The 208,730-nt window shown below is 41.8% G+C and overlaps 13 protein-coding genes across 20 annotated transcripts in view; 8 read left to right on the top strand and 5 right to left on the bottom strand.

Annotated features, from left to right (window-relative positions):
• The first annotated feature begins 13,564 nt into the window (after window positions 1-13,564).
• Window positions 13,565-46,788, top strand: cdk6 (cyclin dependent kinase 6). 2 transcript variants are annotated; one of them, XM_072370137.1, is made up of 8 exons: window positions 13,565-14,081; window positions 14,891-15,258; window positions 19,064-19,199; window positions 24,865-25,032; window positions 38,503-38,612; window positions 43,928-43,978; window positions 44,306-44,441; window positions 44,558-46,788. In XM_072370137.1, exons 2-8 carry the CDS (start codon window positions 15,035-15,037, stop codon window positions 44,708-44,710), a joined length of 978 nt encoding a protein of 325 aa, XP_072226238.1. In that variant the 5' UTR covers window positions 13,565-14,081; window positions 14,891-15,034; the 3' UTR covers window positions 44,711-46,788. The 2 variants fall into 2 exon arrangements, with proteins under 2 accessions (XP_072226238.1, XP_072226239.1); XM_072370138.1 differs by having other exon boundaries at window positions 14,713-15,258.
• Window positions 46,789-48,019: 1,231 nt separating this feature from the next.
• fam133b (family with sequence similarity 133 member B) lies at window positions 48,020-52,932 on the top strand. The gene is made up of 11 exons (XM_072370478.1): window positions 48,020-48,171; window positions 48,942-49,039; window positions 49,636-49,714; window positions 49,904-50,011; window positions 50,107-50,139; window positions 50,351-50,428; window positions 50,809-50,907; window positions 51,012-51,050; window positions 51,142-51,231; window positions 51,990-52,040; window positions 52,222-52,932. The coding sequence occupies exons 1-11, from the start codon at window positions 48,148-48,150 to the stop codon at window positions 52,315-52,317; spliced, it is 795 nt and encodes a 264-aa protein (XP_072226579.1). The 5' UTR covers window positions 48,020-48,147; the 3' UTR covers window positions 52,318-52,932.
• Window positions 52,933-55,311: 2,379 nt separating this feature from the next.
• LOC140274908 (progranulin-like) lies at window positions 55,312-59,021 on the top strand. The gene is made up of 6 exons (XM_072370294.1): window positions 55,312-55,397; window positions 55,693-55,839; window positions 55,917-56,216; window positions 56,320-56,493; window positions 58,187-58,330; window positions 58,561-59,021. Exons 2-6 carry the CDS (start codon window positions 55,693-55,695, stop codon window positions 58,639-58,641), a joined length of 846 nt encoding a protein of 281 aa, XP_072226395.1. The 5' UTR covers window positions 55,312-55,397; the 3' UTR covers window positions 58,642-59,021.
• A 190-nt stretch (window positions 59,022-59,211) lies between these two features.
• On the top strand, window positions 59,212-63,986 carry LOC140274907 (uncharacterized). Its single transcript, XM_072370293.1, has 7 exons — window positions 59,212-59,491; window positions 60,752-60,865; window positions 61,139-61,291; window positions 61,671-61,796; window positions 62,208-62,240; window positions 62,721-62,864; window positions 62,945-63,986. Exons 1-7 carry the CDS (start codon window positions 59,302-59,304, stop codon window positions 63,637-63,639), a joined length of 1,455 nt encoding a protein of 484 aa, XP_072226394.1. The 5' UTR covers window positions 59,212-59,301; the 3' UTR covers window positions 63,640-63,986.
• Window positions 63,987-64,495: 509 nt separating this feature from the next.
• ankrd28a (ankyrin repeat domain 28a) lies at window positions 64,496-88,082 on the top strand. 2 transcript variants are annotated; one of them, XM_072370174.1, is made up of 29 exons: window positions 64,496-64,674; window positions 72,503-72,586; window positions 73,396-73,474; window positions 74,385-74,455; window positions 74,988-75,188; window positions 75,264-75,351; window positions 75,696-75,838; window positions 76,068-76,175; window positions 76,264-76,368; window positions 76,871-76,949; window positions 77,137-77,251; window positions 77,359-77,441; window positions 77,523-77,586; window positions 77,738-77,806; window positions 77,948-78,088; window positions 78,195-78,306; window positions 78,410-78,436; window positions 82,218-82,292; window positions 82,444-82,645; window positions 82,776-82,863; window positions 83,035-83,152; window positions 84,482-84,701; window positions 84,781-84,868; window positions 84,961-85,044; window positions 85,132-85,280; window positions 85,361-85,443; window positions 85,844-85,926; window positions 86,009-86,100; window positions 86,206-88,082. In XM_072370174.1, exons 1-29 carry the CDS (start codon window positions 64,648-64,650, stop codon window positions 86,502-86,504), a joined length of 3,177 nt encoding a protein of 1,058 aa, XP_072226275.1. In that variant the 5' UTR covers window positions 64,496-64,647; the 3' UTR covers window positions 86,505-88,082. The 2 variants fall into 2 exon arrangements, with proteins under 2 accessions (XP_072226275.1, XP_072226274.1); XM_072370173.1 differs by lacking the exon at window positions 64,496-64,674 and adding an exon at window positions 69,572-70,608.
• LOC140274811 (uncharacterized) lies at window positions 78,444-81,292 on the top strand. The gene has a single exon (XM_072370175.1). It carries the CDS (start codon window positions 79,499-79,501, stop codon window positions 80,597-80,599), a length of 1,101 nt encoding a protein of 366 aa, XP_072226276.1. The 5' UTR covers window positions 78,444-79,498; the 3' UTR covers window positions 80,600-81,292.
• Window positions 88,083-88,641: 559 nt separating the features above from the next.
• On the bottom strand, window positions 88,642-93,033 carry btd (biotinidase). Its single transcript, XM_072370987.1, has 6 exons — window positions 92,595-93,033; window positions 91,297-91,446; window positions 91,007-91,158; window positions 90,751-90,928; window positions 90,070-90,663; window positions 88,642-89,984 (listed from the first exon to the last, which is right to left on the bottom strand). The coding sequence occupies exons 1-6, from the start codon at window positions 92,799-92,801 to the stop codon at window positions 89,712-89,714; spliced, it is 1,554 nt and encodes a 517-aa protein (XP_072227088.1). The 5' UTR covers window positions 92,802-93,033; the 3' UTR covers window positions 88,642-89,711.
• An 86-nt stretch (window positions 93,034-93,119) lies between these two features.
• On the top strand, window positions 93,120-95,354 carry LOC140275508 (distal membrane-arm assembly complex protein 1-like). Its single transcript, XM_072370988.1, has 2 exons — window positions 93,120-93,543; window positions 93,638-95,354. The coding sequence occupies exons 1-2, from the start codon at window positions 93,354-93,356 to the stop codon at window positions 93,700-93,702; spliced, it is 255 nt and encodes an 84-aa protein (XP_072227089.1). The 5' UTR covers window positions 93,120-93,353; the 3' UTR covers window positions 93,703-95,354.
• A 1,295-nt stretch (window positions 95,355-96,649) lies between these two features.
• snx13 (sorting nexin 13) lies at window positions 96,650-115,397 on the bottom strand. 6 transcript variants are annotated; one of them, XM_072370985.1, is made up of 26 exons: window positions 115,035-115,123; window positions 110,321-110,400; window positions 105,074-105,186; window positions 104,850-104,952; window positions 104,597-104,686; window positions 102,910-103,031; window positions 102,701-102,819; window positions 102,387-102,491; window positions 102,178-102,266; window positions 101,959-102,042; window positions 101,724-101,862; window positions 101,517-101,605; window positions 101,283-101,382; window positions 100,531-100,724; window positions 100,314-100,421; window positions 100,061-100,231; window positions 99,868-99,937; window positions 99,073-99,215; window positions 98,878-98,985; window positions 98,681-98,791; window positions 98,391-98,552; window positions 98,207-98,278; window positions 97,976-98,121; window positions 97,801-97,869; window positions 97,599-97,711; window positions 96,650-97,161 (listed from the first exon to the last, which is right to left on the bottom strand). In XM_072370985.1, exons 2-26 carry the CDS (start codon window positions 110,321-110,323, stop codon window positions 96,926-96,928), a joined length of 2,859 nt encoding a protein of 952 aa, XP_072227086.1. In that variant the 5' UTR covers window positions 110,324-110,400; window positions 115,035-115,123; the 3' UTR covers window positions 96,650-96,925. The 6 variants fall into 6 exon arrangements, with proteins under 6 accessions (XP_072227086.1, XP_072227085.1, XP_072227082.1 ...); XM_072370984.1 differs by lacking the exon at window positions 115,035-115,123 and adding an exon at window positions 114,251-114,393; XM_072370981.1 differs by lacking the exon at window positions 110,321-110,400 and having other exon boundaries at window positions 115,035-115,397.
• Window positions 115,398-130,606: 15,209 nt separating this feature from the next.
• twist1a (twist family bHLH transcription factor 1a) lies at window positions 130,607-132,071 on the bottom strand. The gene is made up of 2 exons (XM_072370277.1): window positions 131,490-132,071; window positions 130,607-131,058 (listed from the first exon to the last, which is right to left on the bottom strand). The coding sequence occupies exon 1, from the start codon at window positions 132,069-132,071 to the stop codon at window positions 131,523-131,525; it is 549 nt and encodes a 182-aa protein (XP_072226378.1). The 3' UTR covers window positions 130,607-131,058; window positions 131,490-131,522.
• Window positions 132,072-149,036: 16,965 nt separating this feature from the next.
• Window positions 149,037-153,048, bottom strand: polr1f (RNA polymerase I subunit F). Its single transcript, XM_072370748.1, has 4 exons — window positions 152,735-153,048; window positions 152,116-152,257; window positions 151,761-151,969; window positions 149,037-149,541 (listed from the first exon to the last, which is right to left on the bottom strand). The coding sequence occupies exons 1-4, from the start codon at window positions 153,022-153,024 to the stop codon at window positions 149,052-149,054; spliced, it is 1,131 nt and encodes a 376-aa protein (XP_072226849.1). The 5' UTR covers window positions 153,025-153,048; the 3' UTR covers window positions 149,037-149,051.
• Window positions 153,049-154,786: 1,738 nt separating this feature from the next.
• Window positions 154,787-162,624, bottom strand: LOC140274970 (transmembrane protein 196). The gene is made up of 5 exons (XM_072370350.1): window positions 162,195-162,624; window positions 159,940-159,996; window positions 157,342-157,477; window positions 156,024-156,142; window positions 154,787-155,934 (listed from the first exon to the last, which is right to left on the bottom strand). The coding sequence occupies exons 1-5, from the start codon at window positions 162,357-162,359 to the stop codon at window positions 155,863-155,865; spliced, it is 549 nt and encodes a 182-aa protein (XP_072226451.1). The 5' UTR covers window positions 162,360-162,624; the 3' UTR covers window positions 154,787-155,862.
• Window positions 162,625-192,004: 29,380 nt separating this feature from the next.
• itgb8 (integrin, beta 8) overlaps window positions 192,005-208,730 on the top strand; it is an 18,306-nt gene continuing 1,580 nt past the window's right edge. Inside the window, exons 1-15 of the mRNA XM_072370865.1 lie at window positions 192,005-192,578; window positions 193,847-193,932; window positions 195,621-195,792; window positions 195,944-196,050; window positions 196,401-196,540; window positions 196,894-197,059; window positions 198,753-198,911; window positions 199,024-199,119; window positions 199,237-199,329; window positions 200,274-200,414; window positions 201,743-202,157; window positions 202,287-202,509; window positions 202,641-202,744; window positions 207,022-207,185; window positions 208,602-208,730. The exon at window positions 208,602-208,730 is cut by the window's right edge and continues 1,580 nt beyond it. Coding sequence (XP_072226966.1) covers window positions 192,482-192,578; window positions 193,847-193,932; window positions 195,621-195,792; window positions 195,944-196,050; window positions 196,401-196,540; window positions 196,894-197,059; window positions 198,753-198,911; window positions 199,024-199,119; window positions 199,237-199,329; window positions 200,274-200,414; window positions 201,743-202,157; window positions 202,287-202,509; window positions 202,641-202,744; window positions 207,022-207,185; window positions 208,602-208,730 — 2,292 coding nt within the window. The 5' untranslated portion in view covers window positions 192,005-192,481. The remainder of the gene's footprint in view (window positions 192,579-193,846; window positions 193,933-195,620; window positions 195,793-195,943; window positions 196,051-196,400; window positions 196,541-196,893; window positions 197,060-198,752; window positions 198,912-199,023; window positions 199,120-199,236; window positions 199,330-200,273; window positions 200,415-201,742; window positions 202,158-202,286; window positions 202,510-202,640; window positions 202,745-207,021; window positions 207,186-208,601) is intronic.

Here is a 208,730-nt window from a genome sequence, read left to right as displayed (position 1 = left end):
TAAAAACAATGAAAAGCTTCTCGTTTCGATAAAAGAAATGAGAATTTCTGCATTCTTTATACCCTACCCACCCCAGGTTTTTCTTTCTAAGCAACCTGCAAGCTTCCTTTTCGCCTCTAGGGGGGCTCAGTGCATAAGCAGTGGGACAAAGCGTGTCAGAGGCAACCAAAATGAACTGTACATGACTTCGAAAAGAGCCTCAGATTGAGTTCGACTTTTTTATGATTGCTTCACCCAACAGTTTTTATTGGCTCTCTTTGGACCGTCACCTTTCAAACCTTTTACTGGCTTGTCCCTCAAAAAGAATTCTGGTGCCCCAGAGAACCACTGACTATTTAAACAGAAATTTCAGCTTGCAAGCATTTCAAACAAAGTTACACCTGATTTTTCAAGAAAAGTAAATTTCCTCTTTTGTTTGCTTTAAATTAAGAGGTGCTCCAATTCATTTATTTTTTTACAATAAGAAAAAGAGGCTAAACATAAAAAAGTAATATCTTCTCAATTATTTGAGTAGCTATCTGACACTTTTTTCTATTTCTGTTCCCTAATATTGAAATACCTTGTTTATTGTCTAAATTTCTTTTCTACTTTGGAGTTCTTCTGAACATAATAGCCCTCTTTTAACCTGCTGAATTGTATGAACAATGCACTGCTATAAAGTTGAGCATTGTTGCTCAGTTTTCTGCAGGACAGCAAAGAAAAGAATAAATCAAAGACTAGATCAATTAATTCATTAATTAAGGATAATAATTATGATAATAACATTTATATGAATGCCCACACTGTTGATTGTTTGTATCATTGGTATATTGGTATTGGTAAGTATTTAGGATTATTCCTGCAAGGTAAGTCGGTCTCATTAAGAGCAGTCGCGAAATAAAAAAGAAGCATTACACGAGAGCTGTTGTGTGTTTTCATTCAACACGGAACAACAAAAGACAAGGGGATATTGAGAAATCAACAGAGCTTGCCAAACAGCTGGGTTAGGATATTTTAGCTTATACTCTGATGTTTTGATGGGACTCCTGCCTAGTGACTAATGAATTAGAAAAGTACATCCACACCCTGACCAAAGGGCTACATGATAAAAATGGAGAAGACAATAAGAAACAAGGCTAAATATACTACAGAAATGCAGGGAATGTAGCACAGCTGCAGTGTGGATTTGTATGTATGGGGGAATAAGTCAATATCTGCTGTGGGTAAATCCCTGGCCATGCTTCCTGTCTGAAACGTGTGTTTTAGGTAGATTATAAGGATCCAGTCTGGTCTAATGAGGCTGTATGAAGAGTATCCACAAAACTTGGTTGCAGCATGATGTTGCCACCTGCCCAGAACCAAGACACACCAGATCCACATCATTTCTAATTGGGGGGCTCTTACTGTGCTACATTGCCTCATGTTTTCCATTTTCAACCTCCCAGACCATCTCTGCAACATTTCACCACAACTCCACCGCTCTGGGCTGCTTACCTCCTGCAGCCTCCAGCTGTTCCTCCACCCTCTCCTCGTATCATTTTGTTCTCTGAGCTTCCCAATCATTATCTTACTACACCTCACCCTCATTTATCATGCATTCTCTCTATTTTTTTCTCTCCCTCGAAATCTTTTCTTGGCGTCTATATCTATTTCTTACTTTCTGTTTCATCCTTCTTCCCCTCTTCTCTTTTTGCAGCCTTGGCCTCCAGCTGCAGACGCTCAGTGCAGACACAGCACACCAGCCCACATCAAGGCCACACTATTGGCATATGAGCATGCTTGACTGTGTGTGTGGGTGTGTGTGTGTGTCTGGAGCAGTCGTTACAGTGGGGCCACATAGGGTGTCACTAGACTGTGTGATAACAGGGCCCCATACATATTATTTTCCCTTTTCACCCTGGCAAAAAGGTAGATATAGCTGTGTTGTAATGCTAAAGGGGCCCCTCAGTTTCATCAGAGAGGATGTTGAAGTGCAGGATGAGCACACAACAGTGCCGCTAGTGCTTCATATATGCATATAAATGTATATGTTTATAAAGAGAAGTGTGGGTGTAAAGTTTGCGGTTGATGATAGGAGAATGTCGGTAGCCTAACAAAAAAAGAAAGTGGGATTAAGTGGAGCACTGAGGGAGTAAAGAGAAGGGGTGTGGATGCCTGCAAAGCCTAACAGTGATATGATTGGATGACATATTCTCATTCACTCAGATTTATATGAGTGGGGAACATCTTGAACATGCCAGACAGTGTGTGGGTGGGTGTGCGCAGGCGCATGTTTTCCTGTATGTTCTCATGTGAATGACAGTTTTTTTTTTTTTTACAGCTGCACTGTTGAACCCTTTCATCACACTGGATCTGACTTGTTGTTGCCTATGCTGCGTATCTGTGTGTGTGTGTGTGTGTGTCTTCGTGAACTGACTGTTTGTCCCAGAGTGCATAGACTGAGTCAGTGTGAATCTTGAAGAATGCCTCAGCACTCTTTCAGTCTGCAGTCAGACAAAACAGTGTGAAAACGTCCTCTTCTACACCAGCATTTCTGCAGTTGCAAGTAGTCCTGTGTTTGCATTTGTGTGTGCCTGTCATTGTGTGTGTGTCTGGTGGCAAGAGCCTCACCCCTTTAACGCATTCCACTATCTTGCGCCCACGCACTTACCATGTGACCCGCAGTCATTGACAGGAAGTAAGCCGATGTCAAATCCTGCTGCCCAGATCCTCTTCTACATCCAGTCAAAGACCCAGCTTTGTGTGTTCACAACACACCCACGCAACACAGAGCTCAATGTAAATCTTTACGAACAGAGTAGTGTTTTTATCCAGTATGTGTGCACTATTCTTGCCAACTGACATCACTTGAGTAGTCGCTTGCTTGATTCAGGATGAATATAATCGAGAACATGCTTTATTTTAATGTCCCACTTGCTTAAATCCTCTTTCACTGTCATGCATGTGGCAGTTTCTGTCAATGGCAGGTGGAGCCCCCACGAAACCTTTCCTCAACAGCCATGTTTGCATATAGTTTAAACCCAAACATACACAGATGTATTATCTTTTTTCCTGCTCCTCAGTCTAGAGCTCCTTAAGGAGACTGAAATTCAAATATTCTTACTCAGAACAGGCATGCTGGGAGGCAAAAAGAAAAAGTGTTCACTCCAGACATGACTAAGAAATACGTCTGAGCAGTGCAAAGTGTGTATTTACTAAACCAGTGAAACGAAAGTGCACAGTTATTCCACTGCTGTGAAAACTCTTTTGATTGATACTCCAGCAGCATTTGGTTCAACACACACACACATGCGCAACTATAAAAAAGAAAAAAAAGAAAAAAGGTGTTTGTGTCGCACATGCCACAAACTGAACTGGTGCGTGAGTGTGCACGTGTGTGTGCGTGTGTGTGTGCTTTCTCTGCGCGTGGGTGGGTGCACGTGCATGCATACAGAGTTGAATGGACACAGCAACCTCTATGTTCTCTCCAGCAGTAAACCCTTGGCTGTGAAGGCAGACCATGATCCCAGACTGAAAGTCGGTACTCCCTTTGCTCAGGTCTGTGCATGTCCTCCTCGCTTCTCATGGTGGTAAACGGACCAATCCTTAATAAAAGTTTACTTCACTTGCATAGTAGCAACTTCGAATAACCTGAGAGGAGATGGTGATATACTTTGACACTAACTACCACCTCAACACACCCCTTTGCAAAATGCCTATTATCGCCACACATAAAGTGGCTGGTTTAGCAATGCCCACTATGCAGTTTTCTTTCCCTTGACATATCAAGTTCGTTGTCGTTTTTTTCTACCAAAAGACGGTAGATTTATGAGATTACAGACTTCCTGTGAAAAAGAGAGATGTTGTGATAACAGTGGATAAACAACTGGATGGGAATTATCACACCCTAAGTATCTTTAATAAGGCGGTCCTTTATTTTGAAGGTATTTAGATGTGATTCCCATGACTAAACAATATGTGGAAGTGTGTGAAGAAAAACTAAATGTAGTGACCTGTGTGTGAGAGCAAGTGACTGTTGTTGGTGTTCTTGGGGAAAGATGATGGGGGGGGGGGGGGGGGGGGGGGGGCTGCTCCTCACTACTCTACCATTGAGCACCCCTGACAACCACTCACACTGCCAACATATTTAAAGACCCAATTATAAGAAATCAGATTTAATTGCATGAACTACAAACTAAAAATGTGACCCATTAATGACAAAAAAAAAGAGTTTTTTAGTTTTCATCATAACTTCATAATGTATCCCATATTTGTTAGACTTGGATGTGATGTGCTGTTGAAAGCTTTACTTGCTTCTTTAACCTACAAATTGTCAATCCATCATCTTTGCCGTGACTTTAATACTTTTTGAGTTGGGAAATAATTGCTCTTTCCATGTGTCATCTAGGTTGGTGGACTTAGTAACAATCATCTCTTTGGTCAGCTGCCCTTGTACACCTGGTGGATTTCTGATCACATAACCTGCAATATTTTAGCTTGTGGAGGACAAAGGTCTGTCACTAGTATTATAACTAGCTCCAGCCACTTTAGTAGGTTTTCTGACATGATTTTTAGAGCTCTACTATCATCCATAGGCCAACCCCTGACTCAAGTTGTTCCATTTTCTTTCCCTCCCTCAACCAGCGGTGGCTCTGTGGTATTGATGTGAAGTGCAGTTCTGGATGTCAGGGGTCAGCCTTGGTAGCCCCTGGCTGGATGAGCTTCAGGTCTATTTTCAGTGTTGGTGTATTCAGGAGCTTTTGAAAAATGATCCTTATAATCGGTTCCTGACTGGGTAGTCTCATGCAGCCAGACTTCTCTCCACAGGACTGTGTCAGCTCTGGAGAATAGTCTGGCTGCAACATCTTAACATTTTTGAACGGAAGATGAAGTGTGTTGCTTTGTTTGTGGTCACAATTAACTGGTCTTGAATAGTGCCCCGAAAAAAATGATGTCAGTGAGAGTTTGTTGGCGGGCAAACGTGCAAGATCATCCCCACAAATGTTTTCATTTTTCCTTCGTAGTAACTCAGAACTTGTCACTTACAGCAGGCAGGTTGCTGTTTCTCGTAGCAAAGATGCTTTTAAAAACAACATGATTGGACAGTGAGCAGGCTCGTCCCAGTTCTGGACGCCTGCTGAGCAGAACTATGGAGAGACGTGTTGCAAGCACTTGTAGGTCCAATGATCTTTGTGACTTAAACATTGTGATCAGAGAGAATGTGTGAGGCTCTCATGTCTGGCGATTTGTTGCTAGTTTGCAGATTTGTCTGCTGATTGATTGAATGAATTGGCTGAATTTAATTGAATTAAATTCCACTTAATGTGTGTAGATACCTCATATGCTGCTGGGTGTCGGAGTGCTGGAATGTGGACACAACAAAAAGACACCAAACGTAGAAGCTTGTTGAATCAGATCTCAGTGTTCGTCTCAAAACTTCACCCACCCCTGAACTGATTCTTATTGCATTATTAGCGGAAAAAAAAAAATCAGACGTGGACGTCATCCAAACCTTGAATTATTGCTCCCAAAGACATCTTGGAGCTCTGAGAAAAAGAGCAAATGTTTTCAAATCCCTCTCCTTGTACATCTGCAATTTTTTGCCATCTGAAGCCACAAAGATTCCCAAATCATGCTCTGACTGCGGGTTAGTCATGGGCAGGACACACATTATACTGCTGTATCTCGTGTAACAGCACTTAAGAATATAATATCCTTTTGATAGTTTAGATTAGCACCAATATGTTTGTGAATGCTGATTATCAGAATGGGGGAATTGGGTGCTTTTGAATGGGATCGACTGGGATCCCATGACAGATTCATTTACATAGATTTACATTCAAATCTCTTGGTTTAATTCTTTGTTGAAACTGCAGAAATAAAAAATAGAAACTTGTGGTTGTGCTGAACATTACATACTGCAGCTATTTCTGTCCTGGGTGAAGTGATTTCCTGTAGTCTTGATGTTGGCTAACTCTAGCATCATACTGTACAACCAGCAATTCTCTAAGGAAGACTAGAAATAGTGTTTTCCAAAACTACTTGTTTCGTCTTAACTGTAGGGACTTCATTAACTTTTTGGGCGAATAACACTGCACACGATACGGTCTGACAGACAAAAAGTTGATTCAACGTAATGATAATAGAGCAGGCTGATGTCACTCTGTTGTCATTTTTCTAAGGTCGGACTGGTAAAACTCCCTCAAAAGGACAACAGTTTAAAGCTCCAGCAGACCTGTTAAAGGCCCGCATCAACAAGTGTCAGCTTGGGGTTCGGCAGAAAGCCGAGGCTTCCTGCATCTGCCTGTTGCAGGCGGAATATTCTGGAGAGACTGGTAAGTGAACCTCTGGTGCCTGGCTGCTGTTCATTAAGAGTATTAATGATTAACTGAGAGTGCTATTGTCCCCTGGAGCCCAGCTGTCCCTTCTCTGCCGTTGATCCAGTCCGATGCCTCTGGGCCACTAAACTGGCTCCATTCATGTGCTAAAGTGACAGCTGCTCCTCACATTCCACACAAAATTAACTGCAGGCACCGGAAAACAAGCTGGGAGAAAATAAATAACATTTGACAGATTTGCTTTGTCTTTTTCTTGGAGCATGGATCGGGGATGAAAGGGTGGATCGGAAGGATTATTCTAAGCCTGGGTGCTAATAGTTAAGGAGACAGACAGGGGAACAGATAGCATTTGCTGTGTTGGCACTTAGTCATTCGGGGGATAAGAAACAAATAAATGCAACTTTACTGGTGAGGTAAAAGCTATCAAGCAACATGTCAATGTTAATATACAGTGTATGGCCAGTTGCAAGGGAATCCATTAAACCATTTCAACACCTTATTTTATTGTATCTGACTGTAATCTGGATATGGAGGCCGGTGTATTTACTAGGAAGCAACTTTGAGTGGCCGCTGTAGTGGAATTTGTCTTTAACAGTTACTGTACAGGGCATAACAAGAGTAAGGGTTTTAGTGCTATAGACCTAACGTGACCCATGCAAACATGATGCAGTGCATGCACGTAGTCCATGTGATCTGTTGCATGGCAACCTGGTATTTTGATGGCAATATCCGCAAAAGTTAGTGTACAATGAACAATATCAGTAATGCAAACTTGCATCATGCTGGATTGTTTTACAACAGCTATCGTAAAAAAATATCTGAAGTTGTTTTTATCTCACCGCAAAGAGGCCCTTAATTGGCCCTTGAAAGCGCCGCTGCTGTTTCACTGGAGTCTGCAGCTCTTACATTGTGTTGAGGTGTTATTCCTTCACCTGGGAACAATTATCTCGTCTGTCTTGTCTATAATCAGTTGAGTGGTCACAGATACTGTGTGTTCCTGCTGTGGGAGTGCAGGTCTATGTTACTGCCTTTGGTCTTACTGTCCTGTTTTCTTGTTTGCACCGACACTCCTTGGACACAGGTGGGATGTAATTACTGGAAACATGATGGTTGCTTTTCGGATCACTTTCAATTAGAGGGTCTCGCAGATCTCTTTCTTTCATTGTTTATGGTTTTGCACAAGTAAACACATACTTTAAATTCCAGCCTGTGTTTCCTTGCATTTACAAGAGGATGGACAAGGCAGGAGAGCCACCTTACAAAGCGAAATAATAGCCTTGAAGTTGCTACCAATGGGGTAATCCTTTTTAATAGACAGTTTGGGTTAAAACAGGCGGAGGTGTGGATACAATTCAGTGGTTACTTTTCAGGCTGTATTTAACAGGGAAGCAATGATATTCTCCTCATACATGAGTACTCGGTGTGGGTGAGGGTATATATGGCAGAGATCTGCTCCTTGTTGCTGAATTAGTAGTGTGTAACCATACATTTTTAGACTTCTCCTCTTTCAAAATTACATTTTTCTAGCTGACAAAAACAATTCACGTCATAACTTGTATCAAGATAGAGCATTCACAACTTTTTATAGCTCCCCAGGTGTGAAGCCCAATTCCATCTGCTTAATACAAAAATATTTAGCAGGCATTTAGGAATCCTCCATTTGTAATATATTACTGCCAAAGGTCCTGCTTCACGTCCAGAAAGACATGCACAAGTTGTATTAAAACAATTTTCATTTTGTGCCTGTTTAATGTCTTCAACAGCCTGGGAGAAGGCATTGTTGAAGTTTAATAGCAGTTATGTACAATGAGTAGAAAGGTGAAGCACAAAGATAAATGGTGGTCAGAGGAGCAGGTGCTTGGAATAGAGGTTAGTACGTATTCATCAAAGAACCATAGGTGGAAAAGACATGTGAAATAAGTGGAATTTAGGGTGAAAACACAGGCCTTATTAACAGTGCGCTTGTTATTATTATGATTATTATTTCTTCTTTTTTCATCAGAACGAGGTAAGAAAGCTACAAAACAACTTGAGATGTTCAGATTTTATGGAAAGATAAATTAGCTTTTGAAGGGGAGCAGATGTTAGCTAAAAGTCTCATTTGAATGTCACACCAACCCTCTGTTTATGTGTGTGTGTGTGTGTCTGTGCACTTGTGACCGCATGAATTTGTATGTGACTGTGTCTGCACGTGGCTGAGCGTCCAGCCAGGCCCTCCCCGTTGGCCGAGGTGGCAGGTGTTCCTGTGTCCCCTAAAAGAGCAGGTTTTTATGTCGCCTCCTCAAGTTAGTGGCTTGGTTGCCATGGGGATGCCCCAACAGAAAGAGGCTTGTGTCTGGGGGCCAGTGCCGGGGAGAAGATGAGGACAGGGGAGGAAAATGAGCTTTACTTGCACCACACACTCACTTCACCCTGAAGAAAATAGGGGATCAATTCAGACATAAAACAGGGAGAGATTGTCTACTGGCAGCATGTCGACCACTTTTTGTACACTTAAAATGTCACTAAAATATTAATGCTGCTGATGTGTGATCCAGCTCACATGAAACACAGCATACTAAGTGATGCTTGTAAATCCTAACAATGGGATTGGGAACTTAAAAAGGCATCCAATATCACACATCCTATCAGTTTTCTCCGCAGGTGTGACAGCTGTTTGCCTAAAGACATCTGCTTATTATCACTGTGTCCCATGCCTTGTGGCATGGACATCCCCCTCTCTGTAGGTGGGACACTGTAGACGGGCCCACAATCAATCTCTCCCACTCTCTCTGTAGAAGCTGTACAACATGGGGGCGGTGGGTGTAAGTAGATCTGGGACAGACTGCGAGTCACCTGTCCCTTGTTGGCCTCTCTCATCCCCCGCGGGACGGCCATAATTCTCTCTTGGCTAGGCTGATCAGCAGCTGCCATGTGCACGCACTGAGACACACACCTCCAGACATACACAGAGGCATAGTGGCAAACACATTCAGACTCACTCACAAACATAATGCATTCCCTTTCACATCTCAGAGTCAGAATGAAAGATTAAAACTGCTTTTTTGAGGCGCTCAAAGGACATTTTGACTAAGCGACAAAGCCATGGTACATGTAAGACGCCATATCATCGCTATCATGGTGTCATCGCATGTAACTGGTTTCGATTTTGATCATGTTCTGGGGTCTTAAGTGTCTGTTTCTTCAATCCCAAATTAACAACTGAACAACAGCAAAAAAACAACTTTTTTTTTCTTTTGCAGGCAATAGCCCAACATATTTCTTTTTTTTTTCTCGTCAAACTTAATTTTAGTTTGTAAATATACATCCACTTTAGCATTTCAAGCCTGCAACACAGAGTGTAAAGAGGCAAGGATGCAAGTTCATGTGATCTATGCTACCTCAGACGGCACTGCTGTTAAGCTATTATCAATAGCTGATATAACCGCATGAGCAAGGGATAACTGTGGGAAACCTTTACAAAGTACTACAATACAGAGTTACATTAAAAAAAAACCACCTCAAACTTTACTGTGCAAAAAGGACGCTTTATGTTAACCTTGTCCAAATGTGGCGTCCACTTGTGTGGGCTCGGAGGCATCTGGGATGAACCTTCACACAACGGATACACGCAAGACAAATGTGGTGAGACAAATCAGTATTCCAGAACTTTTTTGGGAAAAAAATCAATCAATCAATCAAAAAGGATCATCTAGACTATAATCAGCAAGAAAAGCCAGACTCACTTGGGTTCTACTGATTACTCCACATTTTTTAGTCATCTGCGATGATGACCCAGTACCGTTGCACACCTAAAGATGTGCTTCAAGAGAGGAAAAAAAAACAACTGAAACGCGTCTTCACTTAGTAACCTCAAGGCTAGAATGCCTTTTAATTCTTTTGAGAAGGAATGGCAGCATTACAAATCTTTACTGTCTCGCCCAAATGTGTTGCAGGCCTGAAATGACACATTGGATGTAAATCAACAAATTCTCTTTTTTGATTTTTTAATTTGGGGTTGTAGTTATCTGTGAATAAAACCAACCTGTGAATCAATCATTTATTTCTCATAATATGTCCTCATTTAGTTTATAGACTGTAAAGAGGATAATGGAACATGTAATAGTTGAAGTCAATATTCTTCTTATTTTTCAGCCATGTTTTGATCACCAACACTTGATGTCAAAGCACCCTTACCAACCCACCCTAAACCCAATTGGTAAGAGAAAGATGTTGGCATATAACTTTATTTTCCTGTATTGCATGTTAATTGTAAATCAAATTATATATTTATCTCTTGCATGTAAATGTGCTTATCAGCATAAATCAATATTTTCTGTAAAGCATCTAAAAGGTGGGCTGCTAAACCAGATGAGCAGATTCAGGGAGGCTTACCTTCTACATCGTTAGCTTTACACGATGCAGAGAGTGCTGATAATGTTTTGGGAGAGTTTTCACTGATTTGCCTACTGAATACAAAAGTGTAGTCGGTCGGATTAAAAAGATTAAAAAGCCAAAAAAACGTTTTTTCATTTGAAATATGTTGCTAAAAAACGCATTTGTTATTTCATGGCATTTTAATGAAATTCTTTACAGTTCTCAAGTTTTTACATTGTTTTTCAGCTACTTGTGTCAAATGTATGTCTGTTATTGCTTATTCCTGGGCTTTCTTGTTATTTGAATCATTATCTGGTTGCACCAAATCCTGAATGAGCAGTTAAGCCCTGAGCATCTCTGCTGTTCAAACACTCAACAGTGAAGCACACAGGCTAAGTCTGTGAAAAAACAAACTTCTGATTGTCTGATTATTATGTCGCCGACCTGTTGATTAATTAATCTGACTTTCAAATGAAGTAGAGGTCAGAAGGCCTTGTTTTATTTTAGGGTTATACTGAATTTCAAACTAATCTCTATTAACCGCCATTCCACCCACGCTTTGGATAACAGTGAGAAATTCTCAGGAAAGCTCACCTGAAACACCAGTTGGGCTGTTCAAGCGAAGAGCTCCCAACCCTCCTTTGCTTGTGATGTGAGACTAAAGAGCCGTTTCTGGTCTTGTCATACTTCACTGTATTCTTAATTTGACCACATTTCTAATTCCAGGATTCTCTCTTTAAACTCTCAGTAGTTCCAGCATTGGGAATAAATCTCCCCTTTAACTTTGCTCATTTCAAGTCTGAAACTGACCAAAAATGTCAAAAGTTTACAGAAAAGTAAAAAAAAAAAACATGTGCCGGAAACTAGTTGATCATGCAAAAAAATCTCAAAATTAAAACAAGAATCACAGAAGAATAATACCGTCTGTTGCATGTATTTGATGATGCTGTAATGATGACACTGGTGTACATATAACAACTTTGAATGCAGAGAACGTACTTGCCCCAGAGAATGTTAACTTTCCTTAACAAATTTCCCTCAGGTAAACACGAGTACTTCCGTTAGCAGAGCATGCGTGTTTCTATCAAAAATAAACATTTAAAAGCAGGTGACAGCCGAATGGCAACATTAGAAATGCCTTTACATAATTCAATCCCTTAAAGCAACCGTGTGCGATGACTTGAGTCTGAAAAACAACATGAACTGGTTTCTGTTCTCTTTGTAAAGTAACAAAGTAAGCTCATGGAATAACACAAACAAGAAGATTATATTTCCATCATCTTCAAAAGGTTTTGAATTATTTTCCACTTGAATGAGGTGGGGTTTAAAGTTCACTATAGCAAAAGTCAATTAGTGTATCCGAAATGTTCCATCTTTTGGATCTTCTGCATATTTTACCCTATAAATTGCAAGTTGACGGTACTACCGCGCATACTGCAGCTTTAAGAAAATAACAAGATTCAAAAGCAAGTTAAAACAATGCTATTCACAGGGCAGGATGTTCTTAATAGGACCCCCTGTTCCTGGATATTCTCTGGAGTGATTCTCCCTGTGTGAGTCCCATCAAGGTAAGCATGAGACAAATTAGTTGCTGAATAATCAATGACTGTCGGTGGAGATTATATAAAACAGTCACACTCTCACTTTCATTATGTGTGTGTGCCTGAATGTTTGAGCTAAGTGTCGCTCGTCTCTAGTCTAATTGGTTTGTCCTCTTGCTACATCAGAGGCATGTTTGCTAATGTATTCAGTCTGAGTGATGGCTATCAGAGCTGATTTCACATGAACAAAGATGACGAAAAAATGTAAATGCCCCCGTTTACAGTAATTGGTCTGGGAGCCATTGTCTGCATTGCTGCTTTTGTGATGTAAATGGTTTAAGTTTGGGGTTGCCCACAAAGTTGGGCTGGGGAGGTCGCCATACTATCATGTCATGATCTCCAATGGTTTTACCTTTGCAATGGAAATAAGTGGATTCTGCAAGCAGCATGGAAGACAAGTTTGCATGGAAATCTTATGACCTTCTTCTGATCTTCTGTGCATCTCCTGCCCTCCCTCCAATAAAGCTTCAATAAAGGGGCCTGGTTACACGCCTGTAATTGGCTATTCACGGGCATAATCTGACATCAGCTCTTGTCATATCTAAACCGTGTCCAGCAAGAGAAAAAGGAAAAGCTTTCAGAGAGGTTTGAAATATGAATAAATAGGTTTAAAATGTGCACCTTAAATAAATTCCTACAAAGATGTGTGAAGTAATAAATACAATAATAATACAATAATAAATAATTTTTTTTTTAGCTTTTAGAAATCATTGAAATGTTTTAATTAAAGACAAAAAAACTTAAATTTAGCAGATGTTAGGTTTGATGTTATGGAATTAGAAAAAAAAATTTAGATCTGTGACACATTTAGCTTATTCTTTCATTTAATTTGGACTTTTCTTTTAGCAACATATTTTGATATCAATACGTTTGCCAGTTGAGGCTGTGGCAGGGCATGGAGCTAAACCCTCCGACCACCCGAGCAGAGGGGTCCCCCTGCCACAGATCAAGCCACCGGGCCTTGAACCTGACCCCAGGACCATCTCGGGCGAGATTGTCACATTGCATTCCCGCTGGCATATTCTTGCTTCAGGAGTTCCTCGACGCTTTAAGGGGGGTGGGTGATGAGGGGGGGGGTATAGATAGTGTGGCCGGTCCATCCAATGAAACCTCCTCTCTCCCCTCCCCGTTCCCTGCCGTGTACCCGGTTTTGACACGGCAGACAAAACCCGCGGAGGGCACTATGAATGGCAAAGCACCGAGGAGGCCGAGGGAGAGCAAAAAGGAGGCGGCGTGTCTTTGTAGTCGGGGAGGAATGCGGAAATGTCCCCGCTCCGTGTCAAACCTCTCTGAAGGGGGTCAGGGCACATTCAGCCGGCGTGGGAAAGCCAGGCGGAGACAGAGCTCACACGGCCGAGCGCGGCTGCAGTTGCATGGGCCTATCCGCGGATACATGCGAGGAAAAAAAAAAGAAGAAAGAAAGGAGAAAATCCAAAGAGGAGCGTGGTTTTGGAGGGCTATATCACGCGTTTGCCTTTGTCCTATGACCCCCCCCCCCCCCCCCCCCCCCAACCCACTAAGCAATCCTACACACCCCTTTCCCTCCACACACCTCCCCTCCCTTCCACACAAGTTGCAATGAAAGTGTGTGCGCAAGTTGTCGTACAGCCCTCCGCCCCCCCTCGCTTGAGAGTCTCTGCCTGGGCTGGTGCAGTTTGAGGGATGGGGGGTTAGAGTCTGCACCGTCAACTACCTGTGTGGCCCCCGCATGGAGGACAGTGGACAGGGATGCGTTTGATGGAGGAGTTTTATCCGAGACTCGAATGCCTCCTCAGCATTTTATCTGGCATGCCGACGTTACGACATTTCACAGGCAACACAGAACAAGGTAAAAGTGGGGCTATTTGTGCAGAATTTGACACCCGAAAATGTCTGTTTGAGGCTAGAAAATGTCGCTTTACGAGCCAATAACATTTCAAACAGTGGCACGGACAGCTCTCAGATTTGCTAGAATTTAGGCCATTTTAATGAGTGCACGCACAAATAAATTGGAAAAAATTCAGAGGCGCCCTCCGAGCTAATGAAAACACCTTTAAAACTCAACTTGCACACTGTTTTACACATTTAGAGCGATTTCGGGTTCGGGGGGCGAGTTTTAACGTGTTTTAAATGGTCTGTTGCTGTAGGAAGTTCAGACAATGCAGCACGTGCTCACAGTTTGGGTCTCCTCAAAGAGAAACTCCTCCACGCAAGAAAAGTTCACCTCGTTACTTCGTTAACACAAAAAACAACCCCGTGTGTGAAGTCCGTGCTGCTTTTTGCGTGTTTTTCCAACTGATTTTAATTTCCTTTACGACAGCAGGAAAGCTCACGTGAACATTACTTCAGCGGCACTTAGCGAGGGGGTTAATTCCTCAGTCCGCGAGACAGTTAACTTAATGCAAAGCTGGCTTAAAGTGGGCTAAATGTGGCTAATTTGAACATGTATATATATTTTTTTATTTTTGCTTTGGTGGTAGGAGGACATGGGTTGTAATGCGTAATAGGAGGAGGAGTGGAAGCTGGGACGCAGCGGTCCTCTTTCTGATAGTCGGAATAAAACATGATGACAGTCCTGTTAATGCCTACCTGGAGCACTCTTTGACCAAATGTGACAAAGATGGTCTCTTCCTCCATCTGTGTCTCCCTGTCATCTAGGCATCGCATGTGCCCACTTTTTTCTGTGAATATGTCTTTGTGAGAAACTCTGGCTCGTCACCCTCTCCGGGATTCCCCGCAATATTTTCAACAAGAGACGAGGAGAGAGAGAGAGAGGAAAAAAAAACAAAAAATTCTGCAAAAATGGACAAAGAAAGTATTGGTACCCAATATGAGCCTGTGGCCGAGATTGGAGAAGGAGCCTACGGGAAAGTGTACAAGGCCAGGGACTTGAAGAACGGGGGACGCTTTGTAGCCCTAAAAAGAGTTCGTGTCCAGACGGAGGAAGAGGGAATGCCTCTCTCTACCATCCGGGAGGTGGCGGTACTGAGGCAGCTTGAGGCCTTTGAGCACCCCAATGTTGTCAGGTGAGTGAAGGGGCAGAGGTGGGTAGCCAGCCTGTTGTGTGTTTGTGCTTGAGAGGCGGCGGAGTGTGTGTGCGTGTGTGTGTGTGTGCGCGCATGTGAGAGAAACTTCACATGTGACACCAAACATTACTTCCTTTTTGATGGCCTCACTTGCAGCTCATATGACCTTTTGTGACAGGGCTGCAGTCAAACTCGTCTGTCCTGCTCTGTAATGGTTCTCTGCTTAAAAAGAAAGAAAAAAGTGGAGTTGTGGGTTGCACAGAGGCACCTCGTGCACGAGAGTGGGCCCACACCTGTCAGAGCATGTCCGACTCTGATTGAATTGTCTACACCGTGGGCTTCATTTGGTTTGAAACCCTACCTCTGCTCGTCATTATTGGTCGGTTCCAAGCTTGTGAATCGGCTCGTGTATATCTCTCACATGGGCTTTGCTGGTGGATGAGGCAGGATGTAGGCTGCAGCACTCCTAGACCACTGCCTCGATGAGTCGAGCCGCGTTTATGTGACCAATTTCCAAGATTTTTGTCAAGAGCACTTTGACACACGCAGACACGTTCAACTCAGACCTGTGATGTTACAAAGTTTGGGCGTGATCTTTTCTGCAAGGTCCCTCTTGGCGCACAGTAGTTTGAATTAGGTCACTATTGGCTCTTGTAATCTGTGCCTGTGTTTAAACTATCCTTCAGGTTTGTTTGAAGGTGTTATTTTCTTGGTAAAAATGTTGAATTACTTACAAGTCCTGTAAACGGTGTAAAAGTCTAGAATCTTAAGAAAATGCAAATGTTTTAGGATTTCAAAACCACTGGATACAAGATGCCACCAGCTTCAGAAACGTATCTGTTCTCAGTCTGCCGTGCGGGTTTCAGCTACCCATGTGACACCTGTGTAAGGTTGCAGTTGGACCTGGATTGGCCTCTAAATTTGTGTTGAATCCTGCCAGCTGGCAAACGCCTCGAAGACCGACTACTTTCAAGCGCATGTAATTGACAATTTCCTTCAGGTGTGACCCTCTGCACGTGAAGCCTTCTGCACAGGTTTTATCCAACTGTTGCGCTGACCGGGACTCCTTAGGTTAAGAGATGCAACAAACTCTTGAGTTCTGTCTTTAGATATTGGAAGTGAAACTTGCTCAGTGTCATCATGTGTCCTTAAACAAAAAAAAAAAAGGCGAGTAAATGAAGGATGATCATTTCCTTTTCTTTTTAAGTCAATGGCGAGCATTAAAACAGAATATTGACCTGAAACTGCAAATATTACCATTAAAAAATCTGCAGCAACTGAGTATTTGCTCTTGACAAAATGTCTAATTTAATGTATTCATCCCAGAATACAATTTTCTAAATCATCTGACTCTATATGCTCAAATATTCAGAGCAGCAATGATTGTTTAAAGTCATTTGAGCTTCACACTGTGCAGTTTACTTTGTCAATGCCTTCGTCTATTTCAGAATCACGCCACTGTTTTGATACACTAGATGTACAGTCACTCTATTCTTAGGCTATAAGTACTTCAGTCTTTTTAGGGTGAAAACGCAAAGCAATGTCTTGTCAAAGTGCTTTGAATAAGCTATGCAAACTCTTCCCACTCTATCCCTTTAAGTTTGATTGGATATGACGTAAATAAAAAAGAAGAAAAACGAGCTACATATAGTCAGTTTATGTCTAAGCTCTTCTCCAGCCTGCTCTGCACACGGATGCTGTTTTCTTTTACTTTTGTAGTGGATTGTTCATTCTCAGGGCAGCAGTCGGATACTGCGTCATAGGGTTGGCACAGGCCAAGGCCTGACCTTGTGCGTGTTTTATTATGGATTATTGAGTGCTTTGGGACCAAAGGGGAAGTTCTGAATGGATATTTCAGAGGCATGGCTGGTGCCCTTGTGCCTCTAACAATAAATCTCTGATGTATTGGCGAATAATGAACAATAATTTTGGTCTTCTCTTAATGGGACAACAGTTGGGTTTTATCCCGACTGGAAGATGAGACGTCGGCAAGCATTTACATTGTCTTAGGTCAGCTGCATTTAGTTATTTATTTATTTATTGATAAAAGCATTATTGTAATTGCTACTGCCGATCTAATGTAGCCTTTAATCTGGTGGATCATTTCAAGAGAGGAAACCATTAGAGAGGCTCTTCTGTTCTTGCCAGCGAGCATAACCAAGCAGCTCAGGCCAGGAAAGGGTATTGTGGGCCTTCTGTGCAACTCCAGTCAACCCCTGGATGTTTGTAATGAGGTCCATTATTCATTCCATATGTTCAGTGTCTGCTGAGAGCCCCCATTGTAGTCCAACAATCAAGCTGTGAGGGGCGTTTAACCTCAGCGCTTCAGGAAGAGGACGCTTTCTATTCAGTGACATCATGCCCGGCACCGAGACCTCGAACGAATCACATCTCGCTTCTGGCCTCGGCATATCCCAAGTCCAGATTTTGTCATTTCATTCCATGCTTTGATTTTAAAACGGTTCGAGTGGATTTGCTTGCCTGTTGGGATTTGTTTCATGTATAGTTGGTGAAATTTGGCAAGCAAAGTCAAAAAGAGGCTCATGGACGTTCTCATTAATGCAAACATTTCAAGTGTCCCCTCTGAGGTGTCTTCTGTCTTCTTACTTCCTCAGTTTAAGTCTTGAAATCCTTTTGCTCGGTTTCTTCCATAATTAATTTGTCCACTCATTACATTGCTTTGCGTTTACACCTTAAAAAAAAAACTAACTGCATTTAAACTTTGTGTTTAGGACAATACTATTGACTCAGGGAGGCCAAATTATTCACATTTATTGGTTAATTTCCGTGCACTTATTAGAAAACATTGGAAAATAATGCTGTGCTTAGTCCTGTTCAACCCTCGTAAACCCAAACCCAACGTGTGCCAGATGACAATCCATCATTGGGCTTTTCCTGCGTTGTCTTGACGAAAGACGCTTCCTCTGCAGCTGCGACAAGAAGGCCGCACTCGACTTTCTTTAAGAGTATCAGGAGTTGTCATAGTGCAGGGTGAGGAATGCTGCTTATAGTGCCCTGTTCTTTGAGGAGGACGTACTGGATAGCATTTATTTATTTTTTTTTTATTTTTTCCAGCTTGCCTTGGCAGGTCTGCCGACATAATCTGGATTCTTGGCTATAGTTGGTTGCCTGGTTAAACACGACCTCTCACTCTGGTGTTCAAAGCTCGATTGGTCTTAAATTTTCAAAAGCTTTGCACCGATGTACATTCATGTATTTCTTTCTTCTTTCTTTCTTTTTTTTTTTAGTGTTATCAAGCTTCAAGATGAGAAGCAGAAGGCCCAGGTTCAGATTGTTTGACCTTTTGATTGTTTTAATGCTGAATAAAGATTTATGAGTCGACGTCCTACAAGCGACGAGGCTTTTCTTGATATATCTCCGAGAAACCACATTAAACCCTCTGCTGTTGAGGTTTTATTGGCTTGTTTTTGTTTTGTTTTTTATTTTTTTAACTTTCTCCTTTATTTTATCTTTCCCTAATTAAATTCGAACCCTCTCAAACAGAAATTCAAAAGGAAGCTCGCCTCTTTCCTTTAATTCCGTGGTCATGCAGTCGTGTTGACGTGTTGCAACGGGAGACGAGTACATTGCCTGTGCCTGTTGTGATGAATATTTACCTGTGATACCAGTGTTTATGTACAGGGTGAACAATTGAATGTATATGATAAAGCACTGAACTGATCTGAGTTACAGTGAAACTATAGTATAGTATTGGAAAATGCCTCATCTGCCAGCAGTGTGCTGGACGTGGTGGAGCCCCTCAAATAAATCCTATTGACCTTCTTCACTTGTTCCCTTGTTGTAGGTTGTTTGATGTGTGTACGGTCCCTCGGACAGACCGAGAAACCAAGCTCACTCTGGTCTTTGAGCATGTGGATCAGGACCTGACCACCTACCTTGAGAAGGCTCCCGACCCCGGAGTACCACCTGAAACCATCAAGGTAAACACTGCTGTTATCTAAAAGCCAGTAACAAATACGTAAACGGTATTCCGAGACACATTTTAACAACTCGAAGGAACTTGATTTGAAGTGCTACTCTCAGTTTCTATTTGAAGTATAAAGGAAGCTGTTGGCCAATCCCGTGTGGCTTCAGCTTCGATTGAATGCAGTAATGTCTCCATGGTTCCGAGTGAGTTTCCTTGGCCAGAAACGCAGGAAACATGGAGCAGTCCCTCCGACATCAGAGGTAACAGTGTATTTGGAAGGGCGGCACTTGTGGCAGATGGCTCCAAATTAGAGGCTCCCTGCCTTCTCTATTTTCACTCTGCCCTCCAACTTAACAGTGTTACAGATGAGGGCTGAGAGCCAGTTTAAAAAAAGAAAAGTCTTCCCTTTGTGTTGGAAAAACCAAACCTGCTCAGTGTTTAAGGTTTTTACTATTGACAGTTCTAACTCACCACCATCATCAGTCTCTCTTTAAATAAATCCACTAAGTGTCCATTTACACATTGCCCAAAGGTCGGAAGTGGATGTGTCGCCAGCTCCTTTTCTCTGTAACCATCTCCTTATACCTTAACCTTTCCCAGAAAAATCCTTTTTTTAAAAAACATTTCTTTATTGAGTTTCACCCTGAGGTCTGTAGATGTGCCTTGAACAATACTGGAAAGGAGTGCATCTATGTTTGAATAGAGAAGTCTCAGAGTCTGAAGTGTCAAATTTAAAATGGAGAAGTTTCAAACGGGTAATTTTCCCCTTGGGGCCGGGTTCATGTGTAACAGTTTTGTGTCAAGCTGCAGTGGTGGTGGGATGCTACATAGGCAGAGTGGATTCAGGTAGATCACACCTGAGGCTCTCTCAGGTGATGACGCCTGTGTGTTGTACTGTAGATTCTGTGGACGTGTCAGTGTGGCGATGACTGCCGATCATATTGGGTTTAAAATGATTTATGCTCAAACACACACACAGACGGAGTCTTCCGTCCGTCCTCTGCGTTAATTTCATGTATTTTGGTACACTTTCGGAGACCTTGTGGATACGTACCCAGATAACTATGTCCATTTTAAAAAAAAGAATCACAGTGGCAGAATCACTGCTTCCAACTCTCAATTAAGGTTTAAATTACTCCAGTTATTTTGCAAGCCAAAGGGTTGAAGTTAATTGATGAATTAATCAAAGATAGTGCTCTTTAGATGCAACCCCGGCTGATGGCGTAAAGACTTGGATGTGATCTAAGGTCTGCTCCAGGAACAGGTTTGACCAACTCTGACTAAAAGCTCAAATCCTGAGTTGATTTACTTTAAAGGGGAACTCCAGTATTTTTAAACCTAGACCTTATTTCTGGCATGAAATACGTTTATCTGCTCACCGAGAACAGTTCGACGAAAGTCAGCGTCCTTCGGAAGCTATTTAGTAAACTCGCGATCAGCGTATATCCATGTAATGGAGTGAACAGGGCAGGGACGATGCGGCCTCTAAATATGGCCTTATCTGTCTTTATTTCACCAATATTTTAAGAAGAATGAATGAACAAACGTGTACTATAGCTCTGTTAGCTCATAGGTGCTGTTATGTGGCTACTTGCGGCTATAGGAGAGCTAACGGAGGGATTTCTACACAGGCACTTTACTGGGACCACTTCATCAAATACGAGTTCAAGCGAGTTCATGGCAAAAGTGACTGAGTAAAATGTCCGTGTTGTCGATCAGACTATCAGAAAATGTTAAGCTTAGCCTCCACCATCAAAGTTCCTCCCTGATTATCCAAACTGAGAGCACTCGGCTGACTACTACAGGTAAGATGCTGACTACTCATAAGTACCTCACGCAAAGCCATATAGAAACAAAACTAAGCAAAACAAAAAAAAAAAGCACAAAAGCATACCCCACTTAATCATTCTCGTCCATATTTTATATTTTTTTGTCTTCTCTGGCTTTTCATTGTGGTTGGAGGAGATGGCTAGCAAAGCCCCTACCACTGTGAAGAAGAGGGTTGGTCACAAAGAGCTTGAACTTGTTAAAAGCTTTTTAGAAGCCTCATGGACTCCACAAATACAGCGAATGATAATGGCAAAAATAATAAGACCGTATGAAAGCTTAAATGTGTTTTCATAATTAATTAATGGTTCTTATTTATAAAAATGTTTAAAAAAAAAAGAATCATCTGGTTGAGGTGAAGTAACAGGAATATAAGTAGCAGCAGCTGCTAAGCGGATTATTCACATTTGAGGACAAGGTTGAAGATTTTTCAGGCGAAAGTGGACGATATGACATGGACTTTTCCCACAGTTGCTGTTCACACTTCTTTCACACGAGGGTGAGCGGGCTAACATCGGTCTGCAGCGACCAGGAGACAGGGCGTGATGTAGAAATTGCCAATTTCTTTACAGCACACTGAAAATGAAGTGCGAGTAGGTATCCAGACTTACTTTTTAAAGAAAAAAAAAAGTGTTTTGCCATATTGGCACGATAGAGACAATAAACCGCCGTTGTTAATCTTTGGTAATTCACACAGACCAAATAGGCTGCTCAGCCCCCTACAAGTGTCAAGTCAGCAGAATCATCTGAATGATGACAGCATCATTAGTTTGACCAACAAGCTCCCTCATAGTCTGTTTTATCTCTATTGTTGGCTTAGAGGTGCATCGGCAGTAAATCGACTTGAACCCACCATTTCACTTTTGTACTTTCACACATGATACTGATACACAGCAAAGTTGCATCAGTCCTGATCAAATTCACGAATGGGGTCTGATTTTTTTTTTTTTTTCACAACACAATCGTCACAAAAGGAGAAGTAAGTAGATGTTAAACCTAACCCCAACAATTCCAACTTGGGAGGAGTTTTCTTTTTTTGACGTTTTTTCAGATGGTCTTCAACAGTCGGAGTGTTGGTTCTTTATTTGAAGCATGCTCACCCATTAAGGCATCCCTCCTCCCTATGCTTTCTCCTGACATCTGTACAGCTAAAGCCTTGAGGGGACAAAAGCATTATAAGCATCCCCTGTTATTTCTAGGACAGTGGACTCTGCACGATGCCCTGAAAATGACCTCACTGCCCCCCCTCAGGTTTACCATATGACACCAGATTGTAGATCCCAGTTGCACCAGTGCCCATCTGATTAATTCTTATCTGAGAGTCTGCCTTGAATGTGTGAACATGCTCCCCTTCAACCCAGAATAAACATTTACTTTTCAGCCAAAGGCCCTAAGCTAAAAGAACAGCCATACTTTTCTTCAAAACCATCCATCCCCAGCACCAGACACCCCACCATGGCCCAGTCTGTCCACTTCAGCTCCCCACCCTCCACCACCCACTCAGACTCGAGACCCACCACATGGTCATTGATGAAAGAGGCCCTCCTTCAGAAATCAAATGAGCTGGAAGGACATCAAGGAGCTGGATTGCCCCAGCCTCGGAGCTCCTCAGCCGGTACAGCGCTTGGGTCTCACCCACCCTCCTCCGCCACCATCATCCAAGCTTCCACAACTCTGTTCTCTGGGCCCGAGAAGGGGGAGGTTAATGAAGCATGGGGAGGGAATTACACTAACGTTAACCGGCAGATGTCCTATATTGTGCCTAGTTACAATAAACAATATGGCTGCCTCTGGTACATTTGCATCAGAAAAGGAGGTGAACTCAGAAAGCCATGTTTTGACTGCTTCTTGCAGTGGGCTGACTACTTTTTTTCCCCCTGGTCCTCTGTTTTTTTCAGGGTCAGATCTGTTGCCTTTTTTTGTCTGATTTCTTTTGTTTCCTTCTGGCCAAGTTGTTAGTGGGAGTTTTTGTTGAAGTCTCTCCAACTGAAGAAAGGTGTGTGTTGTTCTTTGCCACTAAAATGAACTTAGTTCAGTGTGAGTATGGTAAATCTCTTCAGCGGACGTTTTCTTTATAACTGAGCCAGTATTAATCTTGCTACTCTGATGTATGATCTTGATGTTTCTGTAAACGCCACACTTTGCTGTTTTATAGAACAGAACTGTAATGTTATTCATGACTCCGTTCTCCATGTAACTGATGCTCGAGAGAAGGCCAAGGAGGCTAAGATTGTCAGTGTCTATAAGTCACACTTGTGAGATAATTAGTGTTTACTAGGAAATGCTGGTGAAAGGAAGCATGGTGAAATGACTATTTAAAGCAGAGAGGAACTGATGGGTGGGGGCATGCCATTGTGTCAGCCCCCCATGACACACACAAACACCCATACACACAAAATGACCAACTGCTTGCCTCCATCCTATAGCCCTGTCTGCCTGCTGCCCTCCTCTGTAGGTCATGGCTGGATGGAGATGTAGAAAGGAAGGTCTGTTTATGCATCCTGTCCTTGGTCAGGGGGCACCCACACACATGCGCATGCTTGCACACATGCTGATGCACCCTTACACTCGCTGAGGTGCGCACACACAGATGGATACACACGTTTTCGCCAATCCAAGGGGACATTCAGTTAGTGTGTCGACGCACACACACACAAACCACTCCTCATCTCCCCAGTATTGTGTGGCTTGGCCTGTCTCCTCTTCAGTGGCCGCAGCCAGCCCCGCGCCGTTTGCTAATGTTTTCTGCTTGAGTGCGCAGACCCCTTTGACTCACACACCAGCTGGTCGGCCACTGAATAGAGCTGTGGGCTCAGGTCCATGTCACTTGTGGGGTCTTGGTGGAGGGTTTTGGGGTGGTTTTAAGGGGTATGTTGAAGGGGAGAGATGTGTCTTGTGAAAGACCAGGATGCAACGCACCCAAAATCACGGCATTTGATTTTGCAAGTGCTTCTCCCTCACCTTCCTCTCTCCACTTTGTCGATGACACAGCGGCTCGAGAAACACAAAAGATAAATGCATAAACGGTGCTATGCAGAATTTATCAGATCAACCTGAGTCACAGCTGTGGCAAAAGCTGCTTGGATACGGTTACATGCAATCGCTTGTTTGTTTACAGGTGTGGGACCTGTTTGGGAGTATTTCAGTTTGAAAAGGACAAGTCGAAGCTGGTTTTGGCATGGTTCAGTCCTGCCCACGACAGTTTACTTTTGGTAGTGTCTCATGGATGCAGGGCCTGCTCTGTAACCATTCCTGAGGTCAGCTTTTGAGCTTAAAAAGAAAGCAAGCGCCAATTAACTAAAGCAGGACAGCTGCTGAGTAACAGGGATCTGTGCTTGTACAAAGCAGGGGCCTCTTTCAGCCTCTATCATTTGTGTGTGTGTGTGTGTGTGTGTGTGTGTGTGTGTGTGTGTGTCGGTTATCAAACATCTGCCACAGTCAACAAGAAAAGACACAGGCCTTCTCTTGTTAACTCCCTCCGTACCGCAGCGTCTCAGCTTTTATACTGAACTTTTCCCTGCGGGGTCTTGTCACTCAGGCCTTTTGTTTCCTGGTTTGACTGAGAGGGGGGGTGGAAGGCGGTGAAAGGTTTTGATATGTCTTGGATGATCAAATTGAATGAGTCAGAGCTGTAAATTAGAAGTGTAATCAAACCACAAACATCTGGTCAATGCTGTCTGCTCTGGTTTACATTCACCAGTGTCATGTTATAAATAGACACGAAACATAGACCGTGTTCTAAAAATCAGGTTTACGGTTTTCACTTTGCGCTTGTGAAGTTCATAAAAATCTGTCTCTGAAGCCGTCTCTTTGCTCCTTCAGTTTTTGGTTTTTTTTTTGTCGTCTCACAGGATATGATGTATCAGCTGCTCCAGGGGCTGGACTTCCTGCACTCGCACCGCGTGATTCACCGTGACCTGAAGCCCCAAAACATCCTGGTCACCAGCGGAGGACAGATCAAGTTGGCCGACTTTGGTCTCGCCCGCATCTACAGCTTCCAGATGGCGCTCACGTCTGTGGTGAGTTACGTTTTTCATACATCGGAACACAGCTGGACTCAAAACAAATACTCCCCAACTCTGTGCTCACAACTGTGTGCCTTAAAGGGTTGAGGCTTTGATAGGGGACTATGACGTTATGGGAAGTTCGGGCCCTGCTGCCAGCCAAGCCCCACTGCACCTGTCTACTTAACCTCTTCTGCGTCCTTAAATCTCTCTGATTCAAACACATTTTATTGACTTCTGCAGTAGGGCAATAGCGACTTACTGATTTTACACAGTAAAACAGTCCAGCTGGTCAAGATGGCATACTGAAGAGTAGGGTCTTTGTGAAATCTGTGTGGATAACTCACTCACGTGGACATTGTCGACCCTTTTTTGATAGTCGCACGCACACACTGCCTTGAGCTTCCCTCCCATCTCTGGAGACTCGGATGAAAAGCGTCTAATGTGCTGTAGCGGGCACTTACAGGGCATCAGCGGGTAGCTTTGGAGAAGTGCGCCAAATGATAGGATTTCTCTGTGTAAAGTGAGAGCCAAGTCCCCCCCCACCCTACCCCTCTGTGGCCTGTCTCAGGAATCCCTCAGTGGCTGTCACAGAGAGGGATGGAACAGACAAGGAGAGACGGACACCCCTCCCTTGCCCGCTGTCGGGACTTTGATGTGCAACTGTTGAGCTCTGGGCTCTGATGACCAGATAATATAGACAGGGAGACTGAAAGGAATCTTCAGAAGAGTTTGAAATAAGGAGAGATGAGACTTTTAAGGTCATTGTAGGCAGCAGGAGTCGCCTTTTTTAAAAAATTATTATTATTGTGAAGGCTTCCTTGTTATTGAAGTTAATCTTGTCATAGCAGTACATAGAAATACTAAAAGTTATACTTTTTTTTTCATTAAATACTGGGTAGTAATATACATTGTGAGTGTATATATATGTATATTTGTATAATGCAAAAGTTTATAAATTGTTTGCTTTGAAAGTGAACTGATATTGGTGAGAGAAATGTTTGCTAAGATTAATTTCTACGTAGTATTAGACCTACCATCCATTTAGCAGCTCAGTTTTTTGTTTTTTTTTAATCACAAATGCAGTATACGTCATAGATTAAGTAATATGTTCAATGGTTAGCAGCTGTCAAAGTCAGCTGGTTTGGCACCACAATGACCACAGGAGATATGGGGTTATGGGACCAGAAGCTCATTTCATATCAAGTTAGCAAAACTCATGGGAACTTAAGTCAGGTTCTCACCCACTTGTACAGCATCTGTCCATCTAAAGGAAATATAAGCATGCAAAAAAATTCTAATCAGAATAGTCGGATGTCCGTCGTTGTCAGTGTGCTGCAAGACATGAGTAGCTTCTCTTTTGGACAGAGGCACGAGCGCCGCACACGTCAACTGCAGCTGACGAGCACAAAACCCTCTTTCTGAAACAGCCAAATACAACAACAAAGGAGGTACATGAATTGTTGAACCGCTGAAATCGTTTATCAAGCAAGGATGGGACAAAAAAAAAAAAGTTGCTTTCGTTATTACATCAACTGGGGCCATTATTGCAAAGCAGGTCCAACATATCGAGGGTGTTCTCTGGTTATCTGGCTCAACTTACCCTAACAAATAAGATCCTGGCAATCAGCTGATTTCTGACTTTGGAGGCGTGCATGTTCATGCAAAAAAGAGCATTTTAGAGATCAGATGACTTGTCGTGGATTTGAAGCTACATAATTACAATAAAGAACGGCAAACTCTATTTCTCTATTGTGGCAATTAAATTTTTATAGTAGATCATCCTTATCGGACGAGGGGATCTGACGATTTACCGCCACAGTTGTCTTCAAGAGGCACGTAAGACGGTTTCAGTATGACTGTGTCAAATGCTGCAGTTTTGAATGACTCACTGCACTTTGTGGATAGAAATATAGACGTATGATTTGGATATTCCATGAGTATGATGCACTGTGCGTTCACAAGATGTATTAGAAAATGGCAGGAAAATGTTAATATTTCATTGACTTGAATGAAAAAATAACTAAAGTAGATTTTTGTATGACGTTCCGGCGGACGCTGCATATTGCACAACAAAACTCAGCCCCCCTTTCTCAGTACCATCATGTTATACACCGTTGGAAAGATTAAGTTCTTGAGATTCGAATGATGTACGCCATTTTAGGATACAATCCCAACTGTAGATACAGTAAACGCTTAGGTCCAATCAGTCGCAGATACAAAAGAAAAAGGTGCAACTCACCTATGAAGCCTCAACAGATGCAAAAATGGTCCTGTTACCTTTTCAAGGGTGCAGTTAATGTACTCCAGTAAAATAGTTAAGCCCTCAACAAATCTGAAGACGCATAGTCCATTGCTGCAAACTTTAAAAATTTCCTTCAGACCATGCCTCTACTCCGAATGGTTCAAAGCTTTGAATTTACTTTGGAAGTGCCCTTTTTTTTTTTGGCGAAAATTGCAGGTGTTTTAATGGGTTAAAAAAAAGGTAATCATTGTGTTTTGGACTACTGTAAGAATAACTTTTTGCTGAGATATCTCTAATGAAGATGCCTCCCAGTGAAACCGAACAGTGGTTCAAAGCTTTGAACATAATTATGCCCCCCCCCCCCCCCCCCCCCCACACACACACACACACACACACACACACACACAGCCACATTGTGTGTGTCTAAGTGTTTAGCTCAACAGGTTTAGCAGGCGTCCCATATACAGAAGCTGAAGCTCTTCAATGCAATCATTCCCAGTTCTGAGTCCTTGCTCAGGGCGCTTTGCTGCATGTCCTCATATCTCGTATCTTTCATATCCTTTTGGATATGAAAGATACTCAAAATCCTTCACTAAGAGCGACAAACACAAATTCGGGTATCGCTGATCAAATGTTTCATCTAAAGCAGGAGGCATGCTGCAGTCCTGGAAGAGAGATGTCAGTCTTTTTAAGAGAGAAGTCTTTTTATGGTTGACAAAAGTGGTTCAAAACTACCTGTAAGGATTTCTCTTTTAAGGGGTTAGTCAATTTTTACATTTAGTGGGACTTTAATCACTAAAAAAAACTGTTCTTAGAAGTATGTAAATGTAAATGTTTAAAATACCAGGACAGAGTCGAACTGTTCGAGTTTCAAAAGAGTCTCCCTTTTTATGACTGACATTTGCAGTCTTATTATCGAGGGTAATTTTTGTGATTAAGATAAGAGTTTCCTTGGTTAATGTGTAAGATTTCTTATCCTGATTAATGATAATTCACAGCTAAGTTGCAGAGAAAACGCATATAATTAACATGATGTTATGCAACAGTCAGTGTGTGCGCGGTTTCACTGCAGGGTTTATCCTCTTTTGCTTCTTTTATGACTAGATGGGGACACTTTTTGTTGAGGGTTAAACGAGGGGAATTCACCTTTATTTCAAAGTGACACATATCAAGTCTCTGAAACTACTCGTGCACACAACATATCACTTTGAATGTGTTTGCACACACATTCACACACTCATTTCCTTCCTCGGTTATACAGATTGGGCCACAAAAATGCGATGGACGGTTGTGTGTGTGTGTGTGGGGGGGGGGGGGGTTAGTTCACGCGCTGCACTGAACCTCGGCAACGTGAGCATGGGATCTTCAATTCCTGATGAATGTTCCTGTGTTTGGAATCCCCCCTATCAGCCCAACAGACACAATCTCCATTCACCCATTCATTGTTTCCTCTTGCTAATAAAAGCACATAATCTCCACTGTGCAGTGTACATATACACACATACACACACTGTTCAAGAGGATCTTCCCCTTTGCCCAACAGACAAGCAGTTACTTATTTAGTCACCTAGAGCCACCGTTACTGGCAGACAAAAGGGCTTTGGAGAACTGCTGTTGCTTAAGCGAACAGGGCGATTTTCTCACTTTCAAAGTGATTCATTTAGTACTTGTAAAATGACACGATGGCTGAAGAAAATTTGCATGAAGCTGCTAAGAGTCCCTAACTCGCTCTGAAAATGGCACTCTTGTGTTTTCTGCTGATGATCTACCAACATTGAATGAACTTCTCTTTTCGTGATGAATTTGCTTTCTCGCCTAGCAACACGCAGCGTTGTTTTTGTCATTGACAAAGTGTGTGGTCAGTGTGTGTGTGTGTGTGTGTTCAAAATGTGTGGTGGAGTCTGGGTGCATGCATGGCTGCGTTTCACTGATAGCTTTGTCAGCGTCACTCCACAATCTAGTAGCGCACTTTTCACCGTCTTCGAGCGAGGGAGAGGAAAAATGAGGAAGAGGGAGGGAGACCACCCATCGGGCTTGGTATGGGGGTCCAGATCAGGCTGCCCCCGGCAATCCCCGAGGGACCGTTGCTTTGTTGCTGCTTTTTATTGACCTCAGTCTGGCTACAGGCTCATTGTACTACCTTGAGTGACAGGCAGATGGGAAAAGCCGATGGTTTAATCTGACATACCAGAAAAGAGTGCTGAGGGAACTTTTTATCTGTCCATACCACCGAGATCCCATTTCTCAAAAAGCACTTCAAGGAAAACTCTTTCTTTTGATCTCGTTCGAATTTGGAATAAATTCATCCCAAGTATGCTGTGTGGCAGCGTTTTCTTACTGCTGTGTTTGAGGTATATTTCTTTTTTTTTAAAGCAGGCCGTGGTTGTATGAAATGGTTGAGTACTCCGTGTCTTACTTGCAGCCCGTCAGAGCGCCCGTCGCTTGGAGAATTTTCCATCACCTTTAACGACTCCAACTTTGAAAAGAAATCTTAATAGCGGTTGTCAGTGAGAGCTATTTTGTGGATAACTATACCAACATGTTTCTGCAGGGACAAAAAAAATCGAATATCTCTTTACAATATCTGTTCAACATCCAAACACGGGTTTAGATTAGGGTCCAAGAGTCTAACCGGGAGCCTTAGTATGGTTAAGAAAAACAGTTATCATTGTTTTTCTTAACCATACTAAGGCTCCCGGTTAGCTGAACTGAATGGTTTAATGGTCTCCGTCAGACTCGTGCACGCACACTTCCAACAAACAATTAGATGACATCTGTTGTAATGCAATTTATATCGCTGGTAAAGATCAGACACTGTATAAGCCATTCCCCAGTCTCAAATGTAATATTTTTGATGTTTATTTTCCTTAGCAACCATCGAGGGACTTCCCCAGAAAGGATCTTGTGTAATCTTCTGAACATCAGGTTGAGGAGGTGCACAGATAGGTAGTCGCTTGTGTTATACTGTCTGCAAGCCTGCTTGGGAAAGCGCCATACATGTGCTGCAGATCTACATCGATTATGGTTTGTCTATTTAGGGGCCACTTTGGTTTTCTAACCCTGGTGCCCTTGTTGTGTAGAATCACAAATTAGAGTGCAGCATGAATAACTGCTGATGGTATATACCCCCCAATGATGATGATTCTATGATTTGAATAGCTTAGAGCCTCGTGGAGAAGGAGCCAATTTCCGTTTAGGGCGGCTTAAGATGAGATAATTTTGGAAAACGGTGTCAGATCTGAAGGTGACAGGGAATTAAAGGTCAGGTAAGATGTTGTTTTCCAAAGATGGGGGGTCCAAAGACCGTGGGGGGTCTTTCCACACATTGGCAACTATTGTAATACAAGGCTGACTGCATGGTCCCATGAAACTCATTAGTTTACACTCCCATGCATGTCATGCGCATGCTGTTGCCTGTCAAATTGGATTTGGAAAACTCTGGGGGAATGCCACCAGACTTTTATGGTAGCAGTTGATGCTAGACCCTTGTATTTTTCAAGGTGAAAAGAAACTGAGGTGTCATCATGGTTTACAGGAGATGCGATAAGCTCTTTAGTATAGAAAATGTTTGCTCTTTCTCGCCTCTTAGCTTAAGTCTGTTATGGAGTGACTGGTAAGCCAAAGGGAATTTTCTGACACTTTAAGCCAAATCCTTTTGAGTCTTTGCTAAGAGGAGGCTTACTTTGATATGATCAAATGAACCATTTGTTATTACTGTTATTGTAAACATCATTTAAAGTTTCTTCTAGACAATCTCGGCGGTCGCCGTCATGGCTTCCTGTAAACTTCAGTGTTGGTGACTATGCAGAAGAAGGGAAATGTTACCTGATCAAAGGTATTTTCCCAAAGCTTCCCCCAGTTCCTTCTGCTCGCAGCCTCCCACTGCTCTTACCAGAATAAGACACCCATATCTCACACGACATTAAACAAATTGAAACCAGATTTCCTGCCTGCGCTCAAACAGCAGACAGGCTTTTTACAACACAAGAAAAGAAGTCCCACTCTTTTCAGTGAGGACTGGTATTTTTTTTATTTGCCTTTTAAATTATGTCCTTTTGGTCCGATTTGCGCAGGTTTCAGTCTGTGGGGGTGCGCGACACACATGTAGGTTGACCTGTTCTCACCTATGACAAGATATAACTGTTATTATACAAATATGGTATCATGGATTCCTTTGTCATTATTTTTTTCCATTTACCTCTCCGCCATTGGCCCTTCTCAAGAGGAACGCAACAATCGGAAACAAACTGATTCAACGGGAAATCGCTCAACGATCATGACCAGGATTAAGTTGGACAGTCGTGTCTGTGAATTTGTTGCAGACAGTTTTTTTTTTTTTTGTTGTTTTTTTTTCACTGCTCTGGACGGACAGAAAGATAGGCAAGCAGGGAGAGGGAGGGGGGGAAAACCCTCATACTGCACGAAGGAGAGCACGTGCAGCGCACTCTGGGAATGTTTAGATATCTCCTCAAAAGGCTCCACATGGGAAAAAAAAGGAAAAGTCATCCTCGATGCTTGACTGCAGTCGGCTGGAGCAGAGGGGCTGGCCCCAGCTTGACTTAAGCAAACATGCTCACAGTTCAAACACATATGCATGATCACGGAAGATGCATACATACACACAGGAAATGCATGTATTTTTATGACAGTTTGCACACACACATGCATGCCCTCACGCACAGCGCAGGTTTTTTTTTTCCTCCCCTGTGTTGACCCCTATTAATGTGTCTAACAGACGCTCACACACTTCTACAATTCCCTCCACTGTATTAATTCTCGGCCGTGTCTTGGCACTGCTCCAGGTGGGGAAAAGGGGGCACTGATTGGTATGTGTGCATTGCATGTGTACACACGGTCACCTGGATATTAAGGCCTGGTCTGTACCAGCAGCAGAAAAAGAAATGGGGAAAGGGGGAGAAAAAAAAAAAAAAGAGAAAAAATTACGGCATATATCAGGAATTTTCCAGCTAATGATGTGCGGATGTGGTAGCACTGGAGAGAGAGAGCCACTGACTGTGCTGTCTTTGTTTCATTCGCTGAGGGCCCCGTGCTGCATTCCTGTATGCTGTGCATACTTTGGCAACAGTTGCAGTGCCCCTTTTTTCTGTTTTACTGTATACAGTCTGTGTGCTGCTCTTGCACTTTTCTTCATATCCCTGTCTTTCTGTTGCCGCACGCACACACACACACACACACACACACACACACACACACACACACACTGCCCCTTGTAACAATCTACCGCCCCCCCCTCCCCCTGACATGTCCCTCCTAAATCTTCTGTCCTTTCTTGGCCCAGAGAGGGGACATTGTCGGAGCTGTAAATTGTCCTTTTTGCAAAACAAGTGGAAAAAAGAGGGAAAGTGAGGGAGGACTGAAATAATGGTGTTTACAACATGGCTGACTGCTGCAGCTTCGAATGGGGCCTCTCTGGAGGCACAACATCACAGTCTCTACTGTACTGTAGTCTGAGTGCTTTATGCTTATTATTAGGACATCCGTTCTGCCTCACCCATATGTGGCCAGCCTATACTCTGTATCCCTCTGAGATCTCCAGAGGAAGACTTTCATTTATGATGGATTGCTTTCAGGAATGTAATCAAACTCCAGCTTAAGACTCAAAGCATCAAACAGCTGATCCAGTGCAGAGAATGAACCGCGCTGTACTTTACTCTACTTATTGCTGATAGTTAAATCTGCCCATTGTGCTCTTTTCAGTAACAGCAGTCATTTTTACCTTGAGTGCATGTGAAGCACTTGTCTGCGAGTGTGCATGTGTGTGTAGAGGGTAAACGTCTGTGTGCAGTGGTGCTCTTTCATCCTTGGCTTCCTCAGTGAGAGGGAATGTAAACATAGGCCCTCAGCCAAACTCCAGCAGTCGTCCACCATGGCCTCCAGTGCTAATGCCCTAATCCTCAGGTCACCCTTTAGGTACTCCTTGGTAGATCTCACAGATCGATGGGAAAATGTCATGTTGTATTGGATGACAAAAAGGATGATTCCCAAAAGCCCTTCATATAGGTTTAATCAATGTTTACTATAGTTGAGGACCAGCACAGTATTTCTACGGTGCTTTGGATCATTCGTTCTATATTTTTAAAGAGCTGCCTCAGCCCAACCGTGTTCAGGATGTCTGGTGTAATCGGCCCTCTTGGGGTTACTCCACATGGAATTTTTTATTATTTTTTTTTTTTGGCGTTGAGACCTGAACTCTACGTTAGTTTCTTTTATTTTCTTTACCAAAAAATAATAGCGAAACAATCTGGGGGGAAAAAAGAACCAATTCGTCATTAAACATCAAACACGAGCTGCAAATAACTTGCATGCATTTGCAGATACCACATACAAAAGCTCTTGGCAGACTGAAGCACATTCATGTAGGCCAAAGCAGGTGCTCTCCAAGTCACGTGCAAGTACTTGCACATGACACATGCCAAACGCCCCCTCACTCACATGCACCCTATTGTCTCACTAGTCCATTGTACATGCACTGGTAGCACAGGTCCGGATGTTGCAAAGCGGACGAGCTTGGAGGTCTGGCCTAGGAGGTCTTGAGGTCCTCTGGGGCAGGAGAAGCCATTTCCTTCTTCATGGGGAGCAGGGAAGAAAGTGCAGCAGTGAGAACTGTGGAGGATGGTGCTGGTGGTGAGGGGGAGGATGCTCTCAGCAGAAAGGAATTCCCAGAATGTTGTCCTTTAATCTGGAGTCAGCCTCACACACTCACTGTCTCTCAGCCTCACTCCTTCACTCTTTTCTCCTTTGGCCCTTCGGCTTTATCTGACCTCTTCTGGGTTTTCTGTTACCGCGCCGACGGGAAGTAGGGTGTCGGAGAGGCACAGAGACCGATTGAAAATGCAAAGCAGCTGTCTTAAAAGAAAAACAACGTAGCGCACACATTGTTAGGCTGACTCACTTTCTCTATCTGTGACTCATCCAGTGTACTGTACGGTGGAATCTGTATCCGTTTTCATGCAGCCTACCCCTACAGAAGAGAGAGAACCGGGGTGGGTAATGAAGGGATATGTGAATCAGAACGGAGAATGACAAGGGTGAGAAAAGGAGACTAAGGAAGAAGGAATGCAATCGTGGTTGGAAGAAGAGGAGGGGAAAGGACACAAAAAAGGAACATTACAATTGGAGAATGTCCTTTTCACTTAACAACAGACATGTAGTCATAATCACCCCTGTGAAAACGGTTGTTAAGTTTTTTTTGTTTAGGCTGCGACTCGGAACACGTACCTTCTGTAAGAATAATAGTTTTGAGATGTTTAGTCCAGCAGACTTGAAACTTAAGCATTAAATGGAGAGTGCGAAACTGTGTGTGTGGTTAAAATCCATTCATGGATGTTATAGGCTCTCCAGCTGTTAAGTGTCGGCTCTGCTGCATTTGGGGCATACGTGTTTTACAGATATTAGGGGAGCTTACAGAAACAGTTGGGGAAATGGATATTTTACGGAGAACAGACAAGGGGCTGCAGGAGAGAGGAGGTATGCAGGGTTAAAAGGAGAGCTAAGTGGAAAGGAGAGGTGTCGGTTGAAGGGATATGAACATGGGAGCCCTTATACTGCGAATCTGATGTTTGAGCTGAGTTTGTTTGTTGGGACACTTAATGAAATCCGTTTTATTCCATTTTGTTGCAGAGGTGAATGAGTTGTTTCAATGCAATGAGCTGTTTATCTTTACAGTGCTGCATACACATGCTTTGAATACTAAGTATGCAGGGAATGTGTATCATGACCCTTCTACTCGTCCAGAAAAAAAGTCCATGAACAACATGTAATAGAGCACTCTGTTGATCACCTGGTTTACGTGTAAAACGTGGAAGAAATTTGATCATCTTAACATTTATTTGATGGCAGTAGCTTTTTTTTTTTTTTTTTTTCCAAAAAGAAAAATGCTGGAAACTTGGTGTAACACCTTGTGGAACATCTCACCACTAATGAGGTTAACTCAGTTCATTTTGTTTATATGGCAACCATTTCCAACAAAAGTCATCTCAGGGCACTTTACAAAGACATTAAACTAAATTCAATGCAAGTGCAATTAAATACAATCCAGTTGATTGTAATCCGGTTCTGTCTAATTCATCATAGTTCTATTCGTGTAATAGTTACACACCCTTTTTATAAGTAAGAGAGCTCCGACAGGATCAGACTCAGGGAATCATCTGCCTTGACTTTCTGGGGGAGGAAAGGACAGAGATGAAAACAAAGTGGAAAAAGTCAGGCCAGTTTATAGGTATGAAAAAGGAGAACACGCAGACAACAAGTCAGTCACATGATTGGAAGAACTTCCCAGTGAGTCTTTCGGAAATAGAGATGAAGAGGTACAACGATATCTCCAAGTCTGTGTGGGCAAATCGTTCAACAATTAAAGAAACAATTAAAGTATTGCATCATCTGTGGTTGTAGTGCTACACTGGCTCATCTGCTGTATAGACAAATGACCAGCTGAAAGTGTTCTGAAACTGTATGAAATTACATATGCAACACTGTAGTTGAAGCATGAATGGAAGGGGGGGGGTGATTTCAAAACAGATGATCGTCTTTGTTCCCTTTCTTTATTTAGCTTTAATGTCTGTTGCTGTAATAAAACATTTCTCAGTTTGACCATTTTTCAGAGGATTTGATTGGTTTGAAAACCATCGCATGCGAGCCTCGTCTTGGAAAGAGGCTGAAGACCGCAGCTGAAAATGGTAATTATCTTTGTTCGCAAACTTTAAAAACAAAGAGAACCTTTGCATAAAATTGCCTCCAGCAGAAACAAACTTTTCATCCCAAACAAGACTTTTGGCTGAGTGTTGTTGACAGAGCAGTGAAGCAGGGAGGTAGCTTTGGATGCCATGAAAGAATGGATGCAAATGAAAAAGCGGGAGGAAAAAAATGTGAATTCGAAGTGAATTAAAGCTTTGTGCATCTATTTTCCGTGGTGTGCATGTTTTAAATGCGTTAATCTGCAGCTGTGGCCGGGTTTTCGAATAACTGTTAGGCGGATATACTCAGAGCTCTAGGTCTGTGGTTCTTCCTAGAAGGCTTTGTGTGAGTTCATATGAACTCTGACTTTTGTCTTTGCAGGGTGTCAAATCCATGCAGTTGTCTGAAGTCTTGTGCATTTGAGTCTGCTGCTGCAAGATTTTTAAGAACCTACCGATGACCGTAAAATAACCATCTGTAGTAGAGGATTTGATGGCCTCGGCAGTGCTATGTCTTTGCAGGGGCCGTATGCATTATGATGTACACTAACTGATAACTGCAGCTAACTGACTGACTTACTAAAAAAAAAATCAAGCTGTGCAAGCAAAGGTTTGTGCAAAGAAATATAAATGGCAGCGTGTAGCTGTGCGACTTCCATTCATGCTTTTCTTTGAGGTTTCACTGTTGTAAAATTCTTCAATGACCCCAACAAGTCAGTATGTTCATTCTTAGCCTGCGTCTCATTTCTGATCACATGGCTCACCCGTTGCACCTCAGCCAGCTAGCCTCACCTTCCGCCCTGTTTCCACTGAAGCAGGAAGCAGAGATTAAAGTGTCACACATCTGCAAAATGCAGCCCCCAGCTCTATTAATAGAGTCATTCAGTTTAGAAGCAAAATGTGACCTGGCTTTTTATTGTTTTTAGGGGTCTCTATTGACTGGCTAATTCCTGAACTTGAGATAACGTTGGTTAGTTTACCTTTGACATCCAAAACTCCCTCTTGCTAAAAGTCAGTTTTGAATGAAGTCCTTATTTCAGGGGGAAGTGGATTGTGAAATAGTGCCCTGCAACTTAGTAACTGTCACCATAAATGATGTATTTGTTTTGCATTTAGGTTATCAATGTGAGTAGTTGCGAACCACTTCAAGGTTTTAACCCTTGAAATTGCAGCACAGCAGTCCTTTGAGCCAGTGAGCATTCATAGTAACAATGCTAAAATGTTCATTTTAACACATTATGTGCACATTGGCATTCTGATATCCCTTCAATGCCATCCAGGATAGAGAAAGTTGTCGGTGTTGCCATAATGTTTCTGTACAACCACCCATTGAAATAGGATGAGCCATCGCATCTAACCAGCTATAGATGAGTAGTGCCAGTAAAGCTAAGCTAAAGCGCTTCGATCACATTGTCATGACCACACAAAGTCTGAAGATGCGACAGTTGCTGAGAGGTGATCTAGACTAGATCTACACGCCTTAACTTGCCGAGATACCTGTTTTAGTGCTGTGTTCATGGGGTGTGATGACACCAATGTACACGGGCTGCTCTTTTTGTTATTGTACCTTGTTTGATCTATAAGGGGCTAATTGAACTGAAACAGCTTGCTTTAATGTCGCAATAGCTGTATTTAGTAAAGACAACATGGTTATTGTTTTTCAATGTCAGCCACATACATGGAGATGTGTGTGTGTGTGTGTGTATATATTATTTGTTAATGGTTTGTGCAATTCCTATTTGTATTCAATTTATGTCGGTAACTTCAAAGCAGTCCGAGTAATTGGTGACTACTCTTGTTGATGTGTGTCTCAGCTTAATGTGAGGCATGTCTCAGACTCCCGATAAGCACTCTGCAGCGCCTGAAGGGGGAACTGCAGCCAAAAGCTGTTGGAAAAAGCTCGAGTTTAGGAAAGCACCTGGAACCAGTCCACTCTCTTAGTAGGGGTCACTGAGTTTTGTCTGGAGGCTTTCCCTACTGTAGCTGCTAACAATGCTGCTTTCCTGCAGGCTGCGCACACTTTTACTCAGAAGTCCCAATAGAGTTACAGGGACAAATTTGGAAACCACGCTTTAGTGGCACAAAATGGCTGCCGTTGTACCTCAGGTGGGTGCCGGGTTGTGTGATGAAAGAGAGGAAGTTCTTTTTTTGGCATGAAGAAGTGATCGAGTGGTTTGGGTGATGCAATGCTGCTGTCGTTTCACGTTTCACCCAGCAGGTTTAATCAATCAAAGCCCCTCTACACAAACACACTTGCTCTTAAAGGATATGCCTGAATTGTTTGTACCTGGTATATTGCTGTGGAAAGACTGTGATGTCGGTACGCCCAAATGTGAGCAAAGACACGTCCTGCCAGATATGATTTCATGTGTTACGTAAGGCCAAGATGGCAGCAGAGAAGCATTTAACCTTCTTTGTGAGTGTGCATGTGTGTATGAGCCCTGCCAGATAGTGACATTTGCCTAATGCTGCTGTCAAGTGAACCGTTTTGGGTCTTTTTACCTTTACAGGAAAGTCTTAATGGGTTTTCTGCTCTGTGTCGTATAGGTGGTGACGCTGTGGTACAGAGCCCCAGAAGTGCTGCTGCAGTCCAGTTACGCCACACCAGTGGACCTGTGGAGCGTTGGCTGCATCTTTGCAGAAATGTTCAGGAGAAGGTGAGGAAGACTGACATTATGTCTCAAAAGCAAAACTCAAAATTCTGCTGGCAAACCATGTCATACGTGTATATAATCTTATAATACTTAGCGGGAACGTGTCATTATTTTAGAAAGGGATAGTCACTGAACCTGGCTGTAACATGTTACTTATTACCATCACAATGTGACTGCAGTGTACTGCAGCCTGAAGAACTACAGCTTGAAGAATAATGCAGTGCTAAAATCTTTATGAAGCTTGAAAGTGCAGGGGGGGGTCAGAAATTTTAGTTTTTTTTTCAAAATCTGATGTTTGGAAATAGCTACCGCCAAGTCATCAACATTTACTTTTAGAACAACACATTATGAGTAAACCTACGTCATTGGCGGTGAGTTTCACTGAAGAAATCTGCATCTTCTTTCTGTGTTAATGTCCACATCGTCAGACTCAGTATTTTACCTGATGGGGTTACGACAAAAAAGAAAAAATCCCTCAAATGACTAATGATCTTAACCTCTGATTGATTTCTACACTCGAGATGCTTTTTTTTTTTTAGTCATGTTACAAAAAAACGCCGTCATTTGGGAGTTTCTCAAACTAGTCATCTTCTCCTTAAATGACACCTGTCAGATGTGTTGTGAGCAGTAAGTAATCACATTTCAGTTAGCTTATCGTACCATTACAGTAACACAGGCTGTCTGTTGTGGTTATGGTATGCAAGTCAAGATTCTGCTTCTTGGCGTAGGTATTTGTCAGTTTGTGGTCTAACGAACTTCACACACTGGAGAGCCACGCTAATAACGGACAAACCTTGTAAAAAACAGGCAAAAAAACCCAAAATTTGCCCATTTGTTGAAGAAAAGACATGGACGCCTTGGCATATTTGATCATCACAGCACGGAGATTAATCTGTTCTGTGCCATCATTTTTGTATGGAATTGTTTCAAGACAAAAGAAAAACAGTGTTTGAGTCTGTAATCGTACATGTGTGCCATAGCAGATAAGAACCGTCTTTTTGAGGTAGGGCTTAGTGCCAGGAGGAGCAGCCCTGCTTCCTTCCCCAACCGTCCTCAGACCCCATCATGCACAGACTCCCCAACCACCCGTGTTCTACAGTTTTGTCTCAGTGGGAGTGCGTAGGTTCAAAGGGTCACACGGGGCTAAGATGTGATATGTAGCCGCATGGAGGGGCTTGATGGCAGAGAAAAACGAAATGTTTATCACCTATGAGTGAATATTTTAGTTTTTTTTTTTTTTCAGCAAAATGTCACAAGGCATTTAAGCTGTTGTGACAATTAACTGAGATGATTGAAGTTGTTGAACATCTGGACTGTAAACTGAGGTTAACTGCAGAGAAGAAAAGAAAAAATCACATTTTAAGAAGTTGTTCAACTTTTTTTTTTCCATTTCCCTTAAAAATGTTTGAAATAACTTTCCATTTGTTTTGCCTTCCTTCTGTAACGGGATTGTGATATTCGCTCTTTTTTATTTGCTCTAAAAATATTGACGTGGGGAAAGCTTTTTTTTTTTTTTTTTTTCCTTACTGCCACATTCATGAATCTTGGCTGACAGGATCCACTCGGATACCCGTAAGGCCCTTCAACACTAACCTGCCGATTGGCCGTCTGGATTGTTGGTGAACATCGATCTCTGTGTTCTCTCCAGTTATATCCCTTAATTAATCGAAAATACTAGTCCTACAGTAACTAAAGATTTGGGTTCACTGTCCTTCAACTCTCTGGTAAAAGGTGCAGAGGAATGAAGACAAACTGTTTATTTCTCTTCCCGTTTTTTTTTCTCTGAGGCGAGGTGTCCCTCACCTTGGGGAACGTGGGTGCAACACCACCTTGCTCATCAGTTCCGCTCTTCTGTTCCCTCTGAAACTAAGGCTGCTTTGGTTTTCAGTACCATGTCTAAAAGGTTTTCTATTTGTGAGTTTAGGGATTCTCTCCTGTTAGCATTTCTCTCCTGTTTTGAGTTTGACTTTCTTACAGCATGTTTAGATTGGATTAGCTATCTTAACAATGACATTTGTATAAAAATCCTGTAGTTGCCACTAATCACAAAGGTTTTTGACTCCCATTCCTCTATTTTCTTTTAGTCTCGTGTCCCATAAACCTTTCTCATGTTCAAGTAGTTTCCAGACTGGCATGAAGTCAGAATGGAAAAAAAAAAAAGATCTAATCAATCTCATTTTGATTCAGCCTTGTGTACATGTATTATGTATGCTCCCATATGGGTGAAACTTCAAGATTATAGGCAAAACTGTATGGGGGTTTGGCTGCTAGTTTTTGAGTTAAAGTAATCTGTCGTACTTCCAGCTGCCTCTGATCTTTGGGTCATTGGTACCATTGATGTATGGTTCTTTCTGCCATACTTCTGGAAAGGTGAAGTTGGCCATGTTTAATGCTCTCCAGACCTCGAACAATACGAGTGAACATCAGAAACACGGTCGTTTAAAACAAAGCATCCACAAACACATTTTTGCCAAATAATCAGGAACCAAAAAATGCAGAGAGTTTTGTAATTGTTTCATACAAAACTCCTTTAAGAGTCTGAATCGCGGTATCATCCTGATAGCAGAGCGAGGCGTGTGTGTGTGTGTGTGTGTGTCATCTTGGACAGGACGCTTCTTTCATCCCCCTTACACAATAAGCTGTTAAAAGCTTTGCTGAGTGTGTACATGTGTGCGACTCCACAATCTGGCACCTGACCAACATTTCCTTAAGGTGGAAGGCGAGGCAGAGGCCTTTGATGGCCACGAACAGAACATACACACACTCTCTGTGTCTCTGCGGGTGATTAAGATGGCTTTTTAAAAGGACACCTGTCGGAGATTAAAGGGCACCTGGGAGAAGCAGTGATGGAAAGAAAAAGAGGGATTGAGAGGAAAGCGCAGAACAAGGGAAGATGAGCAAACCTTGTTGACAAGTTTACGGTTAGGTTGAGGGTTGAGATTGTGTTCGTTTACAGCTCAGGAACTACGCAGCCACGTTTATGGCTTAACATCTTTGCAGTTAGCTGACACCTCGTTTGACGTTGATAACGTCTTGTTCCAGTTGTTTATCTCGCTAAATGTTCCGTGTAATAAGTACAAATGAAGACTCTTTCACTTTTGAAATGCAGGCCAAACGGAGTCCGACGTTACAGGACTTTAAATGCAACGTTAGACACTGCATGTCATTTGGAAATCTTGCACGAGTTTCAGTCTCATGTCAGAGCCCCACTGAGCACTGACACCCTCCCAACTGCTCCGTCACCTCATGCTGAAAGTCAGAAAAATGCAAATCCAACCATAGAACACTTTCTTCATGACTCAAGAAAACTCAAAGATTTCCCCCAGAGTGATGGTCGTCTCGACTTCCATCATCAATCATGCCTTTTGTAAAAACTTTAATGACTATGCGCTGCAATGAGAATACAGTTAGCAGGAATTTGAGCAAACATTATGCAAGTCTGCAGCTGCATGGCTGGGATGGTGTCTGTGTGAGTCATGGTTAAAGTGAATAGGGGAGACGGCGTCTGCTTGTTGACATTCCTCCAATCGAAAAGGCTAAACGTGTTGTGTTAATGGTCTGGGAGAGGCCCTACATCCGTGTTGACTTTCTCACAGTTTGGATTTCAATTGATAGATCCTCTGCAACACACACTTGCGTGCGCATGTAGGTTTTTGGAATTCCTTGTGCACTTGCAGGTGTCCAACATCCAAACCACTGAACTCTGAGCACTTTGCGTCCACTCTCAATCGCACACTGCATTTCTTTCCAGTTCCCCACTCAGACTCACGTGCAAACATGCGCACAGACATGCGCACATTCCAGAGGTTGTCTTGGTGGAATGTGGGACAGAGCCTTAATGGCACTAAAGGAAGCGTGACTCAGCTGCCTGTCCCAACCCAGTGTCTGTCCTTGCACTGCCACCACTTTTATGTGGATTTGTGAACTTATATATATGGACACGTTCAAATCTCAGTGGGAAATGATCCCAGTCTGCGAGTGTGTATTTGCAGGAATTTGCTAGAGTGTGCGCAAATGTGCACTTGTGCCCAACTGTTGACTGTGTGCATGCCAGTGGCCGGCCTTATGTGAATTATCCCCAGTTTTCCCCTTGCAGCAAACCACCAAACTTAAAAATGGACCTCTTGGAATTATCAGCCCTACTTGTTTTGGCATGATAACTTTGCTGTAGGTGAATTCTTTTTCTTTGCAACAGTCAGAAACTGGTTTGGTCTGATCTTATAATAGCTTAAAGTCGGTTGTTTAAATGAGAGCAAAGACGCGCTCAGACATCCGTTAGTTATGCGAACCATTTCTGGATTACTGAAACAAACTTGATACCTTTTATTCCACTTCGGAATCAAGGCTCAAGTCTAAAGCATCTGCAAAATCTCCTTGTGTGACTTGATGTTACAGAGTTTGTGTGTAGGAAAGGGCGAGTGTTCAGCAAAGCTTCTTGCACGTGGGAAAACGCAGGGGAGCACATGGTGACAGGCCAGTCTCTGATGGCTTCAGTTAAGTGGGCTTTACTTGAACCGTCATGGTGCCTGGAGACAAAACACACACGCATGCACAAAAGCAGCCCGCCTTTGTGAATATATCCTGCCTTACATTGACATCTGCTGGAGACTAAACAACTATGTATAGAATGTAGCAAAAACGGCATTATCTTCTTTGACCCTGATATCTAATCTTGCATCGCCAAAAGGTCCTGAGATCCGTGATGGTGGAATAAAGTCCTCTCTTTGAAAGCGCCGCCTCCTCATTTCCTTTGAGAGGAACTCGAACAGGAAAGTCTCATTGCCATAGCTCTTTCTCTGTTAGAATAATCCAACTTTTCTTTCACACGCCTTTCCCTCCCAATTTCCTACACGCATCGACACTCGGTGAGAGCGAAACCAGACGCACATAAGGGATAAATGGGCTTTTTTTGTCCTGTGCGGCGACCGGCAAGCTTGTGCCGATGATGACTACTGGAATTTGTGCGGGTGCCAGAGCAAGCCGTGGCCGCCCACGGGCATCCAAAGACTGCCCAAAGCCACAGGAACCACCAGCAGCCGTGCTGCTGCTCCCCTCCCTCTTTTCATCCCTGCTCCCTCCCGTCCTCAGTGGTCTCACCAACGCTGCTCCACAATCCCGACAACATGTGAACTTGAAACGTTCACGTCAGACTCTCACATTCCTCTTTACCCTGAGCCAAAAGCTTATATACGGCTGTGGGAAAGTGAGCATTAAAATTCGTATCTAAAGTGGGCCAATAAGTAATGGTTATTACTTTTTGATTTATTAGTTTGAGCAGTAGCAGTCAAGCTAACCTGTTTTTAATTTCCCTTTTCCAGACCGCTATTTCGAGGAAGCTCAGATGTTGATCAGCTGGGAAAGATTTTTGAGTAAGTACTGAGAATTGTGATTCCTTTTACTTCTGATGTAATGTCTCTAAGATGGACCAAACGTTGTATCCAGATCCTGGGTTGTTCTTAGAATTCACTCAGTTTAATAAGAAATTGCAAACTTTCACTTTTTGCTGGTTTAAAACTCTCATCCTGCATCAGTCCTTGGTAAAGGACACAACTGCTTTTCCTCAGATTATTTTATGGTGCTTTTGCATCATTCGCTTTATAACGTAAAAGCATTTTGACATGCATTCGATCCGGAAAGCTGGTAAATGTCAAACATTGTCGATAGAACAGGCTCTGATGGCTGTTATCGTTCCACAGTGTCGTTGGGGTACCTTCAGCAGAAGACTGGCCCCAGGAAGTGGCCCTACCACAGAGTGCCTTCTCACCACGGCCTCCGAAACCAATAGAAGACTTGGTCCCAGACATGGATGAGCAAGGACGGGCCCTGTTAATGGTAAGCAGACTTATCTTCTATCTGGACCGGTGCAAATGACTCACGTATGGATTCACCAGCCTTCCTAACCACATATTAATCTGTCTCATCCTCTCTTTTCCTCCCACTCTCTGCAGCAATTCCTCACCTTCAACCCCTCCAGGAGAATATCGGCCTTCGCTGCGCTGAGTCACCCCTACTTCCAAAGTGTGAACAGTCACAGCAGAAGTGTGTACGCAGCCCAGCCCATTCCCAGCAACAAGCCCACTGTTGAGGAGCGGACTGCCTGATGGTCCTCCTTCACCTTTTATCATCCCACACAGTGTACATTAGAAGTATTCTCCGTGGTCCTCGTGTTTTGTTGCTTTTACAAACGTCAAAGCCAAACACATTGATTAGGCTTTTTGACCCTGATCAGCAGAAAATATGTCAAATTGAAAAACAAGACTGGAAAATGTAGAATGCCAAAAAATATTGACAGGCGTCCCTGCCTCCTGTTGAAGATGTTCAGATGTAAGGCTCTAAGCTGCCTTCTTCCTTAATCTTGGGTAGCGCAGTTTTCCTTATTCTCAGAAAAAGTCAAAGTTCCACTCGGTTTGTTAAACGGCACGACTAAGCAAAAGTTTCCATGCCCTTCTCAACACTCTCTGAGACGTCCTCTTCCAATAGGAAGCAGGGCTCCTTCCACGTTTCTGGTGTATAGATTTTTCTCCTCAAACCCTAAAAAAAAACAAAAAACTTTTTGCTTTGCGTAGCAATTTGTTGGTCAAAAAGCTCGAGCTCGGGACCACATTTTTTCTAATTTCCAGTTTATCAGCTCGATTTTGTCGGGCGATAAAGTGTGTCATAGTTAAAAGGGTCAGAACTGTGTGTGGGGGGGGGGGGGGGGGGTGTGTTTTGTTTTTCTGGGACTTTTTTTCTGATCATCAATGTCAAAAAGCTGAATTAATTGTAATTTCAAAACTCAAAACATGAAATGGACTCGAAGAGACTTGATGCTTTTCATGGTTGATGTGTAAATCTCCAGAAAGTCCTCGAAAACAGATACCGCAAAGGTGGTGTGAGGACCGATCGTCCTCCCTGAACCATGCATCCTTCCCGGAATAGGTGGACCATAATTGCTGCTTTTAGTTAGTGAAATTTTGGTAATTGACTGTGTGTAACAATGCAAAGAAGCCCGCGTCTTTGGTTTGTAGTCGAGTGGGCTGACAGACCGTGGAGGCTATGGAGCTGGAGCTGAAGCCTCTTTATGACCAGTGTTTAGCCTTGTTAGAGTCCTCCCGACTTGAGGACTGGACAGGACCCCGGATGGACAGCGTGGATCTTACCTGCCTTTATGCTCACTGTGGGAGAAAGCAGTGGGCACACGAAGAGTAGACGCACACTCAGACACTTAACACTTAGTGTGCACTGGCACAGACTCAAACACACTCGATTTACTATGAACTTGATGATACGTTATAAGGAATCACAAGCCAGCCACTCACTGCCATGTCCTCCTCATTCCAGTTTCACCTGTAACATTGCCTCCTCCTTGTGGAAATGAAGAGTAACTGCAGGCCAGCCAGTAGCGGGATTCTAATGGTTGCTGCACTCTTTTAAGGAACTCATCATATCGGCTGATATCGGTGCTGAGACAGTGATGAAAGAAGTCAGAATTGATCCTGCCATTTACTTTAAGACGTTTTATGAGTTTTGACTTGCCAACATGGGCTTTTATCATTGTAAAAACCCAGTAGTTTGCAGTCAGAATAGATCCACATATGCACAGGTTATAGGTGAAGTACCCACCAGCACTATTCAACATAAAGTCATTTGGCAAAGTGTCGTCACCAGTAACCTGTATTTAATTTTAATTTTATTGACAAGTCTTATATACTTGTTACTTGATCTTTTTTTTCTTTTTCTTTTTTTTTTTCTTTCTTAAGATGCTGCGGCATATGTTACTCTTATACCAAGTACACAGACTCTGGAGGTGATCATAGAGTTTGTGTATGTAAGGAATGTATAAAGGCAAGGCATTGGTACTGTACAGTGTATTGTGCTAGCTGTAATGATAGAAAGGTTTTGATACCTGCATGTCAGCACATAGATATGTCCTAAAAGTGGAATGACTTAGAATAGCGAAGGTCGGCGGAATGTTGTACGACGAAAGGGTTTTTGTCTTTTGAAAATGTCGGGTTGGTTCCTTGGATGATGTAATGGATTTCAGTGGACTGAGCGTGGGCTACGAACTTTACAGTAGTTTGAAAATGAAATGGTGCACAACAATTTTTCTTTTTTTTTTTTTTTTTTTCCCAGGTTTTGCTTTGTTTTACATTCATGTGCCGTCATGTTGCAGTTAATTTTTTTTGTTGTTGTTTTACCAGCGGGGTGGGGTGGGGTGGGTGGGGGGGGCAAGTGATGCAGAGTTGTATTTTTGTATGTTGTAGTTCTCGCAGAACAGTAACATTTTAACACTGGTTTTTAACATGTTTTCTTAACGGGTGGTGCTGTCAGCACACCCAAACTCATTCTCAGACTTTCTCAGGTTTTTGTTCTGGACGTCCAAACCTCTCGGGCACAGTTTGCACATCTCTGGGCTACTAAATGACCACAATACAACTCTTTCAGGTTTTCTTTCAAGCTGTCTCACAATAGTGTCTCTGATCTTTTGGTCTACTGTCATTACTATTTATCAAATATATGTTACTGTAGTCATTACTGTTTGAAAGTAACTGCCTGTTTAGACTGTTTTTGCCAGCTGTTTTTAACTGTTGGAGGGTAAACCCGACTAAAATCCATGCAATTATCTGCTTAACTAAACACTGTGTGAATTTTCTATTTGGTAACAAAATGGCTGGTATAAATGCTGCATAAAATCCATCAAAAGCTACAAATACTTTAGAAATAGTGGTTTACAATTTAAAATGATTGCTTTAGTCTCATTACAGGTGATGGAATCACTGTGCATATATGATTTAACCTGTTTTTAACGCATTTCAGTCTCATAACAGCTGTTCCACCGTTCTGACATCAGCATAGCTTGATCAATTATATCACTCTGATTGACATACTTGTGTATGGATGCATTGTTGTATTATTGTGTTGCACCAGCTGAATAAAAAGCAGCTTTTTATGAATGTTTTGGGCTCATCTTTGAATGTGTTTATATTTATGCAGCATAACACACAGTTGCTGTTGCAATTGCTATTTGAAGTACTTGGATCCTTCCTTCGTTGTATTTTATACCAGCACAGGAACACTTAGACTACACAATTTGCTCATTAAAATAGTGTGTTCTGTTTTACCCTTTGTAACCAAAATGCGTGGCCGATAATTGCACCTCAGTGACAGGACTTATTATTCACGTCTAGAAATGATTTTGACCCGAAAAGTCTATTTTTTTTCTAGATGAAAAAAAAACGTTTTACCACAAATTTCCATTTATTTGTGCCATATCCAGTAAAAGAAAAAAAGGCTTAAAAATAAACCTTAGCTCTTAATATATTATTGATATAAATCATTTTGTGCTAGACTGAATGTGAAAACTGTCGATGGATATAAACTACTATCCCCAGAAGGAGGCAGTAACGTATCGCCCGGGATTCAGGCTGCAGCCGACGAAGTCTAACAGCTTGTATCTCTGATAGCTTCTATCAACTATGAGACGGCTAGCTCTATGCTAGCGAGGTAACACTCATGCTTGCTCTGTTTGGTGGAAAATTCTCCACATTACCGACTCGCTATGGGCAAGAGAGACAATCGAGTGGTGAGTTACATCACATTGCGATTCAAGTGGAGAAATGTATAAGTGGAGATACGCGGCTGACTAATGAGGAGAAACGCAAAATAGCGTGCTAGCTCTGCGATTAGCATCTATTAGCACATATATGTATCCGCTACGATACTAGGCCTTATTAGTGGCAAGTCGCTTCACCCATTAACACCCCCGTAAGGAATGTAACAGTATGCATTCAATTGTTTTGAACATTTTGGACCATTGCGTTTCTTTGGTCATATTTGTCGTTGCCAACGACAAAGGAGCGGACCTGTTTGCTATAAACAAGATGCTAACTTTAGCTCCCGTCGTTTTCCTTTGGTTGTTTTGACGTGGTGATGTTGCGCAGTGTTTACCAGTTTCTCTTGTGGCTGTATTAAGGACATCAGTCATGGGCTCGGTGCCTTCTCACAACACTACCATGTCCACATAAAGCTAATGCAGGCTAATAGCTGTCAACATTGTTTGGGTTAACGCTCATGGTTTGTTCGTGCTAATGCCAGATTTCTCCACACACAGACATGCATACATTTCTATCAGGATTGAGCAGATGTAGATGTTTTTTTTGCACGCTTTTGTTATGACTTTGTGCTGCCCAATAAAACATCTTTGTTGGAAATTCTTGTTTTCCCTATGCTGCAGTCATCAGACTAGGCTGTAACCCTTCAGGAGGGATGGTGATTTTAATGGATGTGTAAAAAAAAAAAAGCCTTTGTCTGATGTTTATTTATTTATATATTTTTTCTTTCTTTTTTTTTAAGGCATACATCAACCCCATAGCTGCTGCTCGAGCCAGAGGGCCTGCACAGAGCTCTGGACCCACCATACAGGATTATTTAAGCAGACCTCGACCGACATGGTGAGGAGGGGGGGACCCTAAATATTAACCTCTTTCTTTCAGCTGAGTTCCACTTGCCTCTGGTCTTTCAGCATCACAGTTAGATCTGGTCATTAAAGACTCAGAATAAACGGATGTGCTCCGAACCGCTCTCGTGCATATCTTCCTTCTACAACATGCGCAGTAATAAGACTTAAGAAACAGGACTTGTAAATGGCATACCCCGAGGTATTAGATACAATCTTTACATTGCTCTTACATTGAGGATTTTATAGCATTAAAGCTCACAATCTTATCGGATTTCGTTAGTTTGAGGTGTCTTTAAAGGAGTGAACTTCGGCCTCGTCCGTGAGTGGCACATTTAGTTCATTATGCATCCCACGCTCCTGCTATATCTGAAATATCTAAAGCTAAAAGGACATAAAGTAGCTATTTCTGGCGCCGCAATGTTTTTTTGTTAAGGGGCTTTAACCCGTTGGAGTTTGTCGACTCAGCAACAATCAGTCGATTCAAAATACCATGAGTTGCATTCACCTCAAGTCTCACACTCCTCTGGAGAACTGTGGCAGCTCAGTCACCTGTGCTGCAAACATTTAGTTTTTTTGCTTCATCAATAGGGAGGAGCTAAAGGAGCAGCTGGAGAAGAAGAAAAAGGGCTCTCGATCCCTGGCTGAGTTTGAGGACAAAATGCACGAGGTATTTCGCCTGAGTAAAATGTGTCGTGCAAGTCAAACATTTAAAAAAAACAGAACTGTCGTGTTATTATTTATTCCCTAACCGTAATTCGGATTAGGGAAGTGGTGCATGCATGCTTGGAACAACTAGTTGATAAAACTAGTTATTACATCATTTAACACAGTCGTTTTCTGCTGTTTTTTTTTGTAGAAATGGAAGAAAGAGCTGGCAAAAAACAGAGAAAAATTACTCGGCGATAAAGAGAGAGACAAAAGATCGGTGGACAAAGAAAAAGAGGAGAAGAAGGACAAGAAGGAGGTGTGGAAAGTGAGGTATTATTGCAGAGTGGATGGCTTTTTGAAGTCTCGTTTTTTACTCACTTGTACTTCTCTGTGGTTGGCACGTGTGTTTAGAAAAAGAAGAAGGAGAAGAAGAAATGTAGCAGGGTGAGGAGAGACCTCCAGTGCTTTGATGGACTGCTGTGCAGCACTACTGTCAAAAACACACACACACACACACACACCCAAACACGTACAACGTGTACAAAAGCTTCTTTTTTTTTCTTCTTCTTCTTATTAAATCCTGTGACTGTTCATTTCAAAGAAGCATATTAACCTCAAGTCTAATGAAGAATGCTTTCAATGTGTTTTGGTCAAGCATTCTTCATCTTCCTCCTCTTCCTCCTCATCGAGTTCTGATTCCTCCAGCAGTTCCTCCTCAGAGTCCGAAGACGAGGTAAGTTAGTCCCACGTGTATCGCCGATAATCTAAGAGAAGATGCTTTCAGTCCCATCTGTCTCATCCGTAAAAAGAAAGAAAAAATAATGTTTTTTTTTTACCCCGGTGCCTCTAATTCTACAAACACAAATTCACTTTACAGGTCTAGTGTAAAGACATCCCAAACGTAAAGTGAAACAGACATTCCTTTATTCTGCACATAGCATTACAAACCCAAGTCCTCTTCTAGCTTATTTTTTGCATCGTGAATTTTCTATTTACGAGCAAACCTTTTAACTTGTTACTAAAAGAAGAAAAACTCAGAGATAACTTAACCCAAGCGTTCAAATTAGTCTCGGTGCAAACCGTTCTCTCTGCTCTTCTTTTTCTGCACGGCAGGATGAAAAGAAGAGCGTGAAGAAAAAGAGGAAGCGAAGAAAGTCTTCGGCCAGGCGAGCATCAGACAGCTCAGAGGAAGAATCGGACGCAGAAAGCAAGGTTTTTATTCTCGTAACGGCACCTTTTGGCCTCTGTGCTTCAATCGAAAACAGACTCTGGTATTGAAAATGTTCTTTTTGGTTTTTTTTTTTCTTCCCACAAAGAAAAGGAAACGGATCAAGGAAGAGGGAGACAAAGTTAAGGTCGTTTTTCTTAATTCTTTCTCAACAACGTAAATGATGGTTGTGTGTCTCTCAAAGTGCTAGAATGTGCTCTCCATCTTCTGTCCATCAGGATGAAAAGGGGCGTAGAAGAAAAAGGAAGCCTGAGAGGAGTCACAAAGATTCATCCTCTGAGTCGCCTGTTGACTCGGACGAGGAGGAGGTAATAAGTGTTATTACTCTAAATGTGGAAGTAAGCTTTGGACACCAATCAATTCTATGTGCTACGTTATTGCATTTTATTATTATTTTTATTGCTATGTGAAAGTTCTCCAACTTCCACAACGCTAAAGTCATATTCTCTCTTCCTCTTTCACCTCTTGCACCAATTCACTTTTTTTTTAGTCGGTATCATTCAGATTCAGATACATATTTTGGTTAAAATGAAACGTAACAATTTCATAGCTCGGTTTAAATCGACAAAGCGTATTGTTTTTTTTTAATTTTGCTTTATGTTAGTCATACAGAAATGGTCAGAGATGCAAACAAACTGTAGGAACGGACCTCAGATAGGCATTAACAGTGAATTTCCTCTATTTGTTGATATTTTCAGGCTCTGAACAGCAGTTTCGGTACAAAATTCCGTTTTTCCGATCACACCTAATATCATCTGTCTCATGAATGTTCTCAATCATCAGCATGTTTTGCCCATGATTTGGTCTCAGCTTTCGTTGCCTGCAGTTTCGCTTTAATGAATCTGTTGAGCGAGCAACAAACAAACAAGCACTTGATCAAATGACGACCACATGTGATGAAATTTGGAATAACTGAAAGGTCCATCTGTTGGTGCAACTTCTTGTTAAAACTCCCATTATTGCAAAAGAGGAACCTTCAAAACAGACTTCTTAGGAGTGGTTGTTACTGGAAACTTCCCACTTTCCTGTAACAGGTCGTGTATTTTTTTTTTTTCCCCTGCCTTAGATTGAAGCCAAGAAGAAAAAGAGAAGTAGCGAGGAGAAGGAGAAATTCACAGTGAGTCATTTCACCTTTTCTTTTCTAAATGAATAAAACACCAACGGGACACTTTTTGCCAGGAGGGCAGCTGTGTATGTTTCTGTAAAAAGGAGCTAGTTTAAAAAGCTCCTCTGTTCTGCCATATATGTAAAAGTAAAACGTTGAATACCACATGAATGCGACATGTCTGTGTTCCCAGGACAAGTCCAAGAAGAAGAGGAAAAAGAAACACAAAAAACACGGCAGAAGAAAGAAAAAGAAGGCGGCGTCTCATTCGGACTCGGAGCTTGACTAACAGCCGTGTCTTTACGGCGCTCTCACTCTCCTGACAGTTCACTAATAGTATAACTTTTGCCTTTGACTACCAAAAACCTCTCCCATGCAGTTTGAGTCGGCACACTTGAGCGATGAGACGTACAGACTTCTGATGCTGTGTTAGAAGTGAACACGGGGGAGAGCGTCCCTCCAAGTGGAGACTGCCGGTACACGTCTTTGTTGAGTTGTCATCGCCGCGCTTTTTGAGGACTTTTTTTTTTTTGAGTTGCACTCGAGCACAGGTCTGATGGGATTTTTGTTTGTTTCCCTCTCTCTCACACTCTGGATGTTTTCAGTGCACCTGGCACCTCACTGCCACCTGCAGTGTGCTGGCCCTGTGGGAGTTCCTCCGTCTGCTTCTCACCCGACATCTTCCATAGATACACATGGCTGTTATGCTGGTGCCTGTGTCGTGCATGTAGACATGATGACCTGATGTCTCGCCAGCCTCATATTGAAGTTGGATCTGTTATAAGACATGTTAGCTATGCAGTTAACATGGATTCAAGGGATTATTGTTTTGTTAGAGGTGTTACACTGCGGTGTAAATGTGTAAACAATGGAAAGTCATTAATAAAGTATTGTTTTAGCCTTTGTTGCTGTTACTTGGCCAGAACTTGGAGTCAAAGAATTCTTTTTTTTTTTGTTAATCTGCTCCTTGTTTAACCCAGATAGTCCCATTGGGATAAAAGATATCTTCTACCAGGGAGTCCTGGTCAAAATGGCAGCGTGAGACGCATATTAGCGAATATATATGTTCAAAGGGTGCCCTCAGAACTGGACAGACTGTTCTTTTAGGCGCCTTACGCATAAAATGAGCTTCAAAGTACCATCAGCTTTTCACATTTGATCAGTTTTGTGAACTCGTATCATAATTGTCTGTGTGATAGGATTAAAAGGCCGGGAATGTGTGTGTTGGGGCAGGAGTTAGTCTATCATCTCAGTTTAAACTTGTTACTGAGGTCTACAGGACTGAAATATCAAACCTTTAAATAGATCCACAGTGCAGTTTATAAAGAAACAAATGTTTATCACACAAAGCGTAACAGAATGTACATCCAGTGCAAGTTCCCAAACTTTTGCACGTAACTCTAGTTTCATCTGTTTGGGAGGTTCATGAATCCATTTGCCTTATTTATTGGATGGTAACCACTTTCTAACCTGCCAGTCGCCTGTTCATTGAAGGTTTTCCTCTGCTTCTGCAAAGACGTGCAAAATGTTCAGCTTTTTCACTGGCAGTCTACTACTACTGGCAACAATGTAGTGGAATGGTTTCTATCCACAAGTCTTTGTGCCTTAGAAGCAGGAATATTGCAGTAGGTCATTAAGTCAAAGTACTGCCATCTTCCAACATCCAGTGATGCTTAAAGTATGGTAGAGGGAAAGAGCATTGTTATGCAAAAGACACATTTTGGGGTCATTATCTGCACCTGAGCATGTTGATCGCTAAATAATAAAGTACCTAAATGAGGAGATTCTTGTTTTAACTAAGAACTATAACCTCTAGATCAAAGCACGCATAGATTCCTTGTTTCTGAGATCTGGGATGCTGAATTGGAAAAATGTAAAGGGTTTTCAAAGCATTTCAACCTGCTATTTAACTGAAGATGACACAAAGATGATACTACTTCTGAAACACAAAAACGGCATCCTCCAGAGGTTTCTTCTTCAGAGGTGAGGGGTGGGGAGAGGATCGCCAATCTATGAGCATCTACATGAACAAACAGTTGAAGCATTTTATGAACAATATCTCTGGGGACTGTGCTGATGTTCGTTAAAGATGCAGAAAATCACAAAAGATGGGAATGAAACGATAACACTGAATAGCTGTGATCTTTGGGCACCAACTGGTCATCTTACTTTAAAAAAGTGATTAGTTACAGTTACAAATTACTTATCCCAAAACATAATTGTAAGAGTAATTAGTAACTGTCACGTCATTTTTAATGTTCTATACACTATTACATATTTAACATCAAATATATTTATATTAACCGATTGAAGAATAAAAATACTATTCACAGTATTTTAGTATTCGGTATTTATTTAAACTCAATAGATTGCAGCCTGCCATATGACAGGCATAGAAATAAAAATATATTGAGAATAAAAGTCAAGTGCAAAATTAAGAAACACGTGTAAACTTGAGTAAAACGTAACAAAGGAAAATCTGGCCATTAAGTAGTGCAAATCTCTTTAACTGTATTTTAAGCTTACTGCACAATAAACACAACACTGTATTTATATATTTGGGCTTGGGTTTGGGTTAGCAGCAGCAGCAACAAGCGTCATGTTAGCATGTGTTGATGTGAGCTGCTTCATAAGATTCCAGTTGCTTGAGGCAGACGTGGATAAAGTCTTTTTTCCCGGGCATAGCGTGCATGTTACATAAACATTATTGTTTTTGATTAAAATAGGCGAGAAGTACTGCTGGTACTTCCAGTTTGAGAGGCTACCTTGAATTTCTGTCTTGTTGTGTCTTGTTCCCTTCACTGTTGTACTGCATTTAAAAAAACAAAACAAAAAAAAACAGGATTTTGCAGGAAAAATCACTCAATGGACTCAGGGGAGGCAGTTTTGAAAACTTGTTAGTCCACACAATTTGTTGCTGCATTCAAAAATCCAAGATGGAGTGAACATATGATGAAGCATCCTTTTTGCTGAATGACACTTTTATAGACTGGTCTTATGATTGAAACAGTGGTTACAAGGTATCAAAGGTCGGTATGGGCCCATAAAGTCTGTCATGTTTAAGCTGAATGATTGTGTGTGGGGATGTGTGTAGCCACCTACAATGATTACCCAAACCACCTTCGAAAACCCAAGTGTGTTCAGTCAGAGTGAGCAACTACTGCACCTTAAACCTTTAAGAAAAAAGAAAATCTGTCGCAATCAGACGGTCACGGGACGCGAGGATGTGTTGAAAAGTTCATCTTTCATATATTATCAAGTGGGAGTGTCTTGTTTGTCTTATAAAGAGTGATGCAGCTGTGTTCTTCAGTTCAAGGGGAAGTGTGAAGCGTGTGACAGGAAGCTGTTGAATCCCTTCACTGACGGAAGGTAAGAGAACGATAAATCTCTGAAACTTTTTGTGTCGCAACTGTTCAGATAAACGATTTACCATCACCGCTCAGTGAGTTGGTTTTGAGTGGTGGAAAATGTTTAGGATAAGCTAAACTAAAGTGGAACTTGGGTTTTTGAGCAAAGAAGGGTAACGCAAATGAGTGAAAGCTTCTCAGTTTGACTCATAAACACGAACTGCTGCAGTTTTGCATGCCTTATACAAATAAATCCCATTTAGTTAGATTTATTAGAAGAAAAAAAAAAGACATGACACTGATACTTCCTCTTCCAGATGCTGGGGATCACTCTGTGGCTGTATGTTGGAGTGTTTCTGTGGGGGACTGCATTTTCCATCAGATGCCCTGATGGGAATGTCTGCACAGACTCCTCCACATGCTGCTTGACCAGGCATGGCTATAGCTGCTGTCCGTATCCAAAGGCAAGTCGGAGGTATACGCATACAAACGGACACTTGTGCATTGATAATTTGGTCATTCTGACTCTCTTTGTCTGCAGGCTGTGTGCTGTGCTGACATGGCCCACTGCTGCCCCTCAGGGTTTCGCTGTAACCTGGCCACGCAGATGTGCGAGAAAGAAAACCAGCCGTGGCTGAACATACCCATGGAGAAGAAGGAGCCTGCAGAGGAACCAAGCAGTCTGGATCTGTCCGTAACCCCGTTCGAGCAGCTCGAAAACAACAATGTCCCAGACGCAAAGAGTTCCTCTGTCCACTGCGATAACTATTACATGTGTCCCGATGGCACTACCTGCTGCAGACACCCAAAGGGTGCCTGGTTCTGTTGTCCCTACTCTCCCGTGAGTAGACCAGCCCACTTGTGTACAACAAGATGCATAAATGTAATGAAATTCCTTCATGTGTTACATCATTTTACATGTCTTGTGTACATTTGCCTTGAAGGGGAGATGCTGCCTGGATGGCTACCACTGCTGCCCATATGGCTACGACTGTGACCTCACTTACACACACTGTGTTAGGCAAGGTCTGAGTTATCCGTTCACCCCCAAACAAGCCCTGACTTCTGTCCCCGCCTCCCTCATTTCATTGCTGGAGGACAATAGAAGCGTGCAGGAGGTAGGTCTTTCGATTAAAGCTATTCTTCATAGCTCTTGATGAACGTTCTGTTTTTCTCAATTGCACCAATATTCCCTAAGAATAAATGAATCATTTTCCCCACTTGAACAAAACAAATCAAATAAATGATGATGGGAAATATTTTTCACTTAAACTCATCAAGTGGTCTGAAACGCAACCCTAAATTCATGCTAATTTATAAATAAGCACGTGCTTTACCATAGTAGACAGTCCCGTTTCTACAGCTTATGCCTGCCGCCTACCAAGTGGCCTATAAAGGTGGTAATGTATTAACTTTGATGATACCGATATTTTTTAAACCACCTTCTGAAGGTTTTGCTCCAGCAGTTGTAAATCCCCTAAAACTTTTAGCACAGAATATAAAATTGACTAATTCTTTCTAACAGAATCACGGCTCCATTAAGGCGATTATGTTGCCTTCAATAAATCCACTCCCCTGACTCATACCAGTTTTCATGCTTTTGATAATGACTGCCTCTGTATTGCATTCAGTTCCTTCGTGGAATCAATAAGCTTTTATCTGAAGGTGATCAATACAACACAAATTGCCAAAATGATGCACTCTTCTCTTTCAATGCTACAAGTCAGGACAGCATATGGTCTTATTTCTTAGCAACCGTCTCCTGTACAATCACTTTTGATAACATTTTATATAAATGTTGTTGATATGAGTTTAATAATAATAATAATACCTTTGTTTTATATAGCGCCTTTCAAAACACCCAAGGTCGCTTTACATAATATCTGTGTAAGTGTGTGAGAGTATGTAGGTGTGTGCTTATGGACACTAGAAGCCAAAAGCCTCCAAAAAGAGATGGGTTTTAAGGTGTTGTTTAAAGATGGCCAGTGAAGGGGCATTTTGAATGTGGTTGGGTAGGTTATTCCAGAGGTGTGGGACAGCTACATGAAAGGCTCTGTCGCTGGTGGCCTTGAGTCTGGTGCGGGGGATGACCAGCTGGCTCTTGGAAGAGGACCGCAGCGATCTTGAGGGGGTATAGGGGAGGAGGAGGTCTGTGAGATAGTGGGGTGCCAGACCCTTTAGGGACTTGAAAGTGAGGAGGAGGACTTTGTAGATGATGCAAGATTTGACAGGGAGCCAGTGTAGCTGTCTGAGTACGGGGGAGATGTGCTGCCAGGGCCTAGTGCTTGTGAGAATCCTGGCAGCAGAGTTCTGGACATATTGCAGTCTGTCTATGGCCTTATTGGGAAGACCAAGCAGGATGGCATTGGAATAGTCTAGGCGGGAGGAGATAAAGGCTTGCGTGAAGGTCGCTGTAACTGTCTTAGAAAGTGAGGGCCTAAGTCTTGAAATGTTCCTGAGATGGTAGAAGGCAGATTTTGTAACTTTTATGTGAGACTGAAAAGAAAGTGATGAATCCAAGATGACCAAGTTTGCTTGAACGGCTGGCCAAGTGCCATGGCTTTTCACTTAGCCTTGCCTCTTACTGTAGCACTGATCAGGATATATCTTTTGAGACAAAAAAAACCCCCAAAAAACAAAAAGAAAATTTTTTCAATGTGTTAATGAGTTTAAGGGGACTTAAGGGTTAAGTTTTAAAATATGTTAAAAGAGATAATTAGTTATCTAAGATGTGTAACAGGAATGGTAATGTTTAAATATTTAGATAAGAGCGATAGATTTATAGTTTGCTCATCTTTTCATTTTGTTCAGGCACCCATGACGGCTCTAATTGAAGCCAGTGACAGTCCCCCTAATGATGGAGTCATTCGCTGCGATAACAGGTATTTCTGCCCCAATGGGTATTCTTGCTGCAAGGGATCCGAAGGCCATTGGAGCTGCTGTCCTTACCCACTGGTATGTACTGAGCATTTGTCCAGTGGTTTGATCATTTTAGATTTGGAATCAGATCATCACATCTTACAAATTGCTAGAAGTGTGGGCACAATGATCTGTAAGTGCTCTGCGAGATACGGAGGGTTTAGATAAATGATCAGCATATAAATTTAGAAATGAATGCACGTATCATATTTTAATGTGATAAAGTAATGGCCAGTATTTTGTTCTAACACTGTGAATGATTTCAGGGGACGTGTTGTGCAGATGGTAAGCACTGCTGTGAGTATGGATATACCTGTGACCCTTTGACCTCCAAATGCAGAAGATAAATCCCACGAGGACAACAGGAACCCACGAAGATTCAGAGGACATGCTAAAGTGTACTGTGATTGTTTTGCCTTTAATCTATGTTAACATTTCAAATGAAATCCTGCTTTATTGCTTCATCGAAGAAGGTTCACTCTGTCTAGATGTTAAATCAGATCTGGCTCATTAGAAGATCATTACGTGGTTAAAAATAAAAAAGTGATCACAACCCTTATGAGATTATAATCTTATTCTATTTTCCCTTAAATCAGTACTTATTAATTTTCACTTATCAGCTAAGCACATTTTTCTGCAACAGTTTCTGACCTTTACAACTTTGTGGTACTTTGATAATGCCTAATCCAATTTTTCCCCCAGTACAAATAAAGAAATTATAGAGAACAATTGACCAGTCTCAGACAATTTCATTATATTTTTTCATGCAAAAGAAAAACTGTAAAAATAAACAAACAAACAAAAACACTCAAGTGAATAGTATGGAAAAAAGTGAGATCATTGTCTTTTATTCAAATTTTTTTCAATAGTTCAGAAATCACAACAGCGTGCTATTAGTTTGAAAGAAAGAAGCGTAAACCGGAAGTTTCAGTCGTGCGGTTCCTGCGTAGACTGTTTCCACGCACGAGTGCCCGAGTAATGGTGTGGGGGACTGCACTGTTGGAAAAATGAAGCAAATAGAAGAACTGAGAGTGTTTGTCTCTGAGCGTCTGAACGCTGCCACCTCTGAAATATTAGACGCTTTTGCAAAAACAGTCGCGAATTACGAGGAGCAGGCTTCCCGTCTGAAGGAAGAGAACGAGCGCCACCGCTCTCTGTTGGACATAATCCTCAAACCAAAGTCCGCACCAACGAAAGGTTTGTTCATCCGAGCAACGTGCACGATCGTTACTCAAAAACAGTCGGTAGAATTCAAAAACAAAAAAAAATGCCGCGTTGGTTAACAAATCCTGATGATGTGGACGCTTCATCTTAAACTGGACTCCGTCCCCTCCCACTCCAAGCTAGCAAGAGTCGCTGCGAAAACAACCTCACGCCGTTCTTTCAGGAATCTCGGAAACTTCAAAACGGTGGTATATAAAGAGCCTTAACTGGTTTAAGCACCTTTTGAAAAAAATATGACTCGTCGAAAAGGGGTAAAACCAACTTTACCCGCCTTGTTTCAGGAGAAACCGCTAAGCTAGCAGCGCTGCTATAGCTGTAATGGCTCTGTAAACTTGCGGCTAAGTGGTGTTCGGCAGCTGCTGGAGAAAGTATCACAGCATCTACTGATCAGTCATACCAATCTGCAAGAATTACAGTAGCTAGTTTCAATTTCGTGATCATCTAATATTGCAAAGAAGAAGTCATTTTCATAAATGTTGAGCAAAAACATCCTAATCTGACGTTCTTTTCTATCTCTGTAAGTCTTATTTTTGGGCCATGAAGCGCCTTTTATTAATTTCTTCATGAGTTCAGAACAACCGAACACTCAGCTGCCCTGTGCCAGCTATTGGTCACGTTACCCAACATTGTATCTGTGCAGATTTTATCCTTGGATTATATCCCTGTTTTTCCAATCATAAATGACAAAAAAAATGGTGCTTTGTTTGGTTGAAAGTTTGTACTTTTTAATGCATTTGTGGTATTTTGCAGATCTACTCCGAGCTACATTTGGAGTATGAATCCAATCAGCATGCACAAGCTGATTTATTTTTCTATTTTTTTTATTATTTTTAATTTTTTTTACACGTTTTTGTCCCTTTACAGGTTTTCGCACACCTCAGACTAACCGTTGCTGCAGTTCATTGACATCACATTTTGAATGGGCATATTCCACCTGTCAAATGACCTTTGCTGTGTAAATTCAAACAAACAGGTCGATGCCAGCTCTGTATACTGGCATGTCATCCAAAGAAGTAGCTGCAGGCGGTCCACTAAGCCCACGTCCTCTGATCATCGTCAGTCTTTCCATGAGTTCCAAAAGTGGCCCCTGTTCCTCTGTCTTTTTTGTCATAATGTTGAGAGATACTGATGGCACAGAAGGGGCAGCTGCTTTAAACGTAGAGCAACATTTTTCTTTGTGTTCTGTTTGGTACATTCAAATTCCCGTGTTTTGTTTTTGTCTTTTTCATGCAGCGTGTCAAGCCATCAAGAGTCTCACTGCTGCTACCGCTGGTGCAGCTCCCTCCACGTTAGACAGTGGCTTTAAAAGCAAGACCAGAGAAGCCACCTTTGTCACCTTTTCCACTGGTAGGAATTTACATTTATTCTGTCAGAAATGAGTCCTTCCTTTCAGTAAAGAAAATATTATATGCACCAAAAATAAGTAAAGATTATGAGCCTGTCTCTCCCCTTCATCACCAGCAACTTCTTAATCCAGTAATTGATACATTTGTGTCATTATCTATGCTTTTTTTTTTTTTTTGCTCTCATAGCATTAGTATTTATTTATTTTTTGAGCACTGTTTTTCATCACACCGTTTTTGTTTAAATGTTAAAAGTAGATATTTGCATATTTTCCAGGTTTGCAGACCGTCTTCACCGCATGTGACGAATTTCTAAAGTTTGCAGCCGGCGGCGGCTGTCGCTTCTGCCTCAAGGAGGTTCAGGCCACGGAGGCGCACCTGATGAAAAGGCATTACCTGTCGGCTGTTCATTTTATTCAGGATCTCACTGGTAAGTTTTTCTTTTATCCAGATCAAAGCTTCGGATCAGTTTGTTTGGTGTGAGGCTGGTGTTGGACGCTTCAGCTCGCTTCCTAAAGCAGAAGTCAAAAAGAAACACGCTGGTGGTGTTGTCTGTTTCTTTAGATGACAACCTTTATTGACTTTGGTTCGAACTGAAAAATAGCCCTTTGACTTCTTTATGTCGCATACACTCGAAACTTTTTCAAAATCCCACTCATAAAAATGCAGATTTTTGTAAATACATAAATGTACTTTATAGTGGAGCACTTCGGCTAAGCAGTTTGAATGTTAAAGAATGGAGGTGTCATAAGTCATGTGTTTTCTGCAAGTTTACAGGCTTCTTTTTTTTTCTTCTTTTTTTTTTTCAGCTAAATTTGTCATACCATGTATGTGTAAAGACAAAATCCAGAACAGGAGTCACTGGCACTGCTCATGCTGCAAAAAGATAATTTATCGGAGATGCAACTTTGAGGCTCACCTGTCGAAACAACACGGTGCGTTTCAACATTTCTTTCTTTTCAAAAGTGTGCTGTTTTTTTTTTTTTGTTTGTTTGTTCTCTCTTCCTCTACCTCACTTGAAGTTGTTTTCACACTCAAACACCAGAGATGTTCAGGAGAAAGCGCGGGAAGCGACGTGCGATGCAGAAATCACACCGGTTTAAAGCCCAGATGAGAATCCTCACAGTGTTTTGAGCACTATGTGTCTGTATATATCCACAGTCGTGGGGACAAAGACAAACTTTGCGTACACGCTCACTCGCGAGGTGGCAGCGAACATTTAGGGAACGTTTTTTTCCTTCACATACCACATCTACCAGCTTCTCAAGAACATCTCAGGAATGTCTATATATTGTTGTGCCACTTATTTTGAGTCACTGATTTCTTTCCTTTTTTTTTCTCGACAGGTTTTACTATTCTGCAGCAAAGCCAAGATGCAGGTGCGTCTGAGGACTTTTGCCTATTCAAAATTCATTCAGTGTCATCTTACAATGATGCTGTGAACACTGTTGCATAACTACTGCTTGACTTTAAGACTTGAATATTAAATCGACACATTTTGCGCCATAACATATCTAAGTTTAAGGAATTGCTCTTTGTAACAGTAGGCAGTAATATAAATGGCTTCGTATTGCACAATAGTAAACAAACTACTGTATGACCGTTATTTTATTGTGAAAATAATGCAACCCTACTTTGACAAAGTGGTCCTCGATAATTCAGTGATAATATCTAACAATAAAGTTTGAAAATCTGATTGGATATTTAGCAGTTCATCTGTAAATGAGTTTGAGTGACTTTGAGTGTGATTTCTCTTCATTGCTATGTCGCTGGAAGCATGAACTCTTAATTCTAACGCCCCAGAGCTTCAATGGCGTGCTGATTGTTAGTGAAATACACGACTCTTTCCTTCCCTGTAGAGACCCACTGGCCCCTTGTCTCTGTCGTAGAGGAAGGGGCGCCCCCGATTCCTGAACCTTGGAGTCAGCAGGACCTCGGCAGTCTGAAGCAGCAGGAACAACAGGTTTCACGGCTGCTTCGAGTTAAGGAAGAAGCCAAGCAAGGTATCACAGTAGAGCCATGTCACGTAGGGTAAAGTGCTCAACAACCCATGTAAAAAGCTTATGTTTTGTTTTTTCCATAGAGATACATCCACAGAAGCAGCATGCGCAGCCAGAACTGATACAGAATGGTAACAATGAACCGGGAGAACAAAGTCGAGAGACAAATCGCACGCAAGACTCCGCATTAAACATAGTCCTTGTAGGAAACTACGTCCAAGACGTTAGTGAAATCAGCAGTATGGAAGTTGGCGAGGGACATCTTCTGCCTAATTCTTCAACTCAGGCTGTGAACACTCAGGCTGATACCAAGGCTACAGAAATATCAGCTTCTGCTTGGGAAAAGCAGCACTCCACGGGTAATGGTGCCGCGGTAGAGACCGGAAGCTGCAGCAAGACTGAGGAGTCAAAGAAAGCCCCAAATTCTTGCTCAAGTCAAAGGAGGAATACGGGTGTGAAAAGATCTTTACCCCCCTTGAATTTAGAGGCCAGGCAGACTCCCGCAGGTTCTTACCACTGTAAGGCGTGCAGAAAGAGTTTCCACTACATGTACACGCTGAGGACACACGTGCTTACACACGCGCAGAATAAAATCTGCATTTGCGGAATTTGTGGAAAGCGTTTGGGGTACAGAGAGAGTTTAGTTCAACACGTACAGAGGCACAACAGAAGGAACCGGTGCGGGACGTGTGGGAAAGAATTTTCAAGCGATTCCCGACTGAAACGGCACAAGAAATTTCATCTGCCGAAAGGACTAAATGCCATGTCATCAGCTTGAATACACAGATGGGTGAAGTTCTGCAGATAATCCACGACCTTCTGTGGGTATCATTTCAGCCGCATCAGTAAAATATACGTCTTGTGCTAGTATGACGAATGGCAAACAATTCCTGACAATTTGTTAATATCTATTGAAAACTGTATATATTGTTGTGTTCATGATTTACCTTTTTTTTTTTTTTTGCTCATTAAACTTTGTAGCTCCTCTATATTTTTTTTTCTCATAAAATAATCTTGAAAGTGAGGAGCGTTCACATACAAGCGAAGAGCATTTTCATAATTACAGTGAATACAATATGTTAACAGTTCTACCGAATCTGTAAATATCAGTCACCCAATTAATAAAACCTAGTTTAAATTCAAGTTCTGGTAATGGTGTACACCCCCCCCCCCTTCTTTTTTTTTTTTTTAAAGTCTGGAGCTTACTTTTAATGCAGTTGAGATCAAATCAAGCCATTGAACTCAGTATCTGAAAACCCCTGTGTAATGAGGAGCTGGAGGCATTTTCACCACAATTTTCCATACTTTTTGATAAAATGCGCCTGCATTTATTTGCTGTTTTATTGACCACGTGTCATATACTAAGAAGTATTACAGAGATACATTATTCAATTCCTAAAATGTTTTTTTTTTTTTCCTACTCTTTTTGAATGCATCACTTTGTGGTGGAACCATAAACTGCATAAATAGTGTGCGTTAAAGGAAATTTACTAAAATAATACATAGATTTGAGAGGAGGCGTGCACGGTGAGGTTATACGAGTATAGAGGGGGAAGGAAGATTAAAATAGGGACCTATGAAGCTCAATGGACTGTCCCTCCGGACAGCGGTGCAGTTGCCTGGCTGGTACGTTTTGGTCGCAATGTCCCCGTTTTGTAATTTGTCTCCCATTATGTGGTGAGTTTATTCCTGACAGGAAGAGGGGGAAGCTGCTCCACCCCCCTGTCAGTTAATTTATAGTAATTCCTGGGTGAGTTACCGTATTATATTTCTATATACGCGGACTATGGCTGTGTTGAAGATACAAGACCAGGTAAGGTTACTCATCAAGCTAACATCTGGTTAGCTAACGTCAAGACGCCTCGTCGGTGTCGATTTTTATAAAACAAAAAGTTTGTCGGGAGTATTTACTGAAAATTATCGGTCATGTCACACACATTAAAGTGGTGCGAATGATAGCTCAAGTGCACTTTCAGAGAACAGTTAACGTTTCTTTACGACGGGAGGTACTATGTGAATGTTAAAATAAAGCTGTAAAGGCTAAGCTAATCTTCGCTTCTATCATTAAGTCATCTAATATCTGACGTTAGCCAACTGGTCGACGCCAACTAGTAACTAAAATAGCCCTTCGCGTTCGAAGCACGCTGGCGTCACCTGTTGCTTCACATTCGCCTAATTCACTGACTACGGTTTCGTGTCAGATCGTCAATCATTCGTACAGTTTCTTTGGCGCTTTTGGCCTTTCCAGCTTGCCTTGCTGTTATGGTGATGATAGACAGATGGACGCTCACAGCTGGATGGCTACGAGCGTATCACGGTGCCAAACTTCCCTCGAGCTTCTGTTCACGGCAGCTCTGACTCACTCTCTTGTAACTCTTTCCGTGCCACGTATTATGAAGGCATCAACGTCAGATTAGTGATTCGTGCTGCATATTTGCTAATTTGACTGACAACAGGCAGATTATGCGCTCGGCTGTCTTGCTCTCGGCTCCCCGCACACTTTCCTCGGGCAGAGCAGCGGTCGGGTCACCTGTTGCTGCAGATAAAAAACACCGACAGGCGGCGAAAACAGGTGCTGCTGATCTAAATGCTACAACTGCGTTTTCCAACTAGACACGATCCCCGGGTTCAGCTGCTACACAAGTCATGATACCACACCGATATCTATTCTCCCATTTACACTATCTGGCTTTTTTTGTTTGTTGTTGTTGTTGTCCAAATCTAAGATTACTGGGTTTATTCCCACGTGTCATTTGTGGAGTGATTTTTAGATTCAAGATGGGAGAGGTTTTCTTTGCCCACACATTTTCGTGCAAAGCCCGTGGAGGGAAGGGACGTGCAGAGGTCCGAAACAGCCTCCCATTCATTTTCAATCCCTTTTTAATCCAAGGTTGCAGGAGCTAAGAAACAGAAACAACTAATCCTCATAGATGAAAGAGACATTTGCACGTCACATATAACCCTGTATGTACATGATATACAATATGCATTACCAGCACATATTCTAAGCAGTACTGAAGGATAGATAAAAACACACTGTGAAACATTTGCAGTTTTTTTTATTGCACTTTGTGAGGTAATGAAGGAGCGATTGAGACTGAGATATGAAGTATGTGTATGGCAGATGATTTGCTCATATCTCATTTAATTATCAGACTGAAAAGAATAAAAAGTCCTGTTAGTACAAATGTGATATGTTTTACGAAATGTAACCAGAGTTTTTAAGCCCGTCTTTGTACACTGTTCTGCAGATGCATCACGTTTTGGTAGATCTATACCGCTGTCGTTTTTAATGTTTTAAAGTAACTTACATCCACTGAGGAAGTTTCATTGTCCTATCCATCAGTTAAAAGTATTACTTTATTCACCTTTTGTGGGTTTTTTTTTCCTTGAAAATACTTTAGAATAGGTTTGCCTCTGTACCACAGAGTTATGAACATTATGTTTCCATTCCTACCACTACTCTAACTACTTTAACTTACTACTTAAACTTCTTTGAGCTACTTGTGATCGACTGCTTGACGTACATGTTTATATTTTGCAAATTGCAAGACTTCTCAGAAATGTATTGTTTTAGGGTGATTATTTAAGAAGAACAGTAAGACCAGTGGCTTAGAAACGCTATTGTGATGGTCCACAACCGGCTTAATTGGTTATAATAACACGGTGCTTTGTAGCTCTTAAGAGTTTGCTAAAAATGTTAGGTTAGATCAAAGTGGGTCACTGATTGCGCAGCTCTGTGGCCTGTCCTGAACTGACCAGCCCTCCGTGCAGTCAGCGAGCTCGCAACAAACGGATGAGTGTTTGTGATTAGGTCCCACTCTCTGTTCTTCTTTGTTCTCTGTGCTGCTTGCTGACAAAAGGACAGAAATAGTCAGACTGAGAGGGGCCAAACTGGAAACAAGAGCGAGTGTCACTTTTAGTAAAGCTTCTCTTTTGGCCTCCAGAGGGCGTCCTGTTGCTTAGAAACAAGCTCGGGCGTTCTACCCAGGCCATGTAGTTCTGACTAAGAAGCACTCATTAGAGAAGAACACATTGTTATTATTATTATTAACCCAATATTGTGCAAACATTAATTCTGTCGGTGTTTATTGCCTGGACTTGCTCGGATATGTTCGGCAATTTTAAGTGAGTGGAAAAACTACATAGAGGTCAGCTGAAAATAGTATGAAGCAGCGAGTCTTAGCAGCACACACGCTCCCTGTCGTGGTTCCATTTTATTTGCTGCTGTGTTCACATACTGGCGCACTTGCTGATCTTCCATGCGTCTTCCTTGGCAGCCGGTGGAGTGATCCGTCACAAGCTATCAGAAGTGGATTTTGCAGATATGTGCATCATATCTGTGGTCATAGAGGGTCTCGATGTGGCAGCCTACTGTAAAGGCACTGCCATCAGACACCATCAGATTCATACAGTCGTTTGAGTAATAATCCACAGAACAGCAAGCTGGGCTTTCCATGAAAGAGTTCAGACGCTGCTTTGTCACGGTCTAATTTCAACGTCTGGGTATTTACCGTAAACTCTGCCGCGGTGGCGAAGCTCTAATGTAGATTGATCTTTGAAAGCTTTCTAATCTGAGAGAGAAAATGAGCCAGCACACACGCGCACCAGCCAGCACGTGCTGGCCTTTGTGTCTCTATTCTGGGATTACATTACCCTCCTGCATCCTGCCGCCGGGTCAGGACAGAGGTCAGCACAAGCCCGCATACTTTCACTCACACACGTGTGCACAGTCACGTCGGGTTTCTCGTAAAGTCCTGAGTGGGTTGATTCAAGTCGTATGTGTGATGATATGATGTTCATATTGCCTTGTTGCCATTAGATAGTGTTCACCGTTCTGTATGATCCCCCCCCCCAGCTCACTGTTAATGCATCAGGCACTTAAACTCTGCTTACCTCATGCAAACAACTGAAACTGAAACATTATTTGTGTCCTTGTTTGCTGTTTGTCAGCCACGTTCCACATGTACAAGAGTTCCATCCTCATCTACACCCTTTCCTAGTGTGGATGTGCTATTGAGTCCTGATTACGTATCTGAACCCACCCAAATACACAGTTTACAAGAAACCTCATCTCCATTTGGCAAATGACAACAATTTCTGCATTGTAAATATCTTTCGGCTGTGCTGCTGAAAGTATCCCCAGTGCTTGCATGTGGGTTAGACGAAACATTGGTTGTTTGTTTGTGCAAATTCTTCCCCAAACATAAGTTCTTTTTTTTGTCTCTTTGATGCAAATTGTTAATGTCAGCACGATTATTGTAAGAACAGAGGGACTCTAGGCTGTGTTTCATATTAAGTCTCTAAATGGTAAGGCAGTTAGACTCAAACTTTATGCCTGTAGAAGGGATCCAATCGGCATCTCCCTTTGCTTTGCCCTCCCTCGTGCTGTTCCTCCCTCTGACTTAATGGGGTTGTGTGGCCTGGCAAGATTGCTCCTTTTAGGATCTGTGTTGAATATGAAGGAGACTGAGAGACACACACACACAGACTGGTCTTGTTAGCTACCCTCACATTCTCTGGCAAACCCAGTTTGTTCCAGTTTTATAATGAGTTGGGGACCTTTGAAGCTATGCCACTGACACACCAAATAGGAAACTGAAACACACACACACACACACGTGCACTAATCTGGTACCCATGCTTATATAATTCTCTCACATTTTGAAGGAAAGACCACTGTCTATTTTCGCATCAGTGTTATAATCTTCGACACTTAACAAAATCTTATTTAGCAAATTCCAACATGTGTTAGGCACGTGGTTTTGTTTTCCCATGCTGCGTTTGTTACAGCTTTTCAGAGAGCTCAGGCCCAGATCCTTTTACAAAATATAAAGAGCTTTTCAGTGCGTCACATCATTACTTTAATGTAAAAAAACAAGACCGAGAGCTGTGTTGGACTAGCACTAAATCCATAAAACAGGAGTAAGATGAATCGTATGATCCAGTAAACGTTCAGATAACCACATGTTGTTCAACTGCTCAACAGAGTTGCTGGAGACAGAGGAATTCATACGAAAACTTCATCCAAAACCATCGATAAACGTTAGTGATCACAGTTAAAACAATGTGGTGATATGACCCTGTTTGTATTTTAAATTTACTTTCAATCTACTTTCATTTGAAAGTAGAAAGAAGCAGAAAATAAATCCAAACTCAATTTATAAAATCCTTGATTTGATTTACGCTGGGTGTCATTTTCGGCACCATCTGCGTTAGGAATCTGATTGCTCAATCAGATCGAGCAGCCAGATTCAGGCACGAAGTACGGAAGAGCCCGTGTTGCCTGTGAGGAGAGGAAACGACAACACTGACAGCAGCGCGCCACACCTGAAGACCGTTCTGTGGCAGCGTTTTGGATATTAAAAGTAGGATGACTGAGAAGATCTTGAAAAGAACCAAAAAGTGGATTTTATTGGATTTAATTTGGTTTATTTTGTTTTCCTCTTTTTATAGCCAGGCCAAATTAGTAAAGAAACTGATATCAAATATCAATTCAAATATCAAACTGAACTGCAGCCTTGAATCGGTTGCAATACGCAGCCCTATTTGCAATGTAGGCCGCTTGGAGGAGCCAGCACCAAAGATGTAAGAGTTCACCCGGGCCTTGTTGGATATATAGTCATAGCACAATGCAAACGTATGGCCGTATTACACCAATATTAGAATTGGTCATTGCCTTGCAGAGACAGGAAAGCAGGCTGGAGTGTGGGGATGTGGGTGGAGCCAGATTAGCGTTTTTATAGATCTCCATTCGCTGTCAAAAAGAAGATTCTGAATCATTTATGGCAATCATTTTCAATGGCAACTTTAAAGGCAAGAGAAATGTACAATTTAAAGGTACATGGATAGGTTTTTAGAGGATTTGTAACTGCTGGAGTGGGACTTTAAACTTTGATCTTTTTAATTTTGCATCCCTTACTTTCCGCTGTCCTATTTCTGTTCTTAGCTCAGTTCATCTTCAGGCTTCTTTGTGTGGCGTACACGTACAGGTCTTGGTACCTGCCTACAGTGACTTCTCTCCCTCTCCCTCTTTCGTTTTCTCTCTCGCACTCCCCTCCCCCTCCACTCCCTCTCTTTTGAAAGAGCTGGCTTCAGCAGTCTGCCTGAAATGAGCAATGCATACCCACACATACATCGGGTGCTGCTACCCCATCCGCGTTAATCACAGGGTCTGTGTGTGTGTGTGTGTGTCCCTGGCTGCAGCACAACAGTGAGGATATGTAGCTTCCTGTGTGCTGCTAGGCAGCACACGCTCATTCTGCCGCATGCTTCCTACCGCCACCATTACGCAGAGGAATTCCCTGCTGTCTCCGCTACTGCTGCTCACAGAGTGTGTGAGTGTGGGCTAAAGAGGAGAGGACATGCTGCAAAGCCCCACTGACAGATAGAGGACAGAGCTGGGCTTCCCACTGGATTTTACCTGAAGATGTGCAGTGTTTGTTTACGTGGATGACGCGTTTTCGTGGGATTCATCGCTGCCCTTTGTACTATGGGATTGCGCACATATGTAAGAAGGAACACTGTGTATTTATGTGTGTGAGTGAGTGTGAGAGCGAGAGCGTGTGTGGTGTGTGAGTGTTTGTTCCTGATGCGGTCAGAACGGGCCAGCCGTGTGTGTATTGTTGTGCTGGAGGAGGTGGAAGAGGATGAGCCTTCATCTTCGTCCCCACCTCCTCAGCCCAAATCATCTCTTGACCATGGAGCTCATCATGCCTCTCAACGGGCTTCTGTTCAGGATGACAAGGTGAGATGGGTCCTTCTGCTCAGTTAGTTTTGTATTAAAAAACAGAGCATGTCCTTTTTTTTTTGGTGCATGTTTAGCAGTGTTTATTTCAGACTGAGATTGTCAACAGTCTGCTGCACTTCTCATGCTTGACCTTAAAGTTGAAACTTGAAGTATGTACATGTCCCATTGCATAAAATACAATGCACCACCAACACATGTTATTCAGCTCCAAATATAGCACTGACATATGAGGAGTCTATAGGTTTGTATAGTTTATCAGCAAAGCCTCCAGATTAAAGAGTATTATCATCTTTTGAAGGCTCCTCTTTAGAGCAAGCTTTGAGAGGAGAGAATAGTTAGAGAAGATGCGGTGGCTCTGATGTCAGGGTTTGTGCTCAGGCTCTTTGTGTAGCTTCTCTTTCATTCTTTCAGTGGTCATCAGTTTAAAGAACACTGCCTTTTACTTTTGGTTGCAATACGAGAGAGGGTTGGGAAAAACAGAGGACCCAAGAGGAAGGTGCACAGTAGTGTTTAAGGTAGATCCAGCTTAATTTAAACCTGACTTTGCCTTGGCAGATCTTTCCGGTGAAAAGGGCCTACATGTGGAAAAAGGTTTGGAAGCGTTGCATAGTGCCTGAGAGATTCATCTGTGATAGATCACAGAGCGAACTGTAATGCTATGGAATTCAGAAGCCCCTCAGCATCATCGTGTCAAAATGATTGAATTTCTTTAGCTTATCTTCTCATTGCCAGTCATGTTTCAACAGAATTAGAAATGCTTCCAGTAACTTTAGGTATTGTAGCAGTTATTCTTCAGTGACGGAGTAAAGCAAAGAAAATAACTACTATAAGTAGAAAAAAAAAGTCTTGTTGCTGTTCAAATCTTAGGACAAATTTGATCTGTGATTATGGTCACAATAGCTCGCCGATCATGGTTTATTCTCTTACACGATATTGTAATACCCAATATCAGCTCTTTAGCTAAAGAGTTCTATAGCTGGAAGAGTGTTACGCAAAAGAACCAACGTTCTGTCAGATGATGTTTGAAAGAATACAGGATGCGGGCCGAAGCTGTTCTGTTGTAGATGAGTTGGTTTCACTGTCGTTATTAACATCGGTGTTTGGGCTTGGAATTTTTATCCAAGGCAAAACGTGAGTGTCGTCGACAACAAATGAACCTTTGATATGTAAACACTGCTGTATTTAGTTGTCTTCGCCTTAGATTTGAATAGCGACTTTGCTTTGGCTTCCCTCCAGGATGCTTTGAAGGTTTATCGTGACTGTAGGGCAACACTGTTCACAAATCCCTCTAATTACCTGGCAGCGGTGTTCATGCCAGCTGTTTACGTTTATGCACAGGAGCAGGAACTGAGGTGAGGGATACTGAAAGATGTTTTTGTGCTGCTCTGCGTTTTATTGCTTCTCATTGACATGCAGCTTCCTCTTTCCGGTAAATTTGTCCTCTCTTCTCCAGAACACTTTGTAAACCCTGTCATAAAGTTTTTTCGAGGCAGACAAAGGGCCTCTTTATTCAAAGATCATTTGTTTTGGGTTTTTTTCCACATTCCATATATGTTTTGCATTAGGATTTGCATTCTGATCGGTTTCTCTGCCACTTCGAAGCGAGAGAGTGCGGCTTTAGCTTCCCACAGGCTCGAATATTCCTGGAACCGCATGCGTACCTGTGTTTATTTGTTGCATCCTGCAACAACTACTTCCATAAACAAATAGGTGATACTCAGCCATGTGTGACGTAAGACTCTCATCCCAGCCTGGGATTATGCTCTCTGAGCGTGAGACTTTTCCATCTGTAACCATCATAACTCTCACTGATAACATAGTTGTCACTCGGCGTGGAAAATGACTGCTTTGCAAATTGCAGCTATGTTTTTATTTTTGTGTGTCTCCGAAGCCATCCCTATTAAGAGCCATCTTCAACGTGGACCCAGAGGAAGTTCGCTCGCTCATATTCAAGAAAGAGGATGTCAACATTCAGGTGAGTCGCGCTCTTGCTGATCTCAGGTTGATCAGGATTATCTTTCGCTGCCGATTTTCCCCTGAATTCTCCTTTCTAAAGAGTGTTTGACACTTTTGTTTTAATCTCGCAGCCCTGTGCTGTTGTCACTGACGTTTCACACACAACACAGCGCTAAAACAACGGCAAGGGAAGCAGCGTTGAGCGGGCATCATATTGGTTGACTGACTGGATGGCTTCTGGTAGCTTTTGCCATTTTAAAGAGGTGTCAGTCAGGCTGGATACATGAGCTGTTTCTATATCTCCAGCCTCTCAAATGTTTTAAAGGACAAAACCGTCACCTGATCCCTCCTTTTATGCTCACATTGCTTCTGCTCTTGTCTGTAGTCTACCTGTAGATGTAATTTCAGTTTATATCCCAGGCTGTCTATTTATGCTTTTATCTCTTTGTGGGTTTATATTGCTGGGGTCATCACACTGAGTCTCCATAAAGTCAGCACACTGGCTCAGGCCTCTTGCAGTCACGTGACATTTGTTTATAGCCCCACTTTGCTGATTGTGCTCTGCTGCACTGACACGGACAGAGGTGGAAATGGTGCAGCGGGGTCTGTTGGCATGATGGAGTGAAGTAAAGAATCAAGGTGAACAGATGAGATATTTTTCTCCTTGTGGCTCTAGTTTCATGTTCCCTGTGGTCTGCCACAGTGTGAGGTCTATAGATTTTGAGCTCGCTGCTCATCACGTGTGTCAGTGTGACCTTGGGTTGTATGAATTAAAGAGATAGTGGCTGTTGTTTAAGCTGGGGTTTTGTTTTGTAATGTCCCCCCCAGGACAACGAGAAGCGAACCCCGCTGCATGCCGCAGCCTACCTGGGGGATGCTGAGATCATTGAACTGCTCATCCTCTCAGGTAAACACCACAGCCCTGTTCTTCTAGGTTAACCCTTTGACGTAACGTTCACCTTTGTCGTCAGCTGTTTTTCAGTTTAAAACCTTCTTGTATGCATGTATTTGATCTCATGCTTAATCCCTGTGTGCATATTGTCCCTCCCAAAATATATTTTTATAATAAACTTTTTCTTTTCTACTCACACTGTTGAATTTATTAGTCCATGTTTTTTAAAAAGAAACACTTTTGACATGTTGTTTTTTAGTAGAACATCATGTCAGAGTCTTCTTCTGTCAGCTGTTTCAAAACAAGATTAATTAGTTATTCATATCCTCAGCAAAATATACAGTTTTGAGCCCTTTTATTACAATTTATCAATGCCATGTTGCTCTTTGCTTGTGTTCCTGTCCTTCCTGTCCTGCACTTTTCCTCGACTCCTGCCTAGTTCTCATCCCTCTCACTCCCACATGTTGCCTTCTGTTCCCTCCGTAGTTTCCACACCCAGCTCAGAGCCGTGTCTTGTGACATTTCTTATGATTTATCAATCATCTGATAGGAGCCTTTTTTGGCTCTCTGAAATGAGCTAAACGCCTAAGAGGGAGGGGCATATATCAGCGTAACATAAGAGTGGAGTGGAGTGGAGTGATTGCGTCTGTGCGTGTGACGATGTGTGTTAGTGGAGTGTTTCTCAGTGATGTGAAGAGCTAGCAACAGGTGTAACTTCAGGGCTATTTTAACCTCTCGGCTATGCCAGAGAGGATCACTGAAGTTTATATTTTCCAGGCAGTGCTGGCTCACCCCTCCAGACCATAAGTTGTGTATAAAAGTATGCGTGGTGTTAGTTTGCCTTCATGTCAGTTCGGGTTTTCCACGTTTGAACCATGTTTACAAAACCGTTGTTGAATTTTCTGTCATCTTTCTCTCATTCAAGGAGCCCGAGTTAATGCCAAAGATAATAAGTGGTTGACTCCTCTTCACCGAGCTGTGGCTTCTTGTAGTGAGGTAACACGTTACAGAGACTCACATGCTGATGTGTCCTTTGGCTGCTTCACTTCAACTCTGCCTATTTTCTCTTTTTTTACAAGCAATGAAATGTGCTAAGTCTCTTGCAACAGTTAATGTAGCTTTTCTTGTTTTGGAGAGGTCCCTGTTGGAGTTTACAAATTCACCTCCTCTTAGGAAATCTTCCACTGATAATAGCTCTTAAAGCACACATAGACAGACACTGAGTAAGTTATTTTGTAGAGGCCTTATTTGCAAATGAATAGATGTTGTGTTACTTATACAGTCTCGCCTTAAAGATGCAAATTGATATAACCACTGTGCCATAGGAATGTGTTTGATAAACCTAATATGCCCAAACTAACAAAGCTCCTTGTGTTCTTTTACTCAGCATAAAAGCCTCCTCAGATTAGCAAAGAATTTTCTAAACATGCACACAGCCGCCTGCAAACACGGGCATGGACTCTGTTAGAGCATTGGGACGTGTTGCCCTGTAGACTCCCTGTCTGACCCATGCTCACTTTCTGTTCAGGATGCAGTGGCAGTGCTGCTGAAGCACAGCGCGGACGTAAATGCTCGAGACAAGAACTGGCAGACGCCGCTCCATGTCGCCGCTAGCAACAAGGCGGTTCGCTGCGCAGAGGCTTTGGTCCCGCTGCTAAGCAATGTCAACGTATCTGACCGGGGAGGACGCACTGCCCTGCACCACGCCGCCTTCAGTGGACACGTAGAGGTTTGTCGCTCTTTCATAAATGCACACACAGGGAAACCGCCTCAGCACCCATTCAACTTGGTTTTTGTGTGTCAGATGGTGAAGTTGTTGCTGTCTAGAGGTGCCAACATCAACGCATTTGACAAGAAGGACAGGAGAGCCATCCACTGGGCAGCCTACATGGGTGAGTTTTTATTTTGTCATCCCAATTTTACGTTGAGGAGCATTTGTCTGTAATTGCTCTACAATTTGTAGAATCTCTGCCCAGGTTTATGTCTGAGAGGATGCTCTATCTATACCCAACCATGTGACTGATCTGATTCCAATGAACAAAAATGCTTAACTTTCTCCACATTTGATATGTTTTTTATGTTGCATTGGGAATAAAATATGGGCTTGTGAGATTTGCAGCTCCTTGCTTTCTGTTTTTATTTACATTCTAAATAAAAACGTCCCAGTTTTATTGGAATCGGTGTTGTGATAAAGAAGGAGAATTTAGCTCATCCTCATCACTCCCCACTTCATCAGGTCACCTCGAGGTCGTGAGGTTACTGGTAGCCAGTGGAGCTGAGGTTGACTGTAAGGACAAGAAGGCCTACACACCGCTCCAGGCAGCCGCCTCCAGTGGCATGAGCAGCACAGTTCACTACCTGCTAGGCCTGGGCGCCCATGTCAGTACACACAAACACATGTGCGCACGAACAGTGCTGTTAAAATGTGTTTTCATGTGAAATGACTTTCATTAACCTAATTTCTAAAGTTAATAGACTATCTCATTATGGTGCAAAGCATTAACCAGGTCTGGCTTCTCCAAACATCCCATCAAAGTAACATCAAATACTGTTGATATCCAATGCTGTGGGAAGTAAAAGAAAAACAGGATCGTTCCTCTGTGCACAGGTGAATGAGGTTAATGCCTATGGCAACACACCGCTGCATTTGGCCTGTTACAACGGTCAGGACGTCGTGGTCGGGGAGCTCATCGAAGCAGGAGCCAATGTCAACCAGGTGTGAGAGCATCATTCTGTGCCAGATAAGATTTGCATGGAAACTGCATGCGTTTACTTTAATTGCGTTATTTGGTGCGTTGCTTCAGGTGAACGAGAGGGGGTTTTCTGCACTTCACTTTGCTTCCTCCTCACGCCAAGGGGCACTGTGCCAGGAGCTACTGTTGGCCCACGGTGCTCGCATCAACTTGCAGGTGAGCAGATACACTATCATACTGCGGCCTGACAATGAAATGATTTTCAAACAGTAGATCGCGTGTGTGCAAACTGTATGATTGGGAGAAAAAAAAAAAAAGAAAAGCTCTTTATTCTGCTCAGTATTTAGCAGAAAGCTAAAAATGACAGTGTAGTTAACATTTTGGTGGCAGTGATGGAAAACCGATCACAGCCTCAAGATACAAGGCCATATGGAAGATGGAGGGAAAGGAGTGACTCCCTGAGGCCGCAAGCTGCTCAGGGAATATGTGTGTGTGTGTGTGTGGGGGGGGGTTGGTTCACTACTTCTGTTCATTTTAAGTTGCTATCTCAACAGTTTAGAGCCACAGTTGAGCAGCTGTCCAGGCACTGCAAAACTGATATATATTATATTATATATATATATATATATATATATATATATATATATATATATATATATAAACTAGCATCTTCTTTAATCTCTGCCTCTCTCCCCTGTCTCTCCATCCATCTGTCCAGAGTAAGGACGGTAAGACTCCCCTTCACATGGCAGCTACGCATGGAAGGTTCTCCTGCTCCCAGGCCCTCATTCAAAATGGTGAGAGCCCCCACAGTGTGCAGTCTGTTTCATGCAAGGACTGAAATTAGTTTAGAAATCAAAGAAGCAGTTCTTACTGTTGTGTGTTCTGTACGTTGACGGACAAGTTTTGTTTGTATTCCCTGAGTTTGTTGGCGCTCTTTTAACGGGGAACATACATGAAGACCTCTTCTTTTTGCATACACAGGAGCTGAGATCGACTGTGAAGACAGGTGCAGAAACACTGCCCTTCACATTGCCGCCCGCTATGGCCATGAGCTCATCATCACAGCACTCATCAAACACGGAGCCAACACTGCCAAGTCTGTAACAACTGACATTTAACCATCTGTGTATTATTCCACTTGATACAAGCTTTCACACCTGATTCTTCGTGGCCTGTGATGGCTTGTCTTCTTTGCCTTTGCAGGAGAGGCATTCATGGGATGTTCCCTTTACACCTGGCAGCTCTCAGCGGCTTTTCAGATTGCTGCAGGAAGCTGCTGTCTTCAGGTACATTCATGCTCACACCTTCCTCGCCAGTGGAATAGCCTGGTTGACATCCAAATTGATGCTGATTGCATGTTTGTGCAGGGTTTGTCATAGACACCCCTGATGACTTTGGGAGGACCTGTCTGCATGCTGCTGCAGCTGGAGGGTGAGTATTTCTGCTTACTGGATTGTTTTCTGATATATATATATATGTGTAATGATGGGAAATGCACTGCAATGTTTAAGTGGTGATTGATATCGACACCCTAATTGGTTTATCAGGACAATTATACTGTTAAATTTGTCTCTCCAACTAGGAACCTGGAGTGTCTGAATCTGCTGTTAAACATAGGAGCAGACTTTAACAGGAAAGACAACTTTGGACGGTAAGCTCAAATGTTGAAATAAAACTTAGCTGTACGTTGCAGGGGTCTGAGCACAGAAATAAAATAGATGAAAAGACAGTGGAAGACTTTGTAAGATATTTTGGGGAGTAGTTAAGCTGATTGATTCTCTGACCCTCCCAGAGCTCCGCTCCACTATGCATCAGCCAACTGCAACTACCAGTGTGTGTTTGCTTTGGTGGGCTCCGGGGCCAGTGTTAACGAGCTGGACCAGAGAGGCTGCAGCCCCATGCACTACGCTGCTGCTGCTGACACAGATGGAAAGTAAGTCGAGCAATGTGTTTAAGTTGTACAGTTCAGCCGCACGTCCCTAATGTCAAAGGAAAAGTGTCGTTCAAAGCAGAAAGAGCTTTTCTTTGGTCTTTGTCAGATGTGTGGAGTACTTGTTGAGGAATGATGCGAATCCAGGAGTGAGAGACAAACAGGGTTACAGTGCAGTGCACTACGCCTCAGCCTATGGGCGCACACTCTGCCTGGAACTGGTGAGTACAGTCTTTTTTGAATCTTGTGCATGTGAAGTGTCAATAAAACCTGAAAATCAAATGTAATAAAATCTCAAAGAGACTTTATTTCTTTTTCTTTCAGATCGCAAGTGAGACACCTCTGAATGTGGTAAGAAAGATGTTCTCCTAAGCTCAGCTGTCCTAAGCAATAGCGCTCCGTGTTGTCGTGTAGCGGCTAACTGCCGGGCAGTGAAGCTATTCTTGCAATGTTCACACTTGGGATTAACGTTAGGCCGGGGTCACCCGATCACAAATAAACAACTTTAAGTACGTCAGCTCACACTTGGCATTAAAATGCATTTCCAGGTGTTTCAAGCAAACACTCGTCGTCACGTCACACCATCCTGATCTGCAAACCCTAATCCCAGAACAGGCGGGAGGTCTCCTATGATGCAGCAGAAACTTAAATATGTCATTTCTTCATTTTATTTAACAAACACAAGTAAAGTACAAAGGATTTGATTTTCAGTAATTGCCACTGACCAACTTCAGCAGAATATGAACAAATCTGGAATCTGATGCTGGCAAAACTGAAGGAAATTGAAGCAAAGGCCTGTTTACCCTTTTTTACGTGGGCTTTCCATTTCATTACATGTTTTAACTGTTTGAGACCTAAGAAAACGTAGTAGTTGGAGGGAACAAGGTTTGGGACCCCCCTCCCCTTTGGCTGAGGACTGTATATATAATGTAATTTAGTAAGGGTAATAAATCAACTGAATAATAATCGTCAACTGCCAGCATTCATCCTAATTTAATCAGTGGTCTATCAGAAGAATCAATCTGTTGTTGTTTTTTTTAAGTGATGAAAGAAGAGCTGAACGTCTCATTCAGTGAATCCCCTGAGAGCTCAACACACAAACTATTGTTTACTTTTCAGCTTATTTCTATTATTAAAAAAGGTTTTCTCGTTGTTTGTGGGAGGAGCTTAAAAATGTGAGGCTGCTTTCATGGCATTCAAAAACACAGTCGCACGTCTGATGACATCACGCAGTCTATAAATACCAGGGAAATTCTGCTTGGAACACGCACCTTCTGTTTTCCCAGAGAACAGTCAACTACAGCATTCTACAGACACCTGAAAGTTTTAAGAAGACAGCTGGGTCTTTTACAGACAACTGCAAATTTCACACAAATCTACCGTCTAGCCAAAGACTTGTTTAATTTTGGTGCAATGGCATCCACAAACGGTAGCGACTTTGTGAGCATTCCTGACCAGGATGTTCAGCAAAGTTCCTTCACAGAAATCGATGGCGCCAATGGAGCCCACGAAGCCTCGCAGGCAGAAACCGACGGCCTGAACGAGAATAACAGTTTGAGGCTTCGCATTGAAGAGCCCGAGTCTGACGAGAGCCTGCTCTGTCAGACAATTGACGAAAACGTCAGCTCTGAAACATTAGAGCCACCAGAGGTCAACCGGCTCGGGGAACAGCTGAACAAGCTGGACAAGCAAAGAACATGTCCTGAAAAAGTGAGTTCTCTACTGAAAGAGCAAGAGAGGAACATGTGGGAGACGAGGAGAAGAAATGTGGAGAGGACAAATCATTATGAGTCAAGGCAGTTTCTCAAAGATATGAACAGTAAACTGACACTGGAGGAAGAGTTGATCGATAATGAGAGGCGAGACTTGGTGGAGAGCAAGTCTCCGTTTCAGAAAATGAAGACAGATTTGGATGTGTCAAGAAAACAAATGATGGAGGAACACAGAAGGATGACAGAAAAGGTAGAAGAGCATCAAAAAGTGAGGAGGGCGCTGGCTGCAGAGACTAAGAATTTAGAGGAAATGAAGAGGGAAATTGAAGATGAGATGAAAAAGCTTTACGGAGAAAAGTCAAAGAAGGAAACTGAAACAAGAGAGACTGAAGTGGAAGAGGGGAAATCCCAAAGGATGGATGGAACCGAAAAAGAAGAGCAGAGCTGTACAGAAATAGAACAAGAGAAAGGGAAATACAGAAAGAGACTAGAAGTTTGGAGGAAGAGGTTTGCACATCTGGAAGAAGAGAAGTGTCATCTAGAAAAGGAAAACAGTCAACTCCGAGAGGAGAAAAACCAGCTGGAACAGGAGAAAAAAGATTTGGAGAAGGAGGGAGCTCAAATAAAGGATGATATCAACAAAGAGGGGGACAGCGCTGCAAAAAGAGAAAAAGAGAAAAGAAAATACAGAAAGAGACTTAGAATTTGGAGGAGGAGATATGCACAGCTGGAAAATGAGAAACATCACCTGGAACAGGAGTTGGAAATGCAGAAAACCAACCTCAGCCTATCAGCCTTATGAGTACAGCCCTGATTTTCCTGGATCTTATCCAGATCCATCGGTGTATTACCCCTCCGATCCTCCCTCTTTCTGATCGAACCTCATCCCTCCATCTCTCCTCTCATACTCCCTCTCCTACCATCTTCATCTTTCCTCCCTCCCTCCGTCCATCCTCTCTCCCTCACCTTCTATGCAAAACTAAAAAAAAAAAAATTCTATCAGTCATATCGTGTTGTGTCTCTGCTCATCAGCATTAACTCAGTTCGATGCTAATGTCTGTAATCGCAGGGAGCTGCTGCACCCATGTTACAGCCGCTGCTATGGCAGGACTAGTTCAGGCTTATACTGTGTTTCTATGTGTCTAAAACAGAACAATAATCAGCAAGATCAACAGAAAAGTTCAATTTTTGATCACATCAGAAGGCACTGATCTGCAAATCATTTAAATGTTGGTTTAATTGAAAGCAGTTAGCAACATATCGGATGTTCAGCATATACAATGTGGTGGGAAATGATCTACTTTGTGTTTAAAAAAGAATAGAATAATATTAATAAGAACTTTATGGAATTTAAAGGAAGAAAAGTCACAAACATTAAATTGGAGATTTTAAAATGTCGCAAAACAGTATTCTATACATATATACCAGGGTTTGTATTTATAAACAGATATGATCCATAAATGTGCTACACACGGGTTAAAGTGGCTGCATTAAGCAAAAACAACTCTGAATAAAACTGTATTTTTTTTTAACTAGTAAGACAATGAAATCCCCCTTCTTTTTTTTTTCTACGGTGGAAACCCGAATCCCAAGAACAAAGTGGTATAAAAATGATATTACAAAAAAAAAAAAAAAAAGAAAACCCAAAAAACATGAGTGATATAACATGGTTGGGTTGTGTTGCTGCTGTGTCCGATCAGTCTGTGGCTGAAGGGGCCGCTCACAGAAGGGCCCTGTGGTACTTTTGAGACAGCCCTGAACCTTTGGGCTGAGGCTTGCAGAGCGGAACATCTCCGCTTGGTATTCCCAGCGTGTTATTTCCACCTTGAGCAGCGCTTGTGTTTCTAATGCAGAGGGAGAGACGGCTGAGAAGACGCAGTGTGCAGTGCAATCTATGATGGTTTGGTGAGCTCCAGAATGAGAGGTTGCTCTGACTGGGACACAAAAGCAGTAACAATATAGAAATGTCCTTTTCCCTTCATCCTGTTCAGGGTAGCATGGGGGCTGGAGCATATCCCAGCTGCCACAAAGCAAAAGGTACACCTTGAACAGGTTGCCAGTCACCTTCCATGTCTTTGGTGGATGCTCCTCTTATACCCAATCATGACACCCTCACCTGTCAAAAATGACTCTTCTGTTTATGGAATCTTTCTTTGGAAACTTTGTTACCTGCACATTTTAATTGATTTTGTCTTTTTGTAAGCAGACCCTGAGAATAGACTTGCCAATGTTGGATGCATCTATCTGAAACTCCCTGTGACATACACCTTTGAAAAGCATTCTTATTCCTCTGTACACCTGCATCTCATGTCTCTGCTAAAGGTTGGAGCACACTGAGCAGAGGGACCGAGGCTGTGGCTCACCATATGTGCAGGTCACAATCTGAAATGGATAACGTGTCATCAAATGTTCTGTTTCAGCTATTGGAGACATCGGGAACAGACATCCTGAGGGATTCAGACTGTCAGGCCCCGCTCAGTCCGCTCCATCTGGCGGTGAGTTTGACTATCTAATGGAGTGTGTGCATTTGGCTTTATGCCTCTCACATCCAGGATTTGACTCCCTCTGCCTTGTGGCGGATTTGGTGGTAATTCACCATCACTTTAGAAAGCAAAGTGACTCTGTTGGTGCGTGGTTTCCGTTCAGGCTTATCACGGACACTGTGGCTCATTGGAGGTCCTCTTGTCATCCCTGTTGGATGTGGACGTCCGAAGCCCAGAGGGACGGACTCCCCTCAGTCTGGCTTGCTCCAGGGGGCATCAGCAGTGTGTGTCCCTGCTGCTGCATCACGGCGCCTCCCCCATGACCCCTGACTACATGCACAAAAAGACGGCCTTACATGCTGCAGGTATGCCATCAGGGACTTACACACACAGGCGTACTTAAACACACGGATACTTGTGAAGGCAACACCATTTCATGAATTTGTAAATGAAAAAGAGGCTGCTGTTATAGTCACGTTTATCTGTCTGCTGTAGCTATGAATGGTCACCCAGAGTGCCTGCGCCTGCTCATGAGCAACAACAACCAACACATTGATGTGGACGCACAAGACTCCAGTGGACAGTGAGTGTGTATGTGTGTGTGTAGACAAAAACGGCTCGGACGTGAGACTTATCTGTGAGTTTATGATGCTATTTTATGTTTGCTGAATGTGACTTTAAGTGGTTTCAGCTGCACACTAAATGAAATAAGCATTGTTATTGAGTTATTCCATATTTCCAATCCTGTGCACAGGACTCCCCTGATGCTGGCAGTGCTGAGCGGACACACAGAGTGTGTGTACTCTCTGTTGAGTCAAGGAGCCAGCGTGGAGACTCAGGACCGCTGGGGCAGGACAGCGCTGCACCGTGGGGTGGGTTAATCAATTCCATTCATTCACACCACAACTGCACTTCTATTTTTCTTTATTTTTTCTGTTTGTGGACTAACTCTGTTGACATCTTTGAGGGCTGAGAATTCCTTTAAAAGTAACGCCTCTTCCTCAGTTACCACTAAGATCAAGGTCAGTGATCGATTGTTGTCTGAGATCGTTGGGTGGGTCCAATCACTGAGTTTCAGATTTATTGTATTTATTCATATTTCACTGCAACAGTATGAAGTAGAGAGATGTCATGTTCATCTCCTCTGTTAACACGAATGCATTCGTGCAATTCAGGTTCCAAAAAAAGTTGGGACGATGGCAATTTAGGGCTTATAATGAGGTCAATATAGATGAACGAAATAAATAAACAATTACAAGAAGAATGCGGGTTGTTTTAAGTAGTCTTCCAGATGTGACGGTTATCAGCAGCGAGTCCAAAAGCCAGGCTCTGACTGATGCCATCGCAGAAGTGCAGATTATATTAATGCAAAAACAAAAACAAGTACACTGAGATTTTAGGGCATCACCTGCTGCCTTCGAAACAAAATATTTTTAAAGGGACAGCCATCCATTTTTCAACAAGACATAGCAAAACCACGTTCTGCACACAATACAAAGGTGGGGCTGAGGAAGAGGAGGACAGTGCTGACCTGTCCCCAAAAAGGCAAGCTTTTGAAACAAAAAAGTGCATTTATTTATCTTCAAGTCTGAAATGGCAGAATGGATGTTTAACTTCTCAAGTTTTTCCATTTTCCATGCCATCCCAACATTTTCTAATTTGAGGTTACACATCTTCTTTATTTTAAGAAGATCTGCAGCACTTTTTGTTGATCTGCTCAGAGTCTTTTTATTCAGTGAACAAATGTCTGCCCTTGCAAAGGCCACGTAATAATTGGATTTGATTCTGACGCATGAAATTGGTTTGGGAGCTTCTTATTAGAAAGAGACCAGACTGTTGAATTAGGAACCCTTGTCTTATTGCTTTTGCGGTTAACGAAGCGCGTTCCTCAGGGTTCAATTTTAGGCCCAGCTCCATCTGTCCTCCACGTTAATCAACTCTCAATCTCATCTGCAGATGGATGATGCAGTTTTGTGTTATCCTGCTGACTGTATACATTTAATATTTAAAAACTCTCAACCTATCTTTAAAAGTCTACAAGACACCCTTAAAGACTGACTTTATCCTTAATAAATGTGGATAGAGCGAAGTTTAGGCTACCTCCGGACTCTCTCTGCCATGAAGTTTTTTTTTTAACCTTTTCTCCTAGAGCTTCTTTTTTTGATGTTTTTTTTAAAACAAATTTAATGTCTTTTGCACAGGCTGTGACAGGCCTGGAGGAGTGTGTGGAGGCCCTGCTCCAGCGGGGGGCCAGTGTGTGTGTGAAGGACGGCCGGGGCCGCACCCCGCTGCACTTGGCGTCAGCTTGCGGTCGCGTCGGCGTTCTTGGTGCCCTGCTGCACGCCGCCAGCACATCTCACGCTCACACGCACCTCACTGACAGTCAGGGCTACACGCCGCTGCACTGGGCCTGCTACAACGGTATTTAGACGCAAACATGTCAGCATCTCTGTTCAACGCAGAGCGGCATTAACGTAAACTTTCCTCTGCTATCGTCCAGGATACGATGCGTGTGTGGAGGTGTTATTAGACCAGGAGGTGTTCAGGAAGATTAAAGGCAACTCCTTCAGCCCGCTGCACTGTGCCGTGTAAGACGTCTGCTGCTTGTACTAATGGATAGTCATCTTGTGGATAGATGCGGTCTAAGGGGAACGTGACAGGATGCGTTGTTTTTTTTCAGTATGAACGATAACGAGGGAGTGGCTGAGATGTTAATCGACTCCTTGGGCGGAAATATTGTCAACACCACTGACTCAAAGGGAAGGTGAGGGATATAAAGAGATCCAGTTCAAAAGGAAAATGTTCAGAGTGAACACAAACTTTGATGGTAACCTGGTTGGTGTTTTTGCAGGACCCCCCTTCATGCTGCAGCTTTTTCTGACCACGTGGAGTGTGTTTCTCTTCTTCTGAGCCACAGAGCTCAAGCAAACCTTTTAGACACACACAGACATTGGACGCCGCTGATGATGGCAGCTCTAAACGGACAGACCAACGCTGTGGGTGAGTGTACTGACTGCTGCACGCAGAAGATGGACCTGTGCTTTATAAAACCTGTAACTGTCTCCGTTGGTGTGTTCTAGAGGTGCTGGTGAGCAGCGGTAAGGCGGACTTGTCTGTGCAGGACATAAACAGGAACACCGCGCTGCATCTGGCTTGCAGCAAGGTAACAACCATTTAGACTGCAAAGGATTTTTAGCAAAGACCCAGAATCCATTTAAAGAATGAGAAGCAAGACTGTTGAGTCCCCTGAAACTGATGCATGTATGTGTGCATTACCTTACCATTTAGAGCTGCCTTCATCACTGGTGTTGGGTTTTTTTTCTGCACACCTGAGGCATGGCTACTAAATAAAAAATAAAGATGCTCAGCTGTCTTTACCTTGCTCTGCTCCTCTCATAAAACTCCAACAAAATGCTCACCTGTTGACTTCAGTGAAACTAAACTACAGAAACGAGGGGCGGTGGTTAGAGAGGAGGCTTAAAGGTGGGGCGTAACACTTCTGTCTGACATCAGGAAAGTGTGAGACTTTGTGTCATTCGTGTTGTTGCCTTTGCTCCTTTCAGGCTCACGAAACGAGTGCCTTGTTGATTCTGGAGAAAATCAGCGACAGGAACCTCATTAACTGCACCAACGCTGCTCTCCAGACGTACGTAGTTAGTTCACAGAAGCTGCACGCAGCTGCGCTCTAACCGGACATATTTTGACAGCGTGTGTCCCTCTGCCTGCAGGCCGCTGCATGTAGCAGCCAGGAAGGGGCTGGCGGTTGTGGTCCAGGAGCTGCTGGGGAAAGGAGCCAGTGTGCTAGCAGTGGACGAGAATGGTCAGCTCTCACTTCCCAGCTTTGGGACACGTGCTCAGTATTCACGTGTACTTTTAGGGTGACTGATGTGCTCTTTCCTTTCTTCCTCACTCTTCACCTTGCCAGGTTACACTCCAGCTTTGGCCTGTGCTCCTAATCGAGATGTAGCTGACTGCTTGGCCCTCATCCTCAACTCAATGATGCCCGCCTCGCCAATGGTCACCATAGCAGCGATACCCGCTCTGTCTCTGACTCAGACAGTCATCAACCACCACCCCACCTCCAACCACATCTCCAAAGGCGTGTCCTTTGATACCTTGCCTCCTCTGAGACCTGACCACACCTCATACTGCAGGCCAGAGCGGCCGTTCTCCTCCGTTCCTGCAGACGATGAACTGAATGACTCTGATTCAGAGACGTACTGAGGACTATTGGACAGAGCCCCACAATACTGGCAAGCTAGCCAGCCACTCAGGAGCCTTAATAGATCACTGACAATAGCCTGAAAAAATGGAGAAAATAGAACAGATTATTTTTGAGGTAAGCTACTTCAAATCTAAAAACAATCCTTGTATAAACCACATACTTTTCCCCCCTAAGGAGCATACCCAAGTATAAAAAAACCATATGTACGAAAATGTAAATTAAGAGGAATACACTCATTTTTTTTTCTTTTTCCCAGACAGCACTGTAAGGTCAGTAACACGGCCCGTCTCTTTTAGAATTTAAAGCAGTATTTTACTTAATGTATTAAGCTCCTTCTGTTTGTGGATACAGTCTGAAGTGCTTTTAAGCCTTTTCAGAAGTCCCCCCTCAAGTTATTAGAAGAGCATCCAGCGAAAGAGAAACTCAGAGGACTGTTTTTCTTTCCTTAGCATGATTGTTTAAAGAAACAGAGACAATCTCACGGGACCAGCTGTTTTGTTTTGTTTTTTTTTAATTCCAAATCCTTTTGAGCTATCACAGAAGACTGTCACTCATGGAGATTAGGAACGCCGTGTAGATGATTAGGAACGACCTTTCATTTCTCCGGAAGGGAAAGTCATTTTTGAATTCTTTGTATTTATTCCAGGTGGAGATTGAATCGCTGAAAGCTGATTCTGACAGCAGGTGGATGTAAGACCCATTCACTGTACAGCTGGTTCAAACAGTCAGCTGACTGATAGCCTAAACGAACGGCCCGTGGAAATAACTTTGTGCCGTTCAAACTGCAAATGCTGTTTCAGAAAAGTTGGTAAGTTTTGCCCTGAAGTGAAACAGAAACTCGGGTTCATTCAATCGTTCATTGGAACCTTTGTCGAACAGACACAGGTGCAGAGGAAATGATTTCAGTGTCCTCGCTGACAGCTTCATTGTTTGTTTTTAAAAAACAATTTTTAATACGATGCCAGCATCACAGGATAGAAGCATGTTTACCACGATGTGACACGAGCCTCCCTTTAAATGACAGTTCTTTTTAAAATGATTTTGGAAACGAAAAAAACACTAATTGTTGCAGCTTTGTAAGAGGAATCTGTCCTTGCTGAGTGCAACGCTTCAGCTGCTGAGCCGGTCCGTGGTTATTGTCCGAGTCTCGTCTTCATGATGGTTCGTGCAGTTTCACTGGGAAACAGATCTGGACTGCAGGCGGACAAAAGCCTGAAAATGACTTGCGCCGCCCGGTAGATTGAGGTCTGGCATAATGAAATGAAAAAACTGTCGCCCAGATGGCCACGTATGTATCTCCGAAATTTCAACACGTGTCTCTGCATCGACGGCGTCACAAAATGTCGTCGTCTTTGATAAAAACTTGCCAACTTTCCTGGAAACGGGGTTTGTTCTTACTGTCTGTGTTGGACACACTGTGTGAATGCATGTTTGAATATGTGAGTGATGAAGAGAAACGGGATTAAATATTTACTTTTTAGGAATATGCAAATCTCAGGCAGAGGTTGGATGCCATTTGGTGCAATGTTTGTAAAGAATAAGCGGCAACAGATGAATAAATACCTTTTGTTTTTGATCGGTTTGTGTAGCAACTGAACTCGGTGTGAATTTGATGTCATTTTAGGATTGCTGTCGTTGCTTTTTGTCTGTGTTAGTAGGATTGTACTAAATCTAACCAAATGAATTTATTCAAACTTGGTGAAATGGTGGAGCACAGCCAAAGGATTGGGGGGGGGGGGGTGTTCATGGCAGTTATGGCACAAATAATAACACTCCAACCCGATTTAGGGGCAATACTGATTAAATGTACTTCCTGTTTTCACTGTAAGCTCAGTGGTGCAGAGACAGCAGCAAGCACTGATGGGAGGGAACGGTACGGTTCAGTGGACTAAATTGGCCTAACCTAACCTGAACCCTCAGTGGCAGAGCAGCAGATCCAGGGCTGATGTAATCTTTTAGCTGTTGGAATAAAAAAACAAAAAACAATGTTAATATGTGGGAGCTGTTGGCCACGTGCATCCAACATTTGTTTCCAGCTTTGACCTTTACGCACTATGATTTCAAGGCAAGTTTATTTGTAGAGCACAATTCAAAGTGCTTTACAGCTACATAAAATCACAAGAAGGCACATAAAATCATTAGCACATCATTTGCACAGCCAAATAGAACTGTTTTCAGCCTGGATTTAAACATGGTCAGAGTTGAGGCCTGTCTCACATCTTCTGGATGACTGTTCCAGATTAGAGGAGCATAACATTTTCACCTTGTTTAGTCCTGACTCTGGGCACCAGCAGGAGACCCCTCTAACATGTCAGAGATGTACTTTGGTGCTAGACCATGAGGAGACTGGTACACGAGCAGAGCTGTTTTAAAGTCTATTCTCTGAGCGACAGGAAGCAGAGACCTGAGCGCCGGATGAATGTTTTCCCAATATTATAATAAATATTCCAATGTTGGAATACCAAAGTTCTTTGAATGAATCGGCAGATCTCAGATGGAGTTTGGCACAAAGTTTTGAACCGCGACCCATCCTCGTCAGAAAGATTATGTATATTTTGCTTGTAAAAATCCCAACCTCTTCCTAAGTGACCCAGAAGTACAACTCTATAAGTGGCAGCCATGAGAGGAGCGGGTCCACAGGTGTCCATTATGTCCTGGATAATTATAATAACACTGGACCATCCTCTAATAAAGGAAAGAAGATATTCTTCCAGCCACACATTTTCTTTAGTTCAGGCAGTATGTTGCTTTAACTTATTAATGATCCAGAGATTGAGTTTGGTAACAGTTTAATCTGCTGCTTCACCTTGAATATTTGATTTTTAGAAAGATGCACATTTCAGGCTGGATGGAGGTCGGATGCTATTTGGAAAGAATAAGTAACAGATGAACAAACAAACTTGCTTTGGATTAACAGCCGAACGTCATCGTTGGTCCTGGCCTGAATTTTCATATCCAATGAGGATTTGGCCTCTGTTTTTTGTCTGTTTGTGAGCAAGTTCATGCAAAATCTACCTGACTTGCCATCTAACTTTGTAAAGTGGAGGAGCACAGGCAAAAATTAAATTTTGGTCCAGATCAGGATCAGCTTCTTTGAAACTGTGAAACGTAGATTAGCCGTGGTGGAAGACTGCTATACGAGGAGCCATTTACATTTTTTTTTTTTAAATGCCTTTCATTTCTTTCTCTTTGCCATTCAGAGCAGCTCATTTATTGTCCAGGTGGTACATTCTCCCATACAGACAGGCAGTGACGAGGCCTCCAGTCATGTTTGAGTGTTTCATTGCCACTCGCCCATCTGCAGTTTTGTCCAGCTTCTCGGGCTGCTCCAGGACCAGGCGGCTCGCCAGAACCGATGGGTGCACGTATCTGGTCTCAAATATCCCCTCCAACACGAAGTCCATCTTGGACTCGGCCTCTTCCACCTCTTGTCCGCAGGAGCTGGCCTCCGAGTCTGCGCAGCGAACTACTGCACACACCTGTAGATGGAGATCAGGTCAACGATAAGGATCGGTCGTTGCAGTAAATCGGTTTTAAACATTGAAAACTCCTCCTCATTTGTACCTGCAGGGCGTACCGTCCGTTCACCGTGTGGGTTCCTGCAAACGCTCCCAGTGCATAGAGCTCTTTTCTCTGGCCTTGTGATTTCCACTTGTACTGAAGGCGGCAGCAGAAAGTGCCGTCGCACACTCTGAGTTCATCCTCTGTCTCGTCTAAGAGGACAAAGTTAAACGGGTCGTACATCATGGAGGAAGTGAAGGTGGGGTGGGGGGAAGGATCTGTAGAGGCAGGAGGACGAGAATCAGCGCAGCTCCCTCTGTGGCAGTAACTAGAATCTGCAGCCACTGATGAGGTAGTTTCACCCAGACTCATCCTCTCCTCTGTGGCTCCTCCCTGTCCCACCCACAGTGGGTCCAAGACGGGCACCCTGGCCACCAGCAACCTGCCCTCCTCTGGGTCTCCTCTCATGGCGTGGTGGTAGGTGGCAGAATCCGGGGTGTAGATGCCACTTCCTGTCATGATGAGTCGGTCGTCACGAATGTTGGCAGCCAAAAGCGTGACGTTGGCTCCCAGACTGAACGCCCGCTGAAACTGGATTGTGTCCAGTAGGGGGAGCTGGTTCATCCAGGCTGTGGGGAAGATAAGCTGACGCACACCCTGGAAGAGGAGCAAAGCGGAAAGGGTGAGAAGATCACAGTTGGCTGAGTTGGACACTAGTGTGTGGATCGGTGTGTACTTTCCTACCCTTTTCACCAGGGTTATTGTAGGATTGTGAAACAGGATGTCAAAGCAGACGATGAGGCCAAACCTCCCAGCAAAAGGTGTATCAAATGTAATGACTTCAGCCTGTGGAGGTGTGTTAAATGCCTCCTCAAAGTAGAGGTTGTGTTTATGGTAGCGGGCCACCAGCAGGCCATCGGAACTGCACGAGAGAGAATACCGTCAACAGTTTGCATCATTAAGAAAACTGCAGCCTTATATTTCAGCAGCTGCTCAGCACCTGAAAACTACATTGGTGTTGAACTGCCAGTGTTTATCAGGAGGACAGAGTGAGGACGGTTCTGTCTTCATAGGACATGGCTGCAGATCAGCCATGTTGGCCACCAGGTAGAGGTTGTAACGACGGGCTATACAGCTCAGTCGCTGCAGAACCTGGGAGAAAGACAGAGTGAAGGCACAGAACAGGTTAGTGGTGCATCTTGGTCAAAACACTCGATACAAAAGTCAGAATTAAGGGGAATCTGAATGACGACATGCTTGTTGAGGTCAAATCTAAACGTATAAGCGGACCTCTGTGTTGCTGTATCGGTCTGGCTCTGCGCAGGGGTTCCAGCGCTCCTCCTGAGGGTCAGGAATGGTTTCCAGGTAGCCAGAAATGGAGGAACGGGTGTAGTTGAAACCGTGAATCCCGTCCTCTGGAAACACCAGGATCTGGGCACCCTGGGTGAGAGGTTGGAGAAGCGGGACAGGAGATAATAAGTCATCGATCCACTGACATCAACCTCACGCCTTGGCATCACTTTATTTCTCTTGAAGTCCATAAACCAGAATCTGATCCTTAGTTTGTGCGTGTTCAATGAGCCAAGCTTTTAATATCTGTGAAGTCTGGTGGCAATAAGCACCACAGACTTCAGGCTTTCAAGTTTAAAGTTCAGCAAAAGTTAAAGTGACTTAAGAGTAAGATAGTTAAAAGTGAAGGTCAATGGGGAAATGCTAAAAAATATTAATTTCCTCTTGTCTCTTTTGTTAAAGTTCATGATGAAGACTTTCCCCTGCTTCCACACAAACTCCTTCACTTTATTTTGATATGTTAAGATACTAAATGTAAAGATACATTTAACCAGTGTTGGTTATCTTACTTTAAAAAAGTTATTAGTTACAGTTACAAATTACTTCTCCGAAAAAATAATTGGGTTAGTAACTCAGTCACCTCATTGTAATAGTAATTAGTTACTCAGCAGGTAACAGGCAAGTAACTGTGAGGTTATTGTTCATTTTCTATACGCTGTTACGTTCTATAACATCTTTAACGTCAAAGATGTTTATATTAACTGATTAAAGAATAAAAACACTATTTATAGTATTTTAGAACATTTGGTATTTATGTGAACTCAATGGATTACAGCCTTCCATGTGATATTCACAGTAATAAAAATAGATAAAAAATAAATATTGAAAATAAAAGTCAAGTGCAAAATTAAGAAACGCGAGTAAACTTGGGTAAAAAAGAAACAAAGAAAAATCTGGCCATTAAGTAGTGCAAATCTCTTTAACTATATTTTAGGCTTACTGCACAATAAACACAACACTATATTTATATATTTGGGCTTGGGTTAGCAGCAGCAGCAACAAGCGTCATGTTAGCATTCTCAGTAACGCAATGACGTTGCAACGATGGGGAAAGTAACTAATTGGATTACTCGTTACTGGAAAAAAAATAATGCCGTTAGTAACACCGTTATTACTAACGCTGCATTTAACAGATACATAACACAAAAAAGTTTAAAAATATATATTATATATATGAGAGAGACGTATAACATCCCTTGTGTTGTGTAACTACACAGTCAGGGGACTGCGGTCCATACTTGCTGTGCGGCCAGGGCAGCCTGTTCCTCGTAGATGTCCAGGTTTTTCTGCATGTGTTGCAGGGCATCGCGGCGGGACAGGGGGACGCGAGGCTCGGGGTTCAGGATAACTTTATGCTCATACACTGCTGCAACATACGAGGAGTCCACAGCGAATGCTGTTTGGCCAACGCAAGGGATGACGAAAAGAGCAACGAACAGAAACATCGTGGAAATGTTCTCAGAGTAACGAATGCTGATCGCTGTTGGAGCCGCAGCACCGAGGGGTCAAAGGCCCCCGGTGAGGCACCGCTGACTCAGCTCGTGATGTGGAACACTAAGAGCTGATAAGAACAGGCTTCCTTGTGAAATAGTGTAATGTATGATATCTGAGTTTGGATCCGAAAGCAGTGTGCACTGGCTCGCTGTTTAGGACGTTTGGGTCAACGCCGGTCGGATCATGTCTCACTGACAACACTCTGCTGTCATGGACGACTTTTAATTTGAAAGTACTAAAAAAAAAGGAAGGGTGACGTAAATTACCCGGAAGTACCTTGTCAAACCGACCTTACTGCACTCACGTCAACCGCTAAAAGAATTTTTTGCTAAGTTGAAGTGTAACTTTGCACATAATCCTTTTTTTCGGTCATTTATTTCACCGGGTTCTTCCTGAAACGGACTCAGGTTCGTAGAACCCGGTTTGCATTTAGAGGTCGTCTGATGACTCCAGACGTTTCCAACCACGCATATTAGCATTAGCTCGCGTGCTGTTTTTCCACAATGTCAACAGCCCCAGAAGCCCCCGTGTCCAAATCCAACCAAATGTTAAAGAACTGCTGGAGCTGCAGAGTCATCTCCGGAGGGGGGCTGGTCCTGTGTGGAGCTTATGTGTTCAGCGCAGCGCGGAGGGTGATGCGACAAGGCGGACCGACCTCCATGGGGACCGTGGCGCAGATCACGTTTGCTGCAAGTAAGTTAGAAAACACCTTTTTTTTAAAAACATTTTTTCCCTCCCGTTAACCGTTTTAAATGATAATAAATCCACATCTGTGCTTGTCTGTAAGGTCTGGCTGCTTGGGGAGTTGTTGTCCTCACGGACCCGGTGGGAAAGGGGCAGAGGAAGACATGAAGACTGCGAAGAAGTCGCAAAACTGCGCGTTTCTTTGGGAAAGAGCTCAAATGTGGACTGCGAGGAACTATCTGTATGGCACGGAGCCAGAGAGACTGTTTACCAGCAGAAATCCCGTTTGATTTGAGACTTTGCATTAGTGTGCGTGGGACTGCTTAAATAAAAAATGGAGAGGAAAACCCAGTAGAGTAACTGAAAATGCTGCTTCTAATCTCTTGTCATCGTGGAAATGACAGGGGCACCTCATTCATTTAATTTATTTTTTTTCCTTGTATGTCATCTCCAAAAAGAAACAAAAATAAAACACAGGTGTAGTAACAATAACTTCATTTTTATTATTGTTGATCTCCCGCCCCCACATCACTGGGAAACTTTTCAAAAAGGACTTAATTTCATTTCATTTTCACTAAACTCGAGCTACTTCTTTTTGTTGTTATCAGGTCAAAATGCTGTGTGGAAGATGGTCCATCATTTGCTTCAGTGTGACTCCTTTATAAACAACTCTTATTTGCAGTGAGCTCTTCTGCTTTTTGCCCCTTCACTCCGATTGAATGTACTTCAGACACTGTCCCCAAGTGCTGATTTTCGCAACTCGTCCAAGGTGCTCCAGCTCCTTGCGATCCTGAATTGAATTAAGTGGGTGTAAAATAATAATAATGATCATCCAAACCTGCAGATCTTTACAAAGACGGCAAGGAAACCACATTAAAGACACTGAACTACTGGTGTTTTAGTCTGAGTTGCTTTTTATTAGTGTTATACTGATCAGAGCACACGTGCTCACAAGAAAAAGTTTGATAAGCATGGTGCAAAAAACAAAAACAACAAAAAAAAAGACACCCCAAAGTCATTTTCAGTCACACAAAATGAATGTGACATTCTGATTGACTCGTTTTTGTTTTTTCGGTTAAAGAAAAATATGAAAATAGAGTTGACAGTACATTTAGGCACACTATTAACACATACTGTACACAGATATGCACAATTTTTCTTTATAATAGATTAGTATATACTGGGGTTAAAATAAAAAATAAAAAACAAACAAAACAAAAAAAACCAAGCCTTCCGGTATGGAGAGGTTTGCAGATAGATAAAGGTGACATCTCCTCCATCATGGCGACAACATTATTCACCTCTCAAAAAGAGAGGCTGCAGAGTTCAGGGTCCACCAGGGCTGGTCAGTGCAAGCAGATCACAGCAGTCGAGGGCGTTTTGTCCAATGACTGCAGCAGAATGAGGCTCTGTTCAGCCAATGAAGGCAGGACGCTCACAGGTGCTACAATAAGTGCTAATTAGCAGTGATTCCATTGGTTACAGTCTCCTCTGTGAACCTGTTGGACCTAGTTTATGGATTTCTGAGGCAGGAGGGGGGGGGGCACACGCAAAGGGGGTGTCTTTGCAGCATAAGTTCATCATAAAGATCTCTTTGCACTCGACACGATGGCCCTGAGTGCATAAAACGCCACTTCCGAGTTAAAAGAAGCATCTGTTCGAGGCCTTCTCTGAACGATCTATAGTCCCATGAGCTAATCATTGAGCTGTGGCATGGAAGAAAAATCCCCAATCACTGCTTAATCATTCCCCAAAGCCAAGATTCTGCAAGAGTGGACAGGGGATATGTGGAAAATACCCCCTGCCCACCAAAACAAAAACAAACAAAAAGTCTCAGACTTATAAAACAAGTCTGTAAAATAAACATTGTACTTTTACAACGGAATGTTAAGTTGTCAGGGTCAGAAGACGGGGGGGGGGGGGGGGGGGGGGGGGGGGGGGGGGGGACGGGGGGGGGGGTTTCGTGTTTTTCTCCTATTAAAAGAATACGAGTGACTATTTTCAGTACACGATGATTCAAAATGCACATGCATTAAAGAAAAAAACAAATATTGCACCAAATCAAAGACATTTTCTTAGAATAAAAGTGATTAGGGATATATCTCCATATCTCTAGGATCTCCGTTTTCCTTGCAATGTTCAGTCACGTGACGGAGAGCTCCCTCTAGCGTGCGTCTCCTGGTCAGTATGTACTGTATATAGATTTAAGGCTGATTCACTAGCTCACACTGGCACAGTTTCTGACTGAAGAAGGTTTGCATCTTCGTGCTACACACACACAGACACACACACAGACACACACACGCGTGTGCAAACGCACAACCATTTGCACAAAAGTCTACACGAGCCTAACGCAGAACAGACCGGAGAGTACATTCGATAAGTGTGCCTACCTCAGCGACACATCCTTCAGTGTGTCCTCGCAGCCTCGCCTTTTCGGCCATTAAAGGCCTCTTTCTTCACATGATCAGTGATATGAAGCACAGTACTGTTCAGAGTATCTCAGCGTCACTCCATACATGCACGCACGCACGCACACGTATGAACAGCATGAGCTTTGGTCATCGCAGGTTATGACAGTAGCATTAAAGGGGATGTGGCCTGCTCTTGGAGGATCAAGGGTGGTAGAAGGGACTAAACACTTCAGGGAGGGATCGAGAGAAGCACTGAAGACGGAAAAATGCTGAAAAGAGTAAAAGATAAAACCTTTCGACCCATAACTGTTCAGTCACATTTCTAGGACAGCGCCTCTTTAACCCAGTGCTTTTGACATTTCTTTTGGTTGCTATGAAAACATACATTTTACAAGTCAACAAGTGCTTCTGCAGCTCACGTGTCTACAGCATGAGGGTACTTTTGATTGCAGCTGTGTGGCTTTAAAGATGGTGGACTGAAGCGGGAAGGTAAGGCAAGGTGTGGATCTATGCTATCTAGTCCTGCAGTTTAAAAACAATACAGTATTGTGTGGTCTGCTCCCGGGACCGGAGGAAAGCAGCATTGGCTGGCCCAGGATGAAGCTCAACGCAACTAAAAATCTCCAAAACGGAGGGGTAAGTAGAGAAAGTAAAAGAACACACTGCCATGTTCAGTCTTGGTGCAAATGATAGGATTCGTGTTGTTTTTTTTTTTTTTTAGTTTTTCTTTTTTATCGCATGTGTCTCATATCACAGAGTGAGAGTAGAGCGGAGATACTCGTCCTCCGGTTCTGTCGCAACAGAAATAATCAGCTGGGTAACTGGAGTGTTTTTACCAACAGGAGAGTGTGAAGGAAGAGGAAGGGCAGAGGTCACACATACCCCAAAGTTCACATCAACCCTCCCACCCTCACTCTTAGCTCTCAAGTCTCTGTGTGTGGAGTCGGCCCGTGTCCTGATGCCGCCGTCCTTTCCTGTCACCTCTTATGGGAGGAGCATTTGAGTTTGTGGGTGTATGCGTGGATGCGTGGCGAACGGGAGTGCAGCTTGACAAAGAGCTCGGGGAATTTGTACTGAGGGAACATGGTCTCCAGGAAGCCCTCGATGAACACATAGACGAGCCGCCGGTTCATTGGTTGGTACTGAAACATATCAAAGACGCGGAGTATGCCCTTTCTTGTGGTGTCCGCTCCGATGATGTGCTTCAGTTCATCTGAGGCAAGAGACACAAATACAGTGCAGTCGTCAGCGGGGAAATTGCAAGTGAAGCAGTGAAGACAGAAATGATATCATCTCTCAGATAACAAATCAGACACTTTCTCCTTATCATTTATCTCTTGTATAACTGGAAAATGCTGCCGATTCCACCAGATGCACTGCAGAATGTTATAGAAGCGGCCAGAAGCTCCTCTCCACATGCAAAATCTGCACAAAACCTTTAAAAAGTAAAGAAAAAACTGCAACGGGATTGAGACCCTGTACACCAGCGCTGGTGGAATACTGGAGATAAGTTACAACTTTAAAATGAGAATCCCCTTTTATCTATGCGCTTCCTGGCAGTGCGTTTCATTTCTACAAGAGAGAAAAGATGAGGAGGAAATGGCCGATGGAACCCCTCGATGTTGCCAGTTGATAACTGTGTATTTTTACCTGGCATGATGCCCAGCAGGCTGGTTTTGGCAGCTACTCGTGTCCTCATCCGGATGCACTTATCCCGGCGGGGTGGGGTTTCAGCTAGAATACCATTGGGCCAATAGGAATCCCTGAACAGAGGTGGAAACATTTAAAGTTACCAAAGTACTTCCTCTCCCGACTAATCAGAGGCCCTTGCAGCAAAAAGAGGATGGGTTACCTGAACTTCTTAACGTAGTCAGCCACCTGCTCTGGTGATGTCATGTAGTCCACATGATCCACGATTTTCCTTCAGAAAAACAAAGGAAAGAGGATTTAAGGTGGACTCTTCTTTTTTTTTTTTTTTTAATGGGATTATTCAGCAGTCCTCTCTGAGGGCTTTATGTGCTTCTGACCTGTTGATGGTGTCTCCGTAAGTAGCTCTGATGAGCTGCTGCAGCAGGTTCTTAATGTTCCTGCGCAGCCACTGGTTTTTCTCTTTGAGGTCAAACACCTCGTCCATCAGCAGCAGCATTACCCGAAGCGGGATGTTGTCGTCCACCTGGACACAACAACAGATAAGTTTACCATTTTACTGAAAAAAACGGGAGAAACGAACGTCTCAGGCAAACTGCCGGCTTACGCACATTGTCATCAAGCTGGGCTGAGACTCGACACTGTTCTGGGTCAATGTCAGACTTAGGAAGAAGTGGAGGCACCTGGGAAAAACAAGTGTTAGAGCGTTAGATCCAACGTCCGCACAGTGAGCAACAGTCGCGCCTCATGAAATGTATCAGTCTGGAAAATCCTTGCAGTATTGGTGGATTCCACCTTGAGTATGGACTGTTTGATGTCCTGACCCAGTCTCTCTGACATACGGCCCATGTTGTCAGAGACCTTGGTCATGCCCTCTGCCAGACTGTCTGGCAGGCCTTTTACTGCATTGGACACGTTCCTCATGGAGCTGCGCAGAGGATTCACGAATGTGTCTATCTGTAGGGGGATAAAACGCATGCAGAAAATTCATTTTTAAATAACCAGACACTTTTACTACATGCATTCTGCAGCTGCATAGAAATGACACCGAAAGCCATGTCTGTTGCGTGAATAAATTTAATGACCTTCCGTGCAAACTCTCCTTTGCCCTTGCTGTAGGCCTTGTTCTCCAGGAAGTCGTAGACATAAGGAATCAGAGTTGGGCAGGCCTTCACCATCTCTGGGTTTAGCAGCAACTGGAACGCATGCACACAAAGTAACCGGTATGCCCTCTACAGAAAGATGCATGACGCCTACTGTAAACTGGCACAGAAATCTGTACCTGAAGGTAAGCGTTGAGGTCTTTTTTTCTCTTCTCCAAGAAGTCTCTGTCCATGTTGTTAAAGGTTTTCTTCCCAGGCAGCTTGAGGATCGACGCCAGATTCTCAAACTGGAACAGAAAACATGGAAAATTCTAAACAAAAAGTGTCTTTAAAGACTGGCTTTGACATGTCGATCGTCAAATGATTTAATTCACCTGTTCAGTGATTCTCATGTGGAAGTCGTGGAAGTCCGAGTATCGACGGTAGGTCTTCCAGCAGTCCTCACTACCATCGTGGTTGCGCCTGAACACGGTGATGGCGTACAGCGCGTATGTCTTACCGTGATCGTTGCAAACCCCTGCAGCACCCCAGAAGCCGGGAAGACAAGTATCAGCTACCCCGCCCGGCAATACATCCAAAAAGGGGGAGTGTTGGATTGGGGATGGGTTGATGGAAGGCGAAGAAGGAAAGAAGGGGGAGTGTTGCAGGTGCAAAGTGTGGAGGTGGAAGAGCAAACAAAGAAAGAATCCAGAACAAAGTGTGTGGAAATGTGATAAAAAAAAAAGAAAGGGGGGGGAGTATGGAAGAATAATAGGAAAAGTCAGGGAGGGAGGAGGAAGGAAAAAGGAAGAACAGAAAAAAAGTGAAGGTAATGGAATAAAATAAAGAATACTGGAGCAGTGTGAAGTGAGACAAAAGACAATGAGGTGCATGAAGCTAGGAGGTGAAAAGTTGAAAGAAATAAGACATGCAGGGGAGAGCTAGAGGGGGTTTACAGCTAGAAATAAACTGGACAAAGTCACGAGTCATTCAGCGTGAAGTGTAACACAAAACTATTCACGCTAAATAATAGAAATTCTTCCACACATGTGCACACGAGGCGCCAGAATACGTCACGACCCCTTCAAGCTTTATTCACCAGCGATCTACTTTAAGAATCTATGAAAATACCGCAAACAATGAGCAAAAACATCTGCAGTGATTTGTGCCAGAGGAGCCGCTCAGTGTACCTGTGTCAGAGATGAAGGCGTGTAGTTGCATAAATTCATCATGGCAAGAGTTGGTCAAGTCATCCAGGGACTGCAATCAAAGAAATGGGTCAGCATGAACCGACACAGACAGCAGGAGGATAAAGCGTCTCCATGCACCTCCACGGGAAAAAAAAAAGCCATATCTCATAAGAAATAACAGAGGCAGACTTACGAGGTTTATGCTTCCCGTCGGAGAGCCGTTGAATGATTCTCCATCACCGTCATCAGATCCTCGGTAGCTGGGCTCTTTCAGCATGTCCAGCTCTGCGAGCATGCGCACGTACAGAGGACTCTGCTTGAAGGATGGGTAAAAGCGCTCGTCGCGGAGCATCAGATCATACACCTAACGAATGGGAGAGATGACTTATCAGCAGAGGCGAAACTAGCAGACGGAGTGTATCCCAAGGAGTGCATCATCTTAGTACCTTTCTTTGGATTTCATCAAATATTTCAGGTGTGGGGTCATCTGTCATCTGGAGCTTCTCAGACAGCTTTGTTACGAATGTCATATCCACCTGCACCCTGGGACACGCCTGTTAGAGCAAAGAGAGGTCAGTGCGTCTCAGGCCTATTTAAAACAATCACGTCTTAAAAATATTTGACGAGGGGAGCCGTGCATGGTAATCTGAATGTGCCCTCTACCTTCTCAGAGAGGTACTGTTCATAGACACCAAGCGCGGCCGCCTTCAGCAGCCCCTTTGTGGCACCGGGCTGCTTCTTGCCGTCTTTCTGCCAGCCCTCCATCACCTCCAGCTGCTGCTGTGCCGTCACCCTGTATCCCTCCACCGTGAGCCAGAAGAACAGCTCCGCCTGAGCCCCCGCCGCCTGCATGAAGTCTGGATCAAAGACAAAACAACTCGGTCCAAATGGTGTGGCTCCGCATTGCATTTCCGTTGCAGATGGACAAGCAGTCGGCGCTTCTAAAGTTAAGCTCTTGGTATTTCTGTCCCCATGTGGTATCTAAATAAAAATCTACTGTAACCCTCCTTTAACTCCAAGGCCCTGCCAGCGAGTTTTAAATGTAGCTGGTAACAACTTTGCGGTTTTAATGATTAAATCAAACATTTGTAATTCACAATTCAACATTTTGGGGAGGGAAGAATGCTACAATGATATATCTAGCTGTAAATTTAAGCTGTTGGCTCTTTTCCAGACCAAACCTGACACAACTTGGCTCGACTCCTTGTATGCACGCGTATGTTACTGTAACCTGATCTGTGAAGCTGAAGGAGCTTTTAAAATCTCTGGCGAGCTCACGAGGGACTGAGAGGGAGCGTGTCTAATGACAAAGGCTGGGGTCAGACAGTCGGTACACAGATAAGTTAGGGATTATAAGGACGATTAACAGAAATGTTGAGGTATCTGTGTGAGATGCGATGTCTTTTCAGAATTACCCATGAAGAACTGCAGGGCTATGTTGTGGACGAGGATGTGATCCAGCGGGATAACACACAGCTTGCCAAAGTTGGCTGCCAGCTTCAAGGCATCGACCTCCTACAAAAGACAGGAACAGGTTCAGCTGGAGACTTGAGAAGACTTGAGAAGACTAAATTCATTTGAGATATGTGCATTTGAATTAAATTCTCGAGTATAAATACTATAAATAAGGCTGTGCAGCAGTTTCTCACCTTGCCAGACTGTAGTCTCTGGATCCTGGTCTCACACACCTTCTTCACAAATAAAAGACTGTTGATCTGATTCTTGATCACATTGATGTCTAAAGGATGAAGAGGTTGGGACAGAAGAGGAAAGCTGTGCGTTAGTTCAGCCAAACTTCACATGTACTGACATGACACGTTAGCGTCTTTATTAAGTGATAAAAAGTGAGAGCCCACCGTCTCCAGCAGTGTCCAGGGAGCGGAGATACTGCAGCTCCTCCAGCACCTTGTCTTTGACGGCCTCCAGCTCAGCCGGCTTGTCTGTTAACTTCAGGATGTTCATAAAGGCTTCATAGTTACAGCTGGAGTCCCGAATCTGGACACAAAATGTAACATCGAGCCTTTTACTTCTTTTATAATCCAAACACCGAGTTAACTGTTTACAGATCATTTCCTGGATGTGGACTCTCACCATCCAGATGACAAACTGGTTGATGTAGTCGGGGTCACTGAGCTGGTTGATCAGAGGAAGTAGCACGCCACGTGCCAGCACCTCCTAAAATACATACAAATACAGTGTTTCAAGGCAGAGAATTTACACTACAAACATGGAGGTGCAGTTCATTCAGGAGGGGCAAATGTGCATTTTTCCTCCCCCATGTTTGCATTTCATATGAATGTGTGAACTCACCCTCAGGAAGTATCTCATGTTCTTGTTGTGGAAATCTCCAGGAGGTAGTAACAGATACAAAAGCAACTCACACAAGTCCCGAAGAAAACCTGACAAACACAAAAAATGTGAAGGTTTACCAGTTACAGCAGTGCAGGCACATTTGGCCGAAGACTTCCTTATGGCAGTGTGAAACATAAGGCCAGAAACACCGCAGGAGTGCCTTTTACCTTCTTCATCTTTGTACGAGGTGCAGACTACATCTCGACAGATTTTTCTTTCCATCTCCACCTCGGCTTCAAAGAACGACTCCACCAGCTCTTCGGTTATGTCTCCTGTTCAGAAATCACTTGTCATTGTCTGCACCGAGCCTGACCTTTTTTCCCTTAAATAATTCAGTGCACAGCACCTGCGCTGAGTCACCATATATATATATATATATGTAATCTCAAGCATTGTAAAAGACAGCCTTGCATAAGCCGTGGAGAAAAGAAAAACATAGGAGTGGGTGAGACATAAAGCAAGTGTGAACATGTCCTCGTACTCTGTTTGTCCTCTCTGTCGGCGAGGCGATCCTGGGCTTTCCTAAAGACACGTAAATGGGTGGCAAAGTCGTCCACCAGGCGCGTGGTGAAGTAAGGCTGCCAGTCCACCTCTTTGGACCTTAACACACAAACAGTAGATTTTTTTTTCTGACTGATTAAAAGAAAAAAAAAAAAGACGGGAGAATCTGCCCGAATGTGCGTCTTGTACCGTGTGGAGAACTGAACGAGGGCATTCTGCAGCGTCTGTCTGATCTCCAGTAGGAAGGACTCGTCTTCGCTCAGCGTGTAGTACCAGTACTGGATGTAGTCTCTCAGCGCAAACTGGATCACCTAAAGAGACACGTGAAGGAAGACGGGAGAGAAGATCGATGGATATTTAGCCGGATGTGTTTACAGTCAACATTTAGCCAAAACGATCAGAGAGCTGATGTTTTAGTAATGATGACACCTGTTGCACATACTCGTGTTGAACCGAAGTTGGAAGGTTACAATAAACTAACCTATTGAATTAGTGTAGAAGCTGCAGAGTGAGAGGGCAGTTTGTCAAATAAAAAATAAAAAAAAGACCTCAAGGTTCCCATGCAGCTGAAATGATAAGTATGCATTTGTGGGGAGGAGTGGAGCACAGAGGCCCCATGGTAGACCAGTCAGCGTCATCTGACCATCACTAACTGCTGTGTCTGCACTTAACTCTCACTTGCAACGCCTCTTTGCTGAGGACAACATGATAACAGAATGTTTCTTTTTACCGTAAGTGTTACAACCACAGAGGCTCACCAAGCTCATGTTCCCCATCTGCGGTGCTGACAGGCAATCTAAGAGTCACTCGGAAAATCTCGCCACACATTTGTCGAAGGTCTCTTCTTTTGACTTCGTGCACATGGTGGAAGCAGCTTCGGTGGCAACGGGACAGAGAGAGTTTCAGTTCCGCTTTTGTTCGAAAGAAATAGTTGCTGCCGTTTTCTTTCTTCGGCAGCATATCTTCGAACACGTTCGATGTTTTAAAAGGAGACTCTGAGCACCGAATGTTAAAAGTGTATTTCAAAGGAAACTCTGCTCGTGTGAAGTGGTGATATTCAAAATGTGGGTTGAAATGCCAGGGAATAATCAAACTAAATCTGATATTAAAGTCAAGAACGTGAAATGTCCCAGAATATTAGGCTATATATGCCACATCTCCTCCAGTGCTTTTCATTGATGTCATTTTCATTTTCCAGGAACAAAAGCACAAAAGACAAAAGGAGCAACATTTCAGAGAACACACGGCACAACAGACTCAAGGGCGTATGTAATGTTTCATAGTGATTACCATTCAGAAGCTTGAAAGCATGAAGTTGCTGACCTGGGCCACTTGCTGTGTCAGACAGTGACCAAAAATGGAATGGTGTTCAAAAATTCTGCAGCGCTGTCACCCAGTCATCTTCCTGTTGTCTTCGGTTAGATTGTCTCATTGATGGTTGTGCTATAGTCAACTGGTCAATGCTGTTCTTTCTTTTTTTTTAATGACTAATCAGTGTGTGTGTGTGTGTGTCCCTCACAGCTGAGTGAAGTGATCAGTCATCCTTTCACACAATATTTGTAAAAGTTATTCATTCAACCTGGTATTTAAAGGATTTTATTTATTTTTCATATTTAAAAAAGTTTTGTGAGTTATGATCACACTTTACACATTAATTAAGTGCCATAATGGTAGCTATGCACATCTATTTTCCACAATGTATGGTCTCAACAGCCCTTGCTTTTGCTGCTGAGCTTGAGTTCAGTTTATTGTGGATTTATTTTCTTTCTCTCAAGCTCTGCATTGTTTTAACTGTGAAGATTTGAAAAGGTTACTGCTAAAGGTTTAAAAATTACCAAATAAACAGGAAGCTGCAATCAAAACAAAACACACAGACCTGTTGTAATGGTTCATCGATAAAACTGGAGCCAGTCAGTCTCCTGTCAATCTTTATCGGCTTCATCTCCAGTTTCATTTCATCCAGTGTCTGAAAGAGACAGATCAGCAAAGACCATAAAAAAAAAAGCTGTGAGTAATGGAATCAATTAACCTGGCAGGCCGACTTTATCAACAAAGAAAATGTATTAATAAGTATTAACGATCTGTTTGTGTAGGCGAGGCTGAAAGGCGTGTTTCTTGTGTGCTCTTACCTTCGTTATACCAATTTGTGTGAGTGGCAAGTAAGACTGTTCGCATTTTTCCAGGTGTTTCTCTGAGTTTATCTTTCCATAAAGCAAAGTGACCACAAAGCCCCTGGGAAACATTTTTAAAAAAGAGAGTACATGTTGCATGGATAAAGAAAAACAATTATCAGTCAAGAAGTGCTGTGGGTACAGCGAAAAGCTGTGTGTGACATGTGATTGTTGCTGCTCACCCTCCGATGAAGCAGAAGATATAAAAGGCCAGGTAGAATATGGCAAAAGGTCCGAAGGTGACAAGGAACAGCACAACTCCAAGACCCCCCCATCCCCAGATGGACAGACTGGCCTGAAACACAGAAGAAACACATGTTCATGCATGTTAGCAGTGTTGCGTGCGCACATAATTTAGCCTCTCAATTGATCATAGCAACAACGAGAAGCAAAAGCTTGGTTGACAGGGAATCTATCCGTCATTCCCACCTGACGACCACACGGTCTCAGCACGAATCTCAGACTGTCTCTCTGACATATCAGCATGGATGAAAGCCCATCACCTCCAACTTAACCTCCCAAAAACTGAACTGCTGGTCTTCCCAGCCAAACCAACCATACACCACAGCATCTGCATCCAAACTGAATGCCTGTCTCTTGCTCCATCAAAGGTTGCTAGAAACTTGGGTGTCATGATTGATGACCAACTAACCTTCAAAGATCACGTTACCTCGGTTGCTCGTTCACGTCGCTTTGCATTACTAAACATAAGAAAGATCAGACCATCTCTAACCCAACATGCCACCCAGCTCCTGGTGCAGGCCATGGTCATCTCCCACCTTGACTACTGCAACGCTCTCCTAACTGGTCTCCCAGCCTGTGCTGTGAAACCTCTGCAGATGGTCCAGAACGCGGCGGGGCGTCTGGTCTTCAATCAGCCTAAAAGAGCACACGTCACCCCTCTGTTCATTGAACTCCACTGGCTACCCTTAGCCGCCCGCATCAAATTCAAGTCACTGATGTTAGCCTACAAAGTGCTTAATGGAACGGCTCCCAACTACTTGAATGCTCTCGCAAAGGCTTATGTCACAACTCGGTCCCTCCGTTCGTCCCAGGATTGTCGTCTAGCAGCTCCTACACCACGCCTAAGACAATCCAAACTCTTTTCATGTGTCGTCCCACGATGGTGGAATGACCTACCGAGTGCTACCAGAACAGGGGCGTCCCTGTCTATCGTCAAGAAACTCTTGAAAATCCAGCTCTTCAGAGAGCATCTCCTATCCTAGCACTTACCCTGTACTTCCCTACCCCCTCTATCTCTGCACTTTATCTTTCTGCACTTCTTTCTATGCCTGCACCCTATCTCTACTCCGTCACCTCTGACAGAGTTGGACTAGTTTGTTCCTTCTATGTAGTTTATTGCTAGCTTTTTATATAGCTTGTTATATCTTCATTTGTGAGTCGCTTTGGATAAAAGTGTCTGCTAAATACATGAACATAAACATAAACAGTGGTGGCGACCCAACGCTACAGTGTGGTGGGGATTTTGAAACGGAGCGGTAATCAGGGATCTCAGCGGCTCTGCGACCTTAAGCGGGAAGGAGTTAAAGCTATTTCTTCACCGTGAGAGAGAGATTGACACGACAGCCACAGAAGATGTGGTGGAAACTCTAAAGCCACTGACGGTTGTCGAGATGGCAATGTCTTAGCAGAAGCCCGCATTTATACCCACTGTCAAGCATGCACAGCTGCTGGAGGAGAAAAGCAGCGGTTTTCATGCCTTCTGCGCAATTTGTACTCAAGGTGTGCTTTCTCAGCATGTGTGTGGTAGCACAAAAAAAATTGCACTTTTGCAGTGCTTGGTAATCTATAATTTAACAAGAGAAAAAAAAGGTAAGAATTTATTATTTTACGAAAATATCAAAACTCACGGGTTGAGTTCTAGTCTGTCCATTGATATTTATCTGTATGGATGCATGCAATTAATGCAATTATTTAAAAATCCTTTACACCGGTGGTAAAAGGAAAACAAACCCCCAGCATAGAGCAGATGAGAAAATGTCATCCACAGAGCAGGGAAAGGAAAAAAAAAAGACTTTACAGTAGATGTTGGCACAGGAAGAGATTACTTGAGATGACACACATGTGTGTGTTGCATTGTTAGGGAGTATCACACGCTGACTGTGTGTGTGCTGTGTGTGCACGTAGGTGCATATTTGCATGTCACATCCTACGATTTTCCTGTTATTGTCAGTGCAGGAAACCGAGCTCCAGTTTCTAGCTAACGACTCTGTCCCACTTATTCATGTAGGTTACTCTATTCTTTTCGGCCACTTTCAGCCGAATGAGAGAGATGGTCACAAGAACGCCAGAAAACTGAAGTTTTCTCTCACACGTCCCTGGAGCGTGTCTGAATGCTGGAAGTTGGTAAATGAAGGATGAGTCTGCTAAACTGCTCCTTAAAACTCGACTACGCAGTAGACGCCAGATGGGCGATTCAAACCAGGCCATGTACACCTCGGCAAAGTACACTAATACACGTTGTGCCGAGAGGTGTTACACAAAATGCTGTCGCTACAACCCTAATTAGAAGTCGAAACAAATCTCAGTTATTTCCAGCAAAATACTCTCCCTCTGACTGTGAAACCATCGCATAATCGGTGAAAGACGTGATGATCTTCGGTTGCCCTACATTCACACTAGAGCTCCTTAGATAAAAAGCTCCACCGATGGAGCTAGATAGGAGCAGACAGAGATTCCTCAGGACACTGACCCATTGTTCTCAATGCCACAGTCAGCTATGGCCAATCGGATGACACACATTAGACGAGCTGCCAACTGTGTCACATTTAGAAACACAGGCCAGTCAGTTTGCTATGTATAGCATGGGCATTAGTTACTCACAGACAAGCTAATGAGAATCAATGCTTACTGGACTGCGATTCAGGCTAATGGACACATCAATAGAAATTTGGGAGAGACTCTACAAACAAGTGCAAAGCAATAGTTATATCCAAAAATACTTCTTATGAGAATTTACGACAAAAACACAAGTAATTGCATTTCACTCAACTTAGAGCAGTAGCTTTTGTTCAGTATCAATTTTAAGCATCCCATGACAGTCCAGAGGTAGGGCAGAGCTGCTGCCAAACCCTCCCCACAAACTTCTATGGTGTCCTTGTGAAATGTCCTTCGAATAGTTCGCAAAGCGGGGCCGCTTAATACAGAGTAAGTGCCAATATTAATTGGCAACAACAAAGTCGGGCTACAGGCTACACACTAGCATACTGTAGGCTCCAACAAAATATGGTCAGAGCACGAGACAAGTTTCCTGAACACAACAGCATATTACAAGCGCAGGTGCGTACATTTCAGTGATATCAGACTGCTCCAATAAGAGCAGCCTAATATTCAACCTCTAACACTGGGTGATCTCGTTCAGATAGCTTCTATCTGCTAACGCCTGTCACTGTGGATTTTTCTACTCAAACCCGCATGATTTCACCTCATCATTACACCAGCTAAGCTACTGCTTAATTCACAGTATACAGGAAAAATGAAAACCCGATGCTGATGGTTATCGCTGAGGACCACCTGCTGACCTCTTTCCTCACTGCAAACCCACTGCCAACTGAATGGATCAAGATTTGAGAAAGAGAAAAAGATGGCTGAACTGGTTTTAGAGATGTGGGTTGTTCCGCTAAATGAACAGCAGCATCTCTGAGCACGCCTTGCAATACACCACACACAGGAGGCCGTCACTCACTCTAAAACTTCACATGATGCAGGTCAGTAATCACTTCTCTGAAACTCACTTTCTGCAATTATTAATGAGACACTGAGACTTATGTAAGACACTGCAGCTTTACTTTTTGTGAAAACATCTGGATGGCAGCACGCACACCGGACAAACTCTTAAATTGAATCATTATTTTGAATAAGTGGACAGTTAATATCATCTTTCATAGCCCTGTAAACAATATATTATACGACTAAGATCATTCCATTAAAATGCAGCAATGTTAAACATATTTTTCTATACACATGAAAGTAGAAACAGAATTTTTTTTCAAGTGAACTTAAAGGCGAAACCATTACAAAAAGCTGATGGCAACTAAAAGCTGTGGCCACATGTGAACTTCTTGCGCCCAGCCAACAGAATGTGTCCAAACTGGCTAGACTGCTGCCTCTTTCTTAAGTCTTGAATGGCTAGAACAAAGTCACTGATAACAGCGTTGGGAAGGGAAACAGAGGTGGCCAAAGAAAAGGCCCATTATTACGGTTAAGCTAGGAGTGTAGGCATGCTATTTAGAGTGATTTATGGCTTGCCACAAGCTGTGACTGTCCTAAACAGACTGTGGTATCCTGAACTGACAGTACGAGTCATCTATAAGATATCGACCACAAAGTTACAGATATTTATAAGAAAATCTAATTAAACTCTAATGCAAACATCAACTAAAATATTGAGCTGTGTGTTGTGCACACAGGCCATTTTCACCCATCAAGAACACACACAATCACAGAAAAGGCAGCTGAAACACTTTTGCAAGTGATCAAGAAGTTTTAACCATATTTTGCCCACAAAAATCAGCACATTTATGCTCAGGGCTCAACAGGTCACTGCGTTATGGACTAACACAAGCTAACGGACACAAGGAAGAGTTCTGTCTTCATTAACCTGAAGCAGCAACCACCCACTTACTTATTATTTCCAAAGAATAACAGAGCGAGGTGATAAGTAAGCAAATCTAAGCAGGCTGATAAGAGCACAGAGACATCAACAAAAGCTAGCTAACTTACTGTGACAAAAAGTCAGACACTAAAGCAGTGCAAGTGTTTCCACCTGGCATATTTGTTTCAGCCTTGGATATTTGTAGTTGATAAGTGCAAATGCCATTTCCAGGAAAGTTGTCAAATTTTCTTCATTTTTATTCAACCGTCACAAGTACAAAGGGAATCAATTTCAGCATCTTCACTGACGAGCTTCACTGTATTTAGACTTGTTTAGAATTCACAAGTAACAGCTTTTAGGACAAACTGTACAATGGGCAGATGAATTAGTGACAGGACTGGGTGTAAAAGGAGCATCTCCCATTCAACCACCAAAATGAACAGATTTAAGTTTCTGTTGCATTTTTAGAAAACGTCCCATCTTTTCTGAAGAAATCAGTTTCATTAGCAACTAACACGATCTCGCAAACATATTTTTGGGTATAAAGTTTAAACAGAAACCCATCTGTGAGTGGCACATGTAAAAGAAATACAGTAAGGGTCCATTATAACGCACGGCACTAATTCTCGGAAAAAGTAACTAAAATCAGTTCGATTCAGCCTCGTCTTACTTAATCCATCCCTATGAGCAGGACTGAATATGGAGACTATTAGATGGGCTGTGTGATGAGACTGCGAGCGCTTGGCTCTGGAGGAAGAGATGATAACTGACACTCCTGAGTCATTACAGCTTACACAGGGTTTAAAACATGTACCATCTGTTCCAGTGATTAACACCCGAGCCCGTCGGGGATGCACACATTGAAACTCCCTGCAATTCCTTACGCAACCCGCACTGAAAAGACACACAAAAAAAAACACAAGCGTCACGGTACTTAATTGGAGGCACATTGTGCGGAGAAAATATCTTGGAGTGTGATATATTCTTACACTTGGCTAAAAAAAGATACACTGAAATGGATGCACTGATAACCCAGTGTTCCATATACAACAATCAAAAATAGAAACACCAAGGACTAAGTGCAGATTCTACAGATTACACTTTATGATGAACAAAATCCTAAAACTAGTAAGACAGCTTTACATGAATCTATTCAGTCACTTATTTCTTAGGTCTGCTGTTATTTCCGTATCGTTTCTCTCTTAGCCAAAAAAAAAAGACCATCGTATCAGAGTGGACATCCATTGTTTAAAAGTTGAAAAGCACAGCAACACTGAGAGGCAGGTATTTTTGAGGAAAGCTTCCTTGTTTGAATGTTTTTAACATTCACAGATGCAATCATTTCCCTAATTCCTGGTGCAAACTGAAAACAAATCCATCCATACAAACCTGTCCATAAACAGACACGTGTGAGGAAAGAACTACTGAAAAGGTGGATTTTCTGTTCATATGACTCATACAAGTCCACAAGTGCTTCGCTGGGACCTGGCTCAGTGATGTGATTGGGTAAAGGGTTAATTCAGTTCACTGAAGCCCTCCAGTGGGAAATCCATGGTTAATGCTTGAGAGGAAGAGAAAGTGCTGCCTGATCATGCTACTCTAATCCAACTAGACCACCACGACACAAAGACCTACCACATTAATTTTGGGATTAAATCCCTAGAACAAAAAAAAAAGTTTATGACTACATTTAATTTCCAAAGAAGACAAGAAAAGGGTCTATTAGTACGATTAATATTCACAAAAAGAGCTGAAACTGTCAGAGAAATAAAACAATTCTTATGTTAAAGCATTGTTAGAATTATTACTTGCTTGCTTGGTGGGCTGTGTCAGTCAAACAATCAGTGACAGTAATTATAGTCAAACCAGCTAAATAAAATGTAACTGAATCATTCACCCCTGTGTGTAGTCTTTACCCTGCTCCATCCTATGAAGGTGGCTGGCCCTCAATGACAGGCCACACAAACTGATGACACAGAGAGAAGTCATCAGAGAGAAGTCATCAGAGAGAACTTTTTATAATATTATATTTCTGTCCAGTTTGATCTGGCTGGGTCACTTGAGCTGTACGCTCTTACCTCCATTATTACCCTGGGGAGGATGAAGTCAATACATGCCTCTTTTGACATAAACTGAGTCTCTAGCTGTGTCTTTTCACCTTCCTAGTGGGAAAATCTACCCGGAGATCACAACCAGCTAAAAGGCATCATTAGACCAGCAGTACAACTAGAAATGAAGCTGGAGCACACAAGCAAGCAGGAGACTGATTCCCTGCTTCTGCAAAGTTTGGCAGCTTTGTCAAATGATACATAAAATAAAGCTAAATTCAATCATGAGTGGTGACAAATCTAATTTTGATGCTCCATGTATACTTCACTCTGTCTCACCATGACCTAGACAGAGTGAGTATATATCTGGATGCAAAAAAAAACAAACAAAAAAAACCAGGTCTGAACAAGCTTTAATTCTTGAGAGCCATCAGCTCGTTTGGCAGGGCAAGCGCCTCTAATGAGAGGAGGAAGGGAGGAGAGGTGTACTGGATGACAAGCAGGCTTGATGTGACAGCATGTTGGCCTTAATGTCTACCAAGCTTTGATTAAGACAGCTTAATAAGGTTTAGCAAGGGGTGAAAAGCACCAAGAAAACTCTTTTTGCCTTTGGATGAGCACACAAGCAACAACAAACTAGCTCCATGCATAAAAGGTGACTAATCAATCTGTATAGGTGGGCAGAAGAAAAGAAGTAAATTACAGCGAGGCCTGTTAGAATGAATTCCATATCCATATTCACCTACGATCCTTTTGTACAATAAAACTATTTCAACTCACCTTCACAAAAAAAGCTAGACACAGCTCGTTACATTTCCATCAATACTTTAAACACTTTTGGCTTCATCTTCTGGGGGAAGGCTTAAGGGAACCAACTGCTTGTGACTGACTGAATTCTGAGGAGCTCCTACTGATACTCAGCTTGACGGTCTATTGATACTGAAGTTCCCGGGGTTAGTCACAAAGCGAAACTACTCAATGGAAACATTGTGTTTCTAAATCAAATGATATGAGATTCTGAGTAACTTGTAGAAGGTGAATATTTGGAACTCCACCAAAAGGTGTTGGTAAAAGATAATGTTGCTACTACTGATCTAAAACTCATAGTGACATAAAATGAGTCAAACCACTGATTACAAACGATGTCAATCAACAACTAAAATCTCCAGATTGTGACAAAGCACAGCATGCCAATGTCCAAAACCTAACTTGATTAAATGCAGATAAACTCTAAAGACGCAATTATATCAGTCACACAATAAGTAACTAACACCTTGTGACAAATAATGTTGGTGAAAATCTAAACTTGGGATCTGAACCAGTAATTGGTAGTTTAGAGTCAACACTGATTCTAGGATATCCAAACACAAGCCCATCATTCTTTTCCGATCAAGGTTGTCAGTGTGCAACATTTCTAAGCTGCAAAGATAAAGTTCAACACTTGACTGTACATTACACAGAAATCAGAAGTGCAGTCACAGCCCAAGCCCCATAAATAGTGTCTGACTGATATGGGTTTGTCTGAGGCTGATGAGAGTTATCTAAATGGCCCATACACAAAGCTGTTTAGAAGCACCTGGTAAAATACCTCCATTCAGTATCAAAACATTCAACAACATTCATTTAACAAGATTATGTCTGCCGTGCGTTGTTACATTATGCAGTCTTTCTCATTTTAAAATGACAAAAGTATCACTTTAACAAATATCTACAGGTAATCAATGTGTCTGGCTCCTTCTTCTTCTTTAAACAGGCCTTGTGAAAAAATTCAGGTGATTACTGGCCAAACGATCAATGATGCCATCACTACTCATTACCACCCTAACTCTGCAGGAGAAGTGTTACCTGCCTCTCAGGTGAAGCCCACACGGTTTGCTTGTCAGCTGAAACTGTTGTCAGTCTGTTTGTTTCAAGCCAAGCAGGAACCCAGATTGAATCACGTGAGAACTGTAGCAAAATTTCAGGTAATTACAAGTCCTGCTGAAGTCTTCGACACCCACTGATCAACAACAGTCCTCTCAATACACTCTCTCTTTATTTCAATGTCAGTTTGTTTTAGGCAACTTGCTTGTGCCTGACAACAGAAGCGAACTATTCTGACTGGCAACCACCATTGAAAACATCCCAATGGGCAGCCATGTATGCTTGTCCCATACTTTCAACGATGTAAAATGCCACAACTTTCCTGTCACGACCTGCTGAATATGGTTAACATCACAAATGTATGTCAACGACAGTTTGGTAAGCGGTGACCCATAGCTGTTTCGTTCTTCGACTTTCTTTCGCGGTAGGTTTTAGCCTTTCTTGCCGTCCACACGGCTAACGCCCAGCTCACCTGTATTTGTTGTATTGTGGAAATGCGACGTTGAGGGACCTTAATCATAATCTAAACGCATACTTCTGACATTGCCTATGTCCAGCTAATTTCAGCGCTGTGGTGACAGCGCGGATAGCCTAAGCTCCTCGTATTATCTTAGTGTTAACTGTGTAATCCGGGGATGACAGCCACTTTTAGCTGACAGCCTCTCTGAAAACACACGGCTGCGTGCCGCCCTCTCCCTCGCCTGTCAGGCTCTGTGTTTACCTGCCGGGCTAACCCTACGACGCTAGATGCTTCAAGCTAACTAGCTATGTCCACCACTGGAAAACAAACTACCCTAACGACATAGACGTCTGTTTTCCCAGTACCGACTTACCTCTGCAAACATGGTCTAAAAAGCTGTGCGTGCAGTGGTTCTGGCTAACCCCACCACATTGTAAAAGGGGCAGTTGAGGTTATTTTCTCCGTTAAAAGCGCTCGTATTCCCAACCTCCGTACTCTCTTCGGAGCGTCGCCATGTTTGCAAGGTTTACGTCGTAGGTGCCTCGCTTCTGGACGTCGCTATGCCATTGGCTGGAAGGTGATGACGTAGTATACAGCGTTAATCACGATTGACTGACCTATAAAAACAATTTATGGCTCTCTTTCTCTAATATTATTGAATCAAGTAATATTCAACTTAAAGTAACATAAGAAATTTTCAATTTAACGTCTTTTTTATATCATTAAAGACATTTAAAATGTGTTTTGCCCCTATCGTGCACAATGTGTCATCAATATTTACACAGAAACGACTTTAAAACACTTGATAAAATAATGAGAGAACAGTTATTCTTGAAAGTGTTTTTGCATAATTTTTTATATTGTGATGATGCATCACTAAATGTGCATGCTTTGCTAATATGCATCTCTGTGACAAAATAAGCCAGAAAGACCAGAGTGCACTCCAATCATATGGTTTAGCGGAAGCTACCTGCAAATCTGGTGGTAATGCATAATTCATTGACCCCATGAGATGATTAACCCGGGCTAAACTTTACATTGCGTGCTCGAGAGCCGATGATAGGTTTGTCAACAGTGTACAGACAATGAACCCCAGAGTGACAGAGAAAGATTGTGAGCTACCACAGAGATTTCTGTGCTGCTCTTAGTCATCATACCTGTCTTAAAGTAGACCAAGCAGCAGCTGAGTCACACAGCTGGAACGGAAGAAGCAATGTAAGTTTTCTGCCCCCCTTATGTCCAAGAGAGCGGAGCGCACAAACCAGCTTGTCCATTCTTTTAACATCCAGATGAACCCAAAGGAGAGATCCTTTGCCCTCCCATGTTTCTTATGTCTCCACAAGCCTTTGTCACTCTTCCTTTTTCTCTGTTGTTTTTTCTTTACTTCCCTCTGTCAGCAGACAAATGCACACAAACTGAAACACCCGAGCAAGCCACTGACAGTAGACTTTACACCCACGTTTTATGAGTTCAAGGCCATTTATGAGTAACAACATGTGACAAGCTAATGGATGTTTATGCATAGAGTTCTGTGAATGTATCAAGATTAAGCTATTTCCTGTTCGCAGAAACAAAGAAAACATTGACTTGTTGATCAACCTGTTTTGGAGGTGTGCTCATGCTTGCCCCGTGTGAACCTTGATTTTGAAATGATAATGGAAAATGCAAAAGGAAATGCAATCACAAGAGAGTCCTAAACACCTCCAAACTGCACTTTTTCAAAAGGTCTCAAAAACAAGGTGTTGTGATGCTTTAAGAATCTGCATGGACATTAAGTGCTGCTTCATTACTGCAGTGCTGTATTTTATGCACTAGAGGTCACTGTCAGCCAATGTCATAATTATGTGAGTGCTTTTATGAGCAATTTGTGGAATGTCTCAACTGATTTTGTATTTTGTATATGGCAGACATAGCTGCAGAAAGGTTCAACAAGGAATTCAAACGCTATTATAGAATTAATTATTTCTTTCTTTCTTTGAGTGTTTGAATACAGTTACAAACCTTACAGCTACATGCAAATTCAGAGTATGTGAGGAGGAGAATTGTTGCACATTTAATAAAAGCTTTATTGTCTACAAAAACTAATAACATGGACATTCTGTGATGGACGTCAACAGCTCACACACTGCCTCCTCTTTTACCCTCTGACTTCCTAATGTTTTAATCAAACTTTGCCACATCATCACGCTGACTGATGGCAGGAGGGATGATGCTGGAGTATGAGAAATGTCTGAGGATATACCTGATTTTTAAAATATTGTTTATTATTGATTTACTACTGACATTTCTCACCACTTTAAAATGTAGTAACTGACTAAAGAGTAACTGTCCTTTGGTGTCTGTCCCACCTGCTCCAATTTATCTTATGAAAAAGCCTTTGGCCAAAGATGCTATATGAAGCCCCCTTGATGCAGCGACACATTGGTAAGTTTGAGCGCTGCTTTTCATGGTTTGAAATGTGTGCATTTGTTTGATGACTTTAGATTTCAGTCAGTTGCTCAAACATTCTGAATTCATTCATTCTTTGAAGGAATCGATTACTTATTTCTAGAAATAACAAACTCTGTTGCTTTGCTTTGTAAGCCAACAAGTGGCCTAAAGCTACAGGGATCATGATGGTCTGGCCTGGAGGACAAGGACTGGTGTGTCATAGTTCAGAGGTCGGGTGGTGGAAGGTGACAGGCAGTGGTTAATTTAATGACAGAGGAAATGCACCCTATTGCCCTATATCTTTGTAAACCCTACATGAACAAAATTACACTTTTTAAACCTGGAAAAAAAACAAATCAGGTCTCAAATTGCTGCAGCTTTGTTTGTTTTTTAGCAAATTTTGGATTAATCTATTGTCCTGTCTATCTATATGTTATCTATTATGATATATAAAGGAAATCTTGGGCTGCACAATCTAGGCTGTCTCTCGTCCAGTGGTGGTAGGGATAGGCTCCAGCCACCCACAACCCTGAACGGTAGAAAAAGGGGATACAACTTTTAATTAAGAATTAATATTTCACTATTCAATCAAAAGAGTACAAAGACTCCACTGATATCAAGCTAACCTGTGACATTTTCTGTAAATTGGGAAACCTGTGGCTCAGGACATACGTTGTTTCATGAAAACAAATCTGAATTAAGAGTTTTGTATCTATGTGTTACCATGTGAGCCCTCAGCTGCCTGGCTGCGTGTGTTCTTGTGGAATCTAGGGTGGCATGGCGACACAAAGCAGATTAGGGGTGACACTGGCTAAATGTTTGCAGATGAGGGCTCCCAATATTTAATCACCACAGTAACAAGGGTCACCAGAGTGGGCCAACAGGCCAAGTTGCCCAGAGGTATGATATTTATTTCGGAATCCAATTGTGGGCATGTGAACGTGTGAAGGAAGCTGTGTGTGCTTGTGTGTGTATGCCCTCAATTGTCCTCTGACCACTTGCCTGAGGGGAAAGTGCTCTTGGTCACTGCTCTTCCAAACCTCACTTAACACAGTACCCCCGCCCGACCTCAGCATTATCCGCAAAGTCAGAGTCTTGGCAAGCTGATGAGCATGGACACTTCCTGATGCACAACAACTCTGTCAGTGTCGTGCTGTATCCACATTCCTGTGGTCCACTCACAGCCATGACACACATGCACAACATAAGTTGGATAGTTTGGGGTAAAAAATTCAGGTCAAAATGGCTTGTCAAGTAAATGGCTTGATTTTTAGAGAAATAAAGTTAGAGTTACAGAGTTTTTTTCTCTCTAACAGTTTAATCAAAATCGGAAAACTTTACTGATCCCGGAGAAAACTGCTCGAATTGCTACTGTACAACTAGATGTTCATACGAAGGACAAAATATAAATACAAATAAGATTCACATAAAATTAAGATAAAATGCAATAAAAGTATATAACTCCTGTACTGAGTGTAGTGATGTTTACAAATGATGACAATGATGACATTATCCATGATTGTGCCAGAGCAATTAACATATTGCACAAGGTGATAAATACAAGTAATAAAAACCAAGAAAATAGTAATATTGCACTTAACAACATAAAGATATTGCAGATGATTTCTCTTATTAGGTAATGGATATTGCACATGCATATCAGAAGAAATTATCACAGAAAGCCATACGTAGGAGTCACCGTAGCTAACAATGCACACAATCAGTTGTTTCTTGTGTTTGTGACAGAGGGTACAGAGAGTTAAATAGTCTGATGGCTGTGGGAAGGATGGTTTTAAGTGTGTTCAGTGGAGCACTTATTGCCAGTTAGCCTGTGGCTAAAAGTGCTCCTCTGTCCTGCCACCACATCATGATATTCATTGTCCATGATAGATCTGAGTTTCGACAACATTCTCTTGTCTATCACAGTGTCCAAAGTGTTGAGTTCCTTTCCATCAGTTTATTAGGTCTTTTTGTGTCTACCATCTTCAAACTCACCCATCTCAACATGCCACAGCAAATCAGATGGCACTGGCAACCACAGACTTGTAGAACATCCTCAGTATGGTGTTGAAGACCCCGAATGACTGGCGTCGGCATGGGAAATACAACCTACTGAGTTCTTTGACCAGTCCAATCTATTGTCCATGCATGCACCAAGGTACTTATAATCCTGCACTATCTCCAGGTCTGCCCACATCATAGTCATGGGGTTAACTGGAGAGCATGTTCTTCTCAGATCCACCACCAGTTCTTTAGTTTTACTAATGTTAAGCTGCAAACGATTCAGCTCACACCAGTTCACAAAACTGTCCATAAACCTCTTGTACTCTATCTCATCTTTGTGCCTGATGCATCCGACTAATGCAGAGACATCTGAGAACTTCTGCAGATGGCTGCCCATCAGACAATTTGAGGGACCCTAGGAAGCTTCTGGGGCTGAGGGATCTGATATCTGCGGGCTGCTCTCCACCATCACTGAGGACGAGGGGAGGCGTGAACTTTGCAGGCTGCTGGCCAAACATCATGCCTAATTCCGATGCTAAATAAGGCGCGCCTCAGTCCCCCTTTCACCTACAGTCTGGTGGCACTCATTTCACACTGCATGAAAGTCCTGGAGATATTAGTGCTTAAGATCATCTGTCCCATGGTCAGGCCGGCACTAGAGCCCTTGCTGCTTGCTTGTCAGGCCAAGATGGGTGTAGATGATGCCATTATCCACCTGCTGCACCATTTCAATAGCCAGCTAGATAAGCCTAGAGGATCTCTAAGAATTATTTACTTTGATTTCTCCAGCACTCTCAACACCACTCAGCCAGCCGAACTTGGGAGTAAGCTGTCTGCTATGCAGATAGATGTTCTTTTGGTCTTGTGGATCATGGACTACCTGAGGCTATGGGGTAGTGTGTCTAATACAGCATTGTGTAGCACAGGAGCTCCACCAGGTACAGTTCTAATATCATTCGGCTTCCCCCTGTACATATCTGACTTGGTGTCACCCTCCCCACTCTTTGGGAAGAGAGGTGAAAAGAGGAAAGCTGGTCTGATGAGGAGCTGATGGTTAGTCATCAGGCATCATATGCTGTGGAGGCTGAGTTAGAATACAGATTGAACTAGTTGGCCCTCTGTGAGTCTCCGTCTGTCCCCCTGCTGCTGGACTTACAGCCAGTGAAGGTGCTCATGGCTCTCTAAATTTCTTTGGAGCCTTTCTGCAGCCTCAGCTCCAGCTTCCTCACAGATTCATTTCACAGATAGCTGTCTCTGCACCTCCTTTACTGCCTCCCTGTCCCTTGATCTGAATGCCTTGTTCTTATTGTTCAGAAGGGATTTGATATCTTTGGTAACCCATGGCTTGTTGTTGGGAGAACAGCATACAGATTTCAGAGGCACAACACAGAAGTTTATGTATGCTTGTGACATGGGCTGTGAGACTGTCGATGTCATCACTGTGCAGCTCGTAAAGGGCCTCCCAGTCCGTTCAGTGAGATGACTCTCTGGTTTCCATTATTTTTTTATGATTTTGATGGTTGACTCCAGAATATGCTGGTATTTGATTGAATCTGTTCCTTTAGGGAGCCATAGTTTTAAGGAAACTTGACCTTTGTAACAAGTGGTCCTGTCATGAGATCATATTTCTTGGTGGGCCCAAGCTTTGCAAGCTTCACATTTTTCCTTCTTCTTCTTTTTTTTCTTAAAGTTACACTGAACAAAAACAATACAATAGTCTTTATAAAACTATTAAAAACAACGTCTCATCTTTAACCTTAGACCATTTGGACATCACTCAACTGCTCACAATAGCAGACTTTATGAATAGCATTTGGAACAGCATTGCACAAAGATGGAATAACAAACTATGTGGCACTTTAACACAGAGAAAAGACATCTAAAATTGTATAACAATGTTGTATTGAGGTCCCAAGAAAATCACAAAATCAAGCTGTGTTGTATTTGGCTGACTGACAATGTGTTGGTAGTTTAAAGAATATTAATAGAAACAGCCTTGCAAAATCCATGAAGTGGCATTAAAGTACAAGAGAACTACTGAAAGAAGAAAAAGCTTTTGCTGGCCTCGGTTTCATCACATCACTACCATTTCAGTTTATAGTTTAATGTGAGCTAATGTTTTGTGTGTGAAGGCTTTCTGTGAAAACGCTATTAATTCACAAGCTAAATATTGTGATGTTTAATTCCAAAAATAAAATACTTTATTTTGCATCCTGTTTTGACTGGACTTGCTTATTGGTGAGGTCAGTGGAAGGAGATTTTACAGTTTGATTGCCCACATTATGTGTTAAACTGGGTGGGTTTTATTGTGTTTTCAGTCTATTCTTATAACACAAACTCAAAACAGCTCTAGTTAGTCCTTTCCTGACTCTTTTTTACAATGAATTTATAATGTAAAATAACACAGCCACGCAGAGATAAGGTAGATCTCTGTTTCACTGTTCAAAATGACTTCAAATAAACCTGCTTTACATCCATTTAGGAAATTCCACAAAAGCGTTGTGGGGATACTGTGGGCAGGAATACCTCAAGTCTTCAGGGAAACCCGCAGGAGAATATTTCCCGGAATTTTGGGGCCTGTACAACCACAGCAGCAGCTCATTTTTAAAAAACTTTTTTTGTTTGTTTTTTCTTTTAGTTCAATGCCGCTCATTTTGAGATAACACAGGTAGCGAAGCTTTTTGTTTCCCTGACTGTTTCTCTCTGGAGGACGTGGAATGAAAACAATAAATGGAGAGAAGAAGACAAGAGGGGGGAGTAGGAAAATATAGGGGGACAAGAAAAAGTGCATTTTTCAAATGGTGAATAATTTGTGTGTCCTGACATGATGCAGCGCAGGACCACTTCCTGTGGCTCAGGTTTCACTGTGTGTGAGTGTAAATGTGCTGTGGGGGGAGGGTCCACTTCCTGCACCAACCCCTGATTTTGGGGGCTTTAGATTTGTGGAAAAGTTGGAAGGAATTTGGAGCAAAAGACTTAAAGTTATAAAACATTACTGTTGGCTGTGGAGATTTAGAAATGGGTGTAGTGAGAACAAACAGACATTGAGCAGTTACACTTAATGGTATCAAACAGTAATAAGATATATTTATATCATAAACTTTGGGGTTTAATGAGTCTTTTCTCTTTCTCTGGCAATACAAGCTACATTACATCAGTTTCCAAGCTTCCTCACACATTTATTTGTTTGTGTTTGTGGGAAAGGAGGGGGATTTGTACATTACTGTGTACAGGTGCTCATTATTTGTGTGGCCTTGGGAAGTGTTATATGGTCAGTTCTAAGTTAAACAACTTTGCTCAGACATTATACTTTCCCACTCATTAATAGTGGAGTTAATGTCCCTGTGGTGCATTTCCTAATACCCTCTGTTTATCTTAAAGGTATGCAGCCAAGATTTACCACACTCAAATAGTGATCTTGTGTAAGACACTTCCTTTAAGTTTCCCATCTTATTCATCCCATCTTGATTAATTTTCTGTATGTGAGCCTGTGTGTGTTTCCGTGTGTGCATGCATGTGTGCATGTGTGTGTGTGTGTGTGTCCTGCTTTGGGCCTGGCTGTGTCTGTTTTGAGGTTTCTGTGGCTGCAGGTAGCGGACCTGTTCACTTAAACACTGTACCTCTAATGTGCTCCAGATGATCCCACTATTTATAACTCCCCAACATGCATGTGCTCTCATGCACACACACACACTCCTTTGCCTCGTTGTTATCCTGGCGCCTGGCTTTTTATTATGCTATCATTTCTTGAGACTGTTGTACTATAAATACACAGTCATACAACCCTGATCCCAAAAAAAGTTGAGCACTCTGTGAAATGTGAAATTCTTTAAACCCTAACCCGTATTGTGAATGTTGTGTAAAGAAATCAATCAATGCTGTGATCATGCCAAAAGATTGGTGGAACATCACAGTTCAGGTAACTGGCAGCAGTAAGACAAATGAGTCTGAAAAAAAGCTTCCCAAAGAGTTATTCTGAAGTAGAGACGGGTAAGGGTTCACCATCCCATGTTTGCTCAAGTTTACATTTCTCATTGTAACATTGCAGTGAATGAAAGTATTTATTCATCTACATCTCAAGATTAAGAAAATCTGAAGAAACCAGTCAGCCAAAAACTAAGATAAAAGAGCTGAGAGTATCTTTTGTAATAATGCAAGCTGAATGTGGTAAACCTGGGCACTGCTTTAGGACATCCATCCATCCATCCATCCATCCATCCATCCATCCATCCATCCATCCATCCATCCATCCATCCATCCATCCATCCATCCATCCATCCATCCATCCATCCATCCATCCATCCATCCATCCATCCATCCATCCATCCATCCATCCACTCTGTATAGTTTGCCAGTCCATCCCAGAAATAAACAAACATACTTGCTCACACTCACTCCTACTGTTAATTCATGAGTTCATTTTCAGATTTTGGACTATGGTAGGATATTGGGGTGAAACCCTCCATGGATTTTGAGATGCTCTCTTGTCTTGATGTCAGCGGTACAACAATGAGGTATCTGAAACAGGCAAGGGCATATGTGTTAATGGCTCAGAATTTGTTCTTTCCATTCAACTGACTCTTCAGGACCTTCCTTACTCTTTGTAGATTCTTGGTTGGGTCTGACTTCCCTGCAGCCTCTTCATGGTTGTCATTTGCCTGTGGGACCCCAAGATATCTATGGCAATCCTGAATGATGACTATGTTGCCATCAGGTTAGCCCCATTAGGTGTGATCATTTTGCCTCGTTGATAGCCTCTGGCTATATTTATCTGGTCTGAATGACATTCTGATGTAATTGCTGTATGTCCTGGTGAGGTGAATCAGCGAATCAGTGTCTCGCTCAGTCCTGGCGTACAGCTTGATGTTGTCCCTATTGAGGATGTGGCTGATTATTGCTCCACATTGGGACAGGTATTCATATCCACTCTTTATGATGACCTTCATTTATGGTTCCACAATCATGGAATGAGCTACCAAATGCTATCAAAATTGGAGTGTCCCTCTCTATATTCAAGAATCTCTTAAAAACTCAAAACTCATCTTTTCCAAACACTTTTAACACTCTAATCTGCTTAACCTGCTGTTACTTTGCACTTTTCTACAAATAATAACTTTAAACAGATGTATGCATATGCTATAGTTTCCTACTATGCTGTTCCTTGTTTGAAAGTCGTTTTGGAAAAATCATCTGCTAAATAACTCATTGTAGCTGAATTTGAATGGGCTCCTCTTCTAATAGCATATCAATATTCGCAATTAATTGTTGGTTCAGGAAACACTGCCTTCCCTGTCATACGAAACAAAAGATTTTTCGCTGACCAACTAAAGGAGTCCAACAACAACTTTTTAACATTTGCATGTCAGACAGTGTTTGGTAATGCTGTGATACTGAAAGTAGACAGAGCTGAGGTCTGACAGGATACAATTTGGGGATGGAGACGCTGTGATGTGGGTTCAAGAAAAATGTAATACTAGAGTACAAGGATATAGCCATTCAACAGATTGATTTCATACCCAGTGTACAGGCAGGCTATCTGTGTACTGCAGCTGCCTGAACTTAGTCTGATGTGCAGACCTAGTAACTATTTAGATAAGATCAAAACTATAACTTTAAACTCACTGTATGAAGTGTGCACTCTTTTAGAAACTGTGAAACCAGTGGTGGAATAACCAGTCACTGCAGGCAGGCCCCAAAGCTGGCAGCAAAACGATCCCCAGCAGAACTCACAAGTTTGAAGTATGCAGATTGGATGGTGATTGCTTATAACAGCGAAATACACACACTCATACACACACAAAAGTTCCTGGAATAATAAGTGAGAATTTACACACTGTCTCAAACTTCCATTTTTTTTAAACAGGTCTTTACAAACATACAGCTTCTCTAATGTGTCCTCTCGTATATTTACTGTGTGTACTTTTGGTCTCAAGACCTTTTGCCTCTTTTTTAAAGAGGTGGTGTTACTTTACACTTTTCCTGTCAGTTTGGCATGACTAGAGTTTATATGTGTGTGTGCGTGAGTGCGTGTGTGTGTTGGTATGAGTGAGAGTTTGGAAGTTGGCACTAACCTTCACCAGGCAGCTGAGGGAAGAGAATTATGGGGCATTTAGGCCAGTTTTACAGGAGTTGAAAAAACATGCAAATGGTTCAAATAACACCAAACGCCAGGCTTATAAAATCCCACGACCAACACCTTTTGAGAGGGGAAAGAAAGAGAGGAGCAGACAGAAAAACACTAGTCAGAAAAGCAAATACAGTGTTCTAATATAAAACTTTTTGCAAAGTCAAAAAGAAAAACAAGAAAAAGAAAAAAAAACACCCACACAGTGAGTCAGAGCACAACTGCCTCGAAAAATGCTGGCTGGCAATAACCACTTGATCAGCAAGACTTTGTTTTCTTACTGTCCCAGCATCTTTTTCTTTGTCTCAGAGGGGTTTTTCTTCCCTCTTAAAGTGCACTTACACAGACTTTTAGAGAGCTATACTTGGTGAACAGCCAGGCATGATGAGTGTTTTTGTATTTGTACGTGGAGGTAAACAAAAAGAGGAGAACGGGAGGGAGTTTGAAGAGGAAGAGGAAATGACAGAGGCAGTATTAAAGAGAGAGAGGTAGATTATATGATGAAATCAGAGAATATGATGAAGATCAAGAAAGGTGGGAGGGAACGGAGATGAGAAAGAGGGAGTAAGACAGAGCTGGAAAGACAGACAGACCACCTCCAAGTAACGAGGGACTGAGGAGATAGACGCAAAAAAAGGTGGAGAAAGGAGCAGAGACCACCCAACAGTTAACACCAGAGGGAATGCTGCACATTTTAACATCTATTTCTCTCTCAGCACAGTTCCCCTCAGACCAACACTGAAGCTGGACTTGCTCTTACTGCCAAGTCATCCCTCACTCCGCCCTTATGTACGTGTGTGTTTGTGCACGCTCACTCATGACAGGGGCCCCCGGAACGCCAGTAAACTATGCTCTGCCGTGCTCTGCTTTTGCTTTCAACAGAGAAAAGCTCAAAATCTTATATAATCTAAGATGATGCAACGCTTTGTGTATCTATCTGTGTGTGTGTGAGTGAGTTTCAGACAAATCCATGTTACTATGAGCTTGGTCAAAGCAATCCTTTATACTATTAACACAACTAGGAAATGTGCATTTCCCCACTCAAAGCCACATTCCCATCTCTGTGAATGAGTCTATGTTGAGTTCTACAATGTCCTCTCTCTGTGGAAATAACACACATCATGTTGTTCCTGACCCAAGGCCTTTCCATAAACTGATAGTCTGTAGATCTGCCTGTGATAAGAAACGACTATGGTTTTATAAGGTAAACACGACGAAACCTCTTTAACCTTTATCAACAGACCTCCTAAAGGTCCCTGTTTTCAGCCAAAATTAAACATTTAGAAAGCTGAAATCCAATAAAGGCACTTTGTGTAGTGTGCAGTAAATTAAGTTAGGAGAAAGAGCCTATGTGTTTGATTGAGCTGTGCAGGTCTTTGATAATGCGCCTATGTTTATATTTGTAGAGCGGGGCCACTGTGATATTGTCTGGTATGTGGAGAGTTATGAGGGGCTTGTGTTTAACTCAATCTGCAAGATAAACAGCCATGGGCAAGAGAGCTCAGAGGATTCATATAAGTTTGTTCCCTTCTTGCTTGAATTCTCCTCTGCTCCATCAGCTTGTTCATTTTTAACTCTAAGCCACCATCCATGTCCCATCTCTCTTTTGTCCTCATGCTCTGTCAGTGCATTTGACAAAAACTGGGAGACAGAGTGGGCATTTTGTGGAGGTGAATGTGATGGCTCGTGGTCCAGCTGGGGGTCGCTGCATTCTGGGGAGAGGGTCAGTTTGAGAGGTCGCAGGTCAAGACTGATGGGTGCAGTTGGCACCGACCTCAGGGGATATGTGCAAGCAAATGCTCATCATTTTAATAGGCTGCCGGGCCGACTGGGAAGGCACCCTTCAATTGCAACTGTGTCCCTAATCATATGCTCTCATTGTTGATTCTGACTAGAATTAATTACAACCCTGTTTCAAAAACGGTGGAACGGTGTGTTAGAAATGTAAATAAATGCAGAATACAGTGATTTGGATTTTTTACCCTATATCTATCTGAAACTAGCCCAAATAAAACTTATTAAGTATTAAAAGTGCAAAATGGAGTTGTTCTTTCTCTATCATGTCAAGTCTTGTTAAATCTGATGCCAGAATATAAGCAGTTTAACAGTACAACTGTAAAATTACTACACTACACACAACAAAATCATTACATGCCCATATGCCTCTCAAAATTGTGTCATGCTTATGTTTTGCATCACATGATATGGTAACAAATGTGATATTGCATAACTATTATATGTTCAAACATGCTTACAGGAAGAGAGAAGAAGGTGGAAGGTGGGGTTACACCTACCATGCAAGAGAACCGTGTTTAAGTGACCCAACACTGTCCAACAAATTTTCCCCTCACGCCTTCACTGTCCGTCTCAGTTGATTAGGCATCAAAAATCAAAATCATCATTCAAATAATTTACAGACATCTGTACAGGGAAAATGGTTTTGCCTACATGAACGATGAGAGAGAGCTAGAGGTGGAATGTTTTCTCACACAGTCCACAGTGTTGCAGAGTCAAATATACTTCAGTCACTGACTTGATTCTGCTCTTGTGTGTGTATACTGGGACAAGGACAGTGATCCAATTAAATGGCCAAGTTGAACTTTAACCATAGTACCATCACACCACCGTGCAGCTGACATGGTACGCACGGTTTCCAAAGAGAAGTTCGAATTCTGACAGATCTCTCTGCACCTCCATCCAGAATGAGGATCTTATCTATGTCTGTATAGGCTTTTTTCTTTACATGTATGGATTCAGTGATGATATGTTTAATGACAAGGAAGTATTCATGAGCTCAAGCAGTTATTGCTACTACAAAATTGTGTTCACAAATCACCAAGGCAATGGGACGAGAGGCAGGGTACACCCTGGACAGGATGCTGTCCATCACAGGGCCACACAGAGGCAAATTAAACAAACAACCGTGCACACATACTCACACTCACTCCCACGGTCAATTTAAAATCACTAATCAATCTAACATGCGTGTTTTTGGACTATGGGAGGAAGCCCACGTATGCGCAGGGAGAACATGCAAACCAGGAATTTTCTTGCTGTGAGGCAACAGTCCTAACCACCACACCACCATGCAGCCCCATGTGTTTCAATTGATTTATTATTTTGAATTATGCAATCTTTCTGGAGTTTTGTTGCCCTTGTCAAAATTTGTTTGATACTGGCATTCAATTCATCTAATCCTTCTTTGTATTTCACAGTAGGAAGGTGCCCTGATTGAATTCTTGGCTGTTTCTCGGCTCTTCCTGTGTGGATTTTCTATTGTGCTCTTTGTGCTTATGTGGGATTTCTCTAGGTGCTCTAGGTTTTCCCTACAGTACACTGACATGGAGCTAAGGTAAATCTGTGATTCTAGATTAGCTACAGGTATGAAAGTGTTTTTTTCCTGCTTCGTACATGCTTTAATGCCTGATATGGATCAGATCCTACAATGTAAATCAGGAGCATCTTTGAATGGACCGATCTACCTCTAAAGTTAATTTTTCACATAGAATGTGTCAAGTGTTCAGATTCCCATGACATGCTGGGGGTTACTTTTCAGGAATCTCCTTCTAGAGACCTACAGCATGTAAAATTAATCTCATGTGCAAAAACTTTCAACTAAACTAAGACAGTTTTGACAAGGAATAAGTCAAAATAAGTAAAGAGAAGTCTTTACAGCATCACACTAAGAGGATGAGCCGTATTCCACCTTCACTTTCATTGCACCTTTGCACCCTGAGTCCTGAAAAACTGGATACTAAAAGAGCTGATATTCAAAAAGGTCAATGATAAAAAGAAAAAAAAGACCAAAAACTTCCGGAAGGAGGACTGTTTCATAAAATTTATCAGTCAAACTGAATATGCTGCTCTGAAGCAAAACCATATTCATAGCTGTAATCTGATGAGGCCAGTTTATTCCACCGCTGACAGGCAGAGATGGAGACTTCAAGTGATATGCAAGAGTTTCATCTCAGCTCACAGAGTGGCCTCAGGTATGATTATCTTGACTTGAGCTGTTTAGGTAAAAGCCACAGATCACAAGTAAAATTAAACTTAAGCACACACGAGCATATACACTTATACACACACACTAACTGCTTCAGGTTGAGATGAAACATAGATAATTAACTCTAATGGAAACCAGACTTGCAAATCAAGTCTCTCTCTCCCCCCTGTCTGTCTCAGCCTGACTTCCTCTACCCCCTGGTCTTTTTGTGGTGTTGAGGGTTAATGTAAACCAGGACTTGTTACCCCGTAATTGGAAACTTCAGACAGAGATTGGAGGTAAGGGAGATGCATTGCTGGGAGAAGTAAAAAGAGACAGGTAGACTTCTGTTAGAGAGTTTAAACAACCAAACAAACTTCAACCCAGTCTTGTTTTCACTGCATAAGAGTCGGAAATCCATCTCTACGAAGCTTTATAGCTCTTGGCGTTATTAAAATACACAAAGTCCTGTACCTTTGGCTTGGATCAGTTTAAGGACTGCAAGCTCAAAAGCAGGGAGATATAAAGCATGATTAATGAGTGGGAGAGAGTGTGTGTGAGTGTGTGTCAGTCATCAAAGAGTCTATAAATCATAGCACACTTAAAACTAGAGAGCCAGATGCCTTCACACTGATAACAAGCGGTCATCCCATTACTTTTAAACATCAAAGTGGTGCAGGAGCTAAGTTGCAGGAGCCCTCTTCCCCCTATTTCTCTCCCTCCGTGTGGAATGTATTTCCCTGTTTCATGGGCGTGAGAAATCTTCCTGTGTGTGTGTACAACCTATATGTGTTTGTGTGTGTGTTTTGAAGCCTCAAAGGTGACATTCCTCTGTGTCAGAGCAACAGCCTCAAGTTTAAGATAACACGGCCACGGTGATCTAAGGGTGGGAATCGATTCCCCCCGTCGGCCGGCAGGGGTTTCAGGTCAGAGCTGATGGCTTTACCTTCCGCACGCAACCCGTGATGCAAAAACATAGTAATGCTCCCATAATCATCTGTTAACAACCCCGTGGAGAGATTCGCAGCTCCCTAGAGAAAGACTTTCATCTCTTATTGTTCAAACCAATATACTGGCCTTTATGTACAAATTCAAGACTCCTGTTTTCATAAGATAAAACTTCAGAAATGTAAAGGCACTGGTTTAGCCTACTTCCTCTTCTAGTCCTCCTCTCTCTGATGGTACATATTTGTCTGGATATATAGATATATCTTTGGCATTTGCACATTTTCTTTCTTTTTTAACATTTCTTTTGTTTTGTTTAGAAATCTTTTAGTGTTGATTTTCCACGGGTTCAGCTGTGTGGTCCACAGGCAGACAACTGTTTACTACAAAAAGCCAGAGGCCTCATTTATCTCATTCTGCGATGTAGTGGACAAGGCTTTTGTGGCACAACCTGAATTAATCTTCATTTCATCGTGCCATATGGTGGAAAACCACTCAATGAAAATCTTTTCAACTTTTAAAATCGCTTGAAGATTCCAGAAAGAATCAATTAAGGGCAAGCGTTCCATCCAACAGCTGCACTGATATTTGATCGTGTAAATCTTGTTTTCAGTGAGATTGCTATATCATTGATTACCCTTTGATAAGACTCTATCTGTTCAGCATGGTTCGTGTGAATAGTCCCTCCCTTTTCACCAGAATACTGCATGTACACAATTACATGGTCTATCCAGTTTGCATTATGACCCATATCCACCCTATCTATCTGTCAAAACTCTTGAGATATAGCCGCTGTAGCACCTGCAGACGGCTCACATGCTGACCTGTGGCTAGGAGGACATCTGGGAATATCATGCATGCCTCCCACAGCTCCAAATTCACCATGTTCAAACAGACCACCAGCTAATTATGGCTTTCCCAGATCTCTGAGCTCATGAAATCACTATAGAATACACCAGAGGTATGAGATGTTTTCTTTTGCCCCCTCTACTCTGGTTTAGTTAACTGGAGATTCACTAACAACCAATGAAAATAAACTTTACACAGGCTTAAAGTATTGAGACCATGAGAAATGTGTTTGTTTAAAACAACAAATACAAAAAAAAAAAAAGTTAGGTATTCATAACACTTCAAAACTTCAGCGACACTCCCGTAATTGTCCTTTTTATTTAAAGCGACCTCTCACTAAAGCTTTAATGAATGTCCAGGCAATTAAAGGGAAAAGAAAGATACCTTCATTTTTATTCAACACGATAACAAATATTTACAACACACAAAATACTTAAAGTTTAGATCCATTCAGCATTCTATTATTTCCCAAAAATAAATAACTTTTATTTGAGCTGGGGGAAAGGAATTTCCTACCTGTGTAGAAAAATAAATACAAAATACTTCATTTTCTGTGGAACAATGTCACAGGGAATGTGGAGTGGATTGTCATTTTTCTCTCATGTTTCAAAACAGAGTAGCTTGTCAGAGTTTGTTTTGTTTTTACAACATTCATAGTCGCAGTGGTCTCTATTTCTTCATATCCATCCTGTCTGTCTTAAGTGCTCCTTTGCAAACATAGCAGTCCATGCAAAAGGGAAATATGAAAAGGCTGCATTCCTCTGAGGCCTGAAAGCACAGCAGTTGAGGCTGTGTTTGGCCCGTTGGAAGGATTGACCTGATCCACTCGTTCTTCGGTCTGGATAATCTGTGAGAGAAATGGTGCTTTTATTGACAATATCAAATCACTTAAATACATTTATTGCTGAATTTCTGGATGTATGTGCAGTGAAATAGGCAGATAATGACCTTGGATGAACAATGTGAGCATAAAACTATGTTTTCAGGTGAAAATACATTTCCTTGTTGCTATGCAGCTTTTTATGAGGGGAAAAATCTTGTGGTTGTTTAACAAATTACAAAAACGTTTTTGTGGCCTCTATGTCCACATTCATGCCCTAACAACCATATACAACCCAAATAATGTTGAATATCCTAATATTACCTTCTAAAATATTCCTACTGGAACAAAAAAATCCTTTAATTTCTGGTGTGCAGACTGTGCCATATGCGCATACGTTCAATTCAGGCAGATATGCTGTTCCTGCGGGATGAAAAGGCAAAAGTGGCTCTGCTTACCTTGCTGTCACATCAACAGCAGCCTTGACCCAGCTAGTGGGACGTTGTTGACAAGGACCACGCGCCCCCCATCCTCCAAACAGAGAACGCGTAGCTGAGGCGCTCGTGCGCCACGTAGCTGCAGCTGGTCCCTCGCGCGTCCAGCTCGTCGCTCTGTAGAACTTGGCACAGGAAGTCAATGTACCGGGCCGCCAGCTTCAGCGTCTGGATCTTGCTGAGTTTGTCAGACGGAAGGGTGGGGATGATCTTACGTAACGACGTGAATGCTTCGTTGAGGGACTGTGTCCGTTGCCGCTCGCGGATGTTGGCCATCACGCGTTGCGTCTGCAGGTCGTCGAAGGACCGCGCGGGGCTGCTGCTGGCCTCACTGCCGCCGCTCCCGGCGCTGCCACCTCCTCCGTCGCAACTCTTCCTGCATCTCTTCTTCTCGGGGCTCGGACTCTCCGCGTCTCCCTCCTCCTCTTCGTCAGTGCTCCTCCGCGCTGTCCGCCTCTTCCTCGCGCCTCTCCGCGGCAGCTGACGCTCGGTCTCCTCCTCGCTGTTGCCAGCGCTGTCCATCGGGGAGGAGTCGTTTTCCCTCATCGTCTTTTGAGAAACCTTTCTGTGGCCTTTTGGACCGTTGTAACCCCTGACCCCAATCCACTGAAATGGTCACAACACCAACAGACGCTAAAATATTAAAACTAACTATGGCCCGCTCTGGGGTGTGGATTTGGATTACGAAGTATCGTGCGCCACTGAGATGGAGAGGTGTCTGCCAGACTGGGACGATCCGAGCTCTTATAGCGGAGAGCGGGCAGGAGGATTTTGGGGAGCGTTTTGATTGGGTGAGGAGGGGTGTAACATAATACTACAGGAGAAGGAGACTTCTAGCTATAATATAAGGAATAGAGTTTAAAACATCCAAGCTCTTTTTTTTACATAGGACTCAGAGGATGGGTAGGGCAGGCGTTATTAAATCGTGTGGCTTTATGCAATCACAGTAAGAAGTTTTTTTTAAAAAATGATTTATTTATTTTAGCCAAACCTATTTCTGCTTCAGTGCCGTTTTTACCTCTTTGGTTTATTGCAAAGTAAACAGAGAAAGCGAAATTCCTCTAAATTAGACTTTAGAGTTAGAATTAGATTTATTTCGTTTCATATTCAAGCTCATATGTCTTGCTGTAGTTCTCTGAAACAATTTCTTATTTTGTTCTCTTCTTTGTTTTTCTGATTAGCTGTTTGAATTTCTGCCATGAAAAAAAGCGGAAACTCGTAAAGCTTTCACTGTTTCATAACCTTGCTTTTTGTTCTTGTTGAATAAATCTAAATTAAATGAACACATCAAGAATACACGATTCCCCTCAGATACAGGCCTTAGGTTTCTGTGTGCAGGTTAAGACGCCTGAGTTGGGAGCAGTGGTGGTGGTGGAAAACATCAGACCTACTGAAACACAGGAGGTTATCCCAGCAGGAGGTCGCTGCTCGTATAAGCAGACCAAGGTGTTTATTTTCCCGTCAGCGGCCCCGCGTTGAGGTATGCACTTAAATAGCTCTTACTCCCCGCGGGGACCGCGGCTCAGGTTTAAAGGACGATCCGTCCCAGGGAGCACTCAGGGCGGATCCGTGCGCACAGCGGGGTCGCTGAAGGCTGGAGCACAATGCAAATACTGGGGGTGATAAAGATGGGCTGAGGACAGAGCAATCGCGCATATGACCAGCTCTGGGGCCTTATGGAATATCACAATTCAACAGAAATCCCTCTCCACGAAACTGAAACTAGATTAGACTAAAATTATTTGGCACTTATCATAGGAGACGCCGCCAGTAGCGCCTTTCTGGCTCACATCTGCCTGCTCTAATCTAAACACAACAGCCCAGAAAATGTCTGGAGATGGAGAGTGGAGAGTATGTCTGGGAGTCAGTTTACCTATCCGATGCTCCACATCTATAACGTTTAATTTACGTTTGATTTACACCTCAGTGCAAAATATAATCACCCAGTTTCACGCATTTAGCCTTAGATTTGCGACTGAAACCTGCACCATGTTACCGTCTTTGCTGATAAGGTCCAAAAGGCCAAATAAACTCTTCTTATTTGTTCTCACGTTCTGCTTTTGAGGAAAACCTTGAATTGCCCTTTCGGCCTCACCTGTATCTGCCAGGTGATGACTGCGTAGCTCTCCGAGGTGCTGAAACACGTAGTTGTGGAAAGCGGCCCCCGCAAGCACGCAGGTGGAATTGCAAGAATTGAATTTATAAGCAAAACACGCACGCTTTTATAATTAAGTTTGATAATGAACACGTTAAAATCCCAAAATGGTGGACACGACGCCAAATTCATAATCATTTACTTATCCGATTTTTTAAAAGTATTTATTTATTTTAGCAACATTAAGTCACATATAGCCTATTTAATTAGATATTTGAAGTTTCAGGTCAAACAATCCAAAACAAATTATTCACTGATGTAACCAGTTTTCTCAATAACGTTATTCAAACAATCAACAAAAAGTCTGTAGATTGAAAGCTGTCTTGTTATTTGGATTTCTTGACCCTGTTACCGTTCAAATAGACGATAAAAAATAAAGGCTACTATAAGTCGACTTAAAGCAGTTAACTAATTCATTGCTGCAATCAGTGACTTAGGCTACTTAGTTCAGTCTCCTTAAAATAAAGTTAACACTGAACTCTTCTGTCTCAGGTATTCTCCAGCAGGTCCGTCATGAAGGAGATGTAGACCATGGCCAGGCGCAGCGTTTCAATACGCGACAGTCTTTTTTCATACGCGAATGTGGGAACTTTTCTCCTCAGTTCATCAAAGGCCTCATTCAGGCTAAACATCCGCTTTCTCTCTCGCACATTGGCCGCCTGTCGTTGGACTACGGTGATGATCCTCCTCCGTTTGGACTTGCTATGTGCGTGGCTCCCACTGCTGTAGAACCTCGGTGAGCCCATCACCAGGTGCTCGGTGCGGAGCTGCGTTGTGCCGTCCTGCAGCTCTCGACAAGAGTCGTTTATCCGCGTCTGGTTGTTTGGACAGGATGGAGTATCATCCACCTGTTGTATTGGACTTAAAACATATTTCTGCGGAAACTCCATCAGGTTCATGTCATCAACAAAATGTACTAAGGTGGAGTCCTGTAAGTGGCCTTGCATCTCCATAGTCAGCTTCTAATTGCATCTGCACAGAGATGCCACTTTTGTAGGCCAGGTATTCAGCCAAGTGAAGAAAAAAAACTGACGCCAATCAAAGCGTCCAGATGAGCTAAAACCGGTCACCAGACATAGGCGAAGCAGAAGGGCATCACAACAAGTACATCCAACTTTCTCCAAATCCGGTCAGCGCACGACATGGTGAGATCCTATTTGGCTGAAGTCCAAGGGCCTTTCCCGCTGTTTTAATAAGTCGCCTACACCACCTCACAGCAAGACATCTTTCATGTTTCCTCCGACTCTAAATTGAGTCTATTTCTGCCGTTGGTCGGCCTGTGAGTGGGTTTAGTGAGGCTTAAAAAGACCGTGAGGAAGCAGGAGGGCCCCGCCAATTGATGTGCTGTCCTCTTGGATGCCCTTAATGAGCTTCTGAAGAACGGAGGCTCTTGACAGAAGGTCATACAGTCTTGTTTGCACTCTCCCCTCAGCCTCAGAGGCTAAATAATGACACTTTAGACACTTAAACTAGCCAGGAGAAGACCAAATAGAACATTCTCCAAGAGTCTATACACCACAAGCTTTTCTGTTGCAAATCAAAGCAAATAACTGTCCGTTCCTATGGCAAGACAGTGTACACACTGTGCAGGCACTGTGGCGTAACTGTGGGCTTTAATGCCTGGTCATTACAATTACAAAAATTGTAGGTGGTTACTCCTCATGTTCATGTTTTTTTGCAAACAACAGATCATTTTAGGCAGGAGAAGTTTGGCTGTGCTAGTGTCAGTTGTAAAGATGTCTTTTCTGTACGTGTTGTAAGCACTTACAATAACAATACTTTAATTCACAGCTATAGATGATCAAGCTCACATATCAGCAGGAAGTTTCACCTTTCACATATGTATTTGGAAAAGTTCAGAAAGAAAAATGTCATGATGAAGTTGCTGCGCGTGTGTGGTACCGTTGGTTTTATCACTCAATGAAAATGCTAGTGAGACCAGTGCAAATTTTGAGCTTCAGTTTGAATTACTGGTGTAACCAAGTTCTGGTTAAAATAATCGATTCCCTTGGATTCTGTGAATATATTTTAGAATACCAGGCATAAAAAGCAAATAAATAATTTTCAGTGATTTTGATAAAGTGAAAAGAATAATGAAAATATACTAATGCGAAAGGCAAGCTAGAAAAAAATAACATATGAACTCCTCACTAATGTTTGGTTGCAGAATCTTTGGCAACAATCATGTTTACATGACATTAGAAAGTAGAAGCGTTTTGTGTTAGTTTAATGAAAACTGGTAATTCAAATATATGTAAACACGACTGCCTGACTGAAATTGCACTAAAGTGAATTTCGCAAGGATGGCTATGCGGTTGTAAATCAAATTACTCCTGCATGTATACATCCAGTTGGATTCAAATTTCCTCTTGCTCGTGCTTAACAGTTCCTAATCAGGGCTTTGATGAGGAAGTTACAGAAGACATGAGGGCACAGAAGAAGAAGAGGAAGACATGAACAACAGAAAAACCACAAGAGATAATAAGCAACTCCATTGTAAAATCAGTAAAGAGCACAGAAAATATTAAATGTCACAGCTCAATATGTCAGCAATTTGCTACCAAATACAAAGTTTGTGAATTTGTCAAGTTATAAGGGAGCATGTCACCAACTAACAGAATAGAGTTACATTGGTAAATAAATGAATGTCCCTCATCTGGTTGTATTCTGGAACAAGGAATGAAGTCTAATTATTGACATATAGTTCAGCACAGTTGTGTATGTAAACAGGACTGCTCTCCCAAATAGAAACCCATGAGTTTTTTGCTAATGCAGGCCAAAACAAGCTATAATTAAGTTCAAAGAATACAGGTTGTGAGAATTGTAAAAAGGGCGTACAAAGGGGTGATGTTCACACTGTAAAAAGAATGTATTTTAGCCCTAATCATGACCTTTTTGAACATGAACTCTAACCATAAAGTGTTATTAACTTAATACAACCAGAAGTTGACCAAAGTGTAATCCGTAGCAAAATGTAAAGAATTCCCTCCTCACCTGTCAGCCAACAAATATGTTGGTAAAGTGTTGTTGTGTTATTATGTGAATGTAACTCAAATGTGGAAAAACAGTTGTCATATATTTCTCTTGAAAAGGCATGAATGATTGAAAGCGTTGTACCCACCTCCAGTCTCCTTATAAGGGTTTTGTGGTTTGTTAAGAGAAAGACTTCAAAATGATGTTTGCTTTGATGTGAAAAAGGCACGAGTCATTTTTCTGTAATGGCACCGTTAAGAGATATTCTTTAGAGGACAACGCTACTGAGAGTGTGAACAAAGGACCTATGTGGTTGTTTGACTGGAGCAGTTGTTGTTCTGCTACACTTCCATTGCTGTGGTTTCAATTCTTTAAAGTTTGAGGGAAGCTTGCAATGGCACATTTCTGAGTTCATCATTCTTTTGACACATCCAGCTAAAGCACTGAACGGCATTATAGCACCTCCACCATGCTTTTACAGTGTGTTCTTTTCCTTATGGGCATAACTTTGTAACTTCTAATCAAATACTTTGGCACAATACTCTTGCTTGTTGTGCCAGTAGCGGCTTTCTGCTTGCCCTTTGTGTCTTGTGCCGTGTAGCAAAATGTAAAGAATTCCCTCCTCACTTGTCAGCCAACAAATATGTTGGTTGAACACGCACACAGTCTAAATGTAGCAGCTCTGATATTGTTCTAGAAAGTAGTTATGTTTAAATGACCTAACAGTTGTGTTGCTTTGGCTGATTACAAATTAACAAAATCTTCACAGCGTATACAAGAAGTTGCCTATTTCACAGTAGACAGTTTGATCTCTCATATCAAAGTAAGCCACAATAATACCATTATTACTTTGATAAATGTCCAGTAGCTTATCGGTTGTGCTTCTGTTTGAGTAAGCAGGTCGCTCTTTGTCTTTTTACAATTCTAGGCACTATTTCATTATTGTGAAATTATTCCATATAAAAACAAGAGTGCAAATATACAAGTGCCTGTCATATACACACTCATGTGTAAGTGTATCCTGTCTAAGCGCTCCCTCCAGCTTCTCCTTCTCCTCTCTCTCTGTTTTCCTGGCAGGCAGATAAACATGATGGGACATTCCTCTGGTTGTCGTGGAAACGCTGAGAAAGCACAGCTGGGCGGGAGAATATGAGGTAATCTCACCCTGGGGCTACTTAGTAAATATTGGTCTTAAATAAGGAGTAAAACCCCAAAAGAGGAACACAAACACAGTCATAGCGACACACACACCTACAGGTTTTTATCCCAGTTTTAGTCAGGACAGACATTCACACAGACACTCATAATTTCTTGTTTCCTGCATGAAATTAAATTAAATTAATGATAGGTTGTGATGCCACAAAGAGTTTATAGGAGTAAACAGTGAAAGTTTAACAATTAGAAACTCAGCGTGAAACAGAATCTTTGTAATAAAGTCTACACATTGAATTGAGGGAGGTGCTATTCTCACTGACTGGGAATAAAACGCATGCAAATGCACTCACAATGAACTTGCATGTGTAACTGTGAGGATAAGCTGCAAAGTTTGCCAACATGCAGAAGACGTAAGCCTTTTGGTTTAGAATTTGAGCACAGTACAGTGAATCAACACTTTATACATTTCACAATGTACTTTGAGGAAGAAGCAACTTGATATTAAATCTTTGTTAGATAATGGGTCAGCGAATCAACACACCCCAAAAGATATGAGTACACAGCCTGGACGGAAGACATTCTGTGGGTAGGAAAATATCTCAGTATCAATAAGTAATATGACGATTTAGGCTGAGAAAAAAACCCAAACATTTTTAAGTGTTGACTTTTTTCACTAAAGTAGCTTTTGTTTTTAAATATAGAGATCACCTGAGAACAGCATGTGTCCTGTGTGCTGCTGCAGAGCAGCCAGAGCTGTTCTCACCATGTAAATCTGTCTTCCTACTCCTCCTCTGGCTCTGTCCTCAGTGCGTTGTCAGAGCACGGCCAAATCTCGTCAAGCACCTCTACTGTAAATCTGACACAAAAAGCTCCTCTTTGGTTCTGTTTCCGTCTTTCTCCCTGCTCGATGCTGTATCTTCCTCTGCAGCTCTTTTACGTCGCATTTTCAATGCTTGTAATGCCCCAACTTCCTGCTCTCCATCTCTCTTTTCATCTTTAATTAGGAAAGTAAACCACTCAGTTGAATCTATCTGTCTGCCCAGCAAAGATGGAAAGCCAGTGTTTAAAAAAAAAACATCGTACTTGCTTTTGAAAGCTTTAAACTTGTAAACAACTTGTTATGTCATTAGTGCCAATTTGAATCTGAACCTTTGAGAAAGAGGGAGTCGAAGGGAGACAGAGGGAGTAAAGAAGATGTGTTTAACTCCTGACCTATCAGCCTCTCCTTCATTGTGTCACTCTGACTCTCTCTTCTTCCCTTCCTCCTCTCTCTGCACCCCAAAGCTTACTCATTGGTTCACTTGTCCCACCCTCTACTACATCTCGCCCCCTGATTGGTGGGGAACTTTTGCCAGCAGCCAGTTATGAGATGTTTACACAGCTGGGTGGCCATGTGAAAGATAGGGCTCAAGATTTGGACAAACTCCAATACCACATCATATATCTTCTTAACCCCCCCCCACCCCCAAACGCACCCACACACACACACACACACACCCTCCCGTTTGCCAAACCACTGCATGCCTTCATCTCTTCCTCTCTGAAAAACCCTCCTTTTAATCCAACCTTGCTGAAAATGTCACCACGTGGCTCTTCAACTCACCCACACCCATGTCAGCACCTTGCCTTGACTCACCTCCCCACCCCTCTTTTCTGTCTGAGCTTTGTTTATTTTCTAAAAGAGGGTCTGCCACTCTTTGCTGTGTACTTTCGGGGTGCCATGTTTCATTTGCTTTAAGAGTCATATTCTCAATTCTGAGCTTTCTTGGTGACTGATGCGACATTCAAACGAAGTGACGATAATGGGGATGATGAAGATAGGAGTGGCATGCCTTGAGCATTTTGGACTTCTCTGTGCTCTTGTCTGCAAGTGAAAATGTTGATTCAGAGTTTTGTCTTTACACTGAGAATATCTATGTAAAAAAGATTTACACAAGTTTTCCACCAAGATCAGACTTTCCCAGGTCAACACAGTTCTGGTGATGATATAAAACTAACAAACTTTAAAGATACGGAGAGCACCAAAGAGAAACATAAGCGGTTCTCATACAAACAGAAGAATGTTTACTTTCCCAGCTGGGTGTCTGATTTCTGACAGCTCTTCCCTAAAACTGATTACCATTTCATCTTGTCAGCCTATTTACATTTGTGTGTCGTGGCAAAGTGTGGTCCTGGACACGCTCACACTACGTTCAGACTGCAGGCCTTAATGCTCAATTCCGATTTACTGCTCAGATCGGATTTTTTTGTTGGCCTGTTCAGATTTCAGTGTAAATGGTTCACCAGCCGCCACATGCAGAACAGACAGCATAGACGCATGAATTCCGTAGAAGTTGCATGGATTTGGATTTGACTGTTCACACTTGCAAAAAAAAATTGGATTCTGTGTGACTTGTGCTGCTGTCATGAAAAAAATTAGATCCGAGTCACATATGAGCAAAAAATCGGATTTGGACCACATTTGACATGCACTCTGAACTTAGCCGAAGTGAAGTGGTAACTGCCACAAAGGCGATTATGATTACTTTGTCAGGTGTTTATGCTGTCCGTCTGTTTATCTGTGTAGATATATGTGGACAGGATTTATCACTACAATCATTTGATAATGATTTTGTGATTAAATCCTGCATGGATGGGATGCTGTCAACAAAAATAATCTTCCTATGGTCAATTTCATCATGATCTTTTCTCCATTCCAAACTACTATTGTATCATAGTATATTATAGTATTATAGTATAGTATATATAGTATTGTATTACTTCAAACAACAAAGGGTGCTCTGGGACTGTCCTTAAACTCCTTTGTAATCTGGCATGCTTGTTGTTAAATTAGCGATTATGCTTGCCGCATTGGTGAATGTGCGCACAAATTGGGACATTGACTCAGCGCCATGGTTGTTTACACCACCACTTCAGGCTGGCTGGACTCAGTGCTGTCTTCATCCGACATGGTAGGTGTTGCTGCTGAGAAAATTACTACATCACAGGAATAGCACGAGATAAAGTTGTGTAGGAAGTGCAGTATAAGTATACATATATTTTTTACAGATTAGCAATTTTTTCAATGTTTTTGTTACATTTACAGTGTTTGCACAGTATTGGATTGTACAGTTGCCTGTAAAGACAGACTTATTTGCACACTCTCTTCCCTGCAGCATTTCCTGTCAAACCTACCACTCACACACCGTGTGCCAGATTACAAATATCATGAGGTGCGTGACCTTCCCAAAAAACACCAAAGCGTCTGGAGAATCAGCTATTGTGATAAATCTTGAGGCATGTCGCCTTTTGCAAGAGGGAAAAAGGTGAGTCTAAACCAAACATGACTTACACGTTTGAAAAGCCCGGTTGCAGCAGATTGGGCCTTTTAAGACAGGTCTTTCTGGCTTCTGTTTTTACCATAGAGAGTATATGGATGTCTCCAACATTTCTGGAAAGTGGACCCAAAGCGGAATCACTTTAAAGTGCAATACTATGAATGAATGATGGGGTTGTCACTACAAATGTTGTGGTTTCAATAGACTTTCATTAAAAATGGATAACTTCTATCATGAAAAACAAAACAGAATTTCCTTATAAATTGTTACGAGGTCACTAGATATATTCATCCCTGATCAATTAGTACCGGTAGGTAGTCCAAATATTTCAATAGTCAAGTGCTATCAAACAGATATTAAAATCACAACGAAAAGTATATTTATTCTAATGGGTTTGATACAAGTCTTCAGCTCCATCCTGCTGCTTATACATGGTCACCTCTGGCCAAGTGGCAAATTCAAGGCTTTAAAATGGTTTTCCACAATCCAGTGGGTGATGTCACGGTGCTATGTCCATCTTTTATATACAGTCTATGGTTTATGGAGGAAACATGAAAATATGTAGACGCAGTAGCACTCTGCAAACCATTTCACGGAATCAGGATTCATGTACATGTGTCTAACACCTCATGTATGAGAAATCCAAACAGCTGAAGTGCTTTTCTCAGTTTGTGTACAAGCACATGAGTCTCACTGCAAGTCAAAGCAAAACCGCTGAACAAGTGGGTGATTTCTGTTTTTTCTTAATTCTTCGTCACCCTCAGAAAATATGCTTACTTCTTCATTCATACTCAGAAAGAACAAAATCAGCTTTAAATGACTCTGCCTGGCACAACAACCAGTTTTGTTTATTTTACTATAGATGCTTTATGATTGGTTAAGATGCACCTGTGGCACAGGTTGATCTATCATACAGCACTGACTTCCTCATGTCAGCTTAGCCCACCATGGTAAATCTTTGTTTTGGTGTAAGCTTTCAATTTGAAGAAAATATGTTGTTTTTTCATCAGCTTTTAGAGTTCCCTTCAGTAAAAGCACTAACATTTTCTAAATCTTAATCTCTGAGGTTACTTGTTATATGTAGTCTGTGGTCGTTAAAATTAGTCTTCTGCAGAGTCAGCAAGTGGTTCTCTGAACGAGGGAGTTTCTTTCATCTTCATGTCAACGACTTCATAAGTGCTTTTCCAGAAATCTGCTCTAATGTACACATGATCAGCAGCAGTGTCGGCCACCCACATTTCTTTTCATGTCGCTGCTTCGTCTATAGGTACCATCCGCTCTGCCCTGCAGTTTGACAAGGTCGTCATAAAAATATGACAATAAAACATTTAGTCGTGTCCTGGGTATTGTCCTGTAAAGCTACGTGACTAAGTGTGAGATCATTTTTTCCAGACCCAGACTTTTTTTTCTCTCCCTCTATGGCTTATTTATTCTTCTGCGGTTTTGGGAGGTTGTGGCTACAGGTCTGATGACATACTGTGTGTGTTCCTCCCCGTATCCCCTCCCTCACACTGCTCTCCACTTTGTTGCTTTTCTTTTAATTTAAATGCAAAAGGTATGGGGTGGGTGATAAAAAACATTAGTTTGTTCTTCAATAATAAATCATTGAGCTTAGTTTTGCCCTTACAGCGGTTGTGTATACTCATCTGTCCTCACACTTTCAACATAAGCTATGTCTCTGTAGATTATGTTGTTATGATAAAACAAATAAGATTATAAGAATAGGTTTTAGGGTTTTTCTTACCTTTTGTCCTTTCTTTTCCATCTTTCCTCATTGCTTTGAGTGTAGGAGTTAGAGTTTGGCCTGCACACTGTCTAGACGCCTATGAGCCTCCCATTACCTCCTGATTATACTGAGCATTATTAATGTCACTGTACTGGCTGGTCAGGGCAGACACATACTCACACACAAAAACTGCAAACTCCCAGATACACATGGTTGCTACATTGACATTTGCCACCCGATCTAAACATTTTTACAGACCAGTGACAACCTTCAATGGCTCAGTGGCTTTTTCCCCCTGCAGATCAGCAGTGAGTCCCACAAAAACTGCTTATGAGGGCTAAAAGAAGAAGGGTATAATGTGTTCACCTGGCCTCCAAACTCAGATACCAATCTGAGGGAATATGATGGCATCTGTGAGAAGCAAGCCCAATCCACAAAGACCCCACCCCACAAGCAACAGGGAAACTATTGCTAACATCCTTCTATCAGACACTGCAGGACACGATAAGATGTTCTTTGTCCTAGTTTTGTCAGGATGAAAAGGACCTACTCGATATAGGCAGGTGATCATAATATTATGGTTGATTGGTTTATTTTAGATAAGAATAATTTATCATAAATAAATAAATAAATAAAATATAAATAGATAAGTAAATAAAAGGCAGCAACAGTACAGTTAGTAAAGAAAATATTCATTAAAGTAGAAAAAATATCTTCTGGAGTGAATATTGCTGTTAGCCCGATTCTTTCATTGGAAGCTGGAGAAATCAAACAACAGCAAACAAAGTTAAACAAAGTATTTATTAGTGGTCACATTTAAAGTAAGGCAGCACTGGACTCGGAGTGACAGAGTTCTTGCTGGAAATCCGTCAGCCCGAGCTCCGACATCCGGAAACATTTCATATTTATATTCAGCTTTATCTCACAGAGGTTGTACTCACACTCCACAGAGTATAATTGGCCAGTTTTTATTGGCATGAGCAGGCCAACCACTGTCCTCGTCATGTTCTTTGGATGTGATAAACAATGTGTGTGTGTGAGTGTTGTTTTAGGCGTGTATCAGTCTGTCTGAGAAGACAGAGAAGCTTCATCTGACCCAGTTATTTAGTTTAGTTATGCTATCTTAAAGTCTTGGACTATTTAAGGTAATCTATTGTGTAGTATGAGTAGAGTAGGAAAGTACAAACTAGGAACATAGATTATTTAGTAAAATACAGAATATGAATACATAATATCTAAGAACAAAGCCAATTATAACATTACCAAGAAGGTATAGAATGATGTGCAATTTAAGTGTTATGATGAGAAGGAGTTAGTGGTGTTAAATAATCGACTTTATTGATTTATTATGTTTATCAGATGAAGTGCTGAACTTGGAAGCCACGTTTTCTTAAAAAAGTACCTGCTTCCTGGGAGGACCCATATTTATGGGGCCAACAAGACGAAGAGGGCAAAGTGTAGTGAGCTGGTGGAAAAAGTGCAGAAGAAACTGGTGGTGAGGGAGGTGTGTGCATGCAAAAGGTCAGTCCCCCCCCCCCCCCCCCCCCCCCCCCCCCCCTGCAGGGCCTGCAACATGCTGGGCTGCATGTTGACCAGTAGGTGCATGGCCATCAAACTGTTGAGATACTGAATGAGTTACAGAGTCACAGAAAAAAAACTTAACTGCTTTTAGACAGCCTTAAACATTGTGCAAATTGCTGTCCAGCATGGCCAAGTTTTAGAAAGTCTACCTCAATTTAAAAAAGTTTTAACATTTGGTGTACCAATGGTTAAAGTCGTATGTTTACTGGGTTTTTTTGGAGGGGGGAGGGGTTGACATGGAGCAGTAACTTCCCCAAGTCTAGATTCATCATGAAGTTGAGTTTTAAAAGTGCTCCCAGGAAGATATCATTATCTTTCCAATGAGCTGTGCTGACCGTTCCCCTGTTTCCAGTCTTTTTTGCAAAGCTGAGATAATCGGCTGCCGACTGTGACTCCAAACACGAGAGTGGTTTGGACCTCGTCATCTATTGGGAAACAAATACTTTTCTCTAAAAGGTGATCTATTGTTTTAACTTAAGGGCTAACATTTTCACAAAATTTTATGCACTGTAATAGTTTGCTCTTATGTCGAGAACAGTCTTTCAGAAATGTGGTCAAGTCACTTATTTTCCTTTGTTCACATGCAGAATGTGACACAGAGAAGAAGAGATCAAATAATCAAACTTCCTGGCGATTACTAATCAAAGGTAACAGTATCCACTCTTATCTCAACATACTGACTGATGAGAGCAAGAAGTATTAGCTAGAAAATTGAAATTGGAAAAAAAAAAAAAAAAGAAGACTCAGACATACACACACCAAACACAATTCCCGTGAGTTAAGCACGTCACCAGGGAACACCCCATCCGTCGTCACCAAGGTTACTAAGGGCAGGACTGTGGGTGTCGGATGCCTTGGAAACAAACTAACTATGGGAATCTAGCTCACCAACCAAATGCAACGTTTACTTTTGGGGTTACTAGTGTGTGCATGTGTGCCTTACATGTTTGTGTTCGGAAACTGATCCTTTGAAAAAGGTTTTAATGCTTCGTCCCGTCTCGCTCTGTGTGAGCATGGGCCATTTGCCCATTGAGCATAAGAAACAGAGACACAAGGCAGAGGTGCCAAAAATCTCTCAGAAATGCCTTTGAAAATGTCTTTTAGAGATTTCATAGATGTCAGTTGGCCTGTGAGAGATGGGCTTTGGTACAAGTGAGCTCTGCCCGGTCTGTGTTGAGAGGATATATGGCCACAGTTGCACGGCTCTGACTGGTGGAACACTTAAGGTTTTATGACCTGCTGCCATTTGGGGCTCTGGGACGGAACAGAGTGCCGACCACATAACTAATTAGGCTTGGCCAATAGGGGTGTGTAAGGATAGGGATTTGTGGATTGTGGGTTGGGGATATGAGTGAATGAGCGAGAGATCCAACGAATGTGTGCCATGGGTTGTTGTATGTGTGAGTCCGGAACCTGGAGAATTGCGTCAGGCCGCCATTAGTCCTCCACAGGCCCTTTTATGTAGGAGCCGCCAGGCCTGGAAAGTTTGACACTAAAGATAGAGACCCACAGCCAACCTATACACACACACACACAACAACATCTCACACAGACGCACACCAGATACTGCTCCTATCGAGGCAGACAGAGGCTCAACCAAACACTCCTATTGTCTCATCCCTCTAACCCTCCCTCTTCTTCTCTCCATAGGAGGATCATGAAGATAAACGACTGTGCGTAGATATGAGAGTCCAGTTGAAGGAGGGGGTGGCGGGGTGAGTGTCAGAAGTGGAATGTGTGTGAACTGCACACCGCCTCCAATAAATCAGGGAGACAAGTAGGAGGAGGCGGCGAGGGAGGAGAGGGAAAGCAGCAAAAGGGAAGAAGGGGCAGCCAGCGTGAGGGAGTGATAGCAGGGATGACAAGATAAATGGGAGACCACGGAGGGAGGGGGTACAGGTGCAAGAGAGGTGCAGCAGGGTTGGAGCTGCGATTGGGCAAATGAGAGAGATAACACATGATGGAGGTCATGGGAGGACAAATTATAATGAACCATCACTAGAACTCAAGATTACAAGTTTGAAATGCTTTCTATACTTTTGCAGCTGCGCAATTTGAGGTCATTTACAACATTCTGGACACACTGGGAACTAATTGTGATGGCCATGTGAACGTGGTATTATCAAAAAGGTTTCAAAGGGAGTTCTCCTTTGGTGAATGATAAAATGTGTGCAACACAAAGTTTTACTTTTAAGGTTTTTTTTTTATCGTGCACCCTGTTGTGTCACTGGAAGAATCATCTGTGAGTCTGTGGCAAAGATTCTCAGTTGCTAAAAAATCCACAACTGCACAACTCAACTCCAAAACTTCGAGCGTCCAATTCAAAACTCTCTGCTCAGAACCGTGCATTCTTGCTGAAAAGCCAAACAATTCCTGTCAAGATCTGTCGAGATAAATCAAAGCGAACCTGTAAAAGCTCGCAGTGAGTATATATAACATATATGTATAAGTGTGCTTCGAGATCTTCAGACTGTTGGAAAATCTCTTCATTTTTAATTTATTCCTAGATTGTTCAACTATTTTCCCTGTGGCCTCTTTCAGAATGGTGAACACCTTCCCATCTGTACTTTTGAAAACCCCGTCGCATTCCATTTACGTCCGGAGTCGACACTCGGCTCAGGGAACAATGTCAAATCTAAGTTGACTGTTTCAGCTGAAAGTTGGAAAACCACTAGGATTGTTGTGCTGACTGACCGCGCTGCATATTAGCTGCAGTACAAACCGATAACAACTCACTACGCTGTACTATGCACATGCTCATGAGACACAAACAGACCGGAGCCATAAAAAGTTTCTTGCTTTAGCTTTTGAAGTTAGGCATAGTGACAGAAATCTGACTTTGGGGATGCTGCAGGTGTGTTTTTCCTCACAGGGAGCTGTGAGTTCAACACGAGACACGCCACCAGCCTCTCGGACGTACTCTCTTCATACCAGCTCACTGGTTACTAACATGCTTCCTGATAAGTAGGTGAGATGTTTCACCTTTTAGTTCTGGGCGTTGTATGACTTTTCAAGTTTTCCTTCCTGCTCGTGTTTCGACGTTTCTTAAACTGGTTACCGGCGCCGTAATCAAAACAATTTCTCCGTTTTTTTTAAGATGAAGTGATTTGCAAATGACTTTTGAGTTCAGCATCCTAACTTTGTTTTTGGAAACAGGACGGTTGCTGGTAAATAGAGGATCTAACCACTTCATGCTTTATCATGACGAGGCAACCCAGAGGAAATTGTTATATATGGCAGCTTTAAGTGAGCCTTGTAAAAAGTGGAAACATTTAGCAGGCTTCATAGTTCTGTTGGGCTAAATCCAGTTATATTTGAATTCAATGAGAGTAATGAAAATACAATCTTAAATTTAAATATATATATATTTATATGTGTGTGTGTTTATGGGGGAGCTCAAGCTTATGACCGGAATTTACTGTCAGGTGTTGCATATGAAGAAGAGCAGAGTTAAATGAAGCTCCTTATCTGTTCTCTCCCTGGCAGCTTCCGATAAGCTCCCCAACTATTAGCCCCTAACAGCTAATTAGACTCCCCACTGAAAGGCAGGGAGGTGGGGGATCTGTGTGTGGATTTGTGTGTGTGTGGAGGTAGGGTAAAGAAAACAGTGATCTTTAGTGCCTTCTCTTGGCACGTCATCACTTGACGCCCACTGGTTAGCATAAAAGAGTTTCTAGTGAGATCATTTTCCATGGCAAACGATCAACATATGTGTTAATACCCACTACAGTGATTAAATGTATTTTCATCAGAATCAAGAAGTAACGCTGTAGATTTCAACGCCTTAGGATGCAAAATGGCTTGTGAAAAAAAAAAAAGTTGAGAGGAGAACCCGTCAAAACAGGAGCAATCTGAGACGACTCCTGGATCCTGATCTGAGTGGACTTCCAGTATCTTATTACCTCTTTTTTAGACCAGGACAAACCTCTGATAAAACTTTCAGGCGACCACATCAAAAGCTACTCCAGCAGTTGTGTTGCTGAAGGCTACACGAACAAACAAACGCACGCAATGCAACCTCCGTTGCGGAGATGGTGGGATGAGGGTAAAATATCTATTTTCCATTTATTTTCTTTGCCCCTCAGTCACAGTAGTCAAAACACAAATCACAGGAAGTGAGTGACAGTGACATGTTTGTCGCCGTGCCAGGAAACGTACAGAATTACAAACATTTTGCTATAGACAGTCTATTTGGGAATCGTGTGGAGGCACATGAGGCAAATGACAGTATCTAAGCTGCGTTTGGCTTCTATAAAAACTCGCAGCGGTGAATATCAGTTTTTCATGCTAAAAGTGGAAAAAAAACCTGCATTACACCAGACAATATACTTGTGTCTCAGTGCGTTTGTATGAAGCGGTTTTGCGCCACCGTCAGGCAGCCTACTGGAATCACACTCCGCTGAGGAATAAGTCTGTCGTGTGCTCATTATGCCTCTGCTCCTGCACGTCTGACTTTCACTTCAAAAGATTCAGTGGGCCTTCACTGTGAGGCACAAACCTTGCTTTATACATCGCGTTTAAACGTTAAGGCACGTCAGGATATTCCCAATGAGTCATTATCATGGCCAGCCTCAGTTATTCTACGCAGTTCATCAGAGAAGAACTCTTTTTTCTTTCTTTCAGGCGAACTGCTCGATGTCTCCTCGTTTCTTCTTGGATTTTGTTGGCGTTACATCCTCACTGCGACCTGTCGATTCATGCTTCCTTTTCTTGCTTGGCTTGTCACTAAGGTAACCGCTGGAGTCGCTTCCGTGGATCTCCGTGCGAGAGACCTCAATCTCCTCTTCCTCTTCTTTGACATGTTTTTCCTTTTTCTTTTTCTTCTTCTTCTTCTTCTTCTCACCAGGTTCCGCACCATCTGGCTCACTTGTTGTCCCATTCAGATCTGTTGCCGCGTTGCAGTCCAGCTGGCTGGAAGGTATCCTTTTTATCTCCTCTTCTGTCGTCTCCTCTTTGATTTTGTCCTTCTTCTTTTTCTTTTTCTTCTTGGGTGTGTCGTCTGGAGGACTCTGGGTCGGCTCTGGGATTGGTTCCGAGTCGTGTGGTTCTGGCTGATCTGCAGGACTGCTTAACTCTGAGCTCTCACCCATAGCAAGCAGCTCCTGCACCCTGAGAGGAGAAAAGACGAAGACCAAACAGTCAATCGAGGGTGTAAACACACACTGCAAGATAAAAAATAAAATAAATCTGTCTACTACACAAAAAGATTGGATTCAAAGTTTGATTTGCAAACCTTGAATCAGAGCTGGATAAATGTGTCGGAACAAAGTAAAAAAAAAAAAAAAGCGTCATCTGTTACATTTGGATATACAAAGTAAGAAAGAAAAAGAACAAACTTCTACTAACATCCGGCTGTTGTCTTTATTTAGACAGGCACATTGAGCATTCATGCCAAGGCCAAACGACTCTGTAGTAGTCACAGCTATTTATCACCAAGGTCTGATCAGCAGTCACGAAGAAACGAGACGTTTCCAGAGAGATCTAACTATCGTCAGTCAACCAGCTTGGACCAGCGTCCCATTTCCTTTTTTTTTTGGCTCTGACCCTCTCTTATGCAGATGTGAGGTGTCCCGTTTCTTTTACATAACATAAATCAGTGGAAGTCTTCACCTGAGGCCTCGGGGGCCATTATCTCTGCAAAGTGAAGGGCTAAATCCAAAAAGAGGAACTGTGGTTGGGCCAAAGATTCCCTGGACAACATGCTGAACTCCACAAAGCCACCTATCAGGTTCCACCCGTGTAGGTTGATTTGGGATAAAACTGTCTGCTATCTTTCTGTAACGTGACGTCCAGGCCTCTATCATCTCAAACAAAAGTTCCACTGACTCTGTTAAAGCAATGCTAACCACAGTCCATTGGAAGGACAGGAGGGAACAACATCTGCATGGGTTGAACACTGATTGGTGGAAAACACAGCACCACAAAGAGAAAGAAGCAAAGATTACAGCTGTATTGGACAGTCTATCACAAAGCATTTTGTCCACTTTTGTCAGTGGGTGGCAAAGCTTAAGAACTAAAAACAGTACAATCAAGTGCAGGATAAAAGGTCAGCTGTCGCAAAAGGTTTGACACTGCCCCCAAGTGGCAGTAGGTAGGTACAACATGTACACATGTATTCACACAGTGAATGCAATGGCATTTAGGTCATTTGTTCCAATTTCAAGAGCTAAGTATTAGGCTTTACACGATCAGGATTTTTGGGGCCCATCACCGATCAGACTGTTTTAAAAATAAATAAAAAAAGATCACCGATCCGATCTATTTAAATACCTTCTTTACCGGCATTTACTGTATACAGTTTACTGAGTATAAAAAAAAAAATCCAAGTTTAATCAGGACAAACCAAAATAATTTGAGACACAAATAATGGGCACAACAACTGAACTTATAGTAATTAAATTGCGTTTCAAGTATACTGCAAATAAATATGCTGCCTCAAACATAGCTCACATGTTTGATAACTCTATGAAATTTAGTAGTTTACAGAGTAATGCAAATGAAGGCAGTAATGCTCCCTCAAAACATGTATATATATATATATATATATATATATATATATATATATATATATAACTCCAATAAACAGTCCTGGCCCAGCTGCTGCTGCATGTCATGTAACGCACAGTATGATTGACGAGAGCGTTTAAAGTGCCTGATGATCCGTCTCCTCATGGCAAGGATGTCTGATATCATGCGCTGTGCCAGCAGCCAGTCATGGACAGCTAGTTGAAGAGTGTGTGCCGTGCATTGTAATGTCGGCAGTCCTCTTTCTCGCCTGGCTTTTGTCATGTTTGCGGCATTGTCCCGGAGTATGACATGAACCCTCTCTCAGAATCTGCCACACCTGCAGCATGTTGTTGTATTTCGTCAGCAGCGCTACAGCACAGTGTGTCCTGGGCGTGTAGTACTGCCGCATGGAGATTGAAATCTCGGTCAATTATGTCTTTATGGCGTTTATGTTTTGAGCTCTGTCACCATGTGACGGACAATAACGTTTTTTGAAAGTTGAATCAATGTCCCTTGCAAACACACATGTCGGTGCTGCAGTCACAGTGCAGTAATGATGATGACAATGAGACAGATCACAAGCAGGTGTAACCTTTGCAAATGTCATGTTTGTATAATGTTTCAAATATAATAATAATAAAAAAAAAATTCTATTGATCATTGATCGGAGAATGAAGAATTTAGGGCCGCCGATCGCAAAAACTGAAAAACTATCGGCCGATCCGATCGAGTATGGTATGATTAAAAAAGAAGAAAAAAAAAAAAAAAAGAACAAACCCAGATTAATTCAAACGCTGTCAACAAAGCACCACCACACTCACCTGGTCCTTTCCAGTTTCCCTCTGATCATCAGCACTCCTGCAGTGTCAGCATCAAGCGCAGTCACCTCAAACTCCAGCTCCGTCCCAATCCGCGGCCCGGCATCCCTCCAGGTTTCCATGGAGACGAGATTTGGTTTAGGTAAGCTGGCGTTGAAACAGCCGTGCACGAGGCAGCCCACGTGGCTTACTCCCAGTTTATTCACTTTGCCCTGTGGAAAACAGCGAATGTTTTTTTTGTTTTTTTTTGGTGTTGGATTTTGAATTACTATAACTACTCGTGTTATTTCAATGCAAAGAAAACCACCCTCACCGAGGAAATGGAATAACAACCCCTGAAAAATAATGCAAAACTTACCAGGAGTTTCTGTCCCGTTTTGGGCTGAAATACAATAAAGACGGCTTCTATGTCCATGTGGATGTAGCCACTGTCATCAAAAATGCTGCCATGTTTTCCCACTATGCTTATGTTGTCATAAGCTAAGGGTACTCCATTCAGACTGTAAGGAGACAAACAGAACAAAGAGTTTTGATGAGAATGATCAGGATACAAGTGTAACTGTTACATGTACCATATATTAAAAAGATTTTAGGCACATGTCATATATTTTAGGCACATGTCATTAGTGTTGTTCTGAGTTCTTGAAACTTTTAGGGCACTGCGGATTTTAAATTTTTCCCAACTTAACTGTTCATCTGAAGCCCTTCGTGCGCAGTATTTTTAAGGTGAATTTTTTTTTTTGTCATTACTGTTCGGTACAGTGGCCCTTTAGGTTATAATCTAACCAAATTCACGATATATAACCACGAAAACGACTACAGGATAAAGCTTGACTAAAAAAATAAAAAATATATATAAACGTGGTCAATAAACGTGTTTAATGCGCTGCTTAGAGAACAGACGTCAGCTACGTAAAACGTGCAGGCTTCAGCTCACATATCTCTTGCAATGCTTGGCAATATATTCGTGTTGATACCTCGGAGAAAACTTGAGCAGCTCGGCTTCCAGCTCCTCCTTTATACCCGTCCTCTTCTTGTTCAGATAAACGGGTGGCAGGACGACGTGTCTGCGGTGCGTGTTCATGACCAGACACGAGTACGGCGCTGACAGCAGCTCCGAGGCCGCGGCGAACGACGGGATGACACACGGGACGCCATCCGGCGCAGGGGTCCCTTGATCCGACTGGACTGGGGCACACACAGCGGGACTTTCACCGGGCATTTTCACATGTTTTGGGTCGTTCTCAGCATGCTCCAAGTTCGCCATGCTGTTTAGGTAGACCGGAAGACAAACAAGTAACGACTTCCGCTGCGAGGAAAGGCGGCAAAGTGTGTTTACGTTGCCCTCTGCTGGACAGGAGGTGGAAGGATAGCAGAGGGAAAAGAACCCCATTTATTCGGTGCTCATTACCCAGCGTATATATTGGTTTGTGCTTGAAATCTCAACAAATGATTGGAAAATTGGGGAAATATATAGTTGTGCGAAATACTTTTTGTTTTTGAAGCCTGAAAACGTCAACAAAAATAATTGCAGACTTTTGCAATCTTCAAATGTGATGAATGCTTGAAAGCAGACTAAAGGTTGTATATTCTGTTTTATCATATTTTCTGAGTGCATTCTGGAGTACCTTTTTGTGACGTATTATTTGATCTTCAAACAATCTGTTTGAGAGGAATTATAGCGAACAAAATCATTTTGGCAAGACGATTTACTCTGCAATGAAATGTGATGATATGGAGTGAAAATCAAACCTGAAAAGCAGTCCAGCTGCAGCACTGTACTTGCTCACAGTGAGTTTGCAATGTGGTACCTGAGAATAGATGTTTTAGTCCTTGGTTGAACAGGCAATTTTCCGGGATCACAGAGGGCTAAAAAAGCTCTCAAAAGGTTCACTGTATGGCTTATGGAGATGGTAATTTGAAGTTTTTCAGCTGGGAAAACATAGCCTTTGAGTGGGTCTCACCTTGCCCCATTTTGGAATTTTGTTTCAGTTTCTGAAGCCTCTTAGATTATTATTCAACAGGAACCCATGGATTTTTTAGGTACCTATTAGGTTAATCCTTCCGTGCACCAGTATTGTGGTAGAGAAAATAAATTCATAATGAGCTTCACTATTCATTTAGTTATCCAGAGCCAAAATATGACCAAAACAACACTCACTGCATATTAACATGCCCTTTGTTTTGTAATCTGCAAGTTGTGCACTGACGAGCCTGGCAAGAATGCTCATTGATTCTGTATCCTCTTCTTACGTACAGTGTCACATTAAGATCATTAGGGTGACCTGAGGTGTCAATTAGAGCAGTTAGTGCACACTCACATGCACTCTTACATCCAGACGTGCACAAATGCAGGAGCAGAAAATATCCTGCCACGCGCAGGCAGATCTAATGTTACTGTTTTCTGAGAGAGCAGCACCACGGGAGGTCACATGATTCAGCATTTCTCTCGATATTACACACACATAGGGGGAAAATGTTGATCTGGAGCTCCCTGGGGCACCATGGCCCCCACTCCCGTCTGTTGTCATGGTGATGAATAGTGACGTGGTTTCTTAGTCAGCAAGAGCTCCCAGTGGCTTCTGCTGCTGTGGGACACACTTGACCCAGAGATAAATGCACACACACACATCACCGCTTGGTGCTTTCTGGAGTAGACAAACCCCATAATTAAGTATTTAGCAGCATGATGTTGTCACAGCAGTTCCATATCTTCACAGGGGCTCACAGCTGTGTCTATGTGCATGCATGAGAACGTATACGATGCTGCTTTTTATAGCTCTTTCCCCTTTTGCTGTGTAAAGCTCTTCATACTTATGGGTTTGAGAGGAGCCATAAAACAGATTTACTTCATCTGTTAACTTTACGATGAGTGTCGGAACCCAGAACAGAGCCAAAGGCATCATTGTGTTAAACTGTGGTCTCATAGGAATGCACTCACTTCTTAAACTACTGTATCGACTGCGTGGCATGCGAGCCGTCAGAGTCAGTAAAGTTGACGTTTGGGTTTTATGATAAGTGACAATTATTTAATGGCAAATTCAAAAGAAATATGTATAGAATAAAATGTAATTGTCTGGCTACAGAGAAAGAAGCGACGCCACACATACATACACACAAACTTGTTTTTCTATCTTTGTGACGATTCATCTTAAACATAATGCATTCCCTGGCCTTGTATCGAAACTCCAACTCTTACCTTAACCCTAAACCTAAACCATAACCCGATACTAATATTTACTCTAAAACCAAGTCTTGCCTTTAAAAAAATCACTTTGTACGCATACAAACATGCATGTGTCTGATCTTCATTTGGTTACAAGCCAAATTAATCTACTTTGTCAGTGTTTGTTTAAATTAATGTTGATTATTGCAACAATCAAAAGAATTACAATAAACACTTTTATGATTCATCACAGTCCACCTCTCAGATTAGCCAGACTTTATTTGAATTAACTTTATAAGAAGCATTATATAAAAATATGTTTGATTTTATAGATACCTGATATACAAGCATGGATATACTGTAAAATACATTGCACATCACTGTATTTTCATGTCAAAGCATTCCATTATCAGACAATACATCTAGTTTTCTGTTGGCTGTCTCAATCTGCATTCCATAAACCAATAGTAAGATAGAAAGAGTGAGAACAAGGTCAATGAGATTGAATTAGCGGTACTTTAAAAAGTAGATCGGCTTCATGCTTAGTTTGTGCTCATGGTGCCAAGGATGCTGACAGGATGAGATCTATCCTCCTGCTCATTAGTGTAAGGATCAGACAAAGGGATGTTTTTTTTTTACCTGATTTGTCACCTGAACAGCACTTCACCATCCTGGCTTTGGTTTAAGTTTTATAGAGGGCGTTTGAACCCATGTTTGCATAATAATTAAGAAGCACAAAAGCCCTCCTTATGCTGACTCTCTCTTTCTGGAAGCAGCAAGAAAAGTGTCCAAGGCGAAAGACCTGGTTCACCTCCAGCAGTCAGGATATAGTCGTGGGACATGATGAGGGGAGCACAAGCTGTATCTGCTGTCTGACAGTGAGTACTTTAGTAACCGACTCTGTTTCAGTGAGTGCAAGTCGCTCTCAGTGACAGATCATCAAGGTGATGCTGTTGTGTGTCCATTGTAGGAAATCTGAGGAATGCCATTACTTGAGTTGTCAAGGATTTCCTGAAAAGGACAAATACTTTTGATTTTATGTTTTTCTTTTCCAAAACCGTTTGACAATTTTTTTTTCTCTCTTCCCTGGTGTGTCCTACCTTCTCTGTCATCTCATGCGAATGGTGCAGTGAGTGTTCCCTCTCCAGGAACATCCTCTGCTGCTCTGAGCTGGCCAGTCGACAGGTCAGCCATGTGGATAATGTACAGGATGAGATCCCTGGACAAGACAGGGGATATTATTAACAGAAAAAACACAATTCCCTGAGAACACATCTTAAACACTCAGCTGATGCCCTCCCCCTTTCTCAACATGATCTTACAGAAATACTAAATATCCTTTTTAACAACACGTTATGTAAGAGTGGTATGTCATGTGTTTGACTTGAAAGCACAATGGAAATGCTAATGGCAAGTAAATCAGCAGATCTTTCAACATTTCTTCCTTTTTGTCATTTTTAAATCCATCAGTAAAACTGTTTATAGAATGATAACATAAACAGGGAAACAAATCTACTTCTTCTACATGTCCCAACTCTTTATGCGACTGGGTTTGTAATACTTTACAAGTAATTTGCTCTTTGAAGTTTTACCGACTATTAACTGATTAGCGTTCAGCTAGCACCTGTTTCCAAACATCTGCCTTAAATTATTAGATCATCAGCATGCTTAGGTAGAGCTTCGGGACAAGATGTAGAGGAGAACTGTTTAATTTGAATCAGGTTTATTGGAGCTGGGAAACATCTAAAACAGGCAGGGCAGTGGCCCCCTGATCATCAGAGTTTAGGAACACTGCTGTTATCTCTGACTGTTTGTTTTGATTTGGATATTTCTCTTAATAATACTTACATGGAGTACACAATGTGAACTTTGTAAATACATGCTTACAAATAATTTTATGAGAGACTTATGCTGTCAGACAAATCACTTGGTATCCAGTTAACAGCTTTATATGGGCCCAGCGTGGGTTATTTTGTAGCTTTGTGGGTAACAGACTGGACATTGGCCTAAAATGGACATCTTACAGGGTGGGTACCTGGGTAAACTAGGTAGATCTATCCTGTGTGAACCCAGGTTGACACCCTATGTTGGTGGTAGCTGTGCTACAAATAGGAAATTAATGCATGGGCTCAAAATGGGCAGCCCAACTGAGAATAATAATAATAATAATTGTGACTGATAGTATGTGTATATGTATGGTATATAAAGTATTATCAAATGACAAAGGAAGAGATACTTTTCATTAATCCCCATGTAGTATCTATTGTCAGTCACTTCCACAAAGAAATATCTATAAATAAAATATTCCTCTGATAGTGTGCATATATGGGATGCAGCAGACGTTAACAACACTCTTCAATTGTTTCATATTGCATCACAATAAAATGTGACATGCACTTGTGTTTGTTGTTCATTTACCCAGACAGGCCAGAGTCATGGCAGCCAGGTGGATTGAGTGCATTGAGTTTGGCTGCTTGTTCAGTGCCCGTACAAACTGGAAGTTGAGAATCCCACCAATCAGACCACAAATGCAGCATGCTGAAAAAAGGATCATCTGAAAGACACACACAGAAGTGTAGAGAGAGATGTTTATGTTGATGAAAACAGCTAAATTGATACTCCATCAACAGAAATGTAAACCAGCTGAGAAAATGTGATGAGATAGGAGATATGCAAACTGCTACCGAGCTTCCATCTCTATCACTTTGCTGTTTTGAACAACGACTGTGGTGATGAGTAATGCCCATCAGTCAAAATAAATCTTATTTCCCATTAGAAAATTGGATCCCTCTCAAAACAAACAGTCTCTTCCAGAGATCTTGCGCAGCTTTTAAATAGTTTGCATAATTCACTGGCTGTATATTTGTATGAGCTTGATTTATAGGGGTGAGATTTGAATATGTAATAAAAAAAAGTTAAATCAATAACATTCTACAAATTACTTTTTTTTCTTTTTTTTTTTTACCGAAATCAACAAAAGGAAAACTCAAACTTAATTTGAGATTAAAAATTTTCCCATGAGAATCTGATTGTCAAATGACCGTAGCTACATTACTCTGCCATCAGACTGACAAAATGATGCACTTCTATCTCCCATTCACTTAGACTGCATATGTGTGTGTATTGCTTCAGTACTGCAGGTATTTTCTCAATGCTCCAAGTACAGATGCCGTTAGTGCCTTTAACCGCATGGAAAAGGGCATCTCCGATTTCAGTCATTACCCGAAGAACTGGGGAAAGCGGCTGGCAGGGGTCCGGAGCCAAACCAACCTAATGCAATCACCACCCCACAGGCAGAGAAGGAGAGAGGTGGATGGAAAGAGATGAGGAAAGGAAGACGGAAAGGGTGTAAGTATTAAAATGACAGGAGGGGGGTTGTGACTGATTGGAGAAGGCAAGAAGATGGATTGGAATGATGAATTAAGGAAAGGCATGAGGAGAACAACAAAAGCTGGGAACAGGTAGGGTGAGACAGAAAACTGTCTATGTTACAGCAGATTGGACTGACATTGATCCATCATTAGTGCCCTGCCTGCAGGAGACAGGGAGTCAAAGAGAAACACGAGGACCTGGAGACACGGAGAGACTGTAAAAAGACAGAGAGAGCAACAGAAAGGGAAGAGAGGTGACTGCTTGTCTCCTCTGATTTCCTCAGACATCTCTCACAGAACAAACTGTGAGCACCTGCCTCTGGGACAACACACATACACACTTTTTGGTATTTTCTATTATGCAGACTTTGTATGCATTGTTAAAGTCAGTAATATACATCAAACATATGTTTGCATAATTAAAAACACCAACTTATGACATATACTTCATATATGTACATGTAGGGATTAATTGGATCTTTGATAGGTAACAACAAGTAATATTGTTAAGTGTATTATTGAATAAAACTTGTCAGGACGTAAAAGATAAAACACAACATACTTCATGAGGGACAGAGCTGATTACTATGTTGGTTTCAGTGGCAGCATTACTCAAGGGTTATACATCATGTATCTCAATCTATACCAAATTTCAGCCTCAGCAGCAGAAGACAGTGATGTTATCAATACTGACTAAATTAAACGGGTTAAAAACTTGCGGCAGACATTAGCATAGTTAGATGAGAGGACTGATAATTGATCACATGTCTGTACAGTAAATACAAAGTGCGGTGTTGACTTGGTACTACGGTAACAAATCCTTAACTTTTAGCACACATTTTACCTTCACAGACCACAGACCTTTTAAATTGGTTAATCTCATTTAATTCAGACTTTAATGTTCACACAAGCCTCCTTTCAAGTACTTCTCCATTCTGTTGGGTACCACAAGAATCTATATTTGCGACACTTCTTGTGTGCATCATACATAATTCTTCCCGTGGGGCAAACCATACATATCCTTTATACTGATTTCCATTTCCATTCCGATGTGATCCACATGTTTCAGTAAAGGTGCATTCTGGAATATATCCTGCTGTGCTGAAATTAGAAACTAGAAGTTGTAAGTTGTAAGGAATTTCATCTTAGGATCTTGTCCACTAGTGACACCCCACTGTGACTCCAGTGGGTTTCTTGATTATAGTTTTGTTTAAATACCTTTTTTTGTTATTATCATTATTGTTTTGTTGCTGTTATTTAGTATTCTTGTATTTTTTTCTTTTGACTTTGTTTAAAAAAATGCTATTGAAAATTATGTTTATATTTTTTCAGTTATAAATTCTTGGTACTGTACCAAGGTCCCAGTCTTCCCTCTAATCTCCAGGCAATTAGTCCTGTATAAATTCAGCACATTACCCATCACATTGACACAACATTTTTGCAGTTTTTCATTTTCAAATTATTTTGGACAGAAGAAACAATAAAATTGAACACATGAATTGGTTAATTAGTGTTCCACATTTGCATGCTTTCTGGTATGGAAGATAAAGGCTTTTTGCATGTATATATATATTGGACTGAATCACTGGGTTTTGTAAGGTACATGCTCCTCGCTGAAAGTTTCAGTGTATATTTGTGTACTTACAATAAGACCAGTCCTCTTTCGAGCACACAGCACTCCACACATCCCACAGACCAGGAACTGGAGAAAGAGAAGGATGACAACTGAGTTAATTGAAAAATCAACAGTTCTGAGTTTGTTATTTGAAAAAAATACTTATTTGGGAACACATTTTTAATAATCATTATTATCATATTTATTCCTTATCCAAGTCATGAAAACAAAACAAACAAAACAAAAAGAGAGAGAGAAGCTGCACACTCTCTTACACGTTTTTTTTCCCACTCCAAAAATAGGGCCATGCTGTCCTGGATGTCAGCAAGTTATAACAGCAGGGTGTATGATGCTGGCAGACTGAGCTTAATAATGGGACAGCTGAGTGAGCTCCACGCTATGTTGTTTTGCTGAAAGTTGTTGGAGCCGATAAAGAGAATATGTGTGCACACTCCTGTGAGTGCAAAGGGAGTTTGTGGTTTCATCTTATTCTTACCTGTCAGGTTTGGGTACCTGTTGTGGCTTGCAATAAATGTATTAAAAACATAAATGCACCTTAGAATCACTTCACTTTCAGCAGAGATTGAGGGTTTACTCTTGATTTTTGTTCCCTTGAACAGCCATGTCCTCTTATTTGATTTATTCTGGGGTTTTACACCTGTTTCAGGGTATTTAAGAAAGGATCAAGCTTTTTCAGTTAACAATTTAGGGAAGAAAAAAACTTGCATTTCGGCTTTATTTTAGGATTATTATTTCAACCAAGCTACATGGATTTAGTTTCACTTTACATGTTTTAATCTTCCTAACATTTTTTAAAACTCTCTCACAACAAGATTGCATTTTTAGAAGTATGCACTTTTTATGGGCCCGATTGAAACTTTTAGTGACATCTGGTGGCAAAGTTGAGGATTGCAACCAAATGAATACCCCTTGCCTCACCTTCTTCTTCCAAACTTTTAGAAGAAACTACAGTTCAGTACAGTACATAAAAGGTCCTCTATGGTGTCAGTGATTGGTTTGTTCAGAAATAGAAACGAAGCAAGATGGTGGACTGTGTAAAGGAACCGAGCCAACGGTAGACATAAAGGCCTAATTCTAAGATAAACAAGCAATTCCTATTTCCATGGGGGTCTTTACTGATTAGAATATGAACATTTTATACCAATAGATCACACTGAATGTTAAACACTATACTAAATCTATAATCAAAGGTTGGACATTAAATGAAAGACCAAACAGTCAGTCTTAAGGCTGACTGACTCAGCAGCTTGCTATGCTCAGGAGCTTTGAGTCAAACACACTTTGTCTACCACTCTCTTTATACACAGTACAGTGGAAGCAGGCTCACTCAAATCACAGATTGCACCCATACAGGTTTTTCTGAATCTCCAAACTTGGAAAAAAAAGAAGCTACAGTTTTTTCATCTGTTGCAACAGGAACAGTAACTAGGCATGTATCTGAAACTAAACTTTTCACTGTTCAGTAGCAAAATCAAGATAATGAGGCTGAGAGAGACACTGTAACATGACAAGACATATACAGAAGTCTGAGCGGATGATCGGACATAAAAGCTTTGACCATCTCAAGCACTGAGGAGCAATTCAAGTATGAGTTAATGAAACTAATCTTAAGGTCTGATGAGGCAGTCCAAATGGCAATGTGAGTGCCTCTCAGACATTATCTTCAGATAGCACACAAAGTGTCTTCAACATAACCTAATCAGACCTAATTCAATAAATCAAATATGCAGGGCAAGCAAAGCATATTGTTTGATTAAAATAAAATAAAAACAATGCTTTCTGTCAACAAAACTTGATTATTAGCAGCTCTAGCTTCCAAGAAATCTTTTTTTAAGGAAGGAGACTTTAGGTTAGATTGCATTTCCCCCTGATTTTTAAGTGCTTTTGCATTTTATCAAATACATTTGTTATAAGTTACCCTAATAGTCTTTTAAAGTTCTAACATTAAGCATTTATGGAAACATGCTCAAGATAAAGGATGTAATATTCGCAAAGACCTGTACAACAGTTCAGTATAGCTTCTGACCTCCAGCAATTGGCCATTACAAAACAGTTTCTTTTAAAGTAGAATTAATGTTGTTCTTTCCTCTATTCGATAATCCAACATTCTGAACGTGTCTAAAAAAACATGCAGTACAAAGAAGTGCTTATCAAAAGGTTGTTTAAACTATGCCTCAACCTTACATGCCATCCCTTGAGATATGTATCCTCTCTGGAGCTACACAAGCGGAAAAGTAAAGACAATAACTGTGCCCAGGACGTACACAGAGTCCACTCCAGACCGGAGAAGCGTCACCCTGCTGCGGCTTGTGCTCGGCCCGGACCCAGCTGATACCCACGGCGCCCAGGACGATGCTCGCCACACCCAGACCGACTTCGACCACGGAGAGCAGCAGCAGACTCCACAGGATTTTACGGCTGGAGCACATCCTACCGAGGGCATCTCTCCAGCTCCAGCAGGAGGCGAATAGACGGCGAGAGAGGAGTCCGCTTCTCCTTTTTTACAAAGGCGCAGAGGCTTCACTGCTTCATATCCGGCTGTGAAAAGAGTGCTTATTCGAAGTAGACCAGAAAGTCAAGAAGAATGTTGGAGATGATATCAACAAACTATCTGAAACTGAAAGAAGTAGAACTCTGGCTCTGCGTTTGGATGTTAATGTAAAGAGGGAGCGCTCGGCAGAAGTTCTTCCTCTGGCACAGTTGCGTCTGTGCCGCATGGCGCTATCCAAGGTACTTAAGCACCACTGCAAACACACACGCGCACTCACACAAGACGCGAATTTCCTTGTCACGCACACGTGCACACAATCCAGGGCCGGAGCATGGATGCCAGGTGTCTCAGCCTTCGCCCCCTTGTGGAAACGTTCAAAAACCTGAGGCAGATCATTGTGGACAGATGTCATGCACATTCAGTTCTCAGGTTCAGCTTCTGACATTGGATCAGAACAGGTCGGGCAAGTAGCTCCTTTCAACAACAAGAAGTCTTACTGAAGACACATAAGCTTTGAATAAGATGCTATATAAGATCCTATATATGTTGTAATTAATCAGTTGTAATTAATAGTCAAAAATAGTCTTTAATGATTAATCAGACATTACTTGTCATAGGTAGTCATTGTGTTGGTTGTTGCAGCTTGAAGGAATGAGCTGTACTGTTCTTTGTGCAGCAGAGCTGAAGAAGTCTGAAGAAGTAAACACATTCCATTGTTTCACTATCATATCATGTATAGCGTGTTCAGTATTGTCCATTTTGTTAAACAATTTATGAAGCAGTCTTCTTTGCACAATCATCTGGATATAGGATTTCTTTACTTTATTTTATTTCTTTATTTTATTATTATCTATCTTTGCATGTATAATTTTGTATACTATTCTTTTTGAAAAAAAAACAAAACAATTCTGTAATGTTGCTGCTGGAATCTGAATTTCCCTTTGGGAAATAAAGTTCTATCTAATCTAACCTAATCTACCTCCACGGGCTCCAGATCAGTCCCTAGCACAGAGCCAGCTTTTCTTTATCAGATTGTTCAGCTTCTTTGAGTCAATTGGCTCTGATGTTGCTGCCTCTCTGCAAGCAAATTGCATTCACCACAACAGATCTTTTGAAGATATGCAACGTCTTGATGCAGATATTGACAGAGCTAAGGTTTCTTAAGAAGTACAGTCTATTCTGTCCCTTTATGTCGACTTCCTCAGTGTTGCAATTTTAGTCTAGTCTGTTGTCCAGGTAAACTCCCAGCTAAATACAGCATTTCTCTTAATTCTGGTCCTTCTAATATCCACAATGATCTGGTTTACTCCACCACCATGACACAAAATGGTCAACCCTCTCCATATTCTCCATTTGTTGTCCATCACGATACACCCAACAACTGCAGAGTCTTCTGAGTATTTCTGGAGATGACTGGACTCTGAGCTGTCTGAAGTGTACAGAGTGAAGATAAATGGTGAGACTGCAGTGCCTTGAAGACCTCCTTTGCTGTTGACCACCTTCTCAGACTCATAAACCTTTGCTGTGCTGCCTGCTTTGTCCAGATGACTGTAGACTTGTTGAAGCAGGTAGATGATGGCATCTTCAGTACTGACCCCAGTACGATAAACAAACTGCAGAGGGTCCTGTAAGGTGTTACCTTTTCTACCGAGGTGAGCCAATGGCAGTCTGTTGTGACAATGCGGAAGTGTGACAAGGAAGCTTAGGTCTGTGTAGCTGAAGACAGGTGAGGAGCATTAACGTTGCTCTGAAATGAACCTATTGAAAAACAATTCACTCATTGGCTCTGTCCAGGATCAGCCTGATCTCTCTTCACCTTGAAGACTATGATCTTTCTAATCGCTGACTACACATATTTCCCAATGTTCTGCTTGAGCTTGCTTTCTAGCTTTTTTTCTGTACACCTCCTTGCTATTAATTTCATAGGACATTTCTAGGTTACTATTCTTTTTGTTTTGTTCTTTTTTGTTTCAGACATGGGCACAATGTAACCGTGCCTTATGTAACCTTTTTCATGAAAATAATCAACAAAGGTTCCAATACCTGCAGAAAACTTGTCTTCCCATTTCGTCTTAGCTTCACTTTCACTGTGTCATTCTGTGATAAATCCTGTCACAAGTGTTTTAAACTTCTCAGTGATTACACAAATACACCAAAGTCATTTAATTAAGTTTAGAAAATTGTATACGTAGTTAGGGTTGGAAAAAAAACTACACATACAGGTATAGTGTCTCATGCTGCCAGACAGATCAGGCTGCTTTGACAGTAATTTATATATGATGTATAATTGTGTCTTTCAGGAAAAAGAATTAACCCGTTTCCAAGTGACTGTGATAATCATAACCTAATGACGATAAACACACTAGCTGGGACTTTTTAGACATTTATTGTAGCATAAAAGAAGCAGGTAAACAGGTGATTCGGTTTACTGTAATATCATATCACTGTCTAAACAGAATGCAAATCTATTATAAGCAACAGTTTATTGACCCACTTTTGCAAACATATTTCCAGCATCCATCATGAAGGCAGAATAGAATGAAGTGATCTTATATACACACAGTGCTTAGATATCAGGCTCTATATATGCCTCATTGTGTCCATCTCAACAAAGGGAACAAACTGAATCTTATTGATATTTTTCTCAGTAATTAAGTAAAAAAAGTCCAGTTCTCCTGGATAAGCAGGAAACTTGTATTTGTCTATTTTTGTTTTGATTGTTTATTTTTTCATCCTAAATCTTTTTGAAAATGTTATCCATCTAAGTGAACTGACCCTTTTAATGTTAATAACATGACATAAGACAACATAACATGGCATAACATAACAATATAACTCACAGGCTTGGAGAAAAAAAGATGGGAACAGCTTTATGAGGTCACACAGGTCAATTGACACCAGAGCATGTAATAGAGCTGCTCCACACTCCATACTTTATCAGAGACAAACATTTCCTCGCCTGGGCATAAAAACCACATACTGCTGTCCATCGTCATGAGAGCAAGGGTAATAATGTCTGAAGGGGTTCAAATAACTAGCGTTTACGTTATGCATTGTGCATTTGCAAGCAGTCAAGTCATTTCATCATGTGGAAGAGTTTGTTATCGAGTGTGTGGGACATAATTTATGTTCTGTAGTAGACTGTGAATCTCTAACATGCTTTGCACTAAAACTGGTCGGAATATAAATGACTAACTTTGATCTTTAATGTTCCTTTTGCAGATTTGATTGAAAATGCATTTGTATGAACTTTGGTCCAACCTTTATTATCTGTTGACCTCAAAATAATGTTTCAACATTTTTTTGGTCTCTTTTTTTGACCAAAGTAACATTTAACAACATGAACAACTTTGACGTACACCAAATGTTACCATCAACTGGAGAAGTGTTCATCCTGTGATGTAGATTTCTTTTTTATCCATATCCATGGATATGCTTATCCATAAAGAAATGATGATAACCTGGTTTCTCTTATATAGTATTTTTGCGTCAATTTGACTAATTCTATTTTTTTCTAAAAATGTATCTGAAGCCATGTGATTGTTTGGAAAATAAACTATGGAAAATTCTTTATCATTAATCAAAGCGTTCAAATAGGAAAAAGAGTTTCCATTTGCACACACCTACATTGATTATGTGGTTTTCCCAGCCCTTTTACACATACAGCAACTGTTTCAGGCTTTCTACTTATGTGTATATTGAGGATTTTAACTAATCAATGAACAATCGACACAGTACAGCCAGCTGCTACCAAAGGATATAGAATCATTAAGCTGTGATTCTTTAAGCTTTGTTCCAGGATTGTGTTTACATTAAATGCTCTCATTAAGCACGAGTTCACATGCAACCCAAATACCAGTATGAGCTGTTGTCGATGAAAAGCGGAGTGCTCAGTAAACTTGCACAAACATACGACCTCCCCAATACTTGAACTGTAGTGCAAGTGGCAGCCCTGATTGTTTTATGGTGAGTGTGATGTTACATTCTGCTGAGGAAAGCTACCCTGACCTTGACAGACCACACTGCATCAGCAATGTTTACATGCATGCTGCCCCTCGATAATTAAACGTATGCGAAGTGCCTGCAATTCTTAAAGATGCACACAAAGAGAGAAAAAAATCAGGCGGCGTTTTCTGCTTTCCAGGGAGTTTGTCTCCTTTCCTGTTGCAGGAGTTGCTGGTCCAGATATTGCCTCGTTTTTGCTGTTTCATGTGATTTCCTTTGATTTTTAATTTTACTTTGTTGACAAATACAACAGAACTAGCTAACCTAAATGCTGGGACTAAATTTCACTCTCAGTTTTTCAAGACAAACATGGACAGAAGTCATTAAAATACTGAGAACAAAAAGCATTATCTGAACAATACAGATCCGTGATAATGATGAAAATTCCATCTGTAACTGGTTCATATTTTCAAGCGTTAGTTACAGTGAATACACCCACTGAGAGTGAAACAACTTGCAACCATTTATTTAATGCCTTAGTTTACTGTTTGGGTGGAAAGCTTTCGAGTATTCAGAGTTTATTGTAGTTGCAGAGTTTTGGGAAATGTTCTTTACTGGTGAAAAGTAAGATATTAATCAAGTCTATGTTCGGTCTGCAAGGATATGAGATTTGTTTGTAATATCTCATTCTAGTTCTGAAGCTTCTTCTTGTATAGAGACAGTAAACCATGTGAACCTGTTTTTCTTTAAAGAAAACATCAATGTGAAATTGCAATAAGACATTTTTGCAGTCCTGGATGGTACATAAATTTTTTTAAATGCAGCAGCAGCTTTAAAGTAAGTTACTGCTGGCTTGGCCCAGCAGAGCTTTATTTGTCTGAGTTGCTGCCTTTGGTCTCTTGCCTGTGAACTGTGGGTTTGGATCAATGGCAGACTTGATGACACACTAGATTTGTTCTCTCTTTACTTCTATCCACCTATTCAATGCTTCATTTCTGCCATCTTGTCATTTAATTTGTATTTTTCTTAAACCAAACTGGGCACAATCTAATTAGAGTTCTGATTTCTGACCTTGGTTAGTGGCATGTTAATGATTGATTATTTAACACTACTTTTTTTTGTGTGTGGATAGATAGATAGATAGATAGATAGATAGATAGATATATAGATAGATAGATAGATAGATAGATAGATAGATAGATAGATAGATAGATAGATAGATAGATAGATAGATAGATAGATAGATAGATAGATAGATAGATAGATAGATAGATAGATAGATAGATAGATAGATAGATAGATAGATAGATAGATAGATAGATAGATAGATATATGAGAAATAGATGAGAAATGAACTCCAACTGAAATTACAGAGAGGACAGTCTAACCATGTGTGTGTGACTGAGTCACAGTCAATTGAACTATATTTAACTTTCTGCTTGGCTGCTGTCTTCTTCCTGTTGCTCTCTGAATGCTTGATGAGTTCAAAGGGACAGTAAAACTGTTTACTGTGTGTCATTCTAACAATGTATAGTTCTGACTTATTACAGTGCTAAAAGCTCAAACACTATGAAAAATATAAACATATCAAACCTACCTTTTCACTTTTTTTATGTTGACCTAAGGCAGCAGTGTGGAGAAATAAATACGATATATATAAGTTTCTGTTCAGCTAAGTGGATAAAAAGAGGAGATAGCTGGAGGTGCATGGGACTACAGTGTCCCCAGGGGCCTATTATGTGACTCTGAGTAGTGCCTCTGACTTGATGTGAGTAAGAATCATTAGGAGATATATAGCAGCTTGGTCCATAATGAGTGTGGCACTGGGGACATCAATCTGTCATCAGTCCCAGGAGTCAAAATAAGTGAAGGTGTCTGAAGCTGCCACAGGCCATATAGAGACTGTCTTTGTAGCTCAGATATTTCATTGATGTGAATTAAGGTAATCTGGGACTTTTTGAAATTACTAAAACTATGCCACACGTCTGTATGTAATGTGTAAGTAACTTATGTCATTGTTATGCCTGAATGAGCAACCCAGTGCTTTTCCACAACAGTTTGCCATGACAATCTTTCGATGAAGTTCCTACTGTCATTTACTCAGTCACATAAACAGATGGGCTCACATAGTGTCAGTGGGTTCTAAATAGGCAACTGATCTGTGTTTTAGGGCAATCTGACTTGCATGGACAGCAGTCTGCTGCTTCAGTCATTCATGTGAGAGGGCGTATTACACACACATCATTAACTCAGTATCACAGACTCACACAGACCTGTGGTAACAGTGAGACATTTTTCAGGCAGAATTAACGGTACATTAGAGGTGCATTATCACATCAAATGTGATAATGCATCAGTACAGCACAAGAAAACACAAACACTACCCCTACTCATCCTCTTTCTCTCTCTTTCATACACACACACACACACACACACACATACACCCACAAACACACACAAACATACTGTTTTAAATATTTCCACTAAATCCTATAGTTTATACAACATTCAAGTATTTGAGTCCATTTCCATCCTTCTAAATATTCCACATGGCTTTATGTCAAATGGCTAAAAGGAGTATGGCAAGTCGATCAGCTGCTGCAATCCTGAGTCCAGATGTTGCCACACAATCATGTAACCGCGTGACTAAAAACTACAAAAAATGTATTTCTTATTTTCTCTTGCACCTTTCTTCTGTCAAGAATTGAGAGAAGCACATGACAGGTATTGTATTTCACCTCCCAGTGAGGTCCTAAGGAAGGAACAAGAGACTGAGAAATTTGTGAGAAGCAAAGACCCTGCGAAACGAATGGGTATGGTGGGAAACTTTAGTCCAGACGAAGGAAGAATAGAGGTGAGGGACAAAAGAAAAGGGAAAAGGAAGAGGAGACGAAGAGAAAATGGGTAATGAATCAATACCTTTCTACCACGTGTACTCTGACCAAAACAAGTTTACATGCATTTTAAAATCAATTCCCTTTGTGGGGCTCAGAGAAAAGAAGTACTTCTGTCATACTTTCTCTGGATTCTACCTCTCTTTTTACTCTTCTTCAGTGTTTTCCTTTTAATCTATATAAAGATTAAACAATTTGAATCAGAATCTGATTTGAAAGTTAAAGCAGGGAGACGCATATGATTTATCTGTCAATGTGAGAATAAAACAAGATTGCAAGATAAACAGCAATGTTGACACATTTACAATACACCATCAAATCCAGAATCAGGTACGATACTCACCTGGTGCGATAGTATGATGAAACCTATGGAGAAACCATGGAAACTAGTAAATTCAAGCACAAACTAAAACAACACACACATACATTTTTTTCTCTTGGCTTGGCCACAACTCAGCAAGCTCAAAGGTAATTGCAGCTCCCACTCCACATTTATTGGAAAAGGTTTTGAATCTTTCTCCTAGGAAAGTAATACCTGCAGTGGCTACTTAAATAAACTTGAGAAAAACATGGAAGTATCCATCAGCTGTCAGAACTGAAACACTGAAGCTGAGGTGCGTTACAGCTCAATGCCACCAACCGCTATGGCTTCAAAACATCTGTGTCTGCCACAGACTCCCACTGGAAAAAAAAGTTAAATTCTTTCACATATACAAAGTCAATCATTTTTTTTTCTCTCCACAAGTCTTTGGCTAGTTTCACTCCTGCTGGTTGTCTTTCTGAAAATAATCTACTTCATAATTGTCCTCAAAATACGTCCGATCAGCTGTGAAGGACCACTCTCCAGTTTCACATTCTTGTCGGACAAAGGTCTCTTCTGGCTTCAGAAAGACCAAAAAAGCCAAATGCTAAACTCAGAGTTTGTTCAACAAGAACTGGTAACACCATAGCAGCTCTATTTAGCAATTATTTATAGTTCATGGTTATTTCTGAAGTGATTTATTTATCTCCCATTATTTTATATGCTATGAAAAATAATTTCATTCTATTTAAGTTAAGCAAACCTAAGAACTGTATGAGACTGACTCAAATCCAATGTAATCATCAATAAATGTTTCATTTTCGTATCTCCATTTTACATACATATCGGACTGAAAGATATACAGCTCTAATATAAAGTAGTTATCCACAAATCCTAATTCGTACTAACTTTTAACCGCGGGATCGAAAGCTATATCCATGCAATCATCCACCTATGTCAGATCTTGACAGGACATCTTCACAATGAGATCGTTTCAGTCAAAGATCACATGGATGGCTCACTTAATTAAAGCCTCTTTGCTGACACAGGTTAAAGGACCAAGTTTCTTGTGTGAAAAGTTGACACACTGCCTCGTGTAAAGTGACCAATTAGCGTGTCTGTATGTCTTTCAGTGAGTGTGCTGACAGACTGAAAGTGTGTCACCCCTCCACTGTGAACATGATGTGACAGAGGATTTTAATGGCCTGTCACATTTGTCGAGAAGCATGAGGTAGAGAAGTCCTTTCAAAGTGCAAGCACAGCACTTTCTCGTTCCCTGAGTTGTGTGTATAGGTTTGCTGGCTCCAAGTGATGGGCATGCAGCGGGAAAATGTGCATTTCTACCACCTGCAGGGTGTGTTGCCACGACCAGTGCCAGGAAACTGGTGAAGGAATGCCCTTGAGCTCCGGACAAAAGCAACACCCACACTAAAACACACCGCACATGTTGGCGGATACTGGCTTCACGCCCAGTCTTCCAAAAGAACCATGTTTTAATTCAAGCAAGTGGCTCGTCTCCACACCAGCACTTTTCGAGGAATGACTTCCCAGATGGGTCTGTACAACCATCAGGTAAGCCTGGTTGAAAAAAACCAAAGACATGCCAAACTTAAAAAAGCCACCCTCAGTTTAAGTGTGTTCTGAATCTATGTGCTGCTATTGTATGTCCATCTGTCAACTGGCAAGCTCAAAAAGAGGTGCATTTGCATCTAATCCTATAAGAGGTGATGCACAACCTGTTTTAGATGTGTCAAACATTTGATGATCTGATTCTAGATCCATGATTTCTTTTTCACAGCCTTTGTGGAAGCTACTTAAATCTCAGACGACTTTTGTTTGAACATTTTTACAGTTATTCTTTGCTGTCAGCAGAGACTGATGGTCAAATAGGCCTTGTTTTGTTTTCCTCAAACCAGGAATGATGAATGGTGTCTGCTGATTGGTCAGATGTCTCTGCACCAGCATACACACACACACACACACTTATTCATTGTATTGTTCTATGAAGTCATATGGTACACAAACACAAATTATGATTGCCTCATTTATGTGGACAGGTTGCATACTGTGTGTAAAACTAATGAAGACGTTCATCAACCACCAGTATGGATTTCTGGAACATATTCTTTAACGTGCAGATATGATGTATAAAACTTATTCTCACGTAAGCAACTAACTTCAGCTTTTGGGTCCATTTATACTTTTCTGACACGTCATCTTAGCATGCATACATTAAAAACATTTAAACGCCCAGTTCCTGTAAGAATATTGGAGCTGTTCACTGTCTAAGTGCTGTTCTTACAAAGGAAATCTTGGATAAAAACATCTTTTTCCCCATTAGATACACACAGTCCAGCAGCAAACAAGACACCGAGGTACTGCATATGTGGTCATTATGGCAGAAATCAATGCTGTGTCTTTCATCACTAAATCCTGCTTATTAGGTTAAGAGTCATAGAGAAGTCAACGCTTGTTAGTGTTCAAATATATGTCAAAAAGTCAAAGGTGGAGCATAATGATGCAGCTGCACTTTGTATCTGCTCTGCTCTCATAACATTTAATGTTTTAGTCATAGAAAGTCAAACAAGTGGAAGGGGTTGACAGACCAAAAGAAGTGCATAGAGATGATTTAATGGTTTTTGAGTGAGCATGTTAATCACGACCACTCCAGACAATGTTGAAAGGGAACGTTGCCAGATCAACACACTCATTCTGCTTTACAAGTATCTCAGAGTATTGCTGTATCAGTAAAACAAAAAAGAGAAAGAAAAAGAGGACAAAGAGTTGCACAAACACTATGGTCCATGTGAGAGCAAAAAAAATATCAATAAATAAATCTGATGACCAAGAGATGTAACTCAGCTTGAGGCAATATTAGCAAACTGTTAACCATCAAGATGCTTTTTTTTGGAGTGTGACAGGTTTTGTATGGATGTTAACACTCATCATGGATGTGACTGCATTCATGCAGTGACAGATTTGCATTATAATATTTAAGCTATATCTGAGCACTAATGGGCTGTATTCAACATTCTATTTCATGCCTTCCCCCATATAAATAGAAAAAAACAAGATTTAAAGTCCACATCAGTTTCTTTATGTACAGTAATTTTGTATTTATGTACTGTAAAAAAAAGTTGCAATAACCAGTCGAACAGTAACATTTATTCATGTATTTCAATGGTCCTGTCGCAGTCAGCTTGCCGACATATTGTTTGTCAACCAAACCCTTAACCCTAAAAAAATAATGTTTAGATGCAAATAACTTGGAGATTGCTTTCCCCCAAAAAATGATTTATCGAGACATGATTTATTCATAAAATTTCCCTCCCGCCACACAGAGAGAAATATCAACACCAGAAAAAGCAGAAGCAGTAACTTCTCATCTGTCATTTGGCTTTATACTAATTATGGGTGTTCCCTACGTGCAAAAAAAAAGAGGAGCCAACAGAGGATAGTTTGCCTCTAAAAATATCAATGCGTGCAGAATCATTCCTTTCTTTTCAGCAGAAGTAAAAAATGGCAGACGTCACTAATCATCATCGAATGCTGTTATAAAAGACACCCGCAGCAGTACGTAGGAAAAACCCCTCACCTGCTTGTCTGTTAGCACATTATGCCGCCTTTCTGTCTATGTTTGTATTCCTCAAACTTTTGTGCTTTTGCTGTTGTTGTTTCTTTTATGGCTCTTCTTTGTTCTGATTCCCGACATGACGAGATTCACCTGTCAGTAAGGTGATTGTTTTGTTGTGGTTACATTATCACCTTTAAATTTTAAGCAGTCATTTATGCATTATCCATCAGTATAGGGTACACATACAAACAACCAGGTAGGATGCCACAAGGCTGAGCCTCTTACCTCATCCATAAAGGACCACAACAGTAGTTTGTCTTTGCTGTTTCTTCACAACAATTCAGACTTATCCCGCTTTTGTTCTCTGACCTGCAGGGAATCAAACTTCCAGTAATAAAATCTAGCTCAAGTGGGATTTATCACAACAAAATTATTTTCTTTTGACAGTGAAAGAAAATTTGAAGATTTGCCAGATACACAGGGCTGAAACAGCAGGGTGTTTAACAACATGTGTCTTATGTGTGATTAATGAAAATGTTGCATCTCGCCAGAGCAGAATCTCAGAGGAGACATACTGAACAAGAGGCCAGATGATGAGTCGTTTTTTTTTATTGTGCGCACAGACTATGAATGTGTGTGTTTATCCATGTGAGATCTCTTTTTTGCTGCTACCATATTATTTTGGAAATATAGAATCATACATTGCATTCATATCTTTATCTATCTACTCATTTATTCAATAAAACCATCTAAATGAAACACAATGTAGAGCATCACATGTGTACCATTTCTTATGTATACAAAATAAGAGACTGTGATGGGAAAAATCATCTTTCATTTGTTAACATGTTTACAGAGAGGTGTCTTTTCTTCCCTCTTGGTTTTAGAAACAACAAGGGTGTTCTCCAGTTTGTTCCAAACTTTTAAACAATAAGCGCTGGTTACACTGAACTTTGTGTTGACACTGTTAAAGCTATGTTTTGGATCTATTTCCTGTTTTTCCTAAGCCATATCTCTCAGCATTTGCGCAGCATCTGCTGTGTGGGCAGCAGCCCTGCCAAGTAAACAAGGTCCTTATAAACTATTAAACAGTTCACGGCAGGGACCGCACACACACTGAGCGCACGCATTAAAGCAAAGATGCACAAATGCAAGTACGTTTGAGGAGTAAGTGAGAGTCCCAGCGCAGAGTCGCTGGCCTCTTTTTTCCTCCGGTCACAGTGAAATTAGATCTCCCTCTCTCTCCATCCTCTGGAAGGAGGTTGTACGCTGAAACATCAGGCTGTCTGTGTCCCTCTTGGCTTCTAGTGATGAATGACTTAGTAAGCAGAGTATGAGCCAACCTGATTCAGCTCTACTACAGATACCTGAAACTCTGAAATATGTTCTTTCTTCTGTGTAATATGCAGTTATGTATGAGACTAAAGAAGCCACTTTTCAGTTGAGTTAGGATTAGGTGTTCAACATTTCCCCAATGCAGCAGCCTGAGCATTAATATGGATCAGTACAGTCACAGAAACCTGCAATCACAGATCATCGTTAAAATGCACCTCAACTTTTGTATGGGATTCCTTTTTAAACTTGCCAGTATTGTGAGACTTAAGATTACACTGAACGGATGAAAACAATCAAAATAAAATTTTACCCTGCCTTCCGCTTCACGTAATCACTACTTTTACACGGTGGTACCACCAGAGGGCACTGTTCCACAGTCCACAGAAAGGATATTTGCTGAATCTGAAATCCTTGACTGTAGCTTTTAATTTCACATATGTGTTTGATATTGTCAGTGTATCTTAGAGTATGAATACATTTTACATTTCCTTTAATTATTATTTGTCAGTTTAGTCTATGACTTGGATTGAAACTATAACAATTCACCTTTACAAAAATACAGCTTCTTCTGTCCCAAACCCCCAAAGCAATCCCAAATTACAATCTTCTCATGTCTGATGAATTGGTGCTAAAAAAAAAGTTGTTCAGCACAAGTTAGTTTACCTACTTCATTCCCACTGACAGAGGAACCTTTTCAAGGATCACTGCCTTTTTAATCTTATAAAGTGTTTTCAAATTTGACCTAATTTTGACTTGTTTGGGAGCGTTTAAAGCCTTCTTCTTCTTTGCCTGAGTGCAAAGCAAACAAGTTAAGCCAAGCTGTGATTATACTGTACAGCGTAAGAGCAGATGTGAGGAGGCGGATTCTGGTCAAACTAGTGAATGTGCACAGCCACTCTGAAAGTTTATTTTGATGTTTTCATTCCTCACGTCACTCCTGACTGCTTCTAAACCACAGGAGCAGCCCACTGAATGACAAAGAAACTAGCTCACCCAGGAAGGAAACTCCCTGTCTTCCCAAAGGACGTCAGTCCAAAGTCCACTACAACAGCTGTGTATGTGTTTGTCTGTGTTTCCGGGAGAGAAGAAGGAGAGAGTGGGACTGTGTCAATAGACACATAGTTGATTCCCTCAAGTGTACCGTAAAGCATCAAAAACTGAGAGTCATACGGATACTGTACAGTTTGTTTTAAGTTATGAGAACCAACCTCTTTTACATTCTCACAGCAGTTCTTAAACCTCCTGCTGTATTTACAGGTGTGCTACCAGTATAAGTCAGGCAACTGGGAAATACAAACCAAAGGTATGCAGTTCAGTTTTAAGATTACATATCCATGAATGAGGCATTGGAAGGCCGAGGTGTGCACACATGAATCAACACTCAGTCACACACACACACACACGCACAATTATAGAGATGGTGTATTATCTTTCTGGAGCTGCTGGTTTCCCGGAGCTGAATATGTGTTTCAGGTCTGAGCCAACAGAAGGACAGTGGTTACAGAGCAACAAAAGAAACACAAATATAATAACGCCACTCCCAGAACTAGCTTTATACTCCCAGTGCTTTATGCCATGTGACCATTCTCTGTGACCTTCTTGTTTAAATACAAATATGTTTTTGTGACTCACTTGGTTATGATGTACACTAAACTAATCTCTGTCTTCACATTTTGTATTTCTGTTTATGTTTAAGATAAAATAAGATAAGATAATCTGATCCCTGTAGGGAAATTCAGAAACTGTTTGCATGTGTTTCCATAAGTCCACCTATTTCCTGTTTACCTGGCAACATATAAAGAAATCAGGGGTGACTCAAGAGTTTTTGCACAGCGCTGCATAACTTCTATATTTACTTTAATCAATGGATACGATATTTTGTGGTTATCTATCATAACCATCAGATGGAAACAAAATTTACTGTAGACCTTCTATCTGCAGGAAGCTGAAATTTATCAGAAACTTATTCAGAAACTTATTGAATCCTCTTAGACGATAGTTCTCCAGGCTTGTTGAAGGACACATTCAAAGCTCTTCTTTGGATGTTGGCTGCCTTTTGTTCCGTTCTCTTTGAAGATGATCCCACACTGCTTCAATAAAAAAAATGTTGAGGTCTGGGGGAGGATTCATCACTTCATGAGAACAATTAATTTCAGTCCAGTTCTTGTCTTCTTTGATTCGTCATCACTGAGGTCATCGCTGGGTTGTGGCCAAGCTTATGATTTAAATAAAAATTCTAATTAGAGTCTGATTACAGCTGAAATTTGCAGCCTGTGCTTGGTGTCATCTTATACAGAATGTAGTTGTTCAGCTGTGAGGATGCTGACATCATAAGTAAATAAAATCTAAATGTCACATTTCCTGATATTAGCATTGTGTGACAAAGAACATACATTATAATGAAAATAAGTTATAGTGTGGCAAAGAAATTCAGTTATAAACAATGCGCTGTGATGCACTGTGACTTTTTGCTACCTTTATATGTAATTAGGGATGGGAATCGAGAATCGGTTCTTGAAGCGAGTTGGCTCCCAGTAGTTCGATTCCGTGGAATCGTTAATCCGCCCGCCTAACGATCCTATTTATAGGTTCTGCTAAAGTCTGACACATTTGTGCGATGACATCATGTGCACGCTTTGTATTTTGGCTCAGAATGTTTCCAACATGGCGTTGAGGCAGAAGCGCTCCAAAGTTTGGTTATATTTCTCCAAAAAGGACAATACTAGGGGCAGATGTAACACGTGCAGAGCTTTGATCACATCAAAGGGGGGAAATACCTCCAACATGCTGAAACATTTGACCACACAGCATGCAATTACTTTGCACAAAAGTCTTTCACACGCTGCTGGCAGCGACTCTCGCGGAGGAGCTTGTGGCACAACGTCTTCCATCTCAAAAGTCCCAGTTAACACAGGGACTCATTCACCATGTGCGTCACCATCTACAAGCATGTTTAGTGTGACTATCAACCGGGTCATCTCAGGGTCTTAATCCGACTGCGAGTAACCCAATCTGGTCCAATTTTTAGTCAAACTAAGGTGTATACATGAACTTAATAACTCAGTCTTATTGTAATTTTGCCATTAATCCGATTCTTTACAGTGCCATGTAACCCCACTGAGTGTCACGCTTTTCTGTCTTTTGTCATGCACTCCAGCCACATATTGTATTTCTCAAGCTGAAAAAAATATATAAATACATTTCTCTGGTGCGCCGCTATCACGTATTAATAACAACAACACTTATAATAATATTATTATTGAAAGGCCACCATTGCAAAAGACTGCAAGAATGAGGCAGGCTCCCGCATACCTGTAGCTCCCCCTTTCATCGAGGCAGTAAAATGATGGAGGCGAACATAGATAAAATGCTGGTGCATACTTGAAATTAAAGTGTTACTGCAACCAAAGCCATTTGTCCTATATTTGTAATACATATAACTGGATGAGAACCGATAAGAGAACCGATAAGGCACCAAATCGATAAGCAATATCGATAATGGAAACGGAATTGCTAAATTCTTAACAATTCCCATCCCTACATGTGATACGCTCTACCAGTTTCACACTTTTTTTTACCCAATACAAACTCCTTGGTTACGGTTAGGATTTAAAATGAGATGGTTAAGGTCAGCAAAACATCATGGACAAAACAGACACAGCAATAACATATCACACTGAAACATCTTTTCCTGAATAACTAGTTGCTGAGTCCTGCCCCTTCCACTAAAGACAGATCACACATCCAAATGAAACACATTACCATGAAAGTTGTTCTGGATGCTGGATATTTGACTGCTTCAGCATAAAATACAAAGTGAGAAAAAAAATAAAAGGTTATGTCCCAGGATGTGAATCAGCATATTGTGTTCGATCCATTTCACCAGTTTAACTTAATTTATGAGAGTATATTGATAGGTTGCTTTGAGGAAAGGCCAACTGGTTAACCACAAGATGAAATTTGCTTCTTTCACATCTCCGTTAGCTGCCATACGATCGGTTTAATGGTCGACTCCTCCATCACTCACTCGACAGGGTAAAGAGGGAAAGGTGGGCCTGTGGGAGGAAATCAGCCGAGTAACTTTTTAGAATGCCTTAACCGATTTAGGTGCCCAATTCAAATAAGAAATAAACAGCATATGAACACTAAAGTGTAGTTTGACACAAAATGAAGGTATATCTGGTACTGAGGCGGGAAACCAACTTTGATATTCTGGATCATATGTCATGAGAGCTCTAACATGAGAACTCTCCAGATGTTGATCTTTTTGCCTGTAAACATGTAAGCAATCATTATGCGACAGCTGAACAAAAATGTCACAAGAATGCATTCCCACGTGTTATTTTTGTGTCCATGTACACAAAAAGTAAAGGATGTCATGACGCGGGACACAAAAGTACAGATTACATTAGATTGTGACATTTTCACAAACTGCTGTGAGAGTGTGTTTTTTTCCAGTTTAGTGTGAGGAGAAGAATATTGCAACTGAAACATCAGTAAGAGGAACCTTTCTGTGAAATGAAAATATTTATCTTACAGAATTTCTGCATTCAAAAGTCATACAGACATCCATGTTTTCCCGTCATTCTAAAGCATTCCTGTGTTATGAACTAAGCAATGTGACCTGCCAGTTAGGCAGTACGATACCCAGTGTCCTTGGTATCAGCCAGCTGCTGCACCACGTGACTCATCTGTTATTTCTTAATGGGAGGGAAGAAAAAAGTGTCTCTCCTCTTTTGTAGGAGTCTACTGCCTGAAAGGTATATGATCTTTCATACTTAACTCTCCACCATTTACTGTCACAAGCAACATGAGCGATTCCTCACCGTGACCCTTTTTCAACAGTAAAAACTTCAGAAAATGGCTGGAAAGCCAGTGACCTGCCTTTGCAACATCTATGTGAAATTTGGATTTAATTCATGTTTCGAACAGTTTTGTAGGTTTCAAATTATAATCAACTGTGATTCATTTTGCACCTCTTTTTACAAACCTCCTCTCCAGAAAAATTAACACTTAAATCTGTCATAAGTTAATTTGTTCGAACCTTTGCTTTACAGACAGAGACCATTGTATTTACAAAAAGTAGATTTAGATGTTTAAATTATATGTTTTGGACAATTCTACAATCAGCAGATCAGAATTTGGTGTAAAAGGAGAATATATTCAAGTGCTCACCACCTTGTGCTAAACCTGTTGAGATAATCATCGGTTACTACAGCCACGTGGGATCAGGAATACCTTTGAAAAGCATTTTCGCTCAACACAGTCTGCTGCTGTCTCCAGAAATGTAACCTAAAATGATATTACACAAGGAAGAAGACTTATATGTACTCTGAAGTGCCGCTGAGGTCTCTGGGCACAAGCTCACCTCAGATAGACAGAAGGATAGCGGACACATGTTCTTTGGTCAGATGAGTCCATGTTTCAGCTGCTTTTGGGGATTTAAAAAGCAGACATCTCTGTTCTACCTCCCGAAGAGGAGGTTAAAGCCCAGGCTGAATCCAGCTTCTGTGATGAAATTAGGGTGCATCTGTGTCCATGACATGGATGAAATGGGTATTTTGAGGGCAACATAATGTATCGGGATTTTTTTTAGAGATATATGCTAGAATACAAATTCCTCTTGTAAAAGTGCAACAATTAGTATCCTCAGTTCCCAAACAATTAAAAAGTGTCATAAAAGGAAGAATCATGTCACTCAATGGTAAACATTTTAATCTCTCAGACTTTGAACACTGTTATTTATTTATTGAGTATGTGGATGGCGTCGAATTCGAGATTAGTTCAAATTTTCTAATGAAATTAAATTGGTCATCTTTTTTTTGGACTTGTCACTGTTATATAATGTTTCAAACACATTACAGGCCTACGTTTTCCCCGGTTGTTGAAAAAATTCTTCTCAGGAAATGAAACTTGTTTCATTGTACACTGTGGAACCACTGAAAGTGCATTAGTCATCTGCTGTGGAAATCTGTGTGAGTTTTACCTGGAAATAGGATCAGTCTTCCACATGACTGTAGGGTCACTTCACATCACACAGCTGTGTCAGGGAAATATAACCTGGGTGGAGATTCTCAGGAACCAATGGTGAGTTTGGATGTGTGTGTGGACTGCACTGCACAAAGAACCACAGGATGGCATATTATCATTTCTCTTCCCTGTTATTCCCCTGAATATGGACTCTGTGGCTGGAAGTCCTTGAGACTTGTGACCTCCCCTCCCCCTCCCCACTATCTCCTTCTTTTTCATGTTGAAACTGGCACTGAACCAGAGAGCAGCTCTGCTGGCCTACACAGCATTACTGTAACAAAGTGTGCAGTAGCTGGCACCCAGGATGTGGGCGAGAAAACTAGGGACTCTCCATGACTCCCTTGTGAGGGGAAAAGGGCACAATGAGGAGAAAAGATACCCAAGCTCTACAGATAATCCCCTCTTACATTTCACTTTCACAATTCAAGGGCAAACAAGTGGGTATTTCAGAAAGATGCTATGAACAGTGAGTAGCAGGTGTTTAGTCTACCAAGTTTCTGTGCAAAGCAGCCTTTTAAAAGGACATCTGTGATGTTTGGGTTTTTCCAACCTTTGAATGGTTTGAATGTTAAGGTAAAATATTTAAGACTGATCTTTCTTATTAGACAAGAAGAAAGATAATGGGAAAACACTATGGCATAATCTGAATTAGAGGATGTTTCATTAGATGGCAAATTGATTGCATTTATACAGCACATTTTCTTGTCTTCTGGACATCTCAAAGCCCTTTTTTTTGCGATAAGCCACATTCACCCATTCACACACACATTGTTACAGGCTATACAGGCAGATTGTGTTCTTGAAGCAAACTATTGCATTATAATGTTTTGCTTTTTTTAATTTATACATAATTTGACATTTTCACACCACAGCTCTCCTTGCAGACCGGTTTCTGACAGTAAATCATAGTAAAATGTCAAATTTTGACATTTTGTGTCACCACAAATTTCCCCAGCAAGTTAACTATGTTACAATGATTTTTTCCCCAACAAGTGATCTTTAAATTGGTTAAATACCAAATGTGCTAATTTGCATTTCACACATGTAATTCTTTTAACTTTATCTACCCTGAAAAAACACATTTTTCTGTGAAATCATTTCTAAACTCGGCGCTTGTGTGCAGAATGATGCAATTTCTTTTGAATGAGTTTTATTTTTGTAAGAAACTGCTCATCAGATTTAAAGCATAACTTTACATTGGGCTGCTGTTGCTGTTGGCTCTAAATTTGGGGGGTTTCCATGCATTTTTAGTTGGAAAAGAATAAAAGAAAAAAATCTGACGATTGAGAACCTATGGTCGAGTAGACATACAGTGGTGGGTCTTCTGTTTGCAGAGAAACTGCCTATCGACTTTTATGAGCTCATTATGGGACTAATGTCTAAAATTATGTCTTGGCATACTGCAACCAAATCATAATCATAAACCAACATATACTTAACATAACGGTCATAACATTAAAACCAGGTGAAGTTAGTAATACTGCTTGTCTTGTTACAATGCAACTTCCTGCTAGGAAAACCTGCCACCACCATCCTTCAAGCTATGGGCTTATACGAAAAAATGCACAAGAAGGATCGAAAGAACTTGAAAAATAGTCTGAGACGTTCAATTTAACTCAGAGTGCAGGAATGTGAGCGGAGGTAGTCACTAACTATCTATGTGGTTTATCTTGAGGTTCTCAATTTCCCTTCGTTAAAGTGCCCTTTCTTTCTCCTCTCCAATCACTACCTCTACACCTCTCCATCAGATTTGATCATTTTGACTGAGGGTATAGCTCACAAAATGGTGCTTGCATACCATAATGTCATCACCTTCCCCTTGATGAATGACATTTTGTCGATTGCTATTGTGATATGACAGCATTGCAACTATGTCAAAAACTCACAGTTTGGGCTTCGGCAATAAATGTGTTAGAAATCTAAAATTACTTGGATAGGGTTAAAAAATGATCTTGGTTTCGGATCCAATTTGTCTTTCTAACAGGCCATCCTCATGTTAATGGATGATCTTTTGACTTTTCACATGCAGTTGCTCAAAAATCATAGAGGCTGTAATTTTAGGTTGTAATTCCCTGCATGAACAAACAGCCTATGGGGTTGTTTGTGATGTCAGAAGAGTCCCTGCATCCCTCTTGTCATACTTTACATTAGTCTTTGATCAGTTGATAAAAACTGAAATTGTATTTAGACAAACTCAAGTCTGTTACTTTGTGAAATGCAGTTTAAAGCAATTGATGAAATTAGCTGAGGAATCATAAAACTATTTAATCAAACCTCTGTTCTGACAGTCTGTCTTGAGCTTGAATTCCATCAGAAAGAAAACGATTGGAGGGCCTCAGGGTCATGGAGATTTGTTTATCATTTTACTCTGATCTGAAAGCACTGCAACATTTTGGAAGATTCAGTGTTATAATCACTGGCTGAGAGTACATTTCTTTAAGAAGAAAGAGGAAAAAAAGGGTCACTGTGGTCTTGCAGGGTGTGTTTTGTGCTGACAGTCATGCTGGTGGTTAAAACTTGTGGTTGTAGATGTCTGCAGAGGGCTGTGCATGTTTGCATCCACCACAAGGCCACTATCGGTCCACGTAAAATGTCTGCATTGTCATGGCATGAACCATGGGGTTTCCTTGGTTATGTCCAGGAAGCAGTAAATGGATGTTTTCTTAAATATATGACTTTAACCATGAAACCTAAAAAAAAATATCTTGAGCTGCTTCCCTGAATAAAAAGCATTCCTGTCTTTGATAATTAGCTTCTTCCTGATGACTTCATCTCAGAGTTTTCAATGTAACACAACCAAGTGAGCACATTCATTTTTTTATAGATGGAATTACTTAAGTTTAAGATTGAATATTACACACAATAAGCGGTTGTAGACAGTTGTATGATGTATTAAAACAGCCCCTCCATCATACCATTTTGAACAATTTGTGCTCTAAAGCAAATTTATATGAAATTACATTCCTGATCCACCCTCCGCTATTGATGTCAGGCGTTATACACCACAGCATTGTTTGCCAGCGACAATACATCCAGCTAACAATATCATGTGTCAATAAAGCAGTTGATGTTAATGCTTGGCTCCATGTGCCAAATAAAAGACCTGTGATTAGTGTAATATGTTCCAGACGTTCTGCACTGCTCGATAAACGCTGAGCATCCTCAACAGAATAACCACGACATTACATTAGGCATAAATACAGAATTCTAGCAATAGTGACATTTTTCTCTCAACAGCATGCCATATAGTCATAGCCATGTCAGAGTACCATGTGGAATAGCAGTAAAAAAAACAATTCAGCAGTGAGAAAATATCTTTTTTCCAAAGGTTTAAGCCTATTGAGCACTAAGTATTATACGTGTCGGTTGAATTGTACTGCTGTAGCAAGCACAGTTGTTATCAACTTGAGAAAAAGGTGATCTTTTACTTTACCCGAGGACATAATCTCTACCTTTACCTTGCGTGTGGAAGTAAAACAGCAGCACCAGTCAAAACTCTGAGAGTTGCAGTTTTTTCAGAATATCTACTTTATATCTTGGTGCCATAAGATTTCTTGTCTGCCTAATAAGCACCCCCAATCGTATTGAACAAAACAGCTCTGCATGGGAGCTGTTGGAAATATAGATCAAACAGAGAGCAGAAGGTGCAGCTTAAGCACCTTCAAGCACAGTTTTCTCTTTCGCTTAGACATGGTGAAAAAACAGCAAAGGTGATGCAGCTTATTATCGTACAAAAAAACATGGAGTAGGAAAGCTTGATCTGCGTGATTATCTAAATGTATTCTTAACAAAGCCACCCCTGCTGTATGTGTCTGTTCGTTAACATGATTACAGTAAAGCAATGTGAGTGGTTGAGACGTGCTGTGTTTAAACTGATATGTAACTGTTGCTATGTTCAACCTAGTAAGATTGCTCTCTCAGAATGTTACGGAAAAGGTCGGTGTTTCTTAAGACATGATACCAACTCACTCAGTTTGCTAACGAATTAATGGAAAGCAATGTATGAAGTACCGTGATATTTCTAGAAACTGCTGCTCCGAAGCACAGTAGAGAGTCTTTACAGAAGGTTCGCTAATAGCTAAGAACTTGCTCTCGCTGTTTGGACAAAAATGCCAACACAGTCTCTCTCCAGAATGGGTAAAGCTACGTTGGTCTATTGCCCAAAACACAATTAAATACAAGTTATCTAAAGGCTCCAATATGTTTGGCGTTTGCATGTTTTCAGAGTGTATGTGTGGGTTCTCTCCATGTTCCTCCACGCTTCCTCCCAAAGTCCAAGAGGTTAATTGACATTTCTAAATTGACCCGAAGAGAGAGTGTCTATCTCTGTGTCAACCTTTCCAGAGTTTCTTGAGCAACTATATATGAAAAAAAATATATATATTCTCCTCAAAGGCCTAAAGAAATGTTTTATCAGCATCTATTTATGTGCTTTTCATGTATTGTATTTATGATGAAGCTGTAACATAATGTATCATACATATGATTGTATGAGCAAACTTTCAAAGAATTATTCAAACAAAAGTTCTTCAGGGAGCAGTATTTTTTCTACCTAATCAGGTCCCAGTGGATCTGTATTCATCAGACACAATTTTTCAGAACGAATGATGCAACATCCTTAAAATGATGGGTCTTAACCAGTGATTCAGTAAAACGCAGAAACAAGATAAAACAATGAGTTATAATTCAAAGTTAATACATATATTACAGGGAACTGAAGTCAAAGTATTTACATACAGAGGGAGCCGACAGTAGGTGATGACTCATTGAATACATTTGATGAAAAACAAAACAAGGAAGGCCATGTCAAAAACAAGAAGTGGCATAAGTGTTCTGGAAGATGATCACCTGACAAACTTGTGGAAGCAAATAGAGGCTAGAACTCATTGTAACAATACTTCTCTCCATTAATCAGAGACTGTTTGGACAAACCAAAGCTTTTACATCTTAAACTGACATCGATCTGCTGATTACATACACACTCAATGGCTGATGTCATAGAATAAGTGAGGGCTGAAACGAAACAACACTGCACTTATATCATTAGTGAACTCACATGTGAGAAATTTCCTGTATTTATGCACAACTCAGTGCAACATAGTTCAAAGTCTCATAGCATGTTTCAGGCAGCTATTATCAAATACATAGAACAAATCATTGAACATAGGATATTGCTTCATCTTTGTCTTCAGTATCACGAATGGCGAATTTTTATGTAATACAGCTTATTCAAACTGACTGGAGGGTTAATGGAAATCTGTTTAAATTCAGAAGTAGCACACAAGCCCTGCTGCTGATGTTACAGCGGCTTCATCCTCTCTTCAAAATGAACAACAGACACTGAGGTAAAAATGCTTTAAGAGCTGGAGCATCAGCAGTTGCCGGAGGGCCAATTAATAGTTTCCCTATTTGCGTGTTTCCATGGATCTGATGGCTCTAAGTGAGTCTGTACAGCTGTTTAGTTTGCAAGAATTTAATTGTAACCTTATTGTAGTGGTTTAATCATTTTTAAAGGATAAGAAAGTTATTTTTCTTATAGTGACAGGGACACCAGTCTGATGTTCTTGTATGTTGAGCATTTTGAGCAGGATGTAAATTAAACATTGCCACACTGAAAATGTTTTTCGAAAGACAGATATTGAAGTTGCCAGGTTTGCAGTAAGTTGTATAGTCGAAGTTCCTCCGTAAAGCATCACCCATGAAAGTGAAAGATGAGGGAGGAAGTTTTATTCTAGCAAAAGTGGGTTATACTGAGTGGGTAATAAAAAGACAAAAACAAAAACTCATGCAATCAGTCTCATTTTTAAAGAACTGACATTATGGATTGAAAATGTTTTGCTTTCTGTGTTTCCCCATGATAGAAATGAATAGATTTCATTAATCATTAAACTTTATTTTGTGGCAGTCACCTTTTAATTAAAAAAGAAAATTGTCTATCAATGCTCTTTATTCTAGGGATAGAGGTTGCATTATTTGATGTCTTTAAGATTTATCTGTCAGTGCTAAATCATTTAGTATTTTTGGATGCATATTAATTTCCCAAAAAAGATGTCATGGTCAGCATGGTGGTATGGTAGTTAGCATCATCGTCTCACAGAAGGAACGTCTGAGGGGTCTTTCTGTGTGGAATTTGCACGTCCTCCCTAATCCTGTGTGAGTTGTCTCTGGGTACTCCAGCTACCTCTCACAGACCAGCAACATATGTGTTAGTTTAATTGGTGATTCTAAAATGACTGTAAGACCAAGAGCGACTGTGCATGGTTTTTGGTTAGTTTTTTCCTCTGTGTTGGCCCAGTGACAGACTGACAGCCTGTCCAAGCTGCACACTGCCTGTTACCCTGTGGCAATTGGGATAGGCTCTGGCCCCATGCAACTCTGACTGAGATGATATGGAAATGACATGTAAGAAACAAATATTTCAGTGAATATTGAATAGAGAAAATACACACGATGGGTATCAGAGTTGATTTCCCTATCATCCACAGCAGAATCTAAGACATAAGGTAATTATTGGGGTAGGAATTGAATAGATTTCAATGATGTTTTTGTCGGCTAAAACCTGACAGATGTTAAAATCACAATTGTTTCGTAAAAAATGTCTTGAAGATGATAAGACAAAAAATAAGTTTTCACCATTGTTGCAAACACTGTTACTGATGACAAGCATGATTGCTGTGGTTTAGGATTATTAAGTCCCTGAACTGGCACAGGACAAAGGGAGACACAGACTATTTAAACACAGGGGTAATGGGTAATAGGCGGAAACAATCAGGACCGGTGATACATGAGGGAAGAGCAAGTGACCTGAAATGAGAGGAGAATTAAATGTCAAAATAAAACAGGAAGCCACGAGACAACATAGACACAAAACGAAAACTAAACATTACTTTACGCGACTTCTTAGACATGGCACTGTGCACCAGAGAGACAAATATTTATTACTAAACTGGTGCACAAGAAACATGCCAAGGGGTCCAAGGAGTCAGTTGGCCCCTGGTTATATTCTGGAGCAAAATCAGAATGTTCACCAGCCAAATTGTCAGAAAATAATGTACAAAAGTAAATGCAAATGACCACAGGATGCAAAAATAAGCTAAATTAGACGTAAAACAAAAATGAAGACAAAATGACCACAAAGGATCATACAGTGATCAAAATTAAAGAAACGTATGGAATACTAGAAGTGCCACTAAAGAGAATACACCTATGAAACAATAGGAAAATAAATGAGGAAATATGAAGAGGAATTACTTAAAGAAACAATGGGGAAACGAGAAAATGTGGAAACATAACAGGGAATTTAAAGAATCTGGAAATGTAAAGTGTGACACTGGTCGTAGTTTTGGGGAACAGGTTGTATTACTTGTACATTGAAACCTCATGCTAAAACCCAGCTGCACACTCAGAGGAAGCAAAACCTTCTCCCCAAAACTGCTACCAGTGTGACACTTTGCTCTAACTGTATAAAACTATGTAGTGTCTCTCTTGTACGTGGTGCCAAGTTCTTGTCAGAAGAATAAAAGATTTATGTGCAAAGTTGATTTATACTAATCCTAGACACAGGGATATATTGGCAGACAGTCAAGTGGTAGCTTGAACCCCAACTTCCCTAAAAAGTAAGTTGGAGACCACAAGTTTCAAGACAACACTATGATAAAGGCATATACTATTTTTTCCAGATGGTACACAGAACAAGAAAATAGTAAAGAAAGTAATTTGGAGAAAGAAAAAATCAAAAGGAACTGACACATTAGAACAAGATGTCTTAGGTGTATTTCTCTCATTATTTTGTCATTCTTTGCTTTTTTGCAATTGTGATATTTGTTTGTTCATTTGTACATACCTGTGTACATTCATTCATTTATTTATCTATTTTATTTTTTTCCTTTAACTCCCTTTGACCAGGACGACCTATACCTTCAACGAAATATAATTTTGATGTTTGACCTTCCCTTTTATGTTTTCTATATATGAAGCATCGTGCAAACTGTTGTTTACTGTGTATAAATAAAGATTTGAATTACAAAAAAAGTAACTGACAAATAACAATTAAAGTAATATTAAAAGCAACTGAAAAATAGCAAATGGAAAGTTGGTAGGATGTGCAAACACAGTTGAGAAAATTGCTAAATGAACGTAATAGCAAAATTGATAAAGAAATAGAAAAAGCAATGGCTATGTGAAAAAAAAGAAGTTTTATAAAGCAAATACTAGAAACATTTATTATGGAAGTATTTTCTCATTTAGCTTTCAATTTATTTCCCTTTATATTCCACATTTTCTATTTTCCAAATTCATTCTTTCGTCAGTTCCTCTTTAAATTTCCTCATTCATGTTCTATTCTTATACAGATTATTTATTATTATTTATTATTTTTGTGGTACTTCAATCATTCTATCTGCTAAAGATATATCAGTCTACAAGATGAGACACAAATACGCCAAGAGGAAACACCAGAAACGACAATTAGATGACAAATGACCAACAAGAGAGACAAAATGGCTGCAACAAATGCAACACAGACCCATACATCCATCCATCTTCTATACCCACTTAATCTGTTGGTCGGGTCGCAGGAGCCCATCCCAGCGGCGAGAGGCAGGGTACACCCTGGAGAGGTTGCAAGGCCACACAGTAACTAATGAGACAAACAACCACACACACAGAGCACTAAGAACAATTTTAGGGACACCAACTAACCTGACATGCATGTTTTTGGACAGTGGGAGGAAGCCGGAGTACCCAGAGAACCCACGCATACACGGGGAGAACATGCAAACTCCACACAGAAAGGCCGGGAGTTGAACCTGGAACCCTCTCGCAGTGAAGTGACGGTGCTAATCACCACACCACCGTGAAGCCTGCAACACAGACCCAAGAAAACAAATTTGTCAAAAAAAGAAATCTTTGATGACCGAAGTGAGACACACAGCCCTTACACTTGGCCCTGCCCCTCTGTTTTGCAAAGGTAAGGTACCCATTTTCTCCTAGGGATTAATAAGTATTGCTCACCTAGCAATCAAATTGGCTCCCAAAGAGTAGATGACCACTAATAGTTGATCCCCTGAAAGAGCATTAGGGCCTTAGTCCTTGATACAACAAGACGGGGGTCCTTTACATGTTTGAGTGCAGGGACATGTTTCAAAATCTCTCCATAAAACAAGTTTAATGTAATAAAGCGTTGTCGATTTTGATCTTTGGAATACTTTGGATGTCACCGAAAGTCAAAACAAAAACCTTGCATGGCAGTTATTGTCAGGGATATCAAAAACACTCAACTCATGATGTTGGCTTGGATCTCAAAGTAACATAAACATTAGCTCAGCACATGTGGAAAGTTACAGTTATAACAAACGTTGCGTGATCAGTTGTTTACTTACATTCAACATTTGGCATCTAGTTCTGACATTAACTGGTTCCCACAGTAAGGTTAGAAAAAAAAAATGTAAAGAGTGAAGTGGTTACAACAGAAACATGAGTGCTTATATCAGACTGTGACTGCCCTATCACATCAAAGATTTCAGTTCTATGTTGAATTTCCACAGAAGGGACTCTTTGACTTATCGTTGGACTAAACCAGTACATGTCTATATATCTAGCCAAAACAGGAACTCTGAAATGCTATTTTTGGACTTTTTCCTGTGTCTATGGTTAGTCTGAGTAATACTCATAGTCAAATTTGAATCCACATGATGTATTATTTATTTAGAATGTACTGTTTTTATAGATGAGGTATGAGTTACCCTTTAGTGAAATGAATCTAGATATATACAAGCCCACTTAGCGTAGCAGACGTAGGAGGGAGATGGCATTTGATTCAAAAGGGGAATTCATGTAATTTAATAGCATATCTTGATGTATAGCATGATAGGGGAAATCAGACTGGTGATTTTGCAACTGAATTGTGATGAAATGCACTTCTTTAAGTGAGAATATGCCAAATATTTTTAGAAGTTTACAAATGTTAGCTTTCCCTTCAGTGACACAAAGGCTGACATTCAGACACACAAAGAACACATTTTTCCAAACCAAATGTCAGAGTCTGTCTGTGCAGTTGAAGTGCTTCATTTGCATCCAAGCACGGGAATCCCCATTTTCCTCCCACCTCACCTTTAACCCCCACTTTGTCCTCATATCTGCTTAGCCAAAGAATGGGTGGCTGAGAGGAGAGTGTAGGAGATACCTCAGAGAGAAAATTAGTGTGATGAGTGTACTGTGAGCTGGGAACTTGGGCAGGTGTTTGAGGGGGAGGTGTGGTCGAAAAAAAGTGGGCATTAACCAGTGTGGTGTACTTTTAATGTGTGTGTTTGTGTGAATGTGTGCATATTTGCATGTGTGGTTGGAGAGTGATGAGTCCAGACCGGCATGATGGAAAGCCCAGCCGACTGCTAACACAAACATGCCAGGAGGAAAGAAAAAAGTGAGGTGGGGGAGGGCGTGGAGGTCAGAAAGGTGGGGGAGGAATGATACAGTGGAAGAGTGTTTTATGTCAGGTTTACAACAATGACAACTGTCATTAAGGTACTGATATTGAGCAGCATTGACAGGGTCGAGGATGTGTTTACACTGGAGTCCATTATCAAGTTTGCTCAGCAGAGAATACATCCATATTTTGCCCCTCAGACCCCCTCCCTCAATCCAAAGAGGAGAAACTTGGCCTCTATTGAGAACGTCTATGGGTTCTGAAAACTTTTCAGAGATGTTTCACACACTTAGAAAACACTGTGGTGTGTGTTTCCATCATTATCATAATTGAGAGTGACTGCTAGGGGTATGAATAGGGAGGTGTTTGGCCACCCCCCTTTCAAAAATCCTCATTTGACAAATGAATGAATGAGAGGAGAGGCGCAGCTCGCTCAGCTCAGCTCCAGGCTCCTGAGAGACAGCTGGGGTCAAACATGGTAGATAAAGGTAATAAAGCTTACTGCTGTGCTTTCGGTCTCTCTGCTGGCACACTCTTAATCCCTTTAGGCTCTGTGCCAAGTCAAACATGTCTGCTTTATCTGGGAGACCTCGAAAAGAGACAATCAGGATCATGCAACAGATTAACAAGTTATTGTCATTTGGGGTTTTTTCTGGTTCCAAATGTTGAGCTGTTTAGTGAGTATCTGGCTGAGGCTCTGCGGAGCAGCCGGCGAGGAGAGGTTACTCCATGTCATTGGAATCTGTGCACAATGGACTCAGACCCCCTCCTCCGCCTGTAGCACCAGCTTGCGAACCCCACTGCAAGAGCTCTGGTTATACCCCCCCCCCTTTCAAACCACCCCCCAACATCCACTCACACAGCAGGCTTTAGGTCTGCCCCAAACAGGAGCCCTCAGTGCTGCTAAATGGCTCCCTTAAGAAGCAATATAAACACCAGTGTTAAATTCAAGGCCATGGTTCAGCTGGAATGCACCACATCACAACTCCTTGTAGTAAGCACTTTATGCCTCTCCCCCTCTCTCTCTCTCCTTATTTGTCTCTCTTCCCTCCCTTCTTAACTCTGATACAGCAAAGTCGTTGCCATGGTGTCCGCCTGCCTGACTCAGAACAAACGTTAAAACACGGTCATCCTCCTGGATTTAGTGTGTGATGTGTTCGCTCAGCATGCTGGAGCGCACAGGCTAACGCAGCGCCGATTGGCACACGCGTGTGTGGTCTTCTAGCCCCGGGATGAGACTTTCCCATCAGCTGTGAGAGGTGATCCATTGTTGGAAGCACGCGGAGAACACCTGGAAATGGATGGAGGGACTCACAGTCGCCGCAGTCCAACGATTGCTTCACCTTCGCTCGTGGTCCGCGGGGGAGCGCGCTTGTAAACTCATTTGACCCGGGGATGTGAATAGCCTACCTCTCCGGGATTAGAGGGTTATTGGGTGAACGACAATGTCCCGCGGCTCGGTCCCGCACTCCCGGCTATTGTTCGTGCGGTTCATCTCCAATAGCAGTTCAGCTCCGCTCCTGTGTCTCCTCGCTGCATCCCTCCCGGAGTGGATAGGATGACTTCCTGGCTCCGTACACGCAGCACCAGCGTCCCTCTGTGTGTCCTGCTCGGTTGCATGGCGTTCGCTGTGTGCGCAGAAGCTTCCAGTGCCGGTGAGTAAAGGCTCATTAGGGCCAATTACATAATATCCCAACAATAAGTCGTGTATCATGTCGGGCAATCATCGCCCAGCATCAGCTCTCGATCTCTCGATGCGAGTTTTCTTTTTTCTAAAGATTGGAATTTAAGGAGAGCAAGCTGTGAGGTTTATAGGCTGGCACACAAAATAGATTTTACAGCAGGGTCACTTACCACGATAACAATTCAAGTGTCCAAAATGGTTTCTCATCATGGGCCAGATCTGGCAAAGTAGATCAAAGTCGCTCACTGCTGGCATCAGTCTGAATCCTGACACTGAACCAGGTCAGTATCTTGCCTAAATCGAGGTCACCATACATAGTCTATTGTTGGTATGAATGTATCTGAATCTGAGCAAAGCCCCCAAATGAGAAAACCTGACAATACACTGGACTAGAACTGGCTTCCTAAAACTGAGCTGCTCCCATAGTGTGCTGACATTCAGCTTCAACTGACCGATTCACCTTGCCACCTGGGAAGCTGCTAACCATTTCTGAAGGGAAACACCCAAACTCTCAACCAGGGGACTTATAGCACAGTCAAATACTTCATCAGTCTCTTGTTTCAGCATGTCCATTGATCATTCTGAAGTAGAAGTTTAATGCACCACCTATTTGGGGTTTTAACAGAGGTCAGAGTGCTAATTGGGTCAGACTGGCCTGATAATTGGTCTGCTAGAGATGTTTAGATTTGCAGCCTTTTTCTGTCCTACATTCCAGCCCTGTAACTCAGTGAAATGGCTCTGGAAAATTGGATTTCAGAGGATAAATTACTTCAAGAAATCATTAATCCCATTACAGGAAGCCTGAGGTGCATGTTGTGCCTTTTGTCACCCTGTAAGTCTGCCTTCTCGCTGTATTTTTCTCTGAAAATATTGTTGAAAGTAATCCTATTCAAAGGACAGTGATGCTCCATTATTACATACTTCCATGGGTAGCATTCATTGATTGATTGAGGAGTCGTTGGAATTCCTCTGTGTTTGTGTGAGTGTGTGGGAAATGGTCCATTGCACCACTCCAACAACTCAGGCACCTGTTCCCACACTGCTGTACACTTGCTAATATGTGCTGAACAGCTTCATAAGATGCCAAGTGGTGCTTCCATCATCAAAAGTGTGCATGAGATCTAAATGCCCACAGGGGCTCTGCTGCATGGCTAATGAGTGTTGACACACATTTTCTTTCTTATGCTAATCACAGAGTTTTCTCTATCTCTTCTTTTTTCTTCTCTTGTTGTCTTCCAGGTGCCAGTGTGTGTCAGTCCCCCGGTGCCACCTCTTGCGCAGATTGCCTCCAACGTGGGCCACAATGTGCCTGGTGTTTTCAGGAGGTAGGAATGTGTGCTCAAGCGGGTGTTTGTGTGTGACGGACAAAAAGGGAAAAAAGCAAACAGTGGGAACGTGGCAGACATTCAGCAGCATTCCTCAGATGACACGCACCAAAGCGTTCATGGCATCCACAAATGAGAAGATAATGTGTATGTTTGAGCTTAGCGGTCTGCATTATGACCTGTGTGAGTGTGTCAGCCGGTGTGTGAATCTTTCCATGCGTGTTTTCTCAGGGACAAAGTCACTCTCTGTCCATGTGTTTGGTCTACACACTCACACATATCACTTTGTCGGCCTGTGTGTTTGTCTGTATCTGTCTTCTCTGCCTGTGTGTCTGTCTTATGAAAAACTCCTGGATCAGCCTTGAGAAACTGTAGTACCTCCAAGTACCACACCAGTCACCACACATACAAACACACACATTGGCACCGCCCTGATTAAATCAGACTGTCAGCAAGCATATGTTGCAGACTTCAGGTGCTTTCCCACCCTGTGAACCCTTCTCTGACATCATCTTGCGGGGCTGGGTAAATCATAATATGTGAATGGTCTCAAACATCACCTCCGGAACCTCCCAGGCACACACAAACTCACAGTGCCATGCTTGAGCAAGCACTGAAAACAAAGCTGTAACAGTGCTCGTGAATATGCATGTCCACGTAAGGCTGTTAGAGATTGCCAAGGGGGCAGAATCAGGTCTCAGGAAAGTCCCAGGAAGTCAGTTAGTTTGAAACTTTCTGGTATTCAGTGCTGTTACCGGTCAAATTATTGCCACAGGGATGACCAAAAATAAACAAAAGTCAGTCTGGCTCTCAGGTTGAGGTCATGGTCATATATTTAGTTACAATCTCAGCTCTCGTTGTAGACTGTCTGCTGTTCCACTCTGGTGGTTTTTCTGTCTGAAAAGTGGCAGAAATCCCAGGTGTTTTTGCGATTTCATTAGCTGTTTGCCTAATTTTTTTTGGCGTCATCAACTCTTTAAATCAGATCCATGAGAGATTAATAACTCAGTGTAAATGTGCACGTTTAATGGTCCATTTTTAATGGTCCATTATATTTCTGTGTGTTTATCTCACAAGCTTAAGTACCAAAGGTTACTAATTCAGTCCAAAGCCATGAGGCATGACACTGCTGTACTATTATTGAGGCAACAGTGAGCTAGCTACAGCATATAAATCACGTACTTCAAGATTTGTTTGACAAAATGTTGGTCAATTTTCATTCAGAATTAAAAAAAAAAAGAAAACACTTTGGATTTCATTTGCCTCTCTTCAGTAGTGGGAAACATGGACATGGATGAGGAAAAACAAATGAGTTTAACACGGCAACAGAAAATGAAACCAAAGTGAGTAATAGGGAAAGTGGTTTCAGTTTGTCATGTTTTCTTATGTGTGATAAATCCAAAGGGTTTCTAAGAGAGAGCTTTGTTACTGTGCTTTACACAGACCAAAGATAATAAAATATAACCAGCAAGTTGATGATTAGATAGATCATAACCTGTAAACTGTGTATTTATGAGCCACCGCCTATATTGGTGAATGGGTCTAGTGAGAACATACATTTTGTGTAAATATTTTTTTATCTTTGAATAATTTCTTTGTGATGAAGTACAAAATGCCAGACAAAATATATTAAATGAAGGTTATAGGAAAGGAAGAAACTCAACATTCTAAACCGGCTCAATATCCAGGACTTCTTGCGTGGGGCTGAGCCGAGCTTTCGCTGTGACCTGGCGGAGAACCTGCACAGGAGAGGCTGTGAGCCGGAGTTCACGGAGCAGTGGGAGATCAAGGTGGAGGTCAACACTACCCTCAGCAGTACACAAGTGTCCCCACAAGACATCAGCATCTCCCTCAGACCAGGTAGATGACCTGCAGCTTTGGATCTGTGCACTTTTTCAAATGACTTGACTGGATTTCTAACTTATAGAGAGAACACAGAGTTTTCTTGAAGTCGAGGTCAAATTTAACGTTAACATTTCCTCGTTTATGTTTTATGTGTGCGTGCTGGTAGGTTCAGAGGCCAGTTTCATTGTGGCTGTGAAGCAGTTGGAGCGTTATCCCGTGGATCTGTACTACTTAGTGGATGTATCGGCTTCTATGCAGGAAAACCTCGATCATGTAGGTGTTAAGACTGCATTTCTCTCCCTTTTCTCATGGAAATATGTGAGTTATAGCCAAGATGTTTGTTTAGCTCTGAATCATCACATCAGCTTTTTTTTTTTTACACAAATCTCATCAAGAAGAATTTTAGAGAATTATCTATAAATATGTGTAATTGATAAAGGCTAAACTATAGTTACTCTGATTTAGTTAGAAATGAGCGTCAAGGAAATTTAGATGTCTTTCCTTTTTTGTGCATTTTTCCTTCCTAATCTTCTGTTCATGTCTGTGTTTTCCCTTCTTTTATTCTGCCGCATCGTCTTGCACTCTTCCTATGTATTCTTTCTGTCTCTCCGTCTGTGGTGCAGCTGAAGACGGTGGGTGTGGCTTTGTCCCTTCGTATGACGGAGCACACTTCAGACCTTTGGCTGGGTTTTGGCTCATTTGTGGACAAACCTGTCTCCCCTTACATCAGTGTCCACCCCTCTAAGATCGACAACCCCTGCAGGTAGACAAAGAAGTTGGTGGTTTATTCTGAAAAAGTAATGTTAATCCTCTTGTTGCAACCCATCCATCATAATTTACTTGCTATGAGTAGAGCAGAGCTGTAGCACATACTGCGCAGTCTGTTAAATTCTTTGGGTGACATTTTCTATTTGAGTGATTATTTAAAAAAGATAAAAAGTCGTAGCAGGCTCCTCTCACTAGTTCCTACCGGTCATTTGTGGCAAATATAGAGGCTCATCAGTTGTTGGGGCAACATCATCATGGTGATGAGCTGTGCTGGGAGACTAAAACAACAGCTCTGCATTCTTGAATGTTGCAATGAAAGACTTTTGTCTATTTTGTGTTCCTCTCCAGCGATTATGAGATCAGCTGTCCACCAGCGCACGGTTTCCACCATGTCCTTAGTATGACTGGGAATATGAGCGAATTCACACGTGTCATCAAACGCCAGCGCATCTCCGGGAACATGGACACACCTGAAGGAGGACTAGATGCCATGTTGCAAGCAGCTGTCTGCCAGGTAAATGGATCATTTAGTGACGCATCTGCAGGAACACTGAGAGAGACTTTTGTTCTGGCATAATGGAATCCCTCTGACTCAGCAATGCATGTTGCCATTGGAATCCCATTAAGTAATGACACTACTGCTGGAGTATGACATACACACACAGAGTCACAGTTGCTTACACTGTAGCTGCAGGAGGGATGTGAGTAAAAGCATTCAAGGGGTCAAGAGTAGCTAGTTCTCAGGGAATCACCACAGACATGGTCATCCAGAAATAGACTCTCCATTAACTCATACCTACTTTTAAGCTCACATAGTTTCCTTAAATACACACATATATACATAGTCCCATTTTCTCACAGTAACTCTGATGAGTCACAGACATGAAGGAGACTCTCTGGCTGATAGAGTCATTTCTGCTGCTTTTGCCTTTTATTTGGCATTACAGAAAAACCTAATCATCAAGGAAACTAATATAGTTCAGATGAGTCAAATGTTTGAGTGTGCATTTTTCTTTTACCACACTTGTAAATCTTTAAGTCATGAAGCATTCCACGTTCTTCCACATCAGTCGCTTTGGATGTCAATAAGTAGTGATATACGAGGAGAACAATGGGGAATTTGTGGAACTGCTCTCCAAATCAGATTGTAGATGTAGATCTGTGGTCGTCTTTGGTTCCAATACAAACCCACTTCCAAAACAGTCGGGATGCCGAGTAAAATGTGAATATAAACAGAATGCAAATAGCAAATTCATCTAAAACTATATTAATTTGAAGACATGTCAAAAGTTGGAACTGATATAGTTTTTTTTTTCGTTTCTTCTTTTTGTTTTTGACCATTTTCAATGGGATACTAGCAACACATTTCAGAAAACAGTAAACTCTTGCTCCAACACCTGTTTAAATCAGTCACTGTCAATGGTACAGTCAATGCCAGCCCATGCCAACGTAGAGGCCAACTTATGAACTATGAGCTCATAACATGCTGGCTGTCCCTTCTCCTCTATGGCCTGGTAGACGTGGCATCTGGGATTTCTAAAAATAATTTTAGCTTAATTTTTGCCAGATCACAGGACAGCTGTCCACTTCTCTTCAGTCCATATTAGATTAGCTTGGGCCCAGACAAGATAGCAGTGTTAGTGGGACTTGTGAATATGCATTTGACAGTTAGAGGTTTTAATGCACAAAAACCCCCAAAAAGCTGTTCACTGCACATGTGGTTATTTCCACAACAGAATTGTGACGGTTGTTAAGAAAGTGCTACCTGAGAACCTGAAGATGATTAGCTTGGATTTTGACCTTGCTTGCATGTAGAGATTTTTCCAGATAGAATCCACACTTTAAGCTTAGCTGCATGAGCTGTTTGCTCATGCAATCTTTCACAATGGTGTACATCTCTCTCTCTCATCTTTACTTCTGAAGGACTCTGCCTCTCTGAGATCTTCTCTTTATACCCAGTCATTTTACTGACCCATTATCCCACTTCATTATGAGATGCTCCATTTTTAGCATTCCAAAGCATTCCTTCTTCAGTCTTTTGATGTTTGTGCCACAACTTTTCAGAAACATGAAGCATGTACAGTATAAAAGGAAATTTGAATTTCAAAATTTGACATTTAATGTCAATACTGTTGTTAAAAGTATATCAAATCAATTTTGAATATGTATGGCTAAACACATCTCAACTTCTTACTTGCTTCTTTCAGGGTGAAGTTGGTTGGCGGCCAGAGGCAAAGCGCCTTCTGCTTGTGATGACTGACCAGCCGTCTCACCTTGCCCTGGACAGCCGGTTGGCAGGAATTGTGGTGCCACACGATGGCCTTTGTCACCTGAACAATAACATCTACACTGGAACCACCAAGATGGTGAGAAAGTTTGCAGAATCGGATTCCAACGATGCTGTATTTCAGTTGCAGATTGGCACGTCAGGATCATAGGTAAATTCAAAATCGAATGCTTTCATTTTCTCTCTTTCAGGACCACCCCAGTCTGGGTCAGTTGTCAGACAAGCTGCTCGAAAACCATATCTACTCCATCTTTGCTGTCGAGAAGCAGCCGTACCAGTGGTACAAGGTAGTTTGTGCGATATGTGTCCTTGCATCAGTTTGTCAGAGAGAGGACATTATTAAATGAGCGCTGCCTGTGCTTGCAGTTTTAAAGCATAACTTTCATCTCTCTTTCCTTCTCCAGGAGTTGGTGCACCTTCTTCCTGGCTCCTACTTGGGAAAGTTAGGCCTCTTCCAGGCGCCTAGCCTTATAGAGCTGGTGGTAGATGCATACAAGGTACTAACCAGTCAACTCTTCTCTTTAGGACCTCTCTCACCTTCTTCTATATGTTATAAATTTTTTTGTTGAGCAAGACACAGTGAGAGCTAGATTCACAAACCCACGCATTCTTTCGTCTGAGGTGGTGACGCATTAGTCGGCTCATCTGTCTGGGGTTTTTGATCTGTTTAATCGCGTAGGCCGACTAGTGAATTCCTGTTTGCAGAGAAGGCTTTAGTATCGGTGATGCCATATTTCTGATCGCATGCGCTGCCGACTATAAAAACTTGAAATCGAACTTGCATTTCCTGCAACTCTAGGTTTTGAAGTTCTTTGGTTACTGTTGGACTAATGAAACAGGAAAAAAAAAAAAAAAAACAGATGAGAACAGGAGGTTAAGGAGTAGTAGGCCTTGTGTGTGCCCGTCGGTGTTTATGTGATACCAGGGGTTAGCTCAGTTGGCAGTGGTTTAGGTTATAATCTTGCCTCCGGCACAGCGCTCCATTGTTTGCCTCGAGAATCTGCCGAATCCACAGATCTGGGTGTGCAGCTACGTGTACGTGCAGACACACATACACAAGCAGCAGAGCCTGAACAGAAGCTGCCATTATAATAGCTATCAGATCCCCACGGAAACCATGTGTCCTAATCATGGACGAACACAAAGATGCTATTTTTGGCCCCACCTCCTCATCCCCATAAACCCCCTTGTGTTTCAGAGTGAAAGGAAGAAAAAAAGAAAGGCTATCTGGTCACATGTGGGAGCTTTAATTTTCAGTTTTCCCTCCCTGACTCTTTATCTCCATTATGTTTAACTGCCATTCACACACAGATTGTATTTGATGAAACTTTAAATTGCCACTGTTCTTCCTCTTTCTTTTGTCCTGACAATCAGCAGTTGGATCTCTCAATGTCAGGCACTAAACTTAACGTTGCGTTTTCATCTCTATGTACCTGCTCAGAAGTTGCTGTCAGAGGTGATGGTGTTAGTGTCAGTGGAGGACAAGGCAGTCAGCAGGTACTGGGTGTCTGTGTCTCCTCTCTGTCCTGATGGATCCACTGCTAAAGGCCAGAGTTGCTCGGGGGTGCGGCCGGACCAAACGGTAAACACAAAAGCACATGCATGATTGATATTGTACAAGAATTAGCTTGGTAGACAGAACAGAACAGAAATCTTTGAATTAGGCTCCCAGAGTTGTTACAGAACAAAAATTAGTTGTATCGGATTACTTTGACATGACCTACACACCTTACACAAACACATTACTGAGAGCTTTACGTGACAGAGAAGATTTGGTAAATAATCCAAGCTGAGCGGATTATAGCCTGTATTTAGCAGCAAAACATTTCCATGTGATTCCAGCCTAAAATTCTTACTTTCCCTACTGTAACGGCCTTTAATGCAAGCAGATGGGGCATTTATATTTAGAAATAGGCCATTGGATGTTCCCTGCTGGATACCTGTAGTAAAACCTCAAATAGTCCTCAGCTCTGCAGAAAGCTGTTTTCAGAACTGTGTTTTTTTTTTTTTCTTCGTTTAGTTGCTTCCTTGTTTTTGTTGCAATAGTAAAGCCACTGTAAAAAAAAGAAAAAAGTTTACTGAATATTTTTAGTACATTTGAAAATGTTCTGTTCACTCCCTTTTCTCTGTATGAGATTTCTCTCCACCGTAACCTTTTTGTGCCTCTTTGTTGAACACCAAGATACTAAATCACTGCTCCATAGTTCCTCCATTGTGAAAACAGACTAAAGCTCAGCACTTTAATCCGTGGCTGGATTAAAGTGAATTATGGAAAGTACTGAATCTTACCAGAATAGTGATAAAAATCAAGAGAAAGGTTTGTCTGTGGATTCAAAGCTTTGGTATGCACAGTTTTCCACATCAACAGGATAATTACTCAGATTCAGTCTCACTCAGAATCCGGTTCTTTATCCAACTCTATAGGACTTGTGAGAGATTTATATCAACAGGCAAAGAGAGATTACTAAACTGATATAATTCCATAAGGGTTTACAGCTAGATTTTCACAATTGTTAGCGATAGATTATTCCTGTAAATGCTTCACTGCTGTGGAACCGTGTAGGCAGCAGACTCAAAAGTCATGTGTTTCTGTCTTACTTTGGTCGGTGAAAACAGGAACTGCGGTGGTCAGACAACATGAGAGGAAGGAGTGTTTTGTAGAATGTGTTAAAAAAAAATATCACAATCAACAGACAATGGCAGCATGTTAAAGTCACAATACTATGATGTTTTGCAGATATATTATTTTTCATTAGGATGCATGGTTATTTGTCCCGTTTGTCTCTATGTTGGACTTGTAATGGACTGGTGACCTGTATACAATTTTGTGACTATCCCTCCTGTAGCTGATGACCTAAGACATGATGGACTGACAAGAAAGCTAATAACCCATGTTCTTTTGCCTTGTAGGCTTACTTCAATATCACCATTGGTCAGCACTCTTGTGCTGATGATGGTAAAGATGAAGATGTAACAGTTATAGTCCGCCCTGTGGGTTACAATGAGTCCACTGTCATCAGGATCCACTCTAAATGTAGCTGCAGTTGTGGACCAATGGGACACTGTCATGGCGACAGCCAGTCGTCCTGCAGTGTAGCCCAACCTGGCGTCAATCAGCAGCAGAGAACAGATCCAAGAAAGGACTCAAAAACAGATTCAAACAGGAGTTGCAGAGCAGATGGGTCAAATGTGGACTGCAGTGGCCGGGGAGTGTGTGAATGCGGGAGGTGCACGTGCGAGCAAAGCAAACTCGGGGTAGTGTATGGGAAATACTGTGAAAAAGATGACTTCTCCTGTCCATATGAGGGAGAATTAGTTTGTGGAGGTAAGGCAACACACTAACCTTCATAACGTACATTTAGTTTGCAGATATAGCAAGTTGTTTGGCTCTGATGCAAAACATTAATATCTCTTTGATAAAGCTTTTCCTTTTGTTTCTGTCTGTCTCTCTCAGGCCGAGGTGTGTGCGTATCAGGAGAATGTGCGTGCAAGGATGGGTGGACGGGTGATAGCTGTGGCTGTCCCACATCCACAGCAACCTGCCAATCACCAAATGGCTTGCTTTGCAGTGGGCAGGGCAAGTGTATGTGTGGCAAGTGTGTGTGTGACGACCCCAAACTGTCCGGAAACTTCTGTGAGAGGTGTCCTACTTGCCAAAGTACCCACCAACCCCACTGGTACTTATTTTCTATTTGCCACCATAACGCATGATGGACGCTCCAACAGTTGTTTATATATGTTTGAAATGCTCTTGAAATCCATTGCTCTTGTAACTTGTGTCTGTGTGTCTCTTCTCTCTCTCCTTCAGTAAGAGTGTGGACTGCCATCGTTCTCGTGGTCTCTCACAAAAAGAAAATGAGCACTGCAACAACACCTGTGCACCACTCATCGGCAACAGGGATGATGTGTTAGGTACATCCAGCAGAAACTTGCCTGATATTAGAAGTGTCAGATCAATTTCCACGGAGGAGGGTGTTGGAAAGGTTGAAAAGGTTTAACATGCCATGAGCTATTTGATGAGGTGAAGTGTCCTTTGACATGTGGTGTCCATGTTGCCTCTGTAAATCCATCGGTAGAAAAAAAGCACCGCATAGCCTGTAATGTGTGAATGGGTGAAAGTGGCTTGTGGAATAAAAGAGCTTTGAGTGGTCAGCTAGACTAGGAGAGTACTATATAGACACAGGCCGTTTATCTGATCTCATGTTGACAGCCTGAAGACTATTCTTGGCCACAATAAAAGACCACCTACTGATAATAAGTTGTATGACATAAAATAATAACCATATGAGACACTTCTAAGTCAGGGACTATGGCTAATGTGTATGTGTCTCATCTGGATTTAACTTGAAGATAATGAAGGGAAATGGGTTGGTTCCAATACTGAAATATATGGGTGGAGACAGATGTTGATTTGCAAAATTGGAACCATGTGGGATTCTGGCATTTGGTCTTTACAAACAAAAAATCTACATGTTTGTTTGCATGCTATCACAAATGGTCATTTATTTCGGATGTGGAGATCCATTTTATGCCATGTCATATGACAAAATAGGGGTGCCCACTTGTGATTACACCACCCAAGGTTTGTTAATACCTGGTTTGAACAGGGCTCGGGGCTCTAATATTTGAATATTTCAAAGTTTGAAAGGCTGAAAGCACAATACTGATCTCTAATATTATTAGGACAAACAAGTTTGCATACAGTCTGTTTGCACAGCAGCAGTAAAAGAGATTCATAATCACTGATTTAGACAAACTCTGGCCACCGAATGAATATAAGCCTAATATTTAGTCTCTTTTTAGCACTTTCTGATAATTTGTTGGCCCATCTTTACTTTTGATTACAGCATGCAGATTACGGTACAGTTAACCTTGTGCAAAGTCCCATTTATTTCCATTCAGAGCTGCATTATTGTATTGTCAAGATCTTAAAGTGATGATGTGAGGACCGAATCCCTGGAGTAAGTCTTCTTCAGCTCATCCTAAAAATATCCAGTGGTGGTATTGTCTGGAATTTGACCAGGTTCCCCTGAACCATCTTTTCACAGTTTGAACTTGATGAATCCTGGTATTGTTATCTTAAGATGATTCTGTGCAATCATTGGAAAAAAAAAACTTTGATGGAAAAAAACTGGTCATTCAGCGCATTCAGGTAGTCGGCTGACCTCATTTTTGGTCATAATGTTTCTGGATGTTTGGTTTGGGAGCCTCAGGGTTGCATCTCTGTTTTTTGTGAAGGATGTGGTTCGCAGCTGAGTGTGAAGCAGACTGGATGAAAGTCAATCTCTCAAAATCTGAGGCCATGGCTCTCGATCCACAAAAGAGTTCAGTGCTCTCTGAGGGAAACAGATTTGTCTCTGCCTCAAACAAGGCTTTTAGTTGTCAAGTTGGATTGTTGTTAAAGTGGGGAATGGTATCTCAGGACCTTCCTGACAAGTGATTAAATTTGATAGAAAGCTTCTTCAACAGTTATAAAGGTGATGTACTTGTCTGTTGTTGTAAAGAGGGAGCTCTGCCGAAACGTGAAAATTTCAGCTTACTGGTCAATCTTCATTCCAGCCCTCAGCTATAATTACAAGATTGAGAAGGAATGAAAGTGTAGATACAAGTGGCTCAACTGGAGGGGGGCTGGGCTCAGCCTTAGAGTTAGGCGGCAGAGCTTGAGCATCCAGGGGAGCTTAAAGTTGGGCTGCCGGTCCTCTGCAACAAAAGGACTCACCTATCCGATTAAAATGCCTAGCGGTCGCATCTCTTTGGAGATTTTTCAGTCATGTCCAACTGGGAGGAGGCCTCAGTGCAGACCCAGAAAACACTGGAGGGATTATATAGCCCTTCTAGCCTGGGAATGTCTTGGGATGCCCCTGGAGCTGCTGGAAAGTGTTATTGGGATGTCTGGATTGGGACCTGTTACCTGGATGGATGGATGGATGGATGGATGGATGGATGGATGGATGGATGGATGGATGGATGGATGGATGGATGGATGGATGGATGGATGGATGGATGGATGGATGGATGGATGGTGCTAAAGCTAGACCTGACGTTCCACCACAGTCTTTTTCTGGTTCTTCAATAGTGGTGTTGTTCGGGATCTTTAAAATGTCTGAGATGTAGATTCATTATCGGTTTCAAACCAACTCACAGTTTGGTCAGATCCAGCTTCACATTAGCACAAGAGCAGGCATAATATGAAAACACACACACATGCACACACTCTCTCCTGCGAGGTCACATCCGTTGCTACCATAGCTGCACTACTACACCCTGGTGTATTTGAATCAGCAAGCCTGCTGTCAGTGTTACAGCTGTATTTCACATTTCTCCCCAGTTCCCAGCTTACTTTCTTGGTTTCAGCCGTGCACACAAACTCTCACACAAACACGCACCTAATTTGAAACCCACCAGCACACACTTGCCCTGGGTTACACACACAGTGTTGCACATACAAGTGTTACAGTTCATCCCCGCCTTCCAAATTTTTGGAACAGCACTATTCATTGTGTGTCCTCCCCCACCCAAACCCCTCCATCCGTCCCCGTCTCCCCTCATGCCCCCCCTCACCCAACGGGACACTCTCTTCCTGCTCACACCCACTCCTCCCTGGGTACAGTAGGAGCCAGGTCTCCATGGTAACACTGTTACAAAATGTCAGAGGACTCTTTGAGCTCTTTGTGTCGAGCCATCAGCTCGTCATCCACACATGCTCCTCAGCAGATACACAGCCAGCTAAGTGTTCAGAACTTCTTCTCTGGCACAGCCACCACTGACTGAGTTCTCTGTGTGTGTGTGTGTTTGTGACGTGTGTGTGTGTGTGTGCATAGATATAGGTATGATTTGTTGTCTACTGCAATATTTAGGAAAAGAAAATTTCACATTTTATGCTAATATATTCACTTTAATACGTCATAATATATCAGACACTTTACTGATTAATACTTTGCATCGCAGAATTTGATCAAGTACAAATAACTATTCTAGAGGACAATCTTCTAGGTTAGGAACCATCAGGCAAACCTAGGATTTGTTCAGTAATAACAGCAAATTAGCTTTACTTTCGTTACTTCTTGACTCTAAAGAACCCCTATGACTAGGCATGTAAAGCAGGCATTCAAGGAGGTGCTAAATGAAGAGAAATAAACAAGCAGTGTGTCCATGTCATTCTGAAAAAAGTTATGGATGATATGGGGGTTCCAATTGGGCGACGCAGACTTGTGCATGAGGGATTACTCTCACTTCCTGTTAACTGGGCATCTAACGAGAGGAAGATAGCTGGTCATTTCAAGCCTTCATCACAGACCTATAAACTTGTGAATGTATCTAGATCAATTGAAAAATTGTCTGTAAATATCATTAGTGCTACCTTTCAGAGCTACTGAGGTGTCAAATGTTTACATGGCGTTGACCACAATCACTTTAATGCACTTCTGGTGTGCAGTGGCAAAGCATCTGATTGAAACTCTTTATCAGCATATACTTCAACTTAAATGATTAGAATCGGCATCAGGGCCAAAAAATCTTGAACGGGACTTCCCTACATGTTACAGTTATTATATGTTTCAGAATTTGTTGGGGAGGTCGTCTGTGCTAGGTTTGCTTGTATTAAGGTTTAGTTCCTGTCACTTGTTAAGCGCTCTTTGCTCTGTTTGGTGGAGATCAGAGCTGCTCATTCTGTCTGAGGATTTGCCAAACTGGCCTTTAGGCAGACATTATGCAAATGTCTGTCATGATGAGATCGTTAAGTAAAGGAAGAAAAATCTGGACTTCAAACAAGGTATTTAAAGCAGTGCAGAGCCAGTACTTTCTGTGGGAGCAGAATTTGTCATTTGGCAGACCTTTTACTTGTATGAAAGCTATAATGTAACAAAGAAAAAGTAAGAAAAAAAGTTAGCATCAGTTAGTGATCTGACTACTAAACCATTGTTTCGCAGGAGGAGAAGCTCTGGGGTTAGCCTGGTGCTTGTAGTTGTGCTAGAGTGAGCTTGTTCTTGTGTTATTGTTATCTATGGACCTATAACTACATGTATTTTTTTATATTGTACAAACTCCAATGAATTTGTACAAAATTTGCATTTGTGCAATTGTGCCTTGAGATTCCATGTAACTGCATTATTTACTTTTGAAAACCTTTTGGCCATTACACATACAAATGATCGCAGGTCTCCATAGTGACATGGTTTGTGTGTCCACAGGGCGTGTGAGCAGTGGCCGGCTGGTTGGAACTTTCCTGAGTGTGTGTGCCCTGACAGTGCTGTGCGGGCTGGTGGTGGTGGCCGTATCCCGGCTGCTGCTGCAGAAGAGAGGCAGCTCACAAGGGGGTGCCGCTGAGGAGGGAGTCTACCATTACACTGGAAAGGTTAGCCCTTAAATGTCATATCATCAACGCAGCAGGATTTTAATTGAGGGGAGGTTTGGAGTCCCTGCAGGCCTTCATTCTTAAAGATATTTATGTTAAAGAGTGATATCCACTGAAACTGAGAGCGAGAAATATGACTCTCCTCCTAGAGGTACAGCTGTGTTTTACATTTCCTCTCAACTCCCAGCTCACCATCTAAAGTTTCCAGATTCTGACCTTGCTATGACATACAGCACCTTTGAGAAGAAGAAGTGGGTGGAAATTTGTGGATGCGGGTGAGGGGGTGTTATTGGGACGTTCGTGCTAAGATTGCTCTACATTACATTTGAATCATCTCGTTTAATGTTCATGACACAACTGCAGATCATCTTCGTGAAAGATTATGGACTATGAAAACTGATGCATCTGTTTGGGTAACATTAGAAATCGTACGTAGGTTACGGATCCCTGCTGATGTTTAATTTGGAACATTATACACTCAGGGGAGATTTAACACACGGTTATTACATAACATAACGAATGGATACTCTCTGCTTTTTATGCAGAACACTTATAGTGTCCACCTAAACGGGGCTGCTGTTGCTAAAGGAGTATTCCACCTATTTTACATGTCAGACCAGCTGTGAAAATAGTTGTTTAAAGCAGAGAGTTTCAAAGTGAATGGCACAATTTGCTTAATTTTCTTGCTTAATTTTCATATACAAAAAGCTCTGTACTTTTGCTTTCTGGCTTTTGGAAAGTCGGAAAAAAATGATGTAATCACTAGCTGCTATGCACTTAAATTGGTTATCATGTTGACTTTTAAGACTTTGGATACTGGTTGACATTCCCTTTGTTTGTTTAGATAATATTTTGTCCCACATTCCAGTCAAGCATGTGCAGTTGGTGGCAATATCAATAACAGCAGAAGCAATCATACACAGCATTCCCTTGGCTTGTTTTGACATTCAAAGCTTTGAGACTAATGCTATGTGTGCTCTCCTTTGGATATCAAATTTGAAAATGTATGCTCCATCTCTTTGTCTCTATTCACTGAGCCTCGCAACTGTCTGGAGCCCCCCTGGGGAGGCCCACCTCTCACTTTGAATACTTTTGGTGTAAGCTCTTCTGGGATCCCTGGGGCTGCTCCATTATTACCAAGAAAACAACCCATGTGACATGTTTTAGATACACTTTCCTCTTGCAACAGACTTTTGACAGAAAATGAATGTTTCACCACATGACCATTATGACCTGTCCGCTATTGTTACCACTTACAAGTGAGAAACTTCTTTTTGATGCACCCCCACAAAGCACAAACACAGCATTGCAACAATATTTTTCTTTTATTGTGGACTAAGGTGTCAGTTGAGGTGGTTTGGGCTGCTTGTATGTGTGTGAGACTGCTGCTGGCTAAACATTTCTGTTTCTCTCCAGGATTTGTCATACATTCCTACAACCAATGACAAAACAGTTACCTACAGGAGGGACCGTCCACCTGACCGCTCTGTGGAGATGCACATCCAGGTTCCCAAGATGCCCCTCGATGACCCCTGGCGGTACTAA

The sequence above is a fragment of the Leuresthes tenuis genome, unplaced genomic scaffold (assembly GCF_036924035.1).
Source record: "Leuresthes tenuis unplaced genomic scaffold, fLeuTen1.0.hap1 SCAF_18, whole genome shotgun sequence".
Taxonomy (NCBI): Eukaryota; Metazoa; Chordata; class Actinopteri; order Atheriniformes; family Atherinopsidae; genus Leuresthes; species Leuresthes tenuis.
The sequence above is the reverse complement of the archived record's forward strand: the minus strand, read 5'-3'. Positions and strand labels throughout refer to the sequence as shown.

Excerpts from the sequence above, each read along its gene's own strand:
- cdk6 (XM_072370137.1), top strand. The coding sequence starts at position 15,035 with ATGGACAAAGAAAGTATTGGTACCCAATATGAGCCTGTGGCCGAGATT. Across the intron at positions 15,259-19,063 it reads GAGCACCCCAATGTTGTCAG|GTTGTTTGATGTGTGTACGG; the intron begins GTGAGTGAAGGG and ends CCCTTGTTGTAG. Across the intron at positions 25,033-38,502 it reads AGATGGCGCTCACGTCTGTG|GTGGTGACGCTGTGGTACAG; the intron begins GTGAGTTACGTT and ends TGTGTCGTATAG.
- fam133b (XM_072370478.1), top strand. The coding sequence starts at position 48,148 with ATGGGCAAGAGAGACAATCGAGTG. Across the intron at positions 49,040-49,635 it reads AGCAGACCTCGACCGACATG|GGAGGAGCTAAAGGAGCAGC; the intron begins GTGAGGAGGGGG and ends CTTCATCAATAG. Across the intron at positions 50,429-50,808 it reads CCTCAGAGTCCGAAGACGAG|GATGAAAAGAAGAGCGTGAA; the intron begins GTAAGTTAGTCC and ends TCTGCACGGCAG.
- LOC140274908 (XM_072370294.1), top strand. The coding sequence starts at position 55,693 with ATGCTGGGGATCACTCTGTGGCTGTATGTTGGAGTGTTTCTGTGGGGG. Across the intron at positions 55,840-55,916 it reads GCTGCTGTCCGTATCCAAAG|GCTGTGTGCTGTGCTGACAT; the intron begins GCAAGTCGGAGG and ends CTTTGTCTGCAG. Across the intron at positions 56,217-56,319 it reads TCTGTTGTCCCTACTCTCCC|GGGAGATGCTGCCTGGATGG; the intron begins GTGAGTAGACCA and ends TTTGCCTTGAAG.
- LOC140274907 (XM_072370293.1), top strand. The coding sequence starts at position 59,302 with ATGAAGCAAATAGAAGAACTGAGAGTGTTTGTCTCTGAGCGTCTGAAC. Across the intron at positions 61,292-61,670 it reads TTTTATTCAGGATCTCACTG|CTAAATTTGTCATACCATGT; the intron begins GTAAGTTTTTCT and ends TTTTTTTTTCAG. Across the intron at positions 62,241-62,720 it reads GCAGCAAAGCCAAGATGCAG|AGACCCACTGGCCCCTTGTC; the intron begins GTGCGTCTGAGG and ends CCTTCCCTGTAG.
- ankrd28a (XM_072370173.1), top strand. The coding sequence starts at position 70,453 with ATGCGGTCAGAACGGGCCAGCCGTGTGTGTATTGTTGTGCTGGAGGAG. Across the intron at positions 73,475-74,384 it reads TGAACTGCTCATCCTCTCAG|GAGCCCGAGTTAATGCCAAA; the intron begins GTAAACACCACA and ends CTCTCATTCAAG. Across the intron at positions 77,252-77,358 it reads CACGGAGCCAACACTGCCAA|GAGAGGCATTCATGGGATGT; the intron begins GTCTGTAACAAC and ends TTGCCTTTGCAG.
- LOC140274811 (XM_072370175.1), top strand. The coding sequence starts at position 79,499 with ATGGCATCCACAAACGGTAGCGACTTTGTGAGCATTCCTGACCAGGAT.
- btd (XM_072370987.1), bottom strand. The coding sequence starts at position 92,801 with ATGTTTCTGTTCGTTGCTCTTTTCGTCATCCCTTGCGTTGGCCAAACA. Across the intron at positions 91,447-92,594 it reads CTGCCCTGGCCGCACAGCAA|GGTGCCCAGATCCTGGTGTT; the intron begins GTATGGACCGCA and ends CCTCTCACCCAG. Across the intron at positions 91,159-91,296 it reads ACCGATACAGCAACACAGAG|GTTCTGCAGCGACTGAGCTG; the intron begins GTCCGCTTATAC and ends TCTTTCTCCCAG.
- LOC140275508 (XM_072370988.1), top strand. The coding sequence starts at position 93,354 with ATGTCAACAGCCCCAGAAGCCCCCGTGTCCAAATCCAACCAAATGTTA. Across the intron at positions 93,544-93,637 it reads GCAGATCACGTTTGCTGCAA|GTCTGGCTGCTTGGGGAGTT; the intron begins GTAAGTTAGAAA and ends CTTGTCTGTAAG.
- snx13 (XM_072370981.1), bottom strand. The coding sequence starts at position 115,151 with ATGGACAAGCTGGTTTGTGCGCTCCGCTCTCTTGGACATAAGGGGGGC. Across the intron at positions 104,687-104,849 it reads CACAAATTGGTATAACGAAG|ACACTGGATGAAATGAAACT; the intron begins GTAAGAGCACAC and ends TGTCTCTTTCAG. Across the intron at positions 100,725-101,282 it reads AGCCCTGCAGTTCTTCATGG|ACTTCATGCAGGCGGCGGGG; the intron begins GTAATTCTGAAA and ends TCTTTGATCCAG.
- twist1a (XM_072370277.1), bottom strand. The coding sequence starts at position 132,071 with ATGAGGGAAAACGACTCCTCCCCGATGGACAGCGCTGGCAACAGCGAG.
- polr1f (XM_072370748.1), bottom strand. The coding sequence starts at position 153,024 with ATGGCGAACTTGGAGCATGCTGAGAACGACCCAAAACATGTGAAAATG. Across the intron at positions 151,970-152,115 it reads AAACGGGACAGAAACTCCTG|GGCAAAGTGAATAAACTGGG; the intron begins GTAAGTTTTGCA and ends TGTTTTCCACAG. Across the intron at positions 149,542-151,760 it reads GGGAAACTGGAAAGGACCAG|GGTGCAGGAGCTGCTTGCTA; the intron begins GTGAGTGTGGTG and ends TTCTCCTCTCAG.
- LOC140274970 (XM_072370350.1), bottom strand. The coding sequence starts at position 162,359 with ATGTGCTCCAGCCGTAAAATCCTGTGGAGTCTGCTGCTGCTCTCCGTG. Across the intron at positions 159,997-162,194 it reads CGGTCTGGAGTGGACTCTGT|TTCCTGGTCTGTGGGATGTG; the intron begins GTACGTCCTGGG and ends CTCTTTCTCCAG. Across the intron at positions 155,935-156,023 it reads CGCATGAGATGACAGAGAAG|GAAATCCTTGACAACTCAAG; the intron begins GTAGGACACACC and ends TGTCCTTTTCAG.